Source organism: Giraffa tippelskirchi, chromosome 6, assembly GCF_054371585.1.
Source record: "Giraffa tippelskirchi isolate mGirTip1 chromosome 6, T2T-mGirTip1v1.2.pri, whole genome shotgun sequence".
In the NCBI taxonomy this organism is placed as follows: domain Eukaryota; kingdom Metazoa; phylum Chordata; class Mammalia; order Artiodactyla; family Giraffidae; genus Giraffa; species Giraffa tippelskirchi.
In genome coordinates this window covers 83,143,958-83,392,734 of record NC_137280.1, presented here as the reverse complement: position 1 = coordinate 83,392,734, position 248,777 = coordinate 83,143,958, and the positions used below count along the sequence as shown (strand labels likewise).

General features: G+C 54.1%; 9 protein-coding genes, 4 long non-coding RNA genes and 2 other non-coding genes across 79 annotated transcripts; 9 read left to right on the top strand and 6 right to left on the bottom strand.

The window, feature by feature from the left end:
* Window positions 1-7,157: 7,157 nt before the first annotated feature.
* FKBP8 (FKBP prolyl isomerase 8) lies at window positions 7,158-17,337 on the bottom strand. 12 transcript variants are annotated; one of them, XM_081496278.1, is made up of 9 exons: window positions 17,279-17,337; window positions 15,470-15,783; window positions 12,384-12,553; window positions 12,175-12,263; window positions 11,657-11,877; window positions 10,664-10,836; window positions 8,724-8,801; window positions 8,092-8,223; window positions 7,158-7,678 (listed from the first exon to the last, which is right to left on the bottom strand). In XM_081496278.1, exons 1-9 carry the CDS (start codon window positions 17,311-17,313, stop codon window positions 7,592-7,594), a joined length of 1,299 nt encoding a protein of 432 aa, XP_081352404.1. In that variant the 5' UTR covers window positions 17,314-17,337; the 3' UTR covers window positions 7,158-7,591. The 12 variants fall into 12 exon arrangements, with proteins under 12 accessions (XP_081352404.1, XP_081352405.1, XP_081352414.1 ...); XM_081496279.1 differs by having other exon boundaries at window positions 11,657-11,874; XM_081496288.1 differs by lacking the exon at window positions 17,279-17,337 and adding an exon at window positions 17,045-17,255 and having other exon boundaries at window positions 11,657-11,874.
* A 16,597-nt stretch (window positions 17,338-33,934) lies between these two features.
* Window positions 33,935-41,437, top strand: KXD1 (KxDL motif containing 1). Of its 10 annotated transcripts, none has more exons than XM_081496265.1 (8): window positions 33,935-34,005; window positions 34,924-35,072; window positions 35,151-35,221; window positions 35,311-35,364; window positions 36,548-36,669; window positions 37,677-37,829; window positions 39,634-39,680; window positions 40,476-41,437. In XM_081496265.1, exons 5-8 carry the CDS (start codon window positions 36,569-36,571, stop codon window positions 40,703-40,705), a joined length of 531 nt encoding a protein of 176 aa, XP_081352391.1. In that variant the 5' UTR covers window positions 33,935-34,005; window positions 34,924-35,072; window positions 35,151-35,221; window positions 35,311-35,364; window positions 36,548-36,568; the 3' UTR covers window positions 40,706-41,437. The 10 variants fall into 10 exon arrangements, with proteins under 10 accessions (XP_081352391.1, XP_081352396.1, XP_081352392.1 ...); XM_081496270.1 differs by having other exon boundaries at window positions 36,518-36,669; XM_081496266.1 differs by lacking the exon at window positions 35,151-35,221 and having other exon boundaries at window positions 33,935-33,970.
* LOC145508811 (uncharacterized) lies at window positions 39,209-42,561 on the bottom strand. Its single transcript, XR_014055610.1, has 2 exons — window positions 42,345-42,561; window positions 39,209-39,861 (listed from the first exon to the last, which is right to left on the bottom strand). It is a non-coding gene; the product is annotated as an uncharacterized LOC145508811 (long non-coding RNA).
* On the top strand, window positions 41,825-45,098 carry UBA52 (ubiquitin A-52 residue ribosomal protein fusion product 1). Of its 6 annotated transcripts, none has more exons than XM_081496277.1 (5): window positions 41,825-41,866; window positions 43,641-43,751; window positions 44,034-44,120; window positions 44,715-44,817; window positions 44,901-45,098. In XM_081496277.1, exons 2-5 carry the CDS (start codon window positions 43,649-43,651, stop codon window positions 44,992-44,994), a joined length of 387 nt encoding a protein of 128 aa, XP_081352403.1. In that variant the 5' UTR covers window positions 41,825-41,866; window positions 43,641-43,648; the 3' UTR covers window positions 44,995-45,098. The 6 variants fall into 6 exon arrangements, with proteins under 6 accessions (XP_081352403.1, XP_081352402.1, XP_081352401.1 ...); XM_081496276.1 differs by having other exon boundaries at window positions 43,638-43,751; XM_081496275.1 differs by lacking the exon at window positions 41,825-41,866 and adding an exon at window positions 42,633-42,712.
* A 1,865-nt stretch (window positions 45,099-46,963) lies between these two features.
* REX1BD (required for excision 1-B domain containing) lies at window positions 46,964-49,643 on the top strand. The gene is made up of 5 exons (XM_081496259.1): window positions 46,964-47,071; window positions 47,166-47,248; window positions 47,563-47,767; window positions 48,698-48,777; window positions 49,415-49,643. The coding sequence occupies exons 1-5, from the start codon at window positions 46,970-46,972 to the stop codon at window positions 49,485-49,487; spliced, it is 543 nt and encodes a 180-aa protein (XP_081352385.1). The 5' UTR covers window positions 46,964-46,969; the 3' UTR covers window positions 49,488-49,643.
* A 298-nt stretch (window positions 49,644-49,941) lies between these two features.
* CRLF1 (cytokine receptor like factor 1) lies at window positions 49,942-60,787 on the bottom strand. Its single transcript, XM_081496254.1, has 9 exons — window positions 60,676-60,787; window positions 55,492-55,773; window positions 55,057-55,186; window positions 54,736-54,905; window positions 53,553-53,710; window positions 53,296-53,464; window positions 51,170-51,357; window positions 51,014-51,056; window positions 49,942-50,512 (listed from the first exon to the last, which is right to left on the bottom strand). Exons 1-9 carry the CDS (start codon window positions 60,785-60,787, stop codon window positions 50,499-50,501), a joined length of 1,266 nt encoding a protein of 421 aa, XP_081352380.1. The 3' UTR covers window positions 49,942-50,498.
* LOC145508807 (uncharacterized) lies at window positions 54,154-59,037 on the top strand. Its single transcript, XR_014055609.1, has 3 exons — window positions 54,154-54,298; window positions 56,200-57,388; window positions 58,548-59,037. It is a non-coding gene; the product is annotated as an uncharacterized LOC145508807 (long non-coding RNA).
* Window positions 60,788-66,741: 5,954 nt separating the features above from the next.
* Window positions 66,742-73,831, top strand: TMEM59L (transmembrane protein 59 like). 4 transcript variants are annotated; one of them, XM_081496257.1, is made up of 8 exons: window positions 66,742-66,999; window positions 67,935-68,079; window positions 68,164-68,267; window positions 69,653-69,805; window positions 70,383-70,485; window positions 72,626-72,743; window positions 72,844-72,961; window positions 73,206-73,831. In XM_081496257.1, the coding sequence occupies exons 1-8, from the start codon at window positions 66,835-66,837 to the stop codon at window positions 73,332-73,334; spliced, it is 1,035 nt and encodes a 344-aa protein (XP_081352383.1). In that variant the 5' UTR covers window positions 66,742-66,834; the 3' UTR covers window positions 73,335-73,831. The 4 variants fall into 4 exon arrangements, with proteins under 4 accessions (XP_081352383.1, XP_081352382.1, XP_081352381.1 ...); XM_081496256.1 differs by having other exon boundaries at window positions 67,923-68,079; XM_081496255.1 differs by having other exon boundaries at window positions 67,920-68,079.
* Window positions 73,832-93,052: 19,221 nt separating this feature from the next.
* On the top strand, window positions 93,053-122,727 carry KLHL26 (kelch like family member 26). 9 transcript variants are annotated; one of them, XM_081496024.1, is made up of 5 exons: window positions 93,053-93,156; window positions 117,301-117,483; window positions 119,114-119,234; window positions 119,927-121,504; window positions 122,540-122,727. In XM_081496024.1, the coding sequence occupies exons 4-5, from the start codon at window positions 119,931-119,933 to the stop codon at window positions 122,589-122,591; spliced, it is 1,626 nt and encodes a 541-aa protein (XP_081352150.1). In that variant the 5' UTR covers window positions 93,053-93,156; window positions 117,301-117,483; window positions 119,114-119,234; window positions 119,927-119,930; the 3' UTR covers window positions 122,592-122,727. The 9 variants fall into 9 exon arrangements, with proteins under 9 accessions (XP_081352150.1, XP_081352144.1, XP_081352149.1 ...); XM_081496018.1 differs by lacking the exon at window positions 119,114-119,234; XM_081496023.1 differs by lacking the exon at window positions 119,114-119,234 and having other exon boundaries at window positions 117,301-117,500.
* LOC145511791 (U6 spliceosomal RNA) lies at window positions 95,636-95,737 on the bottom strand. The gene has a single exon (XR_014058170.1). It is a non-coding gene; the product is annotated as a U6 spliceosomal RNA (small nuclear RNA).
* Window positions 122,728-133,685: 10,958 nt separating the features above from the next.
* Window positions 133,686-135,422, bottom strand: LOC145508743 (uncharacterized). The gene is made up of 2 exons (XR_014055585.1): window positions 135,194-135,422; window positions 133,686-134,579 (listed from the first exon to the last, which is right to left on the bottom strand). It is a non-coding gene; the product is annotated as an uncharacterized LOC145508743 (long non-coding RNA).
* A 122-nt stretch (window positions 135,423-135,544) lies between these two features.
* CRTC1 (CREB regulated transcription coactivator 1) lies at window positions 135,545-221,764 on the top strand. 25 transcript variants are annotated; one of them, XM_081496233.1, is made up of 16 exons: window positions 135,545-135,712; window positions 189,311-189,427; window positions 190,585-190,632; window positions 192,157-192,294; window positions 193,372-193,433; window positions 195,259-195,353; window positions 197,349-197,419; window positions 200,685-200,725; window positions 201,198-201,418; window positions 205,904-206,037; window positions 208,215-208,367; window positions 208,476-208,526; window positions 210,576-210,680; window positions 214,304-214,390; window positions 214,992-215,172; window positions 216,347-217,047. In XM_081496233.1, the coding sequence occupies exons 1-16, from the start codon at window positions 135,587-135,589 to the stop codon at window positions 216,556-216,558; spliced, it is 1,842 nt and encodes a 613-aa protein (XP_081352359.1). In that variant the 5' UTR covers window positions 135,545-135,586; the 3' UTR covers window positions 216,559-217,047. The 25 variants fall into 25 exon arrangements, with proteins under 25 accessions (XP_081352359.1, XP_081352358.1, XP_081352369.1 ...); XM_081496232.1 differs by having other exon boundaries at window positions 197,334-197,419; XM_081496243.1 differs by lacking the exon at window positions 210,576-210,680 and having other exon boundaries at window positions 216,347-221,764.
* LOC145511794 (U6 spliceosomal RNA) lies at window positions 197,776-197,878 on the top strand. Its single transcript, XR_014058173.1, has one exon. It is a non-coding gene; the product is annotated as a U6 spliceosomal RNA (small nuclear RNA).
* Window positions 221,765-222,108: 344 nt separating the features above from the next.
* COMP (cartilage oligomeric matrix protein) lies at window positions 222,109-230,154 on the bottom strand. Of its 5 annotated transcripts, none has more exons than XM_081496220.1 (19): window positions 230,040-230,154; window positions 229,707-229,792; window positions 229,240-229,291; window positions 228,635-228,804; window positions 227,806-227,943; window positions 227,178-227,252; window positions 226,926-227,084; window positions 226,734-226,838; window positions 226,543-226,650; window positions 226,182-226,341; window positions 225,530-225,648; window positions 225,273-225,325; window positions 224,995-225,176; window positions 224,613-224,791; window positions 224,444-224,492; window positions 224,033-224,229; window positions 223,142-223,314; window positions 222,385-222,524; window positions 222,109-222,300 (listed from the first exon to the last, which is right to left on the bottom strand). In XM_081496220.1, exons 1-19 carry the CDS (start codon window positions 230,116-230,118, stop codon window positions 222,254-222,256), a joined length of 2,271 nt encoding a protein of 756 aa, XP_081352346.1. In that variant the 5' UTR covers window positions 230,119-230,154; the 3' UTR covers window positions 222,109-222,253. The 5 variants fall into 5 exon arrangements, with proteins under 5 accessions (XP_081352346.1, XP_081352347.1, XP_081352348.1 ...); XM_081496221.1 differs by having other exon boundaries at window positions 227,181-227,252; XM_081496222.1 differs by lacking the exons at window positions 229,240-229,291; window positions 229,707-229,792; window positions 230,040-230,154 and adding an exon at window positions 228,966-229,190.
* On the top strand, window positions 229,304-234,145 carry LOC145508802 (uncharacterized). The gene is made up of 2 exons (XR_014055608.1): window positions 229,304-230,248; window positions 233,854-234,145. It is a non-coding gene; the product is annotated as an uncharacterized LOC145508802 (long non-coding RNA).
* Window positions 234,146-248,777: the final 14,632 nt, after the last annotated feature.

The window sequence follows — 248,777 nt, the reverse complement described above, 5'->3', positions numbered from 1 at the left end:
ATGTATGGATGTGAGAGTTGGACTATAAAGAAAGATGAGTACCGAAGAATTGATGCTTTTGAAGTGTGGTGTTGGAGAAGACTCTTGAGAGTCCCTTGGACTGCAAGGAGATCCAACCAGTTCATCCTAAACGAAATCAGTTCTGAATATTCATTGGAAGGACTGATGCTGAAGCTGAAACTCCAATAGTTTGGCCACCTGATGCGAAGAACTGATCCTGATGCTGGGAAAGATTGAAGGCCAGAGGAGAAGGGGATGACAGAGGATGAGATGGTTGGATGGCATCACTGATTCAATGACATAAGTTTGAATAAATTCCGGGACTTGGTGATTGTCAGGGAAGCCTGGTGTGCTGCAGTCCATGGGGTCACAAAGAGTTGGACTCAACTGAGCGACAGAACTGAACTGAGTGGCTGCACAGCAGTGTGAATGTACTAGATGGCATACTATTGTACACTTTCAGTTCAGTTCAGTCGATCAGTGATGCCATCCAACCATCTCATCCTCTGTTGTCCCCTTCTCCTCCCGCCTTGAGTCTTTTCCAGCATCAGGGTCTTTTCAAATGAGTCAGTTCTTGGCATCATATGTCCAAATATTGGAGTTTCAGCTTCAACATCAGTCCTTCCAATGAACACCCTGGACTGATCTCCTTTAGGATGGACTGGTTGGATCTCCTTGCAGTCCAAGGGACTCTCAAGAGTCTTCTCCAACACCACACTTCAAAAGCATCAATTCTTCGGTACTCATCTTTCTTTATAGTCCAACTCTCACATCCATACATGACCACTGGAAAAACCATAGCCTTGACTAGACAGACCTGTGTTGGCAAAGTCATGTCTCTGCTTTTTAATATGCTGTCTAGGTTGGTCATAGCTTTCCTTCCAAGGAGCGTCTTTTAATTTCATGGTGGCGGGCACCGTCTCCAGTTATTTTGGAGCTTAAAAAAATAACTTCTGTCACTGTTTCCATTGTTTCCCCATCTATTTGCCATGAAGTGATGGGACCAGATGCCATGATCTTAGTTTTCTGAATGTTGAGCTTTAAGCCAACTTTTTCACTCTCCTCTTTCACTTTCATCAAGAGGCTCTTTAGTTCTTTTTCACTTTCTGCCATTAGAGTTGTGTCATCTGCATATCTTGAGGTTATTGATATTTCTCCCGGCAATCTTGATTCCAGCTGTTCTTCATCCAGCCCAGCATTTCGCATATGTACTCTGCATATAAGTTAAATAAGCAGGGTGACAATATGCAGCCTTGATGTACTCCTTTCCCAATTTGGAACCAGTCTGTTGTTCCATGTCTAGTTCTAACTGTTGCTTCCTGACCTGCATACAGATTTCTCGAGGCAGGTCAGGCAGTCTGGTATTCCCATCTCTTTCAGAATTTTCCAGTTTATTGTGATCCACATAGTCAAAATCTTTGGCATAGTCAATAAAACAGAAATAGATGTTTTTCTGGAACTCTCTTGCTTTTTGGATGATCCAATGGATGTTGGCAATTTGATCTCTGGTTCCTCTGCCTTTTCTAAATCCAGCTTGAACATCTGGAAGTTCACGGTTCATGTATTGTGGAAGCCTGGCTTGGAGAATTTCGAGCATTACTTTGCTAGCGTGTGAGATGAGTGCAATTGTGTGGTAGTTTGAACATTCTTTGGCATTGCCTTTCTTTGGGATTGAAATGAAAACTGACTTTTCCAGTCCTGTGGCCACTGCTGATATTCCAAATTTGCTGGCATATTGAGTGTAGCACTTTCACAGCATCATCTTTTAGGATTTGAAATAGCTCAACTGGAATTGAGCCTCTAAGAACCCAAAAAATTGGAAGCCAGTTGATTACCTTGCGGTGGTCTCTCAACAGACAGTCCATGTAGCAAACCCATTGAAAATGTTCTAGTTCTGTAATGGGAACAGTGACCCTGGCCTGACCCTCACCCTAGAGAACCTTAGATGTGTCTTGCCCTCTCTTTTTCTCACTTTGCTCATCCATAAAATAGGGATAATAACAGCATTTACCCAAGAGCCTAGCCCTAGACCAAAGAAGATGCCATTATCATGGGGATCATTATTAATGGTTTTACAAGAGTTGATGTACATAATCCCTTTCCTTTAGACATTTATGTTGTTTGCAGTTCATGGAATTTTAAGCCACACTTGGATGAACACCCACTATTCATTAGCTGGCGACTGCTAATATATATATCAGTTAGCTATTGCTGCCTATTGCTGCATAACAAAGTGGCTTAATAAAAGGAGCAGTTATTATTTCATAGTTTCTGAGTCCTAAGTCTGGTATGTTTTAACTGGTTCTCTGCTCAGGGTCCCATGAGGCTGTGGTCAAGATGTTGGGTGGGTTATGTCCTCCTCAGAAGCTTACCTGAAGAAGGCTCTGTGTCCAAGCTCCTTCAGGTTGTTGGTAGAACTCATTTTCTGGTGGTTGTAAGACTGAGGTCCCTACTTCCTTGTTGTCACTGGGGGTCAATCTCAGGCACTGGCCATGTGGCCCCCTCCATCTCAGTAATAAAAACTTCCCTTGTGTTAAATCCCTCTGACTTCCTCTTCTATAGCCAGCAGGTTCGGGCCTACCCAGATTATCCCCATATCTTAAGGTCAACTCCCCATCCAGGGATGATGCAGGATGAGAAATCTCAGGAACGCCTTAAAATTTCTGCAACACACAGCCCTTAGAGACGCATTGCTGCACATCTGTCCCACAGCTTCCTGAAATTTGAGTTGCTAGGTCAGAGCAAATGGACCCTGGGGATTTTGGAGCAAACAGTTTTGTAACAGAAGGAACATGAAGATCCCTGAGAACTCTCAGTTTGGAGCTGGCCCCTCTGCCTGGTAGGGTGGCCAGCAAGCAGTCTGCTCCACTGCTCTCTTAGCTGGCCATCTCAGAGCCAGCAAGTCCACCTTTGGGGGCCTCAGGGCTTTTTTGTGCAATAGGGAGACTCACACCTCTTCTTGGGATGAGGTCAAAGACATCTGTTGTCAGGAATCCCTAAGACCACTGTCAGGTTTGGTAATTCACTAGAAGGATGCACAGAACTCAGAAAAGCTCTTATACTCATGGCTATGTTAATCACAGTGAAAGGATACAGTCTAGGATCAGCAAAGGAAAAGGATGCATAAGGCAGAAACCAAGAGAAACCAGGCACAAGCTTGTGGTTGCAGATAGCACTTAATTTTCCCAGCAACAATTGTGACAACACGCACAGAATATTGTCATCCAGGGAAGCACACTCAAGCCTTGTCCAGGGTTTTTGTGGAGGAGGAGGGGTCAGTCATGCAGATATGTCTGATCACCCATCCAGAGACTGAGCTGATACCATGTGACCAAAAGCCCCTACCCTATTTTTCTCTCTTTGGGGGGGGTGGCGGGGGGGGCAGATGGCATGTGAGATCTTAGTTCCCTGACCAGGAAGTGAACCTGTGTCCTTTGGATTGGAAGTGTGGTGTCTTAACCACTGAACCATGAAGGAAGTCCCCCCGACCCTAAATCATATTGTTATTGTGGACTATTTGGTGTGGCCCATGGCCTCAGGTAAACTGATACTCTTATCAGTCAGGACATTCCAAGAGTCTAGAAGTGACCTCCCAAGTGCCAGTCAAGGGCTAGTCCTTTAAATGTGCAGGGTTTGTTGTGCAGTTTGCACAACCCACGCCTTTAGAGTTTCTTCTTTACTGCTCTACAGATGGGGTTCTAAGAGCCCTCATGGCTCCAGCAGAAGTACCAGGGAAGACCTTGATTGGGTCACTGTGGGTCACATGACCACCCAGGAGCCAATCACTGTGGCCAGGCAGCTGGACTGCTGTGATTGGTCAGGCCTGGGTTGCAGAGCCTGAAGGCTGGTGGGGAACCAGCCCCATCTGTGTGGTAAGGAGTAAAGATGAGTTCTACCAGGCGAAGAAATAGAGAACAGGCATTCAAAGGCACTGATGATGCTACACTGGGTGACCCCAGCCAGCACTCAAGTTGTCCTTTAGGGAAGATGTGAGATAGAGGCGTGCAAAGGTCACCCTGTTGAAGTGCTCAGGAGAGGTGAGCTTTCACACACAAAGCTCATTCTACTGTGTTCACTTCCAATTCATGGCCCACTGCAAGTCGCACCCCTTGAGGGCAAGGGCTAAGCTGAGTCATCACTCAAGACAGGGTACACAGAAGGCACTTGTATATGTTTTGATATGAAAGAAAAATCCATCCATCCAATCTCTGAACACAGCACACCTTTGCACATACTGTGCCTGAATCAGGAGCAAGCACCGTCTGACACCCCCCAAAGGCCTCCTGTGTCCTTAGGGTAACTTCATGGCCCCTCTGGCTCCCTACCACAGCCCTGTTCACACTACTGAGGATGGAATGACCCCGGGGATGGATACACTAAAGTCCCCCACCTGGCCCTGGCATTCAAGGCCTTTCTCACCTCCTGGCCTTAACCTGCAGTAAGATGCAGAAACAGCTGCATGGACTCTGGAGGCAGGCTGACCTGGGCCAAATCCTGCCAGTTACTTCCAGGTAGTGGGACCCTGGGCAGGATCTGTCTCCTCTCTGAGCTTTCATCTGCTCGGCTAATAATGGGCATAACCAGAGCAACCACGGAGAAGAGGGGCAAAGGAAGGAGGCACAACCAGCTGACTCCATCATCACTAAAAAGCTAGTCTTCAGGACACGTGAAACCTGCCAAGGGGACACAGAGACCCTCAGCATGGGGCAGAGTCAGAAAAGACTCACAGGTGTGTGGTCAGTTGCTTTTTTTTTTTTTAATATTTATTTATTTGGCTGCTCCAGTCTTAGTTGCAGCATGCAGAATCTTTAGTTGTGGCATGCAAACTCTCAGTTGCAGCTTGTGGGATCTAGTTCCCTGACCAGATACAGAACTTGCATTGGGAATGCAGAGTCTTAGCCACTGGACCACCAGGAAGTCCCTCAGTTGCTATTTGACAAAGCTGTCATAGTAACTCACTAGGGGAAACAAAGTCTTCCCCACAGATGTTTCTGCAACAGCTGGACACATGCATGCGTGTTCAGGTGTGCCCAGCTCTTTGCGACCCCATAGACTGTAGCCTGCCAGGCTTCTCTGCCCTGGTATTTTCCAGGCAAGAATACTGGAGTGGGTTGCCATTTCCTACTCCAGGGATCTTCCCCACCCAAGGATCGAACCTGTATCTCTTGCATCTCCTGTGTTGGCAGGCAGTTTCTTTACCAACTACACCACCACTGCGAAGCCCAACTGGATGGCTATTTGGAAAAATATGAACCTCAACCCTAACCTCACACCACTTAGGAAAGTTAACTCAAAGTGGCTCCTGGGTCTCGATGTAAAAGTTAAAGCCATAAGAGGTTTAAAAGAAAAACCAGAAAATCTCTACAAACAGCTCAGCAAGTATTGACAAAAAGCATGTGGAATGAAAGAAAAAAATTGACAAATTGGACTGCATTAAATTTTAAATGTCTGTTCTTTGAATGAACAGAAAATGAAAAGTGAGGAAATTCCCTGGGGGCCCAATGGTTAAAACTCCCATGCTCCCAGTGCAGGGGACCCAGGTTCGATCCCTGGTCAGGGAACTAGATACCACATGCCACAACCAACAGTTAGCATGCCACAATGAAGAGATCCTACATGCTGCAACTAAGACCTGGTGCAGCCAAATGAATAAACAAGAAAATGAAAAGTGAGACACAAAGTGGGGAATACATTCACAATACACCTGACAAAAGACTTGCCCCCAGAATATATGATGAAAAAATGGGCACAGAACAAGGCTGCTGCCGGTCCCCAGTGGACTGACGCCAGTGCTGGTGAATAATCAGTACTCAGGAACGACAGCAGTGATGACCCTCACACTCAGGCCAGAAAGTCACACCAGCCAGCCCACAGTCCATCTGGCCGCACCCTCTCAGGCCAGCTTCCCAGCCTGAAACCAAGGAGACTGAGCAAAGAGGAGGTATCCTGCCTGAGATGCAGGCCTCCTAGGCCTGGCCAACCCATGGTCCCCACCCCAGCGTCTCCCATGGAACCCCGTTCCCGTCGGAGGACAAGGTAGAAACCTAAGAGGACTGAATGGTGGAGAGTAGGAGCAGTTCCAAGCCACGGCCAGATGTGCCCTGAGAGTAATCCAGGTGGCCCCGAGAGGGCCTGGAGCAAGCAGGGCAAAGATCGAGTTTCAAGGCCTGATGGCCACCTTCTGCTGGGTGGCTGTGGCCAGTGGCTTCTCCTCCTGGACTGTAACGGGGTGTGTGCTAAGTCGCTGCAGTCGTAATCAACTCTGCGATCCTATGGACTGTAGCCCACCGGGCTCCTCTGTCCATGGGGTTCTCTAAGCAAGAATACTTGAGTGGGTTACCATTTCCTCCTCCAGAGAATCTTCTGAACCCAGGGATCCAACCTGCTTCTTTCACATCTCCTGCATTGGCAGGTGGGTTCTTTACCACTAGCGCCACCTGAGAAGCACTAGTAAGGGGGTGGGCATGAGCCATACACTTGTGTGGTCTATCTCAGAGATCTCCTTTCCTGGAGGCAGGCTAAAGCAGCAAGAAGGAACTCAGGTTGATAAAGGTGCCAAACACTGGCTCTTGTTGTCCTGGTTGGGACGTTGGGCAGCATTTTGAGGAGAAGCTCCTATAGTCCTGGGTTGTCAGGAAAAGGAGGTGGGACGCAGCTCCTGGAATCAACCCCATCCATCCCTGGAGGCCCTGCAGGGTCCAGCTCTGCTGAGCACCCACCTTTATCACCTTTGAACATACCAGGTTCCATCCTGCTCCAGGGCCTCTACACTGGCTATGCTGTTGCCCAGATACGGGTCTGTCTGCTTGCTGCACAGCCAGACCTCTGTGGTCGCTGAAGGCTCAGCACAGTCCCCAGTGAGGTGCCATCAGGGTCCCCAGTTTCAGATGAGGCAACAGAATTGAGAGGTGGGGTAAGGAGCACAGCTAGCAGTGAACTCCCGCTGAGTCTGACCAGGCACCCTGAGCACAAGGCCCCACTCTGCCAGGTCTGTTTCCCGCTCAGCACAGAGGATCTGCTGTGGCCTGAGAGCAGACAAGCCCCCTCTAGTCCTGGCTCGGCCACATCCCGAGTCCTCTGCAACGCTGGACGTGGCACAGAAGGCCTCTGGCTCAGCCCCAAGTGACATTGAAAGAAGGTTCCAGAACGAGCAGGGAGCAGGGTGGGAGGCTTTTATTTCACTGTGTGTGGGTGGAGGGGGCCTGGACAGAGGGCAGCAGGCGGGGCACGAGGGGCTGGAGCTTGAAAAGGAGCTGGGCAGGGAAGGGCTGCCCCCAGGCCTGTTGGGAAGAGGACACGGGGACTGATCCCTGCTGGGACCTCACCCTGGGGGTGGGGGTGGGAATTGGGTCTGGAGGAATGATGGCCCCCTTGCTCCAGGCTGGACATGGGGCCTGGGCCCTGCCTCGCTTTCCTCCAATAGGGCTCAGTCCCTCCTGCTCGTGGGGCCACGTGACCCCCCAAACCTCACTGCCCCCGCCCCAGAGGAGGGGGCTAGGCCAGTTAGGGCAGTGGACAGGGAGCCTGGGGGAGTTAGGGAGCACAGGGCGGGGTCCACGGTGAGTGGAGGGGATGGCGGCCACCTGGGCGGTCAGTTCCTGGCAGCGATGACCACAGAGAGAGCCACGCCCCCCAAGGCGACAGCAGTTGCCCCAAACAGCCACTTCCATGGGATGGACTGCGGATAAAGGAGAGGGAGAAGGAGGCTAGACAGTGGTCAAGACAGATGGCTTGCACCTCAGCTAACAACACGGCCCCAGTGGGCCTCCCAGGAAACCACTGCCTGAAAATGCCTTGTCTGCCTCTTGGAAAACTCCCACATCTGCAACAAAACTGAAGCCAAGTCTCCCCTCCTCTGGTACACCTCCCCTTCCCCTCTGAAGGAGCCCTCCTGATTGTGTTGTATCTTCTGCTCTGTTTCTGATCACACAATGCTGGGGATTCTCTGTGTCCATGTCCCCAGCATGATCCAGCATGACCCAGTTCAGGAAGACACTGATGTTTGCAAAATGAAGAAACTCCCTTTTCATGGTGTAACCTGCACACAGCCCTCCTCTGGGAGCCTCCCTGTGCCCGCCCGCCCATGCTCACCCAGGCACCCTTGCCAGGACACTTGGCAGGCAGCCGGCTGGGGTTGCCCAGCATCTTCCGGTACAGGGCGGTTTCCGTGCTCCTCTGGGCCGCGTGCTTCTTCACCAGCTTCGAGAGCTCTGCGTGGATCGTCTGTGAGAGAAGGGCATTTGTGAGAGCAGAAGCCAACCACTGTTGCCAGCAGCCTGCCTCCCTGGGGTCTGGGGGCCGTTGGGGCTGGAACCACTGGGACATGGGAGTTGTCTACTATTCTCCAGGCATTAGCAAAGTCGGGGGTGCTGTCTGCATCCTCCGAGGAAGCCAGAAGATGGGGTGGAGCAAGGGTGGCCAGAAGAAAGTTTCTGAGAAGAAATATTCTGGGAACGAAGCTGAAAACATTGATACTGGCCAGGCTGGCAGTGCCTTTGACTCCTGGAACCCCTGCTGAGGGTGAGAGCCCAGACTGCCTCTGCAAGGGTCAAAAAAGGGTCTCAGTAGGCAGGTTGGGGCCCTTCAGTCACATACCCCCTGCTACTGCCCAGACAGAAACTCTATAGGGGAGAGCCACAGCAAGAAAGATAAGGGGCAGACCACAAGAGAAACTTCCCGACAGGTCAGCATGGCAAGTCTCAGGGTGCCCCTGTTCTGCTCACCTTGTTGGAAGGTTCCAGCTTCAGGGCTGCTCTCAAGATGGGGATGGCCTCACTATACTCGCCTTGCTGGGCCAGCACCTGCGGGAGCAAGTGGGGAGTTACCACTTGGACCCAAGCTGGGCCACGTTCTCCCTCGAGACCCAGCCCTGCCAGGCTGCCAGTCATCTGACTAGTTCCAAGTCTACCTCCAGCACCTGCCCCAGAGCTCCAGTCACCCCTCCACTGCTCCCCTGAGCCCTCAGACTGCCTGCGTGGCCCACCAGACTTGGTGCTCCTTTCCGTGAATGTTGGTTTCAACATGCGCCAGTGGCCCAGGCACTGGTCTCTCCTCCCCCCTCACCACCTTTGCTGACTCGAAAAGCCAACTGGATGCTGCCACATTGAATGGTTCAGAGCCAGGCATGTGACTAAAGCTAGCCAATGAGATCCAGCCGGAACTATGCTGGGAGCACTGGGGGGCCAGTTGCTTAGTGGAAAGGGTGGAGGCCTGGCACTTTTGGCAGAGCAGGAGGGAGCATCTTGAGAGAGGAGTGTGCCTGAGAAATGAATACAGCAGGCAGACACAGTTATCTCCACAACACTGCTAAACACCTGGATCCCGCCGTGACTGAAGCCAGATAGGCCTGAAACTTGGCAGTTCCACAAGCCATCGATTCCTTCTGCTTGAATCTGAGTGGGTTTCCATCCCCTTTGACCAGCAGACCCAAACAGGTGTGAGGCTACAAGAACAGACAGTCTCACTTCCCACAAGAGGATTCTTTCTAAATCCTGAAAACAAGGCCAGCATCTTTTCTCTCATGTTTCTATACCCCAAAAGTACTTTAAAAACGCTGGCTGGCCTGCTCAGGTCTCTGACAAACACACTAAGTAACCTAGCATTTGCTTATATCTCAGCTTCCTCAGTTTACTGCTAAAAAATGCTGAAGGCACCCCCTCTCCCAGCAGAGTGAAGATGAACAGAGATATGGACAAGAGCAATTCAGGTCAGGTCTACTCAGGCCAAGTTCACCCCCAAGCTCCACCTGCACTTACTCAGCACCTACTGTGTGCCTGGCTCTATTTGCAGGGCTAGAGATGTAGCAGTGAATGAGACATACAAAAGGCTTCCCAGGTGGCTCAGTGGTAAAGAATCCGCCTGCAATGCAGGAGCCACAGGAGATGCAGGTTCAATCCCTAGGTCAGGAAGATCCCCTGGAGGAGGGCACAGCAACCCACTCCAGTATTCTTTTGCCTGGAGAATCCCAAGGACAGGGGAGCCTGGTAGGCTATAGTCCATAGAGTTGCAAAGAGCCGAACACGACTGAAGCGACTTAGCACGCACACAGAGGACATACAAAATCCCCACCTTCTGGAAGGGAAATGGACAAGAGGCATGACACCTGCCCATGCTGACAGTGACATGGGAAAAGGAAAACAAGGCAGAGGGGTTGTAGGGAGGCCTTCCTGAGGAGGTGACATCCCAGCAAAGGCTTGAAGATGTGGGAAGGACTCATGGGAGTAAACAGGGTATGAACAGCTTGTGCAAAGGCACTAGGGTAGCAGCAGACCTAGCCCTGGTAACAACCAAGAGTAGACTGGAAAGCGATGGCAGGGGGAAACACCAGATGGCTTACAGCCTTGAAGTCCACGAGAAGAACCCAGCTTTTACTGAGGGAAATGGCAGTCACAAAGGGTTATATGCGAGGAGCAATTACGGATGGGCCAGGTGGCAGTGCCGGGGAACACAGGCAACCTAAGACCCAGGGCTCGGCTCAAACGTGGCTTCAGCCAATGAACTGCTGTGACCCAAGCCACACCCCTGCATCTATCTGAATCTCAGTTTTCCCATCTGTACCCCAGAGAACTTGGTTGGCTGATGCTTATGTCCTTCTCAAGCTGGGGGTGGGAGACCAGCCTCGCTGCCCTGGGATGGGGGAGCCAGCCTGCGAGCTGCAGCTCACCTTGCCCTTGCGGAAGAGTGCCTTGATGTTGTCAGGCTGGTGCTCCAGCACTAGGCTGCAGGAGCGCAGCGCCGCGCGGTAGTGGTCCAGCTTCAGCTGTGAGGCCGCCAGGTTGTTCAGACACTTCACCTTCAGCTGCAGGAGCTGCTCCTCCTCCTCGAATGTCATGTCCACTGAGGGGGGACAGCACTCAACCACAGCTGCTATGACCATGCCTCTAGCCCCCCCCCCCAACCATCTAGCTGCAGAGGGACTTAAGGGAGCCAGGCCAAGCCCACCCCTCCGCACCTGGTGGTGGTGGAGACTCGGGGGAAGGGTCTCTGAGTGTCCCAGTGACAGGAGATAGGGGATTTCCAAGCTCCCAGTGCTGCGGGACCTCTACCACCTATGCCTTGAGGGGACCTCAGGCCTCTCTGGCCGCAGCTTTCCCACCCTAACACAGGCCAAGACCAGCACCATCCTCAGGGCACTCCCAAGGAGTCTACAAAATGGAGCCTAAGTGAACAAAGGCCTGATCATGGGACATGTGGACTGACAATGTCTGCAGTCAACCACATTTTAACATCTATCTGCACTCCATAACATTCCACTGACCTGGGATATAAGTCTAGAGATACATAAAGAGGCTTAGTCACTCGGGTGGCTCAGTGGTAAAGAATCTGCCTGCTAAGCAGGAGATGCAGATTCGATCCCTGGGTCGGGAAGATACCCTTGGAGAAGGAAATGGCAACCCATTCTAGTATTCTTGCCTAGGAAATTCCATGGACAGAGCCTGGTGGGCTACAGTCTATGGGGTCGTAAAAGAGTTGGCCACAACTTAGTGACTAAACCTCCACCACCAGTGATACCTATAGGCTAGGCATGGTTGAACATCTACCCAGATTCTAGAATTTTCTAGGACATTTTGAATCTGGGGCCCTCTGTGGCTTGAAGTTTCTAGCACTAGTGGGGATGGCTCTGCAGGGAGGTGCTGGGATTCGACCTGGCGGTCACCTTTGGCGCTAGAAGTGATGGCCTTGATGGCGAGGTCGTAGGAGTTGGCAGCCAGCACGAAGTCGGCCCGCTGATAGTGAGCATTGCCACACTCCCGCTTCCGGTTGGCCAAGGCCACACGCTCCTGCCCCGTGAGCATCTCCAGGTCAGGCCCATCCACAGCAGTCTTCAGAGTCACCTCCAGGCACAGGGCCGCGTGAGGGGGGATGTATGGGCTCCTGCTGGGGGATGGGGTGGGGATAGCACTCAGACCCAGCGGCCACCGTGACTGAATCCCCAGGCACACTGGGTTGGCTCAGGAGCAGGCGGGAAAGGGCTGTCACCCTTCCTCAGTAAAACACAAGGGACGTTAACTCTTGCTCCCCTTGAGCTCCGTGACTTGGGGCAGGAGTTCCCCTCCCTGAGCCTCAGATTCCTTTTCTATAAAGTGTGCAGGTAGATGGGATGAGATGGGGGAACAACCTGTCCCACCCACTTCTGTATCCCCACAGGGACCCCTGTAAACAGCAGGTTCTCACCTGCCCTGGGGGCCATAGCAGTACTTGGAGTCAGCAGTGACCATAGCCGTCTCCCCCACATCCATGAGCGGGACACTGAGATCCAGGGCCTGGGAGGATTGGGGGAGCAGAACCAGTGGAGTGGGTCGAGGTGCAGCAGAGCAGTCCCTGCACACCCCACCACGACCACCAAGTCCCCGCAACTCACCCCAGCCCCGCCCCATTCTCACCTGGATGACATCACAGTCGCCCAGGGTGAACACCAGCTCTGGCTCCTCCTGCACCCGCGTGCCATTCTCCAGCGAGGTCTGCAGCTGCACAGTGACCACCTGGCCCTTGGTCGGGCGGCTGGAGCCTGGTGGGCCTGGAACCAGCGTCTTCTTCCTCAACAGCCCATTACCTGCCAAGGAGAGGGAACAAATAGCCTGTCACCAAGCGGCTCAGATGGATGGCTGCCCCCCGGGCAAACACTCCCCCCACCGGCAGCTCTGCCTCTCCTGGGGGTGGCACAGCACCAGGGCACAAGCTGAGTTTTCAGTGGCTCCTCTCCCACTGACTGGGCAGGTGACCCCATGCCTCTGGGCCCCAGTGTCCCTGGCTGGACACTGGGCATGAAAGTATTGATTTGGGGACTGACGATACTGGCCCTGGGATGGGCTCAGTGAATGCTGGCTGATCTGTTATCTTAAGAAAATCAAGGCGGGTGGACATCCCTGGAGGTCCAGTGGTTAAGAATCTACCTTCCAATGCAGAGTTTGATCTGTGATTGGGGAGCTAAGATCCTACCTGCTGCAGGGCAGCTAAGCCCGTGGACTGCCACTGCTGAGCCTGCTCCCCACAACTAGAGAAGCTCACGCTCCATGACAAAGAATAATCTGTGCACAGCAGTGAAGATCGAGCATAGCCAAAAATTAAGAATGAATAAATGAGGCTTCCCTGGTGGCTCAGTGGTAAGAATCCACCTGCCAATGCAGGAAATATGGGCTCAATCCCTGATCTGGGAAGATCCCACACGCCACGAAGCAACTAAGCCCGTGCGCCACAACTATTGAGCCTGTGCTCTACAGCCTGGGAGCCGCAACTACTAAAGCCTGTGCTCAGCAACAAGAGAAGCCAGAGCAATGAGAAGCCCATGCACTAAAACTGGAGAGTAGCCCCTGCTCACCAAAACTAGAGTAAAGCTGGAGCAGCAATGAAGACCCAGCACAGACAAAAGTAAATTAATTAAATTAAAAAGAAAACTTCTGTATAAAAATAAGTCTAGTTAATTGTTAAATTAAAAATAATTTTTAAAAAGAAAACGGGAGTTCCCTGGTTGCCTAGTGGTTAGGATTCTGCGCTTTCACTGCTGGGGCCCAGGTTCGATCCCTCATCAGAGAACTGATATCCCACAAGCGGCCAAAAGAAGAGGAGAAGAAGAAAAAACATCTCAGCTCAGTGGGGGCAAAGGGCTGAGAAAAGCCATCCTGCCTATCACAATCAAGGCAGCAGGGGTGCCCAGAAAAGAGACTCTGGAGCACTACCCTGTCCTCTCTCCTTTGGTTCCAATCTCAGCCCTGAGACATCTGGGTCTCAATATACGCAGCCATGAGCTGGGGCTTCTCCTGGTGACACCCAGTGAGTAGCTTGCTGGGTTAGTAGAGTACCTGTGATGCCAGGGGTGTGTCCCGACTAAAGCACCACATCACATGGAAGACCTCAAAGCAAAAGTAACCCCTAGTTGCCCCCTCCAGCCAGCAGGGAGACCACTATGTTCCTCCTCATACCCTAAACAATTTTAGGGATGGCCAGATGGCCACAGCCAACACCTACTGAGTACCAGGCACAAGGCCCCAGGCCCTCACAAATCCACTCAAGGAGCCCCCACAACGATGACACCCACTGTCATCCCCTTACAACTGCTGGGGTGATAGAGAGCTTATATCTATGGGGCACAAGAGACTGACGTCATCTGCAGCCACCCAATGTCCAAGAAGTACCTGTATTCTATAACAGACCCCAGGTCTAGAAAACACTGCCATGAGTCTGAGTAGACCCTAATCTAAAGATAATGGGCAGGAAGATCTATTCATACTGTGGAACATTCTAGAGTGTTCCAAATTTCTGCAGTGCTCCCCAACTTATACCCGCTACTGCATCCAGTTTCAGAATCACTTATCTAGTGGATGCTGAGGGATCCTGTATCTTGAGGCTTCTGGACACTAATAGTGGATATGTTGGTAGGATCTCAACTAGGCTTTGTCTCTTGCCCAGGGAAACTCTGGGTAAATCACAGCCTCTCTCAAGGCCTCAGTTTCCTTGTCTAGAAGCCTGAATTCTGGCCTCCGAGAGTGGCTGGCTCAAATGTAAACAAACAGAGCCATCCTCATGCTCACACAGGGAGCAGGGCAGTTCTTCGCATCAGTAGAGGAGAACTTCCCAAACTTTAATAGAGCCAAGGGCGCTGTGCAACCTCGGACAAGTGCCTTCACCTCTCTGAGCCTGTTTCCCTAACTGTCAAACAGAGATATGGTAGGAATTACATCACAGGGTTGCTGTGAGGATAAAATTAAGAGGATGCACAGGCCTGGCACAGAACCACTGCTTAGTAAATATCACCTGGTGTTTGTTTTTTTTTAGGCATAGTAAAGTCTGTATCTGTAGTGGAGGTGAAATCAGTATCAATTTGGTTTTACCAGTGTCCGTATCATTTGATACTATTTAGCATTAACAGTGATAGTAAGGATGTGCTATTATTTGTGTGGACATTTGCATTATTTAGTGTATTAGATATCAGAACTAGTAGTACTGTTTCTTTTCCAGAGTCGCTGTGATGGAGTATATGGTGGAGGGTGCAGCACATATGGGTTCTCCTCGTTTCTCTTCCAGGACTTTTCTGAACACTGAACACACTAATGAACACTATGAATGGGATGCTCCACAGATCTATTTGGCCTTAGGACACAGTTTGAGGGGGGGCGGTGGTCAGGCACTGGTTAGACAAATGCCAAGAAAAGGATTGGGGGTTGAGAGCTCTGTGTGGCTCTGAGCAGGTGATTCAGCGTCTCTGAGTCCTGTTAGCAGCTTTGAGAAAGCAAGTCATACGTGTGTGTGTGTGTGTGTGACAGAGACAAGAAAAGGGCTCATAAACATGAAGTATCTCAAGCAATTGCCTGTGGCTAGTGATCACCGTGGTTACCACGTTTTACTTCCAATCTCCTGCACGACAGAGATGCGGAAATGAGGCTCAGGAGAGGGGAAGGCCTAGGCCAAGGTCACTCCTGAACATGAGCTGTCTGGGCGCCATGGGTCAACCCGAGCCACCCCTGCTCCTTACCCAGGATGTCCAGCCACTCGTCGGGGGCCGGGGCGGGCTCAGGCTCGGGCTCCATGGCGGCCAGGAACTCTCGGGCCAGGGCCCCGGGCTGCTCGGCCTCCTCCAGTGGGGGCTGCCCCACATCCTCAAGTGGCGGCAGCTCATTCAGGTCCTCCTCTTCTTCCTCCTCCTCGCCCTCAGCGTCTTCCACCCCATCCAGCACCTCGAAGTCCTCAAGTGGTGGGACCCCAGCAGGTGGCGGAGCAGTGGGCTCAGGGTCTGCAGCAGAGGGCTCAGCACAGGATGCCATGCTGCTGGGGGGATGGGAATTGGCCCTGGTGGGGGGAATGGATGGGGGTAAGAATCCCACCACACCCCTCAAATCTCCTCTGCCTCCATTCCCCACCGTGGCCATCACTTGCTGTGTGACTCAGGCGCTCCAGGCCTTAGTTTCCTCATCTGTACAGTGGGTAGAATAACAATCCCAGTTTCTTCCAAGGACTTAACAACCCACTCACCAAACCATGGCATCAGGTTCAAACAGCATTAACTATTATTAGAGTTAATTATTATTTAATCTTTATAAACACCCTGGGAAGTAGAGAACATCCCTTTACAGAAAAGGAAATTGAGGCCCAGAGTGGCAAAGCCATTTGCCCAAGGTCATAGAGCAAGCCAACCACATGATGCAGGATTTGGAACCTGGGGCTTTATCTGCCCAGAGTAGGTGCTGGGATTTTTTTTCTGGGGAACAACCCCCGAGACCTTGGGGAGGCTATTTTTAGAGCCCAAGAGAAAAATAAAGTGAGTCTTTACCAGGGCTCCCCACCTTCAGTTGTCCCATCTCCTAAGGGGAGCCTCCCAGAAACCCCAAGGCATTCCTTCGCAATACCTTCCTGAACCTAAGACAACTCCCCAACACCAGGGACCTTGTCCCAAACCATTCCCTAGGAGCCCTTTCTCCCCTCCTCAGGCCTTCTGACCACCTTCGAAGTAGCCTCCCCCTTACAGAAGTGGTCGAGACACCCACAGCTTCTTCCCTGGACCATCAAGAACTGACCCCCTCCCCTAGGCCCAAAGCTCTGGAGGTGGTAAAGCCGTCATTCTAACCCACAGCATCTCCTCCCTAACTCTCACCTGCCTGCTCCTTCCGGGCTCGGGTCCCATTTTCTGAGACCCTCCCAGTCCCACCCCCCACAATCCCCTGCGCTCGCATAAATAGCCCTCCCCCCACCCCAACCACCGCCCCCAGCCCGGGCCAGCTTCCCCCACAGCTGGTCTGTCGCCCCTAAACACTTTGATCTCCCCAGACGCCCCCTTCCTAATCCCATAACACCCTACGCTCTCCAGACACCCCCTGCCCCGGCCTGGCCCTCCGTCAACCTCCCACCCCAGTCCCCAACGCCCCACGCCTATTTGACGCCACCAGTCTGGGGCTCCCGACCCCCAGCAACCCTCGGGCACCCCCGGCCCTGCACGACTCAGCCGGCAGCGCCCCCACCCGCTGCCCTTGACCCTTCGTGGCCCCCACTCCCGGTCGCCCCCACTAGGTAGCACCCCCTCCGGCACTCCGACCCTCCGCGCCCCCCGGCTCGCCTCCCCCGCGGCCCTTCACCCCGCCTAGCAGTCGCAGCCCCCGTCGCGCCTGGCCCCGGACTAGCCCAGGCCCGGGCAGTGCTTCGGACCGACGCGGCCCCGCTGGTGCCCCGGGACACGTGCCTCCGGCTCCGGGACCCCAGCCTGGGGTCCTGCGCCCCCCTCCCCGCCCCCAGCCGCGGCCGCCGCGCCTCGGGAACCAGGCTCTGGCGCCCAGCCCCGCCCTCACCGCACCCATTGGACGCCGCCACAGTGACTGCAGCATCCATTGGTCTGCGCGCACATCCGTCTCCGGCACAGGCACCGCCCCCTTCCTGCTTGTATCAGCGGGACGTTCTTAAAGGGGCAGAGGCCGCCGCGCCACCCCCGAACGGGGGCGGGGGCGGGGGCAGAGGGCGGAGGCGGGAGCCGGGGTAAGGGTGGGGGTGCTGTAGATCCTAGTCAGTTCACAGGTCAGCACCGCGCAGCCTGGCCAGACTAACCGCTTCTCTGACATTCGGCTCATCTGCGAAATGGGGATAAACACCTCTATCGACGCACTCTCACCTTGAGGGATGTTGGGAGGACAGCATTAAATGGTACTTTCTTAAGGAACTCAGGTTTGCGGGTCAGGGCAGTTCTGAGACTGCTGGATAACCCACCCTGAATCCCTAGTTACTTCTGTAGATCACAGGCTCTGAGGAAGAGCGATGGGCCCCTCCCCCACCCCACCTCACCCCCACCCCCGGCGCAACGTGGTCTGTCTAATCCCGGGAAGGTTGCCTGGTGCAAACTGGAGGAACTCAATAATGTCTCGGTTAACTGCTGAACGAGCAGGGCCACTGGGAGGAATCCCGCCTCCCTTCCTCCCCTGCTGGAGTATGATAAGGTGCCCTATGGCCCCAAGGAGAAGGTGGCAGCTTTGATTAGAAGGGTTTTTATGGCTCGTGTTTTGAAAGAGGGGCACTTACTCCTCCTTCACTCTATTTTTTCTTCCCGGCAGTTACCCCCTTCCAGAATGATCTTGCTAATTCTTTGGCTTCCCCCAACTCCGCTCCATTCTGGAATTTTGCCTGTTTTGTCCTTACCACCTCCTTGAGTGATGCTTAGGGTCTATGGGAGTTCAAAAGATGAATGAGGAACTGAATGAATTAATGAATAAATGAAACGCTGGCTTTTGGAGGTAGCTAACATTGTGGGAGGTAACTCGCTTTTGGAGATAATTTGTCAGATAGGCACTCTGAGGTCACCTCCTACTGGAAGCCCTCCCTGACATCCCCAAGGCAAGACTAGGTGTTTTGATTGATGCAGTCTTGGTATACTTCATATGTGATTCACTTCCGTCTGTGCCATCAGTTGACTTCTGCCTCTCCCAGTAGACTGGAAGACTCTCCAAATCTGGGGAGAATATGTTGTTTCTCATTGTTTTAGTCCTGAGACCTACATAGTGATAGCTCAGTCGGTTAAGAACCTGCCTGCAATGCAGGAGACCCGGGTTCGATTCCTGGGTCAGGAAGATTCCCCTGGAGAAGGAAATGGCGACCCACTCCAGTACTCTTGCCTAGAGAATCCCATGGACAGAGGAGCCTGGCAGGCTACAGTCTATGGTGTTGCAAGAGTCGGACATGACTTAGTAATTAAACCACCACCAAATCTGGGAAGAATATGTTCTCATCGTTTTAGTCCTGAGACCTACATAGTGATAGTGCCTGGCACAAAACAGGGAGAGGTATTCAGGGAAATCATTGTGGAAGGAAGGAAGGCTGGCCAGTCAGAAGAAGTGGTGAAGTAGCAGAATTATGTGAAATTGCCTGGGAAGGAATATCAAATAAACCTTGGGCCAGTCCTGGTTCTGAGGGACTTGGACTAATCTCTGCTCATCTCTGAATCTGTTTCATCTGCATAATGGAGTCACTTACCCAACCAGTCCCACCCCTGTTATAGGGGCAGGAGGAACTGTAGTAAACAACAATAATATAAAAACAATTAAAATGAACAAATATAAAGTAATAACATCAACAATTATGGTAATATAATAGTGACTGACAGGTGTCACAGATGTTGGCAAACACTTTACGTGTACTTAATCCTCACATCAGCCTTCTGAGACATATACTCTGATATTTGGAAGCCACATCATTGGCTGTATATAGAGCTGCAGTTGTCATACTCTCCCGGTGAACTGAGCTTTTTATTATTATGAAATGCCCCTCTTTATGCTTCTTGCCTTAGAGTGGACTTTGATATAAAAATCACACACCTATTCTCCATTGATGCATGTTTTAAATGCTCCATTCTCTTCCACCTTTATGTATCCTTGTGTTATTCATGTGCCCCTTGTAAGCAGCAAAGAACTGGGTTTTGCTTTTTGATTCAGTCTGCCCATCTTGCCTTTTAACTAGGGCATTTAGTCTGTCTACATTTAATGTAATTATAGACATATTTAGACTTAAATCTGCCTTTTTATGTGTTTTTTGCCACCTAATTTTTCTCTCTCATGTCTTCTTTAGGATTGGATGTGAATGTTCTGGTAAGACTCTTTTATTATCCTCATTTTACAGAGAGGGAAACTGAGGCACGGATTAATGAAGGATAAGATGGGGCAGTTCTTTTTTACCCATTGAACTTCTCTTCCAGCCAGGCAGCTGGATATTGCACAAACAATAATACCGATAAATATCTAACTGCAGCTTTGGTGAGTGCTGTGCAGGAAATAAAACTGAAAAAGGTAGCAGAGAAGGGTTTCCTGTCCCAAGCCTTAGGTTTCCCCTAACCAATGTCACCATCGCTGGGCTGACTGAGCATTCCCACCCCTTCCCACCCTCTCTCTCAAATACACAAAAGAGGAAAATATTTTCTCGTCTCTACTCCACTGTGCACAAAACATTTGGAGTCAGCCAAGTCCCTTTTGGCCTCAATGTGCAGCCCTCACCCCTTCCAGGACCCTTATAAGTGTTTCCTGGCCTCCAACAAAACCCAAGAGACCCACTGAAAAGTTTCTGCAGTCTGGGCCTCCTCTGCTACAGCCTGCAGACAGAGTCATGGTTCTACTTTTCCCAGCAGCCATCACCCAGACTCCTCTCAGCACTGGCTGCTGTCTGGCTCGTGGAGTTCCAATATTCGTAAAAGAGCTGATCCACACTACATGCTTTCACACCATCCTGTCTTTGTTCCTATGATCCCTTCAGCCCCAAGTGATTGTCAGCACCCAGAAAACTCCTAATCCTACCTCAAAACTCCATACAAGGAGTGGTCTAGTGGCTAAGACTCCACATTCCGAACGCAGGGGGCCTGGGTTCAACCCCTGGTTGGGGAACTAAATCCCACATGCCACAACTAAGAGTTGCATGCCGCAACTAAGATTCTCCATGCTGCAACTAAGATTTTGCATGCTGCACCGAAGATTGAAGATTCCATGCACTGCAGCTAAGACTTGGTAGAGCTCCTCTGGTCACCAGGTTCCCTATGGGACACAGCAGTGAGCACACGCTTGGAGGCAGGGCTCACCATCTTGGACCACCAGTGTCCCCCACATGGGCCCCTGAATCTGGAGAACCTGCATACTGACCTCCCCAACTCCCAAGATCTGTCCCACAAAGATGCCTTGGAAATAGGCTTTTTGAGACCCCAGCTAGGAAATCAGGGGAAGAATCCTGAAGAGTCTGCCTCCTTTTTCTTCTTTTTCTGAACAAAATGTGCACATTAAAGCTGCTATTTTTTTTTTAATATTTATTTATTTGGGTACGCTGGGTCTTAGTTGCAGCATGCGGAATCTAGTTCTCTGACCAGGGATCTAACCCGGGCCCCCTGCATCAAGAGCACGGAGTCTTAGCCACAGGACCACAGGGAAGTCCCAAAGCTGCCATTTCTTAAAAAAAAAAAAAATACTCCATCCAGATATACCTGCTTCCTGGCCTTGAAAAGTCTTCATACCCAATTCTTCAGGTTCCTCCAGCCTTGAGTCTCTCCTCTCTCTAGCCCAACACTGTTTCCTTCAGAGCTGGGAGTGTCTGTGTTGGACTCTGCTTCATTATCCAAGGCTAGGCAGGGACTGAGTATTTTCTGGATCCTCAGAATACAGGCCAAACCCTGAAAGGGTGGCTAGAGTTTACTGAATAATTTTTTAAATTGTTGGTTGAACTATAAGAATATGTAAGAATCCTCACCAGCATTAACTTTTCAATGAATGCAGGCAGAAGAGCATGGGAGTAATAATACAGTTTACCCACAGATAACCCTCAGTTTATCAAGGGCTTACAATGGGCCAAGTGTTATAAGGAATTAATCCTGCAGGATTCATAAGGTTAAGCCACTTGCTCAAGCACAGTCAGCTAGGACGTGACAACTGGAATTTTAACTCTGATATGTCCATTTCTAGGGCTCTCAAAGAGTCTTCCCTGTGCCCAAGGGCATGTGTGTATCTCTCAAGCTCTTAGCAACCGTAAGAGACAGATGCTGTGTTACCCAGACTCACAGTTAACAAATCGAGACCCAGAAAAATTAGACATGTAATACAGAGCATACATATGATAAGACCTCAATAACTAATGATACTTGCTAACACTTATCTCGGAGAAGGCAATGGCACCCCACTCCAGTACTCTTGCCTGGAAGATCCCATGGACGGGGGAGCCTGGTGGGCTGCAGTCCATGGGGTCGCTAAAGAGTCGGACACGACTGAGCGACTTCACTTTCACTTTTCCCTTTCATGCATTGGAGGAGGAAATGGCAACCCACTCCAGTGTTCTTGCCTGGAGAATCCCAGGGACGGCAGAGCCTGGTGGGCTGCCATCTATGGGGTCGCACAGAGTCAGACGCGACTGAAGCGACTTAGCAGCAGCAACACTTATCTAGGGCTTCCCTGGTGGCTCAGAGTAAAGAATCCACCTGCCAATGCAGGAGACATGGGTTTGATCCCTGGTTGGGAAGATCCCCTGGAGAAGGAAATGGCAACTCACTCTAGTATCCTTGCCTGGGAAATTCCATGGACAGAGGGGCTTGGTGGGCTACAATCCATGGGGTCACAAAAGAGTCAGACACCACTTAGTGACTAAACAACAACACTTATCTAGCAATTTCTATTTGCTCTACTTTGTTCATGTGTTTGATTTGGGTTATCTAACTGAAGAATGCATCCTATCTCAGTATAAATCATGGTTTTTGGTATGGACACAAGGAGACAGATAATAGAACTAAAAATAGATGTGTGTATGCATGGGTTTTTAGACATACATGTATTTCCTAACTCTGACTGATGAGAGAGTTTCTAAGCAATAATACCCAGGTAGCAGTGAGCACAACCAGCACCTAGATCTTGGTGTCTAAATACCATTCTCCAAGAAAAGGAACCAGGCTCCTTGGAGAAAAGACTGATAGCAGGGATATTCCAAAGTAAGCACAGAAAATCCTGTGGTGCCAAAAGTAGGAATTACTCACAGAAACACTGAAACATATTAAAAGGACACAGGAGCTAACTTAAAGGGGCAGCAAAATAAATAATATAGAAATTAATTATAAGCCACAGAATAGATACTCATGACTTCATGGTGATATAAATACTTGAATAAATACATAATTGAGAAGAATGGACAGCTCTTGTTTACAATAGAATTACATTAAAAGGCACCTTTATGCAAACAACCATAGTAATAATTATTGCTGCCAGGAGCGATGGATGAGTGCTAAAACTAAAAGGCAAAAAATATGTTAAAAACAAAACAACAACAAAAAACAGAACTAAAAAGCTAAGGGTATTCATATGGTCTCTTAAGTATCCTCCCATAGGATACTTATTAATTTCAAAAAATAGTTACTTGACAGTTGAGAAACAAGAAGATACTGCCTTAAGTAAGTAATCGAAGTCAACATCACCAACAATGAGATATAGCAACATCCCAGTGCCTCCTGATACAGGATGCATTGAGAAGGATGCTATGTCACTTTTGTGGGGTTCTTGCCCAAATGGCTCAACTTCGGTCTAATTGTGAGAAAATATTAAAGAAGTCCATAATCATAGGTATTCCAACAAAACCAGTGGCTCTTGGTTCTCTTTCTGCCATAAAGGTGGTGTCATTTGCATATCTGAAGTTATTGATGTTTCTCCTGGCAATCTTGATTCCAGCTTGTGCTTCATCCAGCCCAGCATTTCGCATATGTACTCTGCACATAAGTTACATAAACAGGGTGACAATATACAGCCTTGACATACTCCTTTCCCAATTTGGAACCAGTCTGTTGTTCCATGTCTGGTTCTAACTGTTGCTTCTTGACCTGAATACAGGTTTCTCAGGAGGCAGGTAAGGTGGTCTGGTATTCCCATCTCTAAGAGTTTTCCACAGTTTATTGTGATCCACACAGTCAAAGGCTTTAGTGTAGCTGATGAAGCAGAAGTAGATGCTTTTCTGGAATTTTCTTGCTTTTTCTATGATCCAGCGGATGTAGGCAATTTGATCTCTGGTTCCTCTGCCTTTTCTAAATCCAGCTTGAACATCTGGAAGTTCTCGGGTCACGTACTGTTGAAGCCTGGATTGAATTTTGAGCATTACTTTACTAGCATGTGAGATAAGTGCAGTTGTGCAGTAGTTTGAACATTCTTTGGCATTGCCTTTCTTTGGGATTGGAATGAAAACTGACCTTTTCCAGTACTATGGCCACTGCTAAGTATTCCAAATTTGCTGGCATATTGAATGCAGCACTTTCACAGCATCATATTTTAGGATTTGAAATAGCTCAGCTGGAATTCTATCACCTCCATGAGCTTTGTTCTCAGTGATGCTTCCTAAGGCCCACTTGACTTCGCACTCCAGGATGTCTGGCTCTAGGTGAGTGATCACACCATCGTGGTTATCTGGGTCATTAAGGTCTTTTTTTGTATAGTTCTTCTGTGTATTCCTGCCACCTCCTTTTAGTATCTTCTGCTTCTGTTAGGTCCATACCATTTCTGTCCTTTATTGTGCCCATCTTTGCAAGAAATGTTCCCTTGGTATCTCTAATTTTCTTGACAAGATCTCTAGTCTTTCCCATTCAACTTCTTTGCATTGATCACTAAGGAAGGCTTTCTTATCTTGCCTTGTTATTCTTTGGAACTCTGCATTCAGCTGGGTATATCTTTCCTTTTCTACTTTGCCTTTTGCTTGTCTTCTTTTCTCAGCTATTTGTAAGGCCTCCTCAGACAACCATTTTGCCTTTTTTGCATTTCTTCTTCTTGGGGATGGTTTTGAACACCACCTCCTGTAACAATTTCACAAACTTCCATCCATCATTCTTCAGGCACAGGAACTTAGAGACTACAAAATGGCCTGGGTTTCCTAAGAAGGAAGCTAAGATAATTCTTTGATAGAAAAGATTACATTATTCCTACAAGTTTCCCCTCTTTTATGATACATTTTTACTCTTTCAAATTCAGTTAGCTTGAGATGGCTCTCATGTTCTGATGTGTCTAATAGTAAGAGATTGTTCTGATAGGGCTTCTGCAGACTGTTTAGTAAGGGCAGTGTCTATTGATCTTAACAGAAGACCTCTAATACAAGGAATTATACAATATCCTATTAGGGCCATTCCTTCAAATACAATGATTAGGGAGGTCAGGACAGAGGTCATTATTATACCTTTCCATTTGCCCCCCAACCATTGTTCCATCAGACTGGAGAAAGGATCATTTTCCCTGAGTTTTTAGCCAACTTATTAGCCAAGGTGGTCAGACTTTGCAGGACTCTTGTTATTGTGCCATCAGGGGTGGTGGTGTTGGGTATGAAAGTACAACACTGACCTCCTATCATAACACATGCTCCCCCTTTTTCTGCCAGGAGCATGTCTAAGGCAGTCAGTTCTCCCAGGTGGTCATCTTACTGGTTGAGTCTAACTGTTCTGCTATTCCCTTCACAGTGTCTCTAGTATAGTTGACAAAATTCTGCTGGCTATAATAAATGTAGGTTATCCAATCCACATTTTTACTGATGGTGGACCACTAGAATAATATTGATTCAAATTCCAATATCTGGTTTCTAGCCTTGAATTCATTAGGGGCACCCCTGGGAACTCTAATTGAGTCAATGTAAACATGTGGATCAAATGACCCACCATGGGTGGTGACATCTCTCTTGCTTCTATGTCTGGTTTGTACTGGGGTTGAGTCAGGGGGTAGAAATGCCAGCATGAAAGGGCCAGCCAATTGAACTAAAGTGCAAGTTCCACTCCAGTCAGCCGGAAGAATCCCGAGCAGTGGTTCTCCACAGTTACCACCAGACATCCATCTGGACCACCAACAATGCGGATGGATTGCTGATCTCAAAGGACTGGCTTTCTATGCACCCAGATACATTGCCCAGGAATGCTAATTGTTCCCCCCACAGAGAGAGGCACGAGGTGTAATTAGCATCATGGAATGGGGGTCTGACAGTCTTTGGGGGTCTATTGGAACCTTTCACAGTCAGGAACAACAGTGACAAGGTCCTGCAGGATTTATTGCCCCAGGCTGTATTGTCCTGAAAGAGGGATATCATGCATCCCACGCCCATAGGGTCTGAAGTCCATTCAAGTGGGAACGGTACCACCTGGGCTTCCGGCCTACCTGCCACGAAAGCTAACAACTGCTCTTGTTTAAATCTTGGACAGAATATTTAATCCATTCCAACCAGGCATTTCTTTTCCCATATCCAGTCTCGCTCTCTATGGTTTGGTGTAAATCCTTCACCTCTACCATGGTGACCTTAGTAGGGTTATTGGGAACAGGTGGTTGAATTGGTTCAGGAGTTTTGCATCTGTGGCACTAATTAGGAGGTAATTTTTAACAAGTTTAATAGCTAATCTTCCCAGTGGATCTCTGCCAGATATGTCTGCCCCTAGTCCATACCAGGGCTTCCCTGGTGGCTCAGACAGTAAAGAATCTGCCTGCAATCCCTGGATTGGGAAGATCCCCTGGAGGAGGGCATAGCAACCCACTACAGTATTCTTGCCTGGAGAATCCCCATGAACAGAGGAGCCTGGCGGGCTATAGTCCATGGGGTTGCAAAGAGTCGGACACAACTGAGCAACTAAGCACAGTACAGTCCATACCAATGCTCAAGAGATGGACTGGTCTTCCCTGGTTTTATCATTAACAGGAGTGGGTTATATTGTAGATTCCCACAATCATCTCCAGGTACCCCTCTTGTCAGGGATAATCTATCTTTTAGTTCTGCTAGGGTGGGAGCTGCTTTATGTGGCTCAGCCGTGTAACCCCCATACTGGGTAATCCACCATACTTCAGCCCAACTAGAGCAGGGGAGTTGGTGTGGATCATTTCCTGACATGCCCCATACTGGTTCAGGACAAAGGTACTTATGTTCTATAGATAGCTGTGTAGGTCATCACATGGTAAGACCTGGCAAGCATCAGATTTCACAGTTAGGGGATCCCTTCTCGTGGTCACATTAATAATTAAGTTGACCAGGTAAGGGCTGCCCCCAGCAATCTGCATCTTGGTATACAGAATGACCAAGAGGGGTATTAAAGTCTTTTCAAAGTTAGCTTTGTAGGACTGGGATGTTGGACTACAGCCCATTGTTCCTCTTGGTTAGGGGATTCAGTCCCTTTGACTTGCATGTAATGAGTCCAACCTTTGTCTGCAGTGTGAACAGCTGTTTCAGTCGTGAGCAGCATCTGGTAAGGTCCTTCCCAGGGCTGTTCAAGTTTGTCTTCCTTTCAGGTCTTTATCAGGATATGATCACCAGGCCGAAGAAGATGCACCGGAAATCCAAGGGGTGGGTCCTGACACAACAGGCCCTGCAACCTAAGAGAAGACAGAGTAGAGGAGAGGCCTAGTATATAGTTTCTCAGAAATTGGTCTTTAGTTTCCATGGTTGACATTGACAGGTCAGCTGCTGCTGCTGCTAAGTCGCTTCAGTCGTGTCCGACTCTGTGCGATCCCATAGACGGCAGCCCACCAGGCTCCTTCGTCTCTGGGATTCTCCAGGCAAGAATATTGGAGTGGGTCGCCATTTCCTTCTCCAGTGCGTGAAAGTGAAAAGTGAAAGTGAAGTCGCTCAGTCGTGTCTGACTCTTCGCGACCCCATGGGCCGCAGCCTACCAGGCTCCTCCATCCATGGGGTTTCCCAGGCAAGAGTACTGGAGTGGGGTGCCATTGTTTGACCCAAATATGGTAACCCATACAGCATCTCATACAGGGATCATTGAATATCCTTACAAGGGGCAGTTCTGATCCTGAGAAGAGCAACTGGGAGGCACTTGGTCCAGGGAAATTTGGCTTCTAACATTAATTTTGTTATTTGTTTCTTTGGTGTCTGGTTTATCCTTTCTACCTTTCCTTAGGAAGTTATTCCCATTTTATCCCCAGACTTTTTGTAAGTTCCTTAACAGGAGCAGAAATAAAATTACTTCCATTATTTGAATCTATGTTCTCAGTTTATCCAAACCAGGGAATTATGACCTCTAATAGTGTCTTAGTTACATTGCTAACCATGGCAGTTGACAAGGGGTTGACTTCAACCCCCTTAGTTAAATGGTCTACTATTACTAAGAGGAACCTGAGGCGACCAACTTGAGGCATCCTCTGTATAGTTGACTTGGATACTCTGAAATTGCCTCAGACTCAGGTTCTTCGCCCCAAGGGCTGTTTTTTTTAACACTAGTTTACTTACCTTTCTGCAAGTAATACAACTTTCATTCACCTGTTTAGCTATGGTATATATACCTTTGTTATCCATAAATGCTTAAGGCAGAGTCACACAGGGCGTGTGGGTCCCAATGACTTCCTCTATGTAACTTGAGTTAACAGTTCTCCCATAATCAGTTTTGAGAGCACCTCTTTTCTGTCAGGTAGAAGCCATTTCCCTTCAGAGGTCTGAGGCTCCCCCGTTGGCCAATTGTTCTTCTTCCCAGAGTTTGAAAACTGGGGTGATGGAAGGAGGAGGATGGATGGGGGTAAGGTGGAAATTCGGAGCCTCTGATCTGAGGGCTGTCTCCTTAGCAACTGCATCTGCCAATCTGTTGCTCTGTGTCTCCATAGAATAGCCCCGTTGCTGTCCAGGTACATCTACTACTGCTATTTCCTCAGGTAACAGTAAGCCTTCCAGCACCTAGGTGATTAACTCTTTATGAATTAGGTCCCATCCCTCGCTATTAATAATTAGGCCACATTCAGTGCAAATCTTTCTGAAGGTATGTACCACTCCAAAGCCATACTGAGAGTCTGTGTAGATGGTCTCCTCTTTTCTTTTAGGAATTTTAAGGCTTGGATAAGAGCGAATAATTCACATATCTGGGCCGACCAACTGCTGGGTAATCTTTCTGACTGGACAACTGTGGCTGCTCCCCATCGATCACAGGGTACCCACTGGGTCATTTCCCTTCCAGCACTGGGGGGAAGCCATCTCCAGAGAGCTGCAACCCTGCGGAAAAAGGAGTTTCCTTGAGGTCAGGTCGAACTTTAGTCTGGTCATCTATGAGATCTATACAGTGATGTTCCAAAGGACCCCGTGTTTCAGCTCTGGTCAAGAATTCGGCTGGGTTTAGTCAGCTGTCAGTAGTGAGGACTAGATCATCTCTAATAGGCTAGCTTCATCCTTCCGGATCCTGGAATCAGTTAGCCACCTTCCTGCCTTCCGAAGGAGCATTGCCCTACCCTGATGTGGTGTGCTGACAATCACTGCCCCACCAAATGTCCATTTTCTACTTTCCTCAGTTAATAGAGCTGTTGCTGCTACTGAGCGGATACATTTAGGCCAACCCCTAGTTGCTGAGCCTGGTAACTTAGATAAATACACCACCAGTTGTCTCTTACCTCCATGTTCCCGGGTTAAGACTCCTCGGGCAGTCCCCTTATCTACAGTTACATATAGACAGAAAGGTTTTTCTAATGAGGGCAGCACCCACACAGGGGCAGTGATCAAGGCTTGTTTGTGGGCATCTATTAACTGTATCTCCTCAGGCCTCCAGAGGAGAGGGTCAGGTTCTTTCTCCAGGAGATTGAGATATAGGTCTTTGGTTTTGAGTGTATAGGAATCTATCCATAACCTACAGTATCCAGTTAATCCTAAGAACTTCCTGAGTTCCCTTTTTGTGCGTGGAAGGGGCATATTGGTATTCCCTGAGATTCATTCTGGGCCGTCTCCATTTCCCTTCGTTGATCAAATGTCCCAAATAGTTGACTTCTTTTTCAACAAACTGTAATCTGGTATTGGACACCCTCAGGTCCTGCTGTCCTAGAAAATTAACTAAGTCTATGTTAGTATTGGTGACCTCTTCCTTGTTTTCACATCACCTACATATTAAAGGGGTCTAAGTGAAGAGGTTACCTCAGATTTTTCTAGTACCCATTCAAGGACTTGCCCAAATAAGTTGGGTGACTCAGTAAATCCTTAGGGAAGGACTGTCCAGTGGTATTGTTGCTTCCTTCCAGTTTGAGGATCTTCCCATTCAAAGGCAAATAGATCTCTACTGTCCTTAGCTAAAGGTCAAGTCCAAAAGGCATCTTTCAGGTCTACAACACTAAACCACTGATGATTATGAGATATTTTGCTGAGGAGTATATAAGGGTTGGGAACCACAGGGTGTCTACTTCAGGGTAGTTCTTGGTTTACTACGGTCAAATCCTGAAATTATCTATAGGATCCATCAGGTGTTCTTACTGTAGTATTGGAGTATTGAACGGGGACATGGAGGGTCCAAGGAGGCCGTCACAGTGCAGGCCTTCTATAATAGGTTCTGATCCAAATCTCCCGGGGGTGTAGGGTATTGTCTTCGGTTTCCCTTTTACACCTTAGCTCAGTGTGAATCGGGGAAATATTCAGTCCCCTGTGGTTTTCTTCCCTGGTCCAGACGTCAGGGAGAATCTTCTTTTCCTCCTGAGCAGATAGAAAGTTAAGTGAGACTCGAATTTTCTTGTGAGTGACTGCCATTCCCTTATGGCAGAAAGCAAAGGAGAAATAAAGAGCTTCTTGATGAAAGTGAAAGAGGAGAGTGAAAAAGTTGGCTTAAAACTTAGCATTCAGAAAACTAAGATCATGGCATCTGGTCCCATCACTTGATGGCAAATAGACAGGGAAATAGTGACAGACTTTATTTTGGGGGGCTTCAAAATCACTGCAGATGGTGAATGTAGCCATGAAATTAAAAGACACTTGCTCCTTGGAAGAAAAGCTATGACCAACCTATGACCAACCAACAGCATATTAAAAAGCAGAGACATTACTTTGCCAACAAAGTTCTGTGTAGTCAAAGCTATGGTTTTTCCAGTAGTCATGTATGCATGTGAGAGTTGGACTTTAAAGAAAGCTGAGCACCAAAGAATTGATGCTTTTGAACTGTGGTATTGGAGAAGACTCTCGAGAGTCCCTTGGACTGCAAGGAGATCAAACCAGTCAATCCTAAAGGAAGTCAGTCCTTAATATTCATTGGAAGGACTGATGCTGAAGCTGAAACTCCAATACTTTGGCCTCCTGATGCACAGAACTGACTCCTTGGAAAAGACCCTGATGCTGGGAAAGACTGAAGGCGGGAGAAGGGGATACAGAGGATGAGATGGTTGGATGGCATCACCAACTCAATGGACATGAGTTTGAGTAAGCTTCGGGAGTTGGTGATGGACAGGGAAGCCTGGCGTGCTGCAGACAATAGGGTTGCAAAGAGGCGGACACAACTGAGAGACTGAACTGAACTGATTCCTAGTTTAGTCATTAGGTTTCGGCCTAGAAGATTAGTCCCCACCTTGGGCACAAAGAGGAATTCTATCTGAGTCTGCCTAGTCTTACACTTGAGTCTCTTTAAAGACAAAAACATTGAAACCTTCCCCCTTTACCCCTGAGACTAACAAATGCTCATCGGACAGAGGTAGGTAAGAAGGGTGACATGTCAGAGAGGAACGTGCCACTCCAGAATCGATCAGGAAGGTGACCTCCTCTTTCTCAGGTCCTACCTCTAAATTTATCAAGAGCTCTTGGTAGGACCCTTCAATGTAAAAGAGCCCCTGACCCCCCCTATTCCTCATCAAAGGTCATGAGAGGTATGACTTTTTCTTTTTTCCTTGACTGAGGACAAAAGCATCCCTCTTGAAATGTCCCTCCTTCCCACATCTGTAGCACTTGATTTCCCCTTTTCCCCTTAATAGCCCTTGGATCCCCCCTTCCATTAAATCTTCCTGGAGGTGGTCTTTGTTTTTGATTCTTGGGGCCACCTCTTCCCTGAGTGACCTGTTCTATGGTGGTAAGCATAATCTTAGTTTTCTGTTTTTCTTCATCCCTCCATACATATACCTTCTGGGCTTCTCTTAATAATTCTTCTCAACTTTTATCTTTCCAATTGTCTAATTTCTGGAATTTCTTAGAAATATATGGCCAACTATTAGTTAAAAAATGAATTTTGACATACGTTGGCCAAGAGGACCATCTAAATTCAACCCAGAGTATTTTCTTATTTGGCCTTTCAACCTATTCGGCTGGCCCTTCATCTTTTCCTTGCTGTATGTCAAAGGACTTAGTAATGTTTTGGAATCAGGGAACTCTCTGATACCTTTTATAATTAGGTCCCTGAGTTCTCTCATATGACCCCTATGTTCAGGACTGTTATTATTCCATTGTGGTTCTTGGTTAGGAAATTTTACTTCAGCTGCTAAGACATTTGGGCCAGCTAAGTGTTCCCTTTCCCAAGTGGCCATCACTGCTCTCCAAATCATTGATCTTTCCTCTCTGGAAAACAGAATGCCTAAAATAGATATAAGCTCAGCCCACTTGAAAATTTGAGGGCCTAAAAATTGGTCTAACTGGTTTGCGACCCCAGGGGGATTCTCTAATAAGGGCTTCAGTTCTTTCTTCAATTCTCAAACCTCAGAGCTGCTAAGGGGGAGGGAGGGCGTTCACAAATCCAATTCCTCTTCCTCCTAGGAGACCCTCTTGGAGGGGTTAGAGGGCCTAAGGTTTCTCTCTTTCAGGAGGGAAGGGTAAATTTTGAATGTCCTTTTTACATTGTTCTATCTCCTTCCTCAACCGAGGAAGGGAGGGATACAGTGCTGGAGAGGGTGCCGAGGCTATGGCAGCCAGCTTAGGGTCTCTCTCTTCTGTTCTTATTTCCTCTCCTGTGGTAGTTTAGGCTATTCCTGGGGCAGTTAAGGCTGTAGGCCTCCTGGGTTATGTGGAGGAGGCAAACAGTCGAGAGGATCCCACTTACTATTTTCCTTCTTGTCTTTACTATTTCTGTCTTTAAGGGGAATAGAACCACCAGCCCTTTTCTCCAACAAAGAGCATAATCTATTTCTTCCTGGGCAACTGGACTTTTGTCATTAACATATTGTACGAGCAATTGGCAGATCCATTCTTCATCGGACCCGAACTTAGGCCAAAATACCGATGGTTTCAATATAGGTTCTTGAGTCCAAAAGAAACAGCAATACGTTATCATCTGTTGTTTCTTTTTCCCTTTCATCCTAGGACTATCTCCCCAATATTGGAGCATGCGTCCTAGGGGACTGTCTGGGGGAACCTCGTTGTTGGTCTTTCTCCCCTCGGAATCCTTCCTGCCTAAAGAAGATTCTTATTACCCATCCCTATTGTCTGATTGTGTGCTCTTGACTAGAGGCTCAACCTCCCTTTTCTTTCTTCGGAGGTTTCTTGCACTCTTCCCAAGTCACTTCCACTGTCTCTGGCCGTTTCCCTCAAGGGAGAAATATCCCAGAAGAGAGGATATTTCTGCTCTTAGCGTCTTAGCTACTGGCAGGTCGGTATAAGCCCCGGATTAGGTCGGAAAAGACTGCCTTATGCCATATGAAATTAACCAAAGGATATCAATTAATACCAAAGGATATTAACGGAACTATGGATCAGGACTCCACACTCGCTTCCACACACAGGTCTCATGCACACAAGACAGCCTCTGGGATGACCCGGCCACCAAAGAAATAGTTTGTCACCTCTTGTGACGTTTCTTAGGGCTTTCCAGGTGGCGCTGGTGGTAAAGAACCCACATGCCAATGCAGGAGACAAAAGAGACGCCAGTTGGATCCCTGGAGGAGGGCATAGCAACCCACTCCAGTATTCTTCCCTGGAGAATCCCCATGGACAGAGGAGTCTGGAGGGCTACACAGTCCATAGGGTCGCACGGAGTCGGATACGACTGAAGCGACTTAGCACGCACGTGACATTTCTTACCTTGGTCCCTGCATGGAGTAACCTGGTCGCCAGTGTGCCTGCCTGGGCTCCTCCCCTGCGTTGCCGATGGACTTCCGACCCGGAGTCCGCTGCTAACCCAAGGGATAGCAGATTTCCCCTCCCTGGAGGCCACCATGACGAGACAGTGGGACGCATCTCCTGGGGATGGGGGGGTTCATTCGACCCCTCCAGGTGACATGGATCCCAGACGAGCCCCCAAATTGTTGGAAATGTCTTCCGCCGGCGCCGCGCGCTCCGAAAATGGATTGTCAAGGCACACCTTACTTTTGCAGAAGGAGGCACAAGCAACAAGTGTGCCTGGCGAGCACACAGCGGGAAGGAAGCCCGCTCTGTTTAGCTTGGTTTCACACGCTAGCGCGATTGGCTAATTCAAGGGAAGGGCGAGAACAGTGAAGCAGCTAGGTGGGGGAGGGGTCGACATGTGCAGTTTGTTTACGGGAACTTAGAGACTACAAAAAGGCATGATTTTCCTAAGAAGGAAGCTGATTATATCTTTTTATTGAAAAGGTTACGTTATTCCTACATCCCTTCCCGGTTCTGGGCTGCCGCGAAGTTCAGCTTCTGCAAACTACGCCGGCGCGAGAGGAACTGTTTGATTGGCTATTTGTTGCGATGAGCCCGCAAATAGAAGCTACATGTAAGCCCCACCCCTTCCTGCCACGCCTCCACTCACGCAAATCGGCCCTAGGCACGTCGCCGCCACGCGCGTGCTCGCACGCAGGGTGCGTGGTGACGTTACGGCGGCGCAGGCGCCATCCCGGAAGCGCGAGCAAGGCCGCCAGATGTGCAGGTGCTGCTGCCACCGACGTCCGGGTCGAGTTCAGGGTGGGGCTGGGGACGCAGGGGCCTCTGGGGATCCAGGCCGGGTTGGGCGCGGTCCCCGGGCTGTCGTGGGGTGGGGCGCGCCGCTGGCAACATCTGGGCACCTCTCCTGCGCACAGGCCTCAGTTTCCCCCTCTGCGCAGTGGATGCGCGGGTGGCGCTGTGGGCCGGATCCGGATCCGGGGCGCGAGAGTTGGGGCCACTTGTATTCAGGCTGTGCCTTGTCACCAAAACCGGGCGTTGCCGTGCTTGGGCCTCAGTTTCCCGGTTTCACAAGGGCGGGGCATGAGGGGATTGGGGAGCCCCGCCCCACTCGCGGGTTTTGCTGAGCTTGGGCAGCTCATTTAAATTCTGTTAAAACACCTGGGTGGAGTAGCGGCCCCTCCCCGCACTGGTGTGTGACCTTGGGCACTGGAGCCCACCCCTGTGTTGCCTTCGGAGGTGGTAGTGTCTGCCTTGTAGGGGGAATTGGGGATTAAATGAAGTGCTATACAAGTGTTTGTTCTTGTTCTTGGAAGCACTGGGGAGGCCATCCTTAGATTTCTTCACGCTGCCCTCCAAGAAACTCCCTGCCCAGAACCTAGCGCCTCTTTTCACTGTCGGTTTCAGTCCCCACAAACAGCATTGTGAGATTCTAATTCTTTGTTATTCCTGCTTTGTGGAGGACAGATCTAGGTGAGATGACTTTCTCAGGATCACACAGCTTCCCTCTCTGCGTGTTTTCCCCATAAATATATTTGGAGCAGGACCAGAGCCTATGCTGGGTCATTTCCACCCTGTATCTAGGCCAGACTAGCAGTTGGGGAAGACTTCCTCCAAGAGGCCGCTGGTGGGAGAGTATGCCTTGAATCCCTCAGCCCTCACATCTGGGAGCCAGAAACAGGAAAGAGCCCTGCTTTGAAACAGAACCATTTTCCACAGGTCCAAGTGCTGTGCCTGCCAGGCTCTAGCTGCAGGCGTCCCACCACACGACTCTGTCCTTTGAGAGCCCAAGTGTCCCCTTTATACATGATGATCTTTGGAAATGTGGAGGGTGTTGGTGTCCATACCTGGCACGTAGTAGGAGCTCAGTAAGCATGGTGATTGGCGCTGGAGGGTGAGGGGAAGGGGGGAGTTACAGTTCATCAAGTGTGACAGTTTATCTCCAGAAGGCACATGGTGGCTGCAAACCAATAGCCAGATTCAGCACAAAGAGAAATATACTCTTGGCCTCTATGGGGTAAATATTAGTTGCTGACATTTGTAAATGAGGTGATTTCACAGGGACAAGAAATCCATGTTTCAGTTTTTTCTTTTTTTTCTGGAAAGAATCAGAAGTCTGGCAGGAATCAGGGACTGTAAGAAGCAGCTGTCCTGTCACAGGTAGATACTGAACATCCAGGTCACACATTTGTGGATCCTGTGGGCCGTGGGCATTTGAGTTGTGATCCATGGTTACTGATTGTGTGTCAATGGCCCAGTACCTCAGTCTCTGAGCATCATTTTCCTCATACATAAATAAGGATGATAACAGTTGCTGGTGTTTGAAATTGGTGTCTTGTTTAGCATAGAGTAGATGCTCAATAAAGAGGAGGGTAGACGTGGACTCTGAAAGCCCTTCCTGATCCTGTGTGTGAATCTTAACCAGTTGCAAGTGGGCTTTTCTGTTGGCCATTAAATGTGCAGACCCCAGAGCCAAGCTATGTCAGGATTCTGGGTTTTTCCTGAATCTCCTCAGGAGGGCCAGTGCTGAAGCCATGGCCCCTCCTGCCCTAGCATGGTCTCTGAAGTCCCCAACTGCTGGGATGTAATCTGTGTGCCAGAGAAGCAGAAGCTCTGGGAGCTGCAGAGCTGGGTTGCTGGGGCTCACTGCCTGGCTTTAAGTTGCTAATACAAGTCTAGCTTCAGAGCCGAGTTTGCAAGTTTCTGTTTTGCTCTCACCAAATTAAATTCTGGCAATCCCTTGCAGTGAGCTGGGTTCTGGGCTTGCCTCTGGAGAAAGCAGCAAGCCAGAAAGACATGCCTTTATTCTGCTGCAGCTGACATTGTGGGGTGACCGGCAAATGGGTCACCTGATAACTAAAATAATTTCAGGAAGAGATGAGACAGTGGAACAATTTAAAAAGGTGAAGTGATGAGAGTGACCAGAGTGGGGGTAGTCATCAAAGAGTCTCTTGGGAGAGAAGGCATTGGAGGGGGTGGTGATTTGAGGGGACAGCCATGTATATTCTCCCAGTGGGGACAGCAGGTGCAAAGGCAGGGGAATGTGGGTGGAGCGTGGCAGATCTATGCAGGAGGAAGTTGCCTGTGACTTTGTGCACATGGGGAGTTGGGGGTGTGAAGGTAGGAGGGGTGATGGGATTCTGACATGCTTGGGTACAAGTTATAAATATGAACTCTGGTGATTCTCAAAACACTCCTGAATTTCTGGGATGACAAAGCTGAGGCTCAGGTGGCATGACCCACTTACGGTCATGTGGCCTGCGGGGTTCCCAGACCCTCTTATCCATCCCACCTCCCCCACTTCCTAATGCAGACCGAAAATTCTTTCTTCCTGCCTGTTCAGGCAGCGGAGGAGGAGGAAGAGATGGACCCCCCGGACTCGGCCTCGAGGGTCTTCTGTAGCCGCATCCTGAGCATGGTGAATGCGGACGATGTCAGCGCCATCATCCTGGCCCAGAAGAACATGTGAGTGAGGCCAAGGGCCCTGGGGCCCCGGCGTGGGAAGGAATCCACTTGCTGGCCAACATTCTTGCCCTGCCCACCTCTACCCTGGTCCCATACTGGTGATAAAATGAAGGAAATGAACAAATCTTCTGGCTGGCTCCAAAGTAAATTCCTTCCTGGCCTGGAGGCGAGGCCTTGGCACAGGAAGCGGGGCTCTGGGACAGTTTTGCAGCTGTGGACAGTTTGGCGGGGGCTGCAGCAGCTCCTATCCTGAGGCCCGTGGTGGGGAGACTTGGGTTGGGGGGGAGGATAAGGAAGGGGCTGTGGGATATAAGGGAACCATGGCTCACTTCCTGTTGGGCGCCTGTTCTCAGAGCCTAGGCTGTCTCTGCAGTGCATGCGGGGTCACTTGGAAGGGCTGGGAATGCCCTTTGCCCTCTTTGGGGCTTGGCACTGTAGCCACCACAACTTCCCCCTAATTCCAACATGCCCTCTGACACAATCTTGGGGTGGAATCAGTCCCCTGGGGCTTTATTTTTGTGTCTTTAAGCTAAAAGTTCTTCATTCCATTTATGGCACAGCATGGACCTGATACCTTCCCTTTCTCGTCCTGTGACAAGGGTGCTGGATCTGCCTGGGTCTCAGCAGCACCCACCTCCCTCCTGGGTCTTAAGGTCAGATTCAGACCTAGCCCTGGGGGAACTCCCAGGCTGAGAGGAGACAAAATCAGACTTGAACCTTCCTAGCCTCAGAGTATCAGGACTGGACCAGAGAAAGAACCTGGGGAAGCAGGAGAGTCAAAGAGTCTGCTTGAGGGAGAGGGTGAAGGCTACATGAGAAGGGCACCCTTGAGGAGGGTTTTGAAAGTTGAATAGGAGTTTGCTAGCTGTCTCAGACACCAGGTAGAGCTCCACAGGACATGGGAATGATGTACACCAAGGTCACGGAGCAGGAAAAGGCCTAGCAGGATCAGTTGGCAGGGCCCTGGAGGCTGAGCAGAGGAGTCGGTGCCCTTTTTCTCCTGCCAGGCTGGACCGCTTTGAAAAGACCAACGAGATGCTGCTCAACTTCAACAACCTGTCAAGTGCCCGCCTGCAGCAGATGAACGAGCGCTTCCTGCACCACACAAGGACCCTGGTGGAGATGAAGCGGGACTTGGACAGCATCTTCCGCAGGATCAGGTGGGCGCTCCCCCTCAGCCTCCGCCTCCCACTCCATGCCTCGGGTTCCTCCTCTCTTCAATGAGAGCTGTCCTCTCCACATAGCAGGGTGGGAGACTCAGCTTGTTTGTTTTACAAGGCTTCATCGCACACTTAGTATTGGAGGACTGAAAACCTTAGAGTTTCTGAACTTAAGTTTTATTTCTTTTTGAACATGCAACATAGCACCAGACCCATAATGAAAAAGGTAGGCAGGAGCAGACAGTGAAAGGCTAGCCTCCTGTCTGCCTTGGCCTCCACCCAGGTCTTCTTTCAAGAGGAAAATGAGATTCCCGGGTTTTGTGGGTCCTTCTCGAGCCGGTTTCCATGAGGACAGGGAAAGACGATGTCCAAGTCCCCAGCCACACAGAACACTTGACCACCCCCAACCCCTACCCGGAGCTCACATCACCACTGCTGCTAACAGCTGGGGCGCCTGGGCCTAGAACCAGCTACAGCTGTATTTCTGGGTGACCATGCCGCTTCCTCTCTTTCAGGAGCAGCCACGTCTGCTGGCAAAGTAGGTGCCACAGATTGAGGGCAACAGGTTGGAGGAAGCTCTATGCGGAAATCATGAAACAGGCTAGATAAATCCTGTATAAGAGGGCATCTTTTCTGGGGCATCTCACCAGGCTGCCCGCCCATGCGTGGTGTCGCAGGGATGGGGTTAGAGCAGGAACCCCAAAGGTTGACATGTATCTGTGTCATTCAGTGAAAGTGTTAGTCAGCCAGTTGTGTTTGACTCTTTGCAACACCATGGACTATAACCTGCCAGGCTCCTCCGTCCATGGGATTCTCCAGGCCAAAACACTGGAGTGGGTTGCCATTTCCTTCTCCAGGGGATCTTCCTGACCCAGGGTTAGAACCCGAGTCTCCCGCATTGCAGGTAGATTCTTTACCGTCTAAGCCACCAGGGAAAGCCCTGATGTCCCTCAGGAAAGAGATAAGTGTGTCTGCCCAGGCAGGGATGCAGCAGCAGTGGTACTTTAGGGGGAGGGGTTGGGAGACAGTGCTGGCTGACCAGAGTCAAGGGTGAGAGACTGCTCTGAAGACCCTTTTGTAACTCTTTGTAAACAGAATTGCACTGAAAAAAGTGAAAATCTCAGTTACTCAGTCGTGTCAGACTCTTTGCAACCCCAGGGACTGTAGCCCACCAGGCTCCTCGTCCATGGGATTTCCCAAGCAAGGATACTGGAGTGGGTAGCCATTCCCTTCTCCAGGGGATCTTCCTGACCCAGGTCTCCTGCATTGCAGGCGGGTTCTTTACCATCTGAGTCACCAGGGAAGCCCAAACAGAACTGCATTACTTCAGGGTAACAAAGAGAAAAACAACAGTTAAAAAAGGGAAACAGGTGCCTCTCGGTGAACTTCAGTTTAATGAGTGCCGCTCTTTGGGGCGTGGACAGGCAGGCCCTCCCGGCCCGTATACAGACATCCTCGCCCCAGGATGGAAAGACAGGCTGGGACAAGTCCCCCAGAGGAGTGGCTGTTGAGGTGAGGGGAAGGGGAGCTTCCTGGAAGGTGGTCCTGGTAGAACAGGGTGAGACATGAGGCATTACAGGTAGGGGGCCCAAACCCAGCACTAAGGACACATGGAAGCTGGGTGATAGTGGATAGTAGCTACCATCCATCGTGGGGATGGGAGGTCTGCAGGCTGAGCACCCAGTCCTCCCTCCAGCCTGGGAGCAGGCTGTGACAAGCAGTGAGCGGGAGGTTCCTGGCCTGCACCGGGCCCAGCCTGTCTCCTCAGCAGGCTCAGCCCTGTGTACCTTCCCTTTCCCCACAGGACACTGAAAGGGAAGCTCGCCAGACAGCACCCGGAGGCCTTCAGCCGTAAGTGTCGCCCAGAACTCCTGCATCCCACTTCTGGGCTCTGTACCCTTCGATGTTGGTGCCCTCAGCCCAGGGCTGGCTTCTGGAATGTACCCCAAGGGCTGACACCAGGCCCAGGCCCTGGTGGGTTGTGGGTCCAGAGAGACGTGGGGCAGGGGTCTGGCCTGGTCTTCTTGGCAACCTGCAGAGCAGGTGTTGAGATCAGAATCTCCTCCTTTGGCGGAGGTCGTAACAACAGGATGTTGACAAGGATGACAGTCCTTAGCCATAGTGTCATGTACCCACTCTGAGGCAGGCTGTTACCCGTAGCCACCTGTGAGGTGGGGGCTGTGCCCAGAGGAGCAGTGACTTGGCAGAGGAAGCACAGCATCGTCCATGCTGAGCCTCACTTTACCCAGTCTGCTGAATGGGCCAACAGCTCCCCACCGCAGGGCTGCTGAAACCACAGGCACAAAGGCAATGCCATCGTTTCCCAGTTTATAGAGCAGGGAGCTGAGGCACAGGCAAGTGAGGGGCCAGGCCCAGGTGACACAGTCAAGAGAGCAGAGTCAGGCTCAGGCTCACCGCCTAGGGCCCATGTAGGCTAGACCCCAGAGAACCTGAGGCCTTACCTCACTTCACCTTGAAGAGAGGCCTCTCACCTGCCAAGGCCTCAGTTTCCTTCTCTGTAAAATGAACAAAGTCCTGTCCTGTGGGGTGGAGGTAGCTGTCAGGGATCATGGGCCCAATTAATCCCTCATCACAGTGCCCGATGATGACAGTGACTCAGCCAACTCTTGGGTCTCCTTCCCCCAGACATCCCAGAGGCATCCCTCCTGGAGGACGAAGATGAAGACCCCATTCCACCTAGCACCACAACCACCATTGCCACCTCAGAACAGAGCACAGGCTCGTGCGACACCAGCCCTGACACTGTCTCGCCCTCCCTCAGCCCTGGCTTCGAGGACCTGTCCCATGTCCGGCCTGGTTCCCCCGCCATCAACGGTCGCAGCCATACAGATGACGAGGAGATGCCGGGCGAGTAGCCTTGCTCCAAGGGGGTCTCAGGGCAGCAGCAGCGTCACTCCCCAGGTGTCTGAAGTGGCAACGGAGAACCCTGCCTCGAGATACTCAGCTTTGCAACCCTAGTCTGTCATTTAGGGCTCGCCGAGGGGACAAGGCTCCCTCCCTAGAATTCCTGGGGATCTTTCACTCCTGCTCCTTCCTCACTGAGAACATCTCTCTTCTGTAGATCCCTCTATCAGACTGGGGATGACCAATCCATCTGGAGTTGGGCTGGGTACAGGGAGCTTTTCCAGAGTCAGGCCGTAGGTCTACTCTGAACAACACTTCAAGCTTCCCAGAGACCAAAGCCAGATGTCCCCTGCCCCAGCCCCCTGGTCAGAACCCCCTCAAGACAGTCAAGCACTGTCATGTCCGAGTTCACCCAACCCACCCTTGCGCCTGCTAATTCTGGTCTTCTTGCCCCTTCCTCCAATGAAATTCTGAATCCTTTCTCCAATCATTATCTCAAGGAGGTTTCTGAAACAATTGTAGAAGGCTTAAGACAGAGATTAGCCATCCACTCAGCCCCAAGCCTGGTCGGGCCCTGTTTCTCTGACCAGTGGTGTAGACCTCTAGGGCTTAACAAGCCTCTCCTAGGGCCTTTGTGGAGCAAGCCGAGCAACCTTGGAGAACAGAGTTAAGTGGAATATTTTTGTACCCGATGTTTACAGATGCTGTTGGGAAGTTATCAATAAAGAGACTGTTACTAAAAAGGGAAGGGTGCATCTAGCAGTGACTTCCTTCCATCCTTGGGCCCAGCATCCCAAAACAGGGACAGGTGCTGCATGTGGGACAGGCTGGTTATGGATCGCCAGGCACCACTGGCCTAGAAAGATGTGGCTGCTTTGGGTGGGAGTCCCCAAGGGTGACAACCATAATGACCACACTTCCTATCACCACAGAGGCCTTCCCACTGCTTGCAACATCATTTCCTTCCCTGAATGATTCCTCTAAATCTCAGCCCCAAAGTGGGCTCCTCAGGGAGCCAGACGGGGTCCCATTCCCCATCAGATACTGTCACAGAGTCCCCTCATCTTTGAAGCACTTTCTATTATGATGTTATTAAAGGTCTCTTCCCAGACCTCAGAGTGCATTTGCCTGGTCCATAGGGGGCGCCGGGAAGTGGTCAATGAATTAAGAAGGTACGCTGAGCAATGGCTTCACTGTAAAGCAGCAGCCTGCAGTGCAGATGTGGGTTCCATCCCAGTGTCAGGAAGATCCCTTGGAGGAGAGCATGGCAACCCACTCCAGTATTCTTGCCTGGAAAATCCCATGGACAGAGGGGTTTGGCAGGCTACAGACTATAGGGACGGAGTCGGACACGACTGAAGCGATTTAGCACAGCACGCTGCCAAACCCACGGGTAACTTCGTCCTCACTTGTTCCCAGCGCCCAGCACTTTTTAACTTATTCCGTCCCAGATCCAAAACAGACCCTGGGTTCCACCTCATTTCCTTGAGTGAATGCACCAACTCCACCTGCTCTCCGCGCTCCTGTACGCACCCGCCCTGATATCCATTTACGCATAGCAGCCAGAGAACCTCCAGTGGCTCCCAGGGGTTTAGCACCCGCGCCGCCTCCCGCCTCGACCCCTGCGTCTTTGGACCTGCGGCTTAATACCTTTCCTTCAGCACAAGGGTCTCTCCTACTCTGTTTAAGTATTTCCGGAGCACCCGCTATGTGCGGGCCGTCTTCCAGGTTTGGAGACAGCGAGCAGCAGCACCTGGAAAGGTGCGGCAGTCTTACTACGTGACCCGATGGGTGGGGCTCACACCCGGAAGCTAGTGGGCGAAAGTCCCACTCAAGCGCCGCGACTTCGTTCGCCAGCGCCCATCATGGGGGCGGGGCGGGGTCGAGGGCGGGGTACGACGCGCGGCGCGGATTGTGACGCAAGCACGCAGCGTGCTCGGTGCGCAGGCGCCTTCGGCGGCGAATCGGCGGTTTCCGGTTCCGCCGCCCTTTTTCTCCTCAACCAGGCGGCCGAGCAGGTTGGTGCTGGAGGCTTTGCGGGTCGGCGGTGGGCCGGGTTGGTTTGTAGGGTGCGGGGGACTATGGGCGTCTAGGGAACGGAGGTGGCGGCCTGGAATCCGTGTAGGCGGGCCAGGTTCTGCGGGATGGCTTACCAAGGCACGTTGGGCCGGATTCCGGTCCCGAACTGGGCCCCGCGAGGGAAATCGGCATTTGGAAGGGGACCTTGCCCGCTCCGCCGGCTCCAGCTATCTGAGGAGGCCTTGGGGAGAGAGCGTGTGCCCTTCGGGGATGATCCAATTTAATGTGGAGAGGTATTAACTGTAATTTTTTCTCGTAGCGGAAATTGTGCCAGTCCCTTCGAAAATAGGAAGCCCCTGAGCTGGGTTTCCATGTATCTCCTTTTCTAAGCCTGTAAAGCGAGTCTGGTAGTATCAACTGTTTTCTTAACTTGGAAAGTGAAAGCGATACCTGTGTAAACAAGTACCAGGCACGTGGTTAGCAGTTGTTATTTATGGATTGGATAAAACGCAGGAAGTGTGGTCTGAGCATTAGGGTGTAACCCAGAAGGAAGCCGGAGTTTTGGGTGTCTGAGCTTGGTATTGGAGAGGAAAAGGGATTGTAGGGAGGAAAGTGTGCATGTTAGGATGCTGCTAAAATGAGATTCCCACCCAGGCTGCAGGAAGAGCAGGGGCTGGCGAGGAGAGGAAGGGTGGGGCCTCCAGACCATGCTTGGAGAAAATATGCTTGGCAAGGTGATGCCCTAAAGTTGAAGGTGCAGGCTCAAAGGGGCAAAAGGAAACAGGCACTGAGGTGGGCCTGCAGTTGAGGTCGAGGCATGCACGGAGCTGGCAGGGACTAAACCTGGTCAGCCTGTGAGCTGGGGCTGCTCAAGACCTTTAGCGAACACCACTCCCTCCATCCATGCTAACCCTCTCTCCCCAGCAGACGCAGAGATGCAGATCTTTGTGAAGACCCTGACTGGCAAGACCATCACCCTTGAGGTCGAGCCCAGTGACACCATTGAGAATGTCAAAGCCAAAATCCAAGACAAGGAGGGTGAGTTGGGCTGGGTCTGAGTCCTCTGCCCAGTAGGAACCCCTCAGCCCTGGGTATCTGCTGTCCTGTGTGGATTGGGTGCTGGGCTTCGACAGAGCTCAGCGATGCCAATGTTCCCCAGTGTCATCTTGGGATGGCAGCTTGACCTCCCTACCTCAATTTCCCTTTTGACAGATTGGGGGTAATTCTGGCACAGCCTTGTGGGAGGCAGGGAGTGGCTCGGCGGAAGTTGCCGGTAGTATGTTTGTGAGAACCTCTGTAATGGAAGTTGTCTCTCCTTAGGCATCCCACCTGACCAGCAGCGTCTGATCTTCGCGGGCAAACAGCTGGAGGATGGCCGCACTCTGTCAGACTACAATATCCAGAAAGGTACGGGGGTGGGGTGGCTAGACAGGACCTCAGCGAGGCCTAGGACCCAGGATGGAATGCTGACAGTCTGTCACCAGGAGGGAGCTGTAGAGGAGGATGGTCGTCCTTAAGGTGGGGATCAGATGGCACTAGGGAGTGTTACTCTGTAAACTGCTGTTTTTATCACTGAAAAGCATCTCCATCAGTGTTTTTCAAATGGCCATGGCTTCTCATGTTCTTAAGTCACTTTTTTTTTTTTTAAGGCCTGTGTGTGTGTATTAATGTTATAGGTACTGTAAAGGAAATCACCACTTTTTCCCTAGCAAAATAAAAGGTTATCTTTGCATCTCTTAGAAATTGCCTTGCCCAGATGGATACCACTATTGGTGTATATTTATATTAGTCTCCGATTTCATGAGGACTGGTGGGATATGACAAGGTGGAGGCTCTGTGGGGTGGCATGTCCATCTGCACATACCCAAGGGATTCTGATGTAGCCCCATCATGCTTGATAAGCTGTGTCTGGAGGGCCCTGGAGGCTGCCCTCCACCCGTGAGGCTGAGGTGGTGAGGCCAGGCTCAGTCAGTGTCCGTCTCCGCCCTTCATTTCTTATAGAGTCCACCCTGCATTTGGTGCTTCGTCTGCGAGGTGGCATCATTGAGCCTTCCCTCCGCCAGCTCGCTCAGAAGTACAACTGCGACAAGATGATCTGCCGCAAGTATGTGCTCACGTGTGGGGGGCGGGGCTGGCACTGGTGGTGGTCCGGCTGTGCCCTCACCGGCCCTTGGTGCCCTTGCACAGGTGCTACGCCCGCCTGCACCCGCGCGCTGTCAACTGCCGCAAGAAGAAGTGCGGCCACACCAACAACCTGCGCCCCAAGAAGAAGGTCAAATAAAGCTCCTCCACCGGCTTCTCCTTTGCCCACAGGGCGGCCTCCGCCCCGAGTCCCGTGGTCCTTGGGCCTCAATAAAGTTTCCCTTTCGTTGACTGGAGCAGTAATTGGTGTCCCTGTGGCTGGTCTGTCCAGTGGGGAGGTGACTGAGGTGTGGACATCTATGGGACTTCGTGTCACTCAGCTCTTCATAGCCCTTGGGGGTCCCAAGTTCCAGTTGTCTTACCTGTAAATTGGGCCATGGTCCCTGCCCTTCACATCTGAAGTTGTCATAACCACAGCACAGGCAAGTCTCAGACTGGCCCTCTGCCACATAACCTAGTGAGCCCACCCATTTGGGTTTTATCATCTGAAATATGAGAAGGCCTTCAACCAAGTGACCGGTGGGACCTGGTCAGGCACATTTAACAGCCCCTCATGTCTGGGCTCTGGAGGTGTTTGGGTGTGGGTGGACAGGATGGAACACCCCACCTAGTGTAATAACACCTTTTCTGCATTTTGACTGACCATTAGAGCTCCCAGGCCCCATCCAAGACATGTCTATCAGGTGAGGGTTGCAGTACCCTGGCAAGGCGATGTTTTTATTTGTCTTGGGACGACGGGCTTGATGTAGGTGACAACTCAGGTCTTGACAGTGATGTCTGAGAATAGCTAAGACCTGGTTGCTGGTATTGCTAAGTCGCTTCAGTCGTGTCCGACTCTGTGCGACCCCATAGACGGCAGCCCACCAGGCTCCGCCGTCCCTGGGATTCTCCAGGCAAGAATACTGGAGTGGGTTGCCACTTCCTTCTCCAGTGCATGAAAGGGAAAAGTTCAAGTGAAGTCGCTCAGTCGTGTCCGACTCTTAGCGACCCCATGGACTATAGCCTACCAGGCTCCTCTGTCCATGGGATTTTCCAGGCAAGAGTACTGGAGTGGGGTGCCATTGCCTTCTCCGTTAAGACCTGGAGTGCCAGTTAAAGGCTGTCACTTTATGTCTCAGGTAGTTTGAGTTTCATTTTTTGTTAGCTGCCCCTTCCTAAGGCCAGGCCACCATTTTCCTGGTCTGCCCACTTGTCCACTCCTAGAGGAGGGAGGTTCTCAAGTTCAAATTAGGCAGTATGTATCCTGCTCTCAGGCCTCAGTATGAAACGCCACCACCACCATCCTCTCCCTGCCCTGGACTCCCATCTCAGGAGCTCTTTTTCAGCTCACTTCCAATGAGGGCCTCCCTGATAGCTCAGTTGGTAAAAAATCCACCTGCAAAGCAGGAGACCCTGGTTCGATTCTTGGGTCAGGAAGATCCACTGGAGAAGGGACAGGCTACCCACTCTAGTATTCTTGGGCTTCCCTGTGGCTCAGCTGGTAAAGAATCCGCCTGCAATGCTGGATACCAGGGTTGGGAAGATCCCCTGGGGAACGGAAAGGCTACCCACTCCAGTATTCTGGCCTGGAGAATTCCATGGACTGTATAGTCCCATGCGGTCGCAAAGAGTCAGACAGGACTGAGTCACTTTCACTTTTTTTCCAACCAGTTCACATAGGACCTGCTAATGAATCTGCTGTGGGCTGGGTTCCAGCAACTTGAGCTTTCCAATGTCAGAACCTGCGTTCAGATCCCACTCTCGTCACAACCTTGTGGCGTCTGATGAATATCCCTTCCCAGATTTCTTTCTTCAGTTGTGTGGGAATAGGATGTGAGGAAGTGAAGTCGGGTGTTGACAGTTGTATAGAAGCAAAACCTTGCTGTATATAGAACCTTATATTCAAGATCAAAAACTTCAAGAAGGCAAGCGCTGGACAGGAATAAGCACAGGGTGGGGTGGATAGAGGGTGTCAGGCCTGAGAAGCCCTCCAGTATTCGCTTCCCATTCTTCCCCCGGAGTTTCCTCCAGGTCGGCTGGTCACCACAGGCTAGGTCCCGAGGCCTCCCGGCCTGCAGGGGGCGCCAGGCGCATCGGAGCAACCTGATCCCAGGCGGGGCTAGAGCTGCGCAGTCATGATCACAGCGGAGGCCGCATCAGAGTCCACTGTCCCTGCGGTGCCCGGTGATACGGCCGCCACTGGAGTCCCAGAACGCGAGGAGCTGGTGTGGCCCTGGGTGAGCTCGAGCCCGAGCGGGAACATGAGTGGGGCGGGCGGTGCAGGCCCGGGGACGCCCGCTTCATGCCTTAGCCATGCTCCCCGCTCTGTAGAAAGATGCCCCGATCCGGGCGCTGGTGCAGCGCATCCACCAGCTGCAAGCTGAGCGTGCGCAGGCCTTCCGCCGGCTGGAGGAGTAAGTGTGGGCGTATGGGAGGGGAGGGCTCCCAGTGTTCGGCCCTCAGCCCACTCTGGGGATGGGCGAGCCTTGAGGGAGGAATTGGGTCCCCGCGCGCCTCAGTGTCAGAGGTGGAGCGGGGTTTGCGGGGAGATCAGATCGCTCCCTTCCCTGTGCGCTGGGTTGCGCTCGTCTCGGGTTACCCTGCGGGGATCAGAACGTCCTCCACACTCTGGGGTCGAGGGACACTTCTTGGGCGGCTTTCAGGCGGTCGATGCGGGCGCAGGGCCTGAGAGCCAGGGCCGCAGCCTCAGGACCCCCACCTGCCGCAGAGGCCACCGCCAGTACCTGAGCAGCGGCCCGCCCTACGACTTCCCGCGCTACCGGAGCACGGTACACGAGGTGACCCAGGTCTTCGCTGCCGCCTCGAGAGAGGTGCTGGCGATGGAGGCCGAGCTAGCCGGACCCCGAGCGCAGCCACTGCTCGCGAGCCACGTGCGCAGCCTGCAGCAGCTGGAAGAGACGCGCCTGACCACGGTGAGGCCCCGCCCCCCGGCCGTTTCCCCGGTGCCCACTCTACGGCTTGTGTCTCTCGGGCCTTGGCCCACGGTGCACCCCTTGGGGGAGGGGCCACATTCCGTCCCTTCAAACCCCGCCCCTGGAGCCCCAGCACCCCCCTCTACATGCCCCAGCTAAGTCGTCCATTAAGATTTCACTCGAGAGTCTCAGGCTTAGCCCCCTCCTTTCTGCCCCCACTTTTATCCAGGACACGCACGCTCCATCCCAGACCCCACCTCTACAGCGCTCCTCCCCCTTGGCTTGTCCCAGTTCCCCAGACCTGTTCCTCAACCCTCAGACTGGGTGCCTTGAAACTGCAGATCAGCTCCCCTTCCCAGTAACCCTAGATCCCAGCCTAAGTTGTGGGCCTGTGACCCGGCCTACTCTGCCTTCACAGCCAATCCTGATCGAGATACAAGGCCACGTGAAGCCACGCGCACACCACACTCTCCACTGGGATTCCCAGGCCACCCTCTTTTAGAGGCCCAACCCAAGTCTAGGTTTTTGGCCTAGTTCCAAATTGGGATTATTAAGCCCTGGCTGGTCTCTGAGACTAAAAGATTCCGCCTACTTTATACCCCCACCTGCACCACTCCTGTCCCCCAATCCCTGGCTGAGATTTCACCCCTATTCGCCTTCCCCGCCTACATGAGGCCACACCCACACTGCGCTCTGACTCTAGGCCCCGCCCACTCGGCCCTCCTCCTCCGGAGCCCCTCTAAACCTAATCCTGGATTCCTCCAGGGTTAAAAGTACTGCTGCCCTTGAGACTCCTGCCTGCTTTGCCCATCCTCGCCCTTGTGCTGCCTTTCTGGGTGCTTCAGTGTTTCCCCCTCCCTACTATGTGGGAGGTCAGGGCATGGCCTCTGCCAACCATGACATCCTCCTTGCTGCCCATTCCCCAACCAGGTGGCCCTGCTGCAGCTGATGGGGACACCAGAACTGACTGGGCAGGAGGACAGCTTGCAGATGCACCAGCTGAAGATGAAGTGAGTGCTGCCTCCCAGTGGGCTGACCCTGCTAGATTTGCATAGGCATCCTTGGGCACCCAGCCCCAAACAGGCATGCCCCAGGGCTGGCAAGGTCAGACTACCAACCCTCTGGACCTGCACACAACCCTTTGGGTGTGCACACCAGAACCTTCACCTGGTGATCCTAGATGTACTACCCACATCCCCCCAGTGCATATGCCCTGCCGTTTCATACCAGACTTGCTGTGTATTTTCAGGACACAGCTGCATACCTCACACCTATCGATCCCGCTCACATGGCTCGACTCGGAGCTTGGACACGGTTTCCCAGGCCCTACCAGGCACATGCCTGCACATTCCTGCCTTTAGTCTCCCAGACACACATGTGCACACCCACTAGACATCTGCCACAGTCACCCTGCACACCTTCCTGATGGCACACACTCACCCAAGATGACCTTCCTTCCTGCCACTCTGACCCACAGGACCACCCCTCCTCCCAGGCACTTAAATGGTCCTCCCACTACTAGTGCTGCTTGGAGGTTTGGCAGCAGTCAGGAGGGCCCGGGGCTTGCCACAGCCCCCTTGGAGCTGCACTGCGACAGCTAATTCGCCCCATCTGGGTTTTATTTATAGTTCCCATCCACTCTTGTAGGGTAATTAAAACCATGGAAGCAATCAGCGAGGTTCTCCAGGACCTCAGGTTTGATGCGGAATCTGCCGAGTGATGGTGACTCCCCAGGGACAAGAGAGATGGGAAATGGGGCATATGGCACCCTGCCTTGACCACCAGCTGGCTGGGGTCACACCCCACGGGACCACTGACCCTCTCTGAGTTCACTTCACCTCTCATAATAAAGAACCTAAAGAACCTTCTGTCTGCAGCTGCTCCACTATCTCTGTGTCCTGGGGTGCTGGGGTGAGGTCTCACAAAGCCAGGGATGCTGGGTGCAAGAGTCCCTCCCAACACCCCCCACTGTATGACTGTAGAAACTCTGGTGTTTTGAAGCCCACTCTCCAAGGAGTTTAGAACCAGATATTTCAGATCATGGAGACAGTTAGAAATTCTGGGAGGTGAAGCTTCCCATCCCAAAGGGTCATCAGGATTCCATGTGCCTCCCCTAAGCCCCACAGCCCCCTACCCTCAGCCACTCAAGCCCCGAACTCACTTTTACAATCAGGGCACCTAAATAGTTTTGTTTATTTAAAAAGATTCCTTGGAGGGGGTCCTGGGTAGGGGGAGTAATAACCCTTCTTCACACTCAGCTCTGGCAAGCATTCTGGGAAGCTAAGCCCGCCTTCACACACACACACACACACACACACACACACACACACACACACACACACACACACACACACACACACACACACACACACACACACACACACACACACACACACACACACACACACACACACACACACACACACACACACACACACACACACACACACACACACACACACACACACACACACACACACACACACACACACACACACACACACACACACACACACACACACACACACACACACACACACACACACACACACACACACACACACACACACACACACACACACACCGCCACAGGGGTGCACCTCACATGGAGGCCACAGCTGCTGCTGACAGGGCTAGGGCACCCTGAGGTGAGGGTACAGAGACAGCCCCCAGTCTGGGGGTGGCCCCTGGATCTCCATGCAGCAGGGAGGGCAGCCCCAGCCTCTAGAGCTTATCTGGCAGGACCTGCAGGCAGAGGGGAAGCCAGGCTTAGCAAGAAGCCTGGGAGGGGCCAGGACCACAGAGCAAATGAGGCCCCAGTCCAGGTCCTGGGCCCACCACTTTCAGCTAGGTGCCCTTGGTAGGCTATTGCCCCTCTCTGGGCCCTGGTTTTCCTATCTGAAAAGTAATATCTATCCATCCCATGGGTTGTCCTGCAGGTAACACACTTGGCACAGGGCCAGTATGCAGTAGGTGTTCATACATGCTCCGCAGGTGGCTATGTGCATTCATTCCTGAGGACGATATTCCCCTCTGGACATTTGGAAGGGGTCTGGGTGTTCTTACTTGGCTAAAGGCCACGGGGGCAGGCACACAGTAGGTGTTAGGTAAATGCTGATAAATAAATGCTGGAGGAAAGACTTGTACCTCAGCAACTCTAAGGCTGAGGATGGAGGGCCCACGGCCTGTGGTCACCAGGAGGGCTCTTATCTCCCAGCCTGCCCACCCACTTGGGTTCCCCCTTACCTCTCGCCGCGCCCCGTCTGCCCGAGGACAGGATCCCCTCGTCCTGTGCTTGGAAGGAAGGAGGCAGTGTCTGAGGGCTGTGGACCTACCTCCCCATCCCCTTTACTCCCCTGGCCCCACCCCTGCACCCCTCCCCCTGGGGTCCCCTTTTCCTACCTGGTTGCGGGTCTTATGTGACTTCTGCATCCAGGCTCGCCACTGGTCATAGAGGCGGAAGCTGAGGTTCGAGCAGTACGCGTGCTTCTTGAGCCAGCCCAGAAACTGCTTGAGCTCGCGCCGCACAGGCCCCGAGCTCGGCTCGCCGCCCCGCGGCTCGCAAGCCCCGCCGCCCGGGCCCGGGCGCTCTAATGGGGCGGAGCGGCAGCGTCAGGGCGCGGCCAGCAGAGGGCGCGCGCGGGCAGGAGAGGGAGGTTCCCTCGCGCGGCGGGACCGCGTTAACCTCGGGGACCCCCACCCCCGCGCCATCCCTGTTTCAACACGACCCGGTCCGCCCCACAGCCCGGCCCAGCACTGCAGCCCAGCTGCGCCCCCAGGGGGCAGGGGGCAGGGGGAAGAAGGGGTTCCTCCTCCACATCTCCAGGCACCCGATTCTTGCGGCCTGAGCCAGGTGTGAGTGAAAGCGGGGGAGTGGGGAGGAGAAGGGCCAGGGCCAGAGGGATAAGCCGCAACGGAGCAGGGGGCAGGGGAAGGGAGAGAGAGACGCTGATGAGAAAGCTGGAGAGAGCAAGGCAGACATTAAGAGATGGAGGCAAGGAGAGACAGATACAGGGAGAGCGAAAGCCACGGGAGACGACCAAGGACATGCAGAGGGTGGAGAGATGGAGAGGGAACCAGAACAGGAAGGGACAGAGACGCTGGGGATGTAGGGACACAGAAACCAACAAAGGCAGAAAGACAGACACAGGGAAAGAGAGTGAGTGACAGAGAGATGAAAGGAGGCAGACAATTCGAAGTGACTCTGAGGGGAGGGACAGTCCCCAGGACAGGCCTGAGAGTACAGCCGGATGGATGGGGAGTGGGCCAGGAGGGCCAGGTGGGAGGCCGGCCTGTCCATCCAGCCGCCAGCCGCAGCCAGCTCTGAGCAGCCTGAGCGGGCCGGCGGATAAGGACATCGGCCTCACGTCATAAATAATGCCGGGGACCCGCTGACAGGCCCTGGCACAGCCCCGGCCCCCACTGCCCCTGGCGGCCTCCCCTGGCCTCCCCCAGCCTCCCCAGTGGACACAGGCGCCTGCTGGCTCCTGTGCAAGAATCGCAGGTGCTGGGCACGAGCAGGGGCCAAGGCTGAAGCCCCTCCTGGCTGTGCTAGTTCCCGCCCACCCCTGAACCTGGAGGGGCCCCGGATGGGGGCTGGGGAACTAGCTGGAGCCTTGCTCTGCCACTCCCTGACTCTGGGACCCTCTCTGGGCCTAGGTTTCCCAATCATTCCAAGAGCATAAGCCTGGACTTCGAGGGAACTGCATTCAGATCCTTGGGTGATTTGGCGGGGCTGGCTGCACCTCTTGGGGCCTTTCTCATCTGAGAAAAGGGGGCCTTCCTTGGGTGAAACCATGGTGGGGAGCAGGCGATAGGAGCCTCAGTAACTTACTTGCAAACACTTGGGTGGCACCCACCATGAGGGTACTTTCCATGGGTTATCTCTCATCTAACCCTCACAATAGCCTGAGGCAAGCATGACTGTCATCCCCACTTTCCAGATGGGAAAGCTGAGGCCAGACGTACCAAGTAAGATTTCATACCATTTCACAAAGGAGAGAAGATGGCAAAGGGAATCAGACCTAGGCTTCTGATCATCCCATCCCCCTACCTTGATCTGAAGGGGAACCAAAGCCTGTTGTAGGGAGAGTTGGCAGCCCATGGTCTTAGAGAAGCAAGGGTCTCAAATTCACTTGCCCTTAGGGGCTAGGGAAGGGGTACATGTAGGGGAAATGGGCCACGTGGGGGTAGCTCAACCAAAAGAGCAAGGGCCATGACTTGAGGGGCAGCCTCTGCTGATGGGGGCTGTGGAGTAACTCTGTGTCCTGTTACGTTTTCTAGACAATTTTTTCTAGGGAATCTAGGGTATTTGGGTTAAAACTTACTGTTTCTAAAAGTCTGCAAGTAGTTCAAACTTTTTTTTTTTTCCCAAATGACAGGCTAAGAAAATAGATTCAAGGGCCACAATTGGCCCCCCCGGGGCCAAGAGTTTGAGACCTCTACTCTCCCAAATGAAATAAGGAAACAGAGGCTCAGGCTGTTTTGGAGCTGGTCCCAGGCCCACCCAGCCCCGCTGGGGTGCTCACCGCTTCGGGGGGTGGAGGCAGCAGTGGGGTGACTCCATTCGCTCCAGATGCCGGCCTTCTTGGAGCCGTAGATGCCAAAGGGGTTGCAGCGCACTTGGACAAAGTAGACAGTGCCGGGCTTCAGGCCTGCCAGGCGGCAGGAGGTCTGGTTGCTCTCGTCATCCACCACCTGGGCGGCCGGGGTGAGGTCAGGGGGGCGCTGGCCGGCAGGGGGTGGGCGGGTGGAGGAGCAGACCCAGGGGGGTGGGGGCAGGCACCTTCCAGTCCACGCTGTCCTCCACTCGGTAGCGGATCTGGTACTTGGCTTGGAAGAGGAAGTCCTTGAGGGCAGGCGGTGAAACCCAACGCACACTCAGCTGGTCCTCCAGGCCCCCTACGCGACTCACGTGCACATCCGCCGGGGGGTCGGTGGTCACTAGGGGGGCAGGGCGGGGTTTCATCACCAGGATCTCTTTGGACCTGGCTGGCACCCTCTGGGTCTAAATACCAGAGCACGTGGCTTAGATGACACCTGCTTCCCTTCTCCTTCCTCCCCCCACTTGGGACGGGTAGATTATATTAGATAATATTCGGGTAACACTCAGCACCTAGAAGCACTCAATTAATGTTAGCTGTTATCACCACAATTATCTGTGACAGGAAAAACATAATCCTATCTTCAGGGAACTATGTAAAAAGCAGACGCTGCCTGGATGATGATATAATTATTATTATGCCCAGGAGTGCAGGGGGCCCTTAGGCTGCCAGACCCCTGGGAAGCTCCCCTTGACACACCCCCTCCACTGCCTACCTCCTGCTCCTTCCGACTTCACAAAGGTCCTCAATGTGACTGCTATGCTAGGTGCAAAGGGACCACTGGGATTCAGAACATGCCCACAGCAGCTTCAGGATTTGAGAAAACAAAGTGGGAAGCAAGAGGAGGGAATTGCTGCAAGCCTTCCAAGGACCCTTCTGGAAGTTCTTTGGGCCGCAAGGAGGGCTGGCCTCTTCCCCTGAGGCCTTGGTGAGGAGCCGAAAGGGTTAAAGCACAGGCCTGCTTGGGGCTGAGAAACACCCTAATTAGATTAGGCCCAATTCTGCTCGCAGATCATCCACTTCCTGCCTCCTGCCTGCACCCCCTCTCAGCTCCAGGCTGCGGCTTCCTGGGGCGCCTCCCGACCTGGGCGCCCCCTTCCAGCTCCCCCGGGCCCTCTTGCGGCACACCTGGGCTGCCGATGGGGGAGGCAGCCAGGCCAGGTGTTCTCCGCAGAGTAGGGGTATCCTGGCTGCTGCAGGGGGCTGGGGACCAATGGGTGGATGCCTAGCTCCTCCCATCCCCACCAGCCCGGTCCATCAGACCTGGGCTGAGCTGCAGCCGTGGCTGGGCCGGTGTGTGGGGGGGTGGCTGGAGGTGAGGATCGCAGGTGGGCCACGCTGGCCTCGGTGGGGGGCGGGGCTCACCCACATCCAGAATGTCCAGGGTGAGCACGTCCGAGCGGGCTGAGCCCAGGCGGTTGGTGGCCTCCACCCAGATCTCATAGGGTGTGAAGAGAGCCAGGTCCTTGGGGATGTGGCAAGAATGAGGTCCCACCGTGTGGTACTCCTCGCACGTGTTGTCCTGCCCGTACCACCTGCAGGGACAGGCAGGGAGGAGAACATGTGAGGGGGCCCCCAGACCTCCCCATCACAGCCCAGAAGTGCAGACAGGACACCGGAGCTCAGAGAGGGTGGCCCAGGCCACACAGCCAGGCTGGGACACGTCACCCGAGGGCCACCACCAACCTCAGCTTGTACTTGAGGGAGTAGTTGGTGTGGAGGAAGGTTTCCCCGTGGGCCCCCGGCGTCCAGCGGCATGTCAGGTCCTTCATGTTCTTGGACCAGCAGCTGATGTTGAAGGGTTTCTCTGGGGGGACTGGGGAAGCGGGTATGGGGGCTGAGGTCTGGACCGGCCACGGACAGGTGGAAGGAGGAATTGTTGGCTGTCAGCCGCCCCCCCCCCCCCTTGGAGCAGAAGGAGGATGGGCATTACCACCTGCACAGCTCTCTTGAGGATGGTGTATGGGAGCCTCCAGGATCTCATGCCCACCCCGGGGGCCCATGCCCCTCAACTTGTGCCAGTATACCCACTGTTCAGCCCAAGACCAGAGGGCCCATGATTTACACCCCTCTCCAGAGGGAGATGCTGCCCCCAAGATCTGCCCCTGGGTGTCCACTTACGGCCAACATAGAGGCAGGAGCCGGCCAGGATGCTTCCATCGCGGGCGTGGCACACAAGGTTGTCCCCTGACTGCTGCCTGGATCCATTGAGGTTGGCCAGGGCGAGGGCCATAGTAGAGGCGTTGAGCATTCGAGAGAGCTCAGGGGGTAGGCGGCGCCCGTTGAGGGTCCAATAGAGGCCCTCGGCAGTGGCCCCTGGGGTGTCCCCATGCACTGAGCACGTGGCCTGCAGGGAGGAGCCGATGAGGAGCGTGGGGTCCTGGGGACTGATCACAGCCGTGTCTGGGGTCAGAGAGGAACACCTGTCAGGGCTGGGATGGAGCTGCCCTGGGCCTTCTACCATCCTAGGACCTCCAAGGCTCATGGCAGTCCTGCAAAGGAGCTGTTTATGATTGCGGCCCATTTTACAGAGAAGGAAACTGAGGCTCGATTAGGTCAAGTGACCAACCTAAGGTTGGTGGCAAAGCTGAGATTCAGCCCCAGGACTATCTGATTCCACAACTCAGTCCTTCCAAGCCAGTTCCTCACTGACTTGCTCAGGGCTTTTTCCGATTGGTGACAAACCTCATTCAGATCCAAGGAACTCTTACTTTGCACACACTTCTGACAATTATAGCACTCTGCTTTTTTTTTTTTCTTTTAAATTTCATTTTATTTTTTGACAATTAGAAATAACAGATTGTGTGTTCTTTCTTTGATATCCCTCAGAACCTCACACATAGTAGATGTCTCTAGGGGGAGGAAACCATTTCTAAAAAGAGGTGCCCTACTAGAATCCTGCTGATTTTATGGATGAAAAAAACAAGGCTCTGAGAGATCAAGGCCATTGCCTACAGTCACCAAATAGAAGATGAGCACGCTAAGCCTGTTTCATCAGTCTCTAAAGTTCTGCTCTGGACTGCCACCAGAACTGAAGGTGACTGTGGCAAGCTCTATGCTCCCAACCCTCATCCAAAAGGTCTGGCCATCATCATCATTATCCTTCCCCTCAATTCAGTTTTCCTAATCTGCAAAATGGGAACAAGAAAGCTCACAGTCCTCAGGGCCATTGGAAAGATCAGATGGGAAGTGACTTCCTAAACTGGGTTGTGTGTGAACTGGCTTCTGAGCACTGGAACCTCGGGGAGGCCATGGTTGATGCCTTTCCTCCCGACTGCCACTGGGGCAGCCCATGGCTTCTCCTTCTGAAGATTAGAATATAAGAGGAAACTGTCTTTATCCAGGAGGAAATCAAGGCACAGAACAGGGAGAAGGGTGCCCAGTTCAAGTCCCTGATGTCGTTCTAAGCCTCAGTCTCCCCATCTGGGAAATGGGCATCATGGTATCAGCCACATGGGGTTGTTTGAGAAGAGTGAAAGTTTTAAGGACAACTCTGTGGGACCTTTAAGCCAGGCTGACCTGGTTTCAAATGCCCTCAGCTCACTCTGGAAGTTGACCCAGTTTCTTTACATCTCTGAGCCTTTGAGAAGGTTTCTCTCTCTCTACCAAGAGTGGTTGTAAGGATTCATTCGTTCATTCATTAATTCAAGGAGCACCTACAATGTGTCAGGACCTGAGGGCACAACGGTAACCAAGATACTCAAAATTCATGCCCTTGTGGGACTTGAATCCAAGGGAGCAGCAGGAAAAAGAACAAATATCTAAGAGAACAAACAAGGGAGAAAATAAAGCACGAATCAATGGTGGCAGCTAATTGACCCCATGGGAAGACTGAAGAGGCCTGTCTGGGGAGGTGGCATTTGACCTGAGATGTGAACAAAATGAAAGAAAGTGTTAGTCGCCCAGTCCAGTCATGTCCGACTCTTTGTGACCCCATGGACTGCAGCCCGCCAGGCTCCTCTGTCCATGGAATTCTCCAGGCAAGAATACTGGAGTGGGCTGCCATCCCCTTCTCCAGGTGATCTTCCTGACCCAGGGATCAAACCCCAGTCTCCTGCATTGCAGGCAGATTCTTTACTGTCTGAGCCACCAGGGAAGCACATAAAATGAAAGAAGTAGCCATGAAAATATATAGAAGAGGGTGTTCAGACAGTGGAGCCTCAAGTGCAAAGATCCCGGGGTACAGGTGGTAGGAAATGAGGTCAGCAGGGGCCAGACCTTCAGAGAGGAGTTATTCCAGAGTTGAGCAGGGGAGGGATTTTTATTTTAAAAGGATCACCGGGCAGCTGTAAGAGGGGACTGCAGGGGGCAGAGGGGCAGGGGGCAGGCCAGCTTCCCTGGCAGCCAAGGACAGGGTGATCCCAGTCCCCTTGTAGGCCTCCTACATTCCAGCAGCTGCCCTATGCTGGCCCCCAGCGGCTGCCCTGTGCCGGCCTCCTCTGCCCCATATGGGTGAGATGGGGTGGACACAGTTCTGGGGCCGGCCCTGATGACTTTCCCGGGCAAACTTGGCTTGGAGGGCCATGTCTTGCTAGAGCCTGGGATCGCAGTTGCGTTTGGGGCTTGGCCCAGGGCTCGCCGGAGGTCTCAGCATCCGTGCGAAGGAGCTGGCTGAGCGGGCCAGAGCCGAGGAGGCGGGGGCGCCGGGGGCGGGGGGCCAGGGGGCCGCCCCGGAGGTCCCAGGCAGCCAGCCGCCCGCTAATTCGGAATTCCTTCGGCATGAACTCGGGCGTGCCAGCGTCTCTGCCCCGGCCCACCCACCGCTTCCTGCCTGGGCCCCCCCAGCAGGGTGGGAGGCACGGCCAGGCCTGCCCAGACCCCAGGCCCATCCTCAACCCTCAGGGGTGGGTCCCGCCCCTCCTGTCCCCCACCCACCACCACAGCCAGGCCAGGAAGGGGACGCTCTGGGGGGTCCTGGTTGGAGGTGGGGGCAATGCCCCTCTGCCCCACCCGCCTGGCCTGGGCTGGTGTGGCCTGCCTGCCAGCAGCTGCAGCTGCCCTCCTGGGGCTGGGCGGGGACGAGGCGAGAGGGCAAGGCCAGGCGGGCTTGGACAGGCCGGTCCCCCAACCCAAGCTCCAGCAGCAAAGGTCGTGGGGAGGCCTTCTTCTCCTGAGGATGTGGGTGCCCATCTCAGCTGGAGCACCTGGGCAATTGGCTTGGTTTCTCCTGTTCTCAGTTTCCTCCTCCGTAAAATGGGAGGAAAATCCATTCTACCTGCTGGGGAGATGAAGATGAGCTCATGATGTCCAGAGGTCCCAACACATTGAAGTGCAGAGGAGCTGTTGGGATTAGGGCCCCTCCCAGCTCTGGGGTCCTGGCTGGCTGGTGCACTCTCTTCAGTCCTCCACGAACAAAGCGCCAAGGCATTCAGCAGAACTGGGATGCATACATTCCAGCCCAGGCAAAGCAGCTGGGGACAGTCCACTGAGGTTGGGGGCGGGGGGGGGGGCTTGGCCTGGTTTGGGGGCTTCCTAGAAGGCTCCCCAAGCAGATCCCTGGGCTAGGCTTTTGGACAGGACCCCCCCCCCCCCCCGCCCCGCCGTCCCATGTTCCCTGCCTCCCCGCCCTTTCCCGCAGAGCTGGGGCCTTTAAAAGTTTTTTTCCTCTCCCCCTTCCCAATCTGGAGCCACTGCCGTTATTAAAAAGGAACACCATGTGTTTTAAAAGGGAAAAGTGTGAGATTCTCTGCAAGCAAGGCAGGAGGGTGGCCTCCATCCTGGGGTCCCCATCTCCTGTCCTGCTGGTACCTGCAGACACTTTACGACCTGCTCGCCTGCCGGTCAGGTGCTAAGACACACCGTAAGTAGAAACATATTGCCGAGGTGTGAGAATCTTTTATTTAATTTCTTCCCCCTTAAAGGAAAAAACACACGTACAACAATCCCACCACCACCTTTGCTTGTTGCTCTGCTGGCTGGAAAACAAAGCCTGCCACTAAAGGTGGCATTCACAAGTGCTGCCCACTGCCTGGCAGAGCTGTCAGGAATCCGAGGAGGGCCTTAGGGCAGCCTCTCACCTGTCCAGGAGCCTTGGGCATGCTAGGCTTTCAGCAAGTGCCCCCAGGACACGGGACCCTGAGCCTTCTGAAGGAGCACTGCGGGGAGCCTGCAAACAGTTCTGTGCAGTGTAGGTCCACCGGGGAAGCAGTATGTGCTCCTCCTGGTTGACTTGTGTGCCTGGATGGGGCCCTTGGAGTGCCTGTGAACATCCAGGGCAGGCTGTGCCTGCATGTGTGCCCCGTGTTGCCTCCCCCTTGGAAAGAGTGTGTGACTATGAATGTGTGTGTGTCAGGGATGGAATGTGTGTGTGCGCGCCCCGATGGTGTGAGAATGTGCATCTGGGATGCAGTGTGCGCGCATCCGAGGGCGAGGGTGACGGGCCACAAGCCAGTGTGAGTCTTTGTGTGTCTCTGGGTGTGTCCCAGAGTGGGTCTGGATGTGGAGACGGTGTCCTGGCGGGGGTGTGCATCGGGTGGGGGACCAGAGAGTGCCGGAGGCCAGGAGCTCCCAACAGGGTGGAGGTCTCTCGGCCTGTGGGGGCTGGGGGTTCCCGATGACTCCCCCCCGCCCCCCCCAGCCCCACATACCCAGACTGGGCCCACGGTGCCCGGACTCGCTGGCTCCCGCTCCCTCTCACTCTCACCCACTCTCTCACAAAGATTTCTCTCGCTGGAGTCTCCTAGCCCGGCGCAGCGTGGCCGGGAACTGTTCTAAACGCCGCCGGTGGCGGGGACTCCGTAGAACCCCGAGCGCGGGATCCCGCCGGGGGAGGGCGGCGGCGCCGGCCCGCGGAGAGGCGCGTCCCCGGGGACCCCGGGCCGCGCGCCAGGCGGCCAGAGCGGCCCCCTCCCGCCCCGCCTTCCTCACGGGGCTCATCCCTCCACCCGGGGGGGCCCCGCTCAGGGCCGTCACCCAGAGCGCCTACTGCGTGCGCCCCCGCCCGGGTGCGGTGACCCGCAGTCTCCGCGACTCGAAGTCAGCAGACGCTGTCGCGTGCGCCCCCCGCGTCCCGGCGTGCAGAGGGTCCCAGGCCGCGGCCCCTAGACCCCCTGGGGCCGAGTCTGGCGTCCTCCACAGGGCAGCCCAGGTAAGAAGGCCTCGGTAGCGGAAGCCGTACCCTCGGGCCAGGGAACTTCGGCGCAGTGCGCCCCACAGGTGAGGGCGCCCCGAGGGCCGCTCTGGGGGCGCCTTCCTTTGTTCCCGGGCCGTCCAGGTGGCGCCCGCGCCCCCTCCCCCCGCGGTTGCCCCCGGGGCGCACGCTCTCGGCCCAGGCGGGAAGGAGGGAGCACGGCGCCGTGTACTCACCGGCTCCTGATCCCGCTCGCGGCGCCCCGAGGACGCAGAGCAGCAGTAGGGGTAGCAGCGGCGGCGGCCGCCGCGCGGATTGGGCGGCGGGGCCCGGGCGGCCGGCGGGCATGGGGCCGGCGCTGCCGGGGGCGCGCGGAGGGCGGCGGCGAGGGGCGCGGGGCGCAGGCCGGGCGCAGGAGGGCGCGGGCCAAGCAGCCCGCACGTCGCTGGGCGCGGGCGCGGAGGCCAGAGCAAGTCTGAGCAACCGAATTGACAAGGCGCTAATGCGCCGCTGGCCCCGCCCGGCCCCGCCCCCGGCCCGGCCCCGGGGGGGGGGGCGGCGGGCCCCGCACCGGCCTCGCCGCCGCCCGCCCGCCCGCCGGAGGGCACCGCGAGCCCCACCCGTCCGGCCTCCGCCCCGCCGCGCACCGCACGCGCCGTTTTTCCCGTCGCCCCAAACCCCCCAACTCTACCCTTACCGACCTGGGACCTCCCTTTCCAACCCTGCCAGCTCCAGGCTCCCTACCCCCAGTCTGGGACCTGGCGGCCCCCAATCGCGTTTCCATACCCCCGCCCACTTCCTAGCACCCAGCCCTCAGCCGTGTGCCCTTCAGCGTCGCCGGCAGCCCCTAGCCCGGGTCCGCTCCTCCCCCCAATCCTCCGTCTCTGCCCCCACCCCAACTCTGGCCCCGCCCCCCCCACTGAGCGGTCCCTGAGCCCCGCCTGCTCCCATCTCCAGCCCCTTTCCTCCCCCGGGGCCTAAGAGTCGCCCTCCGTCCTGCCCCACGCCCTCGGCGCGCGGGTCCCACAGGTTTTGGCCCAGCACTCCCCCTCCCATTTCATCCCGCCTCTTCTGGTGCTCCGCGCGCGCAGCCTCGGCCCCAGGCTTTGCTAGAGCGAAGACGGAGAAAAAGCTGCAAGGCTTGGAGTCCCCGGACCTCGCCCAGGCTCAGCTGTCCCCCTCGAGCGGGTCCGAGCCGGGATTCTGTGGGGGCACCCGGGGGCCTCAGGAGGGAGTTCTCTCGTGGGCAAGAGGGGAGAAATGGGCCCCGTGGGAAAGGAGACCAGGGCCTGCGCGGGTCCCGTGTGCGGGGCAGGAGGGATCCCCCAGGAGGAGAGCGGTAAGCAGGCCCTCCTCCGACTCGCTAACACCCCCCTCCCACGGAAAAATCCTCTCAGCGGCCCGCGGGTGGGGTGCGCCACGCAGTGAGTAATCACTAGGGCGGCCGCCGCCCGCCGACTCCAGGTAACGCCGGCTGCCCCGAGCGACGCATAGTTTGTCTTCCTTTTTTTGCGCAGGGATCCTTCTCCGTGTTATTATTTTTGGCCACTGCTTGGGTTTCGGGACCCCTCCCGGCCCCGCAGCCTCACCCTCCTTCTCTCGGTCCTCACCCGATTCGGGCGCCCACGATAAAAGGCTCCTGGACTTCAAGGCCCGGGTGGAGGGGGGAGCTTGAAATGAGAGTTCCGGGGCTGCCTCCAGCCCAGTCGTTGGAATCGCAGTCCCGCCCACAGCCATGTGCCCTCAGAAAAGAAGGGCTCTATCTCCCCCTTCAGGGGTTCCTTAGAGACATGGACCTCCCTCTAGGTCCCTAACTAGCCAAGGGGGTAAAAGTGTCTGAGGAGGGCTCAGGAGTTCCCGCCTCCTTTGCCTAAGGCGGCCCTCCACCACCCCTGCTAAGTAGTCTGAGGTCCCCAACTCCGACCTCAGACTATCAAAAAAGAGGATTGAAGGATGGAGTCCTGGGTGTGCCCCCACCTCCCAACCCCAATCTGGACTCTGGATGAGTTTGTGAAGGAGACAGTTGAGCCCTGGCATAGTGCACTGTCATTTCCTAGGGAAAATCAGGCCCCCTTGCCTCAGTTTCCTCCTCAGCACCATGGGGGACTCCTAACCAGCCTAAGCGTTTCTGTGGGAAGTTGCAATGTAGCAGAAGGCTCCACGGTCTAAACACTTAACGATAGTGCCTGGCACTGGGGGCACATTCTTTTGGAGTCTCAGTGTGTCACCTCTGAAAAATGGGGCCATAGTTCCACCTGCCAGAGAATTAAGTGAAGGTGGCCGTTCTTGGCTGGAATTGTGTTTTCAGGATATACCCCAACCCTCTTCCACAACCTCGGTTCAGCAACGTTTGACTCCCACCTGGAGGACTTCAGGCTTCTGGAGAAAAATCTCAGTATCCCCCCACCCCGTCTCTGCTCCTCCCCACCCCCACCCCAGTCATTCCCAGTCTCCGGGAAAAGGCTCCCCCATCCACCCAGGTGCTCAGGCCAGACACCTGGAGACGCACGTGACAACTCTCTCCTTTGCTCATCTCTCACGTCCAATCCATCAGCAAATCCTGTTGGCTCTGATTCCAAAACGCATCCCCATTCTGAGATTCGGACCTCTTTTCTCCACCCCATCCGGGTCCAGGCCCCACCACCTCCATCTGGGATGCTGCCCAGCCTCCTAGGATTCCTGGGTAAACCCTCCTGCCCTTGTCTGTACATTAGGAAGAAGGAGATTTTAAAAGAAGCAAAGCAGGTCTTCTCTGTCCTGCCCCCACTCCCTACTCCTTTTCTCCTCTCTCCTCATGCTCTTCCTTCCTCTCACTCAATCTTCTCCAGCCCCGAGGTTTGTACATTTGCTGTTCCCCTCTGCGGAGATGCAGTTCCCCCCATTTCTTCCCCCAGTTACCACCTTCTTTCCATCAGGTCACAGGTCAAGTTTTCTCAGAGGGGGCCCCTCAACCTTTCCAGGCACTCTCTGTCCCCTTCCTCTTTTGAAATTACCTTTGTAACACAGTTCTTCAAACATCATCTTCTCTTGAGACATTTTCTTTACACTGTGGGCATCTGGAGAGCCATTAGGACTCCATTCTGGGCCCAGGGAGGGCCACAGGAGAAGAGCTCAGTGAACATTTGCAAAAATGAAAGGATGGAGATGGAGGTGGGAGGATATTACACAAAAAAAAAAAAAGAAGAAGAAGAAAGAAAAAGAAAGGATGGAGAAGTCTCAGTCCCTTGGAGTAGCAAGAAAACTCAGTCCCAGTGAATCATGCTGTCTTGGGTCCTAGCCAGGCCCTGGATTTGCCCTGTGACCCAACCTGGTAGCCACCCCTCTCTGGTCCTTAACCTGTAGAAGGGTAAGCATTATTGGCTCAGTCCCTCCCTGGAGCATGCCCTCTGCCCTCAGGGTGACCTTAACCTCATACCTTTGACTTTCTAAGGAAAGTGATTTGACCTCTAGGTGCATCCTTCCCTGCCCTTGGTTCTCTAGGCGGCTTAACCCCTTCCTCATCAGTCCCACCACCTCTTTGTGCAGGAAGGGGAAACAGCTCTGGTGGAACTTCTGGCAAATATTGACCCAAGTCCTCGAAGGTGGCTGGGAATGTACTGAGGTGGCAGATGGAGGGAGGGCCCCCTGGGGGAGGGGCTCTTCCTTAGTCTTTGCACTTAAGAATTACCTTGGGGGAGACCCTCCAGCCCAGCTCCCTGCCGAATTCCAGGGCACTGAGGGGCCCCTGGGGATGGGCAGTGGTAACAGCACCTTCAGAATCCCCTAGGGAGTGAGGAGGGCATAGAGCTGCTTTTCCCATCCTGAGACCCGCATGGTCTGGACCCCTCAGTATGGGATTAGCTGCCTTGCGTTTCAGGCCAGTGTTCCCAGGGATCAGGGACAGTGAGTGTCTAGCCTGGATGTGGGCTTGGAGCAGCAGAACCCAAGACCTGTATGCAGGAGAAGGTGAGGCTTTATCATTTCCACCCTGGAGGTTCAGCTGGAGGAGCTTGGAGAACCTCCGATGTCTGGGTTCCAGGAGGTGCCAGCTATGTTGGGGGTAACAGTTGTGCTCCTTCCCCTCCCCCCACCCACTGTCAGCAAGTCGCCGGCGCCACGGTGCCCTGCTAGCTCCCCAGGCTGTACCCGGCTTGGGGTGGGGGTCAGCGGGGTCGTGGCGAGGGCGGCAAGGGACAAAGGGTGCTTGTCCGATGCCCGCCTTGACCTCGGCCGCCGCTTCTCGGACGCCTGGCCCGCCTCTGATTCACGCCCAGGCCGGCCGCAGCGACTCCCCGCTAGCCGCCCTGGCCGGGCCGCCCCGGGGGGTAGGAAGTAGGGGGGGGCGCGAGGGGCGGCGCCGAGTCAACTTTCCCTCTTAAGCCCCGAAGGAATGTCGGCGGATTTCCTGAAACCCGACCCCGGCCGCCCGCCGGCCCGCCCGCCCCTCACCTGGACCAGCTCCCCCGGGAAAGGCAGGAGGGGCGCGGGGGCTCACCTGGGGGGGCCGGGGTCAAGTCCTCCTTCCGCTCCCGCCCCAGGCGGCCTTTTGCAGCGGAAAAGGGGGTGAGTAGGAGGCAATTAAACCTTCTTACTCCTCTGCGGTGACCTAGGCCAGCGTCCCAACTCCTCCAGCCTCAGTTTCCCCTTCTGCTTTACACACGGCGCGGATGTCCTTCCTTTCCGTTGAGCCGTAAGAGACGCCTCTGAAGCTGGATTACCCTGACGCCCCACCTCCCAGTCTTGGCGGGGGTCTGCCCACCTCTCTTTGCTCCTTTCGCTTGTCACCTGGGCCGACCCCCTTTGACCGTCTGATCCTCAGCTTCCTCATTTGTAAATTGGATAACGCTACCAGTTCTTATTTATAGAGTTGTTGCAAGAATATACTGCGGAAGTGTTTTGTTTGGAATGAATGAATAACAGTAATTGTGGAAGGCTTCAGCTCGCGGGGCTCTGGAATTGACATGTGTGGGCTTGAATCCTGGCTCTGCGGAGGGGTCCTGGGGACTAAGTTTCCCACCTGTGAAACGGGGGACAGTATTGGTCAGAACCGTTGGCTGTTCCCCAAGGCGCAGGCCTGGCGCGCGGTGGGCTAAACGCGGGGTTCCCTGGCTCTCGCACAAACCGCAGGCTGGAGGCCCTCGCCGCAGGGTCGCGGCGGCCTAGCCCGGGAGGGGCGGGACGGGGGAGGGGCCGCCCGGGGATCCAGATGTTCAGGGTCCGCCAGGCACAGCCGCGCCTGATTAAGCCACGTGGGGGCTGGCTGAGGCCGCGGAGATGAAAGCGCGGCGACCGGCCCGGGGAGGAGGGGGTGCGCTAGCCCCCTCACCCCGGCCCCTCCTCCTCGGCCGGAACCTGCGGCGCCCTCTGACCCGCCGACCCCGCATGGCTGCCGCCGCGTCTGCTGGGGCGAAGAGAGGACAGAGGATGCGCGGGAGGCAGGCACCTGCGCGCCGGGCACACCAGCGAGGGCGAGGGTGCCACTTTTGCAGGATCTCGAACTTAGAGGGGCGTCCTCACTCCCATGCCCGCCGAAGAGGAAGCTAGGGGGACCTCCGAGGTCAAGATTCACGGGGCTACCCTTTGTCACCTTGAAGTGCGGCAGTTATGAAAGCCAGAAGTATTTCTGTTTGTCCCATGCTTTCCCACAAGAATTAGAAATTTTAGCAGCACCCCATCGCCCCGTCTGTGCCCTCTCCTACTCAGCCCCAGGTCGAAGGGCTCCCAGTCTGGGAGAGCAGGGGCCAGACCCCCCAGGTCTGCGGATCAGGGCTGGGCCAGAGAGAGGCGAGGCTAGGGGAACCCTGGAGGGACTTGGAGAGCTTCCTACAGAAGCCAAACTGCGCATAAATGACCAGCTCTCTGATTTGGGTATCAAAAGAGATGAAGCTTCAGAAAGCCTTCTCTTAACCCAGCTCTGCGACCCTCATGACGCTCCATCCCCACATTCTGGCTGGGTTCCAGCCAGCCCTACGCCCCTCCTATTTCCTTTTCCAACAAGCTCGTCCGAACCTTGCTGTTCCTTCGGCGGCCTCCTCGAGTGGCCAGCTCGAAATACGCCTACTCTGGGAGGCCTTCCCTGATCCCCATGCGAATAGATCTCTCCTCCACTCTATCATCCTATTTGTTTCCTTTTGGCCCCTAGCGATGATTGAGATCCTCTCGTCCGTGGATACTAGCGAGGTGTCATGGGATCCCGACGTGGGACAGACGGCAGGGGCCACGATCCACCTGCCTCGCCCTGCCGGTATCCGGACGGTGCCGCAGCGCCGCGCCCCCGCCCGTTCTCCGCATCCCCCACCCCTCCTTCCCAGGCTGCCTCGCTCGGGTGACGTCAGCGACCCGGTCCCCGCCGCCGCCGCATCCTCCGCGCCTGCCAGGAGCCGGCGTCCCCCGCGCTGCTTGCGCTCGGCCTGGCCATGGATTCGGTCTCTCTGATGCCGCTCCTGCTGCTGCTGCTGCTGCAGCCTCCGCCCGCCACCCCCGCGGCGCCTGTCCGCGACCCCTTCGCCCTGCAGCTTGGGGACACGCAGAACTGCCAGCTGCGGTGCCGAGATCGCTACCCTAAACCTCAGCCTTCTCAGGTGAAGTGCGCGCAGCGCCAGCAGGAGGACCTGAGAGCTCTCCAGTGGGGGATGGGTTGAGGATGCAGTTCCTTCCGTTGGGAGCGGGAGGCCAGGGTTCCTCGGAGGGGGAAGGGGTCAGGGAAGGGGGTTCTTCAATGATGGTGGGCCCCTCTGGTGGGGGAAGGGCTGGCGTTCCTTCGACAGGGGCGAGCTCAGAGATCAGGAATCCCTCCGATGAAGGTGGGGATGTTTCTCCCGCAGGGGAGATGCCGTGGGGTCCCTTTGACACGGGGTGGGGGTTTAGTGATGCCAGTCCTTCCGATGAATTCGGGGTTCTGGGAGTCCCTCCAAGCCGGAGGCGGGAGGGGACTGAGGCGTCTATTGCTACCCAGCGGGTTCTGGCTCCCCTCTGCTGAGCCAGAACCTTGGGGGCGCCCAACCCCCACCTCCCTCAGGCCCGACAGTCCCCTTTTCCCCCTCTACTCAAGCATCTTCCACATCCTCTTCCCTACCCCGCTTAGAGCTACCAGTTCCCACCCGGATCCTCACGACCCCTCCCCCAGTCAGATCCCAATTTTCCCAGGTCTGAAGGATGACAAAACCTCCTCTGAGTCCCCCTTCCTTCTTCAGGCCCAAGAACCCCTCCTCTCTGGAGGGTTTTTTGAGGGCGGGGAGGATCATTGCTCTTCATCTTCTCCAGCTTTTCAACCATTCCCCAAACCCAGCAGCTTCCATTGTTTATTCTCCTCAAGCCGCACCGCCCCCCCCCCCCCGCCATCCTTCTCTCCTCCTTGGAGCTAACAGCCCCCACTAATATTCTTAGCCTCCTCATCAACCTCACCCCAAACTCCCTAGAAGATTTGGGGGGATCAAGGTCTTCTACCTCCCCGAGGGCTTTCTGCCCCTCCCCCTGCCTGAGCACGCAGCTTCGCTTCCAGGAGGAGCTGGGGGAGGACCCCATTCAATCCGGGAGAGCGAAGGCCTATGACAGGGCCGTCCTGACCAGCGCTTGCGAGCGAGGCTGCCGCCTCTTCTCCATCTGCCGATTCGTGGCCAGGAGCTCCAAGCCCAATGCCACTCAGGCTGAGTGTGAAGCAGGTGAGTGTTAGCTGGGTGGGCCAGGGTGGGGAGAGATGGCCTGGGACGGACTGTCCCCCAGTTACCCCCTCCTGCCCCCTGCAGCCTGTGTGGAGGCCTATGTGAAGGAGACAGAGCAGCAGGCTTGCAGCGAGGGCTGCTGGAGTCAGAACCCAGAGCCGCAGCCGGAGCCGGAGCTGGAGCAGAAGGTGGGCGCCCTCCCACCTGTGGCCCCAGGCCCATCCCCCCTCTCCTCTACTCCCCTCCCCAAATCTGCACTCATATTCACAGTCTCTCCCAGGCTCTCCATGCCATTCCGGACCTCCTGGGTGTCCTGGATTAAGCCATATGACATCTCAAGATTCAGTTGTCATCTCTGTGACATGGGATGTCCTCCCCGCCCCCCACTGCCGCCTCTCCCACCCAAACTGCCACCATTTACATTATTTAGCAAGCCTTTGTCCTGATCCAGGCCTAACCTCAGCCTGTCCGAAATTTCTTGTGCCACCCGAGGCACCTGAGACAGTGTCATCCCCATTTCATGCCCCCAGGGCAACTGGCCAAGGTCACCCAGGGCTGTGCAGAGGTGGGATTTAAAGCCAGTACTACCAGGGCTTATGACCACTCCTCACCTCCCTCATGTTCAGAGCTGACTTCTGAGCACCTACAATTTAGCTCCTGGTCTAAGCCCTGTCCTTGTGATGAACAGGTGGTCAGAATGGAAGTGTAGGGAGGAGGACCCTCCCAAGCACACATTCCCCACCCCAGGGAGAAATAATAACTGTACACTTATGATACTCTGTGGGTCTAGACAGTGCTGCATCAGGGGAAACTGAGGCACAGGAAATCCTTCATCCCAGTCAGAAACCCTTGGGCTGGGACTCCCCAGAAAGCCCTCTCCTGTCACCACTCATCCTCCTCCACCCTCCCCAGGCTTTCACTGTTCATAAAAGTCCTGTGTACCATCTTTTCTTCCTATTCCATGTTCTCTCCTGATGCTGTTAAAATAAGAACAATGATGATGGTAACATTTTTAATCATAGCAGCTACTATATATTAGGCACTTATGCTTTTTGTGTGTGTGTGACCCCATGGACTATACAGTCCATGGAATTCTCCAGGCCAGAATACTGGAGTGGGTAGCCTTTCCCTTCTCCAGGGGATCTTCCCAACCCAGGGATCAAACCCAGGTCTCCTGTATTGCAGGCAGATTCTTTACAAGCTGAGCTGTAAGGGAAGCCCAAGAATACTGGAGTGGGTAGCCTATCCCTTCTCTAGCAGATCTTCCCAACTCAGGAATTGAACCAGGGTCATGGATTCTTTACCAACTGTGCTATTGTTTAATTGAAATCTCATAGCAGTTCCCTGAGGGAAGAGTATCATTTCCCATTGTAGGGCTCAGAGAGAGCAATCCACTTTCCCAAGGGCACACAGTCAGTCAGCCAATGCAGTGCTGAGATCTCTATTCATCGTATGTAGCCCTGTTGCCCCAAACCACTTAGTGAATTTTGATCACAATGAATTTTCCCAGCTCCCCTCCCACTTAACACCCTACATTGGTGACATTTCTGTGCCCTGGGCCTCCCCTTGGCAGAGAAAGGTCCTGGAAGCTCCGAGTGGGGCCCTCTCGCTCTTGGACTTGTTTTCCACCCTCTGCAATGACCTTGTCAACTCGGCCCAGGGCTTCGTCTCCTCCACCTGGACATACTACCTGCAGACTGACAATGGGAAGGTGGTGGTGTTCCAGGTGAGGGCTCTGGCAGGGGCCACACCAGAGAAGTGGTTGGGTGGTCAGGGTAAGGAGGTGGGATGAATTGGTTCTTGGCTCATGGGATGCAAAGTCTATAGGTCAGTAAGCTTCAAGCACAGCTGGATCCAGGGGCTCAGTGTCTCAATCCACCCCTGGATTCTGCTGTCCTCTTCAGCAGCTTCATTCTCAGGCAAACACATCCCTTCTCACAGCAAGGTGGATGCCTAAGGCTCTGGATCACAACCTCTCTGAGGTTTTAACTAAGGTGGTTGGCCCTGGTTGAGTCACGTGATGACCTCTCAGCCAGTTTCTGTGATTTTATTAGCTAGTCCTGAATCATGTCCCTATCTTAGGTGTTGGAGGATGGGGTCAAGACAAATCAGGGTCCCACAATAGCAGGGAACAGTATCCCTGACATCACAGCCTGCAGCTGTGTCCTCTCTGTCCCCAGTGGAACTAGGTGCTAGCTGGGCATGGGATAACGTAACCTACATGGGGCGCAGAGAGGTGCCTGCTAGGGTCAAGTTGGTGCCTTTCTAAAGGGCTTCTCTGTGCTGTCTTGTTCCTGGCCCAGACCCAGCCTGTGGTAGAGAGCCTGGGGCATGAGGGAGCCCGTCTGCAGCGTGTGGAGGTGACCTGGCGGGGATCCCACCCTGAGGCTTTGGAGGTGCATGTTGGTAAGGTTCAAACCTAGACCAGTGTTCCTTCCAAAGGTGGCTCCGCTGTCACAGGGGGTTCTCCTGACAAATGAACCCTTGAGGATGGGTATTTCCATCTCTCAGTTCCTGGGGTTCCTTGATCTGTCTCCCTGGTTCCATGGTCCATCTCCAAGGGTTCCATGGTCCGTCTCCCTGAGTTCCATGATCCCTCTCCCAAGGTTCCATAGTCCACCTCCCTGAGTACCATGCTCCACCTGGGTTCCACGGTCCATCTCCCTGAGTTCTATGGTCTCTCTCCCAGGGTTCCATGGTCCCATCTCCCAGGGTTCCATGGTCCCTCTCCCAGAGTTCCATGGTCCATCTCTCAGGGTTCCTTGGTCCACCTCCCTGAGTTCCATAGTCCATCTCCCAGGATTCCGTGGTCCATCTCCCTGAATTCCATGGTCCATCTCCCAGAGTTCTGTGGTCTATCTCCCAGGGTTCCACGGCCTACCTCCCTGAGTTCCATGGTCCATCTCCCAGGGTTCCATGGTCCATATCCCTGAGTTCCATGGCCCATCTCCCAGGGTTCCATGGTCCATCTCCCTGAGTTCCATGGTCCCTCTCCCAGGGTTCCATAGTTTATCTCCCTGAGTTCCATGCTCCATCTGGGTTCCACGGTCCACCTCCCTGAGTTCTATGGTCCCTCTCCCAGGGTTCCATGGTCCCATCTCCCAGAGTTCCATTGTCCCTCTCCCAGAGTTCCATGGTCCATCTCCCAGGGTTCCATGGTCCATCTCCCTGAGTTCCGTGGTCCCTCTCCCAGAGTTCCATGGTCCATCTCTCAGGGTTCCTTGGTCCACCTCCCTGAGTTCCATAGTCCATCTCCCAGGATTCCGTGGTCCATCTCCCTGAATTCCATGGTCCATCTCCCAGAGTTCTGTGGTCTATCTCCCAGGGTTCCACGGCCTACCTCCCTGAGTTCCATGGTCCATCTCCCAGGGTTCCATGGTCCATATCCCTGAGTTCCATGGCCCATCTCCCAGGGTTCCATGGTCCATCTCCCTGAGTTCCATGGTCCCTCTCCCAGGGTTCCATAGTTTATCTCCCTGAGTTCCATGCTCCATCTGGGTTCCACGGTCCACCTCCCTGAGTTCTATGGTCCCTCTCCCAGGGTTCCATGGTCCCATCTCCCAGAGTTCCATTGTCCCTCTCCCAGAGTTCCATGGTCCATCTCCCAGGGTTCCATGGTCCATCTCCCTGAGTTCCGTGGTCCCTCTCCCAGAGTTCCATGGTCCATCTCTCAGGGTTCCTTGGTCCACCTCCCTGAGTTCCATAGTCCATCTCCCAGGATTCCGTGGTCCATCTCCCTGAATTCCATGGTCCATCTCCCAGAGTTCTGTGGTCTATCTCCCAGGGTTCCACGGCCTACCTCCCTGAGTTCCATGGTCCATCTCCCAGGGTTCCATGGTCCATATCCCTGAGTTCCATGGCCCATCTCCCAGGGTTCCATGGTCCATCTCCCTGAGTTCCATGGTCCCTCTCCCAGGGTTCCATAGTTTATCTCCCTGAGTTCCATGCTCCATCTGGGTTCCACGGTCCACCTCCCTGAGTTCTATGGTCCCTCTCCCAGGGTTCCATGGTCCCATCTCCCAGAGTTCCATTGTCCCTCTCCCAGAGTTCCATGGTCCATCTCCCAGGGTTCCATGGTCCATCTCCCTGAGTTCCGTGGTCCCTCTCCCAGAGTTCCATGGTCCATCTCCCAGGGTTCCATGGTCCATCTCCCTGAGTTCCATGGTCCATCTTCCAGAGTTCCATGGCCCATCTCCCAGGGTTCCATGGTCTACCCCCCTGAGTTCCACGGTCCATCTCCCAGGGTTCCATGGTCCATCTCCCAGGGTTCCACGGTCTACCTCCCTGAGTTCCATGGCCCATCTCCCAGGGTTCCATGGTCCACCTCCCTGAGCTCCATGGCCCATCTCCCAGGGTTCCGTGGTCTACCTCCCTGAGTTCCATGGTCCATCTCTCTGGGTTCCATGGTCCATCTTTCAGGGTTCTGATTTATTCCAAGACCCCATGCCCCATTGCCTCAGGTCCTGGCCCCCTGTTCACTCTCCATGGCTGCTGTCACCTCTTGGCTAAGACCTGGAGGCTACTGAAAGGTGACTTGTTCTCTCAGACCCTGTAGGCCCCTTGGACAAGGTAAGGAAGGCCAAGATTCGAGTCAAGACCAGCAGCAAGGCAAAGGTGGAGTCCGATGAGCTGCAGGACAATGACTTCCTCAGCTGCATGTCCCGGTGGGTGGCAGAAGCCTGGGGATGGTTTTGGGGTGGGACCTGAGGGAAGAGGCTCTCTGGTCCCACCAGGGCCCCTGAACATGCTTGCTTGGCGGGGTAGGCGCTCGGGGCTTCCTCGCTGGATCCTGGCCTGCTGCCTCTTCCTCTCCGTGCTGGTGATGCTGTGGCTGAGCTGCTCTACCCTGGTGACCGCGCCTGGCCAGCACCTCAAGTTCCAGGTGGGCAGGGCCCATGGGCAAAGATGGGAAAAAAAACCATTTCCTCATCTGGACAGGGCCACCCACTTTCCCATGGAGATAGGGACCCCTGACTTGCTATGTGACATTGGGCAAGTTTCTTCACTCTCATGAAATGAAAGGAACAACTCCCACCCTTAGTAGGGGCGACTTGAGATCTGGGGTGGGAAGGAGCCTTGCCAGGGTGGGGACTCATGGCCCTCTCTTGCTCTTCTTTCCCCTACAGCCCCTGACTCTGGAGCAGCACAAGGGTTATATGGTGGAGCCAGAGTGGTCCCTGTACCCTCCCCCGTCGCATGCCTATGCAGACAGCCCCCCGCCCTACAAGCTGAAACTGGACCTGACCAAGCTGTAGGCCTCCACTGCCAAGTTCAGGGGCTCCGGCGGTCTCACTTGCCCTTTGCCTAGGCATCCAGGTCAAGGTGGGACCATCCTTGGGCTCCTCCCTCCCCCAAATTCTTCTCTCTCCAGCCCCGGCCCTCACCCCCTGGATCCTGGGGGTGCTGTGCCCCTGCTGGGGGGCGGGATCTGACCTTGGTTCCTCCCTGTCTGCCTTCCCCAGAGCGTGTTACTTTTGTCTTCTATTCTGTAGCTTCTTGAGTATTTGAACCCTAGTTCCGTGCTGCCTTCCTCCTTCCTCCTCTCTCCCCTCTCCGGGGGGCTGAGGCCATAAGGGAGCCACTTTGTGCTAAGGCTCCCCCTTTTCTCCCCACCCCACCTCTGGAGACATATCCCTGTGAGAGGAGGTCCCCCTAAGAGAGGAGGTGGTGGGTGGCTCCATGCTGGGAGGGCGAATGAGGCTGATGTTGCAACATGGGGGTCAGAAGGAATAAACCATGTATATAAAAACCATCTTGGACTGAGCTTACTGCTATCAGTCTTTCCATCTGCCTCCGGGGGAGGAGGCCTGAGTGTGGCCATGACCCCTGCCCACCAGGCCCTTCCTGAGATGCACGACCCCAGGAACTCCCCATGGCTTGAGTGGTGCGAACCAGCTGCCACCTGAAAGGAACCAGCACACGTCACACTCCTAGCTTGGAGTGACTCTGGCAAAGTGGCTCCTGCCACCTGCCACCTGCCTGGCCTGGGTGGGTCAGTGCCCCTTCCTGGGCCTCTGTGTTGCTCTTGTGAAATGGACAGGGCACATCTCAAAGAGGACATTTGTTAATTTTGTCACAAGCTGGCTTCCATCCCCCTTTCTTTTGGGGATGGAGCTCTGTCCCATTGGAGGCAGTCTCAGGACCCTGTCCACAGGTTCTCCCCCCTTCCCTACCCAGGGGGCAAATGATGAGCTTTGGTGAGTTGGCATTCTTTCCCTACACTCTGCATTCAAGAGGAGTCTTTCTTGCCTGGGAAATCCCATGGACAGAGGACCCTGGCGGGCTATAGTCCATGGGGTTGCAAAGAGTTGGATACAACTTAGTGACTAAACACAAGTGTAACAGTGAAGACCCAGCACAGCCATAAATAAATAATCAAAATAAGAGGAGTCTTCTGGGACAGGAGCAGCCCACTGTGATGAGGCCGTAGCCATGACCCTCCATCCTTCCTGTCCATTCTGCAGACTCCCCAAGAGCCTCTCAATAAATCTTTTGGTTTAGTAGGCTAGAGTTGTTTCTGTTGCTGACAAGCAGAGAGTCTTGTTTGGTGGAGGCCGCATCTCCTGGGAAGAGTTTGGGATGAGGGACATGGTGGTCAGTGGGGCAGACGTTTCCAAGGGCTAATGGAGGCCTGTGGGTGGTGGGTGGGTGGGTGGTTGGGGGGAGGTGAGTTAGCCTGAATTAAGCTAGTGCCCCTCCACTTTTCATCCTGCCCTGTGTCCCAAGAAGTTGATTCACTTGGACCCTCAGCCTTCTGCTAGAGTCGGCCACCAGCAGGAATTAGAAGGAAAGAGAAGTGAGAGGCCCCGGGGGGAGTGTTCTCTCCCTACTTCTCTGTATGCCCCAACCCAAGACCACAGCTCCACCAAGTGGACCATCAGCCTAGGCATGTTAAAAAGCTCCTGACCGTTGCCCCTTCTGTGTGCTGCACCACCCCATGTCAGTTACCTACCCCTGCCGCACTTTGCAAATATCCCCTTTATTACCACTCTCCTGCACTGTCCATTCTGACTGGCTCCTGCTTGTTGCCTCGACCCTACCTGATATCATGAACATCAGGATTCAACCAAAAGGCAATCTAAGCCCTTGAGTAACATTCTGAGCCCAGCGTGGGATTTCAGGGAAGCCCCTAAGAATGTCACCAGGAAATACGACCTGGGCAGAGATGAGAAGTGATGGCAAGCCAGTGCGGCCCTGTAGAATATTCTGTGATGATGGAAGTGTTCTGTCTGTTCCATCTCCAGTCACACGATGTTGCAGAGCTCTCGCAAAATGGCTAATGCAACTCGATTGTGTTCCTCATTTTCTTTAGTTTGAGTTGATGTACATTTAAGGCTTTTCCTCTTTTTTTTATGGCAGTAAAAAATATGCATCATATAAAATATGCCATTTTAGCCAGGTTTTTTTTTTTTAACTTTGGCTAGGCGGCATGTGGGATTTTAGTTCCCCAACCAGGGATCGAACCTGCACTCCCTGCAGTGGAAGTGTGGAGTCTTAACCACTGGACTGCCTGAGAAGTCCCTTAGACAGTTTGTTTTTTTTTTTGCTGTGCTGGGTCTTTGTTGCTGCTCATGGGCTTTCTTTACTTGCAGCAAGCTGGGGGTTACTATGTAGTTATGGTATGAGGGCTTCCCTGCGGTGGCTTCTCTTGTCGCAGAGCACAGGCTCTAAACGTGTGAGCTTTAGTAGTTGTGGCACATGGGCTCAGCAGTTGCAGCTCACGGGCTGCAGAGTGTAGGCTCATTAGTTGTGGTACACAGGCTCTGTTGTTCTGCGGCATGTGGGATCTTCCCTTACCGGGGATCAAACAAGTGTTCTTTGCATTACAAGGTGGATTCTCAACCACTGGACCACCAGGGAAGCTCCCCCTTAAAAACTGTACAATTTTTAAGTGTCCAATTCAGGGACAATAGGTACATTCACAAGCTATAACAAACCTAGACAGTGTATTAAAAAGCAGAGACATCAATTTGCCAACAAAGGTATGTATAGTCAAAGCTACTGGTTTTTTGGTATAGTCAAAGCCAGTCATGCAGTGATGTGAGAGCTGGACCATAAAGAAGGCTGAGCACTGAAAAATTGTTGCTTTCGAGCTGTGGTGATGGAGAAGACTCCTGAGAGTCCCTTGGACAGCAAGGAGATCAAACAAGTCAATCCTAAAGGAAATCAGTCCTGAATATTCACTGGAAGGACTAACGCTGAAGCTTAAGTTCTAGTATTATGGCCACATGATGCAAAGAGCTGGGCTCATTAGAAAAGACCCAGATGCTGGGAAACATTAAGGGCAGGAGGAGAAGGGGACGACAGAGGATGAGATGGTTGGATGACATCACCAACTCAATGGACATGAGTTTGAGCAAGCTCTGGGAGACGGTGAAGGACAGGGAAGCCTGGTGTGCTGCAGTTCATGGGGTCGCAAAGAGTCGGACATGACTGAGCTACTGAACAACAACAATAGTGCTGTGGAGTTATCACCATTATCTATTTAAATGGTCGTTGTAATCCCTTAGCCCAGCTCAAAGAGAAGCTTGGCTACCCTTTCGCTTGAAGATTCACCCTGCCTCTGGCCTCCCATTCTCAATGAGTTTAGACACTTGAGTGGCATCTTGATTCTTCTCTGTCCTCACTCTATGTTGCTGCTTCAGCAGTGATTTTCCTCTTGGCCTCCAGCCCACATGCTTCTCTTTGCTTTCTTTGGCAATAGCCAAGATCCAACCGCCATCATCTCTTGCCCAACAAATGTGCCCATCTCTTCTCGGAGCTCCCTGCTTCCCTTTCAGCCACCCTCTAGCTCCAGGCAGCAGCTGGGGAGCCATTGGTATAAAGTATATCTAATTCTAGACATCACCCGCTTCTGGGTTCTAGTGCTGCAATGAGGAGCCCAAATATCCACATGATCCACCAGGTACCCCCATGACTTGGTCCAATTAGCATTTCCAACCACTTCTATGAAGCTGTGTCCCTTGCTCTCTATGGTCCAGCTACATAGGCTCTTTCTAGATTCCTTGAACCTACCTTGTTCCTTCCAACCCCAGGGCCTTTGCACTTGCATTTCCCTCTGGCAGGAACACCCCTGAAGCCTTGCTCTAACCAAGTTCTCAACACAAAGGACTCCTCCTCAACCAATCACATCCTTGCCACCCCAGTCTGCACCAGCATCCCATTACACCAATGCTCAACTCCTTGTTCATCTTCCCTGTGCCAACAAAATTTATGGTTGATTAATAATTATTTGTTTCAATGTCAGCCTCCTTTAACATAATTTTATGAGCTCCATGAAGTCAGCTCCCTAGGGTTTCACATGCGAGCTGACATGCAGCAGGTAATCAGTAATTATTCTTGATTGGGTATCTTCCTGCTTCCCTCTCAGACCCCAGAAGCAGCATCATCCAGTCAAATCCATTCCCTATGTGGGCTCTGACCTTGTCCCTCTCTTACAAGCTCCTTGTTGCCCTTGGATACCACCTAATTTCCTCTGCTTACCTTTTAAGGGCTTTTAAAATCCACCATGCTGGCAGCTACCACCTCCAATGTTCCTCCAACCTTTCATTCTGAAGACAGAAGGGGCATCAATGTTCTAGCCTGCAGACCTTTGCTATAGCTGCTCCTTCTGCGCAGAATTCAGGAGACCCTGGTTTGATTCCTGGGTCGGGAAGATCCATTGGTGAAGGAATAGGCTACCCACTCCAGTATTCTTTTGCTTCTCTGTGGCTCAGCTGGTGGAGAATCTGCCTGCGATTCAGAAGACCTGAGTTCTATCCCTGGGTTGGGAAGATCCCCTGGAAAAAGGAATGGCTACCCACTCCAGTATTCTGGCCTGGATAATTCCATGGACTGTATAGTTCATGAAGTCACAAAGAGTCGGACACGACTGAGCGACTTTCACTTTCACTTTCTGCTCAGGGCTTCCCTGGTGGCTCAGACAGTAAAGAATCTGCCTGCAAAGCAGGAGATCTGGATTCGATCCCTGGGTCGGGAAGATCCCCTGAAGAAGAGAATGGCTACTCTAGTGTTCTTACCTAGAGAATTCCGTGGACAGAAGAGCCTGACAGGCTATAGTCCATGGGGTCACAGAGTCAGACACAATGAACAACTAAGACTTTCTGCTCAGAATACCATCATAGACTTGGTAGGAATCAACCTGGCACCTGGCACTGTCATCTCTTCTTTCCTAACAGAACTGATTTGGTTTGATCACACCTATGTGGTTTAGGGGAAGTTGAGCAGCATGACCCAGCCTCCTCGGGTATTGATGGGATATATTGGGAGAGAGACATGACCTGTTAACTGGGGTTGTTGGGCTTGGGAGAATGAAGCATCTGTCTGAAGCAAGAGGCATGGAGAAAGACAGTGTCTTCATGCCATTGCTGGAAGTCCTGAAACAATAAAGCCATCTTGTCCTTGATTTTTGGCTTAATCCCATTTGCTTGGGGCTCCTTGGAACTGAAAAGTTGTGACTGATCCCTGTCTCTTTGTCCTCCCTCAAGACAGAGTTTTACAAGGGCAGAGTTTTGTTTGTATGCTCCTATGTGTCTAGCACATTGGTTCTTTTTTTCTTTTTTCTGCTGTGCTGCTTGGCTTGTGGAATCTTAGGTCCCCAACCTAAGATTGAACCCAGGCCCCTGGCAGGGAGAGCAGGGACCACTAACTACTGGACCACCAAGGAATTTCCTAATGCATTAATTGTTGAAACCCCTGTGACCATCCCAGAGTTGGACCCAGGGTAGATGCCTCATAGGTATGGAATGAAGAATGTCAGATGGTGCCAGTAGAAACGGAGTCTGCAGATGTGTGGAGGTGGGAGAGGAGTCCTTTCCAAGCAGGTGGTGAGTGACGGCTGCCTGGAAGAGATGGCAGCTGACTTGGGCTTTGAAGAATGGACAGAATCCAGGGACAACGGAGGGTGTCCCGGGTGCACAGGTGTGCGTGTGTATTCAGAGAAAAGTAATACCAATTCACATTACCTGTCTCTCCCAGGGCTTCACTGGGTAAGGGGCCCTGAGTGCCAAGTGAAGACTCTTCTGGAGTCTCAGGAGAAAGGGGGGCGCTTCACCTCCATCGGAGGCTCCTTCCCAGGGCAGGGGCTCACAGAGCTGAGCTGAGGATAACTCCTGACTCTCTGCAGCTCTTTGAACCTCAGGTTCCTTGTCTGCCCTCCCCAGCTTCACAAGGCATCTGGGAAGCCGCCCTCTCTGCCCCTCCCTCTGCTTTCCTCTCACATCCCAGTGCAGACCTGGTGGAGGGTGGGTGGGTGACTGGTGTCATGGCAACAAGCAGGAGCTCCCATGTGTCCGTGGTGAGGGTTGCCGTGGCAACCGGCAGTCCTGGTTCCCTGGCGACAGGCCTGAGTTCTGGGCTTAGGGGTGGGAAGGGAGGGAGGGAGGTGTCCCTGGAGACACTTTGCAAGTGCTTGGGAGGAAGGATGGGGATTCATGTCTTTCTCTTCTGTGAAGGGGGAGGCTCGGGCCAGATCCCAGCTGAGGATTGCTGGGGTCCTTGCTCCAGGCCAGGTTGTGAGCCCAACAGGGAAGCTGAAGCCTCCAGGGGTCCTGTGTCATGGGATGCTGCCCACCATCCCCTTTACACTCAGTCCCAGCAGGCTCTAGGTGGCTCCTGGCATGCTCCCTCCTCAGTGTCCCCACACAGTCTGTTCCCTCTGGCTGGAAAGCTCTGCTCTCTTCCCCACTGAGTCTTCACACTGAGTGTCCCTCCTCGGCCTCCTGGCTCAGCCTAGCCCCCCTAAATCACTATACCCTAAGCCTCTATCATGTTGACAATTAAGTTATTGCTTCTTTGCTTGTGTGATGATTGGTTTAATAAATGTTGCCTCTGCCAGATGCGACACTGTAGCAGTCTCGGTCACAGCTGTGTCCCACACACTGAGGAGGCTGCCCTCAATACATCTTTGTCAACACGCTCCCTCCTAGCTCCACATCAGTACAGCCAACGTGGTCTCCTCTCTGTCCCTGGGGCTCTTTCCGGCACCCGTTTGATCCATACCCATGACTTCCACCAGGAATGTCCTGGAATATTCTGGGCCCTTCCACAATGTTCTGGAATGTCTCAGAACACCTCAGAACATTCTCTTTCCCTGCTTTTATTAAAGCTGGAACATTGCTTCCTCAAAGAGACTCTCCTCCGCCTCCTGGTTAAAAACAGTGTTTCCCCCCTAGGTCACTCTCAGCCCATTGCCTTCACGGCAATTAAAATCATCTTGGCCCTTTATTGGTTTGTATGTCTCAGGTTTGTCCTTCCCATAAGGATATATACATTCCAGAATACTCTGGAACATGAAGGGTAGGGATCATGTCTGGTGTGCTTACAATTGAAACCCTAGCCCCTCGTGCATAGCAGATGCATAAGTTATTGCTTTTTTAAAAACATTAAAGTTAATTAATTAAATATTGGCTGTGCTAGGTCTTTGTTACTGTGCAGGCTTTTCTCTAGTTGTGGCAAGCACGGGCTACTCACTGGTTGCAGTGTGAGGGCTTCTTGTTGGGGTGGCATCACTTGTTGTGGAGCAGGGGTTTCCAGGGCACACGGGCTTCTGTAGTTGCAGCACATGTGCTCAATAGTTGTGGCTCCTGGGCTCGAGAGCACAGGCTCAATAATTGTGGCACGTGAGCTTAGGTGCTCCGAGGTATGTGGGATCTTCTCGGATCAGAGATGGCACCTGTGGCTCCTGCATTGGCAGGCAGATTCTTTACCACTGAGCCACCAGGGAAGTCCAATAAGTGCTTGTTGATTGGATGGAGGGAAGGGGTGAAGAGACCAGGAGCTGGTGATGCGCTCTAGGGTGGGCAGCTCTGACACCGTCCTGCTGGAAACTTGGGTGAGTTACTTACCTCTCTGAGCCCCAGGGTCTTGCTTTTCAATCCAAGTGTAATTTACAAACAATGAAGCACACTCATTTTTACTGTTGTGATCCAAATACAGAATACTCCTAATCGCCAGGGGCTCCCTTGTGCCCCTTCTAGTCACCTCCCAGGGGTAGTCCCACGTCTGACCTCTATCCCCTAGGCTCCATCTGACTTGTTTTTTGTTGTTGTTTTTACCATGCTGTGTGACTTGCGGATCTCAGTTCTCCCACCAGCAATTGAACCTATGACACAGCAGTGAAAGCCCGGAATCCTAACCACTAGGCCACCAGGGAGCTTCCTATTCTGTTTAATAAATCAGCATTAGTGAGGCAAACTTTACATTTAATGATGCAACTGTTTTAAGTGCTCAGTGAATTTTGACAAATGTAACCCCTCTGTTGCCCCGTCATTCAAGATATAGGACATTTCCACCACCCCAAGGCCACATGCCCCTTTGTGGTCACTGTTTTTGCTCCCTGATGATCCCCACCAGGAGGCCCCTGGCCCAACCTCTGTCACCGTAGATTAGTGTGGCTTATTTGTGAAGTTCACATAAATGGAATCACAACATGTGTCCTCTTTGTTTCTTTTGCTCAGTGTTGGTGAAGTCCCTTGTGGGATACATGTATTAATAGCAGTGGGTCATTCTTTTTCTTTGCTGCATAGTATTCTACTAGTGAACATGTCATTGTCCATTTACCCATAAACCTGTTGATAAACCTGTGGGCTGTTTCCCATTTGAGGCTCTTATGACCATTTGTGTTTATATCTTTGGATGAAATCATGTCCCTTTTTCTGTTGGATGAATACCTGTAGTGGATTGAGTGGTGCCCCTACCACCCTCAATTCATGTCCACCTGGAAACTCTGAATGTGACTTTATTTGGGAATAGTGTCTCTGCAGATGGAATTTAGCTACGAATCCAAATGAGATCAAACTGGATGAGGGCGGACCACAAATCCAATGAGAGTGTCTTGGTAAGAAACAGAAATGAATACACAGACAGGCACAATAGGAAGGCCATGTGAAGATGGAGGCAGAGACTGGGGTGATGTAGCTGCAAATCAAAGGATGCCAAAGATAGCGGACAACTCCAAAAGCTGGGAGAGAGACATGATTCTCCCCTAGAGACACACAGAAGGAACCAACCCTGCCAACATCTTGATTTTGGACTTCTGGTCTCCTGAACTGTGAGAGAATAAATGTCTATTGTTTTAAACCATCCCCTTTGCGGTCATTTGTTATGGCAGCCCCACTCACAACATGCCCACGGATGGAACTGCTAGAGTATAGGAACACTGCCTTTCAGCAAATATTGCCAAACGGCTATCTCAAGTGGTTGTACCAAATGACATTCCCACCAACTGAGTATAAGAGCCATTGCTTCTTTATCTCTAAAATGGGGACAGTAATAACCTTTCACAGGTGTGGTGAGAATATATGAGAAAGCACAGTTCTGGGCACTGAAGTGTGGGGGCTTCCCTGGTGGCTCAGTGGTAAAGAATCTGCCTGCAATGCAGGAGACCAAGGTTCAATCTCTGGCTTGGGAAGATCCCCTGGAGAAAGGGGTGGCAACCCCCTCCAGTATTCTTGCCTGGAGAATTTCATGGACAGAGGAGTCTGGCAGGCTATAGTCCCTGGGGCTGCAAAGAGTTGAAAACGCTCTGTAAATGGTAACTTAAAAAAAAATTGCAGAGAAGGTGCAAATCCAGCTCCATATGTCTTCAATATTGGACTTTTTCTGCTCTTTCCCAGAAGAAGACATATACAAGAAGTTCAGGGTGGAGACCCTCTCCTCCTATAGGAAGACCCAGTGAGGGCTGGGTTCTGGGGTGATAGTGAGGACCCTGGGAGACCGAAGAGAGGCTGCAATGCTGAAAGCAACTAAGGAAAGCCAGAGCAGAACCAGCACAAGAAAATGTCATTCTTTCATTCACCAACAGATTTGTTGCCAGTCAATGCTTGATTCAAGAGGCTGGTACCCTGGAAAGGCCCCAATATAAATATAGGCTAGGCAGCCAGACTGGGCAGAGGGGAAATGGGAGCTCTGCTGAGCAGCCAGGAAGGCTACCTGGAGGAAGAGACCTGAGCTGGATTTGAAGAATGTGAGAAGGTGTGCAAGACCAACCTGACCATCCTTTCTGCTATGCCAGAAGTATGAAATCAAAGTGTTGGCAACTGTGCTCCCTCTGAAGGTTCTAGAGGAGGGTCCTTCCTTGCCTCTTCCAACTCTGATAGACCCAGGCATTCCTTGGCTTGTGGCCACATCACTTCAATCTCTGCCTCTATCTCCACATGGTCTCTCTGTTTGGATTTCGCTCTTCTTTCAAGGACACCAATCATTGCATTTAGCTCCCTCACCCAATCCAAGATGATCTCATCTCGAGATCCTTACCTTAATAATATCTGCAAAGACTCTTATTCCAAAAAAGGTCTTATTTTGAGGTTCCAGGCATACATGTCTTGGGGGGGGGGTCACCATTTAACCCAGTACAGTTTATTTTCAGTGAGACTATTCTCTTGCGGGTAGGGCTGTCTCTGTCTTGTCTGGAGCCTGTATTCTGTGCCCATCACAGGGTCTGGGGCACAGGAGGCTGTCAATAAGTGCTGGCTGAACGCCTGAATGAAAGACAGGGGGAGGAACTTCCCTGGTGGTTCAGTGGCTGAGATTCTGTGCTCCCAAGGCAGGGAACCTGGGTTTGATCCCTGGTCAGGGAACTGGATCCCACATGCCACAACTAAATTTTCAGCACACCGCAAATGAGATCAAAGATTCCATTTGTCGAAGCTAAGACCCAACGCAGCCAAATAAATAAATAAATATTAAAATAAAAAGACAGAAGGAGAGGGAATCAGCACAGGGTACTGGGAGAGGGCATAGCCTCGGGATCAGAGAGTAGAGGTTCTATTTCCTTCTCCTGAACCTTGCTTGGCAAGACACTTCCACTCTCTGAGCCTCACTTTTACCCACTTTGCAAGGCTGTCGTGAAGATAAATGTCAAAGTCTGGAGGTTTCCAAGTTACCTAATAGGATCTTAGGAGGTGCCGCTATCGTGGTGGTGGGGGAGGGCGACGCAGGCAGGAAACGTTCTAGACCCGCAGGTAAAGTTAGAGAGGTGGAGAGGGTGGAGACTCAAGGGGGCGCTGCAATGCAGCCAGCTGGGCTGACAGGGAGAGAGGAAGATCAAGGGCCCCTGTGTTTATTTGTCAGAGTCCTTCTCAGGATCCTGGAAGGAAGTGGTCCATATGCCCCTCCTTTCTTTTTTTTTTCATTGAAGTGAGATCCACATAATATAAAATTAGCCTTTTTTTTTTTTTCTTGGTCTCTCCTTGCAGCTTGTAGAACCTCAGTTCCCCACCTGGGGATTGAACCTGGGCCCTCGGCAGCGAAAGGGTGGAGTCCTAATCACTGGTGCGTGAGTGGGTGAGTCGTTCAGTCATGTCTGACTCTTTGCAACCCCATGGACTGCAGCCCGCCAGCCTCCTCTGTCCATGGAATTTTCCAGGCGAGAATACTGGAGTGGGTTGCCATTTCCTCCTTTAGGGGATCTTCCTGACCCAGGGATGGAACCCACCTCTCCCATGTCTCCGCCGTCTCCTGCATTGCAGGCGGATTCTTTACCACTAAGGCGCCAGGGAAGCCTCTAACCACTGGACTGCCAGAGAATTCCCTAAAATTAACCACTTTAAAATGAACAATTCAGTGGCATTTAGTACATTCATAATGTTGTGTAACCATCACCTCTGTTTAGTTCCAGAACACTTCCATCCCTGTTCCCATTAGCAGCCACTCCCTACACCCCCTCCTCCAGCCCCTGGCAACTGCTAATCTGCTTTCTGTCTTTATGGATTGGCCTGTTCTGGACATTTCTTATAGATGGAATCATACAAAAGGTGACCTTTTGTGTCTGGCTCCTTTCACTCAACATATTTTCTAGGTTCATCCGCGCTGTATTAATAGCATGTGTCAGAGCTTCATTCCTTCTCATGGCTGAGTAATAGTCCATTGTTTGGATGGAAAGCATTGTGCTTATCCATTCATCACTTGATGGACATTTGGGCTGTTTCTTCTTTTTGGCGATTGTGACTAATGCCGCTGCGAACTTGTGTGCATGTGTATCTGTTTAAACATCTGATTTCACTTCTCTTGGATGTATGCCAATTGTAAAGATGGGAAAACTGAGGCTAGGATGGGATGAGTCAGCAGTGAAGAGTGTGGATTTGAAATGAGGTGAGATTTGGATCTGGCTTCAGGCAGGGCTCTGACATGTGACTTTGGGCTGGGGGAGTTACTGGGACCCCTAGCTCATAGGAAGAAGCTTCTGGAAGGACCTGTCACAATGCTTGGTCCATACTGGCCACTGCGTTATTAGTAGTGACAGTGGAGGAGGGGACTTCCCTGGTGATCCTGTGGGTAAGACTTTGCTTTACAATGCAGGGGGTGCAGGTTCAATCCCTGATTGGGGAGCTGGGATTCCCACATGCCTCTGGGCCAAAAATAAAAAACAGAAAACAGAAGCAATATTGTAACAAATTCAATAAAGACCAAAAAAAAAAAAGGTCCACGTCAAAAAGGTCTTTAAAAAAACAGCAGGGAAAACTGAGATTCCCCCTCTCACCCAGTGGCCACTGGGATCAGTTACAGGGGCCTGTTTTGCCCACCCTGCATGAGGTCCCTGGGGTCTGGCTCACCTCCAGGCAGCAGTCCGGGGTGTGGACTGGCATCTGTCCCCAGCACTCCAACCAAGGTGGGGGTCCCCAGAGCCACCTGTGCCTCAGCTTTCCATATGGGCCACTCCCTAAGGGTGCAGAGCCCAAAGCCCTCCCTGGGTGACTGCAGCAGTCCCTCACCCTCTCTGCCCTTGACCTTCTTGGCCATTCAGATCCCAGCCAAGGGGCATCAGTGGAGGCAGGAGTGGGAGGAGGAAATGCAGAACTGGTGATTCTTTGCTCGGGGGCAGTTAGCAGCCCATGGTGCTTACTCTGAGGACATCTGAGTAATAGGCTCAGAGCCTTTTTTGGAGGAAGAGGGGACTAATTCTTACCAAGGGAAGGATTGTGTTCATACTCACTTCGCAGATATGGAACTGAGATCCCAGAGAACCTAAGAGTTATTGTTTAGCCAAGAGTCACAATGATTTGTTTAGGCACTGTATATTTACTTAACATGCTGGGTGCTGCCCAGGGCTCCGTGGGGTGACCAGGAAGAAAATAAAGTCCCTGTCCCTTGTGGAGATGACAGATAACAAGGAAGAAAAGAAATTGCAGGAAAATTCCCTGGCAGTCTAGCGGTTAGGACTCTTGGCTTTCACTGCCAAGGGCCTGGGGTTTAATCCCTGGTGGGGGAAATAAGATCCCACAAGGCATAGCTAAAAAAAAAAAAGAAAGAAAGAAAGAGAAGGCAGGACAGTTCCTCAAAAAATTCCTCATCCAGCAATTCTACTCAAACCCATGTCTCTTATGTCTCCTGCGTTGGCAAGGGGGTTCTTTACTACTAGCGCCACCTGGGAAGCCCACTCCTAGGTATGTGCCCCTACAAAAGTGAGCACAGAGACTCTGACAGACACTTGCACATGTGTGTTCGCAGCAACACTAGTCACAATTGCCAAAAGAGGAACTACTGAAATGTCCATCAATGAATGAGTGAATAAACGAAATGTGATCCATCCATACTATGGAAATGAAGCACTGACACATACTACAATGTGGATGGACCTCGAAAACATCATGCTGATTAGTATAAGCCAGATCTAGAAGGGCATATGTGATTCATTTTGTATGAAATGTTCAGAATAGATAAATCCACAGGGACAGGAAACAATAGTGAATATCAGGGGCTGGGGCAGGGAAAGGGGAGTGATCGCTAATGAGGATGGAGTTTCCTTTTGGGGTGATGGAAATGTCTTAGAACTAGACAGAGGTGCTGATTGGGCTTCCCAGGTGGCGTTAGTGATAAAGAACCTGCCTGCCAATGCAGGAGATGCGGGTTTGATCCCTGGGTCTGGAAGATCCCCTGGTGGAGGGCATGGCAACCCACTCCAGAGTTCTTGCCTGGATAGTCCCATGAACAGGGAAGTCTGGTGGGCTATAGTCCATAGGGTTGCAAAGAGTCAGACAGACTGAATCAGCTTAGTACACACTCATGCAGAGGTGTTGCGACTCCATGAACTGCAGCACGCCAGGCTTCTCTGTCCTCCACTGTCTTCTGGTGCTTCCTCAAATTCATATGCACTGAGTTGGTGATGCTGTCTAACCAACTCATCCTCTGCCACCCCCTTCTCCTTTTGCCTTCAATCCTTCCCAGCATCAAGGTCTTTTTTTCCATTGAGTCGGCTCTTCGAATCAAGAGGCCAAAGTATTGGAGCTTCAGCTCTAGGAGCATCAGTCCTTCCAGTGAATAATCAGGGTTGATTTCCTTTAGGATTAATTGGTTAGATCTCCTTGCTGTCCAGGGGACTCTCAAGAGTCTTCTCCAGCACCATAGTTTGAAAGCCTCAATTCTTGGGCACTTAGCTTTCTTTATGTTTCAACTCTCACATCCGTACATGACTACTGGAAAAATCATAACTTTGACTAGATGGACCTTTGTTGGCAAAGGAATGTCTCTGCTTTTTAATATGCTTTCTAGGTTTGTCATAGCTTTTCTTCCAAGGAGCAAGCAAGATCCCCACATGCCTTGGAGCAAATAAGGGCCTGAATCACAACTACTGAGCCCATGCACCTAGAGCCCATGTTCTATGGTAAGAGAAGCCATTGCAATGAGAAGCCCGTGTACTGCAACAAAGAGTAGCCCGGGCTCACTGCAACTAGAGAAATCCTGCACAGCAACAAAGACTGAGTGCAGCCAAAAGAAAAGAAAATTCCTAAAAAATACTTCATCAAAAAAACAGCAGTGGGTGCAGAACTGAAGGTAGTAGCAAAGATCATGAGCATTTATTTCATGGTTACCTCTCTAGTTTCTGGGCTTCCCTGGTGGCTCAGACAGTAAAGAATCTGCCTGCAATGCAGAAGACTTTGGTTCGATCCCTAGATCGGGAAGATCCCCTAGAAAAGAGAATAGCTACCCACTTCAGTATTCTTGTCTGGAGAATTTCATGGACAAAGAAGCCTGGTGGGCTATAGTTCATAGAGTTGCAAAGAGTTGGGCACAACTGAGTGACTAACACAAACACACACACACACACACACACACACACGTCTAATTTATAGAGAAGCAGAAGGTGGTGCCAGGAGTTCCAGCAGCAGGCTCTGAGACCACTCAGTGGTGAAGGGCAGACAGGGTAGATAAGACCCCAGCCTGTGGCTGGAGGAAACCAACACTTCCCCTATGTCTCAGGCCTCAATTTCCTCCTCTGAAACACCTGGGGGTTATAAGAAGGCCTCCCAGCTCAGACCTGGGACTGTGAGTTCTACAGCTGGTCTGGGGCCGGGAGCAGGTGGTAAGGACCTTGCCTCTGGGAGAGCCGTGCCAGCTGTGGGCCAGATGGCGGCCAGGCCTGCGGACACTGCCTGCCATGTCCCTGCCTGTGGACTCTGCCAGGCCACATGTCATCATTTTTGGACCATGGTGTGCAGTAACCTGGGGATCCTCCGTGCCTCAGTGGTAACGAATCCGCCTGCAGTGCAGGAGATGCAGGAGACATGGGCTTGACCCCTGGGTTGGGACGACCCCCTGAGGGAGGAAATGGCAATCCACTCCAGTATTCTTGCCTGGAGAATCCCATGGACAGAGGAGTGTGGCGGGCTACAGTCCATAGTGTCACACAGTCCAACACGACTGAGTGACTGAGCACTTGAGCAGTAACCTTCCTGGGTCCTTTCTGTCCTCAGTTGCCCGTGTCTCATTCCAGGTATCACAGCCAGGCCAAGGACCTTGGAGAGATCTGTGGCCTTGCTCTGCCTCCCTGCCAAATCCCACCTGCCGTATGTCCTGTTGGCTCCACCTGCGAGGTACATCTTGGCTAGGATCCCATTCCTCTCTGGCCACCAGCCTGGGATGAGCACCATTTCTGGCCAGGAAATCTTGCTTCCTAAATAATGTCTCTAATTTAAGATATTGTCTCAACTGCAAGTGTTGGTTATACTCCCTCTGCTCACTAGTGTCCCCAGCCCATCCTCATTTCACGCAGGGGAAATGCCTCCACTGTGGCCCATAGGACTCTCCATGACCCCTCATTGCTACCAACCCCATCTTCTCCTCCCCTCTCCCTCACTTTTTCCCAACATGCAATACTTCAGGCATGCTACCTCAGGGCCTTTGCACTGACTCTCCTGTGCTATGTGATCTTGAAGTACCTAGTGTGTCCACAGATCATGTGTCTGCAGTGTACTATGTGTGAGTGCACAGCCAGGGGCCCAGCAAACCTCTTCTTGCTTATCTTCAACTGTGTGTCTGACATATGGGTCAAATCTGGGTGTTTATGAAGTGTGCGTGCATATGGATGCCATTGACTGCAGCTGTATGTGTGTCGGGCGTGTGAGCTGTAGGTCTCTGCTGAGTGGGGTTTGATGCCTGCATGTGGTTCATCTGGAACAAAGGCTCAAGTGGCAGGCAGACCACAAGAGGGTGAGGGGGTGTGTACAGAGCTAGCAGGAATGTGAGCTGCTCATGCTCCCACACATTCAATATTTATTCGAGTGCTTATTGTGTGCTGTAGGGGTCAGCAGGGCCCTTCAGCACCTGGTATCTATCAACGTTCACAGTGTCAACTCCTGAACACTTCACACACAAATGATTGAGTACCCACTGTGTACGGACCCTCTGCTAGAGATGGATCAGTTGCGTCTGGTTCTACCTCTGGGCCCTCCAACCCTGTGTCCACCCTCTTTCCCCAGCACTGACTGCAGGAAGGCTCTGAGCCCCATTTGGACCCTTAGACCCTGCCTAAACTATGGACAGAAGTTCACAACATGACTCAGGAGGCAGTGATCAAAACCATCCCAAAGAAAAACAAATGCAAAAAGGCCAAGTGGTTGTCTGAGGAGGCTTTACAAATAGCTGAGAAAAGAAGAGACACTAAAGGCAAGAGATAAAGGGAAAGATATGCCCAGCTGAATGCAGAATTCCAGAGAATAGCAAGGAGAGATACGAAGGCCTTCTTAAGTTAACAATGCAAAAAAAAAAAAAAAAAGAGGAAAACAATAGAATGGAAAAGACTAGAGATCTCTTCAAGAAAATTGGAGCTATCAGGGAAATATTTAATGCAAGGATGGGTACAATAAAGGACAGAAATGCTAAGGATCTAACAGAAGCAGAAGAGATTAAGAAGAGGTGGCAAGAATATACATAAGAACTATATAAAAAAGTTCTTAATGATCCAGATAACCATGATGGTGTAGTCACTCACCTAGAGCCAGACATTCTGGAGTGTGAAGTCAAGTGGGCCTTAGGAAGCATTACTATGAATAAAGCTAGGAGATGATGGAATTCCAGATGAGCTATTTCAAATCCTAAAATATGATGCTGTTAAAGTGCTGCACTCAATATATTAGCAAATTTGGAAAACTCAGCAGTGGCCCCAGGACTGAAAAAGGTCAGTTTTCATTCCAATCCCAAAGAAGGGCAATGCCAAAGAATGTTCCAACTACTGTACAATTGTGCTCGTTTCACATGCTAGTAAGATTATGCTCAAAATCTTTCAAGCTAGGCTTCAGCAGTATGTGAACTGAGAACTGCCAGATGTACAAGTTGGGTTTAGAAAAGGTAGAGGAACCAGAGATCGAATTGCCAACATTCATTGGATCACAGAGAAAGCAAGGAATTCCAGAAAAACATCTGCTTCTGCTTCATTGACTACACTAAAGCCTCTGACTGTGTGGACCACAATAAACTGTGGAAAATTCTTAAAGAGATGGGAATATCAGAACACTTTACTTGTCTCCTAAGAAACCTGTATGTGGGTCAAGAATCAACAGTTAGAATCGGACATAGAGCAATGGACTGGTGTTACTTTCCCTTTCAAAATTGGGAAAGGAGTATGACAAGGCTGTATATTGTCACCCTGCTTATTCAACTTATTAATATATTCAGAGTACATGACATGAAATACTGGGCTGGATGAATAACAAGCTGGAATCAAGATTGCCAGGAGAAATAATAACAACCTCAGATATGCAGATGATACCACTCTAATGGCAGAAAGTAAGAGGAACTAAAGAGCCTCTTGATGAGGGTGAAAGAGGAGAGTGAAAAAGCTGGTTTAAAATTCACATTCAAAAAACTAAGATCATGGCATTGGTCCCATCATTTCATGGCAAATAGAAGGGGAAAAAGTAGAAGCAGTGACAGATTTTATTTTCTTGGGCTCCAAAGCCACGCAAATGGTGCCTGCAGCCATGAAATTAAAAGACACTTGCACTTTGCAAGGAAAGCTTTGACAACCTAGACAGCATATTAAAAATCAGAGACATCACTTTGCTGACAAAGGTCTGTATAGTCAAGGCTATGGTTTTTCCAGTAGTCATGTATGGATGTGAGAGCAGGACCATGAAAGAAGTGTGAGCACCAAAGAACTGATGCTTTCAAATTGTGGTACTAGAGAAGACTCTTGAAAGCCCCTTGGATTGCAAGGAGTTCAAAGCAGTCACTCTTAAAGGAAATCAACCCTGAATATTCATTGGAAGGACTGATGCTGAAGCTCTTATACTTTGGTCACCTGATGTGAAGAGCTAGCTCATTGGAAAAGATTGAGGATAAAAGGAGAAGGGAGCGGCAGAGGACGAGATGGTTAGACAGCATCACTGACTCAGTGCATGAATCTTTGTAAACTCCAGGAGATAGTGGAGGACAAGGAAGCCTGGTGTGCTGCAGTCCATGGAGTCACAAAGAGTCAGACATGACTTAGCAACTGAACAACAGCAACAACCCTACCTGAGGCTGCACAAGGAAGAGCTTTCTAACTCAGAAGGTGAAAAAATAAATGGGTTCAAGGCTGGAAAGAAAATTCTGGAAGCCTGGACCCCTTCAGGGTGAAGATTCTAGGCTTTCAGTGGCCTTGAAATCCCTGGAAGCTTTACAGAAACCTTCTTGGCTTTCAGCTCCATGGGGTTCAGAAGGGAGGAGAGGAAAGGAAGGCAAAAAAAAGAACAAAGAGAAAAAGGAAGGAAACAGATGCAGGTCTTTGCACCCTGGCTGAAGACTAGGGTGTTTGGGCCACTGGAGGTGGGAGGTCCAAGCGGGTTTGGTCTGGTGAAATGGACTTTGGGGGTGTAAGTGTGGGTTTGAAGGGTCTGTGGGCAAGGGTCTGGGGGAGTGGAGTGGGATTTGAGTGGAGGATGGGGGAGATAACTTGAGGGCAGGGGTTTGGGGGTATAGGAACCAGAACTGAGGGTTCAGCAGGAGGTTTGGGGATCTGAGCGCAATCCGAGGGTGGAGATTCTTGGGTGTGAGAGAGGAGGCTCTGGGAAGATGGGGGAGGATTGGGACTCAAAGCTAGCTTGGAAGTCTGAGGCCTGGGCCCTAAGTGAGTTCCTGAGACCTAGGGAGGTCTTGGGGAGGGAGTGACCCTGGAAGGAAAGAGGGGGCGGGTCTCAGATTTCTTAGATTAGTTTCTCCAAGTTCCTCCTCTCATCTTGGCTCGGGGCCCGTCACTACCCCTTCCGAGAACAGACCCCGCTCCTGAAGTGCAGTGTTTCACCATCGGGCAGCTCCTACTCCTGTGAGTGAACTCCGTCCCTCTCCACCCACTTCTCCCGCGTCCCACCGTCGCCTTACTCCTCCGGAGAGGCTACTCCCGGACACGCGCAGGTTGCCTTCGCCCCGCCCCTCCCAGATAGGCCCCTCCCCCTACTCGGGCCCCGCCTGTTCGTAGACCGCGCCCCCCGCCCCTTCCCTGGCCCACCCATCTCTTGTCCCTCCTCAGACCCACGCCAGCACCGCTTCCCAGACTCCGCCCCTTTCCCAGGCCCCGCCCCTCCTGTCCCAGAGCAGTCCGGGCTCTTGCCTTTGCCCTCCCCCGCCCATTCTCAGACCCCGCCCTCTCCCGGGCCAGGACCCGCTCCCTTCTCAGGCCCGGCCCCGCCCCTCGCCTAGGGCCCCGCCTTTCCGCAGAGCAGGCCCCGCCCCACCCCCCGCGATTTGGTCTCCCGAGCCGGCGCGCGCGGTTCCCGTCACTAGCACGCGCGGTGGCGGCGGCGGGAAGATGGCGGAGTCCGGCGGCAGTGGTGGCGCTGGTGGCGGCAGCTTCGGCGCTGGTCCGGGCCCCGAGCGCCCGAGCAGGTGAGACCCAGCCCGCAGGGTGGACCTGCACCTGCCCCAGGGCAAGAGTGGGCTATAAGGAGTCCTGGGGGTCCTGAGGGGTTCGGGATGGCTTGGACCAGCTCGAGGATCCTTACGGGGGCTGCGGGCTTTAGGTGGCCATGGAGTACTGGGGGGACTGAGGGCTATTCATGGGGCATTTGATGGCGGCTTGGGGGCCCCGGGACCTCCAGGCACCTGCATGCGTCCTTAGGGGCCAGAGAGGGCTTTGAGAGACATGGAGATCTGAAGGGAATCCCAGGGATTCCTGATTGTGATATGGCCGTGAGTAACTGAAGATGCCAAGAGGTCTGGGAAGCAAGGAGGTCTTGAGTAAGGGCCATAGGCAATCTTGCAGTTGTTGAGGCTGTCCTGGGGACTCTGAAGAGGGGACTGGGGGAGCTGGGAGAGCTGAGGCTCAGGGCTTCCTGGAGGGTGCTGAAGGACCCTGAGGTTTCCAAGGGTGGTCCTGATAACGTGCTGAGAAGATTTGGGGTGGATGAGGACTGTGGAAGGTTGGGAGTAGGAGGCTTAAGTGAACCTGAGGGCCTGAAAAAGACCCAAGGGACCTGGGAGAATCTGAAAGTAGAAGCTGGTGGTCCCAGTGAGTTCTGATAGGCAGGGAGGGGTCTGGGGGTTCTGGAGATCCTAAGGGGCTGAAGTGGGTCTTGGGAAGCCTGAGAATGGTTTAAAGTCTGAAGGTTAAAAAAGAAAATACTTGAGGAGGGTCCATCTTGGAGCTCCTCCCTCTAGTCCTCTTGGGGTGTAAATTCCCACTCCCTAGGGCAAAGAACTTGAAGCAAGGTATTGCCCTCAGATCATGGTGGAAGAATTCACCCCTTTTGGTCTGAGAGAGGCCTCCTTTATCTTTGGCCAAGTCCTAAGAATGGTTGTTTGAACTCCAGAATTGGCGTAGCAATTAAAAGTGTTTATATGCATTGTTCTGGGTTCTCAGAGGGAAAGAACACCTGTGTTACGATGCAAGACCTTCCTCTGTCTTCCCATTGCACAAGGCCAGCATGGTCTAGATCTCTTCATCCCGGCCCACCAGGACAGCCTGCTACCATTGACTGGCCAAGCAAGTAATTTGGCCTTTTTCTTGCTTGTGAGCTTATGGGAGCAAATAATTTCAGCCAACGTGATAAACAATAAAGTGGTTAATACTAGTGTGTTACAGAGTCAGTCCTTGTTGTGGGGACCTGGGTGCTTGAGTTGGGCTTCAGAGGCCTGTAGTGGGGAGCAGGGAGAAATCAGTAGATTTGGGAAGACATTCAGGGGGTAGAGTGGATAGGACTTGGTGACCACCAGGAGATGGCATGTAATGGACAGATAAGAGGAAACATCGAACCCTAGTCCCTGCTGTGGGCCCTGAGTAGGGATAACCCGGGGCAAGAGCAAGGTATAATTAGTTACATGCTGTACAATTCATTCATTTTACCTGAACAGCTCTTTGACTTAATAAATTTATAGAGTTATGTACCCATTAACACAATCCAAGTTTTCAGAACGTGTCCATCACCACAGTGAATTCCTTCAAGCCCCTTGCAGTCAATCCTTCTCCCAACTCTGGCCCTAGGTACACTCTGATCTGCTGTCACTCTCTGTAGTTTTGTCTTTTTAAAAATTTTATATGAATAGAATCATGTAATATATGGCTTCTTGTGTCTGGCTTCTGTCTCCTAACAGAATATTTTTGAAGTTTCATACGTGTTGTCTCAAGCATCAGAAGTTCATTCTTTTTCACTGCTGCCTAGTATTCCATTGTATTGATGGACATAATTTATTTGTCTGTTTACTGGCTGATGGACTTGTGAGTGGTTTCCATTTTGATAATTGCAAATAAAGTTGCAGTGAACATTTGGGTATGCATCTTTGTGTGGACATATACATTCTTTTTTTAAAAAATTTTCTTAAAAACATATATTTTTATTTATTTGACTATGCTGGGTCTTAGTTGCAGCATGTGGGATGTTTTAGTTGTGACATGTGGGATGTAGTTCCCTGACCAGGGATGGAACCCAGGCTCCTTGCCTTGAGAGTGTGGAGTCTTAGCCTGTGGACCACCAGGAAAGTCCCTGTGTGGACATACACTTTCATCCTCTAGGAGTTGAATGTCTGGGTCCTATGGTAGGTGCAGGTTTAAGTATTTTTTCTTCAAGGTAAAATGGTTCTTTTATTTATTTGTACTTAAACTTATTACCCAACCAGTCAGACTAGGACTATTATTATCATGATGTGGCAAAATACAAAACATCTTTCCACAAATACTTGAGTGATGAACAAATAGGAGTTGTAATAAAACAGCAAAAGCAGCAGAGTAAATCAATGAAGCACATTGTGGTGTAGCCCTTCACCTTAACAATGAGGTTCTTAACAAGCAGGGCCTTTGTATCCCAGAAAAATGTAAAAAATAGTTCATCACATCTTTGTACTTTTGTTTCCTATTTTTGAGATTAGATTAAAAAATATGGAATGCTTCACAAATTTGAATGTCATCCATGTTCAGGGGCCATGTTAATTTCAACATTGTTCCAATTTTAGTATGTGGGTTGCCAAAGCAAGCACTTGTAGGTTTAATTTAAAAAACTGCCAAGTTGTTTTTCCAGAGTGGCTGCACCCTAACTCTTTTCCTACCAGCGATGTGCAAGAGTTCCTGTTGCTCCCCAACACCGGATGTAGCCAGTCTTTAATTTTAGCCATTCTAAGTGTACCTTGGTATCTTATTTTGATTTTATTTGCATATCCTTATTAACTCATGATGTTGGACATCTTTTCATGGTCTCAGTGGCCACTCAGGTCTTTGGTAAAGTGTCTTTTCCAATCTTTTGTACATTTTTTACTTGGCTTGTCTTCTTGACTTCTTTTCGTGTTCTAGATACAAGTCCTTTATCAGATATACTATTTGCAACTATTGTCTCCCAGCCTGTAGCTTGTCTTTTTGTTTTTTTAATGGTATCTCTCATGGGGCAAAAGTTTATCATCTTGAGGAGGTCTCCTTTATCTCATTCTTCATTATGGATCTTGTTTCTAGTTTCATATCTAAGAAATTTTTTCTGAACAGAGGCATTTTCTTTTTTTCTTTTTTAATATTTGTTTGGCTTCCCCCTTGTTTGGCATGGTTGCAGCACGTGGAATCATTGATCTTTCATTCTGGCACACAGGATCTTTTAGTCAAACCGGGCCCCCTGCATGGGGAGTGCAGTGTCATAGCCACTGGACCACCAGGGAAGTCCTGGAGGCATTTTCTTTTTTAAAATATTTATTTATTTAATTTTGGATGTGAAGGAACCTTCAGGCTTAGTTGCTCTGTGGCATATGGGGTCTTAGTTCCCCGACCAGGGATTGAACCCACGCCCCCTGCATTGGAAGGCGAAGTCTTAGCCACTGGACCACCAGGGAAGTCCCTTGGAAGCATTTTATTAAAAGATATCTCCCTCATCTCTGAGATGCTCATTTGCCTCCTACCCTCCATCCCAGTGAAAAATCTGTTGTCTGGAGCAGCTGATACGGGGAGGGTCTTATCCCTTAGATGCTCGTGTGGGAAAAGGGCAAGAATCCCTCATACGGTGAGATGGAGCATACAGAAAGGAGATCAAAATTGGAGAGAGATTGTAGCACACAAGATTCTCCCAAGGATCCTTCTGAGATGTAGAGGCCCTTGTAGGATTGGTCATTTATTCGTTCCTTCATTTATTCCAAACCAGCTGTACCAGTACATGACCTGCCTGTACCTCATTCCTCTTCATCCTTGCATTCTAAGATCATGGCCTCTTAGAGGCACCTGCCTGACCCCCTGAGCTCAACTTGCCCCAGGAAAACTTTTTCTGGTCACCTTGTTGTGTTGGCTTTTTAGGGTAAAATCTATGTAACATCAGTTCAGTTTAGTTTAGTCACTCAGTCGTGTCCAACTCTTTGCAATGCCATTAACCGCAGCATGCCAGGCCTGCCTGTCCATCACCAACTCCCAGAGTCCACCCAAACCCATATCCATTGAGTCAGTGAAACCATCCGACCATCTCGTCCTCTGTTGTCCCTTCCCTTCCTGCCCTCAGTCTTTCCCAGCATCAGGGTCTTTTCAAATGAGTCAGCTCTTCACATGAAGTGGCCAAAGTATTGGAGATTCAGCTTTAACATCAGTCCTTCCAATGAACACCCAGGACTGATCTCCTTTAGGATGGACTGGTTGGATCTCCTTGCAGTCCAAGGGACTCTCGAGAGTCTTCTCCAACACCACAGTTCAAAAGCATCAATTCTTTGGCACTCAGCTTTCTTTATAGTCCAACTCTCACATCCATACGTGACCACTGGAAAAACCGTACCCTTGACTAAACTGACCTTTGTTGGCAAAGTAATGTCTCTGCTTTTTAATATGCTGTCTAGGTTGGTCATAACTTTTCTTCCAAGGAGTAAGCATCTTTTAATATCATGGCTGAAATCACCATCTGCAGTTATTTTGGAGACCAGGGAAATAAAGTCAGTCACTGTTTCCACTGTTTGCCCATCTATTTCCCATGAAGTGATGGGACCAGATGCCATGATCTTAGTTTTCTGAATGTTGAGCTTTAAGCCAACTTTTTCACTCTCCTCTTTCATCAAGAGGCTTTTTAGTTCTTCACTTTCTGCCATAAGAGTGGTGTCATCTGCATATCTGAGGTTATTGATATTTCTCCCGGCAATCTTGATTCCAGCTTGTGCTTCCTCCAGCCCAGAGTTTCTCATGGTGTACTCTGCATATAAGTTAAATAAGCAGGGTGACAATATACAGCCTTGATGTACTCCTTTTCCTATTTGGAACCAGTCTGTTGTTCCATGTCCAGTTCTAACTGTTGCTTCCTGACCTGCATACAGGTTTCTAAAGAGGCAGGTCAGGTGGTCTGGTATTCCCATCTCTTTCAGAATTTTTCACAGTTTATTGTGATCCACACAGTCAAAGGCTTTGGCATGGTCAATAAAGCAGAAATAGATGTTTTTTTGAAACTCTCTTGCTTTTTTGATGGTCCAGCGGATATTGGCAATTTGATCTCTGGTTCCTCTGCCTTTTCTTAAACCAGCTTGAACATCTGGAAGTTCACGGTTCACGTATTGCTGAAGCCTGGCTTGGAGAATTTTGAGCATTACGTTGCTAGTGTGTGAGATGAGTGCAATTGTGTGGTAGTTTGAGCATTCTTTGGCATTGCCTTTCTTAGGAATTGGAATGAAAACTGACCTTTTCCAGTCCTGTGGCCACTGCTGAGTTTTCCAAATTTGCTGACATACTGAGTGCAGCACTTTCACAGCATCATCTTTCAGGATTTGAAATAGCTCAACTGGAATTCCATCACCTCTACTAGCTTTGTTCGTAGTGATGCTTCCTAAGGCCCACTTGACTTCGCATTCCAGGATGTCTGGCTCTAGGTGAGTGATCACACCATCGTGATTATCTGGGTCGTGAAGATCTTTTTTGTACAGTTCTTCTGTGTATTCTTGCCACCTCTTCTTAATATCTTCTGCTTCTGTTAGATCCATACCATTTCTGTCATGTAACATAAAACTCACCAGTTTAAAGTGTACCATTCATTGGTATCCAACATATTCACAGTGTTGTGCAACTATCACCTCTGTCTAGTTCCAGAACATCTCCATCAGCCGAAAAGGAAATCTTTTCCCCATTAGCAGTCACTCCCCTTCCCCCCTCCCCCAGCCCCTGACGACTACTCATCTACTTTCTGTCTCTATAAAGTTACCTGTTTTATAAATAGAACAATACCATATGCAACCTTCAGTGTCTTTGACTCCATAGAATGTTTTCACAGTTCATTCACAAGGTCATATATATAAGTACTTCATTTCTTTTTATGGCTGCGTAACATTCCATTGTGTGGACATACCACATTTTGCTTATCCATTTACTAGTTGAAGGACGTTTAGCTTGGTTCCACCTTTTGGCTGGTTTGGATAATGCTGCTATGCACATGCATATATAGGTTTTTGTCTGAACACCTGTGTTCACTTCTTTGGGTGTATGTACCAGGAGTGGAATCGCTGGGTCCTATGGCTGCTGTGTGTCCTGGAACTTGCACTCACCACTCAACACTACTTGGTGTGTTTATTAGTGGAAATGCCTTGAGGGTGGAGAACATGTCTGTCTTGTGTACTCTTGGTCTTGTATGCCTGGAGCATGGGCAGCCCAGAGGAAGGAAGTGTTCAAAAAATGTGGTTGAGGGAGGGATGGGGTGGGAGGAATGGATGAATGAATGGAGTGTGGAAAAGCTCTCTAGGGCTTGCAGTCTGGCTGGTTGGAAGTCCCTTCTAGGTGGTCACGTCCGTTCCTTGTCTTCTTGGGGAGACTTGTGGGGCTGCCAAGGACTGGGGGGAGGCTGGCCCTGTCTGTGAGGATGGTTGGTTTCCCAGCTTTCCAGGTGGTGCCTGCATCTGCCTTGTTGTCCCATGAAGGGTTTTGTTATTTGGCCAGGGGTGGGGGCGGTTCCTGTCTTTCCCTTAGCCCTTCCAACAGTCCCAACAATTCGGAAAACTGTCCTTAGGAGTGATGGCGTTTTCCCCCCACCCAACAACACCCCCAGCATTACGTAACTTGTTTGTTCCAAGTTCACTTTTCTGCAACCAGTGGGGAGGAAAAAGAAAGAGAAAAGCTTATTCTCTTTCCTTCCTATCTCGAGGGATCAACAAAAAAACCCGTTAATGACCAAGCTGAACCTTCAGGATGGACAGAGCGTGGCTGCCTTAGCTGGGGGCTTGCTGAGGGGAGGTGGGATCCTAGCTGCAAGGCTCAGTCACACCAAAGATCCTTGTTCTGCGGCAGCCCCCCTCCCAGCTCCACCTCAGGCCCTTGCCGGGGGTCTAGACTCCTAGAGAGAGAGGAGGTTTGTGGGGTGTTGCGAGAAGGAGGGGGAGCTCTCCTGGGAGTTGCACCTCCGCGACTACAATTCCACTGCTGTGAGGTACCCGGCGGCTCATTCAGGAGGAGCCTTCTTGCCACAGAGGCTCTTCAGACGTTGGGCCTTTGGCACTCCTCTTTCCTCAGCCCATCGTTCCTAAAGGTGTCTGGATGGGGCCCAGTCTCACTGATTCACACCGCTTCTAAGGGACGAGGCACAAGTGTCTGGTTGAGGGCCACACCAGCCACAGGTGTTTCCCTGGGAAGTCAAACTGGGATACCGCGTGAGTGGGTTTGGCCCAGTTCAGCCGTGGCGTCTGCTCCTGGCTTGGTGGCTTTTGCTTGTTTAAACTTCCTTCACCAGCCCTCTCTGGCTGCACCCTAGATCTTCTCCACACATCCCCAAGGGTCTGGAGGAGTCCAGCCTCCCTAACCTCTGTGTGAAAAACTGGAGGATGATTTGGCCTTCTGAGAAGGTTCTTGTTCCTTTGGCCTTGTCATCTTTTCAGCTGAGAGGGAAAGGCCAGAGTCTGACCCTTCAGAGACAGGGGCTCCTGGGAATTCTGGGAGATGTGGCAGCATCAGGCACCTCATGAGACCCACATGCTTGTTGCATGCCTTGGGCATGTCTGCAACCCTCTGGGTGTTAGAGTCTTCATTCAAAAAGTGTTCAAAGGGTACCCAGCATATTGCACATGTGTGTGTGTTAGCGTGGAGGTGGCAATGTGGTCCTGCAGTTCTCATGCAGTTAGCATTCTGTCCACTGCCCACGTGGCCACGAAGGGACCCTGGGGTGTTTGGCTGGTTTTGTTAATGAGCCAGTGTGGCAGATTGGGAAGAGAAAGCTGGTCTCTTAGTCTAGGCTGCCACACAGAGTGTCATAGACTGGGTGGCTTATAAACAGCAGAAATTTATTTCTCAAAGTTCTGGAGGCTGAGAAGTCCAAGATCAAGGCGCCGACAGATTTGGTGCTGGAGAGGCCACTTCCTGGTTCATAGACACACTTTCCTTGCTGTGTCCTCACAGAGTGGAAGGCTCTACACTGCTCTCTGGGGTCACTTTATAAGGGCACTAATCCCATTCATGAGGGCCCCATACTCATGACCTAATTAATCACCCCCCAAAGGCCCTACCTTCTGATACCATCACATCAGAGAATAGGTCTCCACATACGAATTTTCAGTCTTTGGTAGTTGGGTTGAGCAGTTTGAAGGACACTGGGATTTTTACTTGGTGGCCATGTAGCAGGGCCAATGGGAGAATGGAACATGTCAAGTCTGAGCTGCTTCTGCAGCAGCATGAGTACAGATGGCACCACGTGAGCCTGGGCCCTGGAGACAGAGTGTGGAGCCTGAGCTGGTGGGTCTTGGCAGAGTGTGAGGGTGGGGGCAGTTGAGTTTGGGGCGAGCCAGAGGGAGCGCAGAGGTGGAGGCGCTCGGAGCCGGGCCACGCAGCTCAGCTCCACCTCTAGGAGCGAGGCGCCCCTTTCCTCACCTTCTGGCCAGCAGGGTCCCTTGAGCTCACGATGTGAAATAGCTCTGAACTCTGCATACTTCGCCCCGAATTGTGCAGCCTGATTATCTCACAGCTGGACTGCTTCCAGCCAGTAGCTGCAACCCCCAGGGGACAGCCTTCTTGTTATCGGCCATACTTATGGGGTAGGAAGGTTTTATTAGCCTCCACTATCATTGTGTCGTCTCTAGGGAGCGGGTTCAGTATGTCATCCCACTTTCCTTAACTGGTTATGTTTTTATTATTGATCCTCATGGGAGAGCTCAGTGAGGCCAGGTCGGAGGTTTGTGCCTGTCTCCTCCTCCTGCTTTAAAGTGGGACCTCTCTGCACTCCCGCCCTTTGGTCTTTGAGCATGTTTCTGACTCAGGGTTGAAGGTCCTGGAGAAGGGAGCAGGGAAGGCAACTTCCCAGCGTGCCCAGTTCCTTTCTCTTGTGGACAGCGCTCAGCACTCATCTGATACCTTTGTGTTCTGCTGGCAGTTGTCACCTGCCTCCTGTGTACCTACTGCTTTCTGTGGTGTTGGGCATGTGGGGCCCCTGGACAGAGGGGGGTGGGCCCATGTGGGTTGCTTACACCCCAGCATGTGAAACTCGTGAGCCGTCATTTCCCCACGTTTGCCATAAATGATCCCGAGGCTGAGTTGGAGATTCCTGTCTTCTCCAGCAGGTTCTGGGAACCCCCTTACAAATGAGGTTGACCAGAGGCTCAAAGTTAGAGCCACCAGCTTGGGGGAGGGGAGGCTCTGGAGGTGGACTGTTTTCTGGGTACAGGCAAGTGGCAAGTGTAGATTCTAAAGGTGGAGGAACCTGGCTTTTTAGGGATCCTGAGGGCAGAGAGGAACTGGAGAAGGTGAGAGGGAGGAGGGGGAGGCAGAGGGGCTGGCGTAGGGTTTGGGTGAGGGGGCACCTGGGTCAGATTCATGTTTCAGAAGGATCCTTCTGGCGGGAGATGAACGGGTTTGGGCCAAGGTGGGAGGCTGTGGCGATGGTGAGTTGTGAATGGGTTTGGGGAAGATTCAAGGTTGAACTTGTGTGACATGCTAACCCATGGTGGCAGCCAGGCGGGGAGTCACCAGTTCTCAGGCTTCTGCCATGGACCAAAGAGTGAATGCTGAGGGGTAGCCCCCAGGCAGGAGGAGGAGGCCCCACTCGGCTTGAGCGTCTCTGCTGTCTGAGAGCAACCAGAGGAGGCAGGGAGCAGAGACAGACATCTGGCCTGGAGGGCTCAAGTTCCCCCCTCTCTCCTGGAAAGTCCTCATGCCTCTGCTCTCCCAACAGCCAGGACCTGGTCCTTCCCAGTTCGAGTCCCACCTCCCCTCTGACCTCCTCCTCGAGAGCACTCACCACACACACACTGATTTGCTCTTTCTTCCTCTAATCCACTGGCACATGGTGACGTTTCCACCTTTGACCACATCTGGTTCCGGCTCTTTCTTCCACCTTCTCCTTATCCTGCCCTGAGCCACCGTTGACTGTTGCCCTCCTGCGTCCCGTCCCCCGACTCCTGCTGGTGGCACCCTCCCAAGGCGGGCATCAGACTGGGCTGCTCCCTTGCCTGACACCTGCCAGGGGCTTCCTAACTCGCAGAACAATGTCAGAGCAAAGTCCACTTCTCCACATGAGCCCCTTGGCCCCTGCCACTGCTCTCCAGACTTCCACAGCTTGTGCCTCCAGCGGCATGCTGGCGCCCCTCCTGGCCTTTGACCTCACCCTCCCTTGGCTGGAGTGACCTGTCGAGGACACTCCACAGCTCCAGGGTTGCCTCCTTGGGGCCTGGCCACTCTGTCCACCATGACCCCGCTGCCTGCCCCTTTGTTCTCTGACCCACGCTCATGATCCATTCTGTGTTCTTAAGGATCCGTGTCCCCTAGAATGTGCGCTCCCTGAGGGCAGGGCTTCACGGTGGGGGCTCTGATACAACCTAGCAGGTATTCTCCCCACAGTCTGCGATGGATTTGCCAGAGGAGCTGGCCTGATTGCAGGCTTCTGGAACAGCCCCCCACGGCTGGCTGAGCCAGGGTCACTCTTCTTCTCCTGATTTGAATTAATGGCAGGGATGTTGTTGTTCAGCTGCTCAGTCGTGTCCGACTCTTTGCGACTGCATGGACTGCAGCACGCCAGGCTTCCCTGTCCTCCACTATCCCCCGGAGTTTGCTCAGACTCACGTCCAGTGGGTCGGTGAGCCATGGTTCAGGCAGAGAAACAGAAACTCTCAGGTGTGTTGTCAGGGAAGCCGCCTCCATTAGAGAGCAGCCAGTGGGCATCACCCTCGTGCGTGTGCTTCGTGGGGCTCAAGGCCAGAATCACGGTGCTGCGCTGAAGATGAGAAAGTGTCCTGCTGCTCTCCGCGTCCAGCTGCCTGCAGGGGGAAGTGGGGGCTGGGGCCCTCCTCCTCCTCCTCCTCCTGTGGTAGCCGCTCCACAGCTGTGCAGACGGCTCTTAACACTTGTTAACCCCAGTCTCCAGTCCCTTACTCCTCCCCCGCCCCTCCCTGTCTCCCTCCAGAGAGGGCTGCTCAGGACTCCCACAGCTCATCCCCCATGGCCAGGAGAGCCTTTCCCTAACATTCCTCTGCGGAGTGGGTTTTGGGGCGCATCCAGGGTGATTTCAGCCCCCTCTCCAAGCAGCCCAGCCGTTGAGCTCTTCCCGTGGACCACCTCGCCGCACGCTGAGAATATTGATTTGGGAGGAAGTGGCCGGCACCTGGGGGGAATCACAGACCTTTCCTGTGAGGGAAGCAGCTTCCGGAATTGAACACACTCGGCCCGCAGGAAATCTTGAGGGGGGGACCTCTGGGCTTTTAAAGGCCTCAAGGGGGGGTCACCCGAGGATCGAGGCCGAAGACGTTTTCTGACGCCACAACTGCCAGATTCCACAGGGGTCAAAGACAGACGGGATCCGAGCGGGGCTGGGCTGGGCTGGGCTGGGCTGGATATCCGGAGAGCTTGCCTCTCAAAGGGATGTTAGAATTTGAAACAGTCTGCCGGAGGAAGCGGGAGCAGGCAGACATGGTCACCCAGAACCTCCCACGACCGGAGCTGAGAGTGGGGCATTCTCCCAAATGGGGATCTTAGGGAGTGGTGACAAAGTGCCCATGAAGCAGCTGGCATGTGGGGGGGCCCACTGTAGACCCCTGAGGTAGACTCCATTTGAAAAACTTCCAGGACTGTTGTTAAAGCCATAACTGTGCTTGCCATGGTGGAGTCTGGTCCCGGAGGGTTTCTCGTGGTCTTTTCTCTCCCCACTGCTGTCATGCGAGGGGTTATGGCAGCCCGTGTGCCCGTAAGGCGAGGAGGCTGGGAACACACAAATGTTTATGCTCCACGTGAGTCACTCGCAGAAACTCTGAGTGGTGTTTTCCCTGCTGAGGCTGATGGCATTGGGCTGCCCTGCAGCTCCAGCCTTAGGCATGCTTTCAGCATTTTAGCATTTAGAGTTGCTGAACTTTCACAGTAGGGGCACGGGTAGCTTGCTGACCTTGGCTGTGTCCTTCCAGGCAGGCGGGGCTCAGGCTGTCTATCTGGTCACCACTCACTGGCCTGCAGATCCGCGAGGCCTCCTCGCCTCCACTCCCAGGGCAGGAAGGCTGTGTGCATGGCAGGGAGAGGTGGAGGGGGAGAAGTGTTGACTCCACAGTGGTTTTTCCAGAGGCTCGTCTGGAGTTCAAGCCCCGGATTTGAAACTCCTGACATCAAAGGCCGCCATTGGTTCCAGGAGCCAAAAACTCAGCTCACTACCTTCAGTTAAAAAATAAAAGCTCATCGTTCACATAAACAATAAGTTCAGGGAGAATTCCAGGTTTAGGTACATTAAATGCAGGGCTCAGATGATTCCTCTGCAATCTATGTCTCCTGTCTCAGCTCTCTGACTTCCTTCCTGGTTGGGCAAGGTGATCTCACCTTGCTTCTCAGCATCCTGGCAACTCTAGGGGGAAGACAAGCTTCCATCCTGGTGGCTGCAGCAGAAGTCCCAGGGAAGGCTCTGCTTGGGTCAGATGGGTCACGCCCCCTCTCCTGGGACCAGGCTGGGGCCTGGGAGGCTCTGGTTGGCCAGGCTGGGTTGTGAGTCTCCCTTTTCAGCCCAGGGGTGGGTCTCCTTATCCTTACCACTGGGGCCGAGGGTGAAGGAGGAAAACAGGGATCCTTTATTAGAGGAAGGAAGGGATATTGGCACTCCCCGCACCCCCCCACTCCATGAAGATATTCATGATTGGCCCCTTTTGTTGCCTAAGTTTATGCTGCTATTAGAAGATCCTTGCTGAGCCATACCTGTATCTTTGTCTGCCTGTATGTAGCCTAGCATCACTGGGCATGAGCATGTGCCATTTGGCAGAACTGTCCCTTTCAGAGCCTCAACACCTGCCCTGCCAGGGGAGGCAGCTGGGCTGGGCCCTGAGATGTTGGAATTTTCAATGCTGGAATCTCACGGGATTTCCCAGTGGTGTTCTGGGGCCAGGCAGTCTTGTGCCTACTTGCCTGATTTGTAGAGTGAAGGGGTTGTGCTCATTCACGTGGCCACATCTCCAAGCCCAGTGCAGCAGGGATAATGTGGGGGGATGGGGACTTACTGGGATCAGCCTCTTGTCAATGCGTAGGAACAAAACAAGCGAAGCTTCAGCCTGAGATCTGCTTATTAGCCACCTTTTCAGCCCCTGGCATGGGGGCCCTGGCTGAGCTTTGAGAAGTCGTGGAGGCTGTAGGAAGCCCCGCCTAGGCCGTGAGGGCAAGGAAAGCCTTGGGGGAGACCTTCTGCTTCAAGAAAGCTTGGAAGGGTAGATGCTGGAGGAGTGTGGCAGAGCTGGTGGGCTGGAGAGTGAAGCGTGGGGAGGAGGGGTGGGGGGACAGAAGGAGCTGGCGGTTTGCTTAGGGAATAGCATGAGCAAAGTGTGGAGGTAAGACATCCCAGAGAGAAGCCTGCTGAGGGCTTCCTGGTTGAGCCCAGTTAGGGATAACATACCCAGTCCCAGGAGTTGGACCAGAAAGTTGAGTGGAGGGGATAACAGCAGGTATATGCGACAGGCAGAGATGGGAGTCAGGCCCCAGCCACTGCTGCCACCTAGCAGCCATCTACCTGCCCCCTTACCCATTCATCATCTATCCGTCCATCCATCTGTCCATCTAGCCAGCCTTCCACTCACCCACCCTTCCATCCACTCATCCATCCAACCATCCATCCATCTGCTCATTCATCTAATTAATCTACCACACCCCTCATTATCTATCATCCATCTACCCATCTATCCATCCATCCATCCACACACTCAGCCATCTAGCCATCTAATCAACAGGCATGACCGAGCTCTGAACACATGCTGGGCATGGCGCCAGGTGCTGGAACACAGCAGGAGACAGAGCCCACCCTGCCCTGCCTGTTGAGACTCCTGACTCAGCCTGGAGGAGACAGACTGGAAGCAGAAGGATGGTTTACTGGATGGTGTGATGGGCAGGCAAGATGAAAAGAGCTGGGCTGGGGGGTCAGAGTGGTATGCGAGCTTGGGTGGGGCTTTCCTACTGGTGACCTGGCAGAATGGGGTTCCCCCCTCATAACAGCTGTAGAGTTAACAGGCTCTTCCACCCCCTTGCTCTGGCTGCCGCTGATTAACCATGTCCTACCCTCCTTGGTGTCCAGCTCCACATCCACCTCCTGGCTTGGCCTTCCTAGCGAGTGGTCCCTGCTCTCCCAGCCTCAGTCTCCCATCTGCATCAGGGAGATGATCGGGGGCCATCCGCCTGGGGCTGCAGAGAGGCTGACAGTGTCCTCTTCTGTGCTGTGTGGCCTTGGGTGGGTGCCTCAACCTCTCTGTGCCTCAGTGTCCCTATCTGTAAGATGGTGGTGATCGTGGTGTACCCCTCTCCAGGCTGCCCACCAAGAGGTGAGCTGGGAGCCAGGTTGGCACTGCTCCAGCCCACAGTCCTGCATAGAGTGGGTGCTTGCTTGCCAGGAGGGGAGAGGGAGGGGTGGGGGTATCTGGTAGGCAGAGCGCTTGCTGCTGGTGAGGGAAGGTGGGGTGGTCTGTGTGTTGTCTGTCCTCCTTCCTAGCCTTGAGAAGTTGCTGAAGTTGGGCAGGTCTGGGATTGGGGAAATGCTGCCCACAGGGTCCTTTTGTACATCAGCAGTGGCCAGACCCCACGCATCCTGGGCTCCCTGTGGCACCACTGAGAGGGTGGGGTGAGGCCAGAGGGCCTGAGCAGGAGGCACAGCTGGACTTTGGGGGCACCTGACACACTGTGGCCCCTGAGGGGCAAAGCCGTGGAGAGCCGCAGGGAGTCTAGGTAGGGAAGTGATGGACTTGAACTTCATTGTGGCCTTCTGCTGGTGGGAGAGTGGGCCATGTCTGCAGGGTTCTCAGCCGTACGCCAGTGAGTACTGGGGGGTGGAGGAATCCACTCAGCTTGTCCCTGTCACAGAAAGGCAGGATGACGGAGCTGGCAGCGTGGTTCCACTCAGCCTTGAATAGAACCAGCGCCAAGCGAGGCCATCGGCGCCAGGCTCTGTGCGCGGGATCTTGGGTGGGCTTGGGGATGCCTCGCCAGGGTCTCGCGAGGCTGGTGACTTGTGGGACCACACAGACCCCCACCTCTGCTCCAAGCCCCTAGGAATTTGCTTCTTTTTACCTGTCTGGGTCTTTGGGAGGAGTGGTGATTGTTTTTTCGCGGTGGACTTGGATTCTAGAACCTGTCTGCCTGCCCAGCCACCGGCTCGACCCTCAGCCTTCCTGGTGGTCATGTGAGGGCTCTCAAGGGTCACCAGTCCCAGGTGCCCGCAGGTTGGATGGTTCCTTCCTGCCCACACTCCCCAGCAGCGCCTCTCTTCTGTCGCCTCAGCACTGTCCTGCGGGCATGGGTAGGGAGGAGCCGAGGACAGACGTGGCGAGGGTGGCCCTGCCTGGTGATGCCCTGAAGACGAGGTGGGCAGGTGTGGCCTGGCACTCCTTTGTGGGGCTCAGGGCGAGCCTCTCTGTGGCTGCCGTGCTCCCGTGCTCCCAGGGGGCCCCAGTTGTGTCCATGGCCTGGCTCTTGGAGGAGGCAGAACAGGTGGGACGGCGTGATGAGTCTCTGCCCCTGCCTGGTCCACCTGGCCTTCTGCAGGGTGCAGAGATCTGCCTTGGCACTGGGCATCCTGATTTAAACTACCGCAGAAGATGTAGAAAATAACAAGCATGATGACCAGGAGGGAGAAATAAACAACTTCACTGCTGATGCTGTGGAGAGAGCCCAGGCCCAGGGGCACATGGGATCTTGGGCCCTGGGCAGATTGTCTTTCTCTCTGGATCTGTCCCTTCTCTCTGGGTCTCTGTCCCCCCACCGTCTCTCTCAGTGGTTTGGTGTCCTGGCCTGCTGGGACACTGCTGTGAGGACTGTCCTCTGCTCCTCAGTTCTCCACTTGTCCACCCAGCAGCCCTGCTCTTTGGTCCGCTGCCCAGAGAGCCTGGGGCTCCAGCTCTGCGAGAGGACCGCAGGCTGCCCCTTATTGTGGGCCTGCGGCTGCCTGGGGCTGAGGAGGGCGGAGCCGGCTTGGGGCAAGGGGTCCCAGGAGGGAACGTGCTGACGTCAGCCTGGGGGCCGCTGGCCGGCCGGAGCGTCTGAGGGCTGCTGCCAGGTGCCAAAACATGGTGACTCCATCCTTTGGGCTGGGAGTGCAGTACCCAGAGCTGTGAAATATTATGGTAACCACAGCAACAGCGGCTTGGGGGTGTCTGCCTTTGGGGGCCGTGTGGGACCCTGGCTCAGACGCACCTTTTATCCATGGAGCTGCGACCCCAGGGGTCAGCAGCTGTAGAGGAGCAGGAAGTGGGAACAGCCTGCGGATGCGGCGGAGGGGGGCACTCTGGGCCTCATTTTCACCATCCCGAAGAGGACACTCGCCACACTGACCTCCTGGGCTGTGCCCCGCATGTGCTCTGTCAACGAGCCTGCTTTGTGAGGAGTCAAGCGGGCGGGAGGAGCGGGCCAGAGAAGCTTCCAGTGTGGTTGGACAGGAAGCCAGGGATGGTGGTGTGAGAAACAGGCCAGAGAAGTGGCAGGCGGGCGGCTGGTGCTTCCTCATCCCCAGCCCAGCCCCATACCCGACCCCTGTCCCCCTCTCTCTGGTCTCTGTCCCCCCATCTCTGGGTCTCTCTCTCTTTCCCTCTGGGTCTCTGTCCCCCCATCTCTGGGTCTCTCTCTCTCTCTGGGTCTCTGTCCCCCCATCTCTGGGTCTCTCTGTCTCTCTCTGGGTCTCTGTCCCCCATCTCTGGGTCTCTCTGTCTCTCTCTGGGTCTCTCTCTCTCTCTCTGGGTCTCTGTTCCCCCATCTCTGGGTCTCTGTCTCTTTCTCTCTGTGTCTCTGTCCCCCCATCTCTGGGTCTCTCTCTCTCTGGGTCTCTGTCCCCCCATCTCTGGGTCTCTCTCCTTCTGGATCTCTGTTCCCCCATCTCTGGGTTCTCTCTCTCTGGGTCTCTGTTCCCCCATCTCTGGGTCTCTGTTCCCCCATCTCTGGGTCTCTGTCTCTTTCTCTCTGTGTCTCTGTCCCCCCATCTCTGGGTCTCTCTCTCTCTGGGTCTCTGTCCCCCCATCTCTGGGTCTCTCTCTTTCTGGATCTCTGTTCCCCCATCTCTGGGTCTCTGTCCCCCCATCTCTGGGTCTCTCTCTCTCTCTCTCTGGGTCTCTGTTCCCCCATCTCTGGGGCTCTGTCCCTCTATCTCTGGGTCTCTCTCTCTCTCTCTGGGTCTCTGTCCCCTACCTCTGGGTCTCTCTCTCTCTCTGGGTCTCTGTCCCCCATCTCTGGGGTCTCTTTCTCTCTGGGTCTCTGTCCCCCCATCTCTGGGTCTCTCTTTCTCTCTGGGTCTCTGTCCCCCCATCTCTGGGTCTCTCTCTCTCTCTGGTCTCTTTCCCCCCATCTCTGGGTCTCTTTCTCTCTCTTTACATCTCTGACTTCCTCTCTGAGTCTCTGTCTCTCTCTGGGTCTCTCTCTCTCTCTAGTCTCTGTCCCCCCATACCTGGGTCTCTCTGTCTCTCTGGGTCTCTGTCCCCCCACCTCTGGGTCTCTTTCTCTTTCTTTACATCTCTGACTCCCTCTCTGGGTGTCTTTCTCTCTCTGGTCTCTGTCTCTCTCTCTGTGTTTCTGACTCCCTCTCTGGGTCTCTGTCCCCCTTTGTCCCCCCCTAAGTGAAGTGTCTTCCTGCTGATGTACCCAGGACCCCAGGGTGGAGTGGCCTGGAACTCCCTGGTACTGCGTCGGCCGGGGCGCGAGCCAACCAGCTGTGCTGTGCTGCTGTGCTCCATCGAGCCTCATGGACAATAAAACCAAAATTGGCTTTGAAAGTGGAAGTGCTCTCTGTTTTGAGGGGAAGTGAGGGAATTTGCATGTCAGAACAGTATGTTAAAGGGGCAATACCGTCAGACTCTGTTCTGGCCTGAGTTTTGGGCTCCATGTGGGGGTGGGAAAGGATTTTACAAAACCCCAAAGAAATGTTTCCATGAAATTCTTTCTTGTTCTTGTCTCTCTCTCTCTCTTTTTTTTTTGGACATTCCAATGAAAAGAACTTTCCGGGGCTTCAGATCTCTCCTGTGAGCTTGGGAAACTGATCGTGGAGACCAGGGCCAGCAGCGGGGCGAGGGCAGGAGAGGGGGAGCGCCCACCCTGCCGAGTGCTGGTCCTCAGCAGCCCTCACCGCCCCTGAGGGGCCGTCACTGTTGACATGGCTCCACACCTCCTGTGGCCACCCCTCACTAGGCCATTCTGCCCTGGACTTGGGTCCCCTCAAAGCAGGTTCTGAGGCAATGGCTCTAGCCCATGGTGTATTTTGGGGCGTTGACCTCATGAACAACTAAGGGGGCAGGAAGGAGCCCATGCAGGGGGTGCCAGCCAGGATCTGGTGACAGTGTGGGCAATGGGCTCGGCCGGCTAGGGATGTCTTGGGGATCCTGCCATGGGTGTCCCCTGGCGGGCTTTTCCCCACCCAGTCCCACCAGCCGTCAGCCCCTGTGCAGGGACACCCTTAGGGAGGCAGCTGCCTTGTCCCCATGTCACGCCTGGGCCTGCACGTGACCGAGGGCACCCGATGACAGTGCCAGGGAGACACAGCATGCTGGTTGGGGTCAGGACAGCAGGGGGCATGCCCTCAGTGGCCAGATCCCGGCTGAGGGTGCAGCCCGGGCAGCCTCCAGAGACGCCCTGACCCGACTGCTGACGCATTGGCTCCGATGACTCAGCGCGGGTGACCGTGGCTTGGGTGGCTGTCTGGAGGCTCGGACCAGCTCAAGGCCTGCCGCCGCCACCGCCTTCCTGGGGGCCCGTGGCCCTGCCTCGCCGCCGCCCCCTGTCTGGGCCGGCCTGAGTAACGGGCCTTCCCTTAGTCATCGGGCCCGGGCTCCGGCCCTCCCTCCTTCTGCTGCCCACCTCCGCCCAGCCACGCCTGCCTGTCTGTCCAGGCCGGCTGCCTCTCTCCCTCCCTGAGTTCCCCAGAGGCTGCGAGGTGTGTGTGTGGGGGTAGATGTCAGGGCTTGAGAGAGTTGTCCCATTTCTGAGATGGGAGGGAGAAAACAGCCTCCTGAGGTGCTGGATGCCTTGCTGGCAGCACAAGGAGGAGGGCCTGGGGCAGGGTGAGGCATGCGCAGAAAGGGGCTGTTTCCTACCCACTTGGCGCAACTTAGGCTCCACACCCTGTAAGCAGCAGTGCTCTGGGCTTGGTAGGGGTTTTCTGGGCTAGGGTGTCCTAAATCCCACATTGTTGTTGTTGTTTAGTTGCTCAGTCATGTCTGACTCTTTGCGACCCCATGGACTGTAGCCCACCAAGCTTCTCTGTCCATGGGATTTCCCAGGCAAGAATACCGCAGTGGGTTGCCATTTCCTTCTCCAGGAGATCTTCTTGACCTAGGGATCGAACCTGCATCTTCTATATTGGCAGGCGGATTCTTTACCTCTGAATCACCAGGGAGGCCCTATAGGAGCTTTTTAACGCTCAGAGTATGCACGGCCTCCATGCTCAGCTGGAGGGCAGCCCTTTGTACCCTCTTAAAGGGTGTTTAGTTTGTTTCCCATCTCCAGCCCCCCAAAATGGTATTTGGTGAATATCCTCACACATCTTTCAACTTGCACAAGTAAGTGTATCTCAGAAAAATCCGGGAAGCAGACTTGCTAGATTGAGAAGATGAGCCATTAGAGTTTTGCTAGGTCTCTCAAATTGCCTTCCTGGGTGTTGTCCCATTTCAGACTCCCTCTGGGAATAGACAAGAGTGTCTTCTGCCAGATGGCCTGCCTGATGACTCTGCCCACCTGAGGGATGAAGCCAGTCCTTTGGCAAGCACACTTTTCTTATCATAACCGAAGCTGACTCTTAGGTCCCTCCAACCAGATGTGCTTCCTTTCCTATGAACCATCAGCCCACAACCTTTGTACATCTTTCTGTGACATTGCGGTCTTAGTATTGATTTCTTGGTGCTCTTTATATGTGAAGGACCACAGTAAATATATACTCAGGACCAAGCAGCCCCAGGGTGAAGTTACCTCAGGTGTGAGATCTTTCTTCTGGTGAAAACATGCATGGGTGTACCAGTCCCCAGGGCTCAGTGGAAGCACAGGGGATCCTCCCACCTTGCCTCATACTCTCAGAGGAACTTCGAAGAAACAACTAAGGCCAGCTAAAAGCAAATGGCAAAGGCTGGGTAGCAGGAGTGTAAAAATGTGTGAGGCGAGGTGTCCATGGAGAGGCCAGCCAGGCTGTTGGCACCTGCCATGAGCCAGCACTCTGTGGGTGGTTCCAAGCTTCAAGTTCCCAAGCACTTGGCCCCGTTTAAAGGCAGCTGGTCGGCTTGTAGGGGTGGTGGCAGGGTGCAGCCCCGCACTGGGCTTGGCCAGCCCAAAGTGAAGCTGGGGAAAATGGGGAATCTGCCGTCCCTCATTTCCTGGGAGGTGATGTGGGCCTGGGAGCCTCATGGCAGCCCTGTGACATCTGCTCCCGCTGCCCCATTTGAGAGCTGAGAAAATCAAGACTCAGGGGACCAAGGAACATGCCTGAGTCACGTGGCTGGCAGATAGCAGGGCGGCCTCAGAGTCCTGCCCTCTGTGCCTCACTCCAGGTGCCGGAGCCTGGAGTGGCAAATGCTGCGGTGCGGCCCGGGCAGGCTTTCAGAGTGGGTCTGGCTGAGATGAGTCTCCTAGGCTTTGGGTCCTGGCCCAACCCTCCAGACACTCTGCTCAGGGCCAGGCTCCAGGTTTGGATGACTCTAGGAGATCCTGGTGATGCAAGTGGCATGCTGTTGCCGCCTGCATGTCACTTTTCACACCCGCAGCCCCTGCTGTGCACGCTAAGTGGCATCTGTGGAGACTGGCTCTGCCATCCCGTCCCCGGGGCTACCCAGACCCGGGGAGTCTGCGTCCACGTCTTAACACCGTCCCTGGTTTGAGGAAGGCCTCTTCTCCACCCCCTGGCCCTGGGAGGGAGGTTCCCATTGGCCGTCCCTGATCCTAGGCCGCTGTGCCGCACAGGAAAGATGGGGGCGCCTGGCCCCATGCAGGAGGGGGCCTGTTGTGGGCTGGAAGGTGACTCCCCACAGGGATGGCCCTTGATGGAAGCCGGGCTATAGGGCCAACACCCAGGATGCTACTAACCCCCTCTGCTCCCAGGGAGAGGCTGGGCATCCCTGTCTAACCTCAGGGGTGGCAGAGCTGGGAGGAGGAGAAGCCAGGGACATCCCACTTTCTGGCCTCCGCCCCTCTCTGTTCCCAGCTCCTGTTCCCTCCCATGGGACACTGACAGGCCAGTTCTGGATAATTTGACCATGTTGGGTCCCCATTTCCCTGACCGTGTGCCTGGCGAGGGCCGGCTGCTCTGTCTCATTCATACTGTGTCCTCCCACCCTTGGGAGGGGGCCATGGGGCTGACAGAAAGCCCTGATGAGCTCGGATGGACCCGAGCACCTCAAGGATCCTTGGAGGCTCTTGTGGGACAGTGTTGGCTCCGGCAGTTCAGAGGCCCATTGTGGAGTATTGGCGAGAGGACACAGTGAGGCCCTGTCCCTGGAGATGTCCTGGCAGGGGATGGGTGCAGTTTGAAGTCCTCTGAATCCCGAGGATCTGTGATCTTCAGAATGGGGTCACTCGGGGGTCTTGGGAAACCAAAAGAACAGAGACTCGGGTCCTAGCAGTGGCCCGTCCAGGAAGGATGGTCTGGATGCAGCAGCACTGGGGAGAGGTGGGGGGGTGGCGTGTGAGGTGGGTGTCCACTCCATTCAGCCAAGCCAGAGACTCAGGGTCCTCCTGGGCCCCTTTCCTTCCCTCCGTCCACGGTCTGCACACCCAGCCTCCAAGACAAACCCAGGGTCTGGTTCCTGGCACCACTGGCCCCCTAGCATCACCAGCGCAGATGCTCTGAGTCACAGGTGTTCCTGCCTCTGGGGACAGGACGGCTGTCCACCCAGTGCAGGCAGTGTCCCCCTGTCACGGCCCCACACCTTCGGAATCCTGAGCACCTTGCAGGTCTGTGGGCAGCGCCCAGGGCCCTGCAGCCCCTCTGCCCATTGATTTAGTTCACCTCCTTTCTTGAGGTTTCTAGAAGGGCCACTGAGGTGGGCAGCCTGTGGAGTTGGGGACCTCCTGTCAGCAGCAGCTGAATGCCATGTGCTCGTCGTCCGCTCTTTGACCCCTGATCGTGTTTGGGGAGCTGGTGGGCAGTGGGAGCCGAGAAGCCTTCTTTCTCCTCCTGCATTCTTGGAAAGACCAGTGCCCACATTCCTGGCCCTCATTTGTGGGCAGGCGTCAGTCCCAGGAATGGGAAAGCAAGTTCCAGAGAGCTGGAGGCCATGGGGAGCTAGCCGAGGACTGGGGAGGCTGGCCTTTGCCTGCGGGGGTTGCCCTGGGAGAGTCCTGGGGAGGTCATTGACTCCATGGAGGCTGAGAGGCATGTGCCTTTCTTTCTTTCTTTATAAGTTTGGAGTTTTTAAAAATACAGCCGGGTCTTAGTTGCGGCATGCAGGACGTCTGATGTTCCTTGCAGCACGCGACACGCCAACTTTTAGTTGTGGCGTGCAGGCTCTACTTCCCTGACCAGGGATCAAACGTGGGCCCCCTGCATTGGGAGCTCGAAGTCTTAGCCAGGGAAGTCCAGGCATTGTCCCTTTCTGTTGCATTTGGAGGATGAAGTGATACATTAGGGCCTCCTAAACTCTTAATTTATTTATTTTTTTTACTGTACTGTTGTTGTTTAGTTGCTAAATTGTGTCTGACTCTTTTGAGACTCCATGGACTGTAGCCCTCCAGGCTCCTCTGTCCATGGGATTTCCCAGGCAAAAATACTGGAGTAATTGCCATTTCCTTCTCCATAAACTCTTCATTTATTGATGCATTTCTGCAAAAGTTTTCCAAGATGAAATAGCCAAGGGGACAGTGGCTAGGAGGTGGGGGGTGAGGGGGAGTGAGTGGGAACGGTAGGGACTGAGCCGCAGAGGAGCTCGTGTACTGTGAGGCCCTGAAGGTCACGGCTGGGTTTCACACAGGACCTGAGAAGGTTCAAAGGACCTTGAGTTTCGTTTTGTTTTTTTTGGGTGAAGTTCACATAACATAAAATTCACCATTTTAAAGTGTATAATTCAGTCACATTTAGTGCTTTTACACTGTTGTGCAACCATCATGTCTTTCTGCTTCCAGAACATTTTCACCACCCCAAAGGGAACCCTCCCACCCTCCACCCCCAGCCCCTGGCAACCACTGATCTGCTTTCTGTCTATGGATTTCTGGACATTTCATATAAATGGAATCATGCAACACATGACCTTTTCTGTCTGGCGTCTTTCACTTAGTCTGAGGTCTTCAAGTTTCTTCCCTGTTGTAGCCTGAATCAGCTTCATTCTTTGTTATGACTGAGTAATACTCCATTGTATGCATACACCACATTTTGTTTATCCACTCATCCACTGGTGGGCATTTGGGTTGTGGCCACCCCTCTCCTTTTCAAAACTTTATTTTTATTATAAGACAACCTTTGCCTTGTGCATCCTCATTTTGATGAGATGTGCCAGAATGTGTGTTCCTTCTCCCGTCCCCTAGGTAAATCCATCTTCTTGAGGGCAGTTATGCTTGGTTTTAGGGCTTCTTTATATTGGCCCCAGGGTAACAGGAGGATCCCATGCAACCTGCTGTTTCCTCAGCTCGGGTTCAGTCCTCCTGTGTCCTCCTACAGCCCTGGGGCCATGAGCTTGGGACTCCCCAAGTTGTCCAGTGATCAGAACTCCATGCTCCCACTGGAGGGGGCCCGAGTTTGATCCCTGGTCCGAGCAGGCAAATGGCTACAGGAAGCAGATTAGTGGTGACTGGGGCCTGGGGGAGGGGATTGGGGGGTGACTGGTAACGGGTATGGGTCTCCTTTCGCCTTGCTGATAGACGTGATGGTTGCATAACTTTGTGAGTGGATTTTATGCCACTGAATTGTACACTGCAAAATGATGAATGTTATATGAATCTCACCTCAGTTATATTAGAAAGAAAAGGATATGTGAGAGCCTCTGTGGGTCTTGCATGAAATAGGCGACTATTTCATAGGAGACAAATGGAGTCTGTACGTGCACCTCCGCTGCCAAGGCCAGCCAGCGGGCTGGTGGCAGTCACTACTGGGACCCAGGTCTGGTTTCCGCTGCGCGGGGATGGTTCTGGCAATTTCACCTCCACCCAGGGCAGCTTCCTGCCAAGCCTGCTCAGGACCCCTGGGTGGAGAGCAGATGGCTCCAAGGCCTCTCAGCTGCCTGCCCACCTCTGCTCCCCCACAGCATGGCGGACAAGAATGGGGCCCTCAAGTGCACCTTCTCGGCCCCTGGCCACAGCACCAGCCTCCTGCAGGGCCTCGCTGCACTCCGTGCCCAAGGCCAGCTCCTGGACGTCGTGCTCACTGTCAACCGGGAGACCTTCCACGCGCACAAGGTCGTCCTGGCCGCCTGCAGTGACTACTTCAGGTGCTCGCGGGCCCGAGGTGGGCTGGGGTCCCCACCCGTCCCAGAGGGCCGGCCCCGGGCTTGTGGCTCCAGCTGCATCCAGCCCAGGGTGGCTTTGAGGGAAAGAGGCTGAGATTCACACATCTTTGGGTTTAGAGAGAAGCCAAATGTCCAGTAAGACTGCAGGTTTTTCCAGGTTTGCTGCTTATTCAAACTTGGGAGACGCTGAGCAGACAAGCCGAGCATGCCTGGAGACAGAGGTGGGACCCGACTAGCAGCTTCTGCCCTGGGAAGATAGCAGGGCTCCGTTGGGTCTCATTCTGTCTTTCTTTGATGCCTACTTGTGCCTAACGCTGTTCTGGGCCTTGGGAATTTGGCGGTGATCAGACAGGCATGAATTCTGCCCTTGCGAGCTTGTGTGCAGGCCGGGGGATGGAAGGGACACCTAGTCGGCAGCCCTTGTGGGTGCCAGGCTCTGCCCAAGATGCCGTGTTATGAGTGAGGCCTTGGTGGGTGTCCGGGTCTCTCTGCCCCAATGACTCTTTCCTGAAGAGCTGGGCTGGGCAGGGGAGTGAGAGTCCCACCCAACCATTCTCACCCGTGGGAAGCTGTCACAGCTCGGGGACAGTCTCCCTCATTCCCTTAGTGACCAACTGGTCAGCTTCCTCCTGCCACCTGTGAGAGCTGGGGTGCCGCCTGGGCGTGGTTCTTCAGCCCTACTTTGCCGGCCACCTCTCAGAGTCCCAGCCCAGGTGCCCACTCTGGGCCTCACGGTCCTCGCGACCGGGGTGCCTTGCGTGGTGCGCCCCCTGGCTGCCCGCCCCACAGGCTCAGAGAGGCCGTTCTGGGGAGCTGGAGCAGCCAAGCCATCTGGGGCGCCGCTTCTATTTTTATTCTGGATTTGGGGATGGGCAGGCCGGCCGAGCCAGAAATGCCCTTTAAAGGCTCCTCTGCGCTGGCACTGCAGTCGGAGAGGCCTTAAAAGGCAACGCTCCCTCCCATTGCCGTGATCACTTCTGCCTTCGAGGGGCTGATGGGACTCGTGGGGACAAGAAGAAGCGGGGTCCGGGGGCTGGTGGAGCGCCGCTGCCAAGGGTTGGGCGGTGCTTAGTCGGTGGCCCCCGGCTGCCCCAAGCTCGGCTGTCCCTGCTCTGGGCCTGAGCTGGGCCCACCCAGCGGGTGACTAGAGGATGTACATCTGCCAGGCGGTGTCTGAAGTTCTCCCCTCAGGCGGCTGTCATGGATGTGTGCTGATGGGAGTTATAACTCTGATGAGGTGCCAGCTTGTCCCATGAAAGGACCCTGCCGCTCTCCATCTTCTAGAACTTGCCAGGAGCCCTGAGCAGGCACTGGGGTTCTCACTCCTCTTCCTGGTAGGGGACCCCAGAGAGCCTTGGGGGGCTGGGACCCAGGGCCCGTGTGTCTCACCAACACTCAACGTGAACACTGCTTCTCCGAGCAGGAGGGCGTGGCTGACAGAGCCAGGGTCGCTCGCTGCTGGGGGGCTCACAATGGACTGGTGTTCCTTTAGGCCATTCTCAGGGGCCTTCCCTGACCACCTAGGCCTCTGGAGATGGCAGGGACCCTAGCGTAGCTTCCTGGTGGGCCCTCTGACCTGGGGACCCTCTCCCTTCTCCAACTGATGTGACAGTGACCGAAGACCCAGGATGGGGAAGGTGGAGCCACCTGCCCTGGTGGGGGCCAGGCTGTCTGTGAACTGTGGTGCATAGTGCCCTTGGGGGACCCTGCTTTGTCTCCTGAACTTGCCGCAGGTGAGGTCTTCCAGGGCTGGGTGTTAAGGTGGGGCAGGGGAACCTGTCCTCGGTCAGTTCAGTCACTTAGTCATGTCTGACTCTTTGCAACCCCATGGACCACAGCACACCAGGCTTCCCTGTCCATCACCAACTCCCAGAGCTTGCTCAAACTCATGTCCATTGAGCCGGTGGTGCCATCCAACCATTTCATCCTCTGTTGTCCCCTTCTCCTCCTGCCCTCAATCTTTCCCAGCATCAGGGTCTTTTCCAATGAATCAGTTCTTTGCATCAGGGGGCCAAAGTATTGGAGTTTCAGCTTCAGCATCATTCCTTCCAATGAAAGTTCTGTCCTCAGAGTCAAAGCCAAACCCAAGCTTTGGTCTCCTCTTGCGGAACCGCACCCACCCTGTAGCACACAGCCCTTGGTCTTCACCCTCTGAGCCCGTGGGCCCTAGCATTGCTAACCTCTGGGTTAGGCTGGGCAGGGCCCCTCGTGGGGAGCTGCTGTTTGTAGGAAGATACATGGCTAGGGGGTAGATTAAAAATCTTTCTTTTCCTTTCTGTGTGTCTTTGATGAACATCCGGCCTGCTCTCCCCTGACTGGTCATGCCCTGCCTGCAGTGTCGGGGCATGGAGGGGCCAGGCCTTCTTGGGCAGCCACAAGGCCCCTTGGCTGGCCTGAGCCCCCATGCTGTGTTTCCGACCTTCAGGGCCATGTTCACGGGTGGCATGCGGGAGGCGAGCCAGGACGTCATTGAGCTGAAGGGCGTGTCGGCCCGCGGCCTGAGGCACATCATCGACTTCGCCTACAGCGCCGAGGTGACCCTGGACCTGGACTGCGTGCAGGATGTGCTGGGTGCTGCCGTGTTCCTGCAGATGCTGCCTGTGGTGGAGCTGTGTGAGGAGTTCCTCAAGGCCGCCATGAGCGTCGAGACCTGTCTGCACATCGGCCACATGGCCACCACCTTCAGCCTGGCCTCGCTCAAGGAATCAGTGGACGCCTTCACCTTCCGGCACTTCCTGCAGATAGCCGAGGAGGAGGACTTCCTGCACCTGCCGCTTGAGCGCCTGGTCTTTTTCCTGCAGAGCAACCGGCTGCAGAGCTGTGCTGAGATTGACCTGTTCCGGGCGGCTGTGCGCTGGCTGCAGCATGACCCAGCCCGGCGCCTGCGTGCCAGCCACGTGCTCTGCCATATCCGCTTCCCGCTCATGCGGTCCTCGGACCTGGTGGACAGCGTGCAGACGCTGGACATCATGGTGGAGGACGTGCTGTGCCGCCAGTACCTGCTGGAGGCTTTCAACTACCAGGTTCTCCCCTTCCGGCAGCACGAGATGCAGTCGTCGCGCACCGCCGTGCGCTCAGATGTGCCTTCGCTGGTGGCCTTTGGCGGCACCCCGTACACCGACAGTGACCGTTCCGTCAGCAGCAAGGTGTACCAGCTGCCCGAGCCGGGCGCCCGCCACTTCCGTGAGCTGACAGAGATGGAGGTGGGCTGCAGCCACACGTGTGTAGCGGTGCTGGACAACTTCGTGTATGTGGCTGGGGGCCAGCACCTGCAGTACCGCAGTGGCGAGGGCGCCGTGGACGCCTGCTACCGCTACGACCCCCACCTCAACCGCTGGCTGCGCCTGCAGGCCATGCAGGAGAGCCGGATCCAATTCCAGCTGAACGTGCTGTGCGGCATGGTATACGCCACGGGCGGCCGCAACCGGGCTGGCAGCCTGGCCTCGGTTGAGCGGTACTGCCCGCGGCGCAATGAGTGGGGCTATGCCTGCTCGCTCAAGCGCCGCACGTGGGGCCATGCGGGTGCCTCAGTGGGGGGCCGCCTGTACATCTCGGGTGGCTACGGCATCTCAGTGGAGGACAAAAAGGCCCTGCACTGCTATGACCCCGAGGCCGACCAGTGGGAGTTCAAGGCGCCCATGAGCGAGCCCCGAGTGCTCCACGCCATGGTGGGTACCGGCGGCCGCATCTATGCTCTCGGTGGCCGCATGGACCACGTGGACCGCTGCTTTGATGTGCTGGCCGTGGAGTACTATGTCCCCGAGACAGACCAGTGGACCAGCGTCACCCCCATGCGGGCCGGCCAGTCCGAGGCTGGCTGCTGCCTGCTGGACAGGAAGATCTACATTGTCGGGGGCTACAACTGGCGTCTCAACAACGTGACCGGCATCGTGCAGGTGTACAACACCGAGACAGACGAGTGGGAGCGCGACCTGCACTTTCCGGAGTCCTTTGCCGGCATCGCCTGTGCCCCCGTGCTGCTGCCCCGGGCTGGGACCCGCAGGTAGCTCCCCAGACCCTGGTTACCGGCTTGGCCGCCTGCTGTTTCTGCCAGGGGCTTTGTGGGCGCGTGTCCCAGCAGAGAACTGGGAAGCCCTTCCCCTGGGGCCGGCCTCCTGGGGCCTGCTGAGTTGATAAGGCACCCTCCGCGCCCCTGCTTCCTTCCTGAAGCAGATTCTGGCTCCACGCCCTCTGGGGCAGCCCGCCAGCAGCAAGGCTGATGTGCTGTGGCAGCCAGCTCACACCCGAGGCGGTTTCCTTGCCCACCTCGTGTTCTCACTGGTGGGTGGGAGTAGGGGTCTCCTTTGGAGTGTGTGGCTTTGTCTCCCCTCTCTCCCTTCCCTCTGCCTGGAGGTCTGAGACATTCAGATGCAAACTCATTTTGATCCTCCAATCCTCCCCCAACCCCGTCTGAGTTGCATGTGTCTTTTTTTAAAAAAAACACACCCCAGATCTCTGTGACACACTAGCAGGAGAGGCGGCTGGGAGGTACCTGACTCGGGGTGGCCAGAAGGGCATGTTTCTGCCTCCCCAGTGAGCCCGAGCTGCTGAGTGGGAGGGGCCCAGTGCTCATCTCCATTCCTGACCTGGGTCCTGGCACCTTCAGGGTGTGCGATCGTCTGCTTTCAGGAGGGAGAAACACAGCCACCTCCCAGAGGTGGTCCTTAGGGGCCTTAGGCCTTCCCTTCGGCTCTGGGTGACGTGCAGGGCCGTAACAAGAACTGGGCTGACGCGCCCCGTTCCTGGCCGTGTCCCACGAATGAACGGGGACACTGGCCTCAGAATCTCACAGTGCATCTGCACTCCACAGGCCTGTCCTGTGGTTTTATTTCTCCCCCTTTCTAGCCCTCTGCCCCCCCACCCCTGCCCTGTGTGCAGGTCGACATGCCACCAAGCCTGTGCCCACTCAGTGCGGGAAGTCAGGAGGGCTGCGAGGCCGCTCCCTGCGAGGGTTTGCGGCATCTGTGGCCACGTTTGTTTTGGTGTCTAAACCTCAAAACCTTTTTTTTTGTTTGGTTCTCTTTTGCTTTTTCTTAAGAGGCCAGCACTGCTGTCTTATAAACGAGATTTGTACCCTCGGGGCAACTTAAAGTGTCTCTTCTGCTGCTAATGGACGATTGATGTCGTGTCTCTGTGACCCTCGCGCCATGTGAAGAATTAACCTCAGACCTTAGCAGACGTCGTCGCCTATTTTCCTTATATTTAATAAAAATGTTATGGTAAAAAGATGGAGTGGGCTCAGTGCTGAGCTGGTGGGGCATGATGGCTTGCAGATTCCTCATGGCCTTGCAAGCTTGGGGGCTTCTCTCCCCCTCCCCCTTTTCCAGCCTTGCAGAGGAGCAGGACCAGCCTTTGGCTCAGAGCCGTGGGGGCAGTGGGCTTCCCAGGTGGTGCAGTGGTAAAGAGCTAGCCTGCCAATGCAGGAGATGCAGGAGACGTGGGTTTGATCCCTGTCAGGAAGTTCTCTGGGGGAGGAAATGGCAACCTGCTCCAGGATTCTTGCCTGGAGAATCCCATGGACAGAGGCACCTGGAGGGCTATAGTCCATGGGGTCACAGAGTTGGACATGACAGTGCATGTGAATGTGTGGATTTGGGTGTGTGGCCAGGACCTCCACCACGCAGTGGGAAAGACAGAGGGCAAACCCAGCCCAGGAGGGGCGGCCCTGGAGAGACTCTTTCCAAGTTGCTCCTTGTGCCTGGTGGCCCAGCCCCCTGCCATCAGCCAGCCCCAGAGTTCCTGGCAGGTTCTGTTTCCATCTACTCAGTCGCAGGACTCCAGGGTGGGCAGCCAGGAGCCCTCTCCCCAGAGGCTGGAATAGGGGAGAGGCAGGGCGGGTCCTCAAAGAACGATGTAGTCACCGTGCTTTCGTGTGGGCCCCAGAGCTCTGTGAGTTGCCCCCAGTCCCAGCTCCTGTAGCAGGCCTCGCTGCAAACCCCACTGCTGCATTGTGGAGAATGTAGTTTTCTGACAGCCTTCTGAAAGGGCCGGCTTCTGGGATCACCCTGAAAATGTACCCACAGGCCTGGTGCTCCTGTGCCATGGCCGTCAGTGTCCGGGGGTGAAGCTGGGTCTGTGTAGGGGTTGGGGGGACAGGGTTGAAATCGAAACTTGATTGGGAACCTGTAAAGAGTCCACACTGCCAGCGGCGTAGAAATGAAAAGAGCAGCCCTCGGGGATTTACCAGAACATTCCAGCCCTTTCTCATCCCCACCCCCCAACCTGAGCTTCCCCCAAAGAGAACCCTTCCTTGCTAGAGGCACGGCCCCTTCAAGGGGGCAGGGAGAAGACTTTGCCAGCTGCAAGTCCCCCCTAGCTCAGCTCACACCTTAGAACATCTTGTCCCCAATGAGCTGGCAAGGGTGCCGGCACGGAGCAGGGGGTTGGGGGGGGCGTATCTAACTGGGTCGATTGTGCATAACCGTCTGGGCTGGTTCATGGAATGTTCTGGGGGCCCCCTGCCCCTCCCTCTCCACACCCACCCACAGACCCCCCCATCCCCAAAGAAAGGAAAATTATTTTTCGTATTGTAAACTTTAAACCCGAAAAAGCTGTTTTTAATTTAGCAGAAACTGGCTTGAGTCTTCACTGTGCACATTTGCGTCCTTCAGAGAGAGGCGGAACATGCTTGCACATAGGCACGCAGACCCTCACACGCACACCTGCGCTCAGGCATCTGACACACTCATCCACATGGTCCTGCTCACGCCCACAGGTAGCCTGGCTCCTAGGCTTGTGCTGTGCAGCCACGTGCTCGCTCACGCACAGTTACACACGCGCTCCAGGAGCACCCTGACTCTCCTCCACACAGCACCGTGCCGAGGTCTGGAGCTCATCACCCCATCACCTCCTTCACCTTTCACCCAGGGCAGCTCGGGCACGTAGGGACTGAGTGTGTGGAGATCCCCTCGGCTTCCAGATGTCCTGCTTCCCCGCCGTGGCCCTGGACGCGGCCGGCAGGAGCCTCCCTCCGCACCTGGGCTTGGGCTGTGGGAAAACACCCTCTCCCGGGACGGTGGGATGGAGGCCCGAGAGAGGGAGGCCAAGTGTGACTTCTGGGGCCTCACAGTGAGCGAGGGCCAAGGGGGCCTCGGGGGAGCCGTGTGAGGTGGGAATCTGCCCCAGACCTGGCTAGCTTGGAAACCCGCCCCTGGCTTCATCTCTGAGAACGCAGCCCCAGCTCCTCTGTTCTCACGGGCCCCGGAGAGTTTGCTTCTCATGGTGGAGCCTCGGCGCGCGGGTTTTATTAGGGGCACCTGGCCGTGTATCCCAAGAGGCCCAGCCTGAACGTTCGTTGCACAAATGAGAGCTTTGGGGGTGGGGAGGTAGGAGCAGAGCCTAACCGGCTCCAGCATCCATGGGCATGATGGGCCTACAGACCCTAAGGGCAAGAGGGCCACGAAAATGCTGCTGCCCACAGCAAAGGCCCCAGCTTAGTTCTTGTGACTGACCCGTGCTTGTTGCTATCCTAGTGGCCATTTCACCCCCCTCACCAGTAGAGCCACAATTTGGTGCCCAGCCTCAGGGGTTAATTTAAGATTTGGCTGATCCATTCTTGGCAACATCTTTTGTAGGGGTTGTTGTCGATCTGGGCACATTTCCCAGTTCTGGCCAGCAAGTTTTAAGGGGAAGTCTGGGGTGGGGGTTTCTGGACACAGGAGAAGTGCTGTTTCCCCCCTCCCTCATTATTTCCTACAAGGACACAATGCCAGGAGCTTCTGCAGCCATCTTGTGGCCATGAGGAGCAAGTTAAGACACACACCGAAATGCTGCCTCCCAGATCCCTGAAATCATGGGGGCACCGGTCCCACCCTGGAATGTCTAACCTCCAGACCTCTTTTTATGAGAAATCTCTGTCTGTGTTGCTTAAGTTACTAGTGGTCAGATATTCTGATAATTGTAATTCAAACAGTTCCAAAATTATAAGTGTAACAGATGCTGGGGTTTCCCCATCTTATGTAAGTCAAGGTTTTAATTTGCAAGTAACAAAACACTGGCCAATTTAAATAGCAAGAACGTGCATTGGAATGCTCTTCAGTTCCTCACAAAAGTGGCAGGAAGGCTGGAAAACCAGGCTCAGAAAATGGTAGAAATCAAGAAGGCGAGGGTGATCAGCTGAAATCATGTCAGGAAACTGGTTGGTGAGGTCATTCCTCCCACCACCACAGAATCCAGATGCCTCAAATGGCACTGCCACTGGCATTCCACCATAGCTGCCCCTGGAAGCCAGATGCCCCTGCTCCAATGCTGTTTCTTTCCATCACTTGGAAACATGCTGTTGGCCCTGCCTGTGTCCTGTTTAGGTGCCCGGGGGTAGGGAAAGCTAACACATCAGTGTATTAGTCAGCTACTGCTGCTGAGTAATGAGCAAGCCCAACTCTCAATGGCATGCAAAAATAAATATTTTTCATATACCTGTGACTTAGCTTTAGGGCAGGGTATCTGTTCTGGGCTTCCCTTGGCTGGGCAGCTCTGCTTCCAAGTGCAAGACTGTGGAGTAACTGGGATGCTCAACTCCACCTGCCTTGCATCCTCCTGGGACCAACACCTTGTTAACCTATGTTCTCCTACAGTGATGCCAGAGGACAAGTGGGATCAGGTGAGGCTTCCTAAGATCCAAATTCAGAACTCTTGTGCTGTCACTTCTACCCATATTCCTTTGGCCAAAGCAAATAATGTGGCCAAGGTCAAAATCAGGGTTGGAGAAATATCCCCCACCTTGTGCAAGAGGAATGCACAGTGGTGTGGCAAAGGGCAGCAGAACATAGAAACAAATGGGAAATGGAGGCCTGTCGTTTGATTGGTCATACCATTGGCTTTAAACATTCTTTGCAGTTCTATGGTACTTTCAAACTGTAGTTCTGGAGAAGACTCTTGAGAGTCCTTTGGACAGCAAGGAGATCAAACCAGTCAATCCGAAAGGAAATCAACCCTGAATATTCATTGGAAGGACTGATGCTGAAGCTGAAGCTCCAATATTTTGGCCACCTGATATGAAGAGCCGACTCACTGGAAAAACCCTGATGCTAGGAAAGATTGAGGGCAGGAGGAGAAGGGGGTGACAGAGTCGGCATCACCGACTCAATGGATATGAGTTTGAGCAAACTCAGGGAGATAGTGAAGGACAGGGAGCCTGGCGTGCTGCAGTCCTCCGGGTTGCAGAGTTGGACACGACTGAGCGACTAAACAACAGCCATTGGCTTTGGGTCCTCTATTGTCAGTGGGGGACCAAATTCCCATGATGGAGACTCCCCAGCCTCCAGATGGTGGGCCACCAGAAAGAAAAGTCAGCTGTATCTCTTCTGCAGACACTCTCCCTGAGAAGTTGGGGAATCCTCCTCTTTTACTGTTGAGTAGATTGGGGCTGTAAGTGTCCTGAGCTTCTGGACAGTGGAGGGGGCACTCTGTGTGGGGAGTTCAGCTGGAGCTCACAAAAGCCTCAGGGCATTGTGGGGTCATTGCCCCAGATATCCCTTCAGCATGGTGGTTACAGCAGGGACTGGACTGCTAGCTTTCCTCCTGCCCCACCATGCCCTAGAGCCACCCCCCTGGGTCCCTGCCGCTCCCAACTCCAGCCTTCTCAGCAGTCCACCCTGCCCTACCTTGCACCCCTCACTCAGCCTGGGGTGGGAGGCCGAGAGGCCTGGGTCCTCATCTAACCTCATATTCAATTGTGTAAGGAGCGAGCTCCGTGTCTGACGTTTCTGACTTCCATTGCGTTCTTCCCTTTTGCTTCATAACCAAACCTGGCTCCTGCTTTGCTTTTCAAAACTGTCTGAGGAGGGCCCAGTTTGGAAGTCAAAGACGGGCCCTGGATGGTTTTCCTCTTTGCCTTCCCACTCCAAATGGCCTGAGTTCACCTTCAGCAATGTGGGTACCCCAGATTGACTAAGATTCCATATAAGGCAGTGCAGAAAAGCAAGCCATGAAAACTAACATCTCGAGGTAGGGTTTTGCTTCCCTAACAGTGACTGAATGCTTGCAAGGAAGCAGGCACTGAGCTAAGTGCTTTACATGCATTATCTATTTAATCTTCCCAAGAACCTACTCTTGATGCCGAAAGCTCAGCTTCTCTATCACTGCTGCTGAACTGAATCTCCGAGACAGAGTTTTAGGTGAAGTAGAAAAGGAGAGCTTTATTACTTTGCCAGGCAAAGGGGGACACAGTGGGCTCCTGCCTTGAAAATCTACATGTCCCCACTTAGAGAGGATAGTGAGAAGTTTTACAGTAATGGTTCAAAGAAGCCGTGATCAGCTTGTGGACATTCTTCTGAGGGGTTGGTCGTGAGGTGAGTGGGAGTCAGCACCATCAACCTTCAGGTTCCAACTGGTCTGGGGTCTGCATGCTTGAGGGCAGCATACCATCGTTCACTATTAGCTTCTCCCACCTGGAGGGGGTTTCAGTATCTGCAAAACAGTTCAAAAGAGGGACTTCTGCGGTGGTCCGGTGGTTAGCAATCTGCCTGCCAATGCAGGGGACATAGGTTCAATCCCTGGTGGCGAAGAGTCCCACACGCTGTGGAGCAGCTAAGCCCGTACGCCACATCTACTGAGCCTATGAGCCTAGAGCTCATGCTCTGCAGCAAGAGAAACCACCGCAGTGAAGAGGAGCCACTGCTTGCTGCAAGGAGAGGAAGCCTGTGTGCAGCAACGAAGACCCAGTACAGCCAAGAAAGAAAGAAAGAAAAAGAGAGACCCTAGAGAGCTCCCTTAGCCCTTCTGCCATATGACATTGCAGCAAAAACAGACAAACAAACAAACAAAAAAAAAACCCAGCTCAAACATATGGTTGTGTGTATCCCTTCATGGGGAACCAGGACCTTGCCCCAAGGCTGTGCTGTTGTCTCCCCTCACTTTTTGGTGGCATCACTGCATACAGGATCTTAGTTCCCCAACCAGGGATTGAACCCACTCGGAGCAGTGTCTTAATCTGGACCACCAGGGAAGTCCCTGCACAATGGCTTCTCTTGACTGTTTCTCCCTTGCCTTGCATCCCCTCCCTTTCCTAATTAACACGTGCTTGAGTCTGCCTGTTGGAACTCAGGGAAGGTCATGCAGACTGAATGAAGCCTATTTCCTGTAATCAAACAAATGGGGGTCACAGAAAGACTTTTGTGCACAGGAGCCCCACAGGACCCTGCTTGGTTTCTGAGGAGTGCAATTATCCACATTTCACATGGGAGGAGTGAGGCTCAGAGAGGTGAAGTCACTTGCCTGTTGTCACAGAGTTGGAGAATTGGCAAGGGCTTGGGCCACACAGAAATGCTCAGGAACTTAGGTTTTAATTCAGCTTGTGTTTAGAAGCTGTATTTTGAGGGGTGCTGTGGTGTGGATGCAGGGGAAAGGGCATTCTGGGTAGGAAGACAGCCTGTGCTAAGGCCCTGAGGCAAGATCAGCAAAGCTGGATGGACAACATGAGAAAGGGAAGGGTGGGAGAGGAAGCTAGCAGAGAAAAAAAGGCAGCCAGGCAGAGTTATGGAGCATAGGAGAGAAAACTATTTCATGGAGGCAGCAAGAAGTAGCTTATATGACTTGCCTTTGAACTTACATTCAGATGTGTTCTGTAACTCAAGTGGAGCTATTTAAGAATGGGATACTCCTGATCCCTTTGTGTCAGGGCTGGCTGGAGAAGGATCCACGGCTGTGTGAGTCTAGAGGAACAAGTCTGCTTTGGGGTCAGGAATGGCTTTCTGGAGGAGGGGAAATTTGAGGTGGGTTTTGAGGGACAGATAGGAGTTTCCTAGTCAGAAAATGAATCATTCAACAAACACTTCCTAATTCCCTCTCTGCCTAGTTTTGCGTTAGCCCTGGGGATCCAGGGAAACAGAATGAACATGGATGAATATAAAATGCAGCCTAAAGTGCTCAGAGCCATCCACAAAGAACAAGCTTTAGGAGTAGTGAATTGGGTGTGTCTGTGTTCTTTCTGCGTCCCACAGGAAATTCAAGCCCTGGAGCGTATTAGCTGGGTGAACATGCTTTTAGCTTCCAATTTCTGCTTAGTCTATAGGGGAGCAGACAGCACCCCAAGACATAACTGCCTTCATAGAATGGCATGTTCTTGGATCGTGAGACACACATCCAAGGGTACGCTGTAGATAGGGCCCTTGGGGAGGGTCTGTCAGACATGAGCCCTGAAAGATGAGAAGATGCCAGCCATGAAAGGATCTGGGGAGAGAGCAGTGTGGGCAGAGGCAACAGTGCATGCCAAGGTCTGGAGGTGGAACAGCACAGGCACTGGGGTGGCTGGAGTGAGGGACCAGGGTGTGCAGGACCCTGCGGGCCACTGGGAAGAGGGTGGGCTTTTTTTCCCCTTGAATGTGATGTGGAGCATGAGATCCACCCCGCTTTACAAAGACCATGAGCTGCTCCAGAAGTCCTGCCCAGGCCACACTGCGTGGTGGAAACTGCCTTTGATGAAGGGAGAAAGTGAAAACGTCAGGGCTGGGTTCTGCCTGGGTCACCAGACACCCTGGCCTCACCCTCCTCGGGGCTGGGGGGTCAGTGGAGTAGGAGTAGGGCTTGGGTCACTGTCCGGCCATTGCGCAATAAGCAGCCTTGTGGCTCCCTCTGACTCATCACTAGGGTTTCGGATGGATCAAGTTACTGCCAGGGCGTGGGGTAAATGGGGGTGAGGAGGGCAAGCACAGGCCCCTCACCTCTGCCCTGTAGGCATGGCCCCTTGCTGTGGCTGCTGTTACCCCCCAAATCTTTTCTCTTGCATCTTTCTGTGCAGAAACAGGCTTAATACAGCCATATGTAAGTGATCAGGGTAACCAGCATTTTTTGAACACTTATTATGATCCAGGCACTTGACACATGTTAACCTCATTTAAACCTTAACAAAAGCCGGTGTAGAGAAGGAAGCTGATCTCTGCAGTCAGGTCTGAGTTCCAGTCCTGGTCTGGCACTTAACTTGCAGCTGCTGTCTCTGCTCTCTGTCACTATTTCCTCTCCAATCTCACAAGACGGTGGCAGGAACTAGAAGTCACATAAATAGAATGCCCAGCCCCTTATCTGACTCCCAGAAGCTCCAGTCTCAGTACTATGGAGAGAAGATAGATTTCAAATCAACTTCAGTAAAAAAGAGAATGGGGACTTCCCTGATGGCTCAGTGGTTGAGAATCCACCTTCCAATTCAGGGGACTGGGTTTGATCCCTGGTCAGGGAACTAAGATCCCACATGCTATGGAGCAAATGAGCCCTTATATCACAACTACTGAGCCTGCATGCTTTGGAGACTGTGCACCACAATCAAGAACCTGTGCTCAACGATGAAGACCCAGTGCAGCCTAAAAAAAAAAAAAAAGAGAGGGAGAGAGAAAGAATTATTGGTTCATATAACCGAAAAGGCAGGAGCGTCTAGCTTCAGGAATGACTAGATGCAGGAGTTCAGACAGTATCTCTACCTGTGGTCCTGTTTGCTTTTGTGTGGGTTCACTCTCAGGTCACCTCCCTCTTTCTCTATTTCTCTGTTTTATTTATTTATTTACTTTTGGCTCTGATGGGTCTTCATTGCTGTGCAGGCCTCTTCTCTAGTTGCGGTGAGTGGGGGATACTCTGTTGCAGTGTGCAGGCTTCTCTGCAATGGCTTCTCTTGTTGCAGAGCTCGGGCTCTAGAGCACAGGCTCAATAGTTGCAGTGCATGAGCTTAGTTGCTCTGTGGCATGTGGCATCTTCCAGGACCAGGGATCGAACCCGTGTCTCCTGCACTGGCAGGCAGATTCTTTACCACTGAGCCAACAGGGAAGCCCCTCCCTCTCTCTCTCTTTTTTTCTTTTGTCTGTACTTGGGGTGTGCTGCTTGCAGGATAGTTCCCTAACCGGGGCTTGAATCCAGGCTGTGGCAGTGAAAGCATGCAATCCTAACCACTAGACCACCAGGGAAATCCCCAGGCCTCCTCTCTTCAAGTGGTGACCTCTGGCTCTGCAGTGAAAGTGAAAGTCACTCAGTCATGTCTGACTGTTTGCGACCCTATAGATTATACAATCCATGGAATTCTCCAGGCCAGAATACTGGAGTGGGTAGCCTTTCCTTCCTCCAGGGGATCTTCCCAACCCAGGGATCAAACTCAGGTCTCCTGCACTGCAGGCGGATTCTTTACCGTCTGAGCCACCAGGGAAGCCCAGAGGTCTGTGTAATCCTTCAGATCAGCTACCCAGGCAAAGACAGTGCTTCTCTTTCCCATGCTTCAGACAAAAATTCCAGACTTGTATCTCAGTGGGCAAACTGAGTCACGTGCCTGCCCTTATCCAATCATGATGGTCAGAGCAGTGGCTCTGATGATGGGCCAAGACTTTCAATTTTAGGGGGAGACTTTGTGGGGAGAGTGAGCCATGAGACCAACTCTACCACAAATCAGTGACTGAAAGTTAGGAAGTGAAGGGCAGTTGGTTGTCAATACCCCAGATAGGGGGCAGATACTTGGTAGGCAAAAAGGCCAGAAGTCTAAGAAAGTGCTCAAAACAATATGAACAAGAAGGATAAAAAGAGCAGTGGGGATTTGCCTGGTGGTCCAGTGGATAACGGAGAAGGCAATGGCAACCCACTCCAGTACTCTTCCCTGGAAAATCCCATGGAGGGAGGAGCCTGGTAGGCTGCAGTCCACGGGGTCGCGAAGAGTCGGACATGACTGAGTGGCTTCACTTTCACTTTTCACTTTCATGCATTGGAGAAGGAAATGGCAACCCACTCCAGTGTCCTTGCCTGGAGAATCCCAGGGACGGGGGAGCCTGGTGGGCTGCAGTCTGTGGGGTCGCACAGAGTCGGACATGACTGAAGCGACTTAGCAGCAGCAGCAGCAGCAGCCAGTGGATAAGACATTGAGCTTCCAATGCAGGGGGCCTGGGTTTGATCCTTGGTCAGAGAACTAGATCCTACATGCTGCAAAGAAGACCCGGTACAGTCAAATAAATAAAAATAAATATTAAAAACAGAGCAGTGGCAGTCCCCAGTTCAGTTCAGTCGCTCAGTTGTGTCCGACTCTTTGCAACCCCATGGACTGCAGCACGCAAGGCTTCCCTGTCCATCATCAACTCTTGGAACTCGCTCAAACTCATGCCCATAGAATCGGTGATGCCATCCAACCCTCTCCACCTCTGTCATCCCCTTCTCCTCCTGCCTTCAATCTTTCCCAGCATCAGGGTCTTTTCCAAGGAGTCAGTTCTTTGCATCAGGGGGCCAAAGTATTGGAGTTTCAGCTTCAGCATCAGTCCTTCCAATGAATATTCAGGATTGATTTCCTTTAGGATTGACTGGTTTGATCTCCTTGCAGTCCAAGGGATTCTCAAGAGCCTTCTCCAACATCACAGTTCAAAAGCATCAGTTCTTAGAAGGACATGTGCTCATTTCCTCCTGCTAGAACTCCAAAATTACAACTCGCTGCTAAACAACCATCGAGAGGAGAATGTTGGGTCCCACCAAAAAAAGATACCCCATGTCCAGGGGCAAAGGAGAAGCCCCAGAAAGATGTTAGGAAGGGCGAAGTTGCGTTTAGAATCAAGACCCGTACTCACCAGAGATGCTCAGAGGGCTCAAACAAAACCTTGTGAGCACCAGGTCCCAGAGACCCCACAGAGACTGAGCCAGACCCGTGTTTGAATCTCCTGTGGAATTACAGGTCAGCAATGGCCTGCCGCAGGGGCAGGAGCTCTGGGTGCAGCTACCAGGTCACACAACCTGTGGCATAAGCCCTTTTGGAGGAGGTCACCATTAACCCCACCATAGAGCCACCGAGCAGATGACCCACAAACTGCAGAACAATTATACCAAAGAAATTCTTGCACTGTTAAGAAAGTTCTAGGACCCACAACAGATTTCTCAACATGGGGATCTGGCAAAGGGACTGAGAACTCCTAGAGAAGTTGACTTTGGAGGCCAGTGGGATTTGACCACAGAACTTACACAGGCCTAGGGAAACAGACTCTTGGAGGGCACAAACAAAACCTTGTGTGCACCAGGACCCAGGAGAAAGGAGCAGTGAGCCCACAAGAGACTGAGCCAAACTTGCCCGTGAGTGTCCAGGAGTCTCCTGCGGAGGCGTGGGTTGGCAGTGGCCTGCTGCAGGGTCGGGGGCGCTGAGTGCAGCAGTGCATGCACGAGACCTTCTGAAGGAGGTTGCCATTATCTTCATTACCTCCGTAGTTTGGTCTCAGGTCAAATAACAGGGAGGGAACACAGCCTCATTTTCAACAGAAAACTGGATTCAAGATTTACTGAGCATGGCCCCGCCCATCAGAACAAGAACCAGTTTTGACCCCCACAGTCAGCCTCTCTCATCAGGAAGCTTCCGTAAGCATCTTATCCTTGTCAGAGGACAGACAGATGAAAACCACAGTCACAGAAAACTAATCAAACTGATCACATGGACCACAGCCTTGTCTAACTCATTGAGACTATGAGCCATGCCATATAGGGCCACCCAAGACGGATGGGTCATGGTTGAGAATTCTGACAAAACGTGGTCCACTGGAGAAGGGAATGGCAAACCACTTCAGTATTTTTGCCTTGAGAACCCCATGAACAGTATGAAATGGCAGTTCCCAGAACATTCCAAATTAAAATGTGTATGTATATGTATTTAATGTGGACATTTCATTAAACTGTTAACAGATGTAAATAAAAGCATGTTTGGAAAACGCTGGTGTCCCCCTATGATTTCCATCAGTGTCCCCTCCAGCCATCCCTTGCCCTGGTAAAAACTGTGCTTGTTATGAAATTACAGGTACCCCAAATTCTCCTTGCTGTCCCTCCTGATTTCTGCCCTGCCCATACCCTGAAATCCCTAGAGCCTCCTGCATATAAACTTTCGATATTGGTGGTTTTGGTCCCTCTGGTTGGGTAGGAACAACTAGATGTCAGAGTTCCCCTCTCCCTAGATCTCCCCCCACCCCCAGGTCATTGGGGAGACTCTGCTCTCCCTTTCACTGCTGGATCTGAGTGGGGTTTCTGGACCTGTCCTTTAGCCTTCGATGAAAAAGCTGGACTTCCTTGAGTAAAACTGGACTGGAGAAATTCAGAGAGGAGGCTGAAGCTCTGTAGTTCCAGTTTTCCAAGCTTAAGGATCCAGAGAATAGGAACTGGAGAGGGAATAGGAATAGGGAAAGAAAAGTGTTAAGGACGACATTGGGATTTTGGGCTGGGGACTGATCACACCCCCCAAACCATGGTGGCCACAGAAGCCTCCTTTCCTAACATCATTCTCCTCTAACTGAAAGTGGCTCAGCCGTGTCCGACTCTTTGCACCCCATGGACTATACATGGACTTCTCTAGGCCAGGATACTGGAGTGGGTAGCCTTTCCCTTCTCCAAGGGATCTTTCCAATTCAGGGATCGAACCCAGGTCTCCCGCTTTGCAGGCGGATTCTTTACCAGCTGAGCCACAAGGGAAGCCCACGCTCCTCTTTACTAGTTTTATTTTCCACATCACATTTCTCTCCATCTGAAAAGTTTTGGGGTCATTTATTGCTGGGTTTTGTTCCCCTCTCCTCGACTGTGCACCCTGTGAGGGCAGGGACCACGTCTCCTTGCTCATGCCGTTTCCCCAACATGCTTGGCATACATAGGCGTTCAATACACGAATGAACGCATGCATGGATGAGCAATGCCCTGAACTGGTGTCTGAGCTGAACTGGTCCGAGCCGAGGCTCAGCCTCGAGAGCTACCTGTCCTTGGAGTGGGTGCTTGCTCCCACCTGGTGACCTGGAAGGATCTGCCTCGAGGAGTCACTCTCTTGGGGGCTCCAGCGCCCCAGTCCGCTCCCAGACCGTGGCCAACAGCCAGACAGCCGCTGTCCAGCGGGCCAGGAGACGGCGCACTGCGCCTGCGCCGAAATCCTCGCCCTCCCTCTCCCACCTCCCCTTCGGGCCTCTGAGCGTGCCGCCGAAGCGCGCGCATGCGCGGTCGCCCCCGCGTTGCGCGCCTCTCCTGTGCGCACGCGCCGCTCTCACGCCCGCCGACGCGCCTGCGCACTGCCCTCCACCCGCGGGTCTGGTCGGCGCTTGCGTGTTGGCACCGGAGAGTGGGGGGGCGAGGAGGTGGAGGAGGAGGAGGAGGAGGAGGAGGAGGAGGTGGTGGCGGCGAGAAGATGGCGACTTCGAACAATCCGCGGAAATTCAGCGAGAAGATCGCGCTGCACAACCAGAAGCAAGCGGAGGAGACAGCGGCTTTCGAGGAGGTCATGAAGGACCTGAGCCTGACGCGGGCCGCGCGGGTAAGGGGGCTTCCCTTGCCGACCCCTCTGGGCCGGAGAGGGAGGGAGGGGGCGCGTGTCCCGCGCGTGCACGGGGCGGGGGGCGCGCGGCGGGGGCGGGGCGCGCGGTGGGGCGGGGCTTGGCACGGCCCAAGGAGACAGGTGTCCCCACGCCCCGGACGTCGTGGGCGGGGACAGGTGCCCCCACATCATCGATACCTGAAGGGGTACAGGTGTCTCTACATCACTGCTACCTGAAGTGGGGGACAGGTGTCCCTACATCATGGTTACCTGTATGAGCAGGAGCCTCTGCATCATTACTAGCTGGAGGGAACAGGTGCCACTACATCATTGTTACCTGAGGTGGGGAAGGTGTCCCCACATTGCTACCTGATAGGTGCTTTTATATCACTGCTCCCTAGGGGAGTGATACTGAGGTGCTTAGGACTGAGTGCTGCTTGCAAGCATCACTGTTAACTGGGAAGGTGGGATACGAGCTCCTGTATCATTGGTACCTGAAGGGGACAGCTGCCCCCTCACCCTTGCTACCTGAAGGGACAGGTGTCTCTACCTCATTGTCATCTGTGCACTTACTCCCTGAGTGTTGGGGGAAGGACGGTGCCCCTACTTGCAGACCTGAGGTGGGCTAGGTGTTTTTCCCTGTTGGATATCTGGCGCCTCCAGTGTGGGGACCAGAGTGGGGTCAGGAAGGCAGATTGGGCTCAGTCTTGGAGCTTGGAGTGGCGACAGCTGCCCCTTCCCCGTGCAGCTCACATGGTGGGGACCAGGTGTCGTTCCTCCCACAAGGACAAGGGACAGCCAGCCACAGATGGCCCCTGGCCCCTCAGGACCAGGCTGGAGGGACAGTTCTTCTTTAGAAGGCTGGGTGCATTTGATGTGCAGGGGCAGGCCAGATGACCTGCCAACCTCACCTGGGAAACCCCTGTAGGCCTGGAGCAGGGGCTTGGTCGCGGCTGGACTTGGGGACCTGGCTCTCCTGGGCCCCAGCTCTCTGGCGACCGCCATGAAGTGCCAGACTCCTTGGGTATCGGTGTCCTCCTTTGTGGGATGTGTCTTGCAAGCCCTTTCTCGTGGTTGAGAGAGGGGAGCATGCTTTGCACAGGTGGCAGTAAATCTCTGCTTTGATCCTGCGGAGGGATGGGACCTCCATGCTGCACCCTGGGGCCTTGGCGGGAGGGGTTGAGTGGGAGCTGCAGACACCTGCTTTGCTGGTTTCTGGATTTGGCAACTGAGTTGACTGTCCTTGGGCTTCCCTGGTGGCTCAGATGGTAAAGAATCTGCCTGCAATATAAGAGACCTGGGTTTGATTCCTGAGTCGGGAAGATCCCCTGAAGGGAATGGCTATCCACTCCAGTATTCTTGCCTGAAGAATCTCATGGACTGAGGAGCCTGGCAGGGTACAGTCCATGGGGTTAGAAAGAGTTGGACCCGGCTGAGCAACTAACATTTGACTCTCCTAGGCAGACCCACTGTACCTTTGTGATGTGAGCCTCAGTCTCTGATTCCTCGGGTGGGATTTTGGCGTGATGTTATTTTTTTTAATAAGTTGCTTGTTTCTCTTTGAGATCATCGCCTTAGGACTATAATGTGTATCTTCATTTCCATGCATTTGTTTGCTGCTACTGCTAAGTCGCTTCAGTCGTGTCCGACTCTGTGCGACCCCGTAGACGGCAGCCCACCAGGCTCCGCCGTCCCTGGGATTCTCCAGGCAAGAATACTGGAGTGGGTTGCCATTTCCTTCTCCAGTGCATGAAAGGGAAAAGTGAAAGTGAAGTCGCTCAGTCATGTCCGACTCTTCGCGACCCCATGGACTGTAGCCTACCAGGCTCCTCCACCCATGGGATTTTCCAGGCAAGAGTACTGGAGTGGGGTGCCATTGCCTTCTCCATGCATTTGTTTAGCACGTATCAATTGGGTGCTCACTGTCGGGCAGGTCCTGCCTGTCCCTGCTCCAGGATGTGACTGGTGAATGAATGAATGACAGTGTGCAACCTGAGTGTCCTCCATATGTCAAGAATTCTAAGGACAGGAGCGTCCACTTCATCTTGTCTCCAGCATGCAGCATGTCCTAGCATGCAGTAGGTGTCCAGTGTATGTGGTATGACAGGAAGAAGGAGTCACACTGATTTGTGGCAGTCTTCATGACTGGAGGTCTGGTTTCAGCTGTAAGGTTGGAAATGAATTATTGCTGTTGAAAACATTTCTTTAAATAACAGCTTTTTCAAGATATGGTTTGTGTACCATATAATCCACTTATTTAAAGTGTATAGTTCAGTGGTTTTTAGTATATTTACAGAGTTGTGCCATCATCACCGCTGTCTAATTCCAGAATGTTATCATCACTCCCGTAAGAAGCTCCTCACCCATTAGCAATCACTTTTCATTTTCTGTTCCCCCAGCCCCCAGCAGCCACCAACTTTTCTGTTTTTGTGGATTTACCTCTTCTGGACATTTCATGTAAATGGAATCATACAAGATGTGGCCTTTTGTGTCTGCTTTCTTTCACTCAGTGTAATGTTTTCGAGGTTCATCCACATTTTAGCGTGTATCAGGAAACTTCTTTCGTTTTTATGTGCTCAGTCGCTTCAGTTGTGTCTGACTCTGTGCGACTCCATGGACCATAGCCCACCAGGGTCCTCTGTCCATGGGTTTCTCTAGGCAAGAATATTGTCGTGGGTTGCCATGTCCTCCTCTTTCCTCTTTATGGCTGAGTAATATTCCTGGGTGTGGATGGACCACATTTGTTTATCCATTTATTGGTTGATGGATTTAGAGATTCTAAAATATAAGTTTATTTATTTTGGTTGGGGCCCGAGGGCTCTCTAGTTGCAGTGTGCGGACTTAGTTGCCCCACGGCATATGGGATCTTAGTTCTCTGACCTGCCCTGTCACAAGAGGAGGCTCAAAGAGGAATTGAACTCACAGCCCCTGTGTTGGAAGATGGATTCTTAACCACTGGACCATCTGGGAAGTCTCTAGAAAAGCTTTTTTAAGATTTGCAGACAGCAGTTCCCTTGGCCCCTTGTAACCATTTCCCATCTCTCTGTTGCCTTCCTTTACGTTGGAAGTTGGGGAGGTGGGGTGGACTTGGGCCCTGGACAGAGGTGAGCTTATACTAGATTTTTACAAACAGACCAGTGCTGTCTGTTGGGGATAGTTCTGTCCTAGGGGACACTGGGCAACGACATTTCTGGTTGTCTCGACTAGGTGAAGAGCTGCTACTGGCATCTAGTGGGTAGAGAGCAGGGGTGCCACTCAACGCCCCACAATTCACAGACAGTGATCTGGCCCAGTTGTCAGCAGTGCCAAGGCGGAGAAGCCTTTGATTTGGAGGAAACAGTGTGTGGGCAGGGGGTGTGAGCTTTTTACCTGGGCAGATAGTTCAAAACTCTGCGCCCACTGTGGGTGGGCCTTTGCCTGCACCTGAGACCGGGCTGGGCAAGCTCGTTCCCCACCCGTTCCCGTGACTGCATGTGGCGCGTGGTACGCCTGCAGCGTGTGGCGCAGGTGAGCAAGCCTGCTTGGTGCAGGGTCTCCTCCTGTCCACCCTCCGTGGCCGCAGCCTTCCGTGCTGCCTCCACCTGCAGTCAACACCAGGATTTGCCCTGCACCTGCAGATGGGTGGGACGTGGCACAGTTGGTACCTCCTCTTCTTGGTGGAATTCCTCTGGTCAGGAGGAGCCCGTCCGCTCCTGGAGTGAGCGACACCACTTGTGTTGACATTTGTCTGCTCACAGTCTTCTGTGGTGATGGGTGTGCCTACCGAGCCTCCTCTTGTGACAGAGCAGTCAGCAGGTGTTAGCCTGAGGGGTTCATCCATGCTGTCATGTTACCCGGGGGCAGGGACCCCAAAGGCTAGGTCGGGTCAGGGGATGGGAAGTGATGTCCACTTGCGAGTAGCAGGGTAGAGGCATGAGTGCATGAACCTTCCTTTCTCATTCTTGGACTTGGGCAGCCTGATGTGCAGGGAGGGTTGTGACACTCTGCTGTGTGACTTGGGGCAGGTTTCTTAACCTCTCTGGGCCCCAGAATCCTGATCTGTGCTTACTCCACAAAATGGCATGTTTATTTGCCCAGCATATCCCAGAGACACTTTTAGGTACTAGGGTGGTTGCTGTTCAGTAGCTAAGTCATGTCCACCTCTCTGAGACCCCAAGGACTGCAGCACACCAGGCTTCCTTGTCCTTCACTATCTCCACTCTCTTCACTCGTGTCCATTGAGTCGGTGATGCCATCCAACCATCTCATCCTCTGTCGCCCCCTTCTCCTCCTGCTTTCAGTCTTTCCCACCATCAGGGTCTTTTCCAGTGAGTCAACTCTTTGCATCACATGGCCAAAATATTGGAGCTTCAACTTCAACATCAGTCCTTCCAGTGAATAGTCAGGGTTGATTTCCTTTAGGATTGACTGGTATGATCTCCTTGCTGTCCAGGGGACTCTCAAGAGTCTTCCCCAGCACCACAGTAGAGCCAGCAGCATGTTGAGGCATGTGAGGACCATGTTCTTGGAGAGCCAGCATGGTTTTAGCATGGGACAGGAGAGAATTGCTCCAAATAAACAAGGCAGATGCTCTCAGAGAGAAGCAAATCCATGTGCTAGGAATGGCTAGGGCGGGAGGCTGACACTTGGACAGTGAGATAGAGCCCCCCATGCCGGGGAGGGTTGTCCCTTGTGAGGGAGGCAGGTGCAGAGACCCCGAGGTGAGAAGGGCTTGGCAAGGTTGAAGCTGGCATGTTGAGAGAGAGGAGAGTTGAAACCGGCCCCTGAGGGAGGAGCCCTGGGAAGATTTGTGATGGTCAGTGACCTGGTCCTTTGCTTGTTTTTGTAGCATCTTTATTGAGATATCATTCCCAATACATTCGGACCAGTCATTGAAACTGTACCATCCAGTGGTTTTTAGCATATACACAGTTGTATAACCGTCACCTGTCGACTTTAGAACATTTTCATCACCCCAGAGAGAAACTCCACCCCTGGGACTTCCCTGGCTTTCCAGTGGTTGGGACTCCACACTTCCAATGCGGGGTGCAGGGGTTCAGTCCCTGGTCGGGAAACTAGGATCCCACATGCTGCTTGGCACAGCCGAAAAATGAAAATAACAATGAGAATAATAAAATATTAAAAAAGAAATACTTAAAGGAAAAAAAAAGAACCTCCGTCCCCATTAGCAGTCACTTCCCAAGCCCCCGGCAACCACTGATCTGTTCTCCATTCCTGTGAGTTTGCATGTCCTGGACATTTCATAGAAATGGAATCATGCAAGATGTGGCCTTTTATGTCTGACGTCTCAGACATAAACTCAGTATGTTTCTGAGGTTCATCCATGTTGTAGGGTGTATCAGTCCTTCCTTCCCTTTTAAAAAATAGTGGTAAAATATACAAAACATAACATTTACCATCTTAACCATCATGAACAATTCGGTGGTGTTACGTACTTTCTCCACCATCTGTTGCTTTATTACTCTTTTTAAAAAAACTGTCTATTTCTGGCTGCACTGGGTCCTCGTTGTGGTGTGTGGCTTCTTGCTGTGGTGGTTTCTCTTGTTTTGGAGCCTGGGCTCTCGGCACGAGGCTTTAGGAGTTGTGGTGCACGGGCCTAGTTGCTCTGCAGCATGTGGGATCTTCCGGGACCAGGGATCAAACCCATGTGCCCTGCATCGGCAGTCGAATTCTTTACCACTGGACCACCAGGGAAGTCCCGCTTCATTCCTCTTAAGGTGAATAATACTCCATTGTGTGGAGACACCATGTTTTGAGCATCCATTCGTTCATCAGTGGACACTTGGGTTGTTTCCACCTTTCTGGCCAGTGTGAGCAGTGCTGTCATGGGTGTTCCTGTCCGGTTGCCTGTATAGACATAGGTCTTCCTTTCTGCTGGGCGTCTGTGCCACGGAGTAGAGTTGCTCGGTCAAGTGGTAACTCTCCATTTGATCATTTAAGGATGCTTCGTGTCTTACAAAGATGGCTAAGAACTGAATGGGCAGGAGGGGTGAGAAGGGAAGCAGGCAGATGGTGAGAGGCCACTGTTAGCCTCGGGTTGGAGAATGGAGAAGGTGGCCATGGCAGTGACCCAGAACAGTGGGTACTGGTGATATTTTGGCAGCAGAGGTGACTGAATATGTGGGTGGATCAGATGTGGAAGGTTAGGGCAAGGGATGCGGGTGAGTCGCCCAGTTGCCAGCAACTCAGGACACAGGAGGCTCTGCCTGTGACCGATCACTGAACATCCCAGGGAGCAGCACCTGGGCCAGAAAAAGCCTGCCTGCAAAGCAGTCCTCGGGGACCCAGCTGGGGCTGCTGGCTCTAGCTGTGCTGAAGGCGGGTGTTCTCCGGGTCCTACCCTGTGACGGCGGTGGCTCTGCACAGGCTGTTGGGAAACCAGGCCCCTGGGCCGCAGCCACAGCGCAGTGGTGTCTTGGGTTAGCTAAGCGTAGAGGCCGCCCCCAGTCCTGGCCTCCATCCTGGCTTTGGCACTGTTTGCCTCTGTGCCGGCTGCTTCGAGTGTCTGGTGCCATCTGCAGCCTTGACACACACACGCATGCACAGAGGACTCGCCGAGCTGCTCTGTGGAGAGGATGGGATGCACCGTCGCCCGCCTCCAGAAGGCCCCAGCAGTCTTCTTGCTCTCCAGCTTGTGAGTTGCCTCCCCAAGAGTGGGTAGAATGGGGGCCTTGAAGAAGATAGGCCCCATCCTGCCCTCCAGAATGTGTGAAGTGAAGTGTTAGTCACTCAGTCGTGTCCGACTCTTTGTGACCCCATGGACTATAGCCAGCCAGGCTCCTGCGTCCATGGGATTCTCTAGGCAAGAATACTGGCGTGGGTTGCCATGCCCTCCTCCAGGGGATCGTCCTGACTGAGGGGTGGAACCCATGTCTCCTGCATTGCAGGAGGATTCTTTACTGTCTGAGCCACCAGCGGAGCCCAATAATCTGTGAATATGACTGATTTCTGAAAAAAGTCTCTGCAGATACGAGTAGGGTAAGGATCTTTAGATGAGCTTGTCCTGAATTTAGGGTGATCAGATGACTGGCACCCTCACGAAAAGAGGAGAGGACGCAGACTCACTTAGGAGAGGCCGTGCATGATGGAGGCAGAGACTGGAGTGTTGCGGCCATGAGCCAAGGATGCGCGGAGCCCCCAGAAGCTGAAAGAGGCAAGACGAGATCCTCCAGAGGGGTTGTGGCCCTGCTGACACCTCGATTCTGGGTGTCTGGCCTCCAGAGCTGTGTAAAAATGAATTCTTCTTGTTTTATGTCCCCACCTTCCCCCCACTGGCAGTCATTTATGATGGCAGCCCCAGGTCACTTGCCCCTGGGCTGCAGAGTCCAAGTACCTTGTGGAAGCCGCCTTGAGGCAGTGGGCCTTAGGGGTCACCTGCAGACGTGCACACTTGTCTTTCTCTGGCAGCTCACTCCGGTCATGTTTTCCTCAAGGCCTCAAGTGGACCCGTCATTTCACCCATTGTCAGGAACTGTGGGCTGTCACTCTGAACTGGGCCTGGCAGTGATGGGGGACAACCCGGAGAGACAACAGCAGGAGCATGGGCCCTAGGGCAGGAGGGGTGTTGAATGGCATGTGGGATCTTAGTTCCCTGACCAGGCATTGAACCCGGGCCCCTCTGCATTGGAAGAGCGGAGTCTTAACTGCTGGACAATCAGGGAAGTCCCAGGAGAGGGCATCTTGTTGTCAAGGAGCTGACCAAGAGTACAGTCAGAGTGTGGTAGGGGATGGGAATTCCCTGGCAGTTCAGTGATTAAGACTCTGTGAGCTTTCACTGCTGAGGGCCTGGGTTCAATCCCTGGTTGGGGAACTAAGATCCTGCAAGCCGCCCAGTGTAGCAAAAAAAAAATAATTTTGAGTGTGGCAAGGGTGCAAGATGAAGATTTTGGGTGGGTGGGTCAAGTTTGCTCTTTGCAGTCTTGGTTCCTGCTCAACCCCTCCACCCCCCTGCCAGCCCGCAGAGAAGAGGTGTCTTCTTTGCCTGTGGGCCAGTGGGGCAACTGTACCCCAGAGCTTCATCCCAGTTGGGAAGAGACAGGACTGGTATTCAGCCCTGGGTTGAGCATGTACGATATGTCTGAAATAAGGAATTAAGATCACAAACTAGAACCTTCTGTTGCTCACAAGAGTCTACTTGGCCCCACTTGGGCCATGGTTTCTTTGAAAGATGACTCAGTTTCTCCAGCCACACCCACATTTCTCTTTTGACTTGGACCCTGGAATCCATATTTCCTGCTGTTAATTGTCCTTGTCTTGGAGGCAGCAGCCTTGGGACACCATCACATAACACCTTTGTGCAAGGCCTACGGCTCTTCTGCCCGTGAAAGCCACAGTCCAGATCAGGCTGGTTGCCAAGAGTCTCTGTGGCTGACATGGGACATGCTTCTAGATAAATTTGTCCAGTGGCCATTTGGAAGGAGACTGTCTTTGGGGAGCCCTGGTTCTGATCTGACCTTTCCACTCACACATCCTCAGGGGACTGATGCGTGGCCCTGCCTGCCAGGGGTCCTGTGTAGAGAACCCTCCTGAAGCTCTTGGCCAGCCCAGGGCCTCAGAACTGTGCAGAGTAGTGACTTTTTTTTTTTTTTTTTTAATAAAAACTGTAAAACAAAACTGTAGTGGCCCTTGCCTTCTTCTTTTTAAATGTGTATGTATTTTTATTTATTAGTTAGTTGGCTATGCCGGGTCTTTGTTGTGGCACTGGGACCCTCAGCCTTTGCTGCAGCACATGGGATCTTTCACTGCAGCATGTGAACTCTTAGTTGTGGCATGTGGGATCTAGTTCCCTGACCAGGAATCGAACCCAGGCCCCCTGCACTGGGAGTTCGGAATCTTAGCCAGGGGACCACCAGGGAAGTCCCAGAGTGACCTTTAAAAAAAAAAAAATCCTGAAAAAAATTGAAGTGAAATTCACATGAAATGAACCACTTTAATGTACATTTCGGTGGCATCTAGGACATTCACAGTGTTGTGCAGCCATCACCTCTTTCTAGTTCCAGAACATTCCCATCACCCCAGAAGGAAATCCCACCCCCATGAGCAGTCACCCCCCCCCTCCCCTCCCCCAGCTCCTAGGAACCACTTATCTGCCTTCTGTGTCTGTGGATTGGCCTTCTGGACATTTCACCTAAACGAGTCCTTATGGCATGTGGCTTTTTCTGTCTGGCTTCTTTCACTCAGCATGATGTTTTTGAGGTTTATCCACATTGTAGCTGGTGTCAGAGGGTCATTCCTTTCTGTGGTCAAATGATATTCAGCCAGTGGATAGACCACCGTTAGTTTATCTGTTGCCTGTTAGTGGGTCTGTGGACTGTTTGCATTTCTCACTGTCACGAATGGTGCTGCTGTGAACGTGTGTGTGTAAGTGTTTGCACAAGCCCCTGTCTTTACCTTGTGGGCATATGCCTGGAAGTGGAATCGCCTGGCTTATTGATTCTCTAGGTGGTAGCCGATGGTCAGGGTGTGTAGTGCTAGGAGGACCCATGTGCTGGGGGTAATCCAGGAATGCTTCCTGGACCTGCAGTAGGTGTGGAACCAGACATGTCTGTGGCTGGGTGAGGGTCAGGCATGGGAACCCAGGGCCTAGATCCAAGGCCACCTTCTCATTTCCTTGACTGGGACCCACTGTTAGAAATTTGTGTTTCAGGACATACCAGCAGCCACTAACAAACATAAAATTGATACAGTTTTCTCCAAGGAGCCCAGCCCTCCCTGTGTGTATGGAAAATTAATATAATTGGTTCCCTTCTGTTTATTATAAAATGCCAGCAGGGACCCACTGAATTGATTTAATAACCTGTTAATCCAGGGTTCGACAAGCTATGCCTGTTTTTTGTAAAGAAAGTTTTATTAGAACATGGCCACGCCCATTCATTTTTACGTTGTTTGTGGCAGTAGAATCATTGTGGCCAGACCTATTGACCTGAGGAGGTGCAGATAGCTACCTTGTGTCCCTTTACAGGAGTTTGTCAGCCCTGGGCCAATGAGTCTCATGCACAGTTTGAGCCCCACTGACCTAGAGCAACAAGGAAGGTTGAGAAGGCGGTGGGCAGTGGTTCTGCCACTCTTGGGGTTTACTGAACCACCTCAGAGCTAAAGGATGCAGATTCTTGGGCTCCCCCAAGATCCTGTTTCTGCAGGTTCTGGTGAGACCCCGAGTTCTGAGTGGGGATCTGAGGACCCTGCCACGCAGGCCTTGCTGGGAGGCCCAGGCAGCGGGGTCACTGGGGCTTTGCCAGGCTGGGGAAGACGGTTGGCCTCCATCGGATGGGTGAGCGGGCTGTCTGGCCCTCGGTGAGTGGTGTGGTGATCACTCTTGGTCCATGCGGCCAGGGAGGGTTCTGCTGTCACTTCCCTAAGGCTGGCCTGGGCACACTGTCAGGTGCCTCTTCTTGACACAGTGGGCCTTCTGGTCCTGGGTGGGGTTACTGGGTTACTCAGGTTACTCCGGGTCCGAGCAGGCCCACTGTGGATATCATGGAAGGCTGTGTGCTGGCTCTCCTCTGCCGTTCTTGGCACTGAGAGCGTCCTGGTTTCATTTCGGTGGTATGGTCTCCCTTCCGTGCTGTCCCATGAGAGGGTCGGGATGCAGAGTCCTTGGTGTTGGGCGTTTCTTTTTAAACAGGGACCTTTTAGAAAATGTCATGTGCATGTCAGGGGTGGGATCTGGCCTGGGGAGAGACTGGCCTGACTGCAGTGTTGTGTGTGTTAATCTCTCAGTCATGTCTAATTCTTTGCGACCCCATGAACTGCAGCCCTCCAGGCTCCTCTGTCCATGGGATTCTCCAGGCAAGAATCCTGGAGTGGGTAGCCATTTCCTTCTCCAGGGGATCTTCCCGACCCAGGGATGGAACCTGGGTCTCCTACACGGCAGGCAGATCCTTTACCATCTGAGCCACCAGCAGAGCCCAGGGGGAGGTATCAGAAACGGGTGCTGCAGGGTGCGTGCCCTGGCCGGTTCTGCCCTGGGGGCATTTGGTCATATCTGGGGATGTTTTGGGTCGTCACGGCTTGGGGCAGGGTGTGCATCTGGCACGCGGTGAGTGGAGGCCGGGGTTGCCGCTCCGCACAGGGCAGCACCCACGAGGCCCCTGGCGTCAGCGGTGCTCAGGCGGAGAAGCCCTGCTCCTGCGTCCCCGCGTGCCAAGGCTGTGCGGGCGTGAAGCGGTTGGTGGAGGTCCTTGTTTCCCTGAGGTGCATACCTCAAACCTGGCACCCTGACAACACCCTAGACGGCCAATGGCCTCCTCCTGGGTTTACAGAGTGGCTCAGGGAGCGAAGGTCACAGAGCACTAGAGGCGGGAGAGCTGGGATTTGACCCCAGCTGGACAGACCCAGGCCCCAAATGTTTTCTTTTTTTGGCCACACCATGCAGATGTGGGATCCTAGTTCCCCGACCAGGAATCAAACTTATCCTGCCCCTGCCCCCCCTACCAACCGCCCCGCAACATTGGAAGCACAGTCCCAACCACTGGACCGCCAGGGAAGTCCCCCCACCCCCTTACATGTTTTCTCCTGTCTCATGTGGCTCCGGTGTTGCCCCACTGGTCAGGGCAGGGCAGAACCTTCCAGGCTGCTGGAACCCTGTGTGTGGAGGGGACGGCTGAGGGCTCTGCGAGGGCGAGGGGGGAAGAGGACCCCAGACCAGGCCCTGTCTGTGGGCCATGGAGTGTTATGGGAGTTTCCAGCAGGATGGCGACGTGAGTGACACGAAGGTGTGGGAGGGTCAGGGACCAGGCTTGCTGGAGCCCAGATGCGAATACCCAGCGACTTGTTGCGGTCCCTGGTCCCTCCGAGACAGAGCCTCTGGTTTCCCCTGGTGCAGAGAGGAGGAGCCAAGGCCTGACAGGGCACTGGGAGGTTTGCTGGGTGTGGAAGTGCTGGTATCGACCCTGTGTCTGAATCCTGGGCTCACATTTTTCTTAAGGCAGCCATTGAAGACTCTTGTCCAAGGCTGAGCTTTGAGTCATATCCATCTGTTGAGGACTATGGAGGTCTCCCCTGGTTTTTGCAAATCAGGGTTTCATTGTGTTCCTGAGGAGGAGGCCCCAGCTATACTTGATTTCCATCTGGCAAATAATAAATATTGACTCTGAATCCTCGGCCCGGGAAGCGCGCGGTGGCTCCCTGTGCTTGCCCCCTCTGTGTCTGTCTCCGTGGCCCGCGCAGCAGGGAGGGGGTGCAGCACCTTGGACTTGGTCATGGTGAGGACAGAGGGATGGCCAATTTGGGGCAGTTCAGAGGAAATAATGGGGGCTTCCATCTGTGGCTCAGCAGTAAAGAATCTGCCTGCAGTGAAGGAGATGCGGGTTGGGAAGATCCCCTAGAGAAGGGAATGGCAAACCCCTCCAGTACTCTTGCCTGGGAAATCCCATGGACAGAGGAGCCTGGAAGAGCTACAGTCCATGGGGTTGCAGAGAGTCGGACACGACTTAGTGCCTAAACAACACCAAAAGAGGTAATGATGACAGGGTTTATACAGAGGTAAGCAGCAAGGAGAGTGAGGTGGGGCCTCTCTAGCTGTGATGGGGGAACCAGGGAGAAAGGGGTGGCGATGGGTGAGTCTTCACTCACCTTGGAGCTTGTTGGATGGGTTTGCCCCACATTTCTGGCTGGAGTGTCTCTGACCCTCTCTGCTCACCTCCCTCCCTGCACCACGTCCAGCCCTGTCCCAGAGCCCCCGTGGGTCTGCCCTGGCCCGGCCAGCTGTGGCTCTGGTGCTGCTGGCGGGCTAGGGGTCCAGGTGTGCAAACAAGGAAGCCACTGTGTGCCTTGTGGGCCAAGGATTCAGAGAGAGTCAATATTTATTATTTGCCAGATGGAAGTGAGGCATAGCCAGGGCTTCCTCCTCAGGGTTCTCAGCTGGGCACGGAGGAGAGAAAATGCCTGGGATGGCGGTGGTGAGGGTGCAGAGTGGGTCGTCTGTGGAACCTGGTACCCAGCCCGGGGCCATGCTGCTAGCTGTCTTCCTGCTTCCTCCTGGGTGAGTCTAGACCTGGGAGTCTCTGGGGATCACGGTGCTGTCTGCCTCGCAGGACCATGATGAGACTGAGATGGGTTAACCCGTGGAGCGTGTCTGGAATGGGACTTGCACATGGGCGCTCACTGCGTGCTTGCTGCCGCTAAGATTCTGGAGGCGTGTGCGCGGGGAATGCACGGCAGCACTCAGCGGGCACTGGGTGGCCCAGAGACAGGCGTTCAGGAGGCGCTTGGCTTGCGCTTGGCTTGTGCTTGGCAGGTGCACAGGGTGCTCAGCAAGTGCTCCGCAGGCAGTAGTGGACAACTGATGGGCATGCAGCAGGCATTCAGCAGGCACACAGGGTGCACGCAGCAGGTGCCCAGCAGGCACTTGGCAGCAGGCAGCTAGACTCAGCCGGCCCCTAGTGGGTATGCCACAAGCACTGAGCAGACCCTGGACTGTGACCTCACCAAGGGCAGGCCTATCACTAGTTCATTCTGGAATCTTCTAGGTGCACGTGTCCTTTGAAAGGGCCAGCTTCCCACCACACCGTCCAGCTTCTCCCCTGAAGTTGTGGGAATGTGGCGTGAGGTCCTGTTGCCCCCCTGGGAATGTCTTTGTACCAAGTGCTGAGGGGCCACGGAGCCAGGCAGATAGTGAGGTCTTCCCGGAACTCCAGTGTTTCTGAACGGTTTTAGGGAGAAACCTGGAGTTTGTGTTGACCATGTACGATGTGTTAGGGGTGGACCGGCAGACCCCCGTGGGCTCTGGAGGGAGGGCCTGGGGCAGTATGGTGCCTGTTTGACCCTGGGTAGGGGGACGTGGGAAGCAGTGGGCCCCCCAGTGAGGTCTCCATGCAGTGGCCAGGGCTTGGACTGGAAAGTCGATTCATGCCGACGGTATTCATTGAGCACCTACTTAGTACTGGGCCCTGGGGATACCTGACAGACAGAACAAGTCACCTGGAATCCCTGCCGCAGGGAGAAACCATGCCAGCAGCTAGCTGGTCCCCACCCTGAGGTCATGGCTGTGCAAGGGAAATGGGGTGGGAGTGAGGGGCCCTTTGGGGGAGATGGCATTCGGGCTGAGCCACAGGGCACAAGAGTGAACCATGGAGGTGGGGGGAGGTGTGTGAGGTCTATTGTTCGGGAGAGTCTGGCCCAGCTGTGGGTAATGTGTCACGAGCCCGGGTGATGTGTCACGAGCCCCCGTGATGGGTCAGTCTGGTGGTGGGGTGCTCCAGGAAGGCTGTGAGCAGGGCAGTGACATGTGATGTAATTTTAGCCAAGACCCCTCCAGACACCATACGGGGACAGGCCTGAGGAGAGTGAGGGCAGGGGCTGCAGGGACCTGGGAGGGGACTGGGTGCTGAGGCAATGAACACCCAGCTCCTTCCAGACCGGGACTTGCAGACTTGGCAGAAGTTCTTTCACCCAAGAATCAGGAAGCTGATTCCCAAGGGGGCTGATGGGGGAGGTTTATATGAAAGAGCCTTCACTTCATGTTCTGGTGGCCCCCTGTAATGAGGAAAAGCATTTCCACAACAGATATGAGACCTGAGTCCTAATTTCATATATGAAATTCCTTCTTCTCTGTTGGGCAGTCCCATGCTGACAGCCCAGAGCTCACAAGGGTTTCATCCCACAGCCGGGGGCTGGCCTCCTCTCCAGAGGGCTGAGTCTCTGCGTGCACAGACCTTTTCCCTTGATGGCTGTTGAGCATTCAAGCCTCCATCCCTGGATCCAGCCTGGGAGCTCGGTGGTCCCCCCTGAACTGCCCTGCTCCTGTGAGGATACTCACCCAGGGAGAAGCTTCAGGAGAGTTTTTGCAGACTGCCCTTCCTGGCCAGCTGGGCTTGCAGGGATGTACTCTGTCATCTTTTTTTTTTTTTTTAAATAAAAAAAGAAATTGTTTATATATCAAAACTTTGATGAGAATTGAAAACAGAAAACCCTGAGCACTTTGTTTGCCTCTGTGCATCTGACGCAGCTCACCTGGGCACAGAGGGTGGTTGGGTGCGTGCCAGCTGGTCCTTCGCCCGGAAATCTCAGGGAGGAAGTGTCGGCCTAGCCAGGCAGAGTGCCCAGCGCTGGCTCTGCAGGGCTGGCCGGTCCTTGGGCTGGGGACACGGGGAGGCGGAGCATGCCCCCCCAAGACCGAGAGCCGTCCGCCCTGCCGGAGCCTCTGAGGGGCTGCTGTGCCCCGGTCCAGGCCAACTGAAGAGCCTCTCTCTCTTTAGCGGTCAAGTTCAGTGTTTCTCAAGTGACTTGGAGAGACAAAAACTTGGGCGGCCCTCCCCCGTGGGTCCTTTTGTACCCAGGAGCCTTATGCTGCTTTGGTCCCTTCTGTCCTCCCAGGCAGGAGGGCTTCGATGACTGTGATTAGGATGGGACAGCTCATTACATCATCACAGACTCTGCACAGCCTCCAGAGAGATTTATGGGCCCAGCGGCTTTGGTGCCAGGGAGATGCTCATTTCGTCCCTGTAGGCTCAGCGCAGGCAGAGGAAGGAGCCCTGGGGGTCAGTAACAGGGGCCTGCGGGGATGGAGGGGGGTCACTCGTGCCCAAGAGCCCTTTTTCTGGCAACCATCCTCCCCTTCCCCATGCAAGCTAAAGTGGCTTTTCTTGTGGCTCAAAGCCCTGCTTCTGCCAGCTTCTCCCAGATGACACCTCCTCCTGTGCCTCAGTTTCCCACGTGTAGAGCTGTACAGGTTAGGTGACGTGCCCACCCGAAGCACTTAGCCTCACACCTGAGGGGCACCAGGGTGACCCAGGGGGCAACCGTGAGGGCAGGGTCTTACCCTTTGCCCCCACGTGCCCTGACTAGACACATGACAAACGCCAGGAAACAGCTTAGAAACTGTCCATTCAGTCTCACTGGGGAGGGGTATTCATTTCTTCACTTTTGAGAGGGTTTGATTTTGCATTGTTTATTTTTAAAGTATTTGTTTACTGAGCTGCGGCACACAGGCTTAGTTCCTCCATGGGATGGGGGATCGTAGTTCCCACACCAGGGATCAAACCTATGACCCCTGCATTGCCAGGAGGATTCTTTATATTTAACTTTATTTTTGGCCGCGCTGGGTCTTCATTGCGGTGTGCGGGCTCTCTCTATTGTGGGGAGTGGGGGCCACTCTTGGTTGGGGTGTGCGGGCTCTCTCTCTGTTGTGACGAGTGGGGGCCACTCTTGGTTGGGGTGTGCGGGCTCTCTCTCTGTTGTGACGAGTGGGGGCCGCTCTTGGTTGGGGTGTGCAGGCTCTCCCTCTACTGTGATGAGTGGGGCCGCTCTTGGTTGGGGTGTGTGGGCTCTCTCTATTGTGATGAGTGGGGGCCACTCTTGGTTGGGGTGTGCAGGCTCTCTCTACTGTGATGAGTGGGGGCCGCTCTTGGTTGGTGTGTGCGGGCTCTCTCTCTGTTGTGGGGAGTGGGGGCCGCTCTTGGTTGGGGTGTGCAGGCTCTCTCTCTGTTGTGGGGAGTGGGGGCCGCTCTTGGTTGGGGTGTGCAGGCTCTCTCTCTGTTGTGGGGAGTGGGGGCCGCTCTTGGTTGGGGTGTGCAGGCTCTCTCTCTGTTGTGGGGAGTGGGGGCCGCACTTGGTTGGGGTGTGCGGGCTCTCTCTATTGTGACGAGCGTGGGCCGTTCTTGGTTGGGGTATGAGGGCTCTCTCTGTTGTGACGAGTGGGGACTGCTCTTGGTTGGGGTGTGCGGGCTCTCTATTGTGGGGAGTGGGGACTGCTCTTGGTTGGGGTGTGCGGGCTCTCTATTGTGGGGAGGGAGGGCCGCTCTTGGTTGGGGTGTGCAGGCTCTCTCTCTATTGTGGGGAGTGGGGGCTGCTCTTGGGGTGTGCGGGCTCTCTTTCTGTTGTGGGGAGTGTGGGCCGCTCTTGGTTGGGGTGTGCGGGCTCTCTATTGCAGCGAGTGGGGGCCGCTTTTGGTTGTGGGCCCCAGCCTCTCGTTGCAGTGCTTCTCTTGTTGCGGAGCATGGACGCTTGGGCTTCAGTGGTTGCAACTGTTAGTCTCTAGCACGTGGGCTCAGTGGTTGAGGTGCAAAGGCTCAGTTGCCCTGGGGCACCTGGGATCTTCCCAGACTGAGGATCAAACTCCGTGTCCCTTGCATTGGCAGGCGCATTCTTAATCACTAGACCAGCAGGGAAGTCCTCTGTTCTCATATTAAACACTTTCTGTCTCTATGAATTTGACTACTCTAGAGACCTCATGTAAGTGGACTGACTCGTAATGTTTGTCTTTTTTTGTGACTGGCTTGTTTTCACTTAGCATAATGTCCTCAAAGTTCATCCATGGTGTAGTAGTATGTGTCGGAATTTCCTTTCTTTTTAAAGGTGAATAATATTTCATTGTATGCCTGGACCTCATTTGTTTATCCATTCATTCTTCAGTGGACCCTTGGGTCACTGGCACCTTTTGGCCATGGTGTATAATGCTGCTGTGAACATGAGTGTACAAATATCTGCTCCCATTTTGGAGGGTTATATACCCAAAAGTGGGATTGCTGAATAATATGGTCATGCTATGTTTAATTTTTTGAAGGACCTCCATTCTGTTTTCTGCAGGGGCTGTGCATTCCTGCCAACAGAGCACAGGGGTTCCAATTTTTTCACTTCCTCACCACTACTTTTTATTTTATGGCTTTTTGATTACAGCCATCCTGTGGGTGTGAGGTGGTATCTCATTGTGGTTTTGATTTGCATTTCCCTAATGATTAGTAATGCTGAACATCTTTTCATGCACATGTTGGCCATTTATATGTTTTCTTTGGAGAGATATCTATTTGGGTCCTTTGCCCATTTTTTTTTTTTAATGTAAGTTTTACATGTACAGCATTTTCGTTCATTACTGTGTACACTGCAGAGTAATTACCAGCACAGCTCTGATTACCATTCGTCACCACACAGCTGACCCCTTCACCCATTTGTTCACCCCAACCCCTTTTCCCTCTGGAAATCGCTAATTGTTTCTCTATCTATGAGTTTTTGTTTTGTTTGTTCTTTTTTTTTTTAAGATTCCAGATACGAGTGAAATCATACAGTATTTGTTTTTTTTTTCATCTGACTCATTTAATAACACTCTCTTATCCATTTATGTTGTCTGAAATGGTAGGACTTCATCCTTTTTTATGGCTGAGTAGTGCTGTGTATGTATGTATAAATACATATATATAAAACATTTTCTTTATCCATTTTTCCATCGATGGGCACTTACCGTATCTTGGCCATTGTAAATAGTGTGGAAATGAACATAAGAGTGCGTATATCTTTTCAAATTCTTTGTGTGCGTGTGTGTTACTTTGCCCATTTTTGAATTAAGTTGTTTTTTGCTGTTGAGTTTTAGAGTTCCATATATATATTCTGAATATTAATCCCTTATCAGATACTTGATTTGCAAATATTTTCTCACGTTCCATGGGAATGAGGCCTTTTCACTCTGTTGATGGTGTCCTTTGATACACAAATGTTTTCAATTTTGGCAAAGTCCAATTTATATATATTTTTCTTTTGTTGACTGTGCTTTTGGTGTCATAGCCAAGGAGTCATTGCCAAATCTAACGTTATGAGACTTTTCCTCTGTTTTCTTCAGAGTTTTATGGCCTTAGCTTTTATAGTTTTCATTATAAAGTTATGGTTTTATAGTTTTAGCTTTAGGCCTGGAATCCATGTTGAGTTAATTTCTATATATGATATAAGAATTGGTTTAGCCTCAGTTTGTTGCATGTGAACATCCCGTTTTCCCAGCACCATTTATTGAAAAGATTGTTCTTTCCTTATTGAACGTTCTTGGCAACCTTGTCAAAAATCATTTAACCATATATGTGAGAGCTTATTTCTGGGCTCTCTCTTCTGTTCCATTGGTGAATATGTCTTTATGTCAGTACCACACTGTCTTGGTTGTTGTAGCTTTTCAGTAAGTTTAAAAATCAGGAGACTTCCCTTGTGGTCTAGTGGCTAAGACTCTGTGTTCCCAGTGCAGGGGGTCCGGGTTTGATCCCTGGTCAGGGAACTAGATCCCACATGCCGCATCTAAAGATTCCTCATCAGCAATGAAGATCAAAGATCCCTCATGCCACAACGAAGACCTAATGCGGCCAAATAAACGAATGTGTGTGTGTGTTATCCACTCAGTTGTATCCGACTGTTTGCGACCCCGTGGATCAGCCCACCAGGCTCCTTTGTCCATGGGATTCTCCAGGCAAGAATAATACTGAAGTAGGTAGCCATTCCCTTCTCCAGGGAATCTTCCTGACCCAGGGGTCGAGCTCAGGTCTCCATCATTGCAGGCGGATTATTTTATTTACTATCTGAGCCACCAGGGAAGCCCCAAATAAATAAATAATTCTAAAAAAAAAAAAAAAGAAAGAAATCAGAACATGTGAGTCCTTCAACTTTGTTCTTCTTTTTAAAGATGCTCTTGGCTATTTGGGGTCTCTGGAGATTCCATATGAATGTTACAGTGGATTTTTCTATCTCTGTCAAAAACATTGTTGAGATTTTTATACGGGTTGCAGTGACTCTGAAAGTTGCTTTGAGTATTGTTGCCATTCTAACAGTATGAGATTCTACTCCCCTTCTGCCGGCTCTGTGACCCAGGACAGTCACAAAACTGGCCCCTGTCAGTTTTCCCATCGCCACCCCTCAGATGTGCTGTGGAGGGTATTAACCCTGTCAGTGTGTGAATAGCCATTAGGACTGTTTCTGCACACATGGTGCTTGCCGATTCCCCTGAGGAGGTACTGACTGAGAGGGGAGCAGAGGTTATTGGAGGGTGGGGCCAAGCCAGGAGGGCTGCCTGAAGGAGGAGAGCTCTGTGGTGGGACAGGAAGTGGGTAGGGAGTGACAGTGTCTTTGAGAGGAGGAGGAACGGCATGACCTGAGGCATGGAGGTGTGGAGGGGGATTGCCTGGGACATGACCATGGTGAGAGGGAGGTTTGGGGGCTCAGGAGCTGTGGCAGAGAAGTGACCACCAGGCCAGCCACGGCTGGGAGGCCCAAGAGAAGAACATGACCGCCCCCAGGTTTCTGGCTGCTGCATGGGAAAGGTCATGGTGTCGTCTGCCAGAGCCAGGAGGCGCGGGGGAGTGGAATGGAGTGTCTGGGGGGACGCGAGCCTGGTGAGGGGCTGCTGGGGTGGAGGAGGTTCCTGTGAGCATCATGAAGAGCAATCCACAGGACCAGGTGGCACTCTGGTGTTGCCAGCTGACTCGGCATCCAGGGCCTCCCCAGATGGGGTGACCCGTGAGAAGCAGAGGCCCTGAGTTCTTAAAAAGTCATGTGAGAGGGAGCTGGGAGGGGACCATAGGGTGGAGGCTGGGGGAGGAGTGAAGCAAGGCGAGGGAAGTCCCCTCGCAAGGGCAGCCATGGGCATCAGGCTGGAGAGGTGACCCTCCCGTCCACAGAGGCCTGCTCTGAGCCTGCATGGTGCTGGAGGTGCCAGGCTCCAGCTGCTCCTGGTGCGGGGGGGGGGGGGTCACATGGGGCTCAGTGGTGCCCTGAGTGAAGTTTGCCCAGGGAGTGGGTGAGGGTTCCCCTAGCAGAGGTCACAACAGCTGCAGAGACTTGGCATGGGGGGGAGGGTACACTTGAGAAGGTGGGGCCCGAGGAGACAGGATCCTGAAAGCGCCCATCCTGGCTTCGTGCTCCTGAAGGCACGTGGGACTTCATCCTGAGGGTGGTGGCAGGAAGCCTGCAGTGAGGGGCACAGCCACTGGAGCAGGGGACCGCCAGGTGACTGGCACTGGAGGCCACTGGAGCACCTTTCTTCTTTCTTTAAATTTATTTTTATTTATTTGTTTTATTTGGCTGCTCCAGGTCTTAGTTGGGCTTCCCCAGTGGTTCAGCAGTAAAGAATCCACCTGCAATGCAGGAGCCGCAGGTTCGATCCTTGGGTTGGGAAGATCCTCAGGAGGAGGGCATGGCAGCTCACTCCAGTATTCTTTCCTGGAGAATCACGTGGACAGAGGAGCCTGGAGGGCTGCAGTCCATAGGGCCACAGAGTAGGATCTGACTGAAATGACTTGGCATGCATACATGCAGGTCTTAGTTGTGGTATGAAGGATCTAGTTCCCTGACCAGGGATTGAACCCAGGCCCCCTCCATCGGGAACTCAGAGTCTTAGCTCCTGGACCACCAGGGAACTCCCTGGGGCCCCTGTCATAACCGTTCAAGGGGCAGTCACATGGCCTGAGTTGGGATCTGAATGGGAAAGAGGAAGATGTTGGGAGGAAGGCTGGCCAGCATCTGCATGGGGAGATGAGCAGGACAGACAGAAAGAGCCTGGTGACCAGCCAGGGGTGGTGGGTGAAGATTGAGGGATGCCCATTTGCCTGTTGACACCCTCCTGGGACCTGCTGGGAAGCTGAACGTGTACCCAGGGGTGCCACCTGCAAGCGCCTGGTCCCCGGGCAGCTGAGTGTCCAGGTCCCACCTGCCCTGGGCAGTTTTTCTCCAGCCTACACGACCACTCATCTGTCCACATGTCGCCTTGGGTCCCGTCCTGGAAGGGGGCTGGGGTCGGGGGTCTAAGGCCCTCCTGCCCTGACAGGCCTGTCTGCTCGCCCCTCACCTGCCTGACTGACTCCTCTGTCCATCTCCTCCCTGCCCTGGCACTGTGCAAGGGGAGACAGCTCGAGTCACTGGCTTTATTTATTTATTTAAAATTTTTAATTTATTTTTCTGGCTGCAGCGAATCTCAGCTGCCACCTCTTTAGTTGCAGCCTGTGAACTCTCAGTTGGAACATGCGAATTCTTAGTTGCGATGTGTGGGATCCAGTTCCCTGACCAGGGATCGAACCTGAGCCCCTCTATTGGGACTGTGGAGTATTAGTCCCTGGACCACCAGGGAAGTCCCAGGTCACTGGCTTTATTTAATACTGCTTGTGGCTTCTCATCATACTCAGAGTGAGATCCCATGAGGCTCCGAGCCCTCCTCCCCACCTCCTTGCTCACTTGCGGGTGGCCTGTCCTGTCCCCATGTTCCCTTTCACACTGGCCCTCCCCCTGTCATGCTCACTCTGACCCCAGGACCTTTGCACTCGCTGGGCCTCCTGCCTGGAGTGCTCCTCCCAGCTCCAGTGTCACCTCCTTGGCCACCTGCTCCCCCACCCCCGCCCCATTTCCTGCTTGTTTGCCGCAGGGCACCTCTCCTTCAGAAATTCTCAGCCTCTGCCAGCCCAGGGCCTGGAGTGCCCCAGGACCTCTTTATGTTGATGAGTGAGCATGTGAGCTACAGAGTTCATCCCAGGCCCTGCTGGCTTCCCTGCTGCCAGCCCCCTTTCCAGAACCCTCGTTTGACGGGCTCCCCATATTTCCAACTGCCTGCTTGGGCCTCCTGTTTTGCAGGCCCCGGGCCGTGCCTGGTGGACTCTCCCAGTGGATCCTCCCCCAGGAACCCCTGGCTCTTGAGCAAACATGGACCTGGGCCTGGCTGCTGGCCTCCTGTCTGCCACTGCCCCCTCCCTGGGGCCTTGCAGACCTCCTGGTGTCCACTCTGGCTGGGGCCACTAGTGGGTAAATGCTGGACAGGCAGCAGTGGACTTCCGGGTGACTCAGGGTGGACGCTCAGGGTGAGGCCTGCATTCCGGGCCTCACTTGGCCCACCTGCAGCCTCCTCCCTCTGTACCTTCTTGCCCTAGTTGGCCTGGTTCTGGGGGTGGGGTGGGGTCTTCCTCCCTCCAGGCCTTGGATCAGTCCATGCAGCTGCTGAGCTGGAGGGAAGAACAGCAGGGACAAGCTGGACTTGGCAGCCCCAGATCTGCAGCCAACTGGGCGACCTCAGGCTGGCTGACCCCTCAGAACCCAGGCTCACACGTGGGGCGTGGGGGGACCCATGCTGCCCCCATGTCCCGGTGTGGGGAATGTGCCCCTGCACTGGCTGATAATAAATTGTGAGCCAGAGTCCGGGCGCCAAGTTGTTGGCACTTTCAGTGTTTCAGGAGGAGCCAGCAAATTCTGATGTTTAATTTCAAAAAAAACAACTTAGAAGTTGGCCACTAGTTTGCATTTTTTGAAATGCTTCTTAGACCCCAGGAAGGCCGCAGCTGTGGCCGTGGTGCTGCTGCCTGCCAGGTCACAGGCTCTGAGGTGGGCTGAGGCACCCCAGCTCCCGGAGTGGGTGCCCAGCAGGTCAACCGTGGGCTGCCCTGAGAGAGGGCATGCCGTGGCCAAGAAGCCACGTGGCCCAGGGTCTCTGATCGGCAGTCCGTGTTTCTCTTCTGTGTACACATGTGGGGCCGCAGTGGGACCGTGGCAGCTTCCCAGTTACATGACGCTGCTCTGAGGTGGTCCTTGGTGACCACCCCCCTCCATGCCGCGGTCCTGAGGCGGGAGGTCGGGACAGGCCCCTCTGGGTCTCAGCCACCGCTCACCTCCTCACTAACATTCCTTTTGCTCTTTGCCAGAGCCTTGGGAATGCTTTTCTTCTCTCTTGTGTATTGTTTCACTGTGGTGAAGTCACATAACATGAAATTTACCATTTGAAAGCACACAGTTCAGTGGCATTGAGCTCATTCACACTGTCCTGCAGCTGCCACCTCTGTCTAGTTCTAGAGCCTTTTCATCACTGCAGAAAGAGACCCATCCCCAAGAGCAGTCACGCCCCTCCTCCTTCCCCTCATCCCCCAGCAACCACTAATCTGCTTTCTGTCTCTGTGGATTTGCCTGTTTTGTACATGTCATATAAATGAAGTCATACATTATGTGGCCTTTTGTGTCTGGCTTCTATCATTGTTTTCTTTTTAATTTTTTGTTTTTTTGAGGTGACATTGGTTTATAACATTATGTAAGTTTAATGTGTACAACATTATATTTCTATTGCTGCCTTCCCCTATAGTTTGCACACCTACAAAAATTTAGTTACCATCCAGTGGGTTGATTCCCTTTGCCCATTTCTCCCTCCCCACCCCCTGCTCCTTCCTCTCTGGTAACCACTACTCTGTTCTCTGTATCTCTTTGTTTTTGTTTGGTTATTTATTTATTTTATATTCCACATAAGAGTGAAATCATATGATATTGGTCTTTCTCCATCTGACGTATTTCACTTAGCATAATATCCTTAAGGTCTATCCATATTGTTTCAAATGACAAACTTTCATTCTTTTTTTATGGCTGGGTAGTACCCACTCCAGTATTCTTGCCTGGAGAATCCCAGGGACGGCGGAGCCTGGTGGGCTGTCGTCTATGGGGTCGCACAGAGTCGGACACGACTGAAGCGACTTAGCAGCAGCAGCAGCAGCAGTACTCCAGTACTCTTGCCTGGAGGATCCCGTGGACGGAGGAGCCTGGTGGGCTGCAGTCCATGGGGTCGCTAGGAGTCGGACACAACTGAGTGACCTCACTTTCACTTTTCACTTTCTGCATTGGAGAAGGAAATGGCAACCCACTCCAGTGTTCTTGCCTGGAGAATCCCAGGGATGGCAGAGCCTGGTGGGCTGCCGTCTATGGGGTTGCACAGAGTCGGACACGACTGACGCGACTTAGCAGCAGCAGCAGTATTCTATTGTATACATACACCACATCTTTTTTTATTCATTCATTCATTTGTTGATGGGAACTTAGGTTGTCTATATATCTTGGCTATTGTGAGTAATACTGCAGTGAACATACAGGTATGTACATATATGTATGTCTTTGTTAATTGAAGTATGGTTGACTTACAATATTGTGTTAGTTTCAGGTGTACAGCACAGTGATTCAGTTAAATTTCATATATTGAATTAGTGTTTTCAGATTCTTTGGGTAAATACCCAAAAGTGGAATAGCTGGATCATATGGTGCTTTTATTCTTAATTTTAAAGAATATTTTTATTTATACTTACTTGGCTGCGCCGGGTCTCAGTTGCGTCACACACTCCTCCGTCTTCATTGCAGCGTGCAAGATTTTTTAGTGGTGGCATGCATACTTTCAGTTGCAACGTGTAGAATCTAGTTCCCTGACCAGGGATCGAACCCAGGCCCCCTGCATTGGGAATCCTAGTCACTGGACCAGAAGGGAAGCCCCTATTCTTAATTTTTTTTTTTAAAAGAAATCTCCATACTGTTTTTCATAGTGGCTGTACCAGCTTACATTGTACAAATAGTGCATGAGGGTTCCCTTCTCCCCAAATCCTGGCCAACACTTCATTTCTTGCCTTTTTGATAATAACCATTCCGACAGGCGTGAGATGAGATCTTGCTGCAGTTTTGCATTTTCCTAATAATTAGGGATGTTGACCATCTCCTCATGGCCTGTTGGTCATCTGTGTGTCTTCTTTGGAGAAACGTCTGTTCTGCTCCCCTGCCCATATTTAAACTGGGTTACTTTTGCTTTTGTTGTTGTTGATGTTGTTGTTTTGTTGTTGTATGAGTTCCTTATGTATTTGGATATTAACCCCTGAGCAGATACATTGTTTACAAGCATCTTCTCCCATTCTGTGGGCTGTCTTTCCATCTTGTTGATGGTTTCCTTTGCTGTGCATAAACATTTTAGTTTCACGTAGCCCCATTTGCTTATTTTTGCTTTTGTTTCCCTTGCCTATCTAGAGACATAGCTGGAAAAGTACTGCTAAGATTGATGTCATAGAGTATACTGCCTATGTTTTCTTCCAGGAATTTTATGGTTTTGGGTCATACATTTAAGTCTTTCATCCACGTGGAGATGATGTTTTGTGTATGGTGTGAGATGGTGGTCTGTTCTCTGCATGTGGCTGCCCAGTTTTCCCAGCACCGTTTATGGAAGAGACTATCCTTTCTCCATTGTATATTCTTTGCCCTTTTGTCTTTTTTTTTAGACATTTAAAATTTTTTTTAATTAATTTATTATTGGCTGTGCTGGGTCTTTGTTGCTATGCACGAGCTTTCTCTTGTTGAGGCGAGTGGGGTCTGCTCTCTAATCGGAGTGCACGGGCCTCTCATTGCGGCAGCTTCTCTTACCGCAGAGCCCTGGCTCTAGAGCGCGTGGGCTTCACTAGTTGTGTGCACGAGCTTAGTAGCCCTGCGGTATGTGGAGTCTTTCTGGACCAGGGACCGAACCCCTGTCCCCTGCCTTGGCAGGTGAGTTCTTAACCACTGGACCACCAGGGAAGTCCTGCTCCTTTGTCTTAATTGTTCATATATGCCAGGGTTTAATTCTGGGCTCTCAATTCTGTTCCATTGAACTATGTATCCGTTTTTCTGCCAGTACAGTAACATGATGTTTTCAAGTTTACAACATGATGTTGTAGTGTGTGTCAGTGTTTCATCCCTTTTTATAACTGAGTAATACTCCACAGTAGGGGTGAACTGAATTTGTTTATCCTTTCATTAGTCAGTGGACGTGTGTGTTGTTTCCACCTTTTGGTGATTGTGACTTGTGCTGCTCTGAACATGGGTGTACAAGCTTTTGTTTCAACACCTGAGCTCTGTTCTTTGGGTCATGTGGTGATTCTCTTTCACTTTTGAGGACCCTCCAGACCATCTTCCGAGAGCCAGTTGGTTTTGCAAAGCACCCTTTCCGTGCTCTCTGTTGCACCCTAGCTTGGGAGCTATTTTATATTATTTTATATTGTGGAGGTTTGAGTTGTTTGCATGCAGCTCTGTAGCTGTGAGGCTCACTGCTAGTTTCTCCTAGCCAAGTGTCTGGGGGCTCGTTGCAGGCTGGGATTCCTGCCTTGGTCCATCTGGAATGTTCCATTTATATGTGAAGACATAAAGGCCCAGAGATGTTGCATAACACACCAGGCACAGAGCCCCAGGGCGTGGGCCAGAGCGGGGAACCCCTTCATGCACACCTAACTGCAAGCCCAGGGAGGTGCTCCTGGACGCTCGTGCAGTGCTGCCTGAGAGTGTGGAAACCCACCCTGAAAATAGCAGCCACATGCCTCCAGCGGGCAGCCCACGCTGGCCTCCTCCCCTTACTCCCAGGCCCACCCAGAGGCAGCAGAGTAGCAGTGCTCACTGGGGTTCACACAGTACCCCCACTGGCCCGCAGGCAAGCCACACACACCCGCGAAGCAGGGAGGGGGTCAGGGGTGCTCCAGAAATCACCGGATCATATTGGCTCCATCCCTAGGAAGATGGCCTAGTGCCTGTGCAGACTCGGTGGGGTCTGGGCAGCTTCACAGTTTGGACCTGGGACAAGTTCAGAGCAAAACTGCTGTGAGTGAACAGGAGCAGCCTGTCCTCCACTGGTCATGTTACTGCTGATGGGCCTGTCCCACACTCACCAGAAGGGTCTCTGCAGAGCTTTTGTGTTTCAGGATGGTAGGTTAGGAATAGGGGTGTCACTCGCACATCTGGAGGGGTGGTGATGACCTCGGGGGCCTCCCCCTGCAGGCTGCATCCTGTTGCCTACACCTCCATGCTTCCCTCAGCGCCTTTCTAGGGCCTTTCCTGCTTCCACTGGGCTCTGGTGCCTTTGTTCCCCCACTGGAGGGTGATCTTGGGGAGGGCCCCTGAGAGTCTCCAGGACAGTTCCAAGTGCTGTGTTTATTAGTTGCCTGTTGTTGTCCAGTCGCTCAGTCGTGTCCAACTCTTTGCGACCCCATGAACAGCAGCATGCCAGGGTTCCCTGTCCTTCAGCATCTCCCAGAGTCTGCTCAGACTCATGTCCATCTAACCATCTTGTCCTCTGTCATCCCATTCAGGTTTCTTGGGGCCACCACAACAAATAACCACAGACGTGGTGGCTTAAAACAGCAGGAATTTATTCTCTCATAGTTCTGGAGTTCTGGAGGCCAAAAGTCCGAAATCAAGATGGTGTCCAGGTTGGTTCCTTCTTTGGGCTTTAGAAGAGAATCCTTCCTTGTTGGCTCCAGCTTCTAGGGGTGTCAGGCGTTCTTTGGCTTGTAGCCACAGCTTTCCAAACACCATCTCCTGCTTTCACATCTCCTTCTCTATGTCTGTGTTCTTTCCTCTCTTGCTCTCTCTTTTTTAAAACATTTGTTTGTTTGACTGCGTTGGGTCTTGGTTGCAGCATGCAGGATCTAATTCCCTGACCAGGGATCGAACCTGGGCCCCCTGCATTGGGATTGCAGAGTCTTAGCCACTGGACCCCCAGGGAAGTCCTTCCTGTTCTCTTATGAGGACTGCTGTCATTGTTTTAGGGTCCACCCCATTCCAATATGACTTCATTTTAACTTGGTGACATCTGTAAAGACCCTGTTTTCAAACAAGGTCATGTTCTAGGTATGTGGATTAGGACTTGGACATCTTTTTAAGGAACACAGTTCAACCCACTGTGTGTGTGTGTGTGTGTGTGTGTAAGTCGCTTCCGTCGTGTCCAACTCTTTGCTACCCTATGAACTGTAGCCCACCAGGCTCCTCTATCCATGGGATTCTCTAGGCAAGAATTCTGGAGTGGGTTGCCATGCCCTCCTCCAGGGGATCTTCCTGACCCAAGTATCAAACCGACGTCTTTTTCGTCTCCTGAATTGACAAGTGGGTTCTTTACCACTAGTGCCATCTGGGAAGCCCTCAACCCACAATGGAAGATAAGTAATGTATGAATGTGGCTTAAAGACCAACACCACAGTGAAGACCCTGGACCCAAGTGCAGAGCACTGGGGGTCACACCTGTGCTTGCATCATTTTCATATATAGGATATTTTCATATCCGGGGTAAAGTGCTGTTTGCGTGTGCGGATGGACCCCCAGGGCTGGCGTTCCTCTGAGTTGGCCAAAGAGCAAGTGTGCCCTGCTCTCCCCACCCTGCTCAGCGCTGTAGTAAGTTCCCCGGTTGAGTTTGGCATGGGTTGGTGTTCCTTCCTGCTGCCTCTTCCGGTTTGCTGCTGTTTGGAGCTCCATCTGCATTCTCAAGCTTGAGGCATGTGCAACTGAGCTGGGTGGGAGGGGTGACACCAAGGGCCAAGCCCCCTGCTGGCCTGTGGGTAGGGAGATACTGGGGGCTCCCAGCAATCTCTGGGGGCTCCACTGTGTGCACAGTGCCCACTCCCACCTTCATGGGAGCAGGACCTGGGTCTGAGGGTCAGTGCTGGAGGTGGTGCTGGCACGTGGCTCCCACAGAGCTGGGGGCAGGGGCAGGTGTGTAGGGGCAGTGCCCATGTGCTGGGATAGGGTGCTGCCCAAGGTCAGTGTCAGAGGCTGGGTGAGGAAAGGCAGTCTAGGACCTACCTGCTTGGGTGGGCAGTTTGGTGTGACTCTGGTGTCCCCCTGCACAGAGGATTGGGGGCCCCAAGCAGGAGGCTTCTGCATTTGTGGGACCAGAGGTGGGGGGTGCTTGGAGCTGGATGTGGACAGAGGAGGTGAGGGAAGGTGAGGTGGGGAGCGGGAGGGCCTCACGTGCTGTTGCTGCAGGTGTGGGAGCAAGATGGGGGCATGTCTCAGTGCAGTCCTGGTGGGAGGGGCGTGAGTGTGTGCACAGGTCCGTGTGCACCGGTTGGAGAGCACACATATGTATGGATGGGTGGGCATCCGTGAGTCATGTGGGTGAGTGTGTGTGCACGTGTGTGCATTCAGTGCTGGGTGTTTGTGGGTGCATTTCTGTAAGCCTGTGCATCCAGATGTGCATACCTGCCTCTGCACACTCATGTGAGCAAGGCACTCGCTTGTCTCACCTGGATGTCTGTGCGGCCCCTCTGGGAGGGGGCGGGCACTGGGCTGGAAGTCGTGAATGTGGGGGGCCTTGAGGGAATCCTGACAAGTGAGAGACGGGGTCCAAGGGGGCTTTAGTCAGGGGCCAAGGGGAGGGCTCCTCCCTCTTCTCGGACTCTGAGCGGCGGCCCTGGGGCCCGGCTCTGGTCTCCTTGGAACCGTGACAAGGATCAGGGCTGCAGCCCCACGCCACGTGCAGGGGCGGCTGGCCAGGCCTTGCCCTCGTCAGCAGCCCCCCGTGACCCCAGGGGGCTTGGAGGCCTGCAGACTCTCCTGTCCTGGGCCCAGCGAGGGATGCAGGGCCGAGGGTTGGGCCAGAAGCAGATCAGGACTCTGAGGTGAGGCCAGGCTTCTGGGAGGAGGGGGCTTGGCCTGTGACCTCCACCCAGGTTGGGGCACAGCTATTCTCAGAGCTGGGGCACAGCTATTCTCAGAGCTGGGGGGTTGAGCGTGGACAGGGGGGCTGGACAGACAGAAGTTCTGAGGGGAGAGGCATGTGGCCATCTCAGGAAGCAGAGAGAAGACCCTGGTGGTGGAGCAGGGAGAAGATGGCATGGCAAGGCCAGCCCTGTGACAGGTTCAGGTTCCGTTTGCATCGATTGATTGATTATTGGTAAATTTTGCATAATATAAAGTTAACCATCCTCACGTGAACAGTTGAATGGCTTCTAGTGTATTTACAGTGTCGTGCAATCACCACCATCTAGTCCGGAAGTATTCCCATGACCCCAAGAAGAAACCCCAGCCGCATGAGCAGTCACCCCCAGGCCCCCGCCCCAGCCCCGGGCAACCACTGATCTGCTTTCTGCCTGTGGATTTGCCTGTTCTGGACGTTTCATATAAATGGAATCATACACCACGTGGGCTTCGAAGTCTAGCTGCTTTTCACTCAGCATGATGTTTTCGAAGTTCACCCGCATTGTAGCATGTGTCAGAGCTTTCATTCCTTCTATGGTGAGTGATAGTCCATCGTGTGGATGCCCCCTGTTTTGTTTATCCAATTTCTCATCCATGCCCCCGGGAGTTGCTTCCACCTTTTTGGCCGTCGTGAACACGTGTGTGCAAGTGTCAGTGTGGGTGTCGGTCTTCGTTTGACTGGCATGTGTACCAGGGAGTAGAACAGCTGCCTCCTGTGGTAACTCTTTTTTAGCTTGTCCAGGAACCGCCGAACTGGGGTTGGCTTTGATTTCTAAATAGGATGGCAACCTCCTGGTGTGTTTAAAACAGGAGCGTGACACAGTTTGAACTTAATTAAAGCAGGAAAGAAAAGTGCTCTTGGTGGTAGTAGAGCAGAGGACTCCGGGCAGGGGGCTGGGGAGGAGGCTGTGGGCGTCCGGTGTGGGGTGACACAGGCGGGGACCGGGGAGGGGGTGCGCAGGGGCCCTGCTGGGGCCGCTGCTGGGGCTTGCTCATGGAAACGACGAGGGAGAGGGAGAGAAGCCATGGAGATTCTGGGGCGCTCCCTGTCCACCCCCCACCTCCTTGGCCTGTACTTAGGCCTCTCCAGCCCGTTGTAGCCGCCTCTCTGGCCTGACCATCTCATGGCCTCCCTACCATGTCTGCCTGCCCGGCTGCTTATCCCCACAAGCTTGAGGGGGACCCTTGTCACCTTTCTGGGCCTTTGTCTTTGCGGTCTTCTCCCTGGAGGGCAGGGCCCCTGGACACCACCTCCGCCAGGCCGAGAGTGTGGCCTGAGGGCGGTGGGGCAGCCCCGCGCCCGTTTTCCTGGGTGGAGCGGGTGCCACCTGGGGCCCTGCTGGGGACTGGAGGTCTAAGGGGCTCAGGCAGGGCTGTGAAAGTGCTCGAGGGGCATGAGGTGGGTCTGCAAAGGTCCAGGATCTTGCCTCCCAGACCATACAGCGGCATGCAGTGTTGTTATGTAACTCCAGAGTTGTGCTATGTCTAAAAAAATGGAACATAAAAGCTATTTTGGGCCCGTGGTAATGAGGGCATCTCGCTTTTGTCTTATCTTCCCGTGGTCCCTGCCATCCTGGGCGGGGAGGCAACGTTGAAGGAGCTGCTTGGGAGAGGCGGTTTCAACCCAGAACCCAAGTTCTGTGTGGAAGCCATTTTCAAAAGTCATTTGTTTGGCGTCGGCCTGAAGCAGCTGCTGGCGGCTTGTCCCGTGGTGCCTGGGATCCCGGTGCTGACCCCCACGGCATGCAGAAGGCCGTGCTCTCCCCTGCAGCCGGGGCCCCCAAAGTGGCTCAGGCACCTGTCATAAACTCAGTCTGAGGTTTTCACGGCAGACCGCGCAAAGGGAGGCACGAGACCCATCGTGGCCCGTCCGAGTTTAAAGTCAGGCTCCCCCTCCCTACCTGGGCTGAGGGGCTGCTTGCTGAGAGTCAGCCCCACTCAGTGGCTGGCATCCCAACTGGCAGTTTGTGTCCTCCAGTCGGTGATGAGATTTAAGGTTAAACTGCAGGACTTTTCTGGTGGGCTAGTGGCTAAGACTCCACTCTCCCAGTGTAGGAGACCCCGGTTCAATCCCTGGTCAGGGAACTAGATCCTACAGGCCGCAGCTAAAGATCCTGTGTGCTGCCAGTAGGGCCAGTGCAGCCAAATACATGATAAATATTTTAAAAGATTCAATTGCAAAGCGTCCATTTTTTCGGCTACAAACAGTGACACGTGCTCACACGTTCTGGATGCAGTGTGTGGTGAGGGTCAAGGTGAAGAAACTCTGAGTTTCAGAGTCATCCGTCTCTCCGTGTGCAGCACACATTTACAAGTGGAACCTCAGCCTTGTCTTGGTGCTTCTACGATAGCCTTGGGGCTGTTATAACAGAGGACCCCCAACTGGGCGAACTAACCGCAGAAATGTATCCTCTCATGGTTCTGGAGGCAAGAAGTCCCAAGCAAGGTGTGGGCAGGGCTGTGCTCCTTGTGAAGGTTCTGAATTGGGGGATCATTTCTTGCCTGGTCCAGCTTCTGGTGCCTCAGTGTTCCTTGTGTTGTGGCTGCATCATCCCAGTCTCTCTCCGTCTCCACACGGCCTTCCCCCTTGTGTGTCTGTGTCACTTCTCATCTCGCAAAGACACCAGTTGTTTGAGACTTTCCCTGGCAGTCCAGTGGTTGAGACTCTGCGCTTCCACTGCAGGGGATTTTGGGTTCAATCCCAGGTTGGGGAACTAAGATCCCACATGCCGCACAGTGTGGCCAAAAAAAATAAAATTAAAAAAAAAAAAAAAGGATTCTGGGACTTCCCTGGTGGTTGGATCCCCGATTGGGGAGCTAAGATCCTACATGCCAAAAAAAAGAAGACATCAGTCATTGGATGAGGGCTTGTCCTACTCCAGTATGACCTCGCTTTAACTGAGGACATCTGCGGTGACCCTGTCTCCAGGTAAGGTCACATTTCCAGGTTCCCTACATTAGGATGCGGACACGTATTTCACAGTGTTAGTCCACAGTCGTGTCCAACTCTATTGGACACGACCCCATGGAGTATAGCCCGCCAGACTCCTCTGTCCATGGGATTCTCCAGGCAAGAATACTAGAGTGGATGGCCGTGCCCTCCTCCAGGGGACGTTCCCGACCCAGTGAACCCGGGTCTCCTGCATTGCAGACGGATTCTTTACAATCTGAGCCACCAGGAAAGCCTGTATATTTGGGGGGCGGGGACACAATTCAGTCCATAGCAGACCCCAAGTAGGTCCACCAGCTCTCAGTGAGGTCCCAACTCCCTGAGAGGTGCAGCGACGTGTCCCGTCCTTACACTCAAGTGCTTGGGGGCGTCTGGGTCACAGTGAGGCCGTGGGTGCCCCAGGGGTGAGTGGAGTCTTCTGTCTTTGGGCATAGAACTGGGGGCCTGTGTGCGTGCGCTGTGGACCCCTGGGGTCCCTGTGGAGGCTCGCCGTGTCCCAGCACAAGGTGCTTCCCTGTGAGAGCCATTCTGACCCTCCTCCGTCCTGCCAGGGAGGCACGCCCAGCCCTGTGATGTGCATCAGCAGACTGGGCCTGAGAGGTTGTGCATTTGCCTGTGGTCTCTTGGCTGGAGTGTGGCAGTCACCGGTTTAGGGGATGCGGGGAAGGGCACAGACACAGGCTGTCAGCCTTATAGCCACCCTCGTGGAGCAAGCTGAATGGTGTCCTCCAAGCACGTATGTCCAAGTCCTAAACCCTGGAACATGTGACTGTGACCTTCGGAAAAAGGATCCTAGGAGGTGTGACTGTGTCAGAGATCTTGAGATCGTCCGGAGTTGAGGAGCCCTGAATCCAGTGACTGGTGTCTTTTTAATAAGGCTGTGTGAGGGTGGAGGCAGAGATGGGTGTGATGGATCCATAAGCCAGGGAACACCAAGGATGGTCGGCAGCCATCAGTTTTTAAACTGAGGTGAAGTTCACAAAACATAATATTCACTTTTTTTTTTTGCCACACCTGCACAGCCTGTAAGATCTTAGTTCCCCAACCAGAGATGGAACCTGTGCCCCTTGCAAGGGAAGCACTGAGTCTCAACCACTGGGCTGCCAAGGAAGTCCCCAAATTCACCATTTTTAAGTGAATAAAATAGCATTTAATAAATGCACAGTGTTGGATGGCTGTCACGTCTGTCTAGTTCCAGAATATTTTTATCATCTCAAAGGGAAGCCCTGCCCCCATTAGCAGTCGCTTGTTACTCCTCACACCCCTCTTGCAGGTCCTGGTAACTTCTGTTTTCTGTCTCTGCGGATTCACTGACCCTGGACGTTGCATATAAGTGGAGTCTCATACTCTGCGGCCTCTGTGCCTGTCTCCTTTCACTCAGCCTGTTGGGAAGGTCCATCCACGTCACGTCCCGTGTCAGTGCTTCGTGCCTTTTTATGACTGAGGACTATTCCATGGTACAGCTGGACCACGTCTGTTTTTATCCCTTCGTCGGTTTGTTTGTGTCCACCTTCTGGCAGTTGTGAGCAGTCCATCCATGGCTAGTAAATGTGTTTGCTGCTGCCCTCAAGTCTCCCCACTTGCGTCTCTGTCCTCCCCAGCGCTCCTGCCCCTTGGAGCTCTGCTCAGGAAGTACCCGTGGGCGAGGAATGGAGGAGGAAGCCCCTGGGATGGGTGGGTGTGCACGTTGCTGAGGTCGCCAGGTGCTGAGCTGGATCTGGCCCTGGGTTGCCTGACCTCTGGGGACATGTGGCAGCACCCTCCTGACGTTTCAAGTGTCAGGAGTTCATGGATGTGTTGGGTTCAGGGCAGTGCTGCCAGCACTGGGCTGGGTGCCTGCTGGATGGACGACCTCGTGGGGAGCTCTGGAAGGCCAGGGGCATGTGCTCATCTGCTTGGTGTCTCTTGCCTCAGGGCCCTTTGTTGGCAGCGGGGTGCGGGGGTGAGGTGGGTGTCCTAGAGAGCCGTGTGCCCTGGATGGTCAGAGGGGCCTGTGAGCAGGGGGTGGGTGGTGCCCTATGGAGCTAGATGGTTTCCTCCTGGTCTCTGTGCGCTCAGAGCCCCCCAGAAGGCAGGTCGTGAGTCAGCGCGTCCAGGGTGATGGGTTCAGTGTCGCCCAGAGGGAAGCCCAGCAGGCCCGTGGGCGCCCTGGCCGCGTCATCAGGGCCCCTTTGTCACTTGGCAGAGTGAGAGCCCGAGGTGACAGAGCAGTGACAGCTGTTAGATTGAGGCGGGCATATGTGGCATGTTGATCTTTGGGCTGGCTGGAGTTCAGGTTCATTTTCAAGTTGAAAGAGAGAGGTAATTGGTGGCCGCCATCTGTGCCTGGGGGAGGGGCTCAAGGCCTCCCCTGGTAGCAGGAGATGACTGGACCTGTCCTGGCTTGGGCCATCTGTGGGTCCTGGTGTCATGGGGCTGTTGAAGCAGGTATTACAGACTGGGGGGCTTAAGCCAGAAGTTTATTCCCTCACAGCCCTGGAGGCCAAAAGTCTGAAATCAAGGTGTCAGCAGGACCGTGGCTTCCTCAAGTCTAGGGGAAGAGTTTTCTTCTTCCAGCTTCTGGTGGCTCCACTGCTCCTTGGTTTATGACTGCATCTCCCCAGTCTCTGCCTCGTCTCCCTGAGGGCTGTTCCTGGTGTCTCCTCTTCTATCTCTGGATTTATTTGGCCACACTGGGTCTTAGTTGCGACAGGTGGGATCTTTAGTTGCAGCCAATGATATCTTAGTTGCGGCATGTGGGATCTTGTTTCCTGACCGGGGATCGAACCCAGGCCCCCCTGCACTGGGAGCATGAAGTCTTAGCCACAGGACCACAAGGGACCCATCTTCTTCTGTCTCTTGTAAGAACACTGGTCATTGGGTTTAGGGCCCACCTGGGTAACACAGGAAGACTTCTCCATCCCAAGGTACTTAATTCCATCTGTAAAGACCCTCTTCCCAAATAAGGTCAGAGTCTCAGGTTTCTGGGGTGACAATGTGAACTTAAGTTTTTAGGGGCACAAGTGGACCCACTGCCTGTGCCCAGGCTGACCTGCATCAGGGGCTGAGATGGCACCTGGCTGGGGTGTGGGAAGATGCCACTTAGGTCTTGCTGTCACCTCTATCTCTGTTGCCCTTGTCACTTAGGGGCTTCTGACCGTATTGCCCACCCAACATCCACTCACGTCACCCCAGCACACTTGCTCCTCCCACAACCTTTTGGGGGGCTTGCCTGAAGCTGGAGGTGCCTCTCTGTACCCTCCAAGGACACCGGGCAGACATCTGTGACCTGCCATTCATATGTGAGATCACACTCTCACCACTCCCCAGGCCCCTTGGCCTGAATAGGGGGAAACCTCCTCTTTGACCTCTGACCTCTGCAGAGCCTCCCCTTCCCAAATTCCATCCAGCTGGGGTGTCCCTCACGGCCTCCAGGGAGGCCCCGCCCCCAGAACCCATTACGGTCAGGTTCATCGATCCCATGGGCCTGTTTTGAGGTTCACGTCAATCTTGGGATTGTTGAGGATGAACCTGGTGTGTTGGTCTCCCCCTTGAGCCCAGGTGGCCTCAGTACCCAGGTTATGTGGTTTGTTGTGACCCTTCCTTTGACCTGGACTTCCTCCTGCACTCCATGGGGATTGTTAATTTTTTAAAATAATTAATTAGTAAAAATTCATTTTAATTAATTCATTTTGATTGCCTGGATCTTAGTTACAGTACGCGGGATCTTCAATCTTCATTGGGGCATGCAAACTCTTAGTTACGGCTTGTGAGATCTAGTTGCCTGACCAGGTATTGAACCCAGGCTGCCTGCATTGGGAACATGGATTCTTAACCACTGGATCACCAGGGATGTCCCCCGATGGGGCATGTCTGGTGCTGCCAGCTACCCTGCAGCCTGCACATTCCAGCTCCTGTTCCCACCTGGGAATGTCCCTGGAAAGGGGGTGGCCCAGCCTTCTCCCAGGTCAGCCCAGGCCTGCATGAACCAGCCACAGAGATGGTCCAGAAATGGTGATAGAAGGACTCCCCAGCATCCATACCTCCAGCTCTGCGGCGCACATATCCCCTGCTCTTCTCAGAGGTGAGGCCCTGCCTCAATCCTGCCCCACAGCTTGGGCTCTTATCAATGATGATGCAGGAACAATACCCTCGTGCGTAAATCTGCCTCCTGGGTGATCTCCCCCAGGAGAGTTCCCAGAAGTGGGATAGCAGGCCGCAGGGCAGGAGCATTGTCCAGGCTCCCAGCAGAGTTACTGGCCAACTGCCTCAGAGTCTGGGCATCTCCTCTTCGGCAGACGTGTGCTGGGTTGGTCTGCGTGCTGACCTGGCCTCACCCTCAGCCCGACGGTGACAGCAGAGGAAATGAAGCAGGGAACAGCCCCTAAGGGGGCCCATGGGCTGCAAGACTGTGGTTGGGGCTTGAGCTTTCAGATGCTGCCTCTGTGGGGCAGTGTTTAGTGTGGGGCTCACGGGGACACAGGACTGGGTGACTTTGGGGTCAAAGAGTGACCCCACCCTCTCAAGTTCATCTTTAATCTTTAGTTTTTAAAAAATAAATATATTTATTGTCAGTTTTAAAAACATTTATGTATTTATCTGACTGCTCTGAGTCTTAGTTGCGGCATGTGGAATCTAGTTCCCTGACCAGGGGTTGAACCCCGGCCCCCTGCACTGGGAGTGTGGAGTCTTAGCCACTGGACCACCAGGGAAGTCCCCCTAAGTTCGTGTCTAACCAGAAACTGTGAGTGGTACCTCATTTGGAAATAGGATCTCTGCCGCCCTCGTCGTGTCCAGAGGGAAAATGCAAACATGAGTAGTGCTGCACATTCTGTTACCCTGTGACAGAGCTTCTCAGCCACGCTTTGCCTGAACTCCCAGCTCTTTATTAATTATTAACCCACTAGTTTATTCTCTGGGCTTCCTCGATGGCTCAGTGGTCGAGAACCCGCCTGCCAGTGCAAAAGACGCGATTTCGATCCCTGGTTGGGGAAGATCCTCTGGAGGAGGAAATGGCACCCCACTCTAGCATTCTTACCTGGGAAATCCCATGGACAGAGGAGCCTAGCGAGCCACGGTCGATGGGATTGCGAACAGCCAGACACGACTTGGTGACTAAACAACAAAAACAGCAAAGAATCTCATCAAGTCAGTGTGAGGTCATCCTGGAACAGGGTAGGCCCTGAATCGGTGACTGGGTCCTTATAAGAAGGCAGAACAGAGTCCCATGGGGAGAAGACAGAGGCAGAGATCAGGGTGACATGTCTACAAGCCCGGGGGCACCAGTGACTGCTGAAAGCCACCTGAAGCCAGGAGAGGGGCCTGGGACAGATTCTCCCTCCTGAAGGGTTCGACCCTGCTCACACCTTGAATTCAGACTTCTGGCTTCCAGAATGCTGAGAGAATATATTCCTGTTTTTTAAGCCACCCCATCTGTGGTCATTTGTTAGGTCTGCCGCAGGAAACTTGTATCGTGCCTCAGAGTGGGGGGTTGGGCATAGCAGGCCCTGTGGTCAGGGTTCCTGCCCCCATAGAAGCACCCCCTCCCATTGAGCCCTGCCACCCAGTGAGGCTGCCAGGGCTCAGGAGCAGGTACTGTCCTGCATGCCCCCCTCTTTCTTGTCCTTTTGTTGTTAGTTACTAGGCAAGGAACTTTATTAACCTTGTTCCAAACTTCATTCCCAGGCTTCTTCAGCTTAATTAGTTGCACGGAATGAATTATGGATAAGCAAAACCAGAAGAGAACTGTAGTGTCTAAGGGGTTTGGACTTAAAAATATCAGAGATCTAGATCTTATCAGCTCCAGAAATTGAGTCATGTTAGTTAGACCACAGTCAGAATAGAAACGGGCAGCTCTTCAAGCCTGATCTGCTTTCGAAATTCACTCCATTCTACTGGTCTCGCTCTTGGAAGTCCCTCTGGCCTCCAGTCTCCCTCCCTGACCCCAGCCCCTAGGCCTCCCCCAGACCCTCCTGCTGGGCCAGGGCTGAGTAGCCCCCATGGAGGCAGGAGAGCTTCCTGAGGTTACAGGTGCAACCGGTGTGCTTGGCCATTTGGAAGGGGTCTCAGCTCACTGTGTGCAGGGCTCGGCCGCCTGCCTTAGGGGCTGCTCAGCCAGGCACTGGGGACATGGTGCCCAGACAGATGGGGTCGGGGCCGGTGCTCACGTGCAGGTCATCCTAGGCCTGTGGGATAGTTGGCCTCCTCTCCCATGGACACCAGGCTGTGGAAGCAGGGAGAAACGTCTCCAGTTGTCCTGCTGGCACCTTGGGCTTTGTCTTTGGGCTGCGTTTGGGCCTGTAAAGCATGGCTCCCCTGCTTTCCACTTGGGGCCCCTCCCACCTCTCCAGAACCTGTCGGGGCGTGTATAGGGCAGGAGCGGGTGAGCAAACACGGGCCTTCCCGCCTGCTGCACACAGACCCCCTGTGGACCTGACAGTGACAGGCTGTGGCCCCACAGACAGTGTGTGGGTGCAGGGGCTGGTGGCCATCACACTGCCAAGGCCCCCAGGCTCCGGGGGGGGCAGTGCCCACATGCAGGCCAGAGGCAGGTGTGTAGTCCCAACTGAGCTCTGTGCCCACTGAGACCCCACATCCCTGTGCTCCCATTCATTGCAGTGCCTCGGACAGTGGGGTGGGGTTGGCATAGAGTTGGGGGAGGACGCCTTGAGGACCCCCCAGGAGGGGTGTGTTGCAGGGAGAGGCCCTTCTGCAGCTCCCAGTGTGCCGAAACCCCCCCCCCCACAGCCTGTCAAGTCCACTGCGGTGGGACCTGCCTCTGGGTCTCCACCTGGGCATTCACTGCCTCCTTGTGTCCTCCTGTCTGGGCATCAGTCCTGCCCTTCTCACCATTCTGCAGTGACTGCCCACCACAGCTGGCCTGGCCTTCTCTTCCCTCTCTGCCTGGGCTTCCACTTCTGCCCTAATATTCCCTCTGCCTGGATGCTTACTACATCAGTCTTCACCATGGAGTATTGACTCGAAGGTTCCCATCATCCGGCCTTCCTCGATCATCCATTCTCAAGGTCCCTGCCTCTCCCAAGCTTGGCTCTGAGAGGCCTTGCCTCCTCTCTGGGGCCGCAGAGTTCGTTCTTGAGGCTACTATAGCAAAAAACCTTAAACAGGAAGGCTTGAAACAACTGAAGTCTCTCCTGGGCATGTACCCAGAAAAGATGAAAACTCTGATTTGAAAAGATACATACTCCCCAGTGTTCACAGCAGCACTGTTTACGATAGCCAAGATGTGGAAGCAACCCATGTGCCCAGTAACAGATGACCGGGTTAAGAAGATGTGGTGCAAATATACAGTGGGGTATTACTCAGCCATAGAAAGGAATTAAATAATGCCATTTGCAGCAACATGGATGAACCTAGAGATTATTATACTAAGTGAAGTAAACCAGACAAAGATATCACATGACATCTCTTATATATGGAATCTAAAAAAATGGTACAAATGAATTTATAAAGTAGAAACAGACTCACAGACATAGGAAGCACACTTTTGGTTACCAAAGGAGTAGGGAGGGAGGGATAAATTAGGGGTTTGGGATTAACAGATACACACTACTTTATATAAAATAGATAAACAACAAGGACCTACTATTGATATATAGCATAGGGAACTGTGTTCAGTGTCTTGTAATAACCTACAGTGGAAAAGAATCTGAGAATGGATGTGTGTGTGTGTGTGTGTGTGTGTGTGTGTTTATTTATTTGTAGAACTGAATCACTTTGCTATACACCTGAAACTAACACAAAATTGTAAGAACTATATTTCAATAAAAGTTGTCTGCTTTGGGGAAAAAATGAATTTAATAATGATGTAAGAATTCAATAATAGTAGGACTTCCCTAGCAGTCCAGTGGTTAAGTCTCCATGCTTCAGTGCAGGGGGCATGGGTTTGATCCCTGGTTAGGGAAAACCCCACATGCCACGTAGTGCCATAAAAAAAAAAAAAATCACAAGAATTAAATACTACCAAACAGAGGTTCCCCAGTGGCTCCTCAGTAAAGAATCTGCCTGCATTGCAGGAGCTATAGGAGACTCGGGTTCGATCCCTGGGTCGGTAAGATCCCCTAGAGAAGGGCATGGCACCCCACTCTGGTATTCTTGCCTGGAGAATCCCATGGACGGAGGAGCCTGGAGGGTTACAGTCCATGGGATTGGAAAGAGTCCTTCACGACTGAAGTGACTGAGCATGCACAGCATGCATGCAGAGATTCAAAACAAAAACAGGAAAAAACAAAAACCAGAAGTCTATTTTGTCATGGTTCTGGAGACAGGAAGCCCGTAGATCAAGATGTGGGCAGGGTTGGATCCTTCTCGGAGCTCCGAGGAGAAATCCATCTCAGGCCTCTCTCCCAGCTCTGGGGGCTGCTGGTAACCCTTTGAGGCTCCTTGTCTGCAGCTGCATCCCCCGATCTCTGCCTCCACCTTCACCTGGCCTCCTTCCTGTCTTCCATGTTCTCTTCCTGTAAGGACACCAGTCACTGGATTTAGGGATCTCCCCAAATCCAAGATGAGCTCATCTCAAGAGCCTTAACTAATCACAACCACAAAAACTGTTTTCAGACTAGGTCCTGTCCTGAAGTTCCATGTGGGCCTGCAGCTCGAGTTGAGGGGCTGAGTGGATTCACCCCGGGCTGGTTCTGCTCCTTTGTGCTGCCTCACACGTGCCTCTGGTAAACAGGCACGTGACTTTACATTTAGGCAGCTGATTTCAGAAACGCCAGCTGTGGTTTTCCACCCATCATGTCTCTCTTGCCAGCAGCCCCGGGGACAGCACGCATCTCTTGTCACCTCTACCTCACTGACTTCCGGCCTCTCTAAGCCCAGGCCTGGAGAAGACCCTTCTTCGCAGGCCACCCCATCCTATAGCCTGGGGGCTTCTGCTGGAAGAGTCCTGGGCTCCCTGGCTTTGCCTGGGCCTGGCCAGCTGAGGGTGATCCCAGAGGACACGGGGCGCGGGGCGATTCTGGGCTTCCTGGTTCCAGATACAGCTGTCGATGGTGCCTTCCTGGGGATGAGAGCTGGTCCCCTAGGCACTCACGGAGGCTGGGCATGCCGGGCCCCAGCTGTCAGGCTGGCTGGCCCACCAGACAGACACAAGCCAGCTGCTTGCCCGTGAGAGGGGGCTGTGGGCCAGATTGTGGCCCCCAGATTGCTGTGTGGAAGCCCTAGCATCCAGTGTGACCAGAGGTGGAGGATGGGGCTTTGAGAGGTGATTGAAGTGACATGAAGTCCTGAGGGGGCATCCCGAGTCCATAGGACAGGTGTCTTCTTAGGAAAGGGAGAGAGGGAGACTCGCCCCGAGGAAAGGCCACGCGAGGACACTGGGCCGTGGCGGCCTTCTGCAGACGGCTCTCACCGGAGGCCGTGCTGGCAGCCTCATCTCGGACTCCCGCCTCCACAACCGTGAGAAATACAAGCCGCCCATTCTGTGGGCTTCAGTTTCGGTGGCCTGAGCTAAAACAGAGGCTTATTTTGATCCTTGGTGTTTTTTTGGCCTCACCACGTGGCACGTGGGATCTGAGTTTCCCAGCCAGGAATCGAACCCGCAGCCTCTGTGCTGAAAGTGCAGAGTCTTAACCACCGGACTGCCAGGGAGGTCCCCAGAGGATTATTGTGGAAGGAAGGGATCAGGAAAAGCTCTTTGAGGATGTCATGTGTGAGCTGAAACCCAAAGAATGAGAAGGAGCTCCGTGGAAGGTTCCAGAAGAGGGCGAGATGAGTGCAAGGGCCCAGAGGCAGGAGGCATGGGAGGGCCTTTTGGGCCACCAGGAAGTTGCAGTTTGTGAGGGAAAGAGTCTGGATTGTACCCGAGGCCTTGTCCCCTTTTCAGGTGGCCTCGTCCCCTTTTCAGGTGGCCTTAGTGCAAGCCTGTCATTCCCCAGGGCCTCAGTTTCCCCACTTGTAAAGTGGAGGGGAGCCCTCTCCCTCTGAGGGCTGCTTTAGGGTCCCACCCAGAGTGGGCGCCTGGCTGGCGGGCCGGGGGAGAGGCCCCCAGGCGCCAGCTGTGCTGTGCTCAGACCTCGAGGGACTCTTCCTCCACCCCAGCCCGAATGTCTGGGCTCAGCAACCGCCACCGCCGAAGGAGACAAAACGTGCTCACAGCGGACCCTCTGATTCAGCAGGGGTTGGGGATTTGGCAGCGGCAGCCGAGTCTGATTAAAGGCATTCCGAGGCACACTCGGTGTTTGTGTATCTGGTTCTGTATTTACACTTTGGGAAGGAGTGAGGAGGCAGCTGGGGAGTGTCTCCATGGCCAGGGGCCGGGGGCTGGAGTGACTCAGCCTGGAATCTGAGCTCGGCCACATGCCTGTGACGCTTTCATTCATTCCCTGATTCATTCATTATTCCTTCCTGTGCTCAGCAGACGTGTAATGAGAAACTCCAGTGTACCAGGCACACTTCGGGGGGGTCAGCCTGGCCTCGCCTCACTGTGGAGCCCTCCCTTGGTGTGGGGGCCCATGGTGGGGTGGGGCTGGGGTAGCAACAAAGTTAACAACAGTGAGTTATTATTATTTTTGGCTGCATCGTGTGGCTTATGCGATCTTAGTTCCCCAACTAGGGATTTTTTAAAAAATATATTTATTTATTTGGCTGCACTTGTTCTTAGATCCTTGACCAAGGATTGAACCTGAGCCCCTGCATTGGGACCAGGGAGTCTTAGCCATTGAACTGCCAGGAAAGTCCCCCTAACTGGTGATTGAAACAGGGGCCTTGGCAGAGAAAGTGCGGAGTCCTAACCACCGGACTGTCAGGGCATTCCCGATGACAGTGAATTAAAAATGAACTAAAAACTGAAATGGAAGAGCTCAATCTGTAAAATTCCTAGAAGGAAGCACTAAAAGCACAAGCAAAGAATTGGACCCTGTGAGCGTTGAAAACTTCTGTGCGTCAAAAGACTGTCAAGAAAATGAAAAGACAGAGAAAGAAAATATTTGCAAACCATATAATCTGTGCATGTGTGCTAGGTCGCTTCAGTTGTGTTCGACTCTTTGCGACCCTATGGACTGTAGGACCCTATGGACTGTAGGCTCTGATAAGCGATTAAGATTCAGAATGTTAAGCTGCAGTATAGCACAGGGAGCTCAGCTTGGTTCTCTAATGATGTAGAGGGGTGGGATGGTGGGGTTGGGAGGGAGGCTTAAGGGGATATAGGTATACATATAGCTGATTAACCAAGAGCTTCCCTGGTGGCTCAGACAGTAAAGTCTGCCTGCAAAGCAAGAGACCCGGGTTTGATCCGTGGGTCAGGAAGATCCCCCGGAGAAGAGAAATGGCAACCCACTCCAGTGTTCTTGCCTGGGAAATCGCACGCAGAGGAGCCTGGCAGGCTTCAGTCCATGGAGTTGCAAAGAGTTGGACATGACTGAGCGACTAATACTTATAGCTGATTCACATTGTTGTACAGCAGAAATCAACACAATATTGTAAAGCAGTTACACTCCAATTAAAAAAAAAGACCCAGAATATATACTCAACAAGGAAAAAAACATGCAACTCACTTTTTAAAAAGGCGAAGGGCTTGTCATTTCTCCAAAGATATACAAATGGCCGGTAAGCACATGATAAGATGCTCAACATCACTAGTCATCAGGGAAATGAAAGTCAGAACCAAAAAGAGGTACCATCTCCCACCCGTCAGGATGGCAACTGTCAAAACAGCAGAAATTAACCAGTGTTGGTGAGGATGTGGGGGAATTGGAACCCTTGTACACTGCTGGTAGGAATGTAAAATGGTGTGGTAGCTGTGGAAGACAGTCTGGCGGTCCCTCAATGAGATAAATACGGGATTATCATATGATCCAGCAGTTCTCCTTGTAGGTATACTCCTGAGAGGTTTGAAAACAGGGACTCAAGCAGGTACTTGTACATGCACGTCCACAGCAGCACTAGTCACGGTCGCCAGGAGGTGGGCCAGCACACATCCATCGGCAGATGAACGGATAAACACAACGTGGTCCATCCATGCAGTGGAATATTAATTCAGACATAAAAAGGAGTGACGCTCTGACACATGCTACAGCACGGATGAACTCTGAAAACACGCCAAGAGAAAGAAGCCAGACACAGACAAATAGTGTGTGATCCCCTTTGTGCGTGTTAAGTCGCTTCAGTCGTGTCTGACTCTGCGACCCTTATGGATTGAAACCCGCCAGGCTCCTCTGTCTGTGGGATTTCCCGGGCAAGGATACTGGAGTGGGTTGCCATTTCGTTCTCCAGGGGATCTTCCCAACCTGGGGATCGAACCCGTATCTCTTATGTCTCTTGTGATGGCAGGCTGGTTTTTTACCACTAGCGCCACCTTTGTATGAAATGTCAGGAATAGGCAAATGCAGACAAATAGAAAGCAAGTTAGTGGTTGTGGGGCTGTGAGGGGACTGAGAAGCGACTGTTAATGGGCACTGGGTCTCTTTTGGGGTGATGAGAATGCTCTTGACCTGGCTAAAGGTAATGGTAGTACAGTATTGTGAATGTACTAGATGCTGCTGATTTGTACACTTTAAAATGGTTCATTTTTCTGTTGCGTGACTTTGATAAAAAAGAAAGAAAAAAGTTTAAAGAGAGAAAACAGTAGTCCCGGGCCTTCCTGGTTGGGTGCCTGTGCTTGCCCAGCGGTCTGCCCGAGCCCCAGGTGTTCATTCCCAGAGTGGGCAGCAGAGGTGTGGGGAGAGACCGGTCATCCCATGGGTGCGGTGAATGGAGCCTGAGAGGGCCCGCCTCCCTTCCTCAAACTCTCGTCTGGTGCTGGAGCAGCTGAGACTGGCCTCTTGGGGCCGGTTCCTTGGAAAGAACCTGCAGGGACACAGCCATTCAAAAGTGGGCCACAGTCACCCATGGGGAACGCTGGCTCTAGAAAACGCAGCAGCAGCTCCACAAGATTCAGTTAGATCCCTTTAGGGACTCTCGGGGGCTCCCTCCAAAGGCCCCTATGGCTGCTGGAATGCTTGGAGAACCTGACAAAGCCCGGGTCCCTCCCTTCCTGGGAACAGCCTCCAACAGTGGCCCCTTCAAGGGCCCCTCTGATGTCAGCAACCTCCTGAGGACTCCACCTTGGGGAGCCCAGTGGGCGGGGCTTCAGGCCAGGGTGTGTGAATCTCCTGGGGTCCTGCTCAGCACTCAGGTCCCCAAAGGGTGGTACCCTCACGATGGATTTGCTCTCCACCTCCCTCTCATGAGTGGTTCTTGGCCCGTGCGCTTGGGAAGCTGTCTGTTCATCCTTGGGCCTCAGTTTCCCCAGAGACAGGGTGATACTTCCCACGTGAGCATGGGAGGAGCTCGGTCCCCGCCTGGGATCCCGCGCACACTGAGTCATCGTTCCTGCACTCACAGGTTCTTCTGATGTCTGGCCTCTCAGTCCCCACGGGGGTGCCATGCCGCACCATTGTGCCAGGGTCCTCACGGGGTTGACAGTCTGATGGGAAGAGACAGACCTCGAGTGGTTTTGGAGAGTGAGCCGTGGAGGTGACCCCACAGGGGAGAGGTGCACAGTGTCGGGCCAGCCCAGTGGGAAGAGCCTCTTGGAGGAGATGCTGGTGCAAATGCCCCGAGGCAGCCCCCTCGGCTGGCAGAGTGCAGTGACACGTGGGGAGCAAGGGGCCAGATAGTGCAGACCTCCGTGGTGAGAGGGGGAAGCAGGTCTGCTCAGAGCTCGAGGCTCCTCCCTGACCCTCTGCTGTGGCCCCCGCGCCTGCCCTGGCTTTGCAGGACAGAGCTCAGCCTTCAGCGTGGCCACTCCCCTTATCTCATTAGGAGGCTGGCCAGTTACCATGGTGGTTATGATGGGCCCGACCAGGGCTGGCTCCTTCCAGACAGCGAGGCCTGGGAGGAGCTGACAGATGGGAATTCGCTGCCTCCTGTGGGGGCCTCGGAGGATTGGGACTGCCCTGGGGAAGTGACTGCGTCTGCCATGCCTTCTCGGGGCACTGGTTCCTGATCGTTCCCCAGCCCTGTGGCCCCTACTCCTCCTAGCCCCTCGGATGCTGCCAGGGTGGGGCGGGGCATGCCCAGTAGGGATGTGAACACAGAAACGGGATACACGCCTCGCAGGGCAGCTCTATCCCTGCGGGGTCCCGGCAGCAAGGGGGTTGGGGGAAGCTGAAGAAGTCACCATTTCCCCACCGTTCTGTAGGGGGAGAAGGGATGGGTATCAGGGCCGGTCCTGACTCAGGCTGTGTCAGGAACCAGTGGGGCTTTCCTGCCTAAAAACAAGGGCCCCGGGGCTTAGGCAGGGCTTGAGGTGGCCTTTTAAACAATCTTCTTATTTACTTGGCCGTGTTGGGTCTTTGTTGCAGCACGTGGGGTATTTCGCTGCAGTGCGTGGAGTCTTTAGCTGTGCTGCGCAGACTCAGTAGTTGCGGCATGGGGTCTTGGTTTCTGCGAGGCACCTGAGATCTTAGTTCCTCCAACCAAGGCTCCGACCCTCATCCCCTGCATTGCATGCGTGTGTGCGAGCTAAGTCACTTCAGTTGTGTCCGACTCTTTGTGACCCCATGGACTGTAGCCCACCAGGCTCCTCTGTCCATGGGATTCTCCAGGCGAGAACACTGGCGTGGGTTGCCATGCCCTCCTCCAGGGGATCTTCCTGACCTGGGATCGAACCTGCGTCTCTTATGTCTCCTGCATTGGCAGGTGGGCTTTTATGACTGGCGCCACCAGGGAAGTCCCCCTGAGGAGGCTTTTTACAGTGAGACTCGTGCCGCGCCCCCGCCTTGATAGAGCCAACATGGTTGGGTTGACGCTCTGACTTGAAGCTTCCAGACGAGATGGTGTGCTCTGATCTGTGATGTGACATGGCCTCTGACACTCTGTGGTCCCAGCTGCCCACTGGTCCACAAGGTTATCCAGGAGTCAGGTTCCAGGAGTGGAGTCCATGCCCTACTTGACCACTTTTGAGTGGGGTGGCCCTAGGCTGCTCCTTTCCCTGCTCAGCCTCAGTTTTCCTATCTGGAAAGTGGAGTATGCTGGGAACCCCCTCAAAGTTCCTGTCTTAGATTGAGTTGTGTCCCCTCAAAAGGTATGTCCACATGCTCACCCCGTAGCCTGGGAACATGGCCTTACTTGGCAAGAGCACTTTTGCAGATGTAATTAAGGGTCCCAAGATGAGATGATTCTGAAATAGGATGGGCTCCGAATCTAATAACAGGTATTATTCTGAGAGAAAGGAGACGGGGTTTGGGACACAGCCACAGAGGGGAAGGCTGTGTGGAGATGGAGGCAGAGATCGGAGCCATGAGCCAAGGATGACCGGAGCCCCCTCAAGCCGAGAGAGGCTGGGCTGCGTCCTCCGTCTGCAGCTCTGGAAGGAATCAGCTCTGCTCACACCTTGATTTTCGACTTCACCTCTGGGTTTGTGAGGGAGTGAATTCCTGTTGTTTTAAGCCACCCACTTTATGGTAATTTGTTACGGTCAGCCCAGGATACTTAAGACAGGGCATTTGTGATGCTTAAGTGTGCTGATACAGAGAAGGGCTCTGTGCCCCATGGTGGGGGGGAGGGGGCTCCGGGGTGCCGTCTGCAGCACGTGGGGTGGGGAGACGCTGAGCAGAGGGTGGCTAAGGTCAGTGCGGTGCTTCTGGTTGTCTGTTGTGGCCCCATTGGCCCCATCTCTGACCCCAGGGTGTGGCCCCACGGGGTTGGTTGGTTGGTTCACACCTGAGAGCAGGAAGGTTTGAGAGGCATGAACTGGACTGTTCTGGAAAGATCTGGAGCTGCAGAATGCTGGTGGGAGGCAAGGCCAGATATATGATAGCACTGCCTGGAGCCCTGGTGTGGCCACATGCAGGGTCAGCAGCAGACACATTGTGACTGGCAGACCGTGAATCTCAGGTGCCCACCTCCTGGTGGGGGCAGCATGGGGACAGTAGTCAGGGTCTCAGGCCAGGCATTTGTTTTGTTTTAATATTTGATTTATTTATTTGGCTGCGCTGGGTCTTAGTGGCGGCACACAAGATCTTTCATTGTCATTATTTATTTATTCTTGGTTCCACTGGGTCTTCGCTGCTGTGCGCAGCCTTTCTCTGCTTGTAGTGAGTGGGGGCTGCTCATCATTGCGGCGCACAAGCTCCTCATTGCTGCAGCTTCACTAGCTGCGGCACACAGCTTCAGTAGTTGTGGTGCATGGGCTTAGTTGCTCCACAACAGGTGGGATCTTCCTGGACAGGGGATTGAACCCTTGTCCCCTGCACTGGCAGGCGGGTTCTTATGCACTGGACACCAGGGAAGCCCACAGGGGATCTTTAGTTGTGGCATGTGGGATCTAGTTCCCTGATCAGGGATCGCACCCAGCCTCTTGCCTTGGGTGCAAAGAGTCTCAGCCACTGCAGCGGTAGGGAAGTCGAGGGCCAGGCACTTTGGATTGCGCAGATGTGGTTAGACACACCAAGAGGCAGGTGGGAAGAGTCTGGGTCAGTGGTGCTCTTACTGTTGTGATTGTCTTCCTTTAACTCCGTAGAGGAAGAGGGTAGCTTTAGAGGAAGCTGGGTGGGCAATTCAGGAACTCCCTCTACCATCTTCGCAGTTTTTCTGTGAACCTAAAACTTTCATAATAAAAACGGAGGTTAAGAGCAACAACAGGGAGAATTCCCTGGCAGTCCAGTGGTTAGAACTCGGCTTCGAATGCAGGGGTTAGAGAGGCAAGCCCTCCTTGGGGAACTAAGATCCCACATGCCTTGTAACAACAGCAATAACAACAAGGCCAGAGGCCAATATGAAGGTGACGGGGGGCCTTCTCCTTGAGGGGGTGTCAGGGAGGCCCCTCCAAGATGGATGTGGAGGGGGAGCTGTCACAGGCAGCTCCCTGGGGTAGGGGGAGCACAAACTCGGGGTGCTTTGGGATCAGATTTCTGGAGGGAGTGGGGAGAGCAGAGAGCAGGGAGGCCCCTGTGAAAGTGTGAGTGATAGGGCACCTTCCTATCCTCCGCATCTGGAATGGGGTCTGCTCTCACAATGTGGGAGCCTGGTCTTGGACCCCAGGCTGTCTGACCCTCAGGCCAGAAGCCAAGGGGCACCTGCGAGGCGCAGCTCCTCCATACCAGCAGGTCTTGTCCAGGCGTCACCACCCTGCCCATACTGCCTTCCGCCAAAACCCACGAGAATGGGGCAAGGGGAAGGGCAGGCTCAAGCCACCTTAGGGCACCAGGGGTTGTGTCAGCATCCTGAAAGGTTCCTGTATGGCCTCCAGATGGAGCTGTCACCTGGTGCATGGGAACCGCGGTGTCCGTTCCTTCATTCATTTGGTTACTCACTCGTGAGTTCGTGTGCGCCTTTGTTCCACCAGCACTGCTGCCGAGTGTTAGACCCTGGCTTGGATGCTGGGTTTATGCTGAGGTTGGGGGTAGGGTAGAAAGTGCCTTCAGGAACCTCTGGGCAGAGGGATGCAGGAGGGACTGTGGTTTGACAGGGGAAGAGGTCTGAGGTCTGGCGTCCAGCAGTTTGTCAAACCCTGCCTGGTGGCATCACTCTTTGGTCCTCCTTGTGTAGCCTTGGAGGCATCCAGTCCATGGGTGGAGCCCAGGCTGACACCTCCTCACCCCAGGGTCTGCTTATTCCTGGGGTTTTCTGGCCGGGCATGGGACAGCAGTCAGCCCCTGCAAAAGTTAAGGGGCCCTGAAGACCACCTTCATGTCTGACACCAGCTGCAGAAATTGAGGGTTCCCAATACTGTACTAGGACTTCCCTGGTGGCTCAGATGGTAAAGAACCTGCCTGCAATTTGGGAGACCTGGGTTCCATCCCTGGGTCAGGAAGATCTCCTGGAGGAGGAAGTGGCAACCCAGTCCAGTATTCTTGCCTGGAGAATTCCATAGATGGAAGAGTCTGGTGGGTTGCAGTCCATGGAGTCACAGAGTCAGACATGACTGAGCGACTGAAAAAAAAAAAAAGCTACACTCAGCTCAACGGTTCACTGGAAGGACTCAGAAGTCACTGAAGACCTTCATACTCACGGTCATGGTCTATTTCTTAAAAGTTCTGTCTATTCATTTGTTTTTATTTACGGCTGCGCTGGGTCTGTGTTGCTGTGCGCGGGCTTTCTCTAGTTGCGGCAAGCAGGGCCCACCTTCTAGTTGCGGTGCCTGGGCTTTCTGCTGGGTGGCTTCTCTTATCGCAGATCCTGAGCTCTGGAGCACAGCGCCCGGGCTTAGTTGCCCCGTGCCATGTGGGATCTTCCCTGACTAGGGATCCAACCCGCGTCCTCTGCATTGGCAGCTGGATGCTTGAACTGCGGGGCCATCAGAGACGCCCTCGGCCATGGTCTGTTACAGTGAAAGGACACAGGTCACAGTTGGAAGGGGGCGGTGGCCAGGAGACTTCCAAACAGAGCTGGAGACTCCCGTCCCCGTGTAGTTGCGTGGACAGTGCTTGCTGCTCCCAGCTCCAGTGTGTGCTGACAATGCGTGGGGGCTGGAAGCTGTGGGTCCCCCCGAGCCTTGGCGTCCAGGGATTTTACCAGGGTCCACCATACAGACGCAGCCCCAGCAGAGGAGGAGCTGAGAACCTCAGTCACCTGAGCCCCCCACCCTCGCCCACCCTATTAGCAGAGATACCCAGTGTGGCCCAGGGTTCCAGGCGAACAAATACACTTTGATGTGGCAGGACTTTCACTTCCCAGGAGCTGGGAGCAAAGATCAAACAGCCCTGAGCCAGGTTCACCCTTTAAAGTGAAAGTGATAGTCGCTCAGTCTTGTCCAACTCTTTGTGACCCCGTGGACTGTAGCCCACCAGGCTCCTCTGTCGATAGGATTTTCTGAGCAAGAATACTGGAGTGGGTTGCCATTTCCTTCTCCAAGGGCTGTTCCCAACTCAGGTCCAACCCAGGGATCAAATCCAGGTCTCCTGCACTGCAGGCAGATTCTTTACCAACTGAGCCACCTGGGAAGCCCTGCTTGTGGCGCTCCATGTACAAGCAAGGATGAGTATGGGGGTCCCCCAGAGGAAGAGGGGGGCCCCACACTGGGTCCACTCCAGAGGCCGTACCACACAGCCTGACATTCCCGTGACAAAGTGGATGGGGTTTGGGGGCCCCTGCGGGAAGGAGAGGCTCCGGCTGAGATGGCTAGGAGGGCCAGCGTTAGAGCAGACACACAGCCATGAGCAGCAGGTCCCCTTCTGGGCTCCCTCGGCCCGGAAGGTGTAATGGGAGCACTTCCTGTGTCACACGTCTGGTGTTCACGTGGACACACACACAGTCTGGACAACCCACTCTATGGGAGGGGAAACTGAGGTGCAGGAGGGGGCTGTAGCCTCCAGGGCCAGGTGGTACTTGAGAGGTGGGTGTAATGTAGGTTCGTGCCCTGTGGCTCAGACACAAGAAGGTCCTGGGGGGGCGGGTCTCAGGTCCAAGGACACCTGAGCCCACCCTGCTTGGCCTCGCCTGACCTCTCCTGACCGGGGGCTGGCCTGTTTCATCCCGCGTGACCCGGGGACCTGGGGAGGAGGGCCACAGGGTGTTCATGGCGAACATCTCCAGCTTTTGGAGTCAGAGTCTGGTCCAGCAGATGCCTGAGAGCCACCCGTGGAGGAATGGAGCTGGGTCAGGCTCCCTCCTGGCTCCGCCGCCCTTCACAGGAAACAGCTGTTTACCTGGGTGAGGTGCTCGGCCGGGCCAGCAGCCAGTTCCTGAGCTTCACTTCCCCCTCTGGTGTCCAAGGCCCCCCAGGAAGCCGGGGCTGGCGTGGGAGAGTGGGGCGGTGTGGGCGGCCAGTGAGCGGCGCGCTGCCAGGAGCTGTTTGTGAGGGAACGTGAGCCGTTCTTGTTGTGTACACAGTGTTGACCCTAGCAACCATCCCAACCGGCCGCGGCAGACGCCCACCCCTCCCCTGGTGCCCAGCGGCCGCCCCTCTGTCACGGTACTGCATCCCAGGGCAGATTGATGGGCCTCGGGGACCTGCCCGAAGGCCATTGGTGGTGTCAACCGGGTCAGGAGCATCTGCTATTCCTGGCGAAGTGGAATCGATGCTCTGGCGAGGGAAGGCCAGGTCCCAGCCCTGCTCGGAGGCAGCTGTGACTGGTCAGGGAGCCCCGGGCTCTTGATTCTGAGTCCTGGCCCAGGGGGACAAATCCACGTGTGAGTGAATGGCGGAGGACCACACAGGAATGTGGCCAGCCCGGATGAAGGCTCTGCAGTGGGTGAGACTGGCGGGACAGGCAGAGGGGGCCTGGGGGCTTGGGCTGGACTCCTTAGAACTCAGGCAGGATCTGGCAGACCGGCTCATGCTGTGCTTTGAAAAGCCAGCGCTGCACTTCAGAGCCGGCCCCTCTGATTCAGACCAGTGAAAAGACAATTTCTCCCGTGTCCGGGCGTAAATTCGCAGCCTCTGGCCTGCGCCCCAGGAACATAGCCTTTGGCGTGATAAGAAATGGCTCCCCCGGGTGGGTGAGGGGCCTCCTGCTCAGGCTTCCAGGCTCCAGGTCCACTTGATACTCTTGCTTATTCACCAGTTGTTTGAAGCAGCCAGTGAGGCTCCCTCAAGTTCACGGAGGCAGCACCCTTCCGGATGGGGAGGCGAGTTTCCCTGCCTGGAGTGGGCCACCTGGGGCATCTTGGGTCTCTGATTCTTCTGGTTCATGGCTCCTTTGAGAATCTGAGTCACGGGAGTCCCACATCCTCTGTGCCTGGTGTCACGCGTAGGGCCCTTGGGAATGGCGCTCCACAGGGTGTGCTCAAGAGGTGTCTTCCCCTTCCCCCCACTATAGCTGTCAGCTTCTCTGTTGCAGCTCCAGCTCCAGAAGTCCCAGTACCTGCAGCTGGGCCCGAGCCGTGGCCAGTACTACGGTGGGTCCCTGCCCAACGTGAACCAGATTGGGAGCGGCACTGTGGATCTGCCCTTCCAGGTGAGGCCCCATCCCTCCCCCACGCCACCTCCCACCTGGAGTGTGTTACAGGCCAGGCCCCACACTGTCCACCGAGCAAGAGTGCCTGTATGACAGCCTGTGAACGTCGGAGATCACAGGCAATTGCTGCCACCCGTCCCCCTGCCACACACCGCCCCCCCCGCCCACTCCTTCCTCTGGGATGGCCTGGCCAGGCCTCGCCCGGCTCCCTCTGGCCCATCCCCTGTCAGCAGATCCCGCAGCAAGGCCAAGGTCTGGCGATGAGCATTTCGGCAGCCGCTACACCTGTTGGCCGGCTGTGCGGCAGCGGGAACCGCTCAGGGCCTCTGGGGCTTGGCTCCGTCCCGCTTCACTAATCTGCACGCCCAGCAATTCTCAGAAGGAGGCCCCGCGGCCTGACCCCACTTGTCTGCAAACGTTTCTTGGCAGAGACGCACACAGCGCAGCTCCCGCAGGCCGTGTAGCTGCCGCGCACATCCTTATCACAAATAAGAGATAAGGCCCACTGTCCGCCTCTTCCCCCGGGCCCTGTCCCTCGACCCTGATCTGCAGTGGAAGTGGGGGCATGGTGGGCCCAGGAGCCGGGCCGAAAGCTGCCTGCCCCCCACCCCCCAGCATGATGTCTGGGCTTTGCAGCGACAGGTCCACTGAGCAGCCACACACCTGTCCCAATGGCTGGGACAGAGCCCCAGAAACAGCCACGTCCGTGTGCGTGTTGACAGGCCAGGTGGAGCTGGGTCGGCCCCGCAGGGAGCTCAGTCCTATTCATTCCCCAGCTGTGCTCCTCCCACACCGCCGCGGGGATGTGCCGGGGCCCCGGATCCCACGGGCTGGCTTGGGGTCCGGCTGGCTCAGCTCTGAGTCCCCAGGGCCTCCTCCAATGGCCTCCACGTCAGAGCACATGCACCAGGCCGTCTTGCTCATCTTGGTCAGGGCCCTTCCTAGTTGGCTTTCCTCCCCTCCTCCCTGCTCGCCCCTTCCTCTGTTTTCCCCATCCCTTCCTTCTTCAAGGAGTGTGTCTCTCTGGGCACCCCCAAGCTTGCCCTGTCTGGGGCTACTGTAGGGCCCCCAAGGGCCAAGAGGGGCCTCTTGGGTTTCCCACTGGGGGACCAGGTGAGGCAGGAGTGTCTCAAAGTCTCGGTTCTTTGCATTTTCAGCCCAGCGGATTTCTGGGGGAGGCTCTGGCAGCGGCTCCTGTCTCTCTGGTAAATGAGCCCCTGGGCTGAGGTCTCGGCATCCCCGGCACGCGCGTGGGCGCTAGGTACTCCTGTGCGGCCGCCCTTGTGGCCCCGTGGGAGGTGTCCCCTCTGCCAGTGGAAGCAGATCCGCCCTGCACCCCCTGGTCTGGGGAAGTGCGTGTGGGCGCATCCAGAGACCCCTGCCCTGGGGATCCGAGCATGCGCGCCGACGCTGCATGGGTTCATTCCTGTGACACGCACACACGTGTGCACAGGTCCTAGACTTGGCCTGGCGAGCGGGGCTGTGGCTGGTCTGAGCTGCTCTCTGCCTCTGGCTCTGCTTCAGCTGCCTCAGTTTCCCCTCTGGGCTTCCAGGCATCTCTGGGAGGAGATGAACGGCCTGTGCCCTCTGGTACCCATGCCTGGATGGTGAGGTCGCTGCCGTCTCCCGGGCCTGCAGCCTTTTGGAGGCAGAAACACATAAAGACCCAAGCTGGCAGGGTCCTTGCTTCCTCGCTGGGTCCAAGAAAGACAGGTCCCCAGGCGCCAGGGAGAGCAGTCAGCCCCGAGTGCTAGCTGAGGTGTTCGGACAGGTGGGGCAGAGTGATGAGGCAGCCAGGGGCAGGCTTCCCGAGGAAATTGCTTTTTGCCTGGCTGTGCAGAGAAGAGAGAAGGGCCCAAAGGCCAGATGGCTGGGTAGGGGGCCGGTAGCTGCATCCAGAGCTAGGCTAAGGCTGCCAGTCTTGCCTCCGTCAGATGGTGTGGGGGCCCCGTGGCGCCAAGGCAGGCGGAGAGCAGGCTCTTGGGGACCTCTGAAGCGGGAGCAGGGCCTGACTGGGGGCCTCATGCCAGCCCCAGGTTCTGGAAGGGAGCCCCGTCCAGCCAAGCTGTGGGCCAGGGCTCCGGAAAGCGCGCCTGCACTTGGCTCCCAGTGGTGCTGGGACAAGGCCGTGGGGGAGGGTGCGCGGGGGTCGAGTCTCAATCAAGACCAGCCCCAGGCTTGCCGAGGAGCCTCCGGGGAGCCAGTACTAGGCCAGGTGGGCCCCTGACGTCCTGGGCTGGAAGCCCTGGGGCTGTCTCTTGGCAGGCCCCTCCAGGGATGACGTAGGTGGGGAGAGGAGGTCGGCCAGGCCCGGAGAGAGAGGGCGGAGGCCCGTCTGCACCTGGCGAGGCTGGAGGGGGGTGCTCGGGCCCGCTGCACCCTGGCACCCCTGCCAGCACCGGGCCCCGAGCTTGCGCCGCTCTGCCTGGCCCGTGCATGCCGGCTGCACTGCACGCCTGCCGCCCTGGTGCCTGGGACCCCTGGCTCGCCGCCACCCCCACAGTGCTCGGAGGCTGGGGGCAGGGGCCCCAGAGGAAAGGAGGCCCATCTGGAATAGCCAAGGGTGTCTCCAGAGCCGGGCAAGAGGGGGTTGTTGGGGGGAACTTGAGGTCAGATTCTGGGGGTCAAATCTCAGATCACAGCGGATAACCGTGGTTTGGGTTCCTCTCTTTTCTTGTTCCATCTCTTCCTCTCCTCCCTCCCCACATTGGTCCCCTCCCTACCCCCAGACACCCTTCCCGTCCTCGGGCCTGGACACCAGCCGAACTACGCGGCACCATGGGCTGGTGGATAGAGTGTACCGGGAGCGAGGCCGGCTTGGCTCCCCGCACCGCCGGCCCCTGTCGGTGGACAAACACGGAAGGCAGATATCCTTTTCCCAGAGGATGTGGGCAGGGGTGTGGGGCTGGGGGTTGGGGCGGGGACCGCTTCATCCGGCTGACAGAGCAGCCTGTTACCCACACCGTGATAGAATCAGGGCTGCTCCAGTCTTCCAGGGCTACTGGGCAGCACCAGGAGTGGGTGCAATCACATGGCAACCCCAGAAGACTTCCTGGAGGAGGCAGTGCAAGCTGAGGAGCCTTTAGCCAGGTGGGGGGTTAGGAGAGCCCAGGAAACAGTGATACAGAAGAGACCCCTGGAGCACACAGCCTGAGATGAGTTGGGAGAGTGCACTCAGACGCCTGCCTGGGCAGGGGGGCCCAGGAAAGCTGTGGGCCGGGCATCCACACATCAGGGCCATGGTGGTGAACCCTCCAGGGGCCACACGGAGGGCAGCCCAGCCGAGGCAGGGGGGTCTACGGGATCTGAGCCTGAGCCAGACCCAGACAGATCAGAGGGAGGCTACCGGAAGACACAAAATTTGCCTTTGCACCTTGGCCAAGCAGAGAAGACTGTCAAGAATCCCCCCATCCAACCCCCCCACCGACTTGGCTGCCCGTTGGTGCTTAGCCAGCCAGCCTCCCCCACCCCCAGCGTCTGAGTGGCTGCTCCTGGGAACCCCAGCTCTTGAGCACAGAGAAGACTGTTCTTTCCTGCTTCTTGTTTCCATGGGCTGGGGGAGCCTGAGCAGCTGGGCCCCAGACCGAGCTCTCGGGGCCCCGGGAGCCACCCCGTCAGCCCAGAATTAAGAGTCAAGGCCGGGGTCAGCTGAACTAGACTCCCTGCAGCCCCCCCGCCCCCACGGGCCCCTGTTTCACGGCTGAGGCCTCTCTTGGAAGGGGCGCAGCCCGCACGTGCGCTTGCAGGGGGTGAGTGCTGAGTGCTAGGTGGACGGGGCTGGACCCTGGGGGCTGCTCGCAGCCAGGCAGGAAAGGCCCCCCGCCCCGAGGCCCCAGCTGTTCGCAGCCTCCCAGCAGCCTGGCTCCTCGGGCTGGCCCATGCAGGGTTTCTGGGGCTCAGGGAGGGCTTGAGTCAGCAGCACCATCCCCTTAACTCACACGCACGTGGACAGCTGCCCATATGGCACCGTGTACCTCTCGCCACCTGCGGACACCAGCTGGAGAAGGTCAGTGACCCAGAACCAACCCCCAGCCCTCTTGTTGGAAACAAAGCCATACTTCCATCATGGTCGTGCTTGGGAAACCAAGATGTAGTCCTTTAAAAATGGCAAAACTTAGGAGCATCCAGAAGTTTCTAGAAATCAACTCTATCCCTGTAACAATGAGGTCACAGTTTTGGGGTCTTCCAGGGATTTTTTTTTCCTTTCTCTGATTTATGACTTTTTTTTTCTTTTCTTTTTAACCAAAGTTGGGGTTGTATGGAATATTCAGTGTCATCATTGCTTTATTTCATTTAATGTGCTATTATGATTGTTTCCCACGTTCCCAAAAAGCCATAGAAAATGTGATTGGAAAAGTATTGTATATTACTAGAAGATTAGGGAAATATATAAATACATGTAGAAGATTAAAAAAAAAACCCATAATGTCATCATCTAGGAAGATATAGCAACGACAATATAGCTAATATAAATACCTGCAATAACACAGCTGATAGTTGCACACCAGTGTTAATGTACTTGGTGCTTCCCAGGTGGCGCTAGTGATAACCTGCCTGCCAGTGCAGGGGACGTAAGAGACGCAGGTTTGATCCCTGGGTCAGGAAGATCCCCCAGAGGAGGGCATGGCAACCCACTCCACTGTTCTTGCTTGGAGAATCCCCACGGACAGGGGAGCCTGGCGGGATACAGTCCATGGGGTCGCAAAGAGTCAGACAGGACTGAAGCTACTTAGCACATACGCATGTGCGCACACATTATACTTTAAGTATACACTTAAAAATGGCTAAAAGGCAAACTTTATTTTAGTACACATACACAGAAAAATATACGTAGGTGATTTTAGTAAACAAAGATCAAAAGTAAGCAAGCTGTTAAAACCCACAAAATATATATAATTGGTAACACAGTTAAGTGCCCACCAAGCATGTATTCATAGCCCAGGTCCTTTTTCAACCATCACATACATTAACACATTATTGACGAGGAGATTTTTGCAGAAACAAATGCCTGGGGCGTTGATAATGTCTCCAGTCAGTAACGTGTCAACTGATGTAAGACACACGGAGCTCTATAGAGTTGGAGCTGTTATTCTCCCCATTTTTAGGCATAAGAGCACAGAGAGGTCAGAACACTTGCTCGGGGACACACAGCTGGTGGAGGAGGGCCAGGATCCCCCAGCTTCTCATTGCTCATCCAGCCCCAGGGTCAGAGACAGCCTCGCCTTTTGTCATCTGCTCTTGTCCCTGAACCAGGTTTCCTCCACGTCACTCTCAGCGTCTGGGACATTCCTGTCTGGACGCACATGGCTCTTACTCTCATCCCCACATTGGCTGTGCAGCTGGTCCTGCCCTTTGTGTGTCTGCCCAGCTTCCCAAGGCTGCCTCTGGTTTCTTAGGCAGCCTCCCTCCAGGCGTCTGCAGCCCAGGGCATATTGTGTCATTGGGGCAGAGACTGGAGCCTCTCCTGGGTGCTGGGCAGCATTGGGTTGGTTGGAGCAAGACCTTCCTTGGCTTATTTGTCACTGGTAGGGGTCTCCGTGATGGCCGCTGTGGGACTGGGAGGCCCCCTCTCTTCAGGGTTTCAGCAGGAAAGCACCACCCTTTGCCTGAAGCTGAGACTCCCATCCAAGGGGCAGGGATGGGCAGAGGCTTTGCAGGCGAAAACCATGGTCACTGTTGTGGTTCTTTAGGGTTTTGCTCAGATCGCAGCTCACAAAAATGTCCCATAACTGTCACCCTCTTCTGTCGTGTGGGTCCCAAATGGAGTGGAGCCAAGATTATCCCTTTGTCCCCTTTGGGGCTGAGGCTCACTGTTTCTCTCCTCTCCCCAGGACCAATTCTGACTCCGCCCTGCACCAGAGCACAATGACGCCCACCCAGCCAGAGCCCTTTACGGGTGGGTCCCAGGATGCGCACCAGAAAAGAGGTATTGGCAGAGCCCACGGGCATCTCTCCTAGGGTCAGGCAAGTCCAGTAGGTGGCCACTGTGCCCTCAGAGGCCACAGACCTGAGAAGGAAGACTCAGCAAGTGCTGTATAACATGAGGAGTTCAGAGAAACTTTCAGAGATGGCACTGCTTGAATTGGATTTTGAGGGATGCGTAGGGGTTTTCTGGGCAGAGAAAACAGTCCCTGTGAACTCACATTGGCTTCTGTTGATGGACTCAGGGTAAGACCTCACAGTCTAGGGGGCCTTGCAGATTCTTTCAAGTTTTGGGAGCAGCAAGCCCAAGCAGAGGGGCTTTTATCAGCTCATGACCGACAGTTGGGGCTAGATGTTCATCTTCAGGTACCATTCAATCCCTAGCTTTACACTGAATCGTTTCCTGGCTCTGATGCTCAGAACCCACTTGGTCCCTAAGGTCCATCCTGAAACAGCGAGTGGAAGAGAGGCCAGTTGTTCCCTAACTCTTGTCCAGAGCCCCCTTTACAGCTGGATCATGCACACACCTCTGTAGCTGGGGCAGATCTGTATGCAGGCCCCGGTCCCTCCTTGGAGCCAGTTGTGGAGGCAGTGTCCTTGGGACCTTCCAGGAAGGTACACGGCATCTTAAAAACTAGGGCAGCAACACCCAGAGAGGGCAGTGTGATGCTGTGAGCCCAGCCCTCGAAACCCACGTGGGCCTGACCTGCTCCAGGACCCTGAAACCAGAGAATGAATCATGTACGCTGATGTCCAGATGCTTCACACTTTTTTGGTAGCATTTCACTGTGCAAGTATGTGAACATACCAGGAGATTTTGCTGATAGAAGGAGGATGGGCAACCAGAACTTCACCCCTTGGCTGGCAGGCACCCTCCTTATGTGGTCTTTCCAGCTCACTGGGCTCTGGCAGTGAGATTGCGGAAGGGAATGTCTCCATAATAAAGGGAGGATTCCAAACTCCTGGGTGGATGAGAGTGCACCTTTCACTTCCCTCCTGCTCCTGATGCTGGAGGGAGCTTGGAGAGCACTGTCTACCCTGAGGGAGGTCCCCCGCAGAAGCTTGGGCTTTTGGCATGGACAAGTGGACTTTGCCCTCCCAGGGACTCTTTGGGACCCCTGGCAACTCTGAGTCCTGTTGGCCTTGGGGTCAGGGGTGGGAAACATCACCTCTCCCGTTCCTCTAGGAGGGGCCCAGGCAGTAACAAAGTCTAGGATTAGCCTGGTTGGTCTCCCATCCCCTCATCTAGCTTTTGAGAAGGAGGAATTAACCCATCTGGCTATGTTCCTAATTTCGCTGTTCCAGGTGAAAAACAGCCTTCAACAGGCATAAAGAAATTGGATCTCATAAAGTGTTTACTCTCACCTTACCTGAAAGGTTTAAGGAAAGGGGCTTCAGGTACAGCTGGTTCCAGGGCCTTGAGTGATGCCATCTAGTTCCTTTCTCCCCTCCTTTCCTCCCTGGGACTGGTTAGCACTGGAGGTCATTCATGGGGCCATAGCTGCCATGGGTGGATGAACCTTAGCCTCTGTTGAGGTCTGTGGCTTGGTGTCAAGACCCCAAGAGGGGCCCAGGCTCTGGCTGCTAACAGCACAGACGAGGAGACAGGTGTCCACAGGGCTGCAGGTGGGGCACATGGGGCAAGACAACCACTCATGGGAGAGATGCTTGGCGGTCCTCTGCAGCTCAAGGCCTCTGAGGCCTGAGTAGACTCTGTGAGAGGCAGCAGCCCCACAGGCCCTGAGCTCCAGGGCTTTCATTTTCATTTCTTTTTAAATCACAGGTCCTCTGATTTTTTTTTTAACTTTTCTTTTAAAAAATGAAACTCTTTTGTTCTTGAGTACAATCCCCAGAAGTTACTGTTGGGGCAGTTACGTTCATATCACGGTTGTGGCTCTGTATGTCAGGGACATGCCCTCTTGATACCACTGCAAGGCTGCAAAGATCCCTTTTCTGCTTCTCCTCCAACCTCACCCCACCCCAGTCTTACTATTAACAGTCCCGGGTATGGAGGAGACCACATCAGAGACGGACAAGAATCTTTCCAAGCAAGGATGGGACACCAAGAAGGTAAGAAAGGGCCTAAGAGCTTTTGAAAGTGGTTTCCCTTCTTGATCTTTTAAAAATTTCTTTTTAGAAGCACAACCCAAGTGAAGATGGTGAAATAGCATGTTGGGGGAACATCTCATTTCCTGAAACGTGAACCTCATTCTTTTTTTTAATTTGTTTTGTTTTTTGCTTCCCAGCATGCAGGATCTTAGTTCCCCAACCAAGGATTGAACCCAGGCCCTTGGCAGTGAGAGCGCAAAGTCCTAAGCACTGGACTGCCAGGGAATTCCCCAAACCTCAGCTTTAACCAGTTAAGCCTTGAATACTAACGGCAGGCCTGTTAACACTGGGAAAAACTGTGTAAAGGATTAAAATCCATGTTCACTTTGACAGCATGTGTTAAATCGGAACAATGCAGAGAAGATTAACATGGCTCCTATGCAGGGATGACTGGCAGATCATGAAGCATTCCATGTTTTTACATGTACTGATGAATGTTAACTATTAACTAGACTTATGGTGATCACTGCAGTATATACAAATATAGAATCATTACATTGTACACCTAAAACTAATAAAATATTGTATGCAAATTATATCTCAAATAAAAAAGAAATTGAAGCCAGGGAGGTTAAGTGATGTGCCCAAGGTTGTGAAGATACTTAGGGTTTAGAACCTACACTACCTAATTCTTAGCCTGTGGTCATTCTGCTAACCCACAGTATTGGATAATTATCATCATTTATCGTCATCTTTAAACATAAACTTCCATTTATTTGCACAGTAATTGGAGCTTTTATTACAGTACAGAGTCTGCTTGGAATTCCTAGTTGGATTGAGATTTCTGTATTATTTCTAGGTCCAGAAACAAATTTCTCAGTTTCAGCCTACAAAAAGATCTAGTGATAAGGTAGAATTTGTGCCATGAATAGATTTCAAAGAATTTGAATAGAACAAAAATGCATTTAACACTAAAGCGATTTTGAATGTAAAAAAAAAAAAAGAATTAACACCTATTGCTGGTCAAGTTGCAGTGAAAGGGGCAGCAACTCAAATCGCTCATTCCCTTCAGGAACTTGGAAGGAGATGATGAAGCAGACAGCACTATGCTCATTAAGGCGTGTGTTCAGAGCTTTTGAAATAAACTGAAAACAACCTGAATGTTTGACAGTAGGGGATTTATAAGGAAATTGTCCTCAGTCCCTCGTGTGGAAAGCTCTGTGTGTGTGAGTTGGGATCTTTGAAGGAATTTTAAAGACATGAGAGACTTGTGAGAAAACTGGTACATAGAAAGAGCAGGATAAAGCTGTTTAGAAAGGCACAAGACACATAGAGATGCCCACAGATCCCTGGGTGTGCTGGACCAGGCCCTGGGGGAGAGGCACATGCAGGTGTGGCCCGCACTCTTGACCCGGTCTGCATGTTCCAGTTCTGCCTGAGGAACACATGTGATTTTCATTCTTGGTAAAAACCTTTAAAACTCTTTAACAACCCAAAGGAAAAAGTAACTGAAATATCTAGTTGCAGAGAGGTGCGTCAGTAAGGAGAACGGGGTCCCTACACCTGCCCAAATGTGCTGCTGCTGTAAAGCAAGCGAAGATGGCAAGTATCATGACTGGGGAGGGAAGGAGCCCCAGCCTCATGGGAGTGAGAAGAGGGTGGCAGAGCCCAGCATCTGGGCGAGACTCCTTTTAACTGCGGCTTGAAACCAAAGGATACATCTGTGAGGATGTCAGTAAAGGAATTCCTGTGGATTCGTTGGGGGTGGGACGGGGGATGATGGGTGAATTCTTCGTACTGTTTAGAAATCCATTAGGATCCCATAACATCCGTGGAATGCATTTGAAAAGACTCTTTAGAAAAAGTCATTGTCAAAGCGCTTTGCAAAAAATAATCTGGTAATGAAGTGAGTGTTTACTCATGGAATTAAGGAGCCTATGGCCAAGTAGAAACCTGTTCCCCCAGCATTCCCTGAAGGGGCTAAATGCCTGGTGGGCATATGCCACCCCTTGGGTTCCCCAATCATTGCCAGTTGGGCCTTCCCTCCTCCCGACCCCCCAACTCACTGGCTGTGTGCATGGAAGGCAGGCCTAGCCCTCTGCCGGTGTGTCCATGCTCTTGTCTGATAATCCTTAAAGAATACCAGGAGTGTCTGCCCGCAGGCCGAGAGGCAGAAAACATGACACCGCTGAGCCCTCTGCTGGCATGCGAGGTTCTGCCCAATCGTGTCTGCTGCCAGCGGAAGAGAGTTTCTTTGTTCTTGGACGAGAGTCTAGGGACCCTGCCTGGAGCCTGTGGTTCTTGGATGGCACTAGTGTCCTGGGTTCACAGAAGAGGAAGAGGAAGCAGAGCTTCTCTGAGACCCTCTCCCGGGGCAGGTTGACAGGGCAGCCGCAGTGTCCGTCCCTGGGCAGCGTGGGTCAGGCAGCACACCAGCACCAGGGTCCCCTTGGGAATCACAGCTCAGGGTCCCACACCATTGGAAGGCAGGTCAGCAGGGGGCGTGGTCAGCATCTTCTGTGTTATTTATGGCATCTGGTTTGAGCCTCCTGAGGCTTCTCCATGTGATGTCCTTGCCATGGACAGAGGGACTCTGAGCCCCGCCTGCCTTGACTCAGGGGTGACGTAGGGTGTTAGCCTACAGGCATCTAGGTGGGTTTTCAGTGGTCCTGCCCCCCAGCTAGCTGCCAGCAGCCATGGTACAGCCTCAGGGGATTCGGATGCGAAGAGTGGGCAGGATTCCTCTACTTGCCCAATGCCTCCTCTGACTAACGGGACCACACCACCCCTGGTCCATGCCCATCTTACCAGGTAGAATGAAGCCGGGAGGGGGCTGTAGGAAAACCATCTCCACACAATTCTTGGTTTTGCCCCTGGGTGTGTCTGGGGCAGCCCCTCCTCCTATTCTTTGGGGCCACATATTCTTTATCTGCAACTAAACTGTATTCTTTTTTTAAATTAATCTGTTTAATTTTGGCTGTGCTGGGTCTTTGTCGCTGCATGCAGGCTTCTCATTGCAATAGCTTCTCTTGTTGCTCAGCACAGGCTCCAGGGCTCATGGGCTTAGTTGCCCCATGGCATGTGGGATCTTAGTTTCCAGACCAGGGATCGAACCTGTGTCCCCTGCATTGCCACTGGATTGTTAACCACTGGACCACTAGGGAAGTCCCAGTAAACTCAATTCTTGTTGAGTACTTCTTAGACCTTGTAGGGAGGTCAACCATACTGTGAGGGGATGCAGTGCATGTGAGGAGGTCAGCTCAAGCTCTGCTGTCTTCTCTTTCAGACAGGGCCCAGGCCCAAGTCCTGCGAGGTTCCTGGAATCAAGTAAGTCTCAGCAGGGCCCACCCTGTGTGCCTATTGCCACCAAGGGCTGCTTGGACAACCCCAGGTCTTCCCATCCGCTCATGAGGCCACACATCCTGATAAGAAGGGCACTGTGCCGCTGGCAGTCACCCAGCAAGCCCCACGCTGGGAGACACTCCTACCCCTGCCTGCCTGAGATGACAGAGCCCCTTTCCCAGCCCCAGCACCCTCGCACCTCAGATACACCCTGTTCCTGTTCAGTGAGAGCCTCTCACCCAGCCCCGAGCCGTCAGCTGCTTCCTCAGTTTCCGCTGGCGGTGCTGGTAGTAGTTTCTCGACCAGAGCAGCGCTTCACTGTGGGTGTCATTTTGCTGCTGATTTTTTTTTTTTTGCAACCAGCCTTCTCCTGCCCCCACTACAGCTTCTGGGGGAGAACAGGCCAGCTGCCCTCCTGAGAGCTCACCTACCCCTCTGTCTGGCCTTTCCCCCCCAGCATCTTTCCATCCGCCGACCAGGAAAACACTACAGCCCTGATCCCTGCCACCCACAACACGGGGGGCTCCCTGCCTGACCTGACCAACATCCACTTCCCCTCCCCCCTCCCGACCCCACTGGACCCCGAGGAGCCCACCTTCCCTGCGCTGAGCAGCTCCAGCAGCACCGGCAACCTGGCAGCCAACCTGACACACCTGGGCATCGGTGCTGCCAGCCAGGGTAAGCCAGGCTGGGCAGTGGGGCACCCCTTCCCCTGACAGGGCTCTCCCTCTAGTGAGGATGACGTGTGTGTGTGTGTGTGTGTGTGGGCAAGGTCACATCCCCAGGGCATGGGGGTGGAAGGCAGAGTCCATCGTGGGGATTTGGGGTTGCGGGGTTGCCAGGCCGACCCAAGGGGAAGGGCATCTGGGCAGAGGCCTGGGGCCGGGAAGGCACATGCCCCCAGGGCTTGGATCACGGTTCTTAGGGGATGTTGGGGGCTTCAGAGAGTTGGGCTTGGCCAGGCTTTCCCCATGCGCCCCCTTCATCGAGGGACAGGCCTGATCTGTTCTTCGTCCTGCCCTGCCCACTTCCCTCCTCCTCCTCACCTCCCTCCCCACTCCCTGTGCCCCACTGTGACTGACAGCTTGGGACACTCCAGCCCGGCTCCCTCCCCAAGGACAGTTCACCTTCCCAGCGTCCCAGTACCACCCTGGCCCTGTTTCTCCTGAGGGCTTCTGGCAACACCATACCCTTGTGACTTAGGCAGGGGCCCTAGAGGTCTCCCCCTGACCCCAGACTCTCTCCCCTCTGTGGCCCCCGCGTGGCCCCCCACCCACCTCCTCCCCACCCAGAATGCCCATCCGCTCACGACCCTCTGGCCAGGCCCTTGCACAGGTCTTCAGTTTCCTCCTAAAGAAAGCTTCAGGCCCCCGGGAGCCCCCTAATTCTGCTCCCCACCCCAACTCCTCTCCAGCCAGTGAGCTTACACACAGGGTGCCCTGGCACGTGCTGCCCCTCCCCCACAGACTCCCCTTCTCTGGGCTCCTCACCCCATTCCCTGCTCAGACACCCGCTCTCCCTTCTGCAGGCTTCCTGACCCCCTGCCCATGACCTGCCCCTTCTCACACCGAGTGGCTTTTCTGCACTCGCCCAGCTGCTGTCAAGTCACTGTTTTGCTCTCATCATCCCCTGGGCTGGGCCTTAGTCTCACACGTCCTTGCTGTGACCCCTGTACCCACGCTGACTGTGGGGTGTGTGGGTTTGCATACAGGGAGAAGGGGCAGTCCCCCAACAGCCTGGTGGTGGGACAGGCAAGAGGGGCCATGGGGACTCACACATGTCCCCACGTGTGTTGGGACTCAGTGGTTGATAAGCACCACCTTATCGTGCCTTCCTTCAGCCCTGGAGCCACAACCTGGGCTGCACGGTCACCTGGTCCCCAGACCCCTTGCACCTCCACCCCGTGCTCCCCCCTGCTGGGTGGTACCACTCAGGATTTTCTGAGAGTCACACACACGTTCGTATTGGCCGCAATTCCTCTGGGGAAGCCGACTGTAAAGAATGGGTGGCAGCCCCTGGGCCAGGGCGGGGCCCCGTGGGCAGCTGTGCAGAGAGGTTTCTGGGTGAAGTGGGCCAGCCCTGGGGCCGGGTGGAGTTGGGAGTGAAAGAGAGCAAGGAGCCCGGAGCCCTTACTGGCTTTGATGCAGACAGGGCTGGGGGCAGGTGAGGGTTGTTGAGGGCGGTGCACGCTACCTAGGTATTCAAGCGAAAAGCTGGCTCAGCCATCAGGCAGAAGACACTTGCCCTGGCCATGCCCCTGTCCCCTTCTTCCAGGGAAGGCCCAGAACACAAAGCAAGCAGTTTCAGGGGACCCCGAGATCCTGGGCCCTCCAAGAGACCAGTGGGTGAGCAGTGTCCACACACCTGTGCAACGCGAGAAATTGGAAGGTCGCCTCTGGGGCTGCTAGGGAGGGCCCCTCCATGCTGAGTCACTGTTTCCTGGCCCCCGTTTTTCTCCTCACGCCTTGCAGCAGCCTCCAGAGTACCACCCCCTCTGCCGGAGGGTCCTTGGCTGCCCCACCCCCCCCACCCCCCCACCCCTCCCCGCAGCCCCAGCACCCACCTGGGAACCACGCACTTCCAGCCCGAGCCGAGTCTAAACAAGCACAGGAAAACACAACACATGTGAAAACCATAGATGCAGGACTGAGCGCAGACCCCGAGCAGGGGCCCAGACCCCAGCCTGCCTGGCTCGGCGCATCGGCCCAGTAATGTCTGACATGTGTTCGGTTGTTTGTGAACCTGCCACTCCAGTGGCAGCTTGCCTGGCAGGGGCCTCGTTTTCTGGGCGCGTTTTACATCAAGCAGAGCCGCTGCTGGCCCCTGGCACACAAGGAGCCCGCCCCCTCCCCCTGCCTGCCTGGCCCACCCTACAGTCAGGACGGGAAGGAAGAAGGAGGCCCCTCTCTCTCCTTCCACGTTTGCTTAAGTCCTTTCCCGGGCGTGGGAGGTGGGCAGGCCGAGGTCCTCCCTCGAAGCACACCTCTGGGGCCAGCCAGCCCTGTACAGAGGACTAGCGTGCCGCCAGGCCGGGCTCCCGCCGCCTGGCCTGCCCTCCCCTCCCCTGGCAGCTCTCCCTGCCTGCCCTTGGCCTCCCTGCCAGCTGGCCCCACTTCTTTTCCCAAAGGTGATCCAGGTTGTCCGAAGGAATTCGGCAGCAAGGCTTCCCTCGGCCCAGCCGGTGTTTCGGGGCGGGGGGTGCTCCCTGCCCGCCTTCGAGGCCTGGAGCTCACTCTGCAGCCAGGCAGAGGATTAAAAACCTCCCTTGTGTTCAGCACAGACGTTAGACGCGGGTAGCCTAACCGCCCAGTGTGTTTTGGCTGGCCTCCGACTGTGTGTGTGATGCTTTGAATGGACATTCAAACATGCATGTAAAAACCTGGATTTCAGGCCTCACTGGAAGAATCAGGCCCAGTATGGTGGGCCAAGGTCCTGCACCTCAGAGGGACTAGAGCTCTCCAGTTGGTGGCAGGCCTCTCCTGTCCCTGTAGACCCTCCAGCCCACTCACCCCTGGCATCTGCCTCTCCTGCTTATCAATTCCCGACATCTGCTCCTGATGTGGGCATCAAGCATCCCTTGGCCTGCTGGACGAGCGAAGCGTTGGATGCTCAGAAGGCAAGGGAGCAGTGCAGGGTCCTGACTCCCAGGGTGCCCTCAGCGGGCGTTTTCCAGACGCCATCGGCCTAGGCCTCTGTCGATGGCTCCCTTGACTTTGCTGGGTTTGCAGCAGCCTGATTCTGGGCCCAGGGTCTGTGTGGAAACTGGCCCCCAGGGGCTTTGCTGCAGTGTCAGCCCCTGCCCCCACCTCGGTGTCCAGCTGAGTGGAGCCGCCAGGGCATCCGAGCAGGAAGTGCAAGCGTGATTGGGCTCGCCCGTGCAGGACGCAGAGGACGCAGCCCCAGCGAACAGCTGCCTCGGGGTGGAGGGAAGGCTGTCATCTCCCTTCCGGAGTGTGTGCGGGCTGTATTCTCGTCCACCCTTGAACCTGCCACCTCATCCGCTGGCATAAAGTTGATCTGGTGCCTTCCGCTGGCTGGGCCCAGCTCCCCTGGTGAGTCAGGCAACTTCACCTGGCCTTGACTGCAAGCCAGACTCTCTTCCAAGCCTGCTCCCCACCTCACTGGGGCCTCACGGTGAACTGGAAGGGACAAGGAAACTGAGTCTGGGGGCATCAGGCCAGGCCCCCAGGGCACCCTTCCTGCTCCCAGCATCGGGGCCTGTGCTTTCCTGGCACGGTACCCCAAGATCAGCCAGCAGGCCCCAACTGCTGCCACACTGGACCTGACCTCGCTTGGCTCCTTCACGACAGACACATCCAGGGATCAGCTTGCTGGGGGAGGGGGCCAGGGTGAGGGAAGGAAGGGGTGACCTGGAGCACTCCAGCAGGAAGAAGGCAAAGTAACTGAGTTTCTAGTTCAGTCATTCTAGTGAGGTTGGTGCTGCAGTGTGGCAAGCTCATGGGAGGTGGGCGAGAAGGTTGTGGATGTGTCCTGTGGGGGAGGGGCCAAGAGGAGATCTAGCCAAAGGCGCAGTCCTGGGGAGGGATGAGGGTGAGGAGAACAATGAGGTTCAGGAAGAAACTGCAGCATCAGGCAAGACCGACTTGGTTTTGGAGCTAATCAAACGCAAGCTATTTTAGGCAAAAAAAAAAGGGGGGAGGGGATTCATTGTCTCCCGAAACCAGGAAGTGCCAGCATGGCTGCCTCTGGGGCTCAGGTGCTGTTTCTGCCCCTCAGCTCCCTTGTGGCTACCCCTCACACAACTGTGAACCTCCCTTCCTGGAATTCCATCAAAAGCCGCTGGGCAGGATCTCATTTGGCCAGCCTGGTCATGTGTCCATCTGGGAGCCAATCATGTGGTAGCCGAGAGGTGGGGAAGTGCTGATTGGCTGGGCTTATGGGACACGCCCATCCTGGGAGGATGGCAGGATCACTGGGGAGCATGTTGACCAGCACTGGATGCCGGAGCCCCTGCAGCACTGGGGGACCCTGAGGTCAGGGTATTGGGCCCTCAGAGGGGGCATCCCGGGTTTGGTGATCAGGATGTGCCTGCTGGTACCTATCTGAATGAATGGATTGTCCTCAGCAATGACCCTTCGTGTGTGAGTTCCTTCTGCTCTGATGCCAGTGGCTGGCATCACACCCACCCTCCCTACCTTTCAGGGATGAGCACACCTGGCTCCTCACCACAGCACCGGCCGGCCGGCGTTAGCCCACTGTCGCTGAGCACAGAGGCAAGGCGGCAGCAGGCCCAGCAGGTGTCGCCCACCCTGTCCCCGTTGTCACCCATCACTCAGGTGCGAGGGCTCAGTGGGGCAGGGGAGGTGGGGCCTGACTGCCTCTCTAGGAGGCCTTGTGCTCCTGCCAGGGAGCAGAATTCTAAAAATCTTCCTAACTTTTTTTTTTGCTTTTTTGGTCAAATTTTCAAAGACATGGGGAATGCAGAAATCGAGTGTCCTGGAGTCTCCTGTGTCCATCTCGGCTGTTAGATTGCGCCCGTGTGACTGGCCATTCTTCACTATGCTAGTCTTTTTAGGATCTCGTTGGCATTTCCCAATTCTCAAAATACAATATTTAGAGAGTCTTTTTCTGTTAAAAAAAAAAAAAAAGAAAACCTGGTAAAATACTTTACCAGGATTCCTTCATCTGTTTCTTTGGTAGATTGTGTCTACGAATTGGTCCATTTCATCAAGGTTGTCCCCCATGCTGCCGCACAACTGTTCATAGGCAGTGTCTGTGTGTTAAGTCACTCAGTCATGTCCGACTCTTTGCAACCCCGTGGACTGCAGCCCACCAGGCTCCTCTGTCTATGGGATTCTTCAGGGAAGAATACTGGAATGGGGTGCCATTTCCCTTCTCCAGGGGATCTTCCTGACCCAGGGATTGAACCCTCATCTCTTGGGTCTCCTGCAGTGGCAGGCAGATTCTTTACTTACTAGCACCACCTGGGAAGCCCGTTTGTAGGCGATGTGTGTGAAAGTTGGTCAGTCGTGTCTGACTCTGCGATCCCATGGGACTATACAGTCCATGGAATTCTCCAGGCCAGAATACTGGAGTGGGTACCCTATCCCTTTGCCAGCTGATCTTCCCGTTGCAGGAATTGAACTGGAGTCTCCTGCACTGCAGTTGGGTTCTTTACCAACTGAGCTATCAGGGAAGCCTACTCTTTCATAATCCTTTTAATTTCTGTAAAGTAACATTCCCCCTTTTGTTTTTGATTTCTGCAGTTGGAATCTTATCTTTTTTGCTTAGTCCAGGCTCCTGGAATACGTTAGGAAGTATTCTCTTCTCTTCTGTTTTTTTGAAGTTTGAGAACCATCGATGTTACTTCTTGGAATGTTTGGTAGAATTCAGTGTAGGTGCCTCAGTCTCAACGGATCTACATTAGAAAGTTTGTGGTGCCTGATCTGACTTCTCCCTTGACACCAATCTCCTCAGACTTCCTTTTCCAGATTCTTGGGTCCGTTTTGGTAGTTTGTGCGTTCTGAGGAATTTGTCCATGTTGACTGTTTTTCGGTCCCTAGTAGATAATTTTTTTTTTTTTAACATGACTTTGATGGTCTTATCCACCTGTGATGAAATTTAACAATAGTTCTTCTATTAATACATCTTCCCATGCCTGGCCTGGGGCCTGTTGCCCCGCCAGGTTAAGAACCTCTTATCCAGTTCTTGTTCAGATCAGGAGCCAGAGCCATGGATGGTTTCTGATGGCACCGTCTTCAGTCTCTCCATCTGGGGGACCCCGGCCTCATCTCCCTTCCCCGCCATGCCTCACCCTTGAGGCCTGCCTTCTTTCGAAAACGCCTCTGTGTTCACAAACTGCCTACTCGCTAATGAGAGGCCAGGCTTTCTGCTTAGTGTTTATATTCTGTAGTTCCTGGACACTTCCAGTCTCCCTCAGAAGGTAGGAACCCTTGCCTGCCTGAGGAACTGTCCGTGTAGATGGATGAGTGTTGAAAACTTCCCCCTGGTTATTTTCCTCTTTCTGACTCTAAGAGAGCCCAGAGCTGGTCATTGCCCAGTGACCATGCCAGTGCCTCCCTCACCCACACTGTCTCCAGCCTCCCCTTGGCTGCAGGTGGCAAGAGGGGGTTCCTTCCCCTTATGGGACACCACGGGGGCTAGGTGCTGGCTCCCCACTGAGCTCCCAAAGTGTACACCCCATGCCTGCCTACAGCGGGGAAGCTCCAGCTCAAAGGGGCAGAAGAGGAGAGGATTCTAAGTCTGCAGATGTGGAAAGTGGTGCCCCCTATTGGCATGCGGGGAGAAAACCTCGCTGGGGGCAGGCCTACCGAGCTGCAGCCCCATCATCCTCCTGGGCCTTGCGGGAGGCCTGCCTGCTCAACCTTTGCAGCCCCAGTCCAGGGTCTGGACACCCTTTGGTCTGTCCATCACTTCGCTGCCACGCGCACCGGTCTGTGGGGGCCCCCACCCCTGAGCGTGCCTCCTGCCTGACGCCCTCCTCTCCCTCCAGGCCATGGCCATGGACACCCTGTCTCTGGAGCAGCAGCTGCCCTACGCCTTCTTCACCCAGGCAGGCTCTCAGCAGCCGCCGCCGCCCCAGCCTCAGCCCCCGCCACCACCCCCGCCGGCCTCCCAGCAGCAGCCGCCCCCGCAGCCCCCACAGGTGCCTGTGGGCCTCCCCCAGGGCGGCTCCCTGATGCCGAGCGCCAGCCTGACACGGGGGCCCCAGCTGCCCCCACTCGCGGTCACGGTACCGTCCTCTCTCCCCCAGTCCCCCCCAGAGAACGCAGGCCAGCCTCCGATGGGGATCGACATTGCCTCGGTAAGTGTGGGAAGGGGCCTGGCCTGGGGGGTGGGGGGCTTGTGCAGGAGGAACCTGGGGGCTGGGGGGAGCCTGCAGGCAGGAGCAGCAGGGCTCCTGGCTTTATCTGCAGCCACCTTGAGGCTCTACTTTGAGGCCAGCTTGGCCAGGGGTCGGAGCAGAGGCAAACGCTGTCTGGGGCCAGGGGCTCAATGGGGAATTCTGCCTGAAACCCTCAAGCCAAGTCTCCTCCCCACAGAGATGGGAAAACTGATGCATGAGCAGGGTCAGGTGCCCCAAGCTTCACGTGGCATGGGCCACCCTGTGTCCCTCTCCCATGGGCCTGAATGCCGCCCTCAGCCCGTCCCACCCAAGGCTTCCTCGGAGGCAGGGAGCGCACACAGCTCGCAGGGGCTGGGGAGTGGACTTCAAGGAGCCAGAGAGATGGAGACGACCTGGAAGGAATAGCAGGGGTGAAACCGGCTCTGCGGTTCTTACAGCACAGGGCCCTGGGCCCAGGGCCTGCAGCTCAGCCCATGGGACCCCCTTACCTGGGACCAGGCTCAGGGTAACAAATGCTAGTTTTGGGGGTGGTTGACCCCTGCACCTCCAAACCTTCCTGTCTGTTCAGACTTTCATCCAGGTTTCCCTGGTGGGAAGGGAGTGGTCACAGATACCTTTGGCCACATTCAGAGAAACGGGCACATGCTTGGGGCCCAGCCAGCCCTCCCTGCTTACTTGGCCGGTGGCCACCAGCCCCAGGGTAAATGTCATCAGAACACCATGTGTTCTGTAAAGAACAAGCTCTCCTGGGCTGGACAGGGCAGGCAGGCACCCCAACAGGTGGAGGCTCACACCTCCAAGCTGCTCTGATCCCTCAGAGGGCAGACTTCAGGGGTCCCCGGGACGGGACTGCATCCAAACCTTGCCTTTGGCAGAAACACAGCAGTTTTGGGGGTGGCTCTGACAGTGGAGCTGCCTGGGGCACCCAGTTCCATGACACCCTGCAGTGGCAGTACCTCGCGGTAGAGCTGGAAAGACAGTGGAGGCATGGGGTATCCAAGCCATGCTCTCAGATCAGGACCCCGTGGTGGGGTAATCCACCCCCCACCCCCATGGGAGCTGGTGTTCTCAAGGCTCGGGCCCCAGGGGCCTCCTCTGTGAGCTTCTGCACACCCACTCAAGTGAGGAGAATGTCCCTCTGGTCATTTTCATCTTCCCAACCCCGAGAAGACCTGAGCTGGTCACTGCCAAGCGACCGTGCTGTGTCTCTGACACTCAAACCCTGCTACATGAGCCCCCTGCCCCATCTGGGCTCAACCCCCATTCCAAACTTCTTGGGCCGCAGAGGAAATGAAGGAGACAGTACTTAGGGGGCCCTGAGCCACCCAGCTGGGTCTCATTAAACGACAGGTCAGAGAAGTCAAGCAGCTTGCCCAGAGACACACAGCAGGGCTTCCCTGGGCGGGACCAGAGCAGGGACTAGATACAAGTCCTGGCCTAGCGGGTCTTGGCCCCCAGGGGCCTGGTGAGACACCAAGACTCTTTGTCATTCAAGTGAAGAGGTGGCTGCCCTTTGGAAGTCTGTGGACAGCACCACCCAGAGGGCCGGTCCCAAGCAACATGGGTGATAGTGACTGCCGGGCACCAGGACCCCTGCTGTGCACCCAATCCTGCCATCGCTCGAGGTCTTCTGACTCACCCGGGGCCTTCCCTGCCCGAGTGTGTGTGTGGGTGTGTGCATGTGTGTGTGGGTACTGGTATGCTTTCGTGTGAGTGCTCTAAACCCGCTGAGTAGAGGCCGACCCCTCTGCCCTTCTGTAGCCCCCCAGGGCAACTCTGTGAGGCTGGGTTCTGGGCTCTCTAACCACATGCTTCTACCCCTCCCAGACTTGGGTTTGGAGGCCGGGCCCCTTTATGGCTCAGGGCTCAGGTGCCCTCCTGCAGATGCCCAGGTATTCTGCTTACCTGAGGGGTGGGGGCCTCGCCAGGTGGCTGGGCCAGGAGCGGCCAGTCCCGGGAGGCCAGGCCCAGGGCCCTGCGAGCGTCCTCACCTGTCTGTCATCGCAGGCACCGGCTCTGCAGCAGTACCGCACTAGCGCCGGCTCCCCAGCCAACCAGTCTCCCACCTCGCCAGTCTCCAATCAAGGCTTCTCCCCCGGGAGCTCCCCGCAAGTAAGGGACGCCCCCCCCCCACCTCCCCTACTCCAGCCTGGCTGGTGCCTCCCAACGTGGCCCCTGTGCACCTGTCCCTCCTGGGGACATCTGTCCCTCCAGGAGCATCTGTGCCTCCTGTTTCACTCCACCCCATCTTGTTCACCCCATCGGGCTGGGGACCGGTGAGGCGCAGCCACCCTACGCAGTGGCCAAGGAGAAGGCACCCTCCCCCTGGAGCTGTCACATCCCCACAGCACCTCTGGAGTCCGTGCTGAGCCCCGACTCAGGGTGGTGGGCTCCCCATTCACGTCAGTGACATCGGTGCCAGCTTCACCTCAGCGTGCGGCTCGGAGCAGGCTTCCAGCAGCCTGTGCCCCGTACCTGCCCATGTCTGCCCCCCAGACCTCGCGCTTCCGGGCTTCTGCAGGTGGGGGAGTGCTCCCCGTGCTGTGGGGAACAGCTGCGTGACAGCCAGCCTGTGCAGGGGCTCTGTCTCCTCAGCCCCCTCCACCCCTTGTGAAGGTGTGTCTCTCACCTCCAGGCCTCCAGCCTGGGAAGCTTCTCTGAGTGGCCTGGCAGCCCGTCCAAGGTCCTTGTCCTCTTCCCATAGATGAGGAGACTAAGGCTTACCCTCGACAGCAGGCAGTGCTAGATCGTGTCTGTGAGATTCAGGTTTCCCTTCGTACAAGGCAGCGCAGAGGACCCTGGCCCCTGACACACACACAGACACAGCACAGGTCCCCGATCCCTGACACACGCATACACAGTTTCCCTGACACACACACACAGCACAGGTTCCCGATCCCTGACACACACATACACACACACAGGTCCCTGATCCCTGACACACACACAGGTTCCCTGATACACAAATACAGGTCCCCAGTCTCACGCACGCACACACAGGTTCCCTGGCACACAGCACAGGTTCTTGATCCTTGACATACATACACACACAACTCAGGTCCCCAATCCCTGACACACACACACACACAGCACAGGTTCCAGATCCCTGTCACAGATAGACACACACACAGAGGTTCCCTGACACACACACAACACAGGTCCCGAGTCTCACACATGCACACACACCCTTTGCAGGTTCTTCAGAATCCCCCTTGGTTCTACTCCCCCTTTGGCTGCATTCTGTCTAGAACCTTCCGTCAGAGAAGGGGTTCCCAAAAAGCTGACTTCTGGGCCCAAAACTTCTTGGCATAGCAGTGAAGCCTCCCCAGGACCCTGCTACCCCATCCCCAAAATGTCACCAAGTCAAGAGACTTCAGGAGTCACTGCAGCGCCCCAGACCCTGATGTCTCATCCTCAGCCAGGGCTTTCCTTCCCGGGTAGAGCAGAAGGAGTTGTTCCTTCAGGCAGGGCCGAGGGGGGCGTGCCCCACTCTTCCCATCTCTCAGGCTCTCAGCGCACCCCAAGCCAGGCCCTGCGTGTCAGACAGTGGCCTTCCCCTCAGGGGAACCTGAGGCTGTTCTCGCGGCTCACTGACACAGGAGGGCCTCTCGCTTCACCACCCGCTGCAGCCTGGGGCTGGGCCTCTCCCCTGGGCTCTGCGGAAGACAGGAGAGGCACAGTGAGCGCAGGGCAAGTGAGGGCCAGCCTGGTGCCCGCGAGCTCCCCGTCCATGCTGTGGGCTCTGCGCGCATGCGTCTGCTCTCATCCCGTGATGCTAGAGGGCTGTGGGGTGCGGGAAGCTGCTCCAGGTGGGCAGGCCTGCCTGGGGCTGGTCTCTGAGTAATGGCCCTTCTCATACGTGAGGCGGGACAGGAAGATTACAGTGGAGCGGATCTCTCTCAGGAGAGGTCCACCTGGACCAGCGTGGTCCATCCTGAGCAGAGAGCATGTTGCTGTCTCATCAAGCCCATGTCTGTGTGTCCGTTTGTCTGTCCCTCCATTGTGCGTCGGCAAGGGGAAGAAGGCTGCTCACTCAGATGTGAAGATGGCACTGGGAGGCCCTTCAGCCCCAGTCAGGGTCTCTGCTTGGGGGCAAACCATGGCAGAAGGCAGATGGGGTTTCCCACTGAAGCTGGATCTCAGAGGATGCGTTCATCAGCCCCCTGGGCCTGGGTCACCCCCCGCCTTCCTGGCCCAGCCAGCATCTCCCCTGGAGGCACGAGGCAGCCACCTTGCCACACCTGCCCTTGCGTGGATGTCTTATCTGTCTAGCTGCTGCCGGAACCTGAGGCAGCTGGGATTGGGCCCTTTCTGTTCCTTCCCTGCTTCCATCTGAGCAGACCTTTCTGGCAAACGCTCATGGCAGCTTTACAAGAGAAGCTGGGGTCTCCTGTGTGTGCACTGGGGCTCTCAGGGGCCAAGGCCATGGGTGCAGGGTCAGGTGCCCCAGAGAGACGTGCCCCTGGCCTCAGCCGAGGTTGTCATCTGCCTCCTTCAACAGCCTCATTGCCCCCTTTTCCAAACCTGAAGCTGGTGATTTTTAGGGCAAATGTGGCTTTTTTGCCATGTTAGCTTTTCTCCCTCCTTACTCCTTTCATATTTTTAACTCTTCCTTGGTGTTTTAGTGAAGTGTCCATCCCTAGGAGCCACTCCACCTTCCAAGTGGCTGACTGTCCCTTTTCTGTGGTCAGTCCACTAAACACTCAGAGTGGCTGGTGGTTTTGTGACCAGCTCTTTGTGGTGGAGGCCTGAAAGTCAACCTTTGGCAGTTGTCGGAGAACATGGGGACCTTTCTAGAACAGGGTGCTCCAAGGGAGGAGGTCCAGGGTCTGTGAAGACTCTGACCTGGACGCGTGCTGGGCTGGGAACTTGCTTCCCCAGGTCTGTTGCCTGTGCTGTGAGCTGGCCACACACACAGCTCCGCCTCTCCTCCCTTCTACATCCCGCCAGACTCCTTCCTGCCATCTTGCTGGCAGCATCTCAGGAGTGGACAGGAGCTCCCTGCTCCTTTTTTTTGGCATCTCTGCTGCTTCTGAGGATCCCCAGCCCCCTGCTCCTTTCCCAGCAGCCCCATCCCTCTGCCCCAGCTGGCGTTGGGCAAACAGGAGTGGGGCTTTCTGCCCTCTCAGCCGTGGGGGCCAGGGGAGCAGGGCCTTCTGTGTACCTGTCTTGTCCTGCACTGTGAAGCCTTCCTGCCCGCATGTGTGTCCTGCCTCCTGTCCCGTGTCTCCCATGTCTGACAAGGTACACATCGCATCTTGAACATCCAGAGACCCTCCCGCCCTGCCCCAATCACGTGCTTTCCTCTGGGCTGTCACATGGGGTTCCTGGTCCCTGTAGCCCCTTGTCTTCCATCTGACAAAAATGGGCTCACGGAGAGGAGATGGCACTTTGGGGTGGCACTTTGAGGAAAGTTGGGGTGCAAAGGCCCCCCAGGGTCAGGTGGTGGAAAGGAGCAATCGTCCTGAGATTAGGAGCGCACCCTTCCATCGCAGGGGGCATGGGCTTTCCCGGGAGCCCTGAGATGGATGGGGTCAGCCTCTCACATTCTGAGCATCTTCCAGGAAGTTCCAGAGGCCTCCCCTTTCTCCCAGCCCAGGCCAGCGGTGAGGTCCTGGGGGAAGGGTCTGAGTGCAGCCCGCCCATGGGTGCACCCTCCCACCCCCCATGATGGCCTCACCCCCCTGCCTGGTTTGGGGAGCCCTGACGACAGTGGGCCTCTCTTCTATCTGCAGCACTCTTCCACCCTGGGCGGCGTGTTTGGGGACTCATTCTATGAGCAGCAGATGGCGGCCAGGCAGGCCAATGCTTTGTCCCACCAGGTGAGCGGGCGCCCACCACAGACGCTCGCCAGACCCCGCCCACTCCTCGGCCCGCTCCCCGGGCTGCAGCAGCGGCCCCGGCCCTGGAGGGGGTGGCTTGGCCTGGCCCCACCCCACCCACCCCACCCGCGTCTGCACCCTTCCCGAAGAACAAGGCCACCCACAGGGGGAGGAAGGGCAGGTGGTGGGCGCTGGCAGGGACGGGCAGGGGCTGTTACAGCAGTGCCCTGGTGTGGGCTGTGCACGTGGGTTTGCCAGGAGGTTGCACTGGCTTTGTGTGGGCCCTGGGCTGGAGGGGCTGTGTGCATGGGAAGGGTTGACTGCTACCCAGAGCTGTTCACTCACTTCACCAACCATCCATCCATCCATCTCCACATACTCGGACAGGGCCGTGTGTTGGCCAGCCCGGGCAGGTTCAGAGACGGGGAGACCCCAAGGCAGAGGGACTTATGCTCGGCAGCCCCCAGCATGGGTGTGCTGGGCGTCCCATAGGGCAGGAGGTCGTGGCGGTCGCAGGCAGGCTGGCCAGCGACCCACGGCCAGGGTCCCAAGGCGGCCAGCTTGGGGGGAGCTGGCTCACACCCACGTGCTTCCTCTCCAGCTGGAGCAGTTCAACATGATGGAGAACGCCATCAGCTCCAGCAGCCTGTACAGCCCAGGCTCGACGCTCAACTACTCCCAGGCGGCCATGATGGGCCTGACGAGCAGCCATGGGAGCCTGCCGGACACGCAGCAGCTCGGCTACCCCAGCCACAGCAGCATCCCCAACATCATCCTCACAGGTGAGGCCACCCATCGGGGCATCTTCAGTGCGGGTCTTGACGTCAGTGTCCCCGTGGGAGCCTAGGGGGAGATGGAGTCCCTGCCTCGGTGCAGACCCACAGAGGCCAGAATCCAGGATATAGGCTGGGGGTACACATACTGAACCCTGGGACTAGGTGTCCAGTGTCCTGGGCTCAGAGTATGAATAGGATAGAACCAGTCACTCATCTCACCCTTCACCCCCTTGCCCAGGCACGTGAACCCCATTAGCTGAACATGCCTAATGGGATTTGTCCTGTGCAGCTGACAGACACATAAGAGCTCACACATACCATGACGGGCATCGCCAAGCAGCCTGAGGACAGGGCATGCACACGCACACACACATGTCTTCACCCAGCCATGCTCAGACCTTTCAGTCCTCTCCCCACCCCTTGTCATGCCCCTAGAGTTTCCTCATAAGCCAAGGCGGTCATGGGGTTGAGGATGAGACCCTTTCTGCAGTCCCGCTGGCATCTCTAGGATGGGAGGGTTCTCTCTCCAGAGCCCCACACAGCCTGGACTAGACCCAGGGCCACCTGCCTGCCCCCAGGGTCTGCCGGAGATACTCTTGAGTGCGGAAGCCTTGGCCTTGGAGGTTGTGTGAGAAGGATCAGGCCTCTGTGATTGTCCAGTAGCCCAGAAAGACCAGAACTTACATGTCCATTTCCCAGAGTGGGAAACGGAGGTCCATGATCTCACAAGAGCCCAGGTTTGAACCTGGGTCTCTGCAGGGAAACCTGGGCTTCCCTCCAGCCCACAGCCAAGTCCCCTGATGCACGCAGAGCAGACTGCCTGGCGGAGTCGGAGAGGCCCCCTGCTTCCTCCAGGTCACGCTGAAGTTTGTGTCACAAGCCTCATCCCAGGGCGCCCTGGTCTTGGCACCCTGACATGTGGGTTGGCACCACCCTGTGTACTCTGGGGTGCTGAGCAGCATCGCAGCATCTCTGGCCTCCACCCCGACACCAGTAGCATTCCCTCCTGTAATGACAACTGAAAATGTCCCCAGACACTGCAAATGCCCTTTGCACGACAGACCTCTTAGGTGAACTTCCTGGTGTGGCCTGAGCATCGACAGGGGCTGTGGGGGTGCAGAGTGGGGGTGCCAGGGGCCAGGGTGAAGCTGAGCCTTTTGTGTGTACCCCCCACCCCCAGTGACAGGAGAGTCCCCTCCCAGCCTCTCTAAAGAACTGACCAACACGCTGGCCGGGGTCGGTGATGTCAGCTTCGACTCTGACAACCAGTTCCCCCTGGATGAACTCAAGATTGACCCCCTGACCCTGGATGGACTGCACATGCTCAATGACCCAGATATGGTCCTGGCCGACCCGGCCACCGAGGACACCTTCCGGATGGACCGTCTGTGAGCGGGTCGCGCGGCACATGGCCGCCCAGCCCCCGGCTCTGTCTGCCGGCCAGTGGTCCCAACGGCATCGCCCCGAGCCTGGGGACAGCGGCGCTCCGTCCCTCGCAAACGGCCAAGCTTGTGATTCTGAGCTTGCAATGCCGCCAAGCGCCCCCCACCCGCCCGCCCCCCAGTCGTCCACCTCTCGCGTGAGGCCGCGCATCGTCGCCCCCGCGGACCCTCCCTGCTCTCTCATCCCCTGTAAGATGTGGAAAGCGTGCTGGGCAGGGCTGCCAGCCTCGGTGGGCACCATGCTCCGCGACGGTGGTGGGCTGAGGTATATTTTGCGACTGTTGTCCAGCTCTCACTGCCTTCCTTTGTCCCTGGTCCCCCTACCTGCCCGTGCCCCTAGCCCTTGGATAGGTAGCGAGCCAGCCCCACCCTGCCAAAGGGAGAAAGTGCCAGAGAGAGGGGGGCGGACATGAAGCAAAATAAACACTATTTGGACTGCTGTCTTTTATATTTCTGTGCACACACAGAACGCTAGCATCCATCGCACGGAGGTGGGATGCGAACGTGTGAACAGCATGGGAAGCAGCTAAGTCTCCTCCAGGGCCCCTGCCTTGCCCACCCACCCCCCACCCTCCGGCCAGGCCCCTCTGCGGCCACCTTTGCTGTGAAACCCCCACCCCAGCCTGTCGGGGACGCACGTGGGGGCAGATATTTCTAGGGGGGGTTTGCAACGTGTTTCCATCTTTCTTTCTTTGTACTGTGCTCACTGTTACTGTTATTTAAAGAATGGGGTGGGGAGGGGGTGGCCAGGGCATTTTTGTTGTGTTTCTTTTCGTTTGTTTCTTTCGGTTTGTATTTACATTTTGGTTGTGGATGAGTAACTGACTCCTTCAAGCCAGCGCTTGCCTGAGAGCATGTTTTTGTTTTTTTACTCTAGAAATCCAACCTTATAATATTTGTGAGCTAACTGGAAGCAGCCTGCTGCCTGCTCAGGTCTGAGCTGCATCTCCTGTCTTTTTAGTTTTGCTCCATTATCCCAAACCAGAAGGAAGTAAGGTTAGGCTGGGCTGGGCGGACACTCCGGTGAAAGCTGGCGGCAGTGGCCGGAAGTGCCTCCCCTCCGGTCCTGTAACCAACTTCCGGGAAAGAGCGCCGACTCGTATTAAGGGTCTCCTGAAGGTGCCAGCCAGTCTTCAGGGCGGGTCCGTCCCAGACCCCAGGGCTGGAGGCAGCTGCGGCTCCTCTGCTCTGAGGCGCCCCGGAGACGAGCCTGTCCTCAGCAACCCCGCCCCAAGAACCAGCCAACGTTCATCCTCTCCCACCCTCTGTTTGGTAGCCCCTCCGGGCAGGGCTGGCTTTAGGGGCAAAGAGCAGTGTGCGTTTCAGAGGCTGGTTTCCAGGTGCTTCTCAAAGTGCCTCGGGAGGCCCAGGTGACCATCTGTCAGGGCTCACTGGTGTGCCAGAGGCCATCCGTCCGCCCTCCAGGCCCTGCGAGCGGGCAGCAGGGCTGGTTTTGCATTCTGTTTTGCTCTGGAGCCGGAACCTCTGTTTCGTTCCCTCCGACACCGCATCTTGAGTTCTTACTTGTTCCTCTGCCTGCCAGCCGGGCTGGCCCCTCCTGCCTGGTGCGTTTCCACTTCCATCAAGGTCTCTGGAGCGCCCGCCTTGTGTCTATGGGAGCCAGATCCTAGTGGCTGTCCCTCTCTTGTTCCCCAGCTGGGCTGTTAGCACATAGCCAAGTGGCCAGGTGGCCACACCTATGGGAACCCCCTGTCCTTTGTCACTTGGCCTCCACCTCTGTTGTCTGGCTGGGGGACACAGTGTCAGTCCATCCAGGTCAGGGGCCTGTCCTCTTTGCATGGCGGGGGCTGGGGGCAAAGAATGGGGACTGTTGTTGTTTTTTTTTTTTTTAAGAAGAACTACATGTACATAGAAGGGTTTGATTACCATTAGACTTGTATGTAGAACTTTTAAAAAAAATGGCCTTAATAAAATTACAAACAACCTTCCTGGATGCAACTTTCAAACAAGGCACTGGGGACCCCATGAGGGAACCCCATCAGCCCACACTCCCCATCTGCCCAGCACTGGGTTCTTGGTGCAGATGGGCAGGGAAGCGGGGGGTGTCCAGCTCCATGGCCCATTTCTAACATCCCTTGGCCAGGAGCACAGGTGACTTTGTATTAACAGCCTCGGCCCATGAGGGGCGTGGGCGCAGAGCTTTCCTGGGGAGGGGACCCAGCCCGAAACCAGCGGCCAGGCATTCTCAAAGGATTCACTGCCCCCTCCTAGCCCCGGGCAGGCCTTTGTGGGGGAGGTCTTCAACAGGGGATTTGGGTTTTTTCTTAAATATCACTTCTCTACTAAGTATTCTTGCATTGCCAAGACTTTTAGAAACAGGACAGCTTAGGGGAATCAGCCCTTTGACTTGTGATGTGAAAATACTGTGATTTCAGGCGAGCTGCGCCGTGAGGGGTGAGCCGGGGCCCCTGTGTCATGTACAGAGACTCGCCACCTGCGTCCTCACTTGCCATGGCTGAGCTCCCCTCATCTGTTCCTCAGGAGCGCGCGCCATGCCTCGGTTTGCACTCGGTCCTCTGAGCCCCCAGGGTGGGGAGTGTGTCCCCCACAAGGATGAGACCTGGGATCAGCCTCTTTCTGTGTTCCCCGGAGAGGAGAGTTTATATCCCTGCCCGCCCCCAACTGCTGGCCTTCAGCTTCACCCCTGCAGTGCCCAGGGTGGACTTGGGGGAGGAGAAGGTGGGTCTCTTTGGGATCACACCCCTGTCAGGTTCCCGTGAGGATGCGTGCCATTACCAGAGGGAAGATGGCAGCACTGCTGGGGTAGATTGCAGCGCCCTCTCCACTTTACTGGCTCACCTTGCTCCCCACAGCACTCTCCTGGGCAAGAAGGGTGGGGGCCAGCCCCTTGGGGTAGAGGGCCCTGAGACCCTCAGTGGAAAGCTCAGAGGGCAGGTCTGTCCTTCAGCAAAATTTGGGGACCCACAGCCAGTAGTACCCAGAAGCTGGCCAGGCTCCCTGCTGAGGACAGGTGCACAGCAGAAGGGACCCTGATTGTATTGGGTCCAGCGCCCACCCCCACTGCGGTCCACAGAGCTCCCTGGGACCAGGCCTGCGAGGCCGGAAGGCAGGGGCAGGTGGGTGTGTTCATGGCCCTTTCCCTAATGCCACCTCTGTGCTAACCTCCAGACTCCCCACTGGCCTTAGGGCCACCTGCCTGCCTGGTGGGTGTGCACAGGGGCTGGGAGCCTGGCTTTGGGTGCTTGGCTGGCTTTTGTGTACTGTTATCTACTTGTGGATTTTGAGGGTTGAGCCAGGAGAGTTATGACATCCTAGGTGTGTTGGCCCTGATTTCTTCAGGCAGCCAACCTCCAAGGAGGATGGCTGGCCAAGTGGGCCCATCATGAGGCCCATGTGTCACACAGGGGTGGGCGAGGATGGCTGCCCATCTGTCTGTCCATCAGATGCTGGTGAGACCCTTGCATGGAGGATGAGGTCCCATGTCATCTGTCCGTCCTGCCAGGGTAGGTGTCTGGTGTAGGGGCTGTGTGCCAGGTGCTGGCTGGCTGCAGCCTGGTCACGGGAGATGGGGGTAGGTATGAGGCCCGTGGTGGGGTTGGGCAGGGCTCAGGCAGCAGGGACAGCCACCCTCTGTCCAGCGTCCTGGGCCTGAAGAGTCCCTACGGTCTCCTGCTCCTTGAGGGGCTTCTGTTGACCCAGAGACCTCCCAGGGGCTGGGTTCTTCTGGGATGGTACACTTCTCCCCAGATCTCCACACCTGGGCTGACCCTGAGCTAGTTCATAACCAGACATGCTGCCAACCTCCTGCCCCCACTCCGGATTCTGAGTTTCCTACATGTCCAAAGAAGGCGTCCCCACCCCAGGGTGTGGGCTGGTAGTGGTGAGGCCTGGTGGGGTTGAGAGACCCTCCACCTCCCCTGCCCCCACCCCAGTCGTGACAAAACAGGAGCACCCCCCCACCCTCCCTGGATTCTGAGGGAGCTGTGGTCAGAAGCCTTGGGGTACCCTTGGCATGCGGTTGGGGCACAGAGGTGCCAGCCAGGTCAAGGGCACCTGGTGCTCTTGGGCCTGGCCTATCACCTCCACAGGTGATGCTTCAGGTGAGGGGGCTGTGGCCACCTGAGCCTGCACCCCTGCCACATGACCTGAAGAGCTGGGGGAGGACAAGGTGCCTCGCCTACCCTGGGAGGCCTGCCTGGGGTGAGTGGGCAGCCTGGTCTGTTTCTGCGCACATTCTCAGTGGACCTCCACCCCTTGGGGGGGGTCTCTCAGTGTATGACAGGGGTCCCTGGGACATTCCTTTGTCAGGCCCTGCCTGGCCAGTTTGGCCTGAGCCAGCTTTTTGGTTTCCTTCAGCTTTTAGGGGTCCTGGCTGGTGGGGCTCAGGCACCTCTTGTAACCATTGGAGTGCCACAGGCATCTGGCTACAGACAAGAATTCTCCCCCAGCAGAGGCAGGGTGACCTGCACCCCCAGGCCTGGGCACTGGGGTACCTTTGAAGGCACCAGGTGGTGGGCAAGCCTCTTGTGACCCAGGCCTCAGTTCCCTCTTGTCCTTAGGAGCTCAGGTGCACAGTCTCCGGGTCCCAGGCTCGTCCCAGGCAGGTTAGGAGGCAGGGGCTAGATGTCAGGAGCTGATTCCAGGCAGCTCCCCCTACCTTCTGCCCAACTGACCGGCGCCCAGCGCCCTGTCCCCAGGAGCCAGACACATGGGTTGCCCTCCTCTCACAGGGTTGTGGAATCTGGGGGCAGTCGATGCCCAGCCTGTCATTTCTGACCTGCCAACTGGGGACAAGGGGACACAGCTGTGGCATTTGCCACCAGACTTCGGGAGGGAGGGCTTTGGCAGCTGAGGTCCACTGACCCTGCCATGCCCTCCGTAGGAAACTGCCCTTCCCCTTCCAGGAGCTGGGCAGTACCACTGATATATGCAAACCCTCCAGTCCTGGCCCTGTCCCACCTGTGTCCCCGTCCCCAGGCTGGCTCTGCCCCCCCAGCATGTACATTGTGCTGTAGATGTCCCATGGGCTGCACGCGTGGGTGCCCACAGCGGGCAGGGGCGGGCGCTCAGGGCGCACTTGGCCAGCCCCTGCCCATCCTTTCTGGCGTGGACGCTATCGTCTTTGTACCTTTGCATCCTTTGTAATGAAACGTAATAAAAATTCACTGTTTTCGTCTCTGCCTCCTCCCTTTTTTTCCTCCCCTCTTCTCCCGCCTCAAGGATGAGATGTGGGTTTTGCAGGTGTGCCAGGCGGGAGCCGCCCAGAGACCACACACATGTGAACACAGACACCCAGGCCTGAGCCCCTCACACACACACCGCAGGGGATGAAGCAGCAGACCTGGGGCCTGCAGATCAAGGCCCGACGCTCCTAGTCAGGCTGCTAGGGCCCCAGCCGGTCAGCAGGGAGTCGGTGGCAGTCCCCACCCCCACTGCCTGGGTTTGGAGTCTCTGGGCCGGCCTCCCCTCAGAGACTCGACCCTACCCTCTCCCAGAGGCAGAGACCACAGCCAGCCCCTCCGCCACACAGACACTTTATTTTGTCGTCCCTGAGCCCCTCTCCTTTCCCCCCAGGCCAACTGCCTCCTGGTGCCGATGGCCTCCCCCGGTGAGGGCAGCCGCGAGGGTGGCTGTCATCCAGTGGCGGGTTCCCATCCCCACCCCTAGGCCTGCAGCAGCCTCTGGGCCTCGTAGTCCTCAGGGATGGTGTCTGCAGAAAGAGGGTGAGCAGGTGAGAGGGGAGTAAGGGTGGGGGGTGCAGACTCCCCCCCTTCCCTGATAGGGGTCCTCTTACCGTTGCAGCGGTAGCGCAGGTTGGCCCAGATGATGTTCTCCTGGGAGAAGCAGAAGACCCCCAAACGACCGCCCCGCATGGTCGTATCCAGGACCACGTTGCTGTCCGCCACCAGCTCTGGGCCCTCATAAAATCGCACTCTGCGGGGGAGGAGGGGACTGTGATTCGGGGCCCTAGGCCAGGCCCTCCCTCTCAGAGCTTCAGCATCCTGCCCAGTGAACTAGCTTCTCTAGGAGAGGGGACTGTGTGTCTCCCTGCCTGGGCCACACTCAAAGCAGAATGGGGCTCCTGATCTGAGCCTCAGTTCCCCTGTGTGAGGATGGATGTGAAGGGTGCGCATATAGTAGATGCTAAACCTGGTGCCTGGACTTCCTGGCAGCACAGAGTGGGGACTGAGAAACGGGGAATGGGTGAGACCCCACCTTCTGCTATGTATGTGCAGAGTTCAGAACCCCCCAGCCCTGGGTTCAGGCCACTCAGGCTGGCCCCGCCCTTCCTGAGTCCAGGCCTGCCCCTGTCCCGCATCACCTCTGGCCCTGCCTCCCCTCTGGGCCTTCCCTCTGAGCAGCTCTCTGCAAGACCTGAACCCTCCCGGTGTCCTCGGAGGGGTATCATGCCCCAGTGATAACAGTTATTTCTGCCTATATTATTCCCATTTTACAGGTAAGGGGACCAAGGCCCGCCGAAGCAACCCCCTCCCACACGAGCCAGGAACAAGCAGGGACTCTGGGCCCCTTGGCAGAGGGTGGGTTCCCACCTGATGTAGCCCACTTGGGGCCGGTGCTGCAGGAACCAGCGGTAGGATGTCTTGTCCTTCCAGCCCACGTTCCGGGGATCCTTCCACAGCAGCCGCACCTGTGACGCTGTGTCCCCCGTGTGCCACAGTGCGTTCCGAAGCTGCTCCCCAGGGCCTGTGGAGGACTTCACAGCCTATCACATCCAGGAAGAGGGGAGTGGGATCAGGGACCATACAGGTCATCAAGGCCCCCAGACAGGCAAAGAGCTTTGAGTCATAGAGGAGTTCTGGGGGTTCCTGGTATGCATGGATGGGAGACCCCCAAGGAAGCCTTGAGGGCCACATGGAGGTTTACAGGTAGGTTATAGGGGGCAGCAATGGTCGGTAGGATAAACTAGAGTCTAGAGGACTTAGGGAATTTTAGGGTTTCAGTGAAATACTGGGGTCCGGGTGGCGCTAGTGGTAAAGAACCCGCCTGCAATGGAGGAGATGCAAGAGATGGGGGTTCCATCCCTGGGTCTGGAAGATCCCCTGGAGGAGGGCATGGCACCCCACTCCAGGATTCTTGCCTGGAGAATCCTATGGACAGAGGAGCCTGGCAGGCTACAGTCCATGGGATTGCAAAAAATCGGACACAACTGAGCACATCTATTTTATTCTAGGGGGTCTGCAGGAGGATTTGGAACCTGAGAGAAAGTTTAGGGCACTGTGAGAGGGTTTCGGTGCCCACAGGAAGATTAGGGGGTCCTGGGGGAATGTTTGAGGGCCTATGGGAGGAACTGGGAGGATTCCGGTAGAAAGACTTTGAGGTCCGTAGGATAATGCCGGGGACTGTAAGGCTTGTGGATCTGTGGAAGGGTAGGGGGCCTCAGAGAAGGCCCTGAAACCAAGAGCTCAGGAAGGGCCCAGCACCTTGAGCTGGATGCCGGGTTCTGCCACCGCACGGAAGGGGTTCGCCTGCCAGTACGTCTGCTCCATCTGCTTCCACATGACCACATAGAAGCTGGAGCTGTCCTGGTAGCCAAAGATGAAACCAGCGTAGTCATCATCTGTGGCAGTGTTCACGTGGAACGTGCCTTCGAAATCCACGCCATTGAAGGCCGTGTAACCTGAGGAGAGGAAGGCACGCTAGCCCCTGTCCTACCGGGATCCGGATCCGTCCCTGAACCCTGCCCCTTCGGAGTACAGAACGCCCAAGCCCGCAGTCCAAACCACCTAACCTGGCTCCGCCTTTCCTGAGTCCAGGCCCGCCCCTGTCCCGCCTCTCCTCCGGCCCCGCCCCGCGAGCTGCCCTGCAAGGCTTGGCCCCTCCCCGGGTCTCACCCACAGCCAGGCCTGGGTCGCTGTTCATCGTCTGCACGATCTCCATACCCTGGTGAGGTTCAAAGGAAGAAAGTGTCAGGCCAGAAGGACTCGGCTTCCCGCCCCCAGTTTAGGACCAGCTGTGGTGGTCCTGGGCTCCCCCCACTTCCCGCCTAGTCCCCGCCCCCACCTGGTTGAGCACCACCCAGTTAGGGTCTATCTGCGCGTCGCCCTCAGGGTCCAGCACAACCGTCTGGAAGGCCCGGAAGTCGGTGAGGGTGACCTCAGCGTTCTCCGGACACACATCGATCTTGTCTACCACTTTGTCCGCATCAAAGTCGCCCTGGCACGCGTCGCCCACGCCGTCCCCTGAGAGGAGGTGGGTGGGAGGCCCCCCGAAATGACAGAATAAGCTCCAGGCCCTGCCCCAGGCCTGGCCATGCCCATACAAGCTACTGGCCCTGCCCACGCCACGCCTCCAGCTCGGCTCACAAGTGCCAGTGTCCCCACCATGCCCACACCAAACCTCACCCTGTCCCCATCCCCACCACAGGACCTGCGTCTGGCCTTACGGTCCACGTCTTCCTGACCCGGGTTGGGCACCAGACGGCAGTTGTCCCTACTGTCGGGGACCCCATCGTTGTCGTCATCGTCGTCGCAGGCGTCACCCTGGCCATCGTGGTCTGAGTCCTGCTGGGCACTGTTGGGCACTGTGGGGCAGTTGTCCCTCGAGTCCTGGTGTCCATCCCCATCCCTAGAGTGGGTGGGACAGGGACAATGAGACCCCAGAAAGCCAGGTCTGGTGCTGCCCACCCTGGGTCCCCACCTCAGCCCCAGATGGCCAGCTTACTGGTCTTGGTCGCTGTCACAAGCATCTCCCACGAAGTCGTGGTCCACATCCCTCTGGGGGCCAAGGGAGGGGGAAGATACAGACGTTCATAATCAGGGCAGAATTCAGAAGCCTCTCCCCACCCCCAATTCCAGAGCCAAGATCTTCCTGAGCCCAAGCAACACCCCCCAAGTTGTTCAGACCGGGCTGGAGTCTTGTTAGCCAGCCTGGGACTCACCCTGGGGGTCTGACCCAGCTGGAGTCTGGCCTACACTCACCTGGTCTGCATTGCTCTTCTGAGGACAGTTGTCACAGGCATCTCCTACACCATCACCATCAGTGTCCTTCTGATCTGAGTTGGGCACCCTGGGGCAGTTGTCCACCGGATTGCGGATCCCTGCGAGAAGCAAAGGAACAGAACCGGATCCCCAGATGGGGCCGGGGCCAGGGTGACTTCAGCAGAGCAGGTGCAGACCTGGGGTTAGCCTGGGACAGAGTCCCCATTTCACCTTTGGCTCCCAATAACTACAAAGGTAAACCAAGTATTCGTGCCCAGTCCCCAGCCTCCTAGAGACTAAATGAACGGAGCGGTGAAGGGACAGGCTCAATGTGCGCCACCTTGAGTCTCTCCCCGGATGTAAAATTGGTACCTCCTCCATGGGGCCCTGTCCCCCATGCTCACGGCCCTGTCCTCTTTCCCCCTGCAGCATCTAACACAGGATCCCCCTTTCCCTCCTCCAAAAGGTCTTCCCTCTTCCCCTCGGCCTCCCAGCTTGCATTTCTGCCCTCGGAGCAGGGTCAGCGTTCCCCGGCGCCCTAGGCGAGCTCACCTGCTCCGGCTTACAGAAGAGGCCGAGCCCCGCCTCCAGCCAAACTCCACCCCTTGGTGCCCGCCCTTCTCTCTCCTCTCCTCCCCTGCCCAGAACTTACGGTCGCCGTCTATGTCGTCGTCGCAGACGTCGCCTCGGCCGTCCTTATCTGTGTCCTTCTGGTCGTCGTTCTTCTGGGACCGACAGTTGTCGCACGCATCGCCCCACTTGTCGCCATCCGTATTTCGCTGATCTGGGTTCCGCACGAGCGGGCAGTTGTCCTAGAGATGAGAGCCGGTTAGGAGATAGGCAGTCCTAGAGAGTCAAAAGTCACTCCGCAGACTGTCCAGCTCCGAGGCCCCGCCTCCTCTGCATGGAACCCCCCGTCTTTTGGGACCCCCGAGATCGGCCTCTGAGGCCACACTCGTCACCCGAAGACACGCCCGCACCCGGTCTCACCCAGGCCCCCACTTTTGCCCCACCTTCTCATTGAGGACGTCGTCCCCGTCGGCGTCCGGGTCGCAGGCGTCTCCGATACCGTCGCGGTCCACATCCTCCTGCCCTGAGTTGGGCACCGTCACGCAGTTGTCCTAGGGGTGGGCGCGGCGGGCATTAGGGGCGTGGCCAGTAGCCCCACCTACCTACCAGGCCACGCCCTCCAGACCGCCCCCACCTTTCTGCACTGGCGCTCAGAGCAGCGTAGCTTCTCGTCCGGAAAGCCGTCCAAGTCTGTGTCGCGGCCACAGAGGAGCCCATTGCCAGCCCAACCGACGGCGCACTGCGGGTGGGGTAGTAAGTGGGTGCTCTGGCGTGGCCCTACACCCGCACCCTCATCCCGTTGCACTGCTGGCCCGCTCGCACTCACCACGCAAGATCGCGACCCATCACGCTCCAGGACGCAGTCGGCCTTCTCGTGACACGGGCTAGGCGTGCCGTCGGGGCAGAAGCGTTGTGGGCGCCGACGGCAGCCTGATGCCTGGTCGCCCACGAACCCGGGCTGGCACGGGCCGCACTGGAAAGAGCCCTGAGCGCCGGCCACAGGAGGTCAGCCCCCGCCGCCTGACACTTCCGCCCCACTCTCCATCTCTCAACCCTTCCTTCTCCTTCCAGGCCTTACCACGGTATTGACGCATACAGAGTTGGGGACGCAGTTATGCTGCCCGGTCTCACACTCGTTAATGTCCGTACAAACCTGGGTGGGAGGGAGCACACTGGTCAATTCTCCCAGGCAGATACCCCCAGCTGCTGCTGCTGCTGAATCGCGTCAGTCGTGTCCGAATCTGTGCGACCCCATAGACGGCGCCGCCCACCAGGCTCCGCCGTCCCTGGGATTCTCCAGGCAAGAACACCGGAGTGGGTTGCCATTTCCTTCTCCAATGCATGAATGTGAAAAGTGAAAGTGAAGTCGCTCAGTCGTGTCCGACTCTTAGCGACCCCATGGACTGCAGCCTACCAGGCTCCTCCATCCATGGGATTTTCCAGGCAAGAGTACCGGAGTGGGGCGCCATTGCCTTCTCCCAGACCTCCCACCTAACTCGGGAATCCTCTGAATCCTACCTCTTCCCTACATCTTGCCTCCAGTCCCGACCATCCCTGATGGAAACCCTTAACTTCCTCTTCCCCAGACTTCTGTCCCCATCCGTTGCCCCTCGAGCCAAGCAGGCTGCGAGGCTGGAGTTTACTTAACAAAATGCCCCCCACCCCCAAATGCTCCTCCTGGCTCTCCAACCCCCGACGGCCCTCACCTGCTTGTTGGCCTTGGCGAAGGCCAGCCCCACGCCCTCGTGGGTGGGGCCGCTGAACCCCGGTGGGCAAGCCTCGCAGCGGAAGCCCGGACTGGTATTGATGCAGCGGACGCGAGGGAAGCAAGGATGGGCGGTGCACTGGAGGAGGAAGGGCCGGGGAGGATCAGAGGACAAGGAGCTGGGCTCCCCGAAAGAGACACCTTAGGGCTTATTGGACTTGTAAAGTTCAAGGGCCATCAGCTAGCCATAGGAGGGAGGGGGTGCCATGTGGAGCAGAGGCTATAGTCCCAGAGGTCACACACGGCTTTGCCTTGATGTGGGAAAGGGCAAGACCTGCCGAGGAGAGGGGCCTGCCTGGAGTGGGGCTGTTTCTGGGACCCTGAGGGCTGGATGCTCATGGACGAGGGAAGACATTTTGAGGGCGAGCGTCCCCAGCGGAAGGGTGAAGTGGTCGTCGGGACGTGCGTGCCCGTCGGTGAGGAGGTTGCCGGGGCGGGGGGGCCCCGGTGGTGGAAGGGTCGCTGGGGTCGGCGTTCCCGGGCGGTGAGTGGGGTCGTTGAGGGGGACCACTCCCGGCGGTAGGGGAGTCGTCGCAGCGGACGTCACTGGCTACGGAGGAAGTCGTCAGGGTGGGCGTCCCAGGTGGAGAGGGGCGTGGTAGGGGTGACTGTCCGCCGGCGGTGGGGAGGTCGTCTGGACGTGCGCCCCCGGAGGTGAGGGTGTCCTCTCCCGGAGGACTCCCAGCGGACGAGGAGGTCGTCGGGGCGGGGCGGTGGGGAGTTATGGGGCAAGCTTTGGGGGTTCGTCGGGGCGGTGGTGGCAGACGCACCTCGTTGACGTCGGCGCAGTGCGAGCCGTTGCCGGTGAAACCTTCGGGGCAGGGTCCGCAGCGCGCGCCGCTGGCTGTCTCGGTACAAGCCACTCCGGGGAAGCAGAAGCCGGGCGAACACTGGCTTAGCGGCCGTACCGTCAGTCTGGGGGTGCGTGCGGGTTGCATCCCTGCAGGGAGTGGGGCGCGAGTGGTTAAGGCCACGCCCAGGGGTGGAGCCTATCGAGTCAGAGCTCGCATCCAGGCAAGATCCTGGTTGTTCTGCGACCCCGCCCCGTACTGAGTGCTCGGCTCTCCAGATCTCTGCAGTCTCTGGATCTCTGCGCCCTACCGTTTTTTTCGCTTCTGCCTCCGCGACTCCACCTCCCAGCATCTCTCGCAAGGTTTCTGGCTCTTTGGGGGGGTCTCCCCCTCCCACAGTCTCTGTCTCTCCTTTCTGTTCCTCTTTCTCCATCTCTCATCCAGTCTCTCTATCTCTGTCAGCCTCCGTCTTCTTCTCCGTCTCTTTGCTCCCGGTCTGTCCTCTGTTCTCTGGATCTGTTTCTGTCTCCCCATCTCTTCTCGCTCCCCGGCCACCCCGTCTCCGCCGCCCCGGCTGCGCTTACCGCACGCGTCACACTCCATCACCGTGTTTTTCAGGAACGTAATCTCCTTGACCTTTGGTGCAGGGGAGATGGGGTGTGGTCAGCTAGGCTCCATCCTTCTCCTCCCCCGCCGGTCTCCCCTCTCCCTCTCTCAGACTCCCTCCCCATGGCACTACCGTCGCGGACTCTCTCCCCACGGACTCCCTACCCCCAGATCCCTACTCTCCCAGCCCCTTCTCCTCATTCCCTGGGATTTCCTTCTCCTCACACGGATCCGTACCCTCTCCTGTAGAACGCCGCATCCCTGGGACCCCCGCCTCCCTTCCCTCTTCCTTTCCATAACCCCGGCCCCTCTTCACCTCCATCAGGACCATCTTCTCCGGTCCCCTCCCACTCCCCCACCCTCCCCTGCCTCAGAGACCCACTTCCCTTCTTCCAAGTCTCTATCTTCTCCCCTGCACCTCCAACCCCCCAACCCCAGCCGGCACCTGCTGCCGCAGCAGGTCTCGTACGTCCTGCAGGGCCGCGTTGGTCTCCTGGAGTTCGCGCAGCATCTGCGGGCCCAGGTCCCCACCTGCGCTGACAGGGGGCGCTGGTGGGGCGTCGGGGACCGACGACCCCCATCACCACTCCTCACACCGCCGCCGCAGGGATACCTGACGCCCACCCCATTTCTTGAGCTTCTGCCCCACTGTCTGCTGTCTCCACCCGGCACGCCAGGGTGAACTTTCCCCGAGCCTCAAGGAGCCGCGACCCCAGGCCTCCCGCGAGTCCTGTCCCTCTGGGGGTCAGAGGCACAGCGTAGGGGAGGAGCGGCTTACCCGGCGGCATCTGCCCCTGGCCTGATGCACCGAGGGCAGCCAGCGTTAGCAAGAGAACGCGGGCGGCGGCGAGAACCATGACGGCGGCGGGGAGCTGGACAGCGGCTCGCCCTCTGCCGCCCACGAGGCCCGAGCGGCCTATTTATCCCGGCGGCGCGGCCGGCCCGGGGGACGGCCCACCGCGGCCCTGCCCAGCGTCCAGCCACAAGGTAAACAGACGGCGCTGGCCTCCGCGTTCAAGGCCCCGCCCAGCGCTGCTGAACCCGGATCAGGCGAGGAAACTGAGTCACCGGGGGCTTGGGCTGAGGTTGGTGGGGCGGGGAATCAGTCAGGACCGCCCTCCAGCCCTCTCATTCACTTGTTTGAGAGACGGCTGCGTGCCAAGCCTCCAGCATAGCTGGAAACGAAGCGAACCCCATAGCGGCTCCCCTCAGCTTACACTTGGGGAAACTGAGTCAGGAGTGGCTGAAGGTTAAGAGTTACCTCCTCCTCCAACCCCTTTCTGGTCTTTCCTCTCTGCAGTTCTCTGGCTGATGAGTAGGTGGTGGTGACGACAACCTGGTCTCCCGGAGGCCGGAGCCCACTCAGTCACCCGGTCTGTGCGCCGGCCTGTGTGTCCCTCCCCACAGGAGGGCTAGCAAATTAAGGGACTCCGGCTGGAGGAGGTCTGAAGGGGAGCCCTGTGCTTCTGTTTGTCGAGACTTTGCCCGTACCATCTCAGCTCCAGTCCAGCTCTGTGGGAACAGCCTGTAATAAAAATAGAAATTATTGCTAATCAGGAAAATCCTCCCAGCCCAGCCATGCTCTTAAGCTACAAAACACCTCTGTTTTCTGGTATTAGCCCTCTCTACTGCTACCCTCCAGTGTTTGCAGCATCTATTCTATAAGCAGGGAAACTGAGGTCCAGAGAGACGAAGCAACTAGCCGAAAGCCACTGTGAGGGGCAGAGATGAAGCCAAGGTAGGGTCATTGCTAGATCTGTTCTAGTGGGAGGTTGCAGAGAAGTCACAGAGGGCTTCCTGGAGGAGGTGGCAAGAAATCTAAAGGAAAGGAGGACTCAGATCAGGGGATAAAAAAGGTGAGGACAATTCTGGCAGAGAGAAACATGTGAAGCTTGAAGTTGGGGATATTCAGCCACATTCATTCATTCCACAAACGCATTGACCATCTTCTATGTGCCATGTCCTGTTCAGGAGGCTGGGGACACAAAGTGGACAAGCCAGACTGGGCTTCTCCCTCATGGGGAGCCCACCTACATAATTGTCCCAAGGCACCAGCCACAGTGGGAGCTCCAAGAAGGTGCCTGACCCAGCTTGGGGCATCAGAGGGAATCTGGGGAGGTTTCTTAGAAGAGGAAGGAACACAGAGCTATGACCAGGAAGGGGAAGAGACCACAGCCAGATAAAGAGATAGCTGAAAGGCATTCTAGCTGGAGGAACAGTATATGCAAAAGCCCTGAGACAAAAGTGAGTCTGGTCGGCTAGACAGATTGATCTCAGGGTAGAGAAATCTTGGGGCTCAAGAGAACTAGTACCAGGTGGTACAAGGCTTGGGCTGTCTCCTGAGGGCAATGGGGAGCCACAGGGGGTGAATGAGGAGTGGTGGGTCTTGAGGGGAGACTGAATAGAAAGAACCCATCCCAACCTGGGCACTTCTAGTGAAGCCTGTGCCCTGATGCCTGTGGCAGGGCCATGAGCTCACCTCCTGTTTCCCTTGGCATCCGGCACACCTGGGGGCCGCTCCCGGCTGGTTCTGGGATTCTTGGGAAAACCACGGCTCCAGGAGGGCCTCTGGGCTTGCGTGTGCCTCATGCAGTTAGGACAAGGGCACATGGAAGCCAAGCCCTGCCGCAGGCTTGGCATGGGGCTAGAAGCGTGGACACACATGGCCTTTTCATGGCTGGGCCATGAGGAGTTATGAGGAAGAACATTCTAGGCAGAGGGCATGGCGAAGGTGGCAGTCCTGAGGATGTCCCAGTCTGCAGATCAGACAACAGAGGCCTGGAGCCGGGCAATCTGGTTTCATGTTCCTGCTTTCTGGATCCCATTGGCTATGAAATCCCACTTCCAGGCAGCAGCCCCCTCCTCCCTCGCACACCTTGGCAGCCTCACATTACACACTCACTCACTCTGGGTGAACTTCCGGCCCTTGTACTGCTGTTCCCCACCATCCCAAATACCTTCCTCCTTCCTCCAAGATCTGGCTCTGATGTCCCCTCCTTCAGGAAGCCCTCCCTGCTCCTCTTGGGCAGGGCTTAGGGGCTGTGTGACATTCCCCTAGGATGCCTGACAGGATATTTCTGGCAGAGAGAGGATGACCTCACCCAGGGGACTGGGGATGTCTATGTTTTGTTCTGTTTGTCCTTTCCCGGGAGCCCCCTGGGCCTGCAGAGAGCCCTGCCACAATGAGTGTCACATGGTTATCATTTCTTATAATTCATGTAACATTGTTACTATTAATAATAGTAACCCCTGCCACCACTGTACTTTATGACAGACTCAGGAGTCACATGGCCTGGGTTCAAATGTCAGCTGGGCATAGCCTCGCTGTGTGACCTAAGGCACATTGCTTGACCTCTCTGTGCCTCAGTTCCCTCAACTAGAAAGTGGGAGTGGCCACTGTTGAGAGGACTGAATGAGCTCAGGGTCTACCTCCAGTGTTAGCCTCATTATACAATGTGGAACTTCTATACAATGTCCGCTATACCTCAGATTGTTCTTCCTCACATTTTCCTCAGAGAGGGAATGAGACAGCTCAAGGTCACATAGCCAGGATTAGGCCTGGAGAAGGCAGGACCCCTGAGGCCTTCACACCACCCCTCTCCACCCTTGGCCACAGATTGCAGATGAGAAACGCTAACCCAGGCCCCTCATTAGCTGTGAAGACTGCTGCCCAGGACCTCATGGCCTGAGCCCTTGGCTGGCGCCCCAGCCAGCCCCCCTTCCCACCACGCTAGACCCAGCGGTTCCAGGAACCTGGCCAGGCTTGGGCAGAGGGGCTGGTGCCTGCGTGATGAGGCCCCGGAGCCCTCCCTGGCAGAGTTCTGCTGGGCCAGGAGACATGTGGGCGCCCCCAGCTTGCCCAGCCGCCTCTCCTGTGAATCCAGAGGGAAAGTATGTCGGGAAGGCAGCCGCCCTGCCCTGGGCGGGCCCAGCCACAGGCTCAGGGTCTGGGGAATTCATTAGAGCAATGAGGGAGGCCACTTAGCCACTGCTGCATCTGCAGCTGAGGAGCCCGACCCAGCCTGCTTTGGATGGCCCGGCTGGACCCCTCTCTCCAGAAGGACCAAGCAGTGGGGAGAGGGCGGTGGGACAGAAAGGGTGCCAGCCGGACACTGGAGTCTGGCAGATGCACCCTGACTTGCTCTGTGAACTCTGGCAAGCCCCGACTCTGTTCCCGTCCTCCGTTTGCCCTGATTGGGTCCTCATTTGTCTCAGGCTCACCGAAAGGGATGGTAAAGGACAAAATAACAATAAATATAATGGCTACAATTTTATTGAGCAAGTGCCAAATGCTCGAAACCGTGCCACATCACTTCTGTGGGTTTTCCCTTTTTGTCCCCTCTCCTCACAGCCTCAGGGGGCAGGAACTGACCATCATGGGAGGCGGCAGGAGACTGCCAGGAAGTCTCGGTCTCTAGCACCAGAACCCTGAGTTTCATATCCCACCCCTGCTGTGCAGCTTCAGACAAGTTGCTTAACATCTCTGTGCCTCTTTTTTTTTTTTATGAGGTAGGGGAGGGTATCTTCAAAAGTAGATTTACTTTTAATGTAGATTAATATACATTAAATAATGTAGATTTTTACTTCTCCAGTTTAGAGAATGGACAGCAGAGTTGCCTCAGGGGAGAAAGGACTTCACTAGGAACCAACTGGAATTCAACGATGCGGCATTCAATGGGCATTGACTTCTGAGAATGGTTTTACAGCACTATTATCTTCAGAATTTTCCAGGGATAACTGTGGCCGGACAAATGAACACCCTACTTTTTTCTCCTTTCCTCTCACATTTAATGAGAGTTTTGTAGGTAGCAGCAAAACAAACCAGTGTCTGTGTTGCATGAAGAGAGACTGCCTACGGGCTCACTATACAAGTTTTCTTCTCTCCCTCGGTCTGTCTGTGTTTCTCTCTGTCTAATGAAGTGAAACATGAAAATGCCTAAAGTTGTTTGCAGTTCATCAGCAGCACTAAAAATCCAAGTGAAATGAGGACAATGAGAGCTCCAACCTCTTAGGCTCATCATAAAACCCAAATACATTAATTCATGAAAACTACACTTGGCACTTTTTTTTTTTTTGATAGGTAAGAAGTGGATTTATTCAGAGAGAAACATACCCCACAGAGTATGGGCCATCGCCAAGGGTGAATGCCCACTTGGCACTTCTTGATACTGGTGGTGGCTAACATCCCCCCTCTACAGATGGGCAAACTGAGGCTCAGCATGGCAGTCTCATCATGCTTCCCCGATTTGGGCGCTGGATGCTCAGAGAGGGAAGGCACACAGCCTTGCTGCAGGGAGAGGGGCCCGCTGTGGGTGGATGGGCAGCAGAGAGCACAGGAAGCAGAGCCCTGCCCCCAATTCCTCCTCGTCTGCTTCCAGCTACCACCTCAGGTCATTAACAGGAGGCCCTTGTTCAAGCCAGTGACGGCAGGAGGCCGAGGGTGGGGTGTGTTTACCACTGGCCACCTGGCAGGCAGAGGCCCAGAGGTGCACGGGCCCATGTGGAAGGGAGGCTACCAGGCAGGGAGGAGCCCCAGCCCCAAAGGGGGAGTACTGCCTACAATAGGTGCCCCAAAATGCTTCAGAAACAATAGGATGAAATTAAATAACTTCATCAACTGCACAAGCAGATGGGATGATGGTGGTCTCAGCCTCTCAGCCTGGCGGTAGGTGACCTTGGAGGTGGACAAGTGCATACCAGCTGCGTGGAACTAGGGGCAGGGTGGGCTGGGAAACTGAGCCCCAGAGTCAGGGAGGCTGCTCTGCCAGGGAATGTTAGTGTTGAGACCTGAACAGGTGAGCGGGTTCCAGATGGTGAGGAGTATCCAGGGCTGAGAGCATAGCAAGGATGAAGGCCTCCGGGGGGGATGTGCCTGATACATAGGAGATTCAGCGAGGAGGCAGGTGTGGCTGGAGCAGAGGGTCATGGGGATGATGGAGGGGAGTGGGCTGGACCACAAGTGATGTGGTGGTGGAAGCCTTATGTAGACACAGAGCCCTGAGCCATGTTTGGGCTCCATGGACTCTCCAACCCCATCTCTCTCTGCCCTCCAGGCCCTGACTTGGGCAGTGACTGCTCCCGAGTGCAGTTTCCCCTTTAAGATCGTGCACTCCTCCTTGTCCCACCTGGGTGAGTAGCTCCTCTGGCCTCCAAAGGGCCTCAAGTGTTTTCCATCACAGCACTTACCGTGCTACAGGGACAGAGATGAATGACATGGCTATGTGACTACATCCTCCACTGAGTCCCCACTGAGTCCCTCTGTGTCTCCTGCATTATGAACATACTAGAATAAATCAGTGATGGATGGATGATGGATGGATGGACAGACGAGATAGATGGATGAATGGATGGACATGTGGATGGATAAGCAGGTGGATGGCTGGGTGGATAGATGGATAGATGATGGCTGGATGGATGGATAGATAAATGGATGGTTGAATAGATGATAACCTGACTGGCTGGATCAGGGGATGGATGGATGGATAGACAGTCAGATGAGAAGGATAGATGAATGGATGGACGTGTGGATGGATAAGCAGGTGGATGACTGGGTGGATAGATGGATAGATGATGGATGGATGGATGGATGGGGTGGCTATATAGATGGATGTATAGGCAGATGGGTGGGCAGAGGGATAAATGGGTAGGTGGCTGGGTGGATGGATGTTTCATAGACAGATGGGAGGATGGATGGATGAATGGACAGACACCCCTCCTTGGAGCCTCTTGAGCTGTGTGGCAACCCCATTCAGAGGTCACTGTGAGAAGTCAATCCGAGAGAGAAGGTGAAACACACAGCAGGTGCCTTATCCATTCCCTGTCTCCCTCACCTCTGAAATGGGCACAGCTCCCTCTAGCCACACTGACTCTCTCCCTCTGTAGTTCCTGCTCTCGGGTCTCTCCGTTCCTCAGGACTCCTGCACAGGCCGTGCCCTCCACCTGGAGCACTCTTCCTTCTGCTCTTCACCTGACTCACCCTTCCTTACCCTAACTTAAAGGGTACTCCCTCAGGCCAGACCAGGCTGGCTGGCCTGTGCGTCCCTATTCCCACCCCACAGAGGGGGACTGAGTGTTCAATCAAAACTTCCTGTGCCTATGTGTGTGCATGCTCAGTTGTATCCGACTCTTTGCGACCCCATGGACTGTAGCCTGCCAGGCTCCTCTGTCCATGGGATTCTCCAGGCAAGAATACTGGAGTGGGTTGCCAAGCCCTCCTCCAGGGGGTCTTCCTGACCCAGGGATCGAACCCATGTCTCTTGCATCTCCTGGTCACAGGCGGATTCTTTACCCACTGAGCCACCTGGGAAGCCACAAACCCTCCCAGGAATGGCCAAACCACACAGCAACTCTTGGGGTAACCTTTGAGAAGTGAATGGAGCCCTCTGGAAAAGGGGTGATGCTGCCATTGCTGCTGCCCCACAGGGTGCTGGGAGACCCTGGAACACCCACTCCATGAGTTCTCCTGACTGTTTCCTGCTGAGTTGAATGACTTACTCTTTTCTAAAGTCAGGAAGTTCCCATGAATCCAGACATCACAGGACCACAGAACAGGAAGCACAGAACAGGGAGTCACAGAACTAAGGAATGACAGAGTCACAGCACTGTGAGTTAATGGAACCACAGAACCACAGCATGCTCAAGCCATGGCATTGTGGGATCCTAGGGCCACAGGACCACAGTGCTAAAAGCCCACAGACTCAGGTGATGTGGCCACCAGTCAACAGGAGCACAGAACCGTGGGATGGTGGAAGCCACAGAATCCTAGGGGGCCTGAGACACAGCACCCAGAAATCCCACAAAGGAGGTGCCATAAGATGGAGTCTCAGAACTGAGCCCATCAGAAACACCGTCTCGGCTCCACCTTCACCTGTTGGCTGGCCAGGGAAGCTCTCAGAGGCACTCTCTCTCCCTCCGTGGGGCAGCCACAGGAGAGAAGGACCACGCCATCATCAAGGCCTGGAGCCAGCCAGCCGCCAAACACTCAGCGAGTCCCCTGTTGCCAGGGCCAAGTGAGGCTGTCCAGGTGCCGAGAAACAGTGCCAGCCTCCGGCCAGGCGCGCCGGGACGCCGAGTGCTCAGCAGCAAGTGGAAAAAGAATCAACGAGTTCCTTCTACATCCACATCCTCTTAAAAGCCAACAGCAACATGACTCGGAGGGGAGGCTGTACCCTGGCTGCGTCGCCTCCGGATGGCGGTAACCGTAAGCAGCCCCCCAGCACTGCCTCTGCCCACGCCAGCAGTCACAGCCCAGCTCGGATTGCACCAGACACATCGTGTATTAATGAACTCTCCAGGGACTGTTCACCCAGCAGACCTGACACCTAATGCCCAGAAGAACCAATCTGTTTTGGAGAGGGGAAACTGAGGCCCAGAGGTGAAGACTGCTGGCCCGGACCATGAGGGTGAGAGCTGAGACCCAGACCCAAGCCTGCTGGATGCCAAGAGTGAGCTTGCCACCACCAAAATGGGCTTCCTCTCGGGCTTCCCCAGCCCCACCCTCCTGTTTCTAAATGTGATAGAGCATGGAAGGCGGGAGCCTGGGCTTTGGCTATTCCTTCCCTTTGCCGAACTCAGATCCTCTTGTTCATGGGGCTGCCACCGGGACGAAACGTGATCGTAGTGAGTGCACACTGGGACCTGGTATTGCTGTCATGAAAGAACTTTCCCTTCCTTCCATCTTACAGATGGGGAAGCAGAGGGTGAGGGAGGGGATTCCAGCCCTCCTGAGGCCCATGGCACCTGCAGGGAGGGCAGTTCTCATCATGATGGGGACATGGGTATGAACAAAAGCAGCTGATTTTCTGAAACACCAAGTTACAGGGGGAGAAAGCTCATCCCTTGCTGCCTTACCTTAGCATCAGGGTTACCTTCAGGTATGGCTGGATCCAGAACCCCAAATGATGCCTTCAAGATCTGCATCTATCAGCTGTCTTCTTCCTCAAAGAATTGTGATAAAATACACATGACATGAAAGTTATCATTTCAACATATTTTAAAGCGTACAATTCAGTAGATTTTAGTACTCTTGTGATATTAGGCAATCATCAGCTCTATCTAGTTCCAGAACATTTTCATCTTCTCCCCAAAGGAAAACCCATCCCCAATATCAGTCACTCCCATTCCCCCTACCCCCAGCCCCTGGCAGCCACTACTCTGCTTGCTTTCTCTGTGGACTTGCCTGTTCTAGACATTTCATATAAATTGAATCATACAACATGTATCCTTTTGTGTCTGGCTTCTCTCACTCAGCCTGTCTTCAGGGTTCATCCCCGTTGGAGCGTGTATCAGAGTTTCATTCCTTATTATGCCAGAATAGCATTCCATTGTATGCACGGACCACATTGTGTTTATCCATTCACCAGTTGATGGACATTTGGGTGATTTCCACCCTTTAGCTATTGTGAATAAAGAACCCTGTGAACATGTGTGTGCAAGTTTTTGTTTGAACACCTGTTTTCAATTCTCTTGGGTGTATACCTGCGAGTGAAACCGCTGGATCTTATGATTGTATGATGAACTATATTTCACTTTCTGGGGAGCCACCACATTGTTTTCCACAGCGGCTGCAACATTTGACACTCCCACCAGCAATGCACAAGGGGTTCAGTTTCTCTGCACTCTTGCCAACACCTGGTTTTTAGATTTTTTTGATTACGGTCATCCTAGTGGGTGTGAGGTGATGTCTCCTTGTGGTTCTGATTTGCGTCTCCCTCATCAGCCTTCTTCCTGCTTCTTGGAGTGGCAAAGATGGGTCAGGCTTAAATTTCTCCATCCCCACGATCCAGCAGAAACAGAACACCTCTCTCCCGCGAGGCCCAGCAGAGATCTTGGGACTGAAGCTTGTTGGCTCAGTTCAGGTTCCTGTCTGTAGATGCAGAGCTTTGATTGGACAGGCCAGAGACTGAAGTCATCCTCTCGAGGTGGGGGAAAGGGGTTAGCCCCTCCTGGATGCCACCAGAGGCGAACAGTGGAGACTGGACCCCCTACCTGCCTCCTGCTTTAGTGGCCATTCTGGGATTACAGGCTGTCAGATGCCATCTGTAAGGGAGGTGACCCTGGTACTGTGCCAAGCCTCCATCCTCTGCCTCCATTTCCAAACGCTGTGTTCAAAGCGCCTCTTGTTACCTTCTGCTTGTGGGAAGGATGGCAGTCCCAGCTCTGACCCAGGCTTCCCTGGAACCCTGCCACTGGGGGCAGCTCCAGGCCCTTACTTCCTCTGCTGGCCTCTTGACCTCTCCTGGGTACCAGACAACCCTGAACATCACAAGGAAACAGGCTTTGCCTGAAACGGCTGCCGCCACCCGTCTATTATTTCCAAAAGGCTGCCGGGTGGCAGAGGAACCCACACTCACTGACTTCTTATCCCACCACTCATGCCAAGGCTGCTCACCTGAGGTTTGTCTCCCTCACTCCCCCAGCCCCACTTCTAGCCCTGAGGTGTTGAAATGGGGGAAATACAGACTCACAAGGAATCATGAAGATCAGGGCTGCGACCATGATCCAGAGCGGAAAAAGGAAGGAGGCAGGGAGCAAACAGAAGCCCAGAGAGGGCAAGACATTTGCTCAGGGCCACACAGTAAAGGAAAAGCAGATCTGATTTAGTCTTCACCTTTTTTTTTTCAACCAGAGGATAATTGCTTTACAATATTGTGTTGGTTTCTGCCTTACAGCAACTGGAATCAGTCATAACTATATATAGCCCCTTTGTCTTGAGCCTCCCTCCCACCACCCCCCATCCCACCCCTCTTTTTTTTAAATTATGTTTTATTGTAGTAAAAACATATAACATGGACTTCCCTCATGGTCCAGTGGCTAGGAATCTGCCTGCCAATGCAGGAGAGATGGGTTTGATCCCTGGTCTGGAAAGATTTCACGTGCCATGGGGCAACTAACCCCCCAGGCTGCAACTGCTGAGCCTTCTTGCCACAACGACTGAAGCCCACACACTCTAGGGCCCACGTGCCGCAACTACTGAGCCCACGTGCTGCAGCTACTGAAGTCTGCGCCCCAGAGCCCAACAAGAGCAGCCACTGCAGTGAGAAGCCCACACACCACAACTGGAGAGTAATCCCAGCTCGCCACAACTAGAGAAAGGCCATGCATGACAACAAAGACCTAGCACAGCCAAAAATTATAATTTAAAAAAAACACATAGCATAAAACTTTCCATTATGATCAGTGTATAGTTCACTGGCATGAAATGTGTTGGGCAACCATCCCTGCCATCCGTCTCCAGAATACTTGCAGCTTGAAAACCCGAAACTCTGTCCCCATTAAGTCACTCCCCATCCCTCCCCTGCCCTGCCACTTGCCTCCACTTCTTTTTTTTAAAAAAATAATTTTATTTATTTAATTTACTTTTGGCGGTGCTGGGTCTTTGTTGCCACGATGGCCTGCTTTCCTAGTTGGGGTAGAGTGGGGGCTGCCCTCTCGCTGCGGTGCACAGGCTCCTCGGTGCAGCGGCTTCTCTTGCTGAGGCTCCCGGGCTCTGGTGGACAGGCTTAGTTGCTCTGTGACATATGGGAACTTTCAGGACCAGAGATTGAACCCGTGTCTCCTGCATTGGTGGGTGGATTCTTTACCACTGAGCCACCAGGGAAGCCCCTGTCCCCACTTCTTAAGCCACACTTGAACCACTTCCTCCTAGCAACTGGGATCAGAAGACTGGAAAGCGATTCAACCTGGCTCTCACCCCACCTGATTTTAAGCGGCTGACTTGTGCCCCTGTCCTGGAAGACTTAGGACCGCTGGAGTCTTATCCGCGGGATGCCAAGCTGGGTCGTGAATGGTCTGACCTGAGGAAGTTGTCATGAGGATCATGCTGACTCCCTGAGGTGGGGGCTGTTGTTCTCCTCATTGTAGAGACAGAAAGCTGAGCCCAGGCATGTGACGGCCCTTGTCTAGCGAATCTCAAGCCCCGTCCTGTGGGCCTGGGAGGGCCTTTGGACAAGCTTGGCCTTGGCTTGCCTGAGGGGTTGGTCCCCAGTGCGCGGTCCTGGGCAGGACGCACAGCTGGTGCTTCAGGAGACCTTGCAAGTGCAGAGCAATTCCTCCTTTTCAGATGGGAAACTGAGTCACCTTTCATGGCTAGAGAAATGTCAGGACCTAGCTTTTTGCCCTCCTGACCCCTGTCACCACTCCTAAACAGGCCCTTGGGCGGGTCTCAGCTCTGTGGGTTGGCAGGGGGCCCGTGGCCTGTTTTTCCACCAGGCGCTTAGGTTGACACCAGGAGGGGTGAGGCCTCAGCGCTAGTGATTATTTTTCTAACCTTTGGAGTTGCAGCCAGAGACACAAAGCTGAAACGGTCTTGCCCCCCACAGCCGGCCGGGCCATGGCCAGTGATGCCACACGGAGGCCTGACCCACTGGATGCCTGGTTGCTGGGCCTCCCCAGACCGCATGGTCTCGGGGCTGCCTCCAACTCCATGTCTGGATTTCTCAACTCGGTCCCAGTTTCCAGCTGGAACAAAAGGCTCCGGATGGAGAAATCTTGAGCCCTGCCTGCCTGCACAAAGCCTGGGGGTTTAGGGCCGGGCCCGCGCCCCTGCCTGCCTCTCCCAGGTGGAGCCGCTCCAGGCCTGATGTCAAAGGCCACTCTTGGCCCACAAGGTCCACGGTTCTACCTGGAGCCCGACCAGCCTGGCCCAGGCATGTGGTGCCAACCAGACACCTTGATCGCATGACCAAGGCATGGCTGTTGGTCCCCTGATGTCACCTCTCCCAGGCTGTCTGTCTCAGGCAGTGGCCTCACCATCCACCCCACGCTGGGCCTAAGACCTGGGCAGTGTCTGAGACTCCTCCCTCCACCCCCCACCATGTTCAGTTTGTCAGCAGCCCTTGTCCCCTCGGCCTCCAAAACATACAAATCCAAGCAATTTGCTCCTCCCTGCAGCCCAGCCCTGGTTTCCGCCCTGCTGACTCCTACCTGGACACTGTCCCCACCTCCCTAGCATAGCCGCAGGGGATGTCTCAAATTCATAAATCAGATCCTGTTCCTCTTTGGTTCACACACCCTCCATGGCTCCCTATTACTCTCAGAATAAATTCCACCTCCTCTCTGTGGCCTGCAAGGCCCCACCTGATCTGACTTCATCCCATCCCTCCCACCTATCTCTTCCTTCCCTCACCCTGTTCCAGCCACACTGGCATCCTCACTGTTCTGCCAACAGCCACGCCCTTTCCCACTCCAGGACCTTTGCACGAGCCATCCTTTCTGTCTGAACTTCTCATTATTCATATTTACAAGGTACTTTCCTGCCTTTCAGATCTCAGCTTAAATATCACCATCCTTAGGAGGCCTCCTCAACTCCTGAGCAAAATTACCTTCACTCAACTTTCTTTCAAACATTCTTCACTCTTTGAAATTATCTTCTTTGTGTGTATGTTCATACAAATACAAGCAGTATTTTTACCCCCAGCCTGTGCCATCACTCCCAGCACATAGTAAATGAAGTGCTGTCTTCATGAGGACAAAGGGATATACCAGCCCCAATGTCAAAGTTTGAGAAACATCTACCCCTCTGAGACCCCCTAACCTTCCCAGCAATGCCCCAGGATTTAGAACCAAGAACTTCACTCTCAACACATGGCTGAATGCTTGGAGATGTGATTGGGGTGCAGCCATGGAGGGCCAGGAGAAGAGGACATCTAAGTTCCAGCTAAAGGAGATATGAGAGCAAACCAGTCCGAGGTCACAATGGGTGCTCGGGTTGGGGGGACCAGCATGGGCAAAAGCTTGAGGGTGATGAGAACAAGGCAGTGTTCCCAGACCTGGGTGTGGTGGAGTGCAGGGGGCTGGGGAGACAGGCTAGACAATAAAGTCTAGACTTCATCCTGGGGCAATAGGGAGACACGGGAGGTGTGTGGACCCCACTGCGCTGTGCTGGGCACTGGGAGGCTGCTTCCTTAGACGTCAGCACCCTGCGGGTTGCTCATATTTGCTGGGAACATCTCAGAGCAGCTTTATATGAATTCCTGTGGAGAACTGTCTCTGACGGGCCAGGCCGCTTGCCATCTGCTCCACCACAGGACTTGGGGAGGTCTGTTGGTCTGCAGGAGCCTCCCAGACCCAGATAACACACTGATGGCATCATGGCGCTGCTGGGGCCCCTCGGCCTCCCCTGAGGACAGCTGGGCCCCCCAAGGCCCTAGGCTTGGCTACCCCTTCCAGGCCCTCAGTGGATGCCAAAGACCTCTCTCCTTATTCCCCTGGAATTTTCCTTGCAGGCTCTGCCAACGCCTCCAGGAATATATTAAAAAGAAAATGTTTCCAGTCCGAGCAGGGCTGTTTTATGGTTCTAGGGGTTGTGAGGCTGACCGCAGAGTGGAAAGGCCTTGTCATGACGCTGCTCCTTCAGCAGAGCGGCTTGGACCCTGCTTGCCTCTTGGGCCCTCCATAGAGGCCCAGGTTCTGTCAGGGTTTCCCTAGCCAAGCAAATCCCCCCTTCACCCCATCCCCCAGACTGAGCAGAAATTCCCCAGCAAAGCAAAGGCTCAGGGTAAAGCTAGGAGCTCACGCTTTTCCCAATATTTATTCATTTGACGAATACCTGCTGTGTTCCTACTGTGTGCTGGTGTCTGCTGGGTGCTGGGGACATAGCAGGAATAAGTGGGGATCGTCCTGTCCTTGAGTAGGGACCAGAATCAGGTGGGAAGGGGTGCTACACTACCCCCAGGTCACAGGGCTATAAAGGAGCCCAGGGGACTTCCCTGGTGATCCAGTGATTAAGACTCTGAGCTTCCGATGCAAAGGGTGCAGGTTCAATCCCTGGTCAGAGAACTAGAATCCCGCATGCCGCGTGGCATGGCCAAAACTTAAAAAAGGAGGTCGGGGAAGGAGACAGCTGTCTTGAGGTGGTACAGGAAGTAAGAGAAGGCATAACACCCAACACAGGCAGAGCAGTTCCAAAGCCACCTTGCCGGAGTCCTGCTCCAGCTGGTCCAGGGTTCCCTCAGGATGGATGGCGTCGGCGATGCAAATGAGAAGACACAGCGAGTCTCGGTGTTTCCAAGTGTCTTCTGGCTTTATTGTTTTTAAGACAGCTTTTATATTTTTAGTTGTACATAGAGACAAATGTAAAGTGTAAAGTCATGCCAAATCAAATCAATGGGTCAGCAGTTTTTGACCCTTATCGGAACCAGGACACTGTTTGTGTTTTTAGTTACAAAAAGTTTAAAGTTGTTTACATCATCTTCTGGCCTGGAGGCCTGGTGACTCTTCTATTGATAAGGGTTGATCAGTCAGGACACTTTTTCTAAAAGTATTTTTGTATTAGACACAGAAAGTACCAGGGTTACATTTTTTTAAAGAATACAGGCACAGCAGATTATGGCAAAGAATTCATAAACTCAGAGTTTCAAGGTAAAACCTGTTTTCTGTACTCTATCTTATGCCTTGAGCCTAACAGAGGAGAATGTGGTCCCATAAAGTCATGGCACAGCAAGCTGAAAACAATGTAGCGCCAAGGTCAGTGCTTAGCAAAATCACCAGCTGAATTAACAATTGTCTTATTATTTGTATTAAAGCTAAACTTTTATTTATATAAATCTCTAAGTATTATGCTTTCATTATATAGGTTAAATACGTTAAGAGCAAAAACATAGTGAGTAAATATAGACTAAGTAACAGTTTCATAAAGCAACATCTCTTATATTTCCTAATAAGCCTTTTTTCTTACGAAGGGCTCTGTGCCCATTGGGGCTTTCTGTGTGGAGGCTCTCAATGCTGTTTATTGTTAAGGAGCAGTCATGCACATTAGCTCCAAAGGCACAGGTACATTTATTAAACAAACTAATATGCTAGCAAGAGGAATTTAGATTAGAATACTCTATATCCTAGATAATTTTATTAAGGTGCTACCGTTCAGGGGCCTTGTCGATTGAGGTTTCAGATTGATCTATTTTAGAAGAGAATCAGGAAAGGCCTTTTGCCTAAGTCACAGAAAATAAGAAGAGGTTTATTATAGCAAACATCAGAAAGACAGATATCATCTTTAAGGTGAGCGCCGAGGCAGCCTTCCGAGAATCCCTGAGGCCTGAGAAGCCGTGCTCCAACAGTCCTTCTCCCCATGACCTTGTCATGGGTGGGATCTCGTGAGCTGGCTCCCGGCACCACCTTTCTTTTGTCTCATTGAGGCCGAATTCCCAAAATGTAGAAATCACCATTTTATTTTTTTTTATTTTTTTATTTTTTTTTAAAGTTTTTTATTGAGTTTGTTACAATGTTGCTTCTATTTTATGTTTCAGTATTTTGGTCTTAAGTCACATGGGATCTTAGCTCCCCGATGAGGGATCAAACCCACACCCCCGGCATTTGAAGGCGAAGTCTTAACCACTCGACCATCAGAGAGGTCCCAGAAATCACCATTTTAAAGTGAACGATTCAGTGGCATCTAGTACATTCACAGTGTTGTGCAACCACCACCTTTGCCTCATTCCAGAACTTTTTCATCATGCCAGAAAGAAACCTGGTACCCACTAAGAGTCACTCCCCACCCCCTCCCCCAACCCCTGGCAACCACTATTTGCTCTCTGTCTCTATGGATTTATGTGTCTGGATATTTCTCATAAATGGAGTCATACGACACGCAGCCTTTTGTGTCTGGCTTTTTTACCCATTGTAATGGCTTTGAGTTTCATCCATGATGTAAGATGTGTTGGGGCTTCATCCCCTTTTACTGTCTATACTGCCATGAACGTCCCTCTAAGAACTGCTTTGGCTGCATCCCATGGATTTTGTATGACTGTGTTTTCATAATCATTTGTCTCAAGATATTGTAAGATCTCCTCTTTGATTTCATCATTGACCCATTGGTTTTGGTTTTAATAAAGTTTTCTTGTAAGCTAGTTTCTTTATTTTTATTAACTTCTTTATTTTTGGCCACACTGAGTCTTTGTTGCTACACATGGTCTTTCTCTAGTTGCTGCAAGCAGGGGCTACTGTGCTTGGGCTTCTCCTTGTAATGGCTTTTCTTGTGGAACACGGGCTCTAGGGCATGTGGACTTCAGTAGTTGCCATGTGCAGGCTCAGTAGCTGTGGCTCACAGGCTTAGCTGCCCTGCAGCATGTGGGATCTTCCCAGATCAAGGATTGAACCCGTGTCCCAGGAGGAGAAGGGGCGACAAAGGATGAGATGGTTGGATGACATCACCAACTCAATGGACATGAATTTGAGCAAACTCCGGGGAAATAGTGAAAGACAGGGAAGCCTGGTGTGCTGCAGTCCATGAGATCGCAAAAAGTTGGGCACTTAAGCGATTGAACAACAAAAACAACCCCTGCATTGGTGGGCAGCCTCTCAACCACTGGACCACCAGGGAAGTCCAACCCCTTGGTTTGTAAGTAGATGTTGCTTAGCCTCCATACTAGTGCCACTCTGAGTATGTGTGGGCAAGTTTTGGTTTGAACAGGTGTCTTCACTTCTCCTGGGTCTATGCCTATAAGTGAAATTGCTGGATCATGTGGAAATTCCATGTGGAACTGTTTGATAAACCTCAAACCTGTTTTCTGCAGCAAGTGAAAGTCTCTCAGTCGTGTCCGACTCTTCTGTGATCCCATGGACTATACAGTCCATGGAATTCTCCAGGCCAGAATACTGGAGTGGGTAGCCTTTCCCTTCTCCAGGGGATCTTCCCAACCCAGGAATGTGTGTATGTTAGTCACTCGATTGTGTTCAACTCTTTGCAACCCCATGGACTCGCCAGGGTCCTCTGTCCATGGGATTCACCAGGCAAGGATACGTGAGTGTGTTGCCAGTCCCTTCTCCAGGGGATCCTGACCCAGGGATTGAACCCAGGTCTCCTGCATTGCAGGCAGATTCTTGACTGTCTGAGCCACTAGGGAAGCCCTATACATATGATATATTCTTTTTTATGTATTCTTTTCCATTATGGTTTATCACAGGGCATTGAATATAGTTCCTTATGCTATACAGTGGGACCTTACCTATCCATTCTATATATGCTAATTTGCATCTGCTAACTCCAAACTCTCAATCCATTCCTCTCCCATCCCCCCCTGCTTGGTAACCACAACTCTGTTCTCTATGTCTGTGAGTCTGTTTCTGTTTCGTGAAAGTCACTCAGTCATGTCCGAATTTTTGTGATCCCATGGACTATACAGTCCATGGAATTCTCCAGGCCAGAACACTGGAGTGGGCAGCCTTTCCCTTTTCCAGGGGATCTTCCCAACCCAGGGATGGAACCCAGGTCTCCTGCATTGCAGGAGGATTCTTTACCAGCTGAACCACAAGGGAAGCCCAAGAATACTGGAGTGGGTAGCCTATCCCTTCTCCAGTGGATCTTCCCGACCCAGGAATCAAACCGGGGCCTCCTGCATTACAGGCGGATTCTTTACCAACTGAGCTATCAGGGAAGCTTCTGTTTCATAGATAAGTTAATTTGTGTCATATTTTATTGCATATAGGTGATGTAATATGGTATTTGCCTTTCTGTTTCTGACTTACTTCACTTAGGATGATAATCCCTGCATCCATCCATGTTGCTTCAAATGGTATTGTTTCATTTTTTATGACTGAGTAATATTCCATTGTATGTATGTATCACATCTTTATCCATTCATCTGTCTATGGACATTTATGCTGCTTCCATGTTGTGGCTACTGTGAATAGTGCTGCAATGAACATTGGGGTGCATGTACCTTTTTGAATTAGAGTTTTGTCTGTATATATGCCCAGGTGTGGGATTTCAGGATCGTATGGCAACTCTATTTTTAGCTTTTTGAAGATACTCCATACTGTTTTCCATAGTGGCTGTACCAACTTACATTCCCTCCCACAGTGTAGGAGAGTTCTCATTTCTCCACACCCTCTGTTGCATTTGTTATTTGTAGCCATTTTAATGATGGCCATTCAGACCAGTATGAGGTGACACCTCACTGTAATTTTGATTTAATGCACCCTTTTAAAACGTGTATGTGTGTGCTGTCACTTTTTGCCGACTTTTTGCCTCCCCACAGACTCTAGTCCACCAAGCTCCTCTGTCCATGGGATTCTCCAGGCAGGAATACTGGAGTGGGTTGCCATGCCCTCCTCCAGGGGATATTCCTGACCCAGGGATTGAACATGCATCTCTTATGTCTCCTGCATTGGCAGGTTGGTTCTTTATCACTAGTGCCACCTGGGAAGCCCTTCAAAGTGTACAATTCAATCGTTTTTAATATATTCACAGTGTTGTGCAGCCATCACCTCTAAGTTCTATTCTAGAACACGCCCTTCATCCCCAAAAGGAAACCCCATTCCCATGAGCAGTCCCTCCCATTTTCCTCCCCAGCCCCTGGAAACAGCTAATTGGCTTTCTATCTCTGTGGATCTGCCTGTTCTGGGCATTTCATATAAACGGAATCATACATGATGTGGGGTTTTGTGGCTGGTTTCCTCCACTCAGCATGATGTTTTCAAGGTTACTCTATTTTCAATGCATTTTTACTTTATTTTAAAGGACTCCCAGGCCTTGAGTCACTTCTCTTGTTTTTCTGCCACTTGGCTTGAAAAACAATAG

Excerpts from the sequence above, each read along its gene's own strand:
- CRLF1 (XM_081496254.1), bottom strand. The coding sequence starts at position 60,787 with ATGCCCGCCGGCCGCCCGGGCCCCGCCGCCCAATCCGCGCGGCGGCCG. Across the intron at positions 53,711-54,735 it reads CCTGGACATTCTGGATGTGG|TGACCACCGACCCCCCGGCG; the intron begins GTGAGCCCCGCC and ends CTGCCCCCCTAG. Across the intron at positions 51,358-53,295 it reads TGCCTCCACCCCCCGAAGCG|AGCGCCCGGGCCCGGGCGGC; the intron begins GTGAGCACCCCA and ends CCGCCCCATTAG.
- CRTC1 (XM_081496226.1), top strand. The coding sequence starts at position 135,587 with ATGGCGACTTCGAACAATCCGCGGAAATTCAGCGAGAAGATCGCGCTG. Across the intron at positions 195,354-197,333 it reads GGATGCGCACCAGAAAAGAG|TCTTACTATTAACAGTCCCG; the intron begins GTATTGGCAGAG and ends ACCCCACCCCAG. Across the intron at positions 197,420-200,684 it reads AAGGATGGGACACCAAGAAG|ACAGGGCCCAGGCCCAAGTC; the intron begins GTAAGAAAGGGC and ends CTTCTCTTTCAG.
- UBA52 (XM_081496271.1), top strand. Across the intron at positions 43,752-44,033 it reads CAAAATCCAAGACAAGGAGG|GCATCCCACCTGACCAGCAG; the intron begins GTGAGTTGGGCT and ends GTCTCTCCTTAG. Across the intron at positions 44,121-44,714 it reads AGACTACAATATCCAGAAAG|AGTCCACCCTGCATTTGGTG; the intron begins GTACGGGGGTGG and ends CATTTCTTATAG.
- FKBP8 (XM_081496278.1), bottom strand. The coding sequence starts at position 17,313 with ATGGATGCTGCAGTCACTGTGGCGGCGTCCAATGG. Across the intron at positions 10,837-11,656 it reads CATCACTTCTAGCGCCAAAG|TGGACATGACATTCGAGGAG; the intron begins GTGACCGCCAGG and ends GTCCCCCCTCAG. Across the intron at positions 8,224-8,723 it reads AGCTGGAACCTTCCAACAAG|ACGATCCACGCAGAGCTCTC; the intron begins GTGAGCAGAACA and ends CTTCTCTCACAG.
- KLHL26 (XM_081496018.1), top strand. The coding sequence starts at position 93,080 with ATGGCGGAGTCCGGCGGCAGTGGTGGCGCTGGTGGCGGCAGCTTCGGC. Across the intron at positions 117,484-119,926 it reads GCCTGCAGTGACTACTTCAG|GGCCATGTTCACGGGTGGCA; the intron begins GTGCTCGCGGGC and ends TCCGACCTTCAG. Across the intron at positions 121,505-122,539 it reads CCCCGGGCTGGGACCCGCAG|AGGCCAGCACTGCTGTCTTA; the intron begins GTAGCTCCCCAG and ends CTTTTTCTTAAG.
- REX1BD (XM_081496259.1), top strand. The coding sequence starts at position 46,970 with ATGATCACAGCGGAGGCCGCATCAGAGTCCACTGTCCCTGCGGTGCCC. Across the intron at positions 47,072-47,165 it reads AGGAGCTGGTGTGGCCCTGG|AAAGATGCCCCGATCCGGGC; the intron begins GTGAGCTCGAGC and ends CCCGCTCTGTAG. Across the intron at positions 47,249-47,562 it reads GCCTTCCGCCGGCTGGAGGA|AGGCCACCGCCAGTACCTGA; the intron begins GTAAGTGTGGGC and ends CACCTGCCGCAG.
- TMEM59L (XM_081496255.1), top strand. The coding sequence starts at position 66,835 with ATGGATTCGGTCTCTCTGATGCCGCTCCTGCTGCTGCTGCTGCTGCAG. Across the intron at positions 68,080-68,163 it reads TCAGGCTGAGTGTGAAGCAG|CCTGTGTGGAGGCCTATGTG; the intron begins GTGAGTGTTAGC and ends TGCCCCCTGCAG. Across the intron at positions 70,486-72,625 it reads GGCTTTGGAGGTGCATGTTG|ACCCTGTAGGCCCCTTGGAC; the intron begins GTAAGGTTCAAA and ends TTGTTCTCTCAG.
- KXD1 (XM_081496260.1), top strand. The coding sequence starts at position 36,569 with ATGGACCCCCCGGACTCGGCCTCGAGGGTCTTCTGTAGCCGCATCCTG. Across the intron at positions 37,830-39,633 it reads AGCATCTTCCGCAGGATCAG|GACACTGAAAGGGAAGCTCG; the intron begins GTGGGCGCTCCC and ends CTTTCCCCACAG. Across the intron at positions 39,681-40,475 it reads GCACCCGGAGGCCTTCAGCC|ACATCCCAGAGGCATCCCTC; the intron begins GTAAGTGTCGCC and ends TCCTTCCCCCAG.
- COMP (XM_081496220.1), bottom strand. The coding sequence starts at position 230,118 with ATGGTTCTCGCCGCCGCCCGCGTTCTCTTGCTAACGCTGGCTGCCCTC. Across the intron at positions 229,292-229,706 it reads GAGACCTGCTGCGGCAGCAG|GTCAAGGAGATTACGTTCCT; the intron begins GTGCCGGCTGGG and ends CCTGCACCAAAG. Across the intron at positions 226,651-226,733 it reads CTGAGCGCCAGTGCAGAAAG|GACAACTGCGTGACGGTGCC; the intron begins GTGGGGGCGGTC and ends GCCCACCCCTAG.